The following is a 234334-nucleotide window of genomic DNA, read 5'->3' as shown; positions in this document are numbered from 1 at the left end:
CTGAAACTCGGACTAGAGTTACCCCACGTAACTTCCGCAGCGACAGAGAGCACGGCTCAGAAAGAAAAATGTGTGTGTGTGGGGGGGGGGGGGGAGAGAACAAGTAATCTTTCTCTTTATATATTCTGAAATTCCATATATTCGACAACATTTATGTGTGTAATTTTCGTACAAACGACAATATATGGTGTCATTAAAATAGTTGCATGTTTTTTTTCTGTAGCCTTGTTTTTAGTTTGATCCTTCGTATTGACCTTCCGTTTTCTGACCATGGCCACCGCTTCACATATATTTCTTGGAGTCAAACAGGTCTTTCAATGTAGTCGAAATTCCTGCATCAGGTAACTGTGTATTTCTATCAGTCTGGAAAAATGTCATCGACGAAACTGTTGCTCTCGAACTTCGCAAGATGGTTGTAAGCTTTGTTTGCGAGCATTGGGATAACCATGGCGACGCCCTGTCGTTGTTCGTACGGAAGCACCGTCATACACTCTGCTCGACAATACGCTGCTTACATGAATAGTTCCGGCGTTTATGGTGGCGAGCAGTCGTTTGCCTAAACCCACCCCCATTTCGACAACTGTGTCCTTCAGAAGGTGTTCACCTGTCACTAAATAGCGGCGTATGCTACGCCGCGGGTCTACTAGTCTTTTAATATTTTGCTTGCTTTGGTTTTTATCTTTGCGCTTAAGGCATTAAACTTCGATTGGAAATATCGAGACATTCAATACATTTTGATTTTAAACATGTGTCTAGAATTCCAAGTGTCTTCTAATCATCTCTTACGACAATTGCAAAGAAGAAATATGTAAAAATTAACACCGACTTAAAACATTTTTTTTTCAGAGCGTCAACTTAATGTTCAAGATGCAGGCAAATGGACCTCATTCACCAATCGTAAACAAACAACATTTAGTCACGTGATCTTATTGATAAAACAACGGGAAAAAACTGTCACGTGACAACCATCATGAATTAAACATGAGATCGTAAATTATATAGAAGAGATAGAGCACCACGTGGCTAAATGTTGTTTGTTTACGATTGGTGAATGAGGTCCATTGTAACTTTATCTGAGTGGAATCCAGTCTGTGGATCAAACGGTCAAACTTATACCAATGCTTGCCAACTGAAAGCCGAAAATCTTTGTCTACGGCCTAATGGTCCATCAGTTACTGTAGCTTATCAAGGCGAATGCACTGCGGGTGGTCATAGGTGTGATATCACTTGTGTGGGGAAATGAACACCCAATCTGCGGTTCGGATAACAAAACCTATTCTAGCTGGTGTAAGTTATACAATTGTGAGAGGCCTGACAGCCCTGCCATCACCGTCAAATACGATGGTCAGTGTAGAGAAAATAAATGTGACTACAGGTGCGTTGCATTTTACAACCCGGTGTGTGGTTCGGACAATAACACGTACCTTAACCCCTGCATACTAAGGCTGCACAATTGCAGGTTGCCGGACAGCCTCGCGGTCACTATGAATTACAAGGGCAAATGTCGTCAAAGAAAATGTCGTCAAAGAAAATGCAACTCTCATTGTTCGGCCTCTTACGAACCGGTGTGCGGCTCGGATAATAGCACTTACCTAAATACATGCTCGCTTGAGCTGGTCAATTGCCAGAAGCCAAACAGACCTATCATCAGCGTCAAATACAATTTCAGGTGCCCTGAGAAAGTGTGCACATTAAATTGGAGGTGCATGATCCAGTCTGCGGTTCAAACAACAGAACTTATACCAACTCCTGCAATCTAGATTTAACAAACTGTTTTACAGAAGTAGGGCCTCTGATAACCATAGCTTACAAAGGTGAATGTTTTTCATCTTCTACTGATGTCTAGACAACAGAGCCGGATTTAAATGAGTGGAATCCCTTGGCAGGATTTTTGTGGAAGATACCCTTTTCATGCTTCAATATAAATTGACTTAATAATACTAATAAATAAAAAAATCAGGTAATATTTGTAAAGGAAAAAAAAAGTAGTACTTGTACATTTCATCTGATTTCCCCTTTTTTTTTTTTACCCTATTTCGTTACAAACTATATATTTTTGAAATGTGAAGGCTACCTTTAAGGATAAGGTCCTGTGTGGATGCACAAACTACCGCAGCTGTAAATCCAAACATATCTAGATTATAACCATATTTCCTAAAGCAACATGCTTCAGCATTTGGCAAACTAGCCTCGGAGTTTGGATTACTTTGTCCTATGTAGTGTGCTATAAAAGTAAACAAAAAAATACATAAAATAACATAAATAAACCACATATTAAGACTATTATATTATTTCCTTTATTTGTATGTAAGAAAGCTCTATCTTGAGTATTGTCTTGCGACTGCAATTTCTAAATAATAGGTAAATAGAGAAGTAACACATTACCTGTGCATGGATCCCTTCATTTGTAAGCCTCCATGTACTAAGGCCCCGTGCTGAGATCAATCCCTTACAGCACGGTTCAGGTATCAGGCAGTGTTCTGTAGGGTTCGCTTGTCTCCGAACAAGGAGAGACCCCTCATGCACCAGTTCTGTTTCAAGGCTAGTCGTATCTTCGATAGTGTTTCTGAACACCCTGCAATCATTGAGGATGTGTTCTACTGTATTGTCTTCCTTGTGACAGCGTCGACATCTGGAATCGTGATTCTCTCAGATTCTAGCAACGTAGGGCTCCTATCCAACAGTGCCCCGAACGAAATCGTGGATTTCTCCAAGACAAAAACAGTAGTTCAACAGGCCGATGTAGGGAAGCTTCCATCGTCCTAGAGTTCGAAGAGATTCGAACCCAACTCTTACGACATTTATGAAGATCTTGGTGCATACACACATACACATACGTTTTAGTAAAATTAACGCAACGTAAAGAAAAACAAGCAAATTTGCAAAAATACGTTTAAAAAGTAATGGAAGGGAAAGAAAGGAACAATCACTGCCATATCTCTCAGTGCTGCAAAATGTATCTCCTTTTTTATAATATACAAAAACAACAAAAGTAATTAATTATCACTTATAAATGTTTTTGTTTAATTTATTATTCCAGTACTGTATTAGACAAGGAATAATTGTACAAAGCGTCAATTTGATCCGAGAATGGGAAGTGGGAGAAATAACGTGTTCAAGATTTGAACCTCACCGATAGACATAGTGAATAGAAAAAAGGGAAATTAGATACAGTTTAAAAATTGTATAACTTTAATATTTAAAATGATGACTGCTTGGTCGGCATGGCTGCCTGGTCGTACGGTGCGCACTGGACTGTCGTTCGGACTTATTGAAGGTCCCGGGTTCAAACCCTGCCCGCTCCCATCCCCAGTAGTCATGTGTGAGTTTTGGACTAGGAAGTAAATTATCTTCGACTCAGAAAGGACATGCGAAACATTTTACAAACCAATGGCATTTTAATGTATTCTGTTACAAGAAACAAGCCCGTTGTATTTTAAATGTCTTTATTCACTAGATATGTTTCACAACTGACATATCAATGACATGTCAACATAGTGATAAAAGCAAATATTGTCACACAATTCAGTGAATGTAAATAAACTGCTGATTCACCTGTGAATAAATAAAATGATTGAAATTAAATCTATTACAAGAATAAGTAAAATATTTTTCAAATCCTCCATACTTACAACAATATATATCAATTATGAAGTTATTAGACACTTTCAATTTTAAACAAAATTATTAGTTACCAATAATTAATTGACTAAGTGGTTAACTTTTCAATGGATTCATGATTTATTAGAAACAATAAATAATTATTTAATGTCTCAACCTAATCCGAGAAAGGGTATGGGAGAAATTAAATGTATAATTATGTAAAGGGAACAAAACCCAACAAATTTAGCCATATCTGTAAACAATGAAAAGATTCATTTCCCGTGTCGGTTTCTTTTTCAGCCGGAGGTAGGGGAGGATACACACTTTCTACACGTGTCACGTGTCTTATGAAAAAAAAAAGCAGCCCAATAGAGCCTTTATCTACGGCTTCATTGTACACTATAGGCGAACGTTTTGAGGTGCCAGATTTGAACTCCTAATGGGCGAATGTGTCCCGCTGGGCGAGGATTGGGAATAAAAGCTAAACTCAAGAACGGTTAAAGCGGGCATTTTCTGAAAAGTTCAATTTTATTCATTTTTGTGAATTTAATGAATCGTCCTAGATCTCGCGTTGAAATCAAGTTTCAAAGAACTCCTTGGTCAAACTTGTGTTAAGGTTTCCTAAGATCAGAAGGTATCTTTTGTCGTTCATGCTGAGACCAATCGTCTTGGCAGGCCTGACCACAGAACAGTGACGTAGTGACTAGCTATCGAATTCTTCAGACCACTGGTTGCAACGTCATAGATCGATTTCGTCATTGGGTGACAGCCCAAATTATAGGTGTGTTCATAATTATGATTGCTATTTGTGCAAATTGCAACGCTGCCATTGTTTTGTTTTTTGTTGTTGTTGTTGAACATCACTATTCCTCTTCGTTTTCTTTCTCTCACTCGTTCTCTCTCTCTCTCTCTCTTTCTATCTATAACTTCTTCTCTCTCTCTATTTTTTTCTCTCTATCTCTCTCTTTTCTCTGTCTCTCTCTTTTCTCTGTCTCTCTCTCTTACATTCTTTGTATGCTTGCGTATCTCCGCATATATATTACTGTAGTTAAAAAAACAACAACTTATAATTGAATTACCTTCATTCCTGGAGCTAGCTGTAAGAAACATGTCAATACAAAATCATGTTACATTTAATGACTTAAGCAACTTTTAAGAAAACTTTTCTATCGTTTCACTTTTAAAATAAAAAATTTTGAGCGTGGAAAAAGAGAATATGGTAATTCTGCAGGATTTCAAGGGGCAGCCATCTTTGTTATTGTTTAGACTGTAATCTTGTATCTTGGGTTTTCTCTCCGATTTGGGTTTTTGTTTGTTTGTATTTTTGAAGCTAAATAATATGCTATATCTAGCTATACTGGTATCATCTACTAGTCCTAATTACTAATAATATTAATTAGACTCATAATATAACTGCTAGAACTAGAATAATTACTATTAATATGACAAGGACAATAGATAAGGTTCTTAAAGGCAATAAAGGTCAATTAATTTTTGGTAATAAACTGTGCTGATATTTATTGTAGGCCTAGTTAAATTTAGATTCTCTATATTAGAATAATTCAGAATAAATATAGACAATATTTAGATTTTAACAATTATAAAGAAGACAGAACAATAAGAAATGTATTGTATTGACACCAAGTCAAAATTAAAAGAAAAAATAGCATTGCTTTGAAAACACAGAAGTAATGTTAGTTCTTGGTATTTTTTAAGACACTATCTTGGGATTTCTTTGGAACATAAACAATAACAAAATATTACAAAGATGGCTGCCCCTTGAAATCCTGCAGAATTACCGAAAATATATTTAGTTCTCAAACAGCAAGGCAGTTTTTATTATTTTCAATCTAAAGGAACCGAATCACTTGGTTCTGTAATACAAAGACAGTGGGCATTATTGTTTCTATCTGGCTCCATTGGCCATTGAAGCAAGCTTGTGTATGTATGTACATGTTTATTTCTTTTCTATCGGCTGATCGATTTGATGGTCTTTAAACACATTCGTACTGCGCTCAGAAAAAAATAATGATTTATCTCCCTTTGTCTATTTTTGCTTAAACAAAGAATTGCGCCCCTTCAACGGGCACTCTCTACCTTTCAGTCTCATCCATCGTTTATGGCTGACGTCCGTATGTATGTAAACAATGTTGTTATAGTCGCTGACCACTGTCCGTTGTTCTTGTTTAAGTTTAGCTTCCCCCCCCCCCCATTTTTTGTATTACGATCATTCCCCTTGCACTGATCTTATCTCTTTGACCTGCGTTGTGTGTAAGTGTCAATAGACCTCACGTTTATTTTCTGATTGACCACTATGCACAAGGAGAACATACTGCTCTTTAAAACAATCAATGTACTTAGCTCGGTGTTTTTATTTCAGCCTGATTGCGGCTAGAGACATCTGGTTTCTGCTGCGGGATCCAAATTCTTGTTCCTGTCTGTTCCTGCTTGTTTATGTTTTTTTTCCGGCACCAGAATTCCTATTTTCCTGTTATCCTGTGACTAGACCCTGTTAATCTGTTACTGGATCTGAAATCCCGTTAACCTACTTGTGCACATGTCTCTGTTATTGATCCTTACGCATTCCTGCGAATGAATCCATCCTTGACTCCATGACTGGATGAAGGAGCCTTTGCCATCTCAGCTCAATTCTCAGCCCCCGCAGCCTGCCTATTTATCGTTGATTTTGCCCGCCACCCTTGCGTCCCTCACACTTCGAGGACACACATCAGTGGCCAGGTCATTCAAATCTCAACTGGAGTTTTCAGCTGGAGCACAAGGCTAAAGGACTTGAACAGTCTAGAGCAACAAGGCAGGACTTCAACTGAATGCAAGATTAATAGAGCTAAGTTTATGAATAATAGGGCACACATATTTGTACCATCAGCAGTAGGTATGATAATTTAATCATCTCATTTATTTTTTGACTTATTGATATGTTACTTTAGAATGTATAATTATACTCCGCACCTTTGTAACCACTCCCCCATTTATCTTTTATTGCATTATACATTTTTGTCATCTTAACCAAAAAGATTAATTTCTCTAATGTATGCTTCCTCTGTGTGTTCTTTCTCCCGATCTGTGATGCGCACTGGTCTATGGTGTCGTTAGAAACCTTCCTAGACCTAGCGTAACATAACTAAACTATTTTAATAATTTATTGATTTTAATTACATACATCCCCAGAGGCGCATGACGATAGGGGCTCTTCCCCTTGGCACAGGACAGTGGCTATGACAACTCATTGAGCCCTGATGTAGCAGTTAATAAGCTTGTGCTCAAGGCACGTTACCATCAGGCTTTAAAAGCGTGTCTTCTAGAAGTGGCTGGGCTTGGTGACCTGTTTGATAATGTGATCTTCTTTGGGGGGGGGGGGGGGGGGCTACGGCTCATTTGCAAAGCGTCCACTATCTTGAAAGCCCCAAATGAAAGCATATATAAGAGATTTGCATAAATAAGAGATAAGATTTGCATATAAAGAAGAAGATTCGCATATATAGCGGACAAAAATATAACTATCAAGCTATTTTGGTTCGTCAAGTGTAGGCCTACAGAGTAAAGGATATAACGATACACTTTGTATTCACTTTTAAGCGCGGCTGAGTCACAGCTCCTATGTTTGTAGTACATTTTTTTAGCGGCCTTTGAAAGGGGGATAACTTCTAATGTTTACACGTATCATCTCTGCCACACATTTAACGGAAGCAAATAGTTTTATAAGATGAAATAGAGATACATAAGAAGATAAGTAGAAAGAGAGATACATAAGAAGATAAGAAGAAAGAGAGATACATAAGAAGATAAGAAGAAAGAGAGATACATAAGAAGATAAGTAGAAAGAGAGATACATAAGAAGATAAGAAGAAAGAGAGATACATAAGAAGATAAGAAGAAAGAGAGATACATAAGAAGATAAGTAGAAAGAGAGATACATAAGAAGATAAGAAGAAAGAGAGATACATAAATAGATAAATAGAAAGAGAGATACACAAGAAGATCAGAAGAAAGAGAGATACATAAGAAGATAAGTAGAAAGAGGGATACACAAGAAGATCAGAAGAAAGAGAGATACATAAGAAGATAAGTAGAAAGAGAGATACACAAGAAGATCAGATAAAAGAGAGATACACAAGAAGATAAGTAGAAAGAGAGATACACAAGAAGATCAGAAGAAAGAGATACATAAGAAGATAAGTAGAAAGAAAGATACATAAGAAGATCAGAAGAAAGAGAGATACACAAGAAGATAAGTAGAAAGAGAGATACATAGGAAGATAAGTAGAAAGAGAGATACACAAGAAGATCAGAAGAAAGAGAGATACACAAGAAGATAAGTAGAAAGAGAGATACACAAGAAGATCAGAAGAAAGAGATACATAAGAAGATAAGTAGAAAGAGAGATACATAAGAAGATCAGAAGAAAGAGAGATACATTGGAAGATAAGTAGAAAGAGAGATACACAAGAAGATAAGAAGAAAGAGAGATACACAAGAAGATCAGAAGAAAGAGAGATACATAAGAAGATAAGTAGAAAGAGAGATACACAAGAAGATCAGAAGAAAGATACATGTAAACTGTGTGTGCTCACCGAATGTCGTGGCGTATATGATGAAGTCTGCATAGCTCAGAACTCTGCTCTCATAAAACACAGAGCACGTGTACCTGACGCCGTAGAAGAAGGGCGAGACAGAGAAGATCAGCTTGTTCCTGTACGCATACCTGATGCACCCGTCGTACGTGGCTACAGCGACTGCCGGCAATGAGAGGATGGCATTCTTCTGTGGTCCCGAAGAGTACTTAATAAACGACCAGTCACTGACTATCATCGGTGCGCCCTGAATAGAGTTGTATTTCAGTTACAATATCTTTAAAGATAAAATAAGCAAAAGTAAAAAAAATAAAAATAATAATGAGAGAAATGGATTTACTGAGCCAAGGGAGAGCACCTTTCGATCGTTGCCATATCTTTCAATTATGCAAGGCTATGTCCCCTTTTCAACATAAAACAAAACATTTATTACCACTGATTGATTATATAATCCAGGGCTGGCCCTAGCTGAAGTGAATTGTGTAAAGAAATTCTGACAAATCGTAAAAAATTAACTACTTAATATATATATAGATAGATAGATACATACATACATAGATACATAGATACATATATATATATATATATATATATATATAGATAGATAGATAGATAGATATCACCATATATATCTGTATTGTACAAATTCTAATCAGCAGGATTTTTTAAATTTTATTTATCAAAACATGACTCAATAAGAAAAAAAAACATTATTTAATGAGCTACAGGTAATTAATTAATTTGCTAAGTATCAACAAGGGAAGTTATTCTTTCATTATTAACAGATATGGCTAAACATGTCTGGTTTTGTCCTCTCACTTAATTGCACATCTTATTTCAGACCAAGTTGAAACCTTAAAAAATATTTATTGTACCTAACAAAACAAGAATCAATAAATAGTATGTATATATTTAGCTTGTTTTATAACTTCTACTTGAAGTATTCAATTAAAGTATTTCCTAATGTAGAATTCAGTTCTTCACCTGGACAAGAATCCCCAGGCAAACAACTGAAATTGCTTTTGTATCTTTAGTACAGATCAGAATATGTCACCACACAATACTGTTGTAACAATGTGTAACAGTTGGTTGAATTTGTCGAATGTTTAATGAAGGCAGAATAGAAATAAAGAAACGAAATCGCGAGACTGAGTGAGAGTATTTAACAAGCAGCAGAGATCGAAGTTTTATAAAACTGCGTATTTCAATTTTTAAAACAAGTCAAATGTAAAAAAAAAAACATTAAAAAACACACCTTAAATTGATTAGAATTGCTAATAAATCTAACTCCTTTAGCATGATTATTACGCCATGGTCTAAACATTTTTGTGTACCAGGGGAGTGAGCTGGGTATCGGAGACAAGACTATCGTACTGCCCTTTGAAAAAGCTTTTCGAAATCAAAGCTCCTTGAGAATGGATTCGAACTCTAGATTTCGGGTCTGCATTATGGAAAGTTTTTTAACAAATATTTAAGATTTAAAATCTTTAACACCTTTAGCCAACGACCTAATTCTCCAAACAAGGCTTTTTTCCCATAAACTTTTTTTCAATTTTGAAAAAAAAAAAGAAATTAAAAATTATGACTATAATGATTAAGACGTGCAGTGGCTGAACGGTAAAGCGCTTGGATAGCGAACCGGGGTACTGGGTTCGAATCCTGGTGATGACTGTGATTTTTAATTTCTGACTCTTTTGGCACATCTGAATCCTCTAAGCTCTAATGGGAACCTGACATTAGTTGGGGAAAAGTAAAAAATGGTTAGTCGTTGTGCTGGACACATTACACCCTCGTTAGCCGTAGATCACAGAAATAGATGGCCTCACATTATTTGCCCTATAGATCACAAAGTCTGAAAGGAGAACTTTACTTTTAGACCACAAACAAAACGGTAAAGTTTTGTTGTTGATTCATACGTTTATAATTGTTTATAGTTAATGGTTTCAACTTGATCCAAGAACGGGGAGAAATAGCTAGTTAAAGCTTCCACCAAGACAGACAAGTGGAGTGGGTTTGAATAAAGGTTTGCTTATATAAGAGAAGACTTACTTCGAAAGAGCAGCTCAATTTGACGTTGCGTCCCACTTCGAAAATTGCCGAATTCACATTTGTATTGTTAGAATTGCGTGGTTCAAGAGTAATAATGTGATTGGTTATAGGCTCTGTGAGAATCCAACGATTGAATAAATCAACATTTGGAATAAAACTATTATCTCTTTAGGTTTTATCTTATCATTTTCTTAACTTGTCTGATAGGCCTAGAAGAGTTGTGTATAGTAGATAAAATACATAAAACACTGAACCATTATTTACAAATAGAAAAACAAAACCTAATGAAATACTTAGAAAGACACACAGATATAGGCACATTTCTTATTTCATATGCTAGGACATATCATTACAAGTGCTCCTTCTTCCCTAGTGCCATTAGGGAACGGAATGTGTTGTCTGAACCAACCAAAAAAACCAAAGACTTAGCAGAGTTTAAGTCATGCATAACTAGATTTACGCATGAAATGGATAAGACGTATTTGTCTTCTTTCTTAAAGTGACGTCTGTAATATGTAAGATAAGATAAGGTGTACCGAGGGTGCCAGGCGACCGGAGTGGCAAGGACTTTTAAAGTTTTTACGCAGTGTGATTATATGCAGTGTTTCGATTCCCAACCGTATGTCTAGTTACAAAATATGTATTTATCTATGTAGCTCTTCCTATATATGTATAACTAGAATGTTATTTAACCTTGGTTAGGCCAATAATAGAATATGCATCCTCCGTTTGGGACCCCTCAACTGAAGAAAACATTAAGAAACTGGAACAGACACAAAATAGAGCAGTGAGATTCATAACATACGAATATTCACACTTAACCAGAGCAACACCTTTAGTAAAATCACTAAATTTAGAAAGCCTTCAGGACAGAAGACTCAAAAGTAAAGTAGCAATTATACATAAAACACTGATAAATCTTCAAATACAAAAACAAAATTTGATAAAATACTCTGAAAGACACAAAGATAAAGGCACATTCCTCGTCCAATATGCTAGGACAAATTTGTACAAATACTCCTTCTTCCCTAGGGCTATTAGAGCATGGAATGGGTTGCCTGAGCTAGCCAGGAAAACCAGTGACTTGGCAGAATTTAAGTCATTGGTTAATATGCATGACTAAATGCATGACGCGTAGGACGTAATCATCTTCTTTTTTGAAGTAACGTCTGTATTATACAAGATAAGATAAGAAGCTGTATAAATGTACGTGGGTAAACATGTATGTATGTAGACATATATGTATGTATCTAGGTATATGACATGACATCCTTATTTACCATAAAACAGATGATCTTTACATTATCTGCCCTTATAGATCGCAAGGTCTGAAAAAGGAACTTTACTTTACTTTTATGTAGATACATATGTAAGTGTATATATGCATGTATGTATGTTTGTATGAATGTTTATATGTATATTTGTATGTGTGTATGTATATATCCATGCATGCATGCATGTATTTATGTGTGTATGTATGTATGTATCCATTTATTTATGCATGCATGTATGTATGCATTTATGCGTGTATGTATGTATGTATACATAATACGCCTTACTGTTTGCTATGTATATAAGATTAGTACATACAATTCTATCTAATAAAGTTAATTAGTAGCTATTACGGTTCAATGTCAGAGGGAATTCCTTCGTGTGGTAGAAGTCTAGACTTTCGCTGTGAAGGTAGTAACACCTGTATTCACCGACATCCTCACAGCTGGCATCACGGACGTCTATTGTTACTTTGATGGTGTCAAAGTTGTCTCTATCCCATATCCCGTAAAATTCAACGTTCCATTGACGTCCACTAGGAATATACTTTGTTGAAATGCGATAAAACAGGATTATAATATGGACATTTTTATAGAGAGAAATAAAGGAACTGAAGGGGTCAACAACAACAACAAAAAAATGAAGAAAAAAAAAACTACCCCCCCCCCCCCCTTTGCCGAACTTGCCTATTACAAGTATTGAAATTTTACCTGTTCTTTGTTAGGAAATGTGTAGGTAAAAGGCGATGGGGACGTAAGCTCCAATTGCGTCTCATGCAGAGTTGTGTTTTCTATCTATCTATCTATCTATCTATCTATCTATCTATCTATCTATCTATCTATCTATCTATCTTATCTATCTATCTATCTATCTATCTATCTATTTATCTATCTATCTATTTATCTATCTATCTATCTATCTATTTATCTATCTATCTATCTATCTATCTATCTATCCATCCATCCATCTATCTATCTATCTATCTATCTATCTATCTATCTATCTATCTATCTATCTATCTATCTATCTATCTATTTATCTATCTATCTATCTATCTATCTATCTATCTATCTATCTATTTATCTATTTATCTATCTATCTATTTATCTATCCATCTATCTATCTATCTAACTATCTATCTATCCATCTATCTATCTATCTATCTATCTATCTATCTATAACCCAAACCCTAACCCAAAACCCCTTTTTGGCCAGTACATTCTAGTACTTGATACGTTTAATTGGAACGGCCCGCTTTTTAAACGCCCTCCCAAAAAATTAATGGTACTTGTCAATTGGTAGCCCCCTTTCCATTAAAAACTAAATATTATTTTTACGTGTAAATGGCGCGGCCCGATAAATAACGCTACCGCTCTCTACCATATACTTTTTATCCGTGAATTCGATGGACGTTATCAGTTATTTCCCCCTACCCTCCACACTGTGCCATAGGAAATAGTAAAGTAAAGTTCCCTTTTCAGACCTTGCGATCAGTTGATAAGGTCATCTGTTTCTGTGGTCAACGGTTAACGAGGGTGTCATGTGGCCAGCACAACGACCAACTGCCTTTACTTTTCCCCAACTAATGTCAGGTACCCCTTAGAGTTGGGTGGACTCAGAGGCGCCAAAAGATCCCGAATCTAAAAGTCCCAGAATATAAATAAAAAAATATACCTGCTGTTTCTGCTCGGACACACTGGTTGGAAATAGAATTGATTTGGCCATTAGTTCGTAGTGAAACTGACCAAATAGCTTCCTCTCTATGGCCAGTTCCACAATCGAACGATGTTTTGAGAAGACGTTAAATTTGTCCATGTCACACTCCAGGAAGAAAGTGCCGTTGACGTCGAACCTATCTTTGTTGATTATTGATCTCTGAGCTGTGCCAACAGTAATTAAAATATTAGTAACAAAACTAACTCATCTAAACTTTTCAATAACTACTTTCAAGACCTGATTGAGAAATCTCAAGTATTGACAACTTATCAATAACAGTACTTTGAAGACATGATTAACGATCTCAAATATTTACAACTTAATAAATAATATCATGACTTTTGAGACTTGAGTCAAGAAGCTAAAAATATAAAGTTATCAAACAGTAATTATAAGACCAAATCAACAAATTTAAGCATGTATAATTTATCAATAGCAATACTTTTAAGACTTGGTCAAAAGCCAATGCAACGTCAACTTACGATCTACTTTGCAATACAAAAAAAAAATAAAAATAAAGTGGTATCTGGCTAATAAAACTGATATTTGACAATCAAAATACTTTAAAATACTTTATAAACAGACGAAGCTTATGTAAAGAGAAGAGCTGTATATTTATAGCTATATATTAATATTATAAGATCTATTTCCATTTATCGATATCAAAATAAATCAATTAATTCCCACATATTTTTAATGTACTGTGCTATGTTTTGTTAGGGACAGTAAACAATCGTGCAATGTTTTGTTAGGGACAGTAAACAATCGTGCAATGTTTTGTTAGGGACAGTAAACAATCGTGCAATATTTTGTTAGGGACAGTAAACAATCGTGCAATGTTTTGTTAGGAACAGTAAAACAATCGTGCAATGTTTTGTTAGGAACAGTAAAACAATCGTGCAATGTTTTGTTAGGAACAGTAAAACAATCGTGCAATGTTTTGTTAGGAACAGTAAAACAATCGTGCAATGTTTTGTTAGGAACAGTAAAACAATCGTGCAATGTTTTGTTAGGAACAGTAAAACAATCGTGCAATGTTTTGTTAGGAACAGTAAAACAATCGTGCAATGTTTTGTTAGGAACAGTAAAACAATCGTGCAATGTTTTGTTAGGAACAGTAAAACAATCGTGCAATGTTTTAACTTGAGTTGAGTGCGGAAAGTGGGGGAAAAAATGTTTACTAAATGTTGTTTGTAAAATGTTGTACATGTCTCGGATGTTCCTTCAGAGTTGAAGATAGTTTACTTCCTAGTCCAAACCTCCCGCAGGACGACGGGGGATGGGAGCGGGCAGGGTTTGAACCAGAGACCATCGATAAATCTGAACGACAGTCCAGCGCGCAAACCGCACGAACAGGCAGCCATCCTGTGTACCAGAGTGTGTTGTAAAAACCCTTTTCAATCCTTTGTACTGAATTAGGCATTGGAATTTGCTTTGATTTTAAAATCATTACACACTATTGGTGTTAAAGGAATGAATTGAAATATCGCGCTATACTTAAAGTATAATATCGATAATCAGGACAAAATGCTTGAGTAACTAAACCTTTAAGTAACACACATGACAGAACAGCGGAATTGGACCGGACGGTTATAGTGTACACAACAATCGCAGACCAAATGTCTTCCGATTTAATGGAATATAATGAGTCCATAACTACCCTACAAAAGGATATTTCAACTGAAACGTTCTTGATTCGCTCTTGTCTGTTGACAACTAGAAGAAAGAAAACTTAATAACATAAACTTAAACATAAACTTTCACATAACTTACCCAGGACTTCAGTCAATGCCAAGGCGAAAATGAGTATAGTATCCATTATGTGTTGAACCTGAGAAGAAACATATTTTAAAAGGTTTTTAATAAGTATTATATGACATTTTACAAAGCCTTGACAACATCACTATGTCTGTCTGTCTGTCTATTTATCTGTCTGGTAAAAGGTTTCAACACGTTAATAATTCCACACCCATTCTCAGATTCAGTTGAAATTTGGCACAATTTTTCATTGGCTTAGACAAGACATGAATCAATATGAAAAATCACATATAGCCAATTAATTACTGGTTATTGTATAGGCGAAGTGAGTGGGGGGGGGGGCAAGAGGGCACAATGCCCAGGGAGACAAAAATAAAAATTATTGTAGATATTTTAGATAGGCATTACATTCTAAGGTTATTTGTGTTATATTTTTATTAAATACTTTTTTTTATAAGCCTATATTTCTATGCGATGTTCATGGAAAATGGGGGGGGGGGGCAATAAAGCTTTTTGCCCCGGGCGCACGTTTTGCACACCACGCCCCTGGGTTATTGGTTATTTGTTTGGTACCAACAAGGGAAACTTATCCTTCAGTATTCTCAAATATGGTTATATAAGTTCGGGTTTTGTAACATTAAACAATTGTACACGCTATTTCTCCACATCCATTCTCGGAACAAGTTGAAACTTAAAAAAAAAATTATTGAGCATGAATCAATTAAAAAGTTAACGACCTAGTCAATTAACTACTGGAAATTAATTATTTATTTTCTAAAAAGGGAAATAACTTCTACATTCTTAAGGGATATAAGGGATATAGTTGTCCCCTTATATAAGCTTTGCTTTATTTTATCGCAGTTCCTCCCTTAAGCTTGCAAGCTCTTCATGGTTTCAAAAAGTGAGCCAGGTAGAAACTGGTCATTTTTAAAACGGCACTAGAGATGGTCACAGAAATTATAAAGTTTATGTATATCTTTAAAAAAAACAATGGGTACCTAACTGACCAGAAAGAGAAAACTCTGGTTTAAACGTAAAAACACTTCGAAATATAATCATCTTTAATTCAGCTATCGTCTTTTTATTTTCAAATGGTGATTTTTAGAGTCATTTTCTGCAACGTACACAAATGTCTCTTTGCATTCAGTTAAAAGTAGAATTAATAAATAGGTGTACGTGGACGGATTGAGTACCGTATTGTGTATACATTAGTAGGACTGTTTAATAGAGATTGTGGGTTGTGGGAGACACATGAAGCACACACCGCTGTCTCCACCATAAATATATCAACATCAACATTGGTCATACTCCTTACATTCTACTTTATATATTAGAATTCTTACCATCATTTTGTTAACGTCTTCTGTGTTATCAGAGCAGCTGTCAGGACTGAGTTCTGGTCAGCCTGGGTCTCCTGTTTACTGTAGAGGAGAAGGGGGGGCAATCCAGGTTGTTGGTTTCAAAACTATTATTGTTTTGAACTCAGTCCTGACATTTCTCCCCCCTCTAATTTTTGTCTGTTTCTGGGTTCATTTAAAACAGACAAACTTCCAAAATGTCAAAGACTCATTTTCATGCTAAATGTACATACAACGATAGAATAAGATTCAGAATGCGACATATAAGATCTTTAATTCCATTATTTTCACTATCATACAGCAAAAATAGTTAGAGTCCACCTTTAGACTATATATCCACAAAAAACCAACTGTCCTGCACTAGGAACAAAAACACCCCCTTATCATGAGTTACATTATGTTTTTCAAAACATCTCACTAAATAAAAAAACAACCCAAAACAATAATAGTTTTGAAACCAACAACCTGGATTGCCCCCCCTTCTCCTCTACAGTAAACAGGAGACCCAGGCTGACCAGAACTCAGTCCTGACATTTCCCAAAATGTCAAAGACTCATTTTCATGCTAAATGTACATACAACGATAGAATAAGATTCAGAATGCGACATATAAGATCTTTAATTCCATTATTTTCACTATCATACAGCAAAAATAGTTAGAGTCCACCTTTAGACTATATATCCACAAAAAACCAACTGTCCTGCACTAGGAACAAAAACACCCCCTTATCATGAGTTACATTATGTTTTTCAAAACATCTCACTAAATAAAAAAACAACCCAAAACAATAATAGTTTTGAAACCAACAACCTGGATTGCCCCCCCTTCTCCTCTACAGTAAACAGGAGACCCAGGCTGACCAGAACTCAGTCCTGACATTTCTCCCCCCTCTAATTTTTGTCTGTTTCTGGGTTCATTTAAAACAGACAAACTTCCAATAAAGAGATTTTCCAAACGTACATATATCAACATGTAAACAAAAGTAATCTTGGTACTAAAACATAGCCTACAGTTTGTAAAAAAAAAAAACCCACAAAAAAAAACGATGTATCCACATAAAATGTCAATACTATACACAACCTGCTAGGCAATCATAATTATATGTATATATATATATCAACATGTAAACAAAAAAAAATAGTCAGTGCACAAGCATATTTTCCGAAATGTAAATGTTATATACAACATACTAAGCAATTATAATTATATTTATATATATATATATATATATATATACACATATCAACATGTAAACAAAAAATATTGTGCAAACATATATTCTACCTTTTGTAGAAGGCGGTTAATTACATATCCCCAATCCTAGCAAACAAATAACTTTGAAATGAATAAATATTGAATGTCAGTTATCTGTAATCAATGTCATGTTGGTCTATTCTGTTAGTCTAGATAGAAAGTCAGCAATTACATTTAGTTTGCCCTTTAGATGTTCTACATGAAAGTTAAATGATTGTAATAATAGAGCCCAACGACAAATTCTATTATTCCCATATGTTGCGCTCTTCAAAAAGGCCAGTGGTCTATGGTCACACTGAATTGTGAATTTAGCGCCATATAAATATCTGGACAAGCGTTGCACCCCCCAAACAATGGCAAGGCATTCTCTCTCTATCACCGAATACCGTTGTTCTCTGGGCAACAGTTTTCTGCTCAAGAACTTAACAGGATGGAATATTCCTTTTACTTCCTGCAAAAGGCAACATGATATGGCTATGTCCGACGCGTCTGTTTGCACAATAAATGGTCTATTAACGTCTGGTAATTTCAGTATAGGATCCCGTGTCATGCACATTTGAATTTTTCTTAATGCCCGGTCACATTCTGGAGTCCAATTGACCCTCGTCGGTGTCCCTTTTTTTAACAATCCAGTAATTGGAAATACTATTTCCGCGAACGCTGGAATAAATCTGCTATAAAAATTAGCAATACCTAGCAAACATCGAACCTCTTTTTTCGTTTTTGGTGCTTTTATATTTAATACCTTGTCTCTGTTATTGGGTTCTGGGTATATGTTTCCTTCACCTACAATATTACCCAAGAAAGTTATTTTAGGATACGCGATTTCAAGTTTGCTTGGCTTGATAGTAAACCCATATTCTTTTAGCCTGGACAACACTTTCTCTAGTGCTATTAAGTGTGATGACCAGTCATGCCCGAATACACAAATGTCATCAAAATAAAACACAACATTTTCCAGTCCTTTAAGAATGGTCCTAATAGTCCGATTAAAAAAACTAGGAGAATTAATCAGACCAAACGGTAGATATTTAAATTGAAAGTGACCACTTGGTACCCTGAATGCAGTGTACTTCCTACTATTCTCTTCTATTGGTATTTGCCAGAAGCCTTTTGTTAGATCTATCTTTGTAAAAAATTTGGCACTATTAAGTTGTAGGAAAAGATCTTCTTGGTCTGGAATAGCCTCCGCGTCAAATTTGGTAACCGCGTTTAATTTCCGAAAATCTACGCAAGTACGTACTGTTGAATCTTTTTTCTTAACCAAAACGACAGGAAATGCATAGGGCGATTGAGACTCTTCAATAATGTCCATTTGAATCATGTTCTCTACCTCCTTGTCTAAGACATCTCTCATATGAATAGGAACTGCGTATGGCCTCAGTGTAATAGGCTTTTCTGTTGTGAGCTCAATGTTGAATGATTTAACCTTCGCTTTACCCGGTATATCAGTAATTATATCTTTATACTTCTCAACTAGCGTCTGAATCTGTTCTCTTTGGGATTCGGTTAATTCAGTATTGATACTAATATGTTCCCTGGAATTTGTACTCTCAAGAGTAGGTAACTCAGTAACTTCATCCTCTTGGTTATCATCTTCCTGGTCGGTTACAAGGGACGCTATGCACGCATGTAATAATTCTTCCCCTTGACCCCCATATAAGACATGAGACGCACTTCCCGAGAGTTGTAGATCACTATTTTCTTTACCCTTACATTCCGTGTTGTTTTTTTCATGATATTTTACTAATCTGTTAACATGAAGGATTTTTACTCGATTGCCTTTCTTTATTTTTACATTAAACTTGTTAATTCTTTTTTCTACTTTATAAGGCCCCTCCCAGTGCAAGGCTAACTTATTCTGTCTCTGTGGTTTCAGTAAAAGGACAGAATCACCTGTTTGAATATCTTTTTCTTTGCTATTTCTATCATAATACCTTTTATAATTTTCCTTACGTTTTGAGCTATTATTCTGAGCTATTTGACAAGCCACAGCCAGCCTACTTTTTAGGTCTAATAAATAGTCAAACACATTCTTTATTTCTGGTTCTACCTGTTGATTAGTAAAAAGATCTTTTAGAATTGACATAGGCCCCCTGACTTTCCTTCCATATAATTGACCTTATAATGAGAGACAGACTTTACAGTGTGCTATCTTCTGAGGCCCTGAAAGATATTTTGCTACGAAAGCCTACTTCAGCCCAAGAGGTCTTAGACTGTATTGATCAATTTAGAGATGCCACGAAAGGCTCCACACATATTGTAAAGGGAAGTAACAAAGTAACTAGTAACGATATCCCATATGTAGCTTTTGGTGCCACTGGTCAATCTAACAGTCGTCGCCCGAATAATATAAACACAGAGGGTACACAAGTGATATGCTATAGATGTGGAAAGGGCGGACACATTGCTCGATGGTGTCGGGTAAAGATAAATGAAAATTAGAGGGGGGAGAAATGTCAGGACTGAGTTCTGGTCAGCCTGGGTCTCCTGTTTACTGTAGAGGAGAAGGGGGGGCAATCCAGGTTGTTGGTTTCAAAACTATTATTGTTTTGGGTTGTTTTTTTATTTAGTGAGATGTTTTGAAAAACATAATGTAACTCATGATAAGGGGGTGTTTTTGTTCTCCATCTCTCTTATATGTCTTCTCTCCTCCGCTTCCCTTGTCAGTCTATCTGAGTCAATTTTCTGTTGGGCCTCTATAAATTTCTTTAACGTTTTGCCCTTAAACCCCAACATCTGAGCCTGGGCTACTATCTCCTCAAATGGACGAGGTATAAACTCTGACATTTTCCTAGAGCAGTGTCCTTTATTACAATATTACCTCACAAAATGATATACATACAAAAACAATTAAAGCAAAATTAAAATAATACTAATACCTCTGTTCCTACTTATGTTGTTCAACTGGTACTCCAACAGGTTAAAGACAATTGTCCAAGGTTATCCAATAATGTGATTTCTCTTAGTCTATTTTAGGTAGATAATCCAACAGGTAATCCCAACATGGCTTTATATCTACGCGCGGTATCGGTACTTGGAATGTATCACAAAAGTTAAATTCATATAAGTATTATATCCAGCAGTAGCTTCTTCAGTATAATCCAAAAAGAATGTACCACAAAAGTTAAATTCATATAAGTATGAGATCCAGCAGCAGCTTCTTCAGTATAATCTAAGGAACGAGCGTATTGGTAATCCAATTATAAGGAACGAAATTGGCCCTGCATATACACTTATGTTTAGACGTACGAAGGGGTGCTACTATTACTTGCTAATAGTGAACACATTCGGCATGTTAAATCATTATTATTAGATAGTAACAGCCTAAAATACAGACGACGAGTTTCCGCTCCTTATGGACTTGAACTCTTTCATTAGTACACACTTGGAGATATGCGCTGTCTGGGTGCAGCAGATACTTCAGGTTACTGTACTCAGAGATATGCGTTATCTGGGTGCAGCAGATACTTCAGGTTACTGTATTCAGATATGCGCTGTCTGGGTGCAGCAGATACATCAGGTTACTGTACTCAGAGATATATGCTGTCTGGATACAGCAGATACTTCACTGGAGATTGATGCATCCATCGCATGTAGTTGTTTTGGACAGGCCCCCAAAATGTCAAAGACTCATTTTCATGCTAAATGTACATACAACGATAGAATAAGATTCAGAATGCGACATATAAGATCTTTAATTCCATTATTTTCACTATCATACAGCAAAAATAGTTAGAGTCCACCTTTAGACTATATATCCACAAAAAACCAACTGTCCTGCACTAGGAACAAAAACACCCCCTTATCATGAGTTACATTATGTTTTTCAAAACATCTCACTAAATAAAAAAACAACCCAAAACAATAATAGTTTTGAAACCAACAACCTGGATTGCCCCCCCTTCTCCTCTACAGTAAACAGGAGACCCAGGCTGACCAGAACTCAGTCCTGACAGCAGCCCCGTTACAAGATGTCTTTCTGAACATGAAGATGGTTTTGCGATGATAAATCCTTTACAAAGCACCTTTAAAGTTTTTAAAACATTTTAGTATAGGCTCATTCTAACTCCTAAATTTAAATGTATATGACCAGCAAATTTTCTAGACGGCATAACGCAATGCGGACGCATGTAGGGAACTTCTAATACAAAGAAAAAGCTTGCTTAAAGAGATAACTATCGTTATAGAAGGCCTTAACATCGACCTGTGACGTCGCAACCTGTGGGCAGTTTAGGCCAATAGCTAGTTGCCAATTTACAGGTAAAAAATTTACGACATGTGACCTGACGAGCTATTTGTCTAAACTTGGATCAAGTTAAAACTTTACACACTAATTTTGTGTACGTAACAAAATTAATTAATTTAGTTCGATATTGATTCCAGGAATAAATCTTATTGTATTGTTATTGGTTTCAAAGGTTGTCATGGCCAGGGTTTAGCCTCTGTCAGTCTAAGCCCAGCACCTGGCCTGCTCGTGTGACTTAGAGACTAAGTCGACGAATCTGCTCTTATTGATATATATATATATATATATATATATATATATGTATGTATGTAGTGGGAAGCGTGGTCGAGTGGCCAAGTGCGCTTGGACTTGGCTTGGCTACCTAGAAGAGGGCTCGAGGTTCGACACCGACTCGGGCAGAGTTGAGTTTATTGAGCGCCTAAAGGCAGCACGGAAAACCAACTCCAAGATACCCCCTCTACCCCATTGGTCCACAAATGCACTCTGAGCATGAAAGTAGCGCTATATAAAAGCTATAATAATATATATAAAATAATAATAATAATAACAAGGCGTGTTTTCGAGTCCGAAGATTAGTGAGGAATGCAGTATTTCCCGTGGCTGCTCAGCCCCAGCTGTGACCTACATATTTGCCACATTCAGGGCAACCATAACCATTGTATGCAGGTGGTCGATTTAGATTTTATTTCGCCGTCTGCGTTTGTCATCGGCAGCAGATTTTCTTTAGGTCTCAAATGTGTATACCGCGGCCTTTGTGAGTGTCTTCCAGTTGTCTCGTTCTGACGCCGCATGTAACCAGATGATGCCCAAAATGGTCTTTGAAGCGTTTAAGAGGGGCGCAGGAGGAAGAAGATTGATTTTATTGCATATAAGAACTTTTGAAAATAATAAATAACATCTCTAGAAATTGACTTACTAAATCCATATTTATTTGTATCCTGGACTGAGGATTTACTCTGCAGACTAAGTCTTACCTATTATACCATACATATATGATGCCCCAACTTTGTTTTAATATTATTCTAGATCTAGAATCTCGATACTGAGTCTACAAACTAGAACTAGATTAGGTACTACTAATTACTATTACTAATTCTAAAAGTAGATCTAGAAATGTATGATTGATGTAAAAAATAAATACTAGATCTAGATGTGGACCTATGCAAGCGTGTTATTGCATTGATGTAGATCTAGTAAAAGGGAATAAAATTAACACATCTTTCTAATAATTATTCCGTGAGAGAAATTCTATGGTCTGGATCTTCCTCCAGTTTTAGAGGAGTGCTTTTGTGAGCCTAAGTAAATGTGAATCATTGATGCGAATTGTGTTTAAATAGGAAGTAGTAGATATTAATGTTGATTTAAAGTTGAGATTATCTCTCTTACTCTCCCCCTACCCCTCTTTCTCTCGTCATACCTCACATTCTCTCTCTCTCTACTTCGTAATCTCTCTCCCTACCCTCCAACTCTTTCTCTCTCTATATCTACCACTCTTTCTCTATTCATACCTTTTTGTCTTTCTAATTACCACTTTTTTTCATTACCTACTTCTTTTTTTTTTCTTACCCCACCTCTCTTTCTACTATCCCTACCTCTCTTTCTCTCTCCTAGCCACTCTTTCTCTCTCTCCAAGCCTCTTTTTCTCTTTCCTAGCCTCTCTTTCTCTCTCCTAGCCTCTCTTACTCTCTCCTAGCCTCTCTTTCTCTCTCCTAGCCTCTCTTTCTCTCTCCTAGCCTCTCTTACTCTCTCCTAGCCTCTCTCTCTCTCCTAGCCTCTCTTTCTCTCACCTAGCCTCTCTTCCTCTCCCCTAGCCTCTCTTTTTTTCTCCTAGCCTCTCTCTCTCTCCTAGCCTCTCTTTCTCTCTCCTAGCCTCTCTTTCTCTCTCCTAGCCTCACTTTTTCTCTACTAGCTTCTCTCTCTCCTAGTTTCTCGTTCTCTCTTCTAGCCTCTCTCTCTCCTAGCCTCTTTTTCTCTCCAAAAACCTCTCTTTCCTTCTCCCTACCTCTCTTTCTCATTACATACCTCTCTTTCTTTTACCTTAAGGTGATCTTCTTCTTTGGGTGTTTTGTGGCCAGCACAACGACCAACCGTCTTTTCTTTTCCTCAACTAAAGTCAGGTACCCATTAGAGTTGGCTGGACTCAGGGGCGACCTAAAAATCCCCAAGATTAAAATCTTAGTCGTCACTGAGTTTCGAACCCAGGCCCATGTTCGGAAGTGCTTAACGCATGACGTGTAATCATCTTTTTTTTTTAAGTAACGTCTGTATTATATATGATAAGACTTTGCCGCGGAGTCCGTTTTAAAATAAAAATCAATGTTTATAAAGCTAGTCAGCTATCACAATAAAGAGAGCCTCAACCAACGGAAGCAAAGGCCGAGCTTTTTAGAGACAAATGACACCAGCAATCGTTCAACATAGCACAGGACCTTCTCGTATCCTGTTGAACCAATTTGGACACCAAACTTACTCTGTTGACCATCACACTTCAATGCTCTCTGTAATACCATCACTTTGTCTGCCTCTTCTTTTTTTCCTCCATGTGTCTTTCAGAGTCCTAATGCCCTCGTGATATGACCATACAGCTATATTATGTTGTTGTTTTTTACATCTGTCAGCAGGTCATCGTGTGGCCTAGCCGCCATTGTAGTTCTGTTTCAGATGTCCTCATTTGACACTCGTCTTTGAATGCTCCCCACAAGCAACAAAACAAATATTCTTTTTAAAAAGAACAAAGTCATCTAAGGGAAAGAACTCCACACCTAGAACTATATTTCTCAATATTGTATACATAATTTTCCTTATTCGATATCAAACAAAATAATTAATTACATATACTTAATTGTTTTACTGTTTGATTTTAATTTAATTTAAATTATTTTTTTTTTAAGTTCTCACATTTTGTTCACAACAATAAATAATTGTTTAAAGTTTTAAAATGATCCGAGAATGGGCGTGGAAGAAATAACGTGTACAACTATCTAAGGGCACGAAACCCTACATATTTAGCCGTATCTGTGAATACTGGAGGATACATTTCCATTGATGGTATCAAACAAGTTAATTAATTAGCCGTAATCAATTGACTAATTTTTTTTTTATTGATTCATGTCTTGTCTACGCCCATGAATTATTGTGCAAAGTTTCAACTTGATCCGAGGATGGGTGTAGGAGAAATAACGTGTACACAATTTTTACCAGACAGACAGACAGACAGAGTAAGTTGATAGAAGTTTGGTAAAAAACAAATAAACACCACACACTCAGCCTTCTGTAGACACTGCGATCACCCCTATGAAACTGATAATTATTTTCTTCCCAAACAGACCTCATAACTACATTATAACCACAACCCAACATAACCAATTTTCCTAGGCACAGACTACAAAAGAGTAACTTCACAGCAGTTAAAAAAAAATCTGTCTGAATAACAAAAGAGAACTTTATATGGACGTAAAAAACAAAACAAAAATTCTTAAAATTTAAATGAGACTCCAATAAGACATAATAATTTATATTGTTTATTGTTTACAATGGTTCATTAAATATATAAATATATAATCATTTTTGCTCTCAAGATGTACGCTCATTAACTGCACTATAGACGTAGATCTATCTCAAAAAAGGATATTCAAAAACATTAATAAAAACATAACATTTGTAATGGGTTCAGAGTCAAATTACCCACAATGAGATTATACTGTTTTTGCCCAAGATAATGCCTTTTCTTTTTGCTGATATGCTATAAGGTAATTACGATTCAGTTAGGCACATAAAATAAAGAGAAGACTTCTCCATTCCTATTTGATGACGTAGGGCGTGAGCTGGACTTATAGCATTTCAGTGCCAGTTGTGTATCCGAACAAAGTCGATAGACTGATACGTTACGTGCGTTGTATATTTATCATTTTGGCTGTGCGAGCCTAAGCCTTTAAGCTTTATTGCAAGCAATAGACACCAAGCCTGACTGTACAAACATTATGACTACAAATATCTAATTTGCGGCAATTTTAAAATAAGTATAGACACAATAGTATATTTCACCTAAGTACTATTTCAATTTTGTAAATAATATATTACTACTTTGAAAAACTCAGATATCTCAGCAATATATACAGTATATTAAGTATTATAAACATGCATAATTTGATAACATGTAATATTATTGACATCATTTCCAAAAGCTCCGACTAATTGCTCATTTGCGAAAAATCAGAATGATCTAGGTTACGTACCCTGAGGTTAAAATTTATAAAAATAAAACATCTCTAATAAATATAGTTTTTTTCTTCCTGTAATAAATAAAAGAATTTTTATTCCCTGTATTTATTTTAATATTTTTTGTTAATGTTTTGTATCATCAATATTTTAATAATGTAAAAAAAATTCTTGATGACAAATGACACACTATTAAACGTAATGTTTTTTAAAAAAAATGACATTAATGATAATGGCGTGCCAATTAGAGACAACTCCCACAATTCAGCAGACGTAAAGTCTTGATGGTGACCAATAAGTAGACGAGGATCTCGGACAAAGATAGCTTGTGCTGCGAGATTGCGCCAGTGGACCTTGCTGTGGAAGAACACGCACATTTAATGTTATCACTGTATTCAGAGCGTAGGATAATCACATATTTAATTTGGTATATCTACTAACGGTCAAACAATCCGTGCATGGCCCCAACGGTCCAACAGACTAAGGGATAGGTAAAGGTAAAAAAAAAGAATCTACTAACTGGAGGCACGGTGGCTGAATGGTAAAGCGCTTGGCTTCCGAACCGAGTGGTTCCGAGTTCAAATCTGCTGAAGACTTGGAATATCAATTTCGGGATCTTTAGGGTGCCTCTGAGTTCACCCAGCCCTGATTTGTTTACCTGACATTAGAGCTGGGTGGACTCAGAGGCGCCCAAACATTAAAAATCCCAGTCTTCACCAGGATTGGAACCCGGGACCAACGGTTCGGGAGCCAAGCACTTTATCGCTCAGCCACTGCGTCTCCCATGTCTTCCCAGTAGCCAGTATCAATATTCACTGCTTTCAGGTGCCGTTTGATTACATCCACAAATCGGAGGTGGGGCGACCAGTTTTTTTTTCCTAGTAGGGCATTAGAGATTGGAAACTGGAAAATTCACTTTAAGTTTCGGCTCATAGGAATATTTGTAAAATTTGTGTATGTTTGTTTTGCAAGTTTCGGATGTTCCTTCAGAGTTGAAGATAGTTTACTTCCTAGTCCAACCCTCCCGCAGGACTATAGGGGATGGGAGCGGGTAGGGTTGGAACCCTGGACTATCGAACAACAGTCCAGCGCGCAAACCGCACGACCAGGCAGCATTAGATGACGGCAATGGAAACGATCGAACAATGTTTCAAAGAATATCATCCCGTACACAGTACTGGAGGTGTACACCTTCGAAGACCTTAGATAGCATATTATCACGACTGGCTTAAACCTTCGCAGCCAATTATGAGCAGCCTCAAATTATGACCGACTTCAAAGTTGCTACGGGGGATTAACACAATGATTTCTGCCAAGTCGTGGTGCATGCGCTCTGGACTGTCATCTTGATTGTCCAGGAGTCAAATCCTGCCCGCCGCCAAATCCTTCCATTGGAAGGTCTTGGGTTAGGGTTCAAGGCTCGATTTCATAGAAACATCCGAAGAACATGTAACGTTAAACAAGTAAAGACATCAAAAAAAAAAAACGCTTCAATACTGCGTGTAAAGGAAGACAAGAAAGAAACATTCAAATCAAAACATTAAAAGTTTAAACAAATCAAAACATTAAAAGTTTAAACATATAACTGAATGGGAAACTTGCAAAGACTAACGAAATAAAATATATTAAAAATAATCAACTAATTTTAAAATTCTTCAATACTCTTAAAACACATTCGTTTACAAACTGATATCTACTTACAAAAGTGCAACTTTGCTGTTTGGAAACAAAACGAAAAGAATTATTATTAGTATATGCTTATAGCATGCTCAGAGCGCTATGGTCCAATCTCATTTGTAGACCAGTGGGGAGGGGGTATCTAAGAGAAGGTTTTCCGTGCTGCCTTTAGGCGCTCAGTAAACACAACTTCATAGGTAGAGCTATATAAGCCACGGCAAATACAGCTATTAGTGTTTAATCTTGCAAACTTGCGATTTTTTGTTCAGTCTTTGACCCATTTTTAAAGACGGAACAAACACGTTTTTCAAATCTAGTGTTTAAAAATAATTAAAATCTAAACTGCTAAACTGTCATCCAAAGAGACGTCGATCAGAGCTCAACGCGAGGTGCTAATTGAGGTGGAAAGCTTCATCTATTTAGCAGTATCTTGAAACAAGCCCTCATCCGAAATCCCCAAAAGGAAGAGAAGCCCACACACAAAAAAGATAGGCAGACGTCAATCATAAGGAGCAAGACGTTGGTCTAGTTAGAGAGACTCGTCCAGAACCGAGACGCCTGGATGAATAATTGACTGGGAGAGAGAGAGAGGGAGAGCAGTTTATAGTGTGTGATGTCTTATATTTTGTTGGCCTCCTTCAGTGGTAGAACGACTATGGTTCATCTCACACACTTTCTCATGTGGCTGTGGAGCCCTATTATGGAGAGACACTCCCATCCACAAAAAGAGCAGGTTAAGCTGGCTTTTGCTTCGGTCTTATATACAGACTAAATAATCGTGTGTTATTATGACATATTGCCTTGCGGTGAGGACGACAGGGGTCAGAAAATGAGTAGACATGATGTACCAAAAGTCGTCTCATAATAGCGCTTTAAGTCAGTTCTAAATAAAGAGAAATGATGGTTAGGATCAGATAACTTTTCTGGAACTATTATACAGGATCAGGAACATTGACCGATGATGGGGAAGACGGCGTAGAGAATAGGAGTTAAGAGATAGGTAGATAAAAAAGTTGTAAAAGAGTTATCATTGGAACCCCTTAGTCAGTGTCACAGAAGGAAACAATAGACATTATAGTACAGTGATTTTTCAAACAGCTACGTAAACAAAATTTCAAAAATTCATAACATATAGTCGAAATACTTTTAGTCATGACAATGGCGTGAATAAAACAAGATAAAAAGTAGACATTCAACTTTCGTGTTCATATGAAACGAAACAATTTTGTGACATTTAGTTAAAATAGACAAGGAATTAGATGAAGCAATTTAGTGACATTTAGTTAGAATAGACAAGAAACTAGGTGAACCAATTTTGTGACATTTAGTTAGAATAGACAAGGAACTTGGTGAACCAATTTTGTGACATTTAGTTAGAATAGACAAGGAACTTGGTGAACGAATTTTGTGACATTTAGTTAGAATAGACAAGGAACTAGGTGAACCAATTTTGTGACATTTAGTTAGAATAGACAAGGAACTAGGTGAACCAATTTTGTGACATTTAGTTAGAATAGACAAGGAACTAGGTGAACCAATTTTGTGACATTTAGTTAGAATAGACAAGGAACTAGGTGAACCAATTTTGTGACATTTAGTTAGAATAGACAAGGAACAAGGTGAATAAATTTTGTGACATTTAGTTAGAATAGACAAGGAACTTGGTGAATCAATTTTGTGACCTTTAGTTAGAATAGACAAGGAACTAGGTGAACCAATTTTGTGACATTTAGTTAGAATAGACAAGGAACTAGGTGAACCAATTTTGTGACATTTAGTTAGAATAGACAAGGAACTTATTGAACCAATTTTGTGACATTTAGTTAGAATAGACAATGAACTAGGTGAACCAATTTTGTGACATTTAGTTAGAATAGACAAGGAACTAGGTGAATCAATTTTGTGACATTTAGTTAGAATAGACAAGGAACTTGGTGAATCAATTTTGTGACATTTAGTTAGAATAGACAAGGAACTTGGTGAACCAATTTTGTGACATTTAGTTAGAATAGACAAGGAACTTGGTGAACCAATTTTGTGGCATTTAGTTAGAATAGACAAGGAACTAGGTGAATCAATTTTGTGACATTTAGTTAGAATAGACAAGGAACTAGGTGAATCAATTTTGTGACATTTAGTTAGAATAGAAAATGAACTTGGTGAACCAATTTTGTGACATTTAGTTAGAATAGAAAATGAACTTGGTGAACCAATTTTGTGACATTTAGTTAGAATAGACAAGGAACTTGGTGAACCAATTTTGTGGCATTTAGTTAGAATAGACAAGGAACTAGGTGAATCAATTTTGTGACATTTAGTTAGAATAGACAAGGAACTAGGTGAATCAATTTCGTAACATATAGCTAAAACAGACAACAAAAGAGGTGAATATTTTTTGTGACATTTCGTTAAAACAGACAAGGAATTAGATGAAGCAATTTAGTGACATTTAGTTAGAATAGACAAGAAACTAGGTGAACCAATTTTGTGACATTTAGTTAGAATAGACAAGGAACTTGGTGAACCAATTTTGTGACATTTAGTTAGAATAGACAAGGAACTAGGTGAACCAATTTTGTGACATTTAGTTAGAATAGACAAGGAACTAGGTGTACCAATTTTGTGACATTTAGTTAGAATAGACAAGGAACTAGGTGAACCAATTTTGTGACATTTAGTTAGAATAGACAAGGAACTTGTTGAACCAATTTTGTGACATTTAGTTAGAATAGACAAGGAACTAGGTGAACCAATTTTGTGACATTTAGTTAGAATAGACAAAGAACTAGGTGAATCAATTTTGTGACATTTAGTTAGAATAGACAAGGAACTTGGTGAATCAATTTTGTGACATTTAGTTAGAATAGACAAGGAACTTGGTGAACCAATTTTGTGACATTTAGTTAGAATAGACAAGGAACTTGGTGAACCAATTTTGTGGCATTTAGTTAGAATAGACAAGGAACTAGGTGAATCAATTTTGTGACATTTAGTTAGAATAGACAAGGAACTAGGTGAATCAATTTTGTGACATTTAGTTAGAATAGAAAATGAACTTGGTGAACCAATTTTGTGACATTTAGTTAGAATAGACAAGGAACTTGGTGAACCAATTTTGTGGCATTTAGTTAGAATAGACAAGGAACTAGGTGAATCAATTTTGTGACATTTAGTTAGAATAGACAAGGAACTAGGTGAACCAATTTTGTGACATTTAGTTAAAATAGACAAGGAACTAGGTGAATCAATTTCGTAACATATAGCTAAAACAGACAACAAAAGAGGTGAATATATTTTGTGACATTTCGTTAAAACAGACAGGGAAACAGGCTAAACTATTTTATGACCTTTAATTGAGACAAAGAAAAAGATTAAACATTTTTGTGACATTTAGTTAAAACAGACACGGAAAGTGGTGAAACACATTTTTGACATTTAATTGCGACATGGATGGAAAGAGACGAACAGTTTCTGTACATTTAACTCTTTCTCTCCGTCATTATTTACTACATTCTGGTGGAATCAACGCTGGTATCGTCAGTTAGGAGAGAAAGAGTTATTAAAAACAGGACTCGCAGAGAGGCGAAACAATATTGTGACAATTTAACAGTCACGGACAAAAACGAAACAATGTTGTGAGATTTAATATAGCATAATGAAATAAGTACAATCCTATAACACTTCTAATGTCACTCGCCAGACTTGACCCACGAGAACATCCCTACCTTTGACAACGATGGTGTACTGTGCTGTGCTCACAAGGGTGCGTCCATTGTAGACGTCACAGAAATAGGTCCACCCACTCATACCCGAGCTGAGTTTGAAGCTCATGGTGGACCTGTAGTACGTTGTGTGGCATCCGAGCGCGTCTCGGGTTCTTATACTCTCGTCATCAAAAATGTTGGCACTGATGTTTAAGTTCGAGCAGGTTTCCCAAAAGTTATTCAGTCCCTTCTCGCCCTGTTTAGAAACATGAATTTTTTTATTCTGGCCCATTCTGACAAGTTGGCGGCATTAGCAATATACACAGAGGGTAATGATGTTAAATGATGATGGTGATGGCGATCATAATAATAAGGTTGATTCTGGGGATGACGATGATGATTACAACGATGAAAATAATAAAGATAAAGAAGGACGATGATAATTTAGATAATGTTGAAGGAAAACGGTGATAATTGTGATCAAAAAAAAAAAAGAAGCTTACAATAAAAAAGATAATAATGAAGATGAAGCAATGTGAAGATAAATGGTGATAACGATATTAATGGCATATTATGAAAATCGATTTTAAATAAAAGAACTTATAAATCTTTTTGGGACCCCTTAGCTATTTTCATAGTGTGTAAAGTAAAACCTTTTCAACAATTGTTCCAAGAATCAAAGTGAAACAGTAGTACAAGCATTCTTGTCTATTCGAAAAGTAACTAAAAATAGATTTAATGGCATGCTAAATATTTAGGACAAAGAGACAAGAATGAAAATAAAATCGAAAGTAAAGGGGGGGGGGGGGATGCTATGTAGCGTGTATGTGTGTGTGTGTGTTTATATGATGACGGCGGGAAGAGGTTAGCGATTGGTTGAGAATGATGCAACATAGGTGGCATTGTCATCACTTGGTCTTAGTTAGGAGAGACGACTCTAGAACGTGAGACTGAAAGGTTGTGTTATTGTAGTGAGTTAAATTATGCTAAAGAATATTATTACTAAAGTCTGCTAAAGTTATTTTATCTCATTACAATTTGATTTTGTCTAGGTTATAAATAAAAAGTTCACAAAAGGCAGTTATTGAAGTTCTATTGGTTAAGATACATTACACCTACAACGGTTTAGTTGTCTACTAGCATTTGGTGCTACAAGTCAACGACTGGTAACAACAAGTGGGAGAGGGACGTTGCTGGTAAGGTTTGCTTTACTTTATACTGTTACAAAAGGAGACATCAAGAGTCATACAGATTTTCATATATATTGAAAAACAAAACTATAAATAGCTAGATTTTTTTGTGTGTGTAATCAGTGTATAAAGAATACGTTGATAATCTATGGGTTTTTTTTTAAACGTTTATGATATTTTTATCTGTCTGTCTGGTAAAAAGTTTGTTCATTTCTCCCACACCCATTCTCGGATCAAGTTAAAACTTTGCACAGTTACAAAACATTAACTGAATAGACAATGAATTACTAGTTATTAATAATGTTTTGTTTGATACCAACGTGGAAATAACTTCTGAATTATTTAGAGATGTAGTTGTAAGTGCGGTACTTTTTCCCTTAGATACGTTTTTTTTTTTTTATTTTTTTTTTAAATATTTTGTTTGTTGTTAAATACTCCAAAGGAGCGAAGTGTTCCGTTAAAGGACACGTTTGAGAAACACTGTTGTAAATCTACAAGATAAGAAGTTACCTATCTTTAACCAAAATTAGTTCCCCTTTCAGACCTAGTGATCTCAGATGATGTTAAGATCATCTGTTTCTTTGGCCAACGGTTAACGAGCAGGGTGTCATGTACCCAGCACAACGACCAACCGCCTTCACTTTCCCTAACTAAAGTCAGGTACCCAATAGAGTAGATTGGACTCAGCGGTGCCCTAAGAATCGAAATTCATAATCCCCACTCAACCACCAAACCCCCCTTTAACAGAAATTAAGCTGGAGAATTTCCAATGCTGAAACTCCATACTTCCATTATTATGCCTATCAGCTATAAAACTAACCCTGAATGTTGGTGGGGAGGGGGGGGATTGATTTGAAACACCAATGTCTTTAAATAAGAATGACATGTCTTACTTCGTATGTGCATGTCAGAATTACGTTGTCATCATCCGAGAGCTCCGAAGTAAGGTCTGCAATTTCATAGTAGGGAGACACCTCGATTTCATCGTGGGAAAAGGTTTCTGTCGAAATAAATAGAAAAAAAAAATCTAGGTTTACAATCGAAATTTCAAACAAGGAATCTATATATATTTTACAAAGCTTATATCAACTCACTCTGTCTGTCTGGTAAAAGGTGTGTACACGTTATTTCTCCCAAACCCATTCTCGGATTAAGCTGAAATTTTGCACACCTATTTCTTTTACCTGACAACACAAGGTGACACCTTTTTTAAAAAAAATATATGATTATATTTCGCTTGTTATGAATTCCTACTCTAGTACAAACTTTTTACCATACAGACAGAGTGTGTTGATATAAGCTTTGTTAATATTATACATTTTATTATTAAAATTACGAGCTATATTAATTGAAAAGATTTACACCGAAACTGTGTTAAAATCACAAAGACATGTATGTAATCATACAGGAACAAATGATATTTTACTTCTCAGGGCCTGTCCAAACAATTGAGGGTCCCTATGCGAAATGGATTGCTCAGGGCTCAGTCTGGGTAGGAATAAGTATATTAAGAGCAAATACTAGATCAAATCTGTCTAGATTTAGATCTATGTGAAACTAGATCTTTATTTTCATTCTAATTATAGATTTATTTCTCAAGATCTAAGTATGTAAATTTAAAAAAAAATATCGCTTTGATTTTTTTTTAAAGATCGCAAATAGTTTAGATCTATATTTATACCATTCGGTGATTTTTTTTTATATTTTGCAATTTCAGGAGATTTCCATGAATTCCTGACTCCTGAGGAGGCCGCGGAAAACCCTGTTAAAAGTTATAATGGTTTAATTTAATAATTTATACCTAGAGTTATCGCGGGGACTATCTAAGTGCGGGGCCCACTGCGGCCGCACAGATTTCATTGCCCTATGGCCGGCCCTGCTTCTTCTTCCAGCGCTGCTTTTTTTGTCCTCTGCAATTAGTGTGCCAATTTTCACAGTGCGACGCCATGATTCTCTATCATGTGCTTCTGTCTCCCAGGTGGCAGGCTCAATGCTGAACGCTTTCAGAGAAGCTTTGATGGTGTCCCAGGATCGTTTCCTTAGTATCCAATATGAGTGCTTTTTTTTATTTATATGGCCATAAAGGTAGAGGCGTAGTGAGCGAAACGTGCGCCCGGGGCAATGTATTTTATTGGTGCCCACCTCATTTTCCATGAACATAACATAGAAGCATAGGCTGCGTGTGGCGCCCCTGAGAGTGGCGCCCGGGGCATCGTGATCCCCCCCCCCATTACCCCTTTACTACGCCTCTTCATAAAGGCGTCGTTTAGCGATGTGGGATTCTTCCATTTTACAGATGTGGCCAGCCCATCGCAGCTAAGACTGCTCAAAGATGGTGTGGATGCTACGCATACCCGCTCATTACAAAGGCATAGATAGACAACTGTTAGGCACCTAATTTATAGTATTATTTATTTAGCGACGCACCATAGAAGACGTTTATTGAACGGGACTAGTGACGTTTGGGATATTGTGGGTTAGAGACTGGAACATCAGTTAGCGATAGAATCCTCTAGGGTAACGACGTGTTTAGTGACAGAGACTTTTACTGTGGCCTTTTCTTAGAATAAATATCTTATGAATTGTTCATCAGTGTTGATCACATCTCTTCACTCGCTAAATAGATGGTTTGTTTATTCTGTATTGTTGATCAACTACATTGAATACACCCGAACAATAAAACTCAAACGCTTGCTGAGTAATTGATTGAAATTCAACAGTCATCTATTGTTGACCTCAAGACAGAATGAACAAGGCCATCACACAAAATTTAACACTCGCAAATACATACATACACACAATTATACATTAGCAAATACGTACACAGACACAGTCGTCAACTCATAACAACATTTACAGAAACAATGAAACATACTAATACAAATACACTAGAAATTCAAACGGTGCCAAAAACATTTATATGGAGAGTTCCCTGATTTGGAAACCGCTGCACATATCGTCTCATATATTGGTCTAGTCATCTGAACTCTCCAACATAATACTTAGAACGAGGAAGAAGAAGAAGTCCGCCAACTATGGTGCGTCTCTGTAGTAACTGTCTAACATCATACTTTACACCTTTACCTTTTGTTGTGATATTCAGTGGCTCGGAGTAGTCATATTCACAATCGTTCAAGAGCTTGACCCCACACCTGTATTGTCCCGCATCAATGCATGTTCCATCCTTCAAGTTCACTTTGATGCTATACGTTATATTTCTAGTATTTTTGGTTGAATCAAAACTGATGTTCCAATTACGTCCATGTGGAGTTAGCTGGAGACAAAAAAAAAACATATTAAAGTATTGATGAAGCCTTGCAAGTTTTGTAATTATACTCAGTACTCCAACAATAATGGATTCTATTTCATGACAGGCATGAAGCAATCTTGACAAATATACCAATATATATATATATATATATATATATATATATATATATATATATATATATATATATATATATATATATATATATATATATATATATATATATATATATATATAATTCTCTTCTTCCCTCAACAGTTTAAACGAGTAGTAAGGATAGTCCATGAGAAAACAAGAGCGGGGGGTGGGGGGTGGGGTGGAGAACACGTAGTCACAAAATAGCAGGGCAGGACCGTATCAATATCACTCTTTTTTTATTATTTCTACCTCACGTTAAAAAAAAAAGGGGGGGGGGGGAGTAATCTACTCTGTAGTAACTATCGAGGCGACAGAGCACGCTCAAGAGTTTGGACACAATGGAAAGATCACTCTTTATTTTTGCAACTCGGACAAAGAGTTTTCCTGGGTAATTTAGGAGTGAAAAAAAAGACAATTTTCGTCTGTATATGATTGGTATGAGTTTTCAAAAGATTTTAATAACTTCCGAATATTTCCAGGACTTCTTCGTATATTTTGCAATTTCAGGAGATTTCCAGGACCTCCTGTTTAATCGACAGGAGGCCGCGGGAAATATGTTAAAAGTTATAAAATGGTATTATTTAATAATTTATACACCTAAAACTAGCGTGGGTCCTATTAAAGTGCTGGGCCCACTGCGGTCGCATAGGTTGCAGTGGCCTAAGGTTGGCCCTGCAAAATAGCAGCGTATGCTACGCCGCCGGTCGACTAGTTTATTTTAATTAATAAAGTAATTAAAATAAGCCATAACTTTTACGAACATGCCTATAATGCAGTGTACTACAACGATAGCATTGGGGACCTGTTCAACACCAGAGTTGAAGTGAAACAAGCCTACATCAATGTTTCCCAAACTGTGTTCCACGAACCACTGGAATAACTAGCTAGTGGGCCACCAGGTGAATTAGTATTTCTAAAAAAATAAACAAAGTGTTCCGCTAAATAATCAGAATGTTTGAAGTGCTCCGTTAAGGAAAAAGTTTGAGAAAATTGGCCTACATGTTTTCAGCCATTTCAATATTTCACATGAGGATTCTTTTTCTACTACAGATATTTTATACTCCTGAGCTGTAAACTCATTAGCAGTCTGCATCAAAGGACAAACAAAGTATTTTTAAAATCCTTAAAAAAAAAAACAAAGCTTGTTCAACGAAAAGATCTCCGCACGTACAACTATATATTTCAATAATGTAGAAGTACTTTCCATTATTCCATATCGAACAGAATAATTAATTACCGTTCATGAAATGTTTTTTTTTTTTAATTGATTCGTGTCTTTCTATGCCAATGAATTATTTTGAAGTTTCAACTTTATCCTAGCTTTGTTGTGGGAGAAATAACGTGTACAAACCTTTTACCAGACAGACGAACAGACAGAGTGAGTTGATATAAGCTTTGTGAAAATAGCGTGCTGTTGTTTTTGTCTTATTGTTGTTTTTTTAAGCAGCTACAGTAAGTATTAGCAAATGTAAATATTAGCGGAAGAATAATGCATTTTACAGATGTCAAAGATGGTCTTACGGGACAGTGAAAGAACTAGCTGTAGTATATGTCCAGAAAGCAAACACCATGCGGAATGTGTCTTAAAATCGCTTTCCCAAACGACTTCTTTGTGGGGAGCTCCTGTGCAGAAAGCACTTTCAATGAGGTAGGGCTCAACACAAGAGAAAGACACCCGAGCTTCTTCTTCAAGGAGTTTGAAATAGACATTCACGCTGGGAAACACTAGCTCTAGATCGCACCTCGTGGCGAAAAGCCGTGAATGTCGGAGTCTAAAGATACTTCGGTATCGTACAGCGCCATGAGAATTTAAAAAGTTCTCCTTTCAGACCTTGTGGTCTATAGGACAGATAATGTAAAGGTCATCTGTTTCTGTGGCCTACGGTTAACGAGGGTGTCATGTGGCCAGCACAGTGACCAACCGCCTTTATTTTTCCCCAGGTACCCATTAGAGCTGGGTGGACTCAGAGGTGCCGAAAGATCACCAGGATTCGAACCCTGGACATCCAGTTCGGAAACCAAGCGCCCTACCGCTCGGCCACCGCCATGACACTATAAGGTACTTACATCCTTAACATTTGTTGAGTTCGCTGTATCGTACAGCGCCATGAGCACGTACGATTGGTCAGGTATTGCCTCTCTTTCCATTTTCATTTCAATGCGATTGACAACGGGCACGTTCTCCTCAAAGGTATCAGTATAGCTGCAGGTTATGATGAAGCCTTCAGATTTCTTAACTTCGGTTCTGGTAGATACTGGCATGTTAGCTTTCGGTGGGTTTCTTCCTTGAAACCAGAAAAGAAAAAAGATGACAAGATACCAAAGACAGTTTTTTTCAATATTTACTTTTAGATAAGATAATTTGTATTGGTCCAATCTAATGGAAATTCAGTTTGACTACAATTGACCTCAGCGTAATTGCTGTAACAATAACAATATACATGCAAATACGAACAACATTCACACACAAAACACATACATACTCATAGCCAGCGCTTTATAAATAGACTTCTATGTAATTCTCGATGACGAGAGATGATCTTGTATCATTCTTTCTGTTTTAGTTCTAATGGAAAGGAAACGACCAATTCGTTCATATCTAATGTAACAGTGGTTTAATGGGTGCAGATTGTCTCTAAGAATCTTGTGTTTTTCGGAAAGCCATCTTTCATGAAAAAGCTCTTCCTGAGATGGTAGCTGTGTTCGAGTGATAAACGATGCATTTTTAATTAGTCTATTTAGTCTAATGTCTTTGTGCGAGTGAAGTATTAACATACCAGCAGAAGATGGTAAAGCTAATTAGACTGCTGATGGTTGCTGTAAGAAAAGTTTAATTATTGTTTTTAACGATTTTAAATTTTCTTAGCTTTCTATGCGCGCTATCTACCAATAGAGACAGGTAGGTGGTATAAGGCAGCCCCTACAAAAGTTGCATCACAGTCGGAGGGTAAACGTTGTCTTTCATTCTGAAAAAAGAGAGGAGCTCCACAATTACAACTATATCGCTAAATAATGTAGACTTTATTTCCTTTTTTAAAATCAAGCAACATAATCACCAATAAATACGCTGAGGTTGTCAATTGTAGTAAAAATGAATTGTCATTTGATTGGATCAATAAAATTATCTTATCTTATCTTAAATAATCGACTAATCGACAGGCAGGGTGAATCAATAATGTAAAGTAAAAGTAAAGCTCCTTGTTCAGATCTTGCGATCTAAAGGTTAGACCACGTAAAGGTTATCTTTCCCATGAATAACGAGGGTGTCATGTGGCCAGCACAACGACCAACCGCCTTTACGTTTCCCCAACTAATGGCAGGTACCCATTTGAGCTGGATGTACCCAGAGACACCCTAAAGATCCCAAAATTAAAAATACCAGTCTTCATCAGGATTCGAACCCGGAACTCCTCGGTTCGGAAGCCAAGCACTTTACCGATCAGTAAAAAAAGAGTTTAAGAATAAGAAAGTCATATAAAAGCAAGACCTGATACTTCAATTTTAATGGACATTTTAAGGACATATAGTTTCTAGCCATATTACGTAGGGCCATATTACAAGATCTTCAGAGCTCACAAAGACCTTCCTTCGGGGAACAGTACTAGGAAAAAGAAGAAGAGGCAGACAGAGAAAGCGATGGGAGGACAACATAAAAGAATGGACGGGCCTGCCGTTGAAAGAGGTTCTAATGAAGACAAAAGACAGAGGGGAATGGAGAAAGACGAATCTTGCATGGTGCCCCAACGGTTCAACAGACTAAGGGATAGGTGAAGGTAAAATAGTTTCTAGAAGGTCATAGCGAATAGAAATATTTAGAATAGAAGTTTCTGGCATTCTAGAAAATACAATAAAATAACGTAGAAATTGTAGGAAAGTGAGTAAGTCGTAGTCCTAGAGTTGTTGCTGGCCCATAACACAAAGTAGTCTTTGAGTACTTTGTAATTTTCAAGCAAATATTAGTGACAGTAACTTTTATATTAAGGGCGCAATAATTCTAGTTGTTCAGTTGTATCAGTATATATATAAGTGCCATTACTTTGTGGATTTATTATTTCAATAGTTCTTTTGAGAATTTATGCCAAGTAGTGCTGTATTATGAAGTATTGAATTAATGTTTAGAAATAGTTCATTAAAATAAATTTTTAAAAAAGTCTAGAAGTTTAGGCAGACGATTTTTTTTGTGTGTGCCCTTATATATACACAAGGAAAAAATGGGTATTGTATTGTAAACACAATCAAAAATCTAAATTTGTCACAAATTAGACACACAAAAAATAAATTCACAATAAACACTGTTTTCGCTGATTTATCGGGGGACTACGGAGTTTTAATATCTCTCAATAATGTAGAAGTTGTTTCCCTTCGATAGCCAACAAAATAATTCATAATTGATAATCATTGACTAATTGTTAGGTACAATACATAGTATTTTGACTGTTGATCCGAGAATGGGTGTGGGATAAGTAACATACAAGATCATTTAAGGGGACGAAACCCTACATATTTAGCCGTATCCGTGATAACTGAAGGATTAATTTCCCTTGTATCAAACAAAATTGACTAATTGTTGTTTTATTTTAATTGTTTCATGTCTTGTCTACGCCAATGAATAAATGTGCAAAGTTTCAATTTGACACGAGAATGGGTGTGGGGGAAATAATTTTTAACAAAATCGTTACAAGACAGACTGAGTTGCTATAAGCTTTGTAAAAAAAGAAGACATCTTAACAAAAAAATATATTACCGTTATTTGAATGTGTCGATGGCTCTGTGTATATGCTCCTGTTAAACATACTTTTTACAAGACAGACAGAGCTGCTATAAGTTTTGTAAAAAAAAAAAGAAGACATCTTAACAACAAAAAATTACCTTTATTTGAATGTGTCGATGGCTCTGTGTATACGTTCCTGCAGTCGTTGTTATACCTCGTGGCGCACCTGTACAGAGCTATGTCTGAGCAACCGCCATCTTTAATGTTGATTGTAATCTGACTGAACTGTGAACTGTTGCCTCCGCCACCCAGGAACTCCACATCCCACATGCGGCCCTCAGGAATATACTGCACAGAAATATCAAGACTTAACTTTTAGCATCAGAGATATGTTGTGTGGATTCTTTCTACCGAAAATCTAGTGTTATATAAATATAATAAATACATATACATATATATGCGACCTACATTTTTGCCACATCCAGGGCAAGCATAATCATTGTCCGCCGGTGGTCGATTTTCTTTGCACCGTAAAGTTTCCCTTTTAGACCTAGTGATAACGCACTTTTGGTAAGTTTGACCTGAATCTGTTTTATTTTTATTTATTTTTATTAATCATACGAACAGCCGGGATTGAAAAGACATCCCGTAATATTTTTTGGGCATTCTTCAATGGAAGCCCTCATCCACGACCATGCATCGCCCTTTTTTTTCTCACTCAATTGAAAGGTCAGTAATGGTTAGTTTTAAACACACACACAGCTCTCTCACTTGCGATGGACCATAAAATACACAATTTGACCTGTTTTTGCCGGGTACTTAAAACTACCTAGCCCTTTTTAACGATTTCAACGCTTGCGGTTTAATTTACCCTGAACAATCTCGTCACAATACATTTTCATACAAGGAGCTGATGTGGCTGTGTGGTAAAGAGCTTGGCTTCCAAACCGAGGGGTAACAGGTTCGAATCCTGGCAAAGACTGGGATTTACAATTTCCGGTTCTTTACTCTGAGTCCACCCAGGTCTAATGAGGACCTAAGACTAGTTGGGGAAAAGTAAAGGCGGATAGTCGTTTTGATGGCCAGATGAGACTCGTTAACCGTGGGCCACAGACTTTAACATCATCTGCCCCATAGACCGCAGGTTCTGAAAGGGGCACTTTACTTTTACATGTTCATGAAGCTGAGACATATACATGTTCAGAATTTAAACTTAACTCATTAACAATGTTTCGGTGTCTACTTTTCTTTCGTTCCGGTTTAACAAAGCTTATATCAACTCAATATGTCTGTATGTCAGGTAAAACGTGTGTACACGTTATTTCTCCTACACCCATTCTCGGATCAAGCTGAAACTTCGCACAATTATTAATTGACATAGACAAAACATGAATTAATAGAAATAAAGAAGCCATTGAGACAATTATGGCTAAATTCGTTGGGCTTAGTCCTTTTAAATAATTGTTAACGCTATTTCTCCCTCAAGCATTCTCCTAACAAGTTGATACTTTAAACAATTATTTATTGTGCCTAACAAAATATGAATCAATAAACAAGAATACTTAATTAGTCAATTAATTATTGGTAATTTATTATTTCGTTTGATATCGAATAAGGAAAATAACTTGTAGATTATTGGTAGATATAGTTTTAAGGAGTATTCCCACTTTAGGTAAGCTCTTTTTTTTTTAAAGATTTTTTTTTTGTTTCTTTATACACAACTCCTCTTCCAATTTTTTTTTTCTTTACGGCATAGGCACAATTAATAAAACAAAATTGATATTTTCTATTTTCTCAGAGAATATCTGCATGAAGACACTTTTGTGTAGACAACACAGTATGAAATGTAAAGTCTATAGCATTTGAAGCACTAGTTCATTACTATAGTACTAAAGACCACTACACTTTACATATGTCTCCTACAGTGTCTTAAGCCTGTAGAATTTGAAGGCAGGGGCATAGCTAGTAATTATCCATCATTTGGGGGCCCGGGGGGTTGACGTTCTTTTGGGCCCCTGCATTTTGCATAATATTTAATATTTAACGTAAAAAACACTAATTTGAGGGCCCACCTTAAGTGGTGCCCCAGGGGGATTTTAAAATTCTCCCCCTCCTTCCCCCACCCGAGCTACGCCAGTGTTTGAAGGACTACCTCATTACTATTGTACCAAAGATCACTACACTTTACATATGTCTCCAATAGTAAAAGAGGATGGCTGTTTGGTCGTCTGGTATTCTCACCTGAGCTCTAGTCTCTATTCTAATGTTCTTCAATTCTGAAGGAGATGGCGAAACATGTTAATCACTAAAAAAATCTGGGTGGCTACTTACTGAAAGTTTCTGAAATTCTGTTGTGTTGCCAGGATCGAAGACTGCCAAATCTGTGTACTCGCTGTCTGATTCGGCCTTCCTTTGCAGCGCGAGCCAGATGAGTTGGTTCTCTGCAGTCATGTTGTCCGCTTGTTCGTCCGTGGCTTTGCAGCGAACAAAGAAATCGTTTTGTATTCCGAGGTAGTCTTTGCTTAGAAATGGCGGGTTGACCGTGGGTTGTCTGGTGTCAACACCTTTAAAGAAGCAAGAAAGATATACGCCTTACTAGTCAATGGCTATTTTTTTTTGTAATTACCTCTATTCAAGTCATAACTTCATATACGGTGGTGGGTGGAACCTGGACGCTGATTAAAAAAAACGGCTCTAACGATAGTCGTAGAAATTTAACACTTGATATATATATATACATATATATCGCTTAGAAAAAAACTACTGCGAGTCCAACTGCTGTTAACAACCTGGTCAGATATAGGCCTACGTAAGCTGCACAATGAGGCTGTTCTGATGTCACTTAGAAATCCGTAAAAAAATCTGACCGTTATTGGATGCGCTAATAAATTACGTCAGAATAAACATCAATTACTGAGTTGTTATTGAAAATGAAATGAAAAGAATAATATACTCCTCATCTGTAATTTAAAACACACATTAAATCAACAATAGTCAAAACCATCGGTGTTTCTCTTATTGAGAAAAACTTTACCCATCGGCCCCCGAAGGGGTCCAACCAGGCAGGTAAAAAAGGTAGGTTTCAATATTTTCAAAAAGAACATCAAAATGAAATTCTATCAAAGGCAAATGACAGAGAAAAATGGAGAAAGAAGGCTGACCGATCTTGTGTGGTGCCCTAACGGTCCACCAGACAAGGATAAGTGAACGTTTATGTGAAGTTAGAATTGGACCTGGCCTAACTGATGTTATATAATGAGTATCTAATTCAGGGGTTCTCAACCTGTGGGATTTACTTTGGTGGCGGTGCTACAATGAGACATTACTCAAGTTTCATTATTACCAAACAAATTCTGAAACAAGACTTTACATAGCAAGACTTCACATAGCAAGGCTTTACATAGCAGGACTTTACATAGCAAGACTTTACATAGCAGGACTTTACATAGCAAGACTTTACATAGCAAGACTTTACATAGCAAGACTTTAAATAGCAAGGCTTTACATAGCAGGACTTTACATAGCAAGACTTCACATAGCAGGACTTTACATAGCAAGACTTTACATAGCAAGACTTTACATAGCAAGACTTTACATAGCAAGACTTTACATAGCAGGACTTTACATAGCAAGACTTTACATAGCAGGACTTTACATAGCAAGACTTTACAAGACTTTACATAGCAAGATATCACATAGCAAGACTTTACATAGCAGGACTTTACATAGCAAGACTTTACATAGCAAGACTTTACATAGCAGGACTTTACATAGCAAGACTTTACATAGCAAGACTTTACATAGCAAGACTTTACAAGACTTTACATAGCAAGATATCACATAGCAAGACTTTACATAGCAAGACTTTACATAGCAAGACTTTACATAGCAAGACTTTACATATATTCCCCTGGACGGAAGTAATAACACCTAGTAGGCTTTTACAGAATCGACTAGATCAGTGATGCCCAAAGTACGGCCCGCGGGCCACATCAAGTCCGCGAGGTGATTCAATCCTGCCAGCCAAAAAATGAAAAAAAAAAAATCCTTTCGCTATAAAAAAAAAAAGTTTACAACAAAAAAATCTTTCCCCACGTTAGGGTCAATGGAATGGTACCAACAGTAAAACAACATTTTTGTTTTATGAAGAAAGATTGACTCTTTAATAACATTATATTCAAAAACTTTATGAAAATCGTGAATTAATGTAAGTACTAGATTCATGGGTTTCTAATAAAAATGTTTCATTGTCTATTTCCATTTTTAAGAACATTTTTTAATATGGCCCTCGACACGAGTGTCGGACATTAAAATGGCCCGTCGGCAAAATAAGATTGACCATCACTGGACTAGAGTGCAGGAGGGGAGAAACAAAGTCTTGTTAATTCTGTTCCTCCTTTCTCCATTCTCCCCACGGGTACTTTTTAAAGATCATCAGACAGAGGAATCTGCGAAAAGTCCACCTCTCATTACTGGCCTCTAAGAGAAATCCGGCCCTTAGATCCTTGGTCTCAAAGGTTTCCCGCCGTCTCTCTCTATTTTAAACACTCTTTAACGTTATAACAGGTATTGTAAGCAACAAGTTCTTCCAACAGAACGTTTCTATTACATGTTCTTTTAAAAAAGGAAGAGGCTGGCTATTCGTACCCCACTCATTCACTCGAAGTTCTGTAATAATGTTGAAGCTTTTTTTTTTCTTACCTTTTTCTAAAACTGTGATCGGCTCAGAATAGACATGATATTGTTGATCTGTTAGCCTTACTCCGCATCGGAAAGTGGCCGAATCAGAACATCCGCCATCGTTGAAGTGTAGCTTGAATAGTAGAGTATTATTCCTCTTGTGGCTACCTTTAATAACCTGTAATTTAGCCTCCCAATCGCGCCCTTGTGGAATTGGCTGCAAAGAGGCAAAAACAATTAAAAATATAATTACTTTCTTTTTTATGGTATACGTTAATATTAAGTAGAGAGGTTTCCAATTTTACCTTTACCTATCCCTTAGTCTGTTGGACCGTTTCCAATACGAACATTAAAGAAGAGTTTAAAGAGACCCATTCAGACCTATTTGGACGAAACCAGCTTTTGGGCAAAAATACACCTACATGACACCATCGTCATCTCAACAGCAACAGCAACATATGCATGCGAGACATGGAAGTCAGATCTGCCTAAATTGAGAAAAGACTAAATGTGGCTCAACAAAGATGGTTAAGATGGATTTTACGAGTCAGCTGTAGAGATCGGGTCTCAAACGGGGAAATCCTATGCCAAACAGGGAGTCGACCACTTAGTGAAGTTGACACTTGGCGTCGCGTGAGGATTGCGGGACATGTTCTCTGACAAAATGAACTGCGATGACATGAAGGCAAATACGAGGAAGGCGCAAACAGGGACATGGACAATCTCAGAGCAGTGGACACCAGGTGGGAAGAGGCTTCAGACATTGCTAGTGATAGATCTTTATGGAGACAACTTGCCGCACAATGCGTAGAACGACACAGGAGGATCTAAGTCCGAAGTAAGTAAAGAGACCCATCTGTAACCTACATATTTTGCCACACTGTATGTAGACAAAGACGTTGCGTGCCCAATGAAGTAATTAAAAATTCTGTTGTTTTATTTTGGGTGGGGGCTCTGGTCTTGCATTAGGATTTAATTTACAACCAATAAGAAACACGGAAAGAGTACAAAGCCAAAGAATTAAATCAAATTTCTTTTCAAAATTGTGGTGAATTGTCCCCAAGATGCTGGCGTTGTCAGTGCTTCGTTTTAATGAAGGACAGAATTTAAAAAAAAGAAAAGTTTAGCAATATTGGAGCTGATGTTTTCTTTCGATGCATTAAGACTATTAACATTTGTATTTGACATAACTCGTGGTAGATGATTTATAACTTAATAAAATGTTTATTTCAAAAGAAGATATTTAGAGAAAGATATTACAGTTATTCAAAATGTCTATGCGCACGCGTGCTCCACCGGTAGGCCTACTATTGTGCTTAAGGGTGAATAAAGATGTATTTTATTTTGATAATGTTTCTTTTACAAAGCGTATATCAAGTCACTCTGTCTATCTCTCTGTCTATCTGTCTGTCTGGTAAAAAGTTTGAACATGCTTTTTCTCCCATTTCCGATTCTCGGATGTCGTTAAAACTTTTCACAATTATTCACTGAATCTGACAAGACATAAATCAATTTAGAAAAAAATAAAACAACTGAATAGTTAAATACTTATTGGTGATTCATTATTTTATTTGATATAGAAATAAGGGACTTAATAACGGATGTTGATGTAAATATGGATTTAATCCCCTAATTACGTTTTGACATGTCTTTTTCTTCCACTACCCATTCTAGGATCAAATTGAAATTTTGCGTAATCATTCATAGTCCAAGACAATACAGGAATCAATAATAAAAAAATTATTAGTTAATCATTTTGCATTAATTAATTAATTTTGTTGTATATAACAGAAAGGGGCTAAACCGTGTAATTTTCAGTAAATGGTATTAATTAGCGTTTATTTTCCCTTAGACAGCTGTACATATACGCATGTTTTTCGTATTTTCTATACAGTCGTTTACCCCTGCAGCAGTAAATGTTTGTTTTTTGTTTCAAAGCACAACATTATTTCACACAATTAATTTCGGTTAAGTGATTGATTGACATAAACCATTGTACTATCTACCGAAGGGGATAAGGTTTCAAACCTTTCTTGAGCTGAGTTGTGTTTGCTGGACACCTAAAAGCGACATAGATACCGTCTCCTAAATACTCCCCCCCCCTTCTACAACGACACTAGCTCCAGCTGGAATAACCTGCCCCAGTGTGCAGCCGAACATTCAGGAGGCACAAAACCCCAGTGCAAAGCCAACAGCCCACTGAATGACAATAGTGGTCAATATTTTCCAATCACCGTCTGGCTATACGTCACTATTACTATCTCATATTCAAAAATATATTGTCTGCTAACAGGTGCCTTGTTCCGTGAATGTTAATATTTGTCGTGATATAAAGGTACAAGAGACGTACACAAGAACCCAAAGTAACATCCAGAGAACTTAGTGATAATATTAGTATTACACTATAATGTCTTTTTTTTTTTAAACTGTCATTTTATTGACCCACATCCCCCACATGAGCACGTCTTTTTTTTTAATACCCACATTGTTAATTTGGTCCGGAGGATCCGCGGGGTCATAGACTGCCAAATTCATAAAAGAACTTTCGTCTTTGCGTCTTCGTTGGAGCACCATCTCCAGGATATGCATCCCGACATCAAATTTGCACTCCAGAATCTCGGTTGCGGCGCACATTACGTGGAAAGGGTCCACGGCACCCACAATTTTTTTGCTGGCCTGCGGAAATTCAGCGATTGGTAGGAAGCTGTTTGTGTCTGTCGAATAAAGGAAAAGATGACATTTGGTTTTAAATAGGAACAGTTTTAGAGGTGATAGAAGACCGATCTAATCCCGGGAACATGTTTTAAAACTTAACATGAAAACTGTAAAATGAGATGCAAAGTACGTACATCAACAGTTTGCAGATTAAGAGTATATCGCTAAAAGAAGCAGGATAAAGATTTATTTATTAGTATTTCATAATCTAAGAGCGCAGTGGCCGAGTTGTAAAGAGCTTCCGAACCGGTGGGTCCTTGGTTCGAATCCTGTTAAAGACTGAGTTTTTTATATCATGATTTTTTTAGGGTGCTTCTGAGCACACCCAGCTCTAATGGGTGCTTGATATTAGATGGGGACAAGTAAAAGTGGTTGGTCGTTGTGCTGGCCATATAAGACCCTCGTTAACCGTGGGCCACAGAAACAGATGACCTTTACATCATCTGCACTGTAGCTCACACGTCTAAAAGGGAACTTTATTATTTGTTTTATAATCTAGAACCAAATTTCTATATTTTGATACAAGCTGATGATGACAACTTTGTAAATTTAGATACAATTTTAGTTTAGAGATTAACAGGTCTGGACTTAGCCTTGATATGGCCCTACTTAAGTTATTTGAGATATGGGGCTGTTTTAATTAAAATAAGGCTTTTGTTTTTCTCGTCGTCAAAATGATTGCAACTATCCCTGGTCTGAGGCCTCTTAGCAAAACAGGGCCGTACTATGTAGCTTATGTCGCCTATTGGTGAATCCTGCACTGGAAAATACAGCAGAAGGTAGATTGTACACTAACTTGTGAACCAGATTTCCTTTACGGAAAACAAAATTCTTTGGTAACAAATATATTTTGAGAATGATGTGTATTATTGTTTATCAATTTTGTGGACTTGAACTTGATTGAATACAATTTTTAAAGTTAAACTTCATCAAATACAAAGTATACTTATTAAATAAGTTTTTATGAAAGTATTTTTAGTATATAAGCAAATCCGCATTAGATAAACACAATACATCTGTTGAATCAAAATAAAGTCATTTTTTCTCTGTGCTGACTACATAGTACCCTCGTTGTTTTTAGTCCAAAGAAACCTTCAGTGACGTAGGGAATCGGCGCCGAAGCGTCAATTGCTCGTTAGGTTACAGGAAAGGATTTCTTCCGGTAGTCAGGCATGGAGCGAGAGCTCTCCACTCCCAGTCGGAGAGTTCAATCATATCATCAACCATAAAGCTATCCGTACCGGCCGTGACATTAACATGGCGCACAGTTGACAGGGCCCCGCTCGCTTTTAGCTGCTGAAGGTTGAGTTAGCTACGGGTGAATTATCTCATAGTCTTATACTTTTACTGCCACATATCCGTGAAGGGACCGCCATTCTAGCGGCCAGCTCTGACGACCCCTTTGTGAAACGGCGTGGCGGACTTTTCTCGGACTGGGGTGCCTGAGAGTTTGATCAATCCCCACACCGAGAGAGATTAAAAACAAAAGCTCTCCGAAAGTACACTGCAGGGGCCTCGTTAGCTCTCGTACTCAGCCTATCTAGCTCCACTACCAAAAGTTTCCACCGGAAGCGCCACGGTGAGGTTACGAGAGCTGGAATCCTCAGAGTTTCTAGAAGCTTGGCATCGTCTTGTTCAATAGAATGAGAAGTCTCAAAGAGCACTTACCTGAGCCCTGGATGTCAAGGTCAGTCGAAAATTTGTATTCAGTGTCATTGATGATTTTAGTGCCACACCGGTACAGTGCAATATCTTCACAGCTTGCATTATGCATGTACACGTTAATGGCCAGAGTCCTATTCCTCGGGTCATTCGTTGGGTAAGAAGTGAAATTTACATTCCAAATTGCTCCATTTGGACGAAACTGCAAACAAGAAAAAGTTAAAATAGACATCTTATAGAGCGGTCACCTTGCGCCTCATTAATGAATGTTTCATTATGATATAATAAATTATAGCTTATATATAGGTCTACTTTCATGCTTATAGCATGCTCAGAGCGCTATGGTCCAATCTCATTTGTGGACCAGTGGGAGGGAGGGGGTAACTGGGAGAAGGTTTCCCGTGCTGCCTTTAGGCTCGAGTCGGATGTCGAACCTCGAGTCCCCTTCAAAGGTAGCCAAGACAAGCCAATTTCAAGCGTACTTAGACTCTTGTGTCCAGATTTCTTCCAGAAGTTCTACGAAGGTACAAATAGCATAGAAGTATTTTTTAAAAAGGATATAAATTGTTTGGTGAGTGAAATTGAAATGTCAGATCCTCACTTCCGAACGCGCGTAAGCCGTCTAACAAGTCACGTGGTTTCCTTGTTAATATAATATATAAAGTAGAAAGTAAGGCGTATGTAGGCCTATGTATGTATGTGTGTATATATATATATATATATATGTGTGTGTGTGTATTATGTACAGCTTAGAAATAAAAACCGTTTGAACAATCTTGATAAAACTAGGCTTAAATGTTCATTAGATCATGGCGGAAACCTATTTTATGTTTAATGTCCGATCCACAACCGGAAGGCCCTAAAAATATAAAAAAAATAAAGGCGGACATAACATATCTCTATTAACTCTTTCAGTGAGAATTATTTTGATAAAAAAAATTGAGCTTTCCTAAACGAACAAAAATCTGCATAGCGGTTACTAAAATTAATGTAACTTTATATTTTATTATATAATTTAACATGTTTGATTTTATTTTAAAATAAAATAGGTCTCCGCCGGCGCTAGCGAAGTTACTCATTGGTAATTTCAGGAAAATTGCAGGACTTTTTAAATATATTTTGCAATTATAGAAACATTTCCAGGAGGTCCTGTAAAATCAGAAGGCCGCTGAGACCCTCTTGTTATATATAAATTGAATTAGTGTGGGGCCTAAGAAAGTGCAGGGCCCGCTGCGACCGCATAAGCTGCAGTGGCCAAAGTCCGATTTTGATGAGTTAACCTAAAAGTGGGTCACCTGCAGCTCTCCTGCCTTTTATAAGATTCTCATACACGGTGGCGTAACTAGAGATTTGGGGGACAAGGGCCTTGACCTTTTTAAAGGTCCCTGCATTTTGACATTCAACATCATGATATGAGATAATGGCGTAATATTTAATTGTAAAAACACATTTCGGATACTCATTTTGGAGGGGATTTCAAATTTGGACAAAATGTATAGTCAGAGTCATCCATGCGGCGTTTTTAGAACATGACATAGAAAGCTAAAGCCTCTGCCACTGATAACAAAGCGGATGTCCTGGGACATTTTCAAAAGTCAAAAGTCTTATTTCTCCCCACAGCTACTAGGCTACATATTACTTAGCCAAGATGGTCAGAACTTACTGGACATGCTCAGTACTTAGCGAATATGTTGAGAAGTGAATGGACATATTCAGTACTTAACATATATGGTCAGTACTTAATGGACATGCTCAGTACTTAGCCAACACTGTCAGCACTTACGGATAGAAAGGTGCCATTAGTGCTTTGGTTCGGAAGAAACGCGGCCATGTTGTCGTACGTGTCATTTAGGACAAATTTCCTTTGCATGATCAGGCCAACGATGTGGAACTTCAAAGGCATGTCATCGTCAAGGATCTCGTCAACGCTGCACTGCACAAACAGTTCGTCTTTTAATTCAAGAAAGTGCTTGTTGGCGAAGGGAGGTCTGGGTGTCACAAAACGTCTGGCTCGAGGTTCTGAAAAAAAACAAAATTTTGGCGTCGATACTTTTGAAAGTGCATGTCGTCCCAATAACGCTCTATGTCAGCGGTTCTCAACCTTTAAAGCTCGTCGACCCCTTTTTACAAACCCCACTCTGCCGCGACCCCCCACCCGCACACACATACAGCAATAGAAGAAAAGACACTAACAATCCATAGTTTCGATAATCTTAGGCGACACCTGGCAAATCGTTTATCGACTCCCCAAGGGGGTCGCGATCCACAGGTTGAGAACCCCTGCTCTATGTGATCATTGAACAGGAAGAAGAAATGTACATGTTGAGTTCGCTAGATTAGCTTTCGATAATGACAAGGAGTTAATTGTTCGTATTTCGTGACATGTCATTGTAGACAGTACCACACTACTTGTTTGCATCCATATTATTTCATTCTAGACCACACTACTGCATAGAATAAGAATACATTTGTTTTATAATGTCTTCAAAAGTTTAAGAGTAGATTATGCCCCGTGTCATGGTTTGAAACATTTTTTACAATGCTTTAATCAACTCACTCTGTCCGTCTGTCTGCCTGTCTGTTTGAGTGTGCACACGTTATTTATCCCATTTCCCATTCTCTGATCAAGTTAACACTTTTCACAATTATTTATTGAACTTGACAAGGCATGAATCAATAGCAAAATTAGTTAAATAACTTTTGGTGATTCATTATTTTGTGTTATTTCGAAATAAGAAGAATAAATGCTACTTAATGAGATGCATTTAGAAGCGGCTAGTCTGAAGCTGAGTTCATGAGCTGATAGTCTGAAGATGCGTTCAGAAGCTGCTAGTCTGAAGCTGCGTTCAGGAGCTGCTAGTTTGAAGCTGCGTTCAGCAGCTGCTAGTTTGAAGCTGCGTTCAGGAGCTACTAGTCTGAAGCTGCGTTCAGGAGCTGCTAGTTTGAAGCTGCCTTCAGGAGCTGCTAGTCTGAAGCTGCGTTTAGGAGCTGCTAGTCTGAAGCTGCGTTTAGGAGCTGCTAGTTTGAAGCTGCGTTCAGGAGCTACTAGTCTGAAGTTGCGTTCAGTTGCTGCTACTCTAAAGCTGTGTTTAGGAACTGCCAATCTGTAGCTGCTTTTAGGAACGGCTAGCACGAGGTAGCATTCAGTAACTGCTTTTCTGAGGCTACATTTAAAAGCTGCTAATCTAAATTTGCTTTCAATGCCTGTAACATTGTTGCTAACGTTTACCATATATTATTTCCTAAGATATCACCACTCTGGCTTGCCCCTCACTTGCTATTTTATTATCTTGAGTTTGGATCTTGCCTAGGGTAAATATAAAAGTAATCATCTCAAACCTTACACATTTTTTACGCTTCAGATTTCAAGGAGACCTCAAAAACCATTTTATCACCTCTTTTAAAATTGTCATCCCTTATGTATTTAATTTTCTAGGTTTATTTTATATAGAATTCTAAGTTTACAAAAAGCTAAAACAACAGATTAGCAAAAAATGACAAATACAAAAACACAATAAATAAAAAATTAATAAATCAGATAAACATAAAGTTAAAAAGTTCATTTTTATACCAAAGTATGGGACAAACTCATACCATTACATCTTTTCCCATATATTATGATAGACTGGATGAAATGCTTCTTGGCAAAGTTGGCTCTCTAATTAATATGTACGACTAGAGTAAGTAAAGGTTAATCGCAGAATAATTTTATCTTCTTTTTTTTAAACGAAGCAGCAAAAAAAAAATTAAATCAAATAACTTAAAGACACCATACAAAAAAATTATGTAGTTTCTTCAATACTCACGAGTGACGGTTAGATTAAACTCCTCCGAGAAGATGGTGGAAGACTGTGCGTTCTTGTACCCACACCGGTACACGCCCGCGTCGCTGCTTTGGGCGCCCAGCACATAAACTAGGGTCAGTGCTTTCCCCGTGTTTTCATCGTTGATTTCATAGCCGTTGAAAAGAATGTCCCATTTACGGCGCGCTGGAAGATACTGTAGGAATACGTCTGAAGTCATTAGGTCATGATTACAAAGCTGTTATCAACTCAATCTGTCTGTCTGTCTGTCTGGTACAAAGTGTGCAAACGTTATTTCTCCCACACTCATTCTCGGATGAAGCTGAAACTTCGCACAATTATTATTATTGGTATAGACAAGACATAAATGAGGAATAAAAATGAAAAAAAGTAACCAATTGACAATTAATTATTGCTAATTAGTAATTTTGTTCAATAGCAACAAGGGAAACTAATACTTCAGTTTTTACAAATATGTTCCAATCTGATGGTTTTATGCCACTTGAATAATTTGGAAATTAATTATTGGTAATTCATTAGGTTGTTTAATAGCAACAAGGGAAACTAATACTTCAGTATTCACAGATAGGCCTAAATTTGTTGGGTTTAGTCCCCATAAATAACTGTTGACGCTATTTCTCCCTCCATCATTCTCCGATCAAGTTGATATTTTAAAACCATTATTTATTATGCCTAACAAAGCATGAATCAATTTTTAAAAATACTCAATCTGTCAATAAATTATTGGTAATTAATTATTTTGCTAGATAGTGAAAAAGGGAAAGAACTTGTACATTATTGGTAAATATAGTTTTTAAGGTCGGAACTCTTTCCATTTAGATAATTTTTTTTTCTTTTTTGTAAGAAAAAGGATTTTTAAAAATATTTTGCTTGTTTCGAAATATGAAGTTATTTAAATATTTGCAAATTTAAATGGTCATTATTTTATAGACATAGTACTTAGTAATCATGATGAGTTTTTAATATACATGGTCAGTATTCGGTGGAAATAGTACAATAGCAGTAGAAATTGTCAATAGTCAGTGGACATAGTTAGTACTTCAGTACTTAGTGTATGTGGTCAGTACATAGTGTTCCTTGTCATTACTTATTTTTATTTAAAAGACAAGAATAATACAGTATCTATGTCTTGTGCATTTGTATGAGGTAAAGCCTTTTATTACGTAAAGAACAAGAGTATTTGTATCCATTAGATTTGGATTGAAGTTTGCTGTGTAACTATTTTGTATATCACTGACATTATAATGTGTGCATTTCGAGGGATATCCGTCCACAGGGTTCAAACCCCTGACATCGCACCACACCACCTGGCATACACTCATAGTTCACAGCAATATGCGTTCATAAAATAGTCAGAATTATTACAACTTTTGTTTCCGGGGGGTGGGGGGGGGCATCGGAGTGTGTATAGTGTATATACCTATGATCGATCTCTGGTGGGGGGGGGGGGAGAGATCTAGCCGCCCTATGTGCTGAGCCTTCTAAACCCGATATTCTTACTACTCTACTAGTGAGGTGTAATGAAAATAGAAGTTTGTAAGTTGCATAATGGATGTATTGTATTTAAAACAAAATTCTTTTAAATGTCTTTTTTCTTTATAAATTCTTTTAGAAATGACTACGGTAAAATTCACCCAGATATTCAGTTTTTGAACCCTTCCTGTTTTGTCTCAACTGGTCCAGATAAGTGATAATCAGTGGCTTAGCTACGGTGAGGGAGGAGGGGGAGAATTTGAAAATTTCCCCAGGCACCCACTTGTGAGGCCCCCAAATTAGTGGGGGGGGGGAGGTTAATTAAAAATTAAATATTACGTAAAATGCAGGGGCTCCTAATGAGGTCAAGCCCCCCACCAGGCCCCCAAAAAGATGGAAAATTCATAACTACGCCGCTGGCGATAATGTTTATAGCATATTGAAAACGTTCCAAGCAGAAACAAAAAGCACTAAACAAAAACAAATTTCTTTTGGATTATTAAAGATCTTATTGTTCCTGGATAGCTGGAGTTTTGTGGAGTTTATTTAGTAGTAATTAATCCTTCTAAGTCATCCCTTAATTAAGCCAAGTGAGAACCTGAGCCCAACCAGCTCTACCCGAAATCAGTTGGGGAAAAGGAAAGCGGTTGGTGGTTGTGCTAATCACATGACAACCCTCGTTAACCGAGGGTCACAGAAACAGATGACATTTACATCATCTTGCCCTATAGACCGTACGATCTGAAATGGGAGATTCAAACGATTTAGAAGAAATGTAAGGCTTAAGCTTCTCTTACTGTCACAGCAATGTTTGAGAATCGCTGTGAATCATTGTGACATGAAGGGAATTATGTTCACTAAAGTATAGTTCGTATTTAATCCACATGAATCTGAACGTGTGGTCAGATGGGCAGTTGCTACCTGGTCCCCTATGAGGAAGGACATAGATTCTGTAAGAGTAGTAGACTTGCATTAAATGTATTAGTGAAATGATTTGGACTTGCAATTTGGGATTCATAATTCTTCACTGATTCTCGAAGCATTCATTGAGCCTTATGGCTGGATTCGCCAGTGTACAGGGCCGGTCTTAGGCCACTGCAACCTATGCGGCCACATTGGGCCCCGCACTTTCATAGGCCCCGCACGTAAATTCTTAAAATAAACCATTTTAACTTATTAGTATAGGTTTTCTGGAATTCTCATGAAATTGTAAAATATGCGAAAAAGTCATGAAAATCTCCTGAAATTATTAAAATCTTCTAAAAACTGATGCAAAAACAGACAAAGTTGTCATTTCTGGGTGTCATACAATCTAATTTGACAGTGGTTTTGTACTTAGTAAAGTATGACTAAAATGCAAAGACGAATTTATTTTCTAATAAAAAATCTTAATTTTCACTTATCACAACCCAGAATAGGCCCCGCGCTATCCGTTTCGCAGAGGGCCCCGCAATCTCTGGGACCGGCCCTGCCTGTGTATTATTATTTTATATTCAATAAATGTATCGTGTTCTACCAGTGTGATATTCAGTATATTTAGTGAATTGTATCTGTTGTGTAAGCAGTGAGCTCTGAAAGACATTCGCGTTGGCAAAAGTAATATAACACCCAGTTGGAAAAGGGCGTAACATCATCCCAAGCTAATAACGCCAGCATACACACATAAAAGGCGTTACACTTACGGCCTGGTATTTTTTCCGACTATCCTTCTCAAGAGGTTGAAATATGGCCAGGTATTCAAAATCTCTGTCATCGAATGCCCTTCTTTCTGCAAACATCGCCGTCACGGAGCTAGTTAAAGGCTGGTCCTCTTTGGCGAATTTGTCCAAGCTACACTGGACCGTGAAGTTGGAGCCTAGCTTGAATTCATTCTTGTTCACGATGTTTTCTTGTCCTGTTGAAGGATGACCAAGACAACGCTACAGGTGAGAATATCTTTACTTCTTACAATCAGTGGCGTAGCTTGGGATATGCCTTCATTTTGGGGGGGGGCTTGACCTCTTTGAGGGCCCTTGCATTTTGCGTATTATTTAATATTTAATGTAAAAAAAAAAAAACACACTTATTTGGGGCTCACCTCAAGTGGTGGCCCGGGAGATTTTCAAATTCCCCCCTCCCTCCCCCACCCTAGCTACGTCTCTGCTTACAATGCAATAGAATTATTTTTTTTTACGCTTAAAGTTAATCTCAGTGATCTTTTATTTACTTAGAAGCTTGATTCTTAATATCCCAGTTACGTTCTTTAAAACAAGTAAATATAACAGAGACAAAGAAGACAAAACAATATGAAGAAAAGCCGTAGTGATATGATGAAACCTAAAGAGAAGAATAACAAAAACAAAACCAGCTCTGTGGAGATTTTTAAGTAAAAACACAAAATAAACCATGTCAAAGACGCCAGATTAAAAGAGAACTGCTTGATTGGGAAACCAGAGAGCTGTTTTTCTTTATTTACTGGTTAAGTCGTCTGAACGCTCCAACATAATAATGAGGACGAGGGAGTAGAAGAAAAGGTCACCGTTGCCAACTAAATTCTGAAAATTATTTTGTGCTTCAAACGAAAGAGCTTAAAAATTGTCTAAGTTGTCCACAATAATTATTAAATCTATATTGTTATTTTAAAAAACATTCCACGATGCGCCCAAAAAAAATTTTTTTAGTGTGAATTAGTGTCACAGTCCAGTTTTAGAACCTCTGTGACATGAAGTGACACTCAGTCACCTATTGTAATATTCCGTGCCGAGAACACGAGAATAAGTTAAAGGACTCTAAAATAAGGGTCAATGTTAATGAGTTAGTGAAGAACTCCAGCAGAGAGTGGCTGTAATATAATTTTCTGTGTCTGTAATGTGTACTATAACCAATTTGATCTAGTGTTAACTTGAAAGATTTCTTCGGACTTATATTGTGAACATTTCATTGATGTGATTACTTATTCTACATGGCATGAGCTGCCAGCATTTATTGTATCATATGTGTGATGGCTAAAGTCGCCAATATCTTTTGTGATCTATATTTTATGTATAATAAAATACTTGTCTGCTACAAGAGCGTTTATTAATATTTCGGGACGTTTGTGTTTGGAGAGTTCAGTACGCCAGTGTACTCACGCACCTGCAAATCTAGTGCGTATGAGAAAGCATCTAATCAAAGAATATTACAGCCATACCTACAACACACGGACACATTCACGTCGTCACGCCTACAACCAAAACCAGGCAGCGACAATTAGCCTCCACAAATACAAATCTTCACTATTTGATTACCTCTATGTGGCGCCTTCTGTCTCGGAAGACAATGGATGCGCCCTGATGAGTCACTGGTTTAAGTGTCTTCTTGAGACGGGGAAGAATCTGGGTGTGACTAATCAGACCAATACTGGAGCGACAGAGCTCGACACAGTCCGTGCCGATAGGGAAGCTTTATCCTCTGACATACGCGATATCGCCCACTGACCTTGGATCAAAGCCAGAAATCCGGTTTCTGGCCTCAGAGCAGTTCTCCCAGCGGTCAGGATTAAACGTTTAATGCCCCTCCCCCCCCCCATCCCCACCTTTCTCGGCTATGTCTAAAAGTTCCTCTTTGTTAGACAAAATTAATTGATTACAGATGATTACAATTATCATCTAGTGGGCAATGGGCCTCATTCACCAATCGTAAACAAACAACATTTCGCCACGTGGTTCTCTATCTCTTCTATACAAATTAGGCAATGCATAAAGGCTGTCACGTGATACGTAACTTTCATTGTCTTATCAACATTATCACGTGGCTAAATGTTGTTTGTTTACGATTGGTGAATGAGGTCCATTTGGTTTTTAAAGCAGGAAACGGATTACATAAGCCGATCTCTGCGTATTCACTTACCTTTAGGCCGTAGAATGAACGCGTTGCTGTACTCAGGCCTGAAAACGATGCTGTGGTAAAAACATCGGTACTTCCCTGCATCTCTGTAACTCGCCTTTTGTACGTCAATGACAATCTTCATGGTGTCTGACGGCGCTTTGGTACCTTCATTCCCAATGAACTGTACACGCCAAATTGAGTTCAATGGTTTTGTCTAGTTGGGGGGGGGGGGAAAAAAAACCCAACTATTTTAACATTTCGATCTACCTTCAGCTAAAGTATTCTAGCCTTTAAGCAAAATAAAAGAGGAACTCTTCAATAGGTGAAGGGAACGCTGAGATTGTTCTTTCTAATTGTAAGACGTGACTCACTGTCAAAATTTATCCTTCAAGGAGTGAGCGAGCACAAAGAAAGACTCCAAGAAAGGATAAAAGGCTTGTTCGGCAACGTAAAAGGAATGGACCGGCTTCTCTATTAACATCCTGCTCAAAACAGCTGCTGAAAAGTGGAACTGAGAAAAGTGGAGGGAACTGTTACAGCCAGTGGCGTAGCTATGTTGGGGAGGGGAAGAAGGGGGAGAATTTGAAAATCCCCCTGGGCCCCCAAATGAGTGTTTTTTTTACATTAAATATTACGCAAAATGCAAGGGATCCCCCCTCCAAAGAGGTCAAGCCCCCCCCCCCCCCCCCCCCCAGGCCCCAAAACGATGAAAAATTCCTATCTACGTCCCTGGTTACAGCATCCCTACAACGAAAGTCAAGGGACAGGTGCTGAGAGAGATAATAGCTAAATGAATGACTTGTATTCATATAAATCTACGGTCAGTTCATTGTCTCCAATGTTAGGCAGGATGTAAAAAGTTAACGTTTCCATTTCAGACCATGGGGCATTTGATGTAAAGGTCATCTGTTTCTGTGGCCTACGGTTAACGAGGGTGTCATGTGGCCAGCACAACGACCAACCGACTTCACTTTTCCCCGACCAATTATTTATTGTGCAATTAAATCAATAAAAAATTAACCATTTAGTCAGTTAATTATTGGTAATTATCTATATTGTTTGATATCAAATAAGGGAAATGATTTTATACGTTTTTGAGAGATACAGCTATATGCTTTGTTTTTTTTTAAAGCGTGGTCGAGAGGCTAAGTATGCTTAAACCTGGCTTGGCTACCTACGATGGGGCTCGAGGTTCAACACCTGACTCGAGAATAGTTGTGTTTACTGAAGGCAGCACAGAAAAACCTTCTCCCAGATACCCCCTTCCCCCAATGGTCCACATATGAGACCATAGCGCTCTGAGCATGCTATAAGCATGAAAGTAGCGCTATATAAAAGCCATAATTTATTTTTTATATTTTGCTTGCGACTATTTCTTATCTAAGATGAATTTTTTCGTTATAGAATCTCAGATAATTTTGAATTATCTTCCAAAACGTTGGTCAAGTTTTATATTTAAAAATGTAAAACAACACCCTTTTGAATGAGTTTATCATCACTCGTAAAATTCATTAAACTGTACTACTTTATCTTTAATTCCTTTCAGAGCCAGGCAACATTCTTGTTTCATAAACTTACAATTTTCTTCGTACGAGTGGGATGAGCCGGTAGGAATCTGACCATCGTCTTGTAGTAGTCGGCACCCGATGTCATGCGCTCCACGGACAAGGAGTAGATATACTTATCCGTTGGCCGGTCGTCCTCGTTGAACTTTTTAATGTCACACGTGATAGTGAAATCGCTGGTCTCTCCAACCTCAGGGATGTCGATGATGGCATTCTCGTCGACGGCCTTTTTCTCAACGATGGTGTCCCCAGCCTTAGGAGCGGCAGTTGTTTCATTTACGTCTTGCGTTTCAGCTGTGTTGGAATCAATTCGTTAAATGTTTTTTTTTTAAAGTTCATTTCACACAATTGTGTTTAAAAAAAACAACAATAATAATAAACGCCATGAGAAACAGAGTGAATATAGTAGATCCCTTTTGAGACTCCACTGCATCATTGTTGTGAGTTTTAGTTTTTTGAGTTTTTTAGCACATCGGCAGAATTTAGGCCATGTCGTGCCCGTAATCATTCAAGGACTACTCTCCCTTCATATCACTGTTGTAATGAGTGGTAAACTAGTGATACCCAAACTGAGACCCGCGGGGCGTATCCGGCATTTCCAGCTCCTAACCGCGATACTTCTGACACCAATGTGAAGAAGTCGCGGAGGGTTAGCTTCACGGGGCGACAATCAATTACGCGACACGGTGAGTGACCGAACTAGGACCTGGTTGTTAAGAGGTATAAAGGAAATCTTCGTTAAGTGTTAACTTAAGTATAAAATAGAATATACACTAGCCATATATTACCTGCCACCCGAGGTTCTTAATTTGCGTATCACTGTCGATATAGTGTTTTGGAAACAATTAAATGAAATAATAATGGTATAAGAAAGCGAATGCGTGAATGTAAAAATATTATGAATGGAGCTATCAAAATAGCTAATCGACCTAAATCCATTTTTTAATAAAAACATTTGCTTGTAGGCCTACATATATTTACATCTAGATCTAGAGTATAGATACTATTATAATACATGTAGATCTACTATTATAAGAGTGAATTTAAGGGCTCAAAAAGCTTATTAATTATTGTATGTTAGTATATTTAATATCCCTCATATAGAGCCTAATGTAGCCTGTCCAATTAGATCTACTATTATAAGAGTGAATTTAAGGGCTCAAAAAGCTTATTAATTATTGTATGTTAGTATATTTAATATCCCTCAGATAAAGCCTAATGTAGCCTGTCCAATTATAGTGTGCGTGCGAGTTGTCCCGCATGGTTGGGCGACGTAAAGAATTGTATACAGATTGCATTACGCATTCGGATTCTCATAAACATATAATTATTATTCGTATGTTATGATCAGTGTTGTAGAAGCCCATGGTGTCCCGGCCATTGACTCATTAGTGCATACATGGGGTCATTAAACAACAATCGTTAATTACGTGGTCCAAAGAGAGGTTCTCAAGCTTTTTATTCTTAGCTCCTGTCACCACAGAGCATTACCGAAGTAGTTAAACAATATACACAAAATAATACACTAAATCATTGAACAATTCCCCAGTTTCATTTGTGTGTGAAACGTCTCGCTGTTAACTCATTTCGAGTAATAGTGAAAAAATCAAATACCGAAATGCAAATTTTATGAACCAAAATAAGTACACAATGTAAATTGTAAATTATTCACCTTGCCTCCATTTATTTTACATTGTCACACATGTTAATAAGATATCGTACATACTGTGTTCCATTATGTTAGAACTTTAAAATAACATATAATTATATAATACATGAGTAAGTTTTTAGTAGCCATTAAGTAAATGACATCTGTTAAAACTAAACCGCTTATTACGTTCACAGATAGCATCTCTGCGGTTATTGTAATATGGCATACAACATAGAGTTATAGCTAGTTCAGAGAGAAGAGAAAAAAAAAGGGTCTATAAGAAGATGCATAAATTAAATTACCTTCCTTTATCCAGATTACAACTGTAATAATCAGTAGCACATTGGTTCTAACAAAGCCTGTCTGTGAAGGGAAAAGTAACAAGACAAGCATTTTAAGGAAGGGAGAAACAATATAACGAAAAGATTGGCTAGCTGCACTAGAAGGTAACTGAACAAGAAAACAGCAGCAAAAGAAAACAGCAGCAAAAGAAAACAGCAGCAAAAGAAAACAGCAGCAAAAGAAAACAGCATTACCATGGACTTACCAAGTTCGGAAGCCGAGTGCTTCACCACTCAGCCGTCGCGCCCCATAAGTCCCACCTCTGTGACTCGGGGTATACCCAACATTATAACCATCGAACCACTACGTGTTAACGCACCTGTAAGGTCGCTTTGGGCTAATATAGCGCAATCACGTTCAATATGTTCATTTTATTATAGCCTTAAAAAGAATGATACATATCTATGCTGTTTTTTGTTTTGTTTTGTGCTCAATCGTATGTGTTAAGTCAAGAGCAATAGCTATTTCTGTCAGTTAAATATAATGCTCTATCACTTTGAAAATCTGAAATGAACAAATGTAAGACGAATTTCCTCAAGTATCCTAAATAAATAAAGAGTATTAGGCCACTATTATTTCTATAGTTTCTTTCAACATCTAGCTTCAACCAATACGACTATTCAATGACAGAAGACTTTTCAAAATGAAATTTAAAAAATCTAAAAAATTCGCCTGTAAATGTTCATTTTACAACTTACCATTCTAAATGAACCTGTAAATCGACTTGATACAAACTCTTTTCAATCTTTGATTTACGCTTTTGTTAGCTCGAGAACTATGCATCGCACTTGACTGAGGCCATTGTTATAAACAGTAAAGTAAGTATACCATTAAATTATAGGTCTAGAACTTTTTCATACCTTTTTCATACTACAACTATGTAAATTGTAATCCTACATGCAAATAATATTAACGCCTTGATGATTTAGTGCAAACAAACATCTAAATAAAGCAGAAAAACTCTAACAGATTATCTATATGTTTATCTTATATCTAGATCTAGTCTTAATCCTTAGGACGCCTCAGGAATAGGCCGTAAACCTTTAGACTCTATATGATGTATATTCAACTTTTACTCAATAAATCTAGATCTAGTAATATGGAATTGAATTCTCTATAGCCTAGCAGTAAACTTCTTTGAGAATTCAGACTAATGTCTTCAAATCTAGACCTATAAGCCTAGTTTCCTGTAAGTTTACTAGATCTATATCTAGTGACATATAATTTTCAGGGTAGCTCTTTTATACTTTCTGCTTTATTATAGCAAAAAGTTTAAGATCTAGACTTCAGCAAATTAAATGGTAAAAAAAAGGGATCCGTTTTAAACTCTACTTCCTGTGTTTTGACTTTCTGTGTTCAATAGCGCGAATGAGACCCCGGTGTGTGACAGTGTTGGGAAAGCGGATGTCTATTTATAACAGAATTGGATATTGCTGTCGTGAAAGGTAATCACAGTAATCCGCACTTTATATGCATTTTCGTTACAATACCTCTATTCAAGTCAGAACTTCATAGAAGATGAAGGGTGAAACCTGGAACGTCGACATGGATCTCGAAAACGGCACTAAGAAATTTAATATGATGTCAAGGTCATCTGTTTCGGTAGCCCACAGTCAACGAGGGTGTCTTGTGGCCAGCACAACAAACAATCGCTATTACTTTACCCCAAATAATTTCAGGTATCCTTTAGAGCTGGGTCACTCAGAGTGCGCCCTCAAGTTCCCAAAATAAAAAAATGCCAATCTTCATCTAGATTCATATCCAGTACCCCCCCCCCCCCCCAGTTCGGAACCCAAGAGATTTACCTCTCAGCCAACGTGCCAACAGATAAGCCTCAGAAGACAATCTATAAAGGGGGCTAATTCAGTTTTATACAACGTGTACAAACGTTTGCCTAGACAGACAGAGTGATCTAAGCTTAGTAAAAAATAGACCGCACTCTGTGGAGAGACATGGTGAAAGATATGGACAACGAAACAGCAACGACCTCAGAAAAGCAAGCCACAAGAAAAATGGTTTCTCTACCACCCAAATTAATGAGACCTTTACTTTCTGTGTGGACGGGAAAGTCTCTCCGAAATAGGACAGTCACATGAAAAACTTCTCCAAAATATGAACCATAGTTCATAAACTATACGACACTCGTATTTGTACATCAGCAGTCAATATGATGAATTGATTATTTTGCCTATCCATACTCATAGATGGAGGCGCGGTGGTTGAGCGGTAAAGCGCTTGGCTCCCGAACCGGAGAGCGGGGTTCGAATCCTGAAGAGGACTGGGGTTTTTAATTTCGGAATCTTCGGACACCTCTGAGTCCACCCAGCTCTAATGGGTACCTGACATTAGTTAGGGAAAAGTAAAGGCGGTTGGTCGTTGTGCTGGCCACATGACACCCTCGTTAATCGTGGGCCACAGAAACAGATGACCTTTACATCATCTGCCCTAAAAACCACAAGGTCTAAAAGGGGAAATTTACTTTTTATACTCATAGATAGCTTACTTTAGAATTACACTCCCCACCATTGTGATCCCTCCCCCGTTTATTACATTAATCATTTTTCTCTTGCTAACTAAAGGGATTCTCTATTGTACGCTTCCTGTGTTCTGTTTCCCAAATCTGTAATGCGCGCTGGTCTACAGTGTCCTTAGAAACCCCTGGACCTTTACGTAACCTAACTAAACTATCTTAATAACTAATTGATTTTAATTACATACACAACTAGAGGCGTAAGACAATAAGGTCTTTTCCCAATCGGCGCAGTGGCGTATCTATGGTGTGGGAGGGAGGGTTCAAATATAAATTTCCCCCGGAGCCCCACTTGAGGTCCGAAATTGGTTTTTACATTAAATATTACTCCGATATGTTATGTCATGGTGTCGAATGTCAAATATAGGGGCCTTTAAAGAGGTCAAGCCCCCCTGCCGCCCAATTCCTAGCTACGCCACTGGTTCTACGACTTAAAGGGGCTAACATTGGAGCTCTTCATTCACACACAATTACACCAACACACAATCATTTGCTGTAAACACAAAATGCCGAGCATTATACACGATTTGATGTCAAGTTGTATTTATTCTCTTGTAATGTTTTCATCGTTCGCAACAAAAATGAACTTTGACTTCGTTCTCCCAGAGAAGTGGTACAACAGTGACGACAGCTACATGCAGACGACGTTCAGACGCACTGGGCGATGATCAGGGCAGTAATGCTGCACCAAATGGACGCTCGTTTTTCCTGCACCTCGCGGCCAGAATTGAAGGAGGCTGAGAAACAAAAGCAGTTTATAGGTGGATTTTATAGGTTGATTTTACAGGTTGATTTTATAGGTTGATTTTATGGGTTGATTTTATAGGTTGATTTTACAGGTTGATTTTATAGGTTGATTTTATGGGTTGATTTTATAGGTTGATTTTATAGGTTGATTTTATAAGTTGATTTTATAGGTTGATTTTATAGGTTGATTTTATTGGTTGATTTTATAAGTTGATTTTATAGGTTGATTTTATAGGTTGATTTTATGGGTTGATTTTATAAGTTGATTTTATAGGTTGATTTTATAGGTTGATTTTATAGGTTGATTTTATAAGTTGATTTTATAGGTTGATTTTATAGGTTGATTTTATTGGTTGATTTTATAAGTTGATTTTATAGGTTGATTTTATAGGTTGATTTTATAGGTTGATTTTATAAGTTGATTTTATAGGTTGATTTTATAGGTTGATTTTATTGGTTGATTTTATAAGTTGATTTTATAGGTTGATTTTATAAGTTGATTTTATGGGTTGATTTTATAAGTTGATTTTATAGGTTGATTTTATAGGTTGATTTTATAAGTTGATTTTATAGGTTGATTTTATAAGTTGATTTTATAGGTTGATTTTATTGGTTGATTTTATTGGTTGATTTTATTAGTTGATTTTATAGGTTGATTTTATAGGTTGATTTTATTGGTTGATTTTATAGGTTGATTTTATAGGTTGATTTTATAGGTTGATTTTATAGGTTGATTTTATAAGTTGATTTTATTGGTTGATTTTATTGGTTGATTTTATAAGTTGATTTTATAAGTTGATTTTATAGGTTGATTTTATAGGTTGATTTTATTGGTTGATTTTATAGGTTGATTTTATAGGTTGATTTTATAGGTTGATTTTATAAGTTGATTTTATAGGTTGATTTTATAGGTTGATTTTATTGGTTGATTTTATAAGTTGATTTTATAGGTTGATTTTATAGGTTGATTTTATAAGTTGATTTTATAGGTTGATTTTATAGGTTGATTTTACAAGTTGATTTTATAAGTTGATTTTATAGGTTGATTTTATAGGCTGATTGTATAAGTGGATTTTATAAGTTGATTTTATAGATTGATTTTATAGGTTGATTTTATACGTTGATTTTATATGTTGATTTTATAAGTTGATTTTATAGGTTAATTTTATAGGTTGATTTTATAGGTTGATTTTATAAGTTGATTTTATAAGTTGATTTTATATGTTTGATTTTATAGGTTGCTTTTATAGGTTGATTTTTTTTTTGACGCGGTAAACTGGTTCGTAGGGGTTGAGAAGCCAAGAACTTTGTTTTTAAACGGGGTGGGGGGGGGGATTTCACTCCAAGGTGAAGAATCCCCTGATGAAAAAATAAATTATGGCTTTTATATAGCGCTACTTTTTTGCTTATAGCATGCTCAGAGCGCTTTGGTCCAACCTTAGTTATGGACCAGTTGGGAGGGGGGGGGGTATCTAGGAGAAGGTTTTTCTATGCTTTCTTCGGGCGCTCAGTAAAGACAAGTCTGCCCGGGTCGGGTGTCGAATCTCGAGCCCCCTTCATAGGTAGCCAAGTCAAGTTCAAGCGCACTTCGCCTCTCGACCACAGGGATATTTCATTTGGGGGATCTTTGGGCGCTTCTGATTCCACCCAGCTCTAATGGATACCTGACATTAGTTGGAGAAAAATAAAGGCGGTTGGAGGTGTGCTGGCCACATGATACCCTCGTTATCCTTAGGTCACAGAACAGATGACCTTCACATGATCTGCCATATAGATCGCTCGGTCGGAATGGGGAATTTTACTTAATTAACGTACTGTGAAGACATTGAAACTTGTGATTTTGAAGAGATTTCCTTCTCCTAGGTGGGTAGCCAGCCTAGTCTAACGAGCCCCTTCTGCTTAAAGCTTGCTGGTTTAGGTGCCAGTTACTCGCATTCTCATGTTATTGAAAACAGTTCCGCCGGACTCAATATTTGAGCTAAAACTGAAGTCCAGGAGTTGAAAGGTTGTGAGAGGATATTCAAGACGCATGACATTAGGAAGAATTTTATAGGAAGTGGATTTGTTACATGCGTTATCACTTCCGGCAATGACAACCTTGCAGGTTTAATCTAGTGCAAATGCGTGTATAGAATGGAAATGGTGTCAGAGGTACAAATATGCTATGTGGAATTAACATATAGAAATATTATTAACTTTGAAGTACCATTTTTTTGTAACAAGATTAATAGTTTAATAGTTTACAAAATATTGTATTGTATTGTCCTCCTCCGGTGGTAGAACGACTATGGTTCATCTCAGAGCGAACTTCCTCATGTGGACACTCCCGTCCACAAATAGCTCAGGTTAAGGTGGCTTTTGCTTCGGTTGTAGAGGAGCTGGCCATTTTTCGGATTGTACGTTTGTCTTCCTGAGCAGAGACCCATGTACTTTCACTGTCCATAGCTTTCTTGGTCACATTACAAAATATAAGCTCACACTTACGTGTTTATTTACTACTAGAGAGTCTTAACGTCTTTACAAGGGAACTTTCCTAAAATGTACACTATAAAAACAACATACCGTCCAGCCTGTACTGTTCTGCAATAAAAGAATAGAAATAAGAAAAAAAAACATTTTAAATATATATACCTCCATTATTTAATTTCAAATATAATAAAATAATTTAAGACACATAATTAAAAATGTTGGTTCAATTCGGGTATCGAACCCGTGACACCGTCAACTGCAAGAGCTTAGGGCTTTTTTCTGATTCGGCCAGAGACGAAGGAATACTTGTACGATTACTTGGACATCTAGATCTAAGACTAGACCTAAAGTTCTGATTTAGAACTGTTAAGATCTAGTCTAGATCCACTTCAAGATCTACAATCTAGATGTTATCTATATATCAGATTTACGTAAAAAAAATATAAGAAACGTTTAGAAACTTCAAAACATTCAAAAAGCTTTCAATTTTATCAGTTATCGCATAATTACGGTAATACGGCTGACTATGTCATGTTGGCTCGAGACCTAGATATAGTCTCCAGCCAAATTTACATTTATTTTTTTTTTACTTTGAAAAATTAATATCAGAGTTTTCCCCGTGTGGCCAACGAGCTAGTAATTCTTTTCTCATCGCTATACATTAACTATTTATATTTTAAGAAAACCGTTAGAGGCGTTTTGGAGATCCGCTGATCAGGTTCCTGGATCCATGCTAAATGAAGTTCTGACTTGAATTGTAAAAATAAGTTATTACGTGTAACAAAGAGTCATTAAAAATCTTAGTTTACAAAAAGGGTAGGCCTAATTATTGTTTACAATTTTGAATGGGAAATGTATGATATATACACTTTTGTTACCTTGGCTCCATCATATCCAACAACACTCTACTGGATAAAGACATAAACAACAGGATAGCCAAGGCAATGGCCACCATGTCACGGTTGCAGAAAAGAGTCTGGGACAACATATTGCTGACTAACAATACTAAAGCCCTAGTCTATCGGACCTGTGTGTTGAGCACCTTGCTGTACGGAAGTGAAACATGGTCAACCTACTCATGGCAGGAAAAAAAAGCTGAATGTCTTCCACCTCCGATGCCTAAGGCGGATCTTTAAAATAAGGTGGCAAGATAAGATATATATATCTTGCCACCTTATTTTAAAAGGTTTTATTATATATATATATACCAACTAGTTCAATCCCAGCGAAGCACGATAATCAACATGTATTTAATAAATGTAAAGACCTCAGTTCTCTATACATTAGCTAGTTACACACATATTGTAAAAGTGTCAGTGTTTCGATCCTCTTACCAGTTTTTAACTCCACAATGAAATAAGTGGTGCTCAGAAGGTCTGTAAGGTTGTAAATATCACACCTGTAGGTCCAGCCGGCAGTCTCAGAGGTCACACTGAAACTCAAGACGGTCTTGTAGTAGCTTAGGACGCAGCCGTACTCATCCCGGACAGTGAGAATTGGATACTCCGTGATTTTGAAGTTTTTTTTACGTTGACCACTCACATCTGGCAATACCCAGTTGCCTCTCAGTGCTGGCTTGCCCTAAGGAAGTGACCACAAGTATTCGTCCATGACAAGTAGAGTAATACAAGAAAGAGCTTTCTGTCCTCCTCCATAACTCTTGTACTGCCTCTACGTGAACTGTCTTTTTACAATGCTTTTATCAATTTTCTCTGTCTGTCTGTCTGTCTGTTAAAAAGTGTTATATATATATAGATCCTGGGTATTGTTTGTATTTATGTTCTTAATGTGTGTTGTGAATTGATCTGTTCTTGTGTGTCAAAATGTCTTGGTGTCCAGGTCAGCTTGTGTGTGTGTGTGTATATATATGGTTCGTCCATCGTGGTTCGATGATTACCACTTTTGTCGTCCAGGGGGCTGAGGGCTTTGCACTGGGGTTTTGTGCCTCCTCATGTGGCTGGTGAGACCTAAGTGAGCCCGGAATGTTCGGCTGCACACTGGGCAGGTTATTATTGTTACCTTGGCTCCATCATATCCAACAACACTCTACTGGATAAAGACATAAACAACAGGATAGCCAAGGCAATGGCCACCATGTCACGGTTGCAGAAAAGAGTCTGGGACAACATATTGCTGACTAGCAGTACTAAAGCCCTAGTCTACCGGACCTCTGTGTTGAGCACCTTGCTGTACGGAAGTGAAACATGGTCAACCTACTCATGGCAGGAAAAATAGCTGAATGTCTTCCAACTCCGATGCCTAAGGCAGATCTTTAAAATAAGGTGGCAAGATAGCGTGTGTACACGTTAATTCTCCAACGCCTATTTTCGGATCAAGTTGAAACTTTTAAACAATTATTTACTCCATCTACCAAAACATAAAACAATTAAAAAAAAAAAAAAACAAATTAATCAAATAATTATTTTGATATTGAATAAGGGGAATAACTTCTACAATACTGAGATATAGGTGGCAGTGCAGAGTTATTTTCCTTAGATAAGCTTTTGTTTTCTTCTAAAGTAGGATTTTTTTTATATTTTGGATGTTTACTGGTTGAATTACTCTCCCCACCCCCTCACTTCTCTTATTCTCCGTTGTCTCGCTCCTATTTTCACTATCACCCTCTTTTCCTGTGGTACTCTCTTCATCCATCTATGTGGCATTGTCTTTCTCCCTCTCTCTTACCTTGCCTAATTGCACCACTATTCTTCTTTCCCTTCCTTATAGACTTATTCTCTCTTTCCATAACATACTGTCACCCTCCCACTCTTCTTCGGCTTAGGCTCTCTGTATCTCTTTCTCTCTGTCTGTCTCTGTCTCTGTCTCTCTGTCTGTCTCTGTCTCTCTGTCTCTCACTCTCTATCGCTTCCTTTCTCTCTCGGTCTCTTTGTCTTTCTCTTTCTCTCTCTGTCTCTCTCTGTGTCTGTCTCTCTTCTCTCTGTCTCTCTCTCTTCCTTTCTCTCTGTCTCTTTGTCTTTCTCTCTCTGTCTCTCTGTCTGTCTCTGTGTCTGTCTCTGTCTCTCTCTCTGTCTGTCTCTCACTCTCTCTCTCTGTCTCTCTATCGCTTCCGTTCTCTCTCGGTCTCTTTCTCTCTCTCTTTCTCTCTCTGTCTCTTTGTCTGTCTCTCACTCTCTCTCTGTCTCTCTATCTCTTCCTTTCTGTCTCTTTGCATTTGTCTTTCTCTCTCTGTCTCTCTGTCTGTCTCTGTGTGTGTCTCTCTCTCTCTGGCTGTCTCTCACTCTCTCTCTCTCTGTCTCTCTATCACTTCCTTTCTCTCTCGGTCTCTTTCTCTCTCTCTGTCTGTCTCTCTCTCTGTGTCTGTGTGAGTGTGTGTCTCTGTCTCTCTCTCTCTCTGTCTGTCTCTTTGTTTCTCTCTTTCTTTGTGTCTGTTTTTTTATCTTTTTTCCTCCTTTACCATTCTCTCTCCTCACACATGAAGACAGACTCTATCAATCTCTGACTGAACCCATTCTAAGTGAACCAAATATGTAAACAAAGCCTATCTAAACAAAGCATACTTTTTACAAAGCCTATCTAAACAAAGCATATTTTTACAAAGCCTATCTAAACAAAGCCTATCTAAACAAAGCATATTTTTACAAAGCCTATCTAAACAAAGCCTATCTAAACAAAGCCTATCTAAACAAAGCCTATCTAAACAAAGCCTATCTAAACAAAGCCTATCTAAACAAAGCCTATCTAAACAAAGCCTATCTAAACAAAGCCTAACTGAGAATTGCCCTCGACACAAAAATCACACCAATGCGTTCCCTGGTCATGGCCACATTGTTATATGCTTGCGAGTCTTGGACGCTGACTGCAGAGCTAGAGAGGAGGATCCTAGCAATGAAATTGAGATGCTACAGAAGGATCCTAGCAATGGAATTGGGATGCTACAGAAGGATCCTAGCAATGGAATTGAGATGCTACAGAAGGATCCTAGCAATGGAATTGAGATGCTACAGAAGGATCCTAGCAATGGAATTGGGATGCTACAGAAGGATCCTAGCAATGGAATTGAGATGCTACAGAAGGATCCTAGCAATGAAATTGAGATGCTACAGAAGGATCCTAGCAATGGAATTGGGATGCTACAGAAGGATCCTAGCAATGGAATTGGGATGCTACAGAAGGATCCTAGCAATGAAATTGGGATGCTACAGAAGGATCCTAGCAATGAAATTGAGATGCTACAGAAGGATCCTAGCAATGGAATTGGGATGCTACAGAAGGATCCTAGCAATGGAATTGAGATGCTACAGAAGGATCCTAGCAATGGAATTGAGATGCTACAGAAGGATCCTGGGAATTGTTGTGTATTTGTGTTCTTGCTGTTTGTTGTGCACTGATCTGTTCTTGTGTTTCAAAATGTCTTGGTGTCTAGGTCAGCTTGTGTGTGTGTGTGTGTGTGTGTGTTATCGTGAACTGTTTTTTTGTCATTCTTGTTCAATAAAGCCTTGGATCAAGACATGTCTTCTTATGGTGATTAATTAGGTTACTACAGGTATTACATACAAAGACCTCATCACAAACGAAGAGATTAGAGACAAGATTAGTACAGCGATGACCTGCTAACTACTGTAAAAAAAAATACGCAAACTAAATTTCTTTGGTCATATCACAAGGTCCACAAAGCTAGCAAACACCTTCCTTCAGAGAACAGTACCATTTAAAAGAAAAGGGAAAAAAAAGAAAGCGACGGTAAGATAACAGCCTGCCTATGAGGGAGATTCTGACCAAGGTAAAAAAAAAAAACAGCGAAACGGAGAAGGACGGTCAACTGATCTTGTGTGGTGCCCCAACGGTCCAACAGACTAAGAGATAAGTGAAGCTGACGGTAAACTAACAAATTATACATGAAGAGGCCAGTCTGAAAAAGTCTACCTTTATAAATCCTCTGGAAACATATAATCAAATTCTTTCTGAAAAAAAAAACTGAAGCAAGATTTTATCTGAACAAAGATTCATTAGTCTCCTTCAGTCGTAGTACGACTATGGGTGGTTCATCTCGTACACTCCTCATATGGCTGTGGAGCTCTAATTTTGGAGAGATATTCCAGTCCACATATATTGCAGGTCAAGGTGGCTTTCGCTTTGGTGGTAGAGGAGCCGGCCATTTTTCGTATGACACGCTTTTCTTCAAGAGATGAGGCCCATGTTTTCTCGCTGACCATAGCTTTCTTGGTCACCGTCTCTCTCCAACTAGTGCGGTCTAGGGCTATATCTCACCAATGGTCAGTATCGACGTTCACTGATTATAAATTCCGTTTTATCACATTTATGTAACGGAGGTGGGGGCGACCAGTTTTTCTTGAGCCAGACGCAAGTTGCCCGTAGAGCAAGATTTTTTTTGGGGGGATGCGATAGTCCTCCATCCGGCGAACAAAGATTTTATCTGAACAAAGATTACGTGAACTAATCTGAACAAGGTCGTTGTGAACAAATCCTATCTGAGCCAGGCCCCTATCTCAATACATTTTATCTGAAGAAATGAAGCTCTGAGCTTTGCCTTACCTTAAATGTGCAGGTCAGTGTGACATTTTCATCTTCTGCTACTTCAGAACTACTGTCTTCACTGTAATAGGGCGAATTGATGGCGATATCGTTCTGGATGACACTGACTAGGAAAAAAAAATAGAGATTTGAAAATAATAGTTGTAGTAGAACTGATTGGTTTATTACCTGCGTATATCCAGCGTAACAGAAGGCCATGTCCAGTGTGTGTGTTTATAGTAGCCAATGTCACGTGAGACGTGTTTGTGCTCGCTCTCTCTTTGCTGTAAGTCTTGTTGAATAAAGCCAAGATGGTGGTCATTTTAGTACATTTCTTTCATTACAAAATTTTTTCTATAAAAATATACCAAAAAATGTAACTAGTATCACACACAGGGCCGGTCCTAGCGATTGCGGGGCCCTATTCGAAACTGATTGCGCGGGGCCTAGTTTGTGTGGAAATAAGGATAATAAGTGAAAATTAAGATTTTGTATTCTTTACTTAGTTAAAAATTGCAATCTGTACTATATGAAGCTTGTAACCAATGACATTTAAATGCCAGTGACTATAAAACTAAATAAAGTATTGGAACTTCCGATTAAGATAAAATTTGCCCGATTATTACATTTTATTACATGAAAGGTGACAATGCTTTTTTTTTCTTTTATCGCGCATAGGATTGGCGTTTTCCCCAATGAATGACACCCACAAACGACAATTTTGTCTATTTTTCTGGAGATTTTTAAGAGTTTACAGGAGATTTTAGTAAATTCAGGAGATTTCCATGAGTTTTTCGTATATATTTTTGCGATTTAATAATTAAACCTTGAATTAGCGCGGGGTCTATGAAAGCGCGGGGCCCACTGCGACCGCATAGGTTGCAGTGGTCTAAGACCGGCCCTGATCACACAGCAGCTACGCCTGTTAATATGTTTTTTTTTATTATGACCGGAGTGTCTACTCTATTTTTTTAATTCTAATTAAAGGGGGGGGGGGTCTCATTTTAACGATACGCCTAGCGTACTTTTTAGCCCGTGATTGCTAGTATCTCTTAGACTAAACGGCCGGCTTTCTTTCTGTATCTCCAGTTTTCTCTCCATCCATTTCTCTCTCTCTTCTCTCTCTCCATTTTTTTCCCTCTCTCCCTCTTTGCTCTCTCTCTCTCCATTTCTCTCTCTCTCTCTTTTCTCTCTCCACTTTTTCCCCTCTCTCTTTGCTCTCTCTCTCTCCATTTCTCTCTCTCTCTCTTCTCTCTCTCCATTTTCCCTCTCTCTTTGCTCTCTCTATCCATTTTCTCTCTCTCTCTCTTCTTTGTCTCCATTTTTTCTCTCTCTTTCTCTCTGCTCTCTCCATTTCTCTCTCTCTTCTCTCTCTCCATCTTTTTCCCTCTCTCTCTCTCTTTGCTCTCTCTCTCCATTTCTCTCTCTCGTTTTTCTCTCTCTCCATTTTTTCCCCTCTCTCTCTTTGCTCTCTCTCTCTCCATTTTTCTCACTCGTTTTTCTCTCTCTCCATTTTCCCCCTCTCTCTCTCTTTGCTCTCTCTCTCTCCATTTCTCTCTCTCTCGTTTTTCTCTCTCTCGTTTCTCTCTCTCTCCATTTTTCTCTCTCTCCATTTTTCTCTCTCTCCATTTTTTGCATCATTTAATCATAAGAAAGAGTGACTAGATCTATCTTTCTAATACTACTAGGATTGCTTTTGTTTTTTTTCATTTAGACAAGAGTCTAAAAGTAAGCGGAACTGATGTAAGGTAGCTTATATTAAAAAATAAGTGCACTTAGGGAAAAAATGTTTTTGAAATACTAAATGTATGTGCCATTTCTTGTTATGCTTTATATATTGACTGCGACTTTTGCGGAAACAAATCCAAAGGTTTGATAGAATCGCGGTGATCAGGCTACGAATCTGTCCAAACCTCTTCTTAGCAAGCGCTTAGTACGTAGAAGGAACCTGTGTTTGAAATTATCTTATCTTATCTTATATAATACAGACGTTACTTCAAAAAAGAAGATGATTACGTCCTACGCGTCATGCATTTAGTCATGCATATTAACCAATGACTTAAATTCTGCCAAGTCACTGGTTTTCCTGGCTAGCTCAGGCAACCCATTCCATGCTCTAATAGCACTAGGGAAGAAGGAGTATTTGTACAAATTTGTCCTAGCATATGGGACGAGGAATGTGCCTTTATCTTTGTGTCTTTCAGAGTATTTTATTAAATTAAATGCGAATCCGTACAATAGTTTAAGAGATCTCTTGATCTATCAGTCAGTCATTCAGTGAGTAGTTACTTTAAAATTTAAATAGATTAAGTGTAAAATAATTGTTCTTACAAATAAGTCATTATGTTCAGAAAGGAGAAATAATCTTTAAAAAAAAACACCATAAAATACATATACAGATTACTTGTTTTTTAAACGTTATGGGATATTATCATTATGATTATTGTTATTTTACTACTATTATTCCGATTTACTCAATTTTCTTTGGTATTTACCTGGTGTTTCGATAGTTATAGGCTCCAAGTATGTGATTTCATCTTCGTCCTCTAGTCTATAGCCACATACATAAAGGCCGGCGTCCTCACAGCTGGGGTCGTTTATCCTTAACACTATGAGAATCCTGCTTTCACCGTTGAACTCTCTATAAACTTTGAAGGATATGTCCCAGTCACGTTCAATGGGAATGAACTGCCAACACATGGGAGATTGTTGGATCAATATAGCGAGGCGGAACGGGACAAAGCGGTGAGGCGGCCTAGGTTTTAAAGGTGCAATAGCGATAAGGCCGTCCCAGTTTGTAAAGCAACATAGACAATGAGGCGACAAAAGGAAAAAGGCAGCTCTATCAATGAAGTGACCAAGGTAGTGAAACGGGGGGCCATGATAATGATGCGGGCAATATGCTTAGGCGTCCTAGAGATAGAGAGCATCTAAGGCAATGTGCTAAGCGTCCTAGAGATAGAGAGCATCTAAGGCAATGTGCTAAGCGTCCTAGAGATAGAGAGCATCTAAGGCAATGTGCTTAGGCGTCCAAGAGATAGAGAGCATCTAAGGCAATGTGCTTAGGCGTCCAAAAGATAGAGAGCATCTAAGGCAATGTGCTTAGGCGTCCTAGAGAGAGCATCTAAGGCAATGTGCTTAGGCGTCCAAGAGATAGAGAGCATCTAAGGCAATGTGCTTAAGCGTCTTAGAGATAGAGAGCATCTAAGGCAATGTGCTTAGGCGTCCAAGAGATAGAGAGCATCTAAGGCAATGTGCTTAGGCGTCCAAGAGATAGAGAGCATCTAAGGCAATGTGCTTAGGCGTCCTAGAGATAGAGAGCATCTAAGGCAATGTGCTTAGGCGTCCAAGAGATAGAGAGCATCTAAGGCAATGTGCTTAGGCGTCCTAGAGATAGAGAACATCTAAGGCAATGTGCTTAGGCGTCCAAGAGATAGAGAGCATCTAAGGCAATTTGCTTAGGCGTCCAAGAGATAGAGAGCATCTAAGGCAATGTGCTTAGGCGTCCAAAAGATAGAGAGCATCTAAGGCAATGTGCTTAGGCGTCCTAGAGATAGAGAGCATCTAAGGCAATGTGCTTAACAAGGGGATGAGAAGGCCAAGGCAATGCAGAAGGATAACGTTTCAACGGGCTATGTATTATTCGAAACTAAGATCCAATATGTTTTTTTTTAAATCCACATATCAAAAGTTTAATTCCTTCGTTCTAAAGCTTTATTTAAAATATTTTAAAAATTAAAACGCCAGAAATACCTGGAAATACTTACGGACTTCGTTTCTTTGCCTATCGCGCTTTTAGGGGCGTACACTGCCAACATTTGGAACGTACTGTCCTTGTCTGACTTTCGTTCTAACACAACCAAAATAACATGAAAGAAGTCGTCCAGGTATTCGGAGACATTGCATGTCACATACAAGTAGTCATCCATTATCACCTTGCTGCCTGAAAGCAATGAGAGAAATTCTATGATAATATGTCTCATCTTATCTTATAAAATACAGACGTTACTTCAAAAAAGAATATGATTACGTCGTACGCGTCATGCATTCAGTCATGCATATTAACCAATGACTTAAATTCTGCCAAGTCACTGGTTTTCCTGGCTAGCTCAGGCAACCCATTCCATGCTCTAATAGCACTAGGGAAGAAAGAGTATTTGTACAAATTTGTCCTAGCATATGGGACGAGGATTGTGCCTTTATCTTTGTGTCTTTCAGAGTATTTTATTAAATTTTGTTTTTGTATTTGAAGATTATGGTTCAGGGTTTTATGTATAATTGCTACTTTACTTTTGAGTCTTCTATCCTGAAGGCTTTCTAAATTTAGTGATTTTAGTAAAGGCGTTACTCTAGTCTAATGTGAAAATTCGTTTTTATTAAACTTATAAAATACAGATGTTACTTCAAAAAAGTAGATGATTACGTCCTACGCGTGATCCTAGGTCATGAATAACTTAAGCTCTATCAATTCTTGGCTGATTCAGCCTTCAGGCAACCAATTCAATGCTCTTATAGCACTAGGGAAGAAGGAGCACTTGCACAAGCTTGCCCTACTATAAGGAACAGGATATAAATCTTTATCTTTGTGTCTTTCTGAGTATGTTTTTAGGTTTTGTATTTTGTTTTGTAAAGATTATGGTTCACTGATTTATTGATAATTGCTACTTTACTTTTAAGTAGGGGTGCACTGGATAGTACTATTTTATATCCTACCGAAACCAGACAGGGCCGGATAGTAAAATATGATATCCGGTCGGAGCCGAAGCCGGAAATCTAAATGTCTTGAAAATAAGTCATGTTACTGAACATTTTGCAAAACTGCTAAATATTATACCTGTAGTCCTCTTAATCTTTTTTACTTTTATATACCTTACTGTACTCCGTTACTGATGGATGAATTTATTATGAATTTATTAACCCTTAAAGTGCTGAACGGTTTTACAATGAGTACACACAAAATGGAATTACACTTCTGATGTTTATAGGCTAAAATTCAACACGCGTTTTAAGGGTTAACAGATAGGCCTATCACAAACTAATTAGTGTAACATGTGTGTGTGTGTATGTGGAAGAGGCCACCATATGTAAAAGGGGGGGGGGATGGTCAATGTAAAATATGTAAATCTCTCAAAAGTAAAGTGCAATCTGGCATGTATAGTGGGTAGATTTACGTGTTCATGTATTTTAGACCATCATATAGTTCAGTGATTTACGCTGAAAATTTTGATTAAAGTGAGGAAGATTTACACAACACGTCGATCTCACTCTCTCGCCCTAAAGCCCATCCTTTTCCAGAATCAAGATTTGGTCAAGACGTCCGGGGACGAGTTTGGGTGCAGTGGATGACCAGAGACTTTCTGTGTGTCCTGTCCTGCTCTAGAGTGCGCTTTATAATATTCCAATGATAGGCTTTTACATCTAGACTTGCAAGTCGATGTGCACAATTTTCCGGAACATTTATTTTTAAAACTCTTCAAGGAATGTGGTAATACCAGAAGACGTTAAGTCCGATCGCGATAAATATTTTCTCGTTTTATAGCTAAATTTATATTGTTACGTTCTCTCCTAATCAGGCCTTCTGTAAACACTGCTAAACACAACACAACACATCAAGAGATTGACAACAAGGCTCCAAATAATCTGGTACTTTAATAATGGTCAATTAAAACAGCCAATATGACACAATTGGCAACACAATAAACAACTACTACTGTACATCACCGTACAAAACTCTACTGTCTCTATTTCTTCCTGGACGAGTACATAACACTTGAGGACTCGACCAGGACCGACTTCTTAGCCAGACTAACAGTCCCGGTCTCCTCCGTGTCCTGTCTTGAACTGCCCCCTTTCTTACACACTGTGTCTCTGGTCCACGCAGGCTTCCGATCTGGTCATATTTGCGTGTAATCGTACTACTGTCCCTTGTCCATCGCCTGAGTTCACGTGTGTCAAGTGAACCTACAGTTAACCCTTTCGCGCCGCCAATAGGGTTATAACAATATATATATATTTACTTTCAAAAATTAGAACGGTCAAACTACAGTTTTCCCAGTGTGGACAACTATCTAGTAATTCATATCTCACAGATATACGTCCACTGTTGATAAGAATACAAAGCCTATACTCACGATCCTTTTATTTGTGCATACAAAACTTGCCCATGGCCTACGTACTGCTAGCCTCCCTCTGTAACACATCTTATCAGGGCCACCTTAGGCATAGGCAAACTAGGCAGGCCCCCACCCCAGAATCTACCAGTGGTAGGGTCTACTGCTAAGCCTGCCACTGTCTGTAACACATCTTAATAGGGCCGACCTTAGGCCTAGGCAAACTAGGCAGCCCCCACCCTCACCCTTGGATCCGCCAGTGGTAGGGTCTACTGCTAAGCCTGCCTCTGTAATACATCTCATCAGAGGCGGTCTTAGACAAAGGCAAACTAGGTCGCCCCTTCCCGGATCCGCTAGTGGTTAGATTTAACTGGGGTTAGGGTTTGGGTTTGGAAAAAAATCGCCCCCCCCCCCCCTTTCCAACTCAAAAATTCTGGATCCGCTCGTGGGTATAGTCTATTTACCTGGAGTTAGTCAAGGAACAATATACACACAGGTATAGTGATTTACCTATAGTGAACATCGGAACAAGTAATAGAATGGCGCTCTTCATCATAGATGTATATGTGTATTCTGAAAGAGAAGTCAAATATATAAGGCTCATTATACATTAGGATTGACACGCTATAATAGCTTAAGAAGTTTACCTAAGTTGTGATTATAAGAAGAACTCAAGTACAGGTCGATGCAGTCTGGACAATAACAAGAAAAATATAAAAAAAATACTTTCTTTTAAACGACAATCTTATCTTATCTTATATAATAAAGATATCACTTCAAAAAAGAAGATGATTACCTCCTACGCGTTATGCATCTATTCATGCATGTTAACCAGTGACTTAAGCTCTGCCAAGTCAATGTTTTTCCCTGGCTGACTCAGGCAACCCATTCCATGCTCTAATGCCTAATTATACAACATACAGTATTTTTTGTCTTCTCTAAACACTAGTAAGATTTTTAACTCTTTATGTCCGTAAATATTTGTCCACATTCTGACAGCATTAGTTCTTTGTCACATTTGTACATTGTACCCTGTTAGGATTAAACTTCAGTAACATTTTTGTTGGTAATATAAAAAAGCTTACTTATAGGAGAATGCATTCACTTTTTATATAACACAAATTGAAGTTTATAAAACCAAACATTATAATTTTTCAAAGTGTAAAAAAGAATAAATTTAAATTTGTCTAGAGGACTAGAAAATATTTAGCTTATATGAACTACGAGCCTTCAGGTATTTCCACAAATAGACATTATTATATTCAAGATAGATGTTCAAGAAAATGTAGCAGCTATTTACATTCAATAAACCAAAAGTAGGCTTAATTCCTTTACCGACAATATACAGCGACTATCAAATTTCTAGGGAAATCATGAGATCAGTTTTCAAAAGGTTTAGATAATAGTGAACAAATAGATGCTATCTTACTAGATTTTTCTAAGGCTTTTGACAAAGTCCACCACCATAGTTTGCTTAAAAAATTAAAATATTTCGGCATTAATGGTTCACTGCATCAGTGGATTAAAGATTTTCTGATAGGGAGAGAACAAACTGTAATAATAAATGGCTCTAAATCAACACCGATAACAGTAAATTCAGGTGTACCTCAAGGAACAGTCTTGGGTCCACTACTATTTTTAATTTACATAAATGATTTACCAAATTGCATTAGTTCAGGAACAAAAGTCAGATTATTTGCAGACGATTGCATAATATATAGAACAATAAAAACAACACAGGACACAGATATTTTACAAAGAGAATTAGATGAATTACAGAAATGGGAATCAAATTGGAGCATGTCTTTCCACCCAGAAAAATGTCAGTTGTTAAGAGTAACAAAAAAACTAAAACAAATTAATTCCACTTATCTTATTCATGGCAAACCAGTAACACAGACTAAAAACGCAAAATACCTAGGTGTTATAATAAATGAAAAACTGTCATGGAATCCACATATTGATGAAACTACAAAAAAAATCAAACAAAGCATTAGGATTTATTAAAAGAAATTTCTATAAATCAAATAAGAACATAAAACTAAAATGTTATTTAACCTTGGTTAGGCCAATAATAGAATATGCATCCTCCGTTTGGGACCCCTCAACTCAAGAAAACATTAAAAAACTGGAACAGACACAAAATAGAGCAGTGAGATTCATAACAAACGAATATTCACATTTAACTAGAGTAACACCTTTAGTAAAATCACTAAATTTAGAAAGCCTTCAGGACAGAAGGCTCAAAAGTAAAGTAGCAATCATACATAAAACACTGAACCATAATCTTCAAATACAAAAACAAAATTTAATAAAATACTCTGAAAGACACAAAGATAAAGGCACATTCCTCGTCCCATATGCTAGGACAAATTTGTACAAACACTCCTTCTTCCCTAGTGCTATTAGAGCATGGAATGGGTTGCCTGAGCTAGCCAGGAAAACCAGTGACTTGGCTGAATTTAAGTCATTGGTTAATATGCATGACTAAATGCATGACGCGTAGGACGTAATCATCTTCTTTTTTGAAGTAACGTCTGTATTATATAAGATAAGATAAATCTACTTCCACCTAGGTTTCACCCACCCATCTAGAAGTTTCCACGAAGGTACGACTTAGAGGTTTTGTGAGTCGGTTTCTTTTGAACTGTCGTTTCTGAAAACTCTTTCCCAACCTTTACTATAGCATGGCTAGTAGACTTATATTAGCGACGCACCTTAGGCGTCAGAATTTGAACGTCATTTTATAACAGAAGTTTAGTTAGTTGGCGTTCTGTCTACACAAGGATTCAAGGATACCATCGTGAAGCGACGGATGGCTGCCTGGCCGTGCGGTTTGCGCGCTGGACTATCATTCGGACTTATCGATGGTCCCAGGCTCAAACCCTGAGGAACATCCGAAACATGTAAAAACATTTTACTAACAAAACAGAGACTTGACAGTGACTCATTCTACATTTAATTATTCATTAACTTTTTTTTTTACTTGTGGTCTTTTCGTGTTTCATCTTATGACTTTTCTTGTGTTTAATTAATTAACAAACTCAACGATTTGCAACCCCCGAATATTTAATAATCAGAGAACAAAAACAAACAGAAAAAAATACCCAAATATTGAAAAGCTATGTTCTAAGGATCTAAGCCATATGAAATCTATCTATCTATCAATCTATCTATCTATCAATCTATCTATCTATCTATCTATCTATCTATCTATCTATATCTATCTATATCTATCTGTCTATCTATCTATATCTGTCTATCTATATCAATCAATCTATCTATCTATCTATCTCCATCTATTTATCTATCTCTCTATCTATTATCTATCTATCTATATCTATCTATCCATCCATTCATCTATCTTTCTATCTATATATATATCTATCTTTTCATCTATCTATCTATCTATCTATCTATCAATCTATCTATCTATCTATATCTATCTGTCTATCTATCTATATTCTATATCTGTCTATCTATATCAATCAATCTATCTATCTATCTCCATCTATTTATCTATCTCTCTATCTATTATCTATCTATCTATATCTATCTATCCATCCATTCATCTATCTTTCTATCTATATATCTATCTATCTTTTCATCTATCTATCTATCTATCTATCTATCTATCTATCTATCTATCTATCTATCTATCTATCTCTCTGTATGTCGATTTGTCTATCTCTTTTTTTCTTTCTTTAAATTCTTTCTTTCTTTCTATTCTAATTCTATATTGAAGTGTATTCTTACCCATTGAGGCCAATGACTTGACGTCCATGTTAACTATCAATTCTGTTGGATATTAAAACATTTAGGGAGTAGGCTGTCAATGTTTTAAACATAGTTGCCACGTATATAAAGTGAACCAGCTAACTTGATCTAGTTCACGTCTCAAAAGCAGCAATCATTTAAAGAACAACTTGATGTAGTATATAGTGCATCCATGAGTTCAACTTTCAGTGTTCTATTTCCGGTGGTTCGTCTTTTTGTATGTGTTTACATTTGGCAATTACAGAATATAAAAAAAACTTGAGATTCGAATAAATTAATAATAACAGATACAGATATAGACTAATATAGATATAGATATACTGCAGTATTCTTTTAATTAGGAACTATTTATTTCCCAGATTACTGACAAAAGGTTAAAAAAACAAATCTTTTTATTGTCTATGATAATAGTAAATAAGGCAATGTCTTTGATTCTTAAGATTAAGAATGAGTGCGGTGTTTCGTATGGCTATGCGAAGCCAGTCCTTACATGAACATTTTTCCACATATGATACAGCCAGTGCCGTTTTCTGCTGAGGTCTATTTACACTTTGTTGTCGAATTCTGCGCCTGTTTTCAAAAAACTTTTTCTTTGGGTCTCAAATATGGGTCTTGTGGCTTTTGAGACAGCTCTCCAACTGTCTCTTTCTTTCTTTGTAAAATGTTTTACATATTTCGGATTTTCCTTCAGAGTTGAAGATAATCTACTTCCTAGTCCAAACCTCCCGCAGAACGACATGGGGTGGGGGGGAGCGGGCAGGGTTTGAACCCAGGACCATCGATAAGTCCGAACGACAGTCCAGCGCGCAAACCGCACGGCCAAGCAGCCATTCCCCATTCAGGGGGCCATCTGCTACCAACTACTTTCCTTTATTCTAGTGGAGGACGAAATAGCGCCTGAGTGTATCTTTCTGGCGCTTACCGTTTATCAGAGCTACCATTATTAATGACTATTCTGATGTGTATCATGGATGTGCTCTTTTCACCCACTAGCAACAACCCTTGTAATCCACTCCTGCCTGCCAGATGTTTAGGTATTAAAATAATGTGTGTTAACTCTTTGCCGTACTTACTTCTGATGACTATCTCCGTGCTTCCTCCAAAGTACCCAGAATTATAAGTTCTGAAAATAATGTATAGTCCTTATAATATGTATAGTGGACAAGTCAAATAAGTTCATATCTATCTTCCACCAGGATATCCCAGGCCAATTCAAAGTGACAGTCGAATGTGAAGACATCACAGGGCCTATTCTGCGTGACAGTGGAATGTGAAGACATCCCAGGGCCTATTCTGCGTGACAGTGGAATGCGAAGACATCCCCAGGCCAATTCTGCGTGACATTGGAATGTGAGGACATCCATCCCCAGGCCAATTCTGCGTGACATCGGAATGTGAGGACATCCATCCCCAGGCCAATTCTGCGTGACATTGGAATGTGAGGACATCCATCCCCAGGCCAATTCTGCGTGACATCGGAATGTGAGGACATCCATCCCCAGGCCAATTCTGTGTGACATTGGAATGTGAGGACATCCATCCCCAGGCCAATTCTGCGTGACATCGGAATATGAGGACATCCATCTCCAGGCCAATTCTGCGTGACAAAGGAATATAAAATAAGTTATTGTATCGCTTGTAATCCTCAACGTTACGCCTATGTGGAAACGTTCATTAATAAGGCGTGTCTTCCAAGTCCGAGGAATGCAGTACTTCCTGTGGTTACGCAGCCCCAGCGACGACCTACATACTTTGTCACACACAGCGCAGACATAACCATTTTTTTACGGTGGTCGATTTAGATTCTCTTTACACCGTCTACGCCTGTTCTCGGCAGTGTCAATAATTAAAACGATTTGCTTGGGACCCTTTTAGGTAGAAGGATTGCACATTGGCAAATTCACCTTGAGTTTCAAGAGACCTAGTCTAAGTAATCTCTAACGAAAATCACACATTTTATGTGATGTGCTCATACAAAAGCGTGTCTAAATTTTCACGTCGAATAAATATTTCTGTTTTTTAGAACAAACTTATGTTTATATCCGCACTAATGAACGAAGAAATCAATACGCAAGAAGTTCACAAGAAACGGAGCGTTGGTACCATCAAGATTCTGACAGAGTCTAGATCTAGATCTAGTTTTCTGTCGTTTAGGTTTGAACTAACAGTAATAGAAATATATTTAAACTTATAGTTTTGTTGTAAAAGAAATGCTTCATTTATAGATTGGGGTTTCTAGATCCGGTCCAGTAGCGAGTTTTTAATCACACCAATTATAATTATTAGATCTAGATCTAGTAGATCTACATTGACTACATGTAGACTATATCTAGATTATTCTAGATCTAGATCTAATTGTAGAATTCTTATTGATATTCAAACAGGAGTCTACGTTTTTTTTTTCTGTTAGTAAGTAAAACATGTCATTGCATTGTTTTGTTTTGCATCTAAAAGTCTTTAGACTAGATCTAGAAACTAGATCTATTTACGATTTAGATTATCATTAATTAAGCCTTAGTCAAGTTAGTCTGACTTAGAAATTTTGTATCTATCTCGTGGATCATCATTTATGTTGTTTCTTTTGTTTTTCTCAGTGAGAAGTAAATCAAAGATCTAACTTTTGCGAAGTACAGCTCTCCTATAAAGATGAGTCGCCTGTGCTTAGTGACACTTGCATTGCTTATCACGCTTGGTATGTATAAGCAACCCCCATTTACGGAATCCTTGTTTCGCTTAATAATCTATAATTATAATGGGACATATAAAGGCAGCGCTAGGGACCACAATTAATGATTGAAAAATGGTGAATTAAATAGGATGAAAATAAGAGACCTCCCGGACCGAGGCACGAATTAGTGACCCCGGAAACGTCCACTCCTTCTAGCAGCAACGCAGTACAAAGCAAAATAACCTCTAGACCAGAGGTTCTCAAACATTTTTGACCCGGAGACCCCTTTACATAGTCAAAACAGAAGTGAAAAAGCTACATAAATGCATATTATTTGAGTAAACAATGTAAATACAATTTTGAAAAAGTGTCTATTGAGATAATAACTTTAAAAATATATAAAAATAATGACATGTATATAGTTACTTTAATGCACAACAAAACACAAGACACAGTAAGAACCAACTAAATGTATTGAGTTACTTTAATGCACAACTAAACAGAAAGACACAGTAAGAACCAACTAAATGTATTAAGTTACTTTAATGCACAACTAAACAGAAAGACTCAGTAAGAACCAACTAAACGTAGGCCTACTGAGTTACTTTAATGTGCATAAATTCTTAGATAGATAGATAGATAGATAAAGACACAGTAATGACCAACCAAATGAATTGAGATACTTTCATGCACAACAAAGCACAAGACACAGTAAAAACCAACTTAATGTATTGAGTTATTTTAATACACAACTAAAAAGAAAGACACTGTAAGAACGAACTAAACGTAGGCCTACTGAGTTACTTTAATGCACAACTAAACAGAAAGACACATTAAGAACCAATTAAATGTATTGAGTTACTTTAATGCACAGCTAAACACGAGACACAGTAACAACAAATAACGGTAAGTAATAAGCAATTTCATAGCAACTATTCACAATGTTCACCATCTTGCTCCAACCAAAGATTACATCGTTTCCTGATGCTTGAAAAACTTTTTGCGAACGACTTCTTGATTGATGTTTATTGATTCATAGGAAATCGAGTTCGTTGAGCGTTGCATAATTTGTATGAAGTACATAAACTCGATCTTTGATAAAGCTTCAAAGCCAAAAGTCCAATATCGGTCTGGAGTGTAGCCATGCCTTTGGCCCTCTACGACCTTTGTTGACCAAGCCGTTGTCGTGCTGGCATACTAAAATGAGGCGGGGCACCATCGTGTTGACATCCATCCATCCATTCCAGTGGCATTGCAGCCCTTGAAGGTTCCTGGATTTCTCTAGCACATGAAATGAGCAAAACTTTATTTGACAAAATTTAATTTAAACAGACATAACTTACCTTTAAAAAAATAAAGCTAATTTTCAAAATACTCCTTAACATTGTTTAATAGAGATTATCTAATTTCAACTTTTTTTTTCTGTTTTTTTTTTTGTTTGGTCTTTGATATTACTACTTTAACAATTCCTTGACCTAATTCAGCAGATCTGGCCTTAGCGGAGGACAATAACACTGTGGTGCCAGGGAGCGTAACTGTCGATAGCATTACTGTCGCAGGAGCTAACTCCTCCATTGGTGAGAATGTAAATATCAAGACGACAAAAGTCACGACTCTGCCTCCAACAACTGTGATGGTCACTCACGCTACGCACTCAACGAGTGCAGAGACAACTAGTACCACAGAAGTACTTCGTAAGTACCACAATACGTCCGTTCACTTCATAGACAAACAACTCTATCTCTCTATGGCCTCCTTCGGGCGTGGAGCGTCTGTGGATCATCTCATGGAAATGAGATGAAAGCCTTGGCATTAGCTGCGGTCGAAACGATGTCGCCCACACGTCAGTTCCCTCCTCTCCACGCAGCTGATGAATACAAAGGTACGGCTGTACCGATACTGTTTGGGTTCAGCGGCGTCGCAGGTTCTGCCAGGGTGTAGCACTAGGTGCTGCAAACTGCCTTAGGGTCGCCAGCTCATGATTTTTCCTTAGGGTTGACTCCCGAAGCCTTTCCCATGATTGGGTATAGCTGCAAGGCAACAAAGGTTTGAATTCAGAGTTTTCCTTCTTTTAGGTGGGTAGCCGGCCATGGCTAACGAGACCCTCCTGCCCAAAGCTTACTGGTTTAGGCGCCAGTTACTCGCCTTTGCCCCTACTCCTGTTAGTGAAAACAGTTCCGCCGGACTCAATATCTAAGCTACACGTGAGGGCCAGGACAAACAACTAAATAAACAAAAAAATGCTGTTTGAAAAATCCTTCCATCATTGTTTTTTTGCATCAACAATAATTGTACACAATTACGTACGTTATTCTAATGGTCTTGAGACTTGAAAGCAATGCTGTCTTGCTGTCTTGCATGTCGACATGAGTCCCATTCGCGATTCCGGAGGTAGAGCACCGCTCAAGGTCCGACATATGTCTCATTATTGCTAGGCTTATTACATTTGCCATATCAAACAAAGCTAATTATTTATAACTAATTGATTAATTAATTGTTTAATGTTTTGATGGATTCGTGTCTTGTAATTGACTCAGAATAATTGTGCAAACTTTCAGCTTGAAATGCGAATGGGAAGCGTGAGAAAATAAACGTGTAAATGATTTTGACCAGACAGAGATGAGCTAGTTTAAGCTTGGTAAAAACTGTATCTATTTTATTTAGGAAATTTGAACTGTACGTTTTAGAGGTAGCTACGCCAATGAAGAGTATTACGTCCTAGTTCGAATCTCTTTCAGGAACGTTTGAATAACTGATGGCGTGGTTCGAGCTGGGGTCAAGCGTAAGGGTAGTCCAGCGTTAGGTTAGTCCAGCGTAAGGGTAGTCCAGCGTTAGGGTAGTCCAGAGCGCACAGCTAAGCAGCCACGTCTATTACGTTTTCTTTTCAATTGGCTCTATCCATTCTTCAGTTTTAGACTTAAATAGACAGTCAGACAGACAAACAGACAGACAGATAGATAGATAGATAGATGGATGGACGGACGGACGGACGGACAGACAGACAAACAGATAGATAGATAGATAGATAGATAGATAGATAGATAGATAGATAGATAGATAGATAGATAGATAGATAGATAGATATACCGACTATATTTGTGTTATGTTTCCCACACAGCTATCTACTCCATTGTCAACAAACGGAAAGTAGGTGAAGGCGATAGCTTCAGCATTGAATGCGACATTACGAAGTTCAACAAAAAGGATTTCACAATTTTCCCCGACATTTATTCCATGGCTGTGGAGAGGAAGACCCTGGGCAGCGATAACTACAAGTCAATCGTCAGATATATCCCCTCACACCCAACTCGTAAAAAGAAAATTGTAAGTTTATTTAAAGAGGCATGACATTTCTTTTACTTTGCCGGCCATATTTACCTCCCTTATTTATGCTATGGCACGATTAAGAATTAAGTATTTGTTTCGGAAAAAGGGGAAGATTTGACTTAGAGACAATGACGTGACTAGTAAAAACAAGGCCAGGGTTTTAGGTAGAGCGAAATATCAGCCGATGTAAACAGACTTATTTCCAGAACGTCATAGAGATAGGAAGCTTGTTATGAACGTAGAGAGTTAGCTGACATTCGACTGTTCCCTTCATCATTTTTGAATCTCTTGTTCAGTATCAGCGTCGGTGTTATAGGATTTCGTTGAGTGTTACCTCCGTTAGGTTTATCTGTATTAGACACCGCGGAAGCCCCTAACACTTTTTAAACATAAATGTCTAAGAAAAATCGGAAAAATATTGGAAGACAGCGGCCACCCGCTCTATCAGAACCACGTCAGGTCGTCGCGAAGTGGGCAACTTCTGTCAATCAAGTCAAGAACAGAGCGGTACAAAAACCCGTTTTTACCTCACTCGGTCAGACTATATCAACGCCACTCTTTAATCAGGAAACATGAAAAGTAATAAGATGCCCGTGTGTAGTAGCTGGATGAACTCTTTATGTTGTGTCGGTTGTATTTATGTGTAAGTTTCTGTTGTGTTGTCTTTATATGAAAAAAGAGTCCTTGTAATTACAACACATTTCCATAAGGATCAATATAACAGTCTTAGTCTTAGTCTTAACATTTAATACTAAGCGCTAAGCACACAAACTGTAGAAACCTCCTGTTGCACATGCTACTGGAACAGCTAACTGGTAGGCCTCAAATCAATTAACTTCTCTTAAGCAAAACATAAACAAAAACAAAAAAAAAACATTTAAAAAAATCTTATACAAAGTGTAACTTGTATCATTAATTCTTTTGTTTAGCGCTATTTCGTGCGTTTAGCTCTCTCAATATGATAACTAAACCAGTTGGGATAAAGGTAAGGGGATGGGAGGAGGGAGAAAGAAATGGATATCTAGGCGAGTTTTACCATAAATTTTAAAAGCATTAAAAAAAAAAAAGGAACGACCTGAATTTAATCTCATGACTCAAGCCTCCTCAAGCCGACATTCTAACCACTCTGGTGGTGAGGTGTGTATGAACAGAAGAAGATTGTATAATTATTTATTGCTAGTTTCAAACTTACTTTAAAGCGACGATCTATAAAGAGAACTAGTTTAGCTTTTACCACCACCTAGGTTAACTAAAATTGTTTCCCTTGTTCAAGATAACAAGCAAAAAAAATCATTCATAATTAATTACTGATATTTAATTAACTAATTGGCTATTTTTTTTTATTCCTGTGTTTTCACTAAAACAATAATTTCTAAAATTTCGTGTTTAAACTTTTAACCAAAGTGACAAACAGATCGAGTGAGTTGATATAAGCTTGGTAAAAATAAAATAAGTGTTCTTCTAAATACTCAGTATGTGCGAAGTGTTCCTCTAAATACTCAGTATGTGCGAAGTGTTCCTCCAAATACTCAGTATGTGCGAAGTGTTCCTCCAAATACTCAGTATGTGCGAAGTGTTCCTCCAAATACTCAGTATGTGCGAAATGTTCCTCCAAATACTCAGTATGTGCGAAATGTTCCTCCAAATACTCAGTATGTGCGAAGTGTTCCTCCAAATACTCAGTATGTGCGAAGTGTTCCTCCAAATACTCAGTATGTGCGAAGTGTTACGTTAAGGAAAACGTTTTGGGAAACACTGGATGAAGCCCGTTAAGAATAGGGTGTTATTAGATCTGGGTGGACTCAGAGGCGCCCAAAGATCGCGAAATAAAAAATCACAGTCTTCACCAGAACCCGGGTTCGGAAGGCACAGATAATTTGGACACACAAATACATACAAACACACAAACACACACACACATACATACATACATACATACATACATACATACATACATACATACATACATACATACATACATACGTATATACATACTATATGATATATATATATATATATATATATATATATATATATATATATATATATATATATATATATCATCTTACAAGCCACGAATAACATAACATTTATTATATTTTTACATAGAATAAACCAGGACCATCTCAGTGGGACATCCAGTACTTGGGAGCTGATGAAAAAGGCAGGAAAGCCCCTAGAGACACCACCAAAATTATTATCAACGTTAGAGAGGCCAGCTACAGGGATGCCGGATGGTACCGGTGTTTCTATTACGACATTCTCTATCAGCCTCACTACTCAGACTCAGTGTTTCTCAGGCCACAAAGTAAGATAATCATAGATAGTCTTACATAGATAGATAGATAGATAGATAGATAGATAGATAGATAGATAGATAGATAGATAGATAAATAGATAGATAGATAGATAGATAAATAGATAGATAGATTAGATATATATATATATATATATATATATATATAGATAGATAGATAGATAGATAGATAGATAGATAGATAGATAGATAGATAGATAGATAAGAAGGTAGATTTTAGATAGGTACGTAGGTAGGTGTAGATGGATAGATAGATTCGTAAGTAGTGTAGCTAGATAGATAGAAAGACAGACAAATACATACCGTCACACTGATACACACACACACTACTACTACCCCCCTATCCACACCACCACCAGAGTTAAAGCATTATTTTATTGTATTTTACTTGTGTTATTCAATAGCTACATTTAGAAAAAAAAATAATTGGAATTTTTTTTTTTTTTTTTTTTTTTTGGCCCTGCCTTTAAAAGACATTTTCCCATCCCTGATCTTCGAGAAAGAATTTTTTTTTTTTCTGTGTCATTTCCAACAGCTCTGCCCACGATTGTCAGCACGCCAAGCTTCAATAAGTGGGATCCTTTCTACGTGCAGTGTGACGTCACTAAATTTCCAAGGGGCTTGTCCGTCGGAAACGTCACGGGTCTCATTGTGGAACATCAACCGTTGTCGGAAAAGGAATTCAAAGTTTTGGCCAAATTTCAACCGTTTGAAAAGGACGCTGCACAGAGGAGATCAAACGTGAGAGAAAAAAAAAATAAACTTACGTAAATACGTTTTTTATTGATTCCTGCGTTGTCAGCGACAATGATTAATTTCGCGAAGTTTCAACTTGATCCTAGAATTGGAGAAATCTCATCTACGAGATTCCACCCAGACAGACAAAGACAGAGAGAGATTATATAAGCTTTAAAAAACGTAAAATATGTATACTTCATAATATATTAATAATCAACATTTCTTTACATGTTATTGACACCCTCTTTCCATTTGCGATACGTCTATTATTATAAAACAGTAATAAAACAATGCATATAGACCTATTACATTAATAGAAAACAACCGCAAAAAAAAAATATAGTATATAAGACATGTCTACATCACAATGTACAATATATGACATGAACAAATGGTATATTAAATCTAAAAATCTGTTTGTAATTTTCCTAAGCGTTGACTTGAAAAGAGTCTTGAAGCACTAGGCCAGTGTTTCCCAAAGTGGGCTACGCGTACCCCCCAGTTCATGCGAAGGGGAAAATATAGGCCTATCTTTAAAGTGATGAGAATATATGGTCAGTTTTAATAAAGCACTCGTTGCAAGATTTCAAAAGGTTGCCCTAAATGTCATGCCCACACATTGTTGCTTACACAGAGAATATTAGGCAACATGTAAGATGCCCATCGATCTATAGAAAGTAATGGTTGAAAATACATTAATACGTAAAAAATACTGATTCAATTTCACCTAATCTACGCTTTTTGTAAAGTTTTTTTTACAAATATTTTACTTGTGTAATCTTTTTGATAAATTTTTACAAAGCTTATATCAACACTCTCTGTCGGTCTATCTGTAAAAAGTGTGTACACGTTATTTCACCCATTCTCAGATCAAATTGAAACTTTGCAAAATTTTCCATTGGCGTTGACAATACAATCAATATAAAACATTAACCAATTAGTCAATTGATTACTAAGTAATTACTATTATTTTGAATGGTACCGGCAAGGGAGATTATTCTTCCAGTATTCAGTATGGTTAAATTATTAGGGATTAGTCCCATTAAATTAATGCTATTTCTCCCTCATGCAGTTTGAATTCAAATTGATACTTTAAACAATTATTTATTTTACCTAACAAAACATGAATGAGTATAAAAATTATTGGTAATTAATTATTTGATTTCGAATGAAGGAAATAACTACTACATTATTGATAGAAATAGTTGTAAGAGAGTTCTTTCCCTTAGATAAGCTTTGTTTTTTTTTTTTTTTTTAAGGAATGTTTTATATTTTGCTTGTTTTGTTTCTTCTTCTGTCCATTCTCTCACAGTTCCTTACCCCTGGGCGTAGAACGGAAGTAATCTTCATAGGCGTAGATCTGGAAGAAAATTGGAAGTCGGATATCAAGGACACGATAATGATCGTCATTTATTTCAACGAAGCCAGGGTCAGCGACGCTGGAAATTATCGATGCACTTTTGTGATCAATGGCGATGAGTTGATTCGATCCGAACCGTCTGTGACGGACTGGAATAGTGAGATTTAACCTAGCAGCATTAAGAATAAAATGTTGTATGCAAATATCAAGATATATTTCTTCTTTTTTTCTAATGTTCACGCTGTATGTTCACACCTATTTTACAACACAAATTCTTGACTACTAGCACATTGTATACTTTTAGCAGCAGGACAATATATAGACAACCAGAATTAGTATGAAATGATTCCAAAGCGAACAAATAGCTCGGTCCTTAATCGTCTACAGCAGGGCCTGCCTTAGGCATAGGCAAACTAGGAAGCCACACAGGGCCCCTGCTTGGTGGGGGCCTCGCTCAGGGCCCAAATAATTTTTTTTTGAGAAAAAAATTGCGAAACATGGTTCAAATCTCAAATATGGCAAAGCTCTATGGCTATCTGTCTACTAGCCTAGCTGTAATTTTCTACTATGGTTGAAGGTTTATACATGAATATTTAGATCTACTTGTATGACTTCATAAGTTGGAAATCTATTTTATGTTTCTTTTGGTGAACAGTCGAAAACGTCATTTCTAGTCTGCGGTGCGGTGTGTATGTGCCTAATGGGTACATGAATGTAACGTATTTGTTGATATAGAAATTGATACAGAAGGGCTTTTAATCCATTGCATATTTTTCGGTCTCAATTTTTTTTTTTTTGCTTTTCATTCATATTCCCCTTGATTTGGGCATCCAATCACCTAAGGCCGGCCCTGTCACCAATACTATGTTACTCTTTACTCCTTACACTGATTTTTTTGTCCTTTCTCAGGTTGAGAAACTTCTCCGTTGGCAGTATCGTCCCTTCCTTGATGTTGTCTTTCCGTCTCATCGCTTGTCTGCCCCTTTTCCTTTCCTTCGGTATCTCTTCCTTCATAAAAGTACCAAAGTTCCTGAGAATTATATCTTATCTTGGTAAATACAGACGTTACTTCACAAAAGAAGATGATCAAGTCCTAGTCATGTATGTTAATCAATGACTTAAACTCTGCCAACGCGTTGGTTTTCATGGCTGACTCAGGCTACCCATTTTATTCTCTAATAGCGATAGAGAAAAGGGAATCTTGTGACATGACAGTACGGATTTTGGTCACGTTTTTCTGACAGTGGTCGGGAGTAATTATGGGGGCGAATCGCCTTTGTGATCTTATTGCGGAAGTCTTCGTTTCCGGTCTCTGTACGTGATAAAAGTATTTGTTGCAATAGTTTCCAAGCTCAGTGAAATCTACCATGCATCCTGGACCCATCTGGCTTACGTTCCTTTCTATTACCATGTGTGTTGGCATCTTTCAGTCAAAGAAAAACTATGTCTCATCACGTGGAACACTATTTCACGTGACTTTAGAGCCCTAGTCTAAAGAGCCATTCCCGTCCACATGCAGCTAATGGTGGCATTCGCTTTGGCGGTAGAGACATTTAGTGATCTGCATTTGCATCTTCCCTGAAGTAGTCATAGTTTATATCTGGTAATTCTGTGTACTTATTGAGTAGTTTCTAGGACATGTTGTTTTAACTGAAAATAGAGGAATGTAACTGATAAACAATACAAATAGTATAACTTTTAATTGCAGTTTTACATAAAAGTTATTACAAACATTTAATGTAGCCCTTTGTTGTTGTTTTTTTTTGGTTGTTTATGAACAAGATTTAATTTTTTTTTCTCCCCGGTCTATAATTTGACGTCACCTTAATTATCTGTTTTCAGTGAGAAGCAGATTTTTCAATGAGATTAAGCCATCCGCTAATAGCCTCAAGATTAAGATTGGGTCTCCGTTTTCTGTCCTGTGTCACACGCCTGAGTTCTTTGAGCAGCGTACTCGCGTCGTTGGGCTCAAAATACAGAGAAAGTTTACAGTCGAAAAAGAGTACCAGGATCTGGCGGAGGTATTTCCAGACAATGCCACGCTCTTTAGGACGAAGCAAGTAAGTAGCAGTGAGGCGACTGAGATAAGTCACCACCTCAAATCTACAGATAGTCAATTTTTTAGTAGAATTTCACTTTCAGGCCTTGGGAATGCGATCTAAAAAGACTTTAGAGCGGTCTGAGTCCAACACGTTAATCACAACACATGAATTTCTCTCTCTGCACTGATGTTTATCTTTGCTCAGGTTGAGAAACTCTTCCGTTGGCAGTATCGTCCCTTCCTTGAGGTTGTCTTTCCTACTCATCGCTTGTCTGCCCCTCTTCCTTTTCTTTGGTACTTCTCCGTTCATAAAAATACCAAACAGATGACCTTTGCATCATCTGCCCTATAGTTTGCTAGGGCCCTAAGGGGAAGCTGTTCTTTTTTTTTTTTTACGAGACAAACAAAGCATCAGAAAAAAAAGTCTTTTAAAATATTTATAAACAAAAGCCAATCAATGAATTACAATTATTTATCTGTCATTAAAAATAGTATTTAACAAAGGGACAACTATAACAATTGAACCAGCGATTCTCAAGCTGTGTGGCTTTATCAACAACCTTAAAAATTTAAGTTTCTATTTCAGCCTCTTTTACTTTTTAACCTCTAACTAATACTTTTCATGCTGTTTTCGCCAGAGGCGTCTCAATAAACCCGAAAGGGGAGCTTTCAGTGCTCTCTAAGGCCCCTCTAGCTAGCCAGGGAGGGCGCAAACGTTGGTGTCACTGGCAAAAAAAAATGAGAATCGCTGACGTAAACTATCCTCATGCTCTTTTCTTCTTACTATCTGAAATAAGAAATGCAAGATAAGATTCTGTTCTCTCTCTCCCTAACAGTTTATCCCTAAAGGCCGAGATTGGAACATCTTCTTTAAACCCCCAGAACAATCTGATATCGCCCCTGAACAAACGTCTCGTTACATAAAAGTCCTCATCAACGACGTTGGCTGTGACGACTCTGGCTTCTACAGATGCGGAGTTCTTTTCCACTGCGAGACCGAGTATGAATTTTCCAACATTACACGTATCACTTCTCCGGGTAAACTTTGTTTTTTTCAAAACATCCACATGGATGCAGTGTATGTTGTTACTGTAGTTCTTCTCTTTTCTACCAATCGATCAAACATTAATTTTACACAAATATTCCAGAACATCTTTACCAAGATGATATCACGGTCGAGCCCGACGATCAGCAAGTTGAAGAGATGGCATCTGCGTATGATGAAGGACAGTATGTTGTTCTGACTTGCACGTTCGAAGTAAGATCTTTTTGTATACAAAATGTTCGAAGTAAGATCTTTATGTATACAAGATGTTGAAAGTAAGATCTTTTTGTATACAAAATGTTCGAAGTAAGATCTTTGTGTATACAAGATGTTGGAAGTAAGATCTTTTTGTATACAAAATGTTCGAAGTAAGATCTTTGTGTATACAAGATGTTGGAAGTAAGATCTTTTTGTATACAAGATGTTGGAAGTAAGATATTTTTGTATACAAGATGTTCAAAGTAGGATCTTTTTGTATACAAAATGTTCGAAGTAAGATCTTTTTTTACAAGATGTTGGAAGTAAGATCTTTTTGTATACAAGATGTTACAAGTAAGATTTGTTATTTGTATTGTCACGTAGCATAATGAAGCTAGGTTTATTTTTTAGTTCTCTGTAACCATCTCCATAGCAACAAGCTCTTGCAGCAAGTATGCTTTCTTGGAATAGATGGAAACCAATGACCATAAAAAGAGCGGGATGAAAGACGTGGCCGGTCCTAAAATACAGAGTTTCGCTCCTCGATGTGCGTTCTTATGTCAATTCATAGGACCATGTTGGTGACATGGGCTCCAAGATTTATGTATTGTTGTAGAGTAGCACATAATCTGTCATCAGAATGAGAAGATCTATCTTTTTGACACATCTACAGTACAATGACTAAAGATCTCTCTTGTGGCAGACAAAAATAGTAATAGGTTTATTACATAACAGTCAAAATATTTGCAATATCCTTTAAAAAAACGAAAACAAACAAATCTTACCTAAAATGTAATTCCCCTTGGGGAGGTGGAATTTTATTTCGGAAGGGGGGGGGGGGTGAACCCCACTCACCCGGCTACGCCCACGAGCGGTTTGGGGCTACAGGTCAACGATCACCAGCAACAGTTTTATCCGTGAGAGAAAAAAAAAATAAAAGCAAAAACTGAACTATAATCTTCAAATGCAAAAACAGAATCTAATAAAATACTCAGGAAGACACACAGATAAAAGGCACATTCCTCGTTCCATATGCTAGGACAAATTTGTACAAACGCTCCTTCTTCCCTAGTGCTATTAAGGCATCGAATGAATTGCCTGAGCCAGCAAGAAAAACCAGTGACTTGGCAGAATTTGAGTCATTTGGTTAATATGCATGACTAGATGCATGACACGCAGGACGTAATCATCTTTTTTTTAAAGTAACGTCTGTAATATATAATAAGATAAGATAAGATAAGACAAGACAAGACAAGACTAGATAAGATAAGATAACATAACATAACATAACATAACATAACATAAGATAAATATAATAGGCTCAAGGTCGGAACACGCTTGTCGTTCCTTGTTCTTGTTACAATGAACATATATGTCTACTTCTTATTATTAACACTTGCATTGATGCTGCTCTTTATTACACACCCCCACCCCCACCCCCCTCAACGTTCATAATGACCAGGGCCCAGCTGAACTTCAGGGCAGGTGGACAATGCAAAGCGAGCCCTTGGACGAGAGGTCTTTCAACATCACAGATTCCCCTGCTGTCCGATCCTACGACGAAACGGGATGCGAACTCAGTTTCTACAAGACAACCTTGGCGTTTGCGCTGCATCGTGAACAGCACGGGTGGACATTCAGCTGTGAGGTGCACAGCGCAGAGAACAGGACAGCTGTCCAGAGTGTCGCCAGCTACACGATCTATTTGAAGCGTGGTAAAACGTTTACTTTCACAAATATCACCCCCCCCCCCCAAGAACTCGAATAACCCTCGTTAAAGCGGATGTAGAGGAAGAGCTGTGGCTGAGCGGTAAATCGCTTGGATTTCAAACGGGGTCTCCAGGGTTCGAATCCTGGTGAAGACTGGGATCTTTGGGCGCCGAACTCTAATGGGTACCTGACATTAGTTGGGAAAGTAAAGACCGTTGGCCACATGACACCCTCGTTAACCTTGGGCCACAAATCAGACGAAATTTACATCATTTTTTTAAATTTCTGGATCTTTGGGCGCCCAGCTCTAATGAGTACATAACTTTAGTTGGGGAAAGTAAAGGACACTGGTCATTGTGCTGGCCACATGACACCCTCGTTAGCCGTGGGCCACAAAAAAACAAATGACCTTTACATCATCTATAGATGGCAAGGTCTGATAGGGAAACTTTAACATAGATGTAAGATTTAATCTTGAGGCCTATTACTATTATATAGTTTTTTCATAATCTTATTAAATGTATAATCTTGTATTTCCATTTCTACTCTTATTTCAGATTATGTCGTAGCTGCTGGTATGTTTTATGTTGTGATCTTTTATTACAAAGTTTATATCAACTCACTCTGTCTGTCTGTCTGTCTGGTAAAAAATGTGTACACGTTTTTTCTCAGACATCCAATCTCGGAAATTTGAAGTTAAAATGGTTTACCACTCAACCTCCTCATGGCTATACTTATCACCCAAAAAATTCCTCAGATGATACTCTTAAAGAGGCTACAAAGACTTTAGTTTCTCTATAAACAAATCTAGACCCTGGCAGTGCCAGAATAGAATACTAGTTCCATTAAAACATTCATAATAATAATATCACAGTGACATCGCCGTACCACTATCCCATAATATTAGGCAAACTAAAATGGAAAAAAACAAAGAAAATATGGGAACATAAACTTGGAGACTGTTATGGAAGTTGTCTAAAATAACATTATACCATGTTGCTATATCAACTAGGGGATAATGATGACTGCCCTCAAAGATACCTTTAAGGATCTTAACATCTCTAAGAAGATTCTCGTTGCTGTCAGAGGGCAGACCTGCCTCATCACCAGAAAATTTCTCAGTGGACTACAATGAATTCAATGAATTTTTTTTTCGCTCTAAAGAAGCTCGAACCTGGCAGTACCAGAAAATAAATATTAATTGTTTTTTAGCATAATAATAATAATAACTACAATGCTAATCAAAAACAAGGTTACAAAGACTGTTTGTGTGGAAATACAAACTCAAAAATCGGCCCCCGAAGTGGTCCATCCAGGCAGGTAAAAAGGCATGTTTCAAACTTCATACATCTATTCATTGACATAGCCAAGGCATGAATCAATAAAAAAAAAGAAAGAAAGTAACCTATTACACAATTAATTACTGGTAATTCATTATTTTGTTTAATAGCAACAAGGGAAACTAATACTTCAGTTCTCACAGATAGGGCTAAATGTGTTGGGTTTAGTCCCCCTTAAATAATTTTTAAAGCTATTTCTCCCTCACGCATTCTTCGATCAGGTTGATACTTTAAACAATTATTTATTGCACCTAACAAAATATGAATCGATAAAAAATACGCTATTATTCAAGTAATTATTAGTAATGAATTTATTTTGTTTGATATCGAACAAGGGAAATAACTTGTACATTATTGGTAGATATAGCTTTAAGCACGGAGTTCTTCCCCTTTAAATAAGTTTTTATTTATTAATTTTTTTTTTTAGGATTTTTTATATTTTGCTTGTTGGTAGATATAGCTTTAAGCACGGAGTTCTTCCCCTTTAAATAAGTTTTTATTTATTAATTTTTTTTTTTAGGATTTTTATATTTTGCTTGTTGGTAGATATAGCTTTAAGCACGGAGTTCTTCCCCTTTAAATAAGTTTTTATTTATTAATTTTTTTTTTTAGGATTTTTTATATTTTGCTTGCTTTGTTTTTTCTTCCACAGCCAGGTCAGCCGGCGTGCAGACTACACCTCTCTCCTTGGCTGTGATCATAACTTTGTCCCTGGCAGTCGTTCAGATCGTTTTCTTTAGAAAGCGTGAAAATTATTCGCCGTGGCATAAGGCATTGTGAAAATCGCTAAGCCAAACAATCAATTTATTGATTGAATGCAATGTTTGTCACTTGTCATTGATGTCATTCGCATGGATAGTCGTTTTATGTGTGTGTGTGTGCGTGTGTCACATCACTAATGATCTTATTAGCCATCCTGAATTGTGATCATAATTGTAAGACGATTTGTGGTCACTAATTAGCTAGTTAGGCCACTATTGTTTAGTTTAGTATTACAAATGTAATGAAATGATAGTTTTAGGACATTGTGTATATGGATGAGTCGCGGTGGCTGAGCGGTAAAACGCTTGGCTTCCGAACCAGGGTTCGGGGTACAAATCCTGGAGAAGACTGTGTTTTTTTTTAATTTCGGGATCTTCTAGCGCCTCTTGAGTCCACCCAGCTATAATGGGTACCTGACATGAGTTGAGGAAAAGTAAAGGCGGTTGGTCGTTGTGCTGGTCACATGACACCCTCGTTAACCGTAGGCTACAGAAGCAGATGACCTTTACATCATCTGCCCTATAGTCCACAAGGACTTTACTTTTCTATGCGTATGGATAATGTGAATGAATGAGCAGAAGTTGTTAAGCCAGCAGGTGTCAGGGTTATTTCAAAAGACGCGCCTAATAGCTAGGTCTCAGTATACTTAAAGTCTACGTATAAAAATGCAAAACAATATACAGATATATACATAGTGTTATTGAAGCAAGTAAAAAAATGAACAAATTAAAGTGTTAAATAAACATTGGAACAAAGACAAAAAAAGAATGTACATGTACTTCCATGTCTTGGTGTTTGATGTTTCCTACAAGGCTTGAGCCTTATTTAAATGAATTGAACCCAATCTAATCTATTGTACACAGAAATTATTGCACATATGCATCACATTGTGATAGTAGCGTCATGAAATTGCATGTGGATTCCGATCAGATTTTTTTTTAAAGTGTAATGTTCCTACTTCATATGGATTACGAAAAGGGGATATAAATCTAGAAGGCACATGTGTTATTTTGTTGATTTACTTTAAATTGATTTATAACCATAAGTAGAGAATATGAAATTAATCTTTAAAAAAAAGAAAAGAAATGTGTTTTAATCTATATCACTATTTATCGAAACGAAATAAAATATGGTAAAAGTGATTAGTTGATTTGTATTCGTGTGTGACTAACTCTGAAAAACTAGTTATTTAACAAATAATTGCCCTCACTTTTGGTATAATTAAGTTGAAGTTAAAAACAAGTATATTAAATAGCTATTGGTAGGATTATCTTATCTTATAAATTACAGACGTTTCTTCAAATGAGAAGAGACTTCGTCCTACACGTGCCATGTGTTCATCTAGTCATGCATTTTAATTGGTTTTCCTGGCTGATTCAGGCAACCCTTTTCATTCTCTTGTGGTACTAGGGAAGAAGGAGCACTTGTACAAATCTGGTCCATAAATGTGCTTTTATCTTTATGTATAGAAAGATGTCAACAGAGTGTAATTCACTCCTCCCTGGTTCTTTGTTTTCCTCGAACACACACACATGCATAACACACACACACAGAGACACAAATTTAATCTACAGTCTGTAAATCCAGTAAATTTGACGATCATCAAAATATCCAAGAAATCTAATTACAACGACGACAACAACACTTATGAATTTACTTTTTACTTTGAGACATTAAAAAACAAATTTGACAAACAGGAAAAAGCTCAACTTAGAGAAACAAGCAAAAAAAAAAAGAATAATTAAAAAACAAAAACAAAGCTTATCTAAGGAAAAGAACCGCTAATTAATGTCACCATTTATCTCAAGATGGCAGCCTTGGGTTAAGCTCCCTTTCTGCTATATAAAACAAAATAAATTAATTAGTACTAATCTTTAATTAAGTAGCATTTATTTCCCTTATTTCAATATCAAACAAAATATAATAAAATTACCTATAATGAATTAACTAATTGGTTTATCTTTGGATTCGTGTTTTGTCAGCTACAGTGAATAACTGTGCAAAGTTTCAACTTTATCCGAAATTGGAAGTGGTAGATAAAACATGTTGAAACTTTTTTACAGAAAGACAAGAGTGAGTTGATATAAGCTTTGTAAAAACGTACAAATCTGATCTACTGTATTAAAAAAATAGGAATGCTCATGTTCACGCTGGTTTGGACGGTAGTCCTTTTTTTTTATACATCGAGGGCCGATGTCTCAATATTCCTGTCAGCCATCCACATGAAATTTTTGAGCTGCCTCTTTTCATGATGCTTCCTTCTTACAATTTTAGTAAAGAAATCACACAAATTGTATACGAATTTGTTAATTATGTTAATAAAATATACTAATTATTTATATTTCGACATATTGTTAGATTATATCGCCCCCCCCTCTAGTATGTTGGCTGATTAGGTGGGATGGGGAGGTGGCGATGGCATCAATCCTGCCCCCCCCCCCCATAAACTTTCGAGTGGGGGCGGTCCAATTAATTTGTAGAAATCACAGCTTGTTAACAGAATCAATTAAATATTTATAGGCCTATAATAAAAACTTGTGTTCGATATTTTAACCGATCTTTATATTATGTCGTTCTCCTTTTGGCCGATTAGGTAGGGTGAGGCGGCGAACACATTTACTGCCCTTCCCACCTAAGCCCTTTGAGAAGAAGAGGCGGTCCTACTTTTATTTAGAAATATATAGTTTGTGAACAAAATCACAGCGCTCCCCCAGACCCCACTAATATCAAGGGCGGGGTGTCTACAAACTTTCCACTAACTCCAGGAAGAACTCATTCTAGGGTACAATAAACGTCTTCCGAGAGAATGAAGAGTCAAAATGTAATTAAGATTAATTATACACACACACACACATAATAATAATATAGCACGGGGCGGGGAGAAAAAAAAAATCCCCCCCAAACCCCCCCTCACCGAAAAAAATCCTGGCTACGCCCATGGCTAGAGGTCACTCACAATGGCCGCGGGATACACATTTGAGACCAATAGAAAATCCGCTGCCGAGGACAGACACAGACGATGAAAAGAAAATCTAAATCGACCACCTGCGGACAATGGTTATGCTTGCCCTGAGTATGGCAAAATATGTAGGTCAAAGCTGGGGCTGCGCAGCCACGGGAAATACTGCACTCATCCGTACCTTCGGATTCGAAGACAAGCCTTACTATTAGAACCATATTTATTATGAAAATATTCAATTTTAATAACTATTAATTAATTAAACTATAACCTATTGTTAACAATAATTGCTTTTCCCTTTCGCCACGACGTTTATGACAGAATAAGTAATCTATGTTTCAGCGACGTTGCTTTTTTTGCATTAATTGACATAAATGTAAACTGTTACAAAAATAAATATATGCTGTGACAATTAAAATATTTTAAATTATTCTGTTTTAGTTGTATATCCTTGAATAACAAAAACAACAAAATTGTAACTTCTGATGGAAAAAAACTTTTGTAGGCCTACTATATCATTTTATGTTTTTGTTTGTTTGTAAAATGTTTTACGTGTTTTCGATGTTCCTTCAGAGTTGAAGATTAAACATAATTATACACGTTACAATTGAAAAAAAAACAACAACACGTTTTTGATTGTCTTAGGCCACCCTCGGTAGATCGTTATTGGAACCCCAAGAGGATCGTGTTGCACAGGCTGAGAACCCCTGTTCTAGATGTAAATAATCTAGAAATAGTTTCTGGGTATTTGAGTGAAGGTATATCTAGTTTAGACCTATAGGCGATGACTGAGGCAAGATGACGTCAGCTTACATGTGAATTTCACTGGACTTATTTTGATTACTCAACTGTATCATTATCCCTAAAACAGCTGTATTTTAATTAAATTTAAACTTGGAATCAGCTGGTAACAAGATAATAATAATGTAGGTTTATCTATAATGTCTTTGTGATATGTTTTATATGATATGTCTAGAAGATATAAAATTTAAGGCGCTAATTAGATTGAATATTTATTTTTTTAATATCATGACCTGTTTTCGATTATCAGATTCATGAAGTTGAAGATCTATCATCTATAGTAGATTCTTATATTAGGCACACCGTATTCGGGAACTAGGTCAAATTTTTATTTTATTTTTTTATTTGGTGACGGTTTAACTTACAAAAAAACTGAAAGCAGATTCTTATTCTGCAACTAAAGGACTATAAAAATAGCTGTGTTTCTTTGAATTACCACTCATAGTCAAGATTTTATTTTAAAATAAATCAGGTCACTTCATGCTCCTATAATAAACGCAGTTTTTGTGCTTTCTCCTTCAGCACACATCGAGCACCGTTAAGAAACACCACTATGTTATTGCTAATAATTTATATCTGTGTTAATTAAAAATTATTTAGATTGTATTAAAAGAAGTAGATTCACTTCTGCAATATGTATTTATAGTTATAGTATATTGTCTCTCTATATATGCCTACCTATATAATCTATGTGTAGAAACAGACAAATAAATCTCTATAAATCATAGATCTATAATTTAATTATTATAATTTAATAAACATGATATTTTCAACTAGGCTACATGTATTCTCTGTCTCTTTCTTTTAATTCCCATCCAAGGACCCTCTTCTTTTCATATTTTGGATGTTCGTTTTGTTACACCTTAACATCCCCTCCCTCCCATAGATGCTTATAATTCTTTTCATGACTCTCTCCCCCTTCCCTCCACTGCCTGTATGATAGGTTGTGACACTACACGCTTAGTGTATACCTCTCCTCACCACCAGCGCTCGCCTGGCGTGATCACCTGCAGTGGGCATGGTCTCTGGCTTGAAATTAGCAGCCCGCACTTTTTCTTTCATTCATAAATTATATATTCTAGATTTCTCGATCTAGGTCACATTTATTTATTGAAAAAAATCATAGATTTATTAATCCCAATAATATTTCTTATTACGATTTTGCCTTGTGCACTATAGGAGAATGTGTTTAATTCATTATTATTCATTGAAACACCTCCTTTTTTAATTTTATTTAACAGCTAACAGTATGAATGTGATTGGAATGTCTTTCTAAAGATGTTTGGAAGCTTATTTTGATAGATCCACCAGCCTACGATCAAACAGGCTCATAATATAGCCTTCATCCCTTATATGGGTATGAATTGCCGGGGGAGGTTTAAACAATAGCTTTACATACTTGGTTACCGAGAATCTAAAAAACTGCCATCTGCTTTGGAAAAGCGGAACAAAAATACAGGAACTTACCTAAAATTGGACATGCACTGTCCCGAAACATCGTTTTTAGCTCCAAACATAAAAACAAATTAATTATAAACAAAAAAAGCGACGTGTTTCTTAAAGGAGATTTTGATGAGCTGTGCCTAATATAAGAAGCTACTATAGAATCTTAGTCAATCTAAGACTAGACTTGGACTACTTAGAAGTTAGAAACTAGATCTAGATCTAGCTAGAGTAGTTTATGCTATTTGAACACCTAGATGAGTAGATCTAGATTCTAGATCTAGACCTCAGTCTAGTCTATATTTTTATAGACCAAAATGTCAAAGTTTGAGTTTGACAGCCATCATTTGACAATGACAATGGTTTGAGTCAAACTTTGACATAGATCTAGAAAAGAAATGAAGTTTCAAAATCTTCTTTTTTTTTAGTTATTAAGAAATTAAGGCTAATAACTACCCTGACTACTTTTTACTTATAAATATTGTACTCCTACAAAGTGTAACAAAGTACTAGATCTAGGCCCCTAGCCCTAACTCTAACCTATATTTCATTATTTGTTATATAATATAGATCTAGATCTATTTAAGGTCAAAGACGACAAAGACTTGAAAGAGGCCATGTGTTTTCATTTAATGAGATAGTTCCGAATCTCTGACCTACTTCATAAAAATGTCACGTGACTGGTCTTATACATGGTCATGGCAATATCTTCCTATGATAAGATGTAGACTGTAGATTTGTAGATCTAGAATCTAGATTTAGTGCTAGCCTAGATCTAGTAGACCCACTAAATAATAAAAAAATTAGTGAATTGCTGTAACATAGTTTTTATTACTTAAAGATGTCTAGATCTAGACTATTTTCATATTTAAATTACAATGAAATCAATGAGGTCACTAATGTAAACAACACACCCACGTGACTGAGAAGAGATCCGGAACTACCCCATTCAAACAAATTTGACACACATTATAATCATTATTTGATTCCAGACACCAATTTATTTCAAACTGATTTTGGCATCAATAAACTCAGATTTTAATTTTATTATTTATATTTTTAATATTAACTAAAGTTTAATAGCCCCTCACATGAAATCATTAAGACTTTATGTTTTCGAATTATGCATAAATAATTTATATAAATGATAAATACGAACACAAAAAATAAAAATATGAACTCACTTATTCTACCAAAATTTGGTCAATGGGAAAGTGAGCTCTAACTATGGATCATCACAAGAGTGAGACAAATGCCTGGGCATAAGCTATGGTCATGGTCAGAATGATCATCGATGTTGTTGCTCTCACAGCGATTCCCCCCTCCCTCCTGAACGTAGCTGATGTATCCAGAGTCCAGAGGAATGCTAACTGATGTCGATACATTTTTGATCAGCAGTGTCGCAGGCTTCATCTAGGGTACTGCAAACTACCTAAGGGTCGCCAGCTCCTGATTTTTCCCCATGGTTGACTCTCAAAGCCTTTCCCATGGAGCCAATATTTAAACTAATTTAGTATGCAAAAAGAATTTTAGCAATATGTTATGTCTGTGAATAATCTGCAGTAGAACCATTAAGAAGTAATAACCTACACCTAAATACAGTCCTATTTTTTTAGCTCATGAGAAGTAATATTTTAAATAGTGCTGGTTTTCTGAATGGTAATGTATATAAACTTCAAATGTGTAATTTGTTTTTTATTTTTTATTTACAGCGACCATGACAACAGTTCCCACAAAAATAGTGCTGAAAAGCACAACCAGAATGTCTCTCCATGATAGGTGAGAACAAGGCATGAATCTCTTGGATTAAGGAGTTAGCAGATAAATGTTCAAAATGCCTTGAAGGAAATAAAAATAATTAAGACCATCCGGGAGAGGAAAATAACGTTAAATTGTTGAGGCGATCATGTAGTATTCATGATCATAATTCATTTTTGTGCTGAGAGTGCAAAAATGGAAAAGCTACTTGCCTTCTTCAATGTTATGTAAAAAAAAAAAAAAGAGCTTTTATAGCAATAATAGTAGGGTTGATAGTGATTAAACTTTAAATTGAAATATAAAATATAAAAAAAAAAGTAAAAAAAAAAATTACTGTGTAGGGCAGTATTCATACTTTTTTAAAATCATATTATTAAGAAGAAAAAAAAATGTACAAACACACAAGTACCTACTTAATACACCAAAACGGAATGTTAAAGAAATTTAAGATAATTTAATGCTGGCAAGATATTTACAATGGAGGTCATTTCATGTTACATCTGCATATAAAAAGATAAGAAAGAAATGTCAATTACTCACTATTTGCCAAACATGAAAAATCTGCATATTTTATGGAACTCCATCGCAGAGACTGTTTATGTAATAATGTGACTGAAATAAGTTCTTAAGGGGCTGGTGAAGCTTGAACTCTCATTATTCCTCATTGGATTCAGTGAAGACCTAATTGTGAAAATTATTTCTAACAAATGGAGAAATTATGAAATCATTTCAGTCAGATGTTAAAAAGTTGATTTGAATATAAACTGATTACAACAAGTAGAGCTAATTGTGAGAAAAGTATGAGCTAACAAATAAGAAACTTAAAATCAATTTCAGTCGAATGTCGTAAAGTGGATTTGAATATAAACTGTATATATATATATAATTTAACATTTGTGTGTGAAAATCTTGATGCAGAACATTATTTATAAAAACCATTGCTGTGATTCATTTTCTTTCATGGGACAATGCAATCAGAAGGTAGACATTGATGGAATAATAAAATCTTGTATTGGCATCAGACAACTACAAGCATGAGTGTACAGGAAGTCAAGTCATATATAAGGACAATGTTTCGTCTATAAATCATACTTAATGACAGTGAATGAAATATTTCTACATTCTAGATTGTGATAAACATTCTTTTCTGATCAGAAGGAAATTTGTAAATCTGCCAAAAAAAGGACTTACAAAATGTTTTGGTGTAGTAGGCTATACTTGTGTGTTCGTGTAATTTAAAAAAACGAAAACAAAAATGTTTTGGCCATGAAGTTTAGTAAAATAATGTTGGTTTAGTAAAGCTCTTAGGAGAAAGAAAATAATACGAATGGAAAACCTAGAAACAAAAAGTAACTATGCTAATAGACAAAATGTTTACCCTGCTTATTTGGGCATATTTTTCTCCTCCTTTCTTTTTTATATAATTTTTTTTTAAAATTACGTTTATATAGACTGAGCATTTTAGGAGGCCCAGTGGTGTAGTCGTAAAGTTCTTGGTTTTTTAAATGAGGGGTCTCAGGTTTGAATCCTTGTGAAGACTGAGATTTTTTTAATTAGGGATCTTTAGGGCGCCTCTGAGTCCACCCAGCTCTAATGGGTACCAGACATTAGTTGGGGAAAAGGAAAGTCAGTTGGCCATTGTGTTGGCCGCATGACACCCTCATTACCGTTGGCCACAGAAACAGATGAACATTTAAGACATTAGATCATCTGCAAGGTCTGAAAGGGGAATTTGTTTTTATAGAGCATAAGTCCACTATGGTTTCAATCTGTTTTGAGAACCTGCAGGACGAGGGAGTTTAAAAAAATAGGTTTTCATGCTACCTTCTGGTGCTTAGCAAACACAAGTCGGCTTGTGTCAGGATTGTGAACTAAAAACTCCTTGATAGGTAGCCAGGGAGTTAACACGACATACATTATAATATAAACAAGAAAAATATTTTAAAGACACGATGAACATAAACAAACAAACGTTAAAACAAACAGTAGTTAATTGATAGTGCTCTATAAACCTGCATTTCTTAAAAAGATCTTTTATGTTGGCTCCTTTTTTTCACTGATATATGATCACATTCATGAACATCTTTAAACAGCTCTGTGCCATTTAATCAGATAGGCTTAGAATTTTTAAATAATGTCTCAAATAACATTCACAACATTAAGCCAGCTTTTAGATAAACATCTCTTGAGGGTAACAAAAATGTGAAAATATAAAATTGTTTTTCTTTCATTTAAAATGTTATTCATTAATACAAAACTATTCTGTAATAATATCTATTTGGATTACTTTAGAATTTAATAACTATAATATGCTACTTCCACTTTTTTTTATTTACAATAGTAATTATTAGTGTGTGCATGTTTTTTCCCTGTTGCTCCATTGAGAAACTCTAATGTTGATGCTTTTTTTAAGATTTCATTGTTTTTAAAGGATTTAAACATTTTTGTCTTCACCCTTTAAAACATTTTTTTTTTTTGCAATGAAACATTATTTTTTTACCAGGTCTCGGAGACTGCTCTTTTGCCATATCATTTTCCTAACTAGAGAGAAAACAAATCTGTAATTATGTGATAATAGATGTTTAACATTTGACTCTTTAAAAAAAAATAATGCTTTAGTTTGAATCCACAATTCTTAGAAACTTGATTTTTATTTTCTTGGACTAGATTTATCAGTCAGCCAGCCTAAAAGATAATAAGTTTAAAAGACTGCTTGAAAAACTTCTATGCCATAGTTTCTCACTGATACATTAGGCAGCCAGTTCTTTAAGACAAATTTTGATACTGTTAGTTCTTTTATTTATGCCCAAATAATCAGAGGGTAACATCAATGGGTAATCATAAATATAATCATATAAATACATGTAGCAAGGGTAGCTCATAAACATGAAGTATAAATTACTCATAGCTCTTTATAAAAAATAAATTACCAAAAGTTTATCAAATAAAAAGAATATGGCCTTTGCTTTTAACAAATGGCCAATATAGTTTCAAACAAAAGAAGCTTGTAGCTTGTTTGCTCACTGGTAAGAAGAGCATTCAAAATGATCATCTTTCATCTTATTGGATGAAAGAAAAGGTTTGAAAGAGGAGGTTTTGAAAAGGCAATTTTGTGGTTGATGAAAAGGTTAGAATAAAAAAAATTATGGTTGGAAAAGTTTAAATAAATCTATCCGAATTTGGAATGGGAGATAGGCAACCCAGCTATGCATCCACTGTGGATCAGGGTGTGACCTCTTGGCCTCAGAGCCGTTGAGATCCACCGGGTGTGCCTTATCTCACAAGTGCATTTATCTCCCCCTTCATCAAGGTTTTCGAACATCACCCCCACCATTCAGAATATTCGTTCAAACATGGTGGCGGAGCAACAAGTATCGGCAGCCAACAGGAGATTAGCCCAACAGCTAGCCAACAGACCAGGGGTTCAAGCCGGCCCTGACATGTACTATCAACAACAGAGGGGTGGAAGACAAGGCAACATGAACCAGGGTATGAAAAAGGTAAAAATTCCTCCTAGATCTTAACAAAAATGTAAGAATTTCAATGAATTTCTAACTAAAATTTATTTTTATAGTCTAATTTACTAAGCTTATCATAGAAGTAAAGGGCCATCAGCCATGTTGGTTGTGTCATTTTTAGGCATTAAAAAAATTTTAGATACCAACAAATATACGTAGGATAGTATGGTAGATATCTGCAAATTTATATACTATATGACAGTATGACTTCAAGAATATCATTTGTTACCTCCTGTTTAGCAACTCATTTAGTGAATGTTAGGATATGATATATATATATATAATATAATATGTAAGACTCAAAATATTTTTTTTTAAACTCATCATCCCTTTTATAACAAAAGTCAATTGTCTTGATGGTTCTGGGTTCATACCCTGCTCGCTGCCATCCCTTTTTATCAAGGTATCTTTAGAAATGATTAGAAAAGTATCAACTTCTATCAGCGCTTCAATGGCATACATTTCAGGTTTTTTTTCAGTATTGTTCGCATAGGGGGAGGGGGGGGGCTGCCAAAATATGTGTCATGTAAAAAAAATTGGGGGTATTTTTTTTATAATAATAGTTTAACAATAATAGTTTAAATTTATAAAGTGCTGTTGACAAACCTAATGTAGGCTCGTGAGGCTATGATAACATAGCTAACATAAACATGAGAGTTAAAATGACAAACTGATCTAAAAAAAAAGTTTTTCTTATTTAATTTTGAATATTATATTTTTTTAAATTTTTTTTCCTAACTACCCCCCCCCCCCCCCCTTTTGTAATAAACCGTCATTTATATAATGCATTTTTATTACCCCCTTGCCAAATTTTTTCTTTGAAACTTGCATCACTGCAATGCAAATATATCTCCTTTGTTGATTATGAAATTATAATTATTTTGTAGATTATATTAAAACTTTAAAAAAAATACATTACAATATTTTGAAGCAGTGTGCAAATTTCTTTTCCAACTTAATGCTTTCCAGAGTTTACAACAGAGGCTTGGAAAAGCAAATGTGAAAAATAGATTATCACTACCAGGTGGTCAGCCACAGACCAGAGGTCGCGGCAGGGGACGTGGTAGAGGTGCATCCAACGCTCCCCTGCAGAGCGGAGGAGGTGATAATTTGTATTTCACAAACAAAACCAGAGGAAGAGGAGGTTAGTTTTTTGTGAAATAAAAATATATTGTGCTTTTTAAGGAGCTTTCTTTAAATTCTTAACTCGGGTCTGTTAGACCAAAAGAGTGGATGTGTTTTTTTCTAATTTAACTTTGCTACGGTAGCCCAAAAAAAATTCCTGTATTGTTTTTGCTAAAAAAAAATTTTTTTCATCCAGGAAATTTCAGAGGCAGGGGAAATTTCAGGGGACGTGGTCGAGGCAACTATAACAGGTATTGTTGGCTAAACTATTATTTTTATAATGTATTTACACGTATTTACTCTTTAAATCATTAATAGTTTCTCTAGTAATTTGTTTGATATTGTTTTTTAAAACAGTATAAAGACAATATATATTTATTTATTTATATTGTGTGTGAAATTACATACTAGTTACATTTTTTATTATTATAAGACTTTTATGCAGAATTAGTACTTGCTTCTTCCTATATGCGAACTACACATTGATTCTAATCAAAGATTCAAGATATAAAAAACACACGTATTACTAGCTCATGAGGATCTCCTTCAGTTTGTCTATTGTCTGTAGTCAGTATTTATCAATTAATATACAGCATAAACCTAAACTTACAATATTATATGGAAACTTACCTGAAGTAAAGATTGAAACTTGCATCAACCTTTTAACAGGACTGTATAGTAAAAATAAAATTTTAATATTTTTAATCTCTACCTACATCAGTGAAGCATTGTGATATTTTGTGGATGAAAAATCGTATATATATAAATGATCATCTATCTAATCACCCACAATGGGGTGAATGATAGACCCACTATTGTGATAGATGTGGGTATGTGAACTATTTTAGAGTTGTAATAGTCTTTTAATTGTGATTTGAAATTGAACACAAAACCTACAAATTGAATAAGTTAAATTGATGTATAAATTCATTATAAGCTATCGATCATTAATGTTTTTGTATCCTGTTTTAGAAACCTGTGCAGCAAGCTCTCTTTATGATATGCGCCTAAGCCTGACTCTTGTAGGCCTGGCTACCATTCACACCAAATAGCTGTTTATATCTAGTCAATTTTCTAGCTATATAGGTTGGTTCCTAGAATGCTAGACTCATCTATTGAAATCTTATGCTGTGGAGTGTAGATTTCTTTTCTATTTTTATTCAGATTTCTTGACTTGTTAATTTTAGCTTTCAGTTAGTCATTTATGTGTGTGTCTTTTGTCCCATTCAGAAATAGTGACTCATTAATAACCAGGTTTGATGATAACTCTAGGGGTAGAGATATTCGACGTCGGGGAGGTCGTGCCCGAGGTGGGCCAAACAGGTCAGCAAGCATGGAGTTCATCAAGGCTTGCTGTTACCTTTTTTTTTTTTTGTTTTGTTTTAGCATGCCTTTCCCCTTAGATTTTATGTTTGGTCTGAATGAAATCTTTTATTTTGCATATATTTTTATTTCTGTATAAAAATGTTGAAAGATTATATATAATATATATATATATATATATATATATATATATATATATATATATGTAAAGTGAAATGAAATGATTTTGTTTACACTTACAATAATGACATTTTCATAACAAGGTGTAAATGCAACTAACAAATGTGAAGTCAAGCAATAGCAAGTGGTTTCAATTCTGTGTCTAATTGCTTTGAGTCAGTCTCAGAATTTCCTTTAACAGCATCTCTTGTTGAAGTGCATTCCGCTGTCTTTATTAACAGAATCTTCTCTGCCTGATTTTGAGCTTCAATTTAGTTGTAGCCCAAGAGTTGACATTTTTTTGTTCTGCTTCAAATAAGTTGCAATTTTTTTTTATACCAAATTCTTTAGGAATTTATACTTAATTTTTTTTTTATTATTTTCTTAAAGTTATGACTTAAACTTGGCTTAATCCTTTGACTCCTAATGGAGCATAGGCCTGTAACAGCACTTTGCCAACATTTGGAATTATCATGTAGAGTTGTGCATAGCAATTGGAACCCTAAGGCCAGCAAAAGAGAACAAGAGCTTCCTCTTACTGGCCTGGATGAACGGCGCACACCTCGCATGCACCATTCTGTTTGATGGGGGGTGAGACTTGGAGTTAAACTTAGAGTTTAGTTTTGTGGACACTGACATTCTGCAGACTAGAGATGCATCCGAAGGCGCACCACCGGGGTCCCCGTCATTTTCCTTTAATCTACCAAGCTAACAATTCTGGACATGCCATTTATGTAATGGCCCCTTGAGGGATGGCGCCTGGATGTTAACAGATCGCTGCAGTAGCTCTATTATGCCCCGCACAGTGCAATGAGGATGCTCTCACACCCTCTTAGGCACTCCCGTGGGAGCTTTGTTGTGCTACCCTTTGGCCTAGCTTTCCCCTTTCACGACCATTTCCATCCTGGCGCCATCATGAGGCAGGGTAGCACTTTGCCATCAGACTTTGTTTTGGCCGATTCCCCTGCTGTCTTTACCTCTTCAAATTGTAGTGCCATATAATTATCTGCTTGAACAAGAAAGTTTTAAAAAATGAACAACTGGCTTGGGAGTGGAAAGAAATTCTTAAACTATTGTTCCTGTATTTTATTGAAGCTAGTTTATGTTGCTTGCTTTTTTTTTTTTTTAAGGAATTTTAATATATTTCTAATTTTTAGTCTTCTAATCTAATGCACCATTTTTAAAAATTATAATTAGTTCACCAATGCTCTGGGTGTAGGGAAATAACAAAACTTTTTAGATCAGTTTGTCATTGTAACTGCTGTGTTTATTTTATCAGTAAAATAATAGTAAATAATAAGTCTTTATCTTTTGTAAAATTCAAATTTTCTTGTGTCCAACTGGGGGAGGAGGGGTTTTTGAGTTTTGTTAAGATTTGTTATTAGAGGGGGGAGGGGATTAAAAAAACTTGATTTTTTGGTGTCACGTAATATCCTAACGTTCCCTAAAGAGCTTGGAGAGAAAAGTCTATACATTTGTTTACAGAAAAGCTGATGTCTAAGATATTAAATATAGAGAAACAAAACATACTATACATAAGTAAGCTTGATTGGCTGAAGTAAATTTGAGTGTTTTAGTAATTATTTTTTTTACATATATCTAAAACCAAAAACTTGTTTATTTTTGTCCTCTCAGGTTCACTGGACAAAACTTGCAGAACAAACCAAGGGGAGGATTGCGTGGTCGTGGCCGCGGGATGAGACAGGGAGGAAGGTTCCCAGGCCGTGGTGGACGGGGTGGTCGTGGTCGCGGTGGCAGAGGAGGAAACGTCAACGTCTCTGCCCAGGACCTGGACAGCCAACTGGAGGAGTACATGGCCAAGACCAAGTCACACCTGGACACAGAGCTGGACGCTTACATGGCAGAGACCACCAACTGATTTGTTTGTGAGAGACGGGAGGATCATGTTTTGAAGTTTAGTGATGTTATTGATAGCAAGTGCTTTGGTGGTTGGTTTAAAATGTAAGATTTGGCTACAGTTTTTGGCCTGTGTTTGCATAATCCTTTAATAGCAGTGGGGTTGCTGTCTGCTGGAATGAATAAATTTTGAAGGCACGCCATTGATGTGATGAATCTCAACGGCTTGTTGAAGTATAAAAACTAAAGAAAATGTTATACTGTATTTATAAAAATTGATCTCTTTTAAAAAAACAGCAGACCGTTGATACTGCTACCCTTGTCATTGTAATATTGTATTTGCCAATCTAAAATGGAGGGTACAAACCTGCTTAAACTGGATAACTACTGGCATTTACAACACAAAATCTTACGTAAATCTGTTTTAGTGGAAGTTTTTTTTTTTTTTTTTAAACTTGTTTTCTTTTTAATTTGCAGAGTTGTTTTAATGTAACCACGACTAGGTCAATTTAAAAAGCAAGGCAAAAAATATTTTGAGAACAAAAATCTATATTCGTCTTAATGATCCAATATCATTGATATACTATATCATCTTCTTAATCATTTCATTTTGTATTTAAGTTATCAAAGTTAGCAATAGGGCTTTTCTTTTCCCTACATTTTTTTTTAAATTCATTTTTCCAGACATTGTATTGGACTATGTTCTCTTTCCTTTGAGATGGATGTGTGAATACTAATGTTTTGTTTGGTTCTCATTACTTTCATGTAACTCTCATTTCTAGAATAGTTTGATTTATTCACTGTTTCTTATATTTTTTGTTACCATGTCAATACAGTTTACCCCTTTTCCCTTTAAGTTAAGTTGTGAAAGAAAAAAATGTAAATGTTTGCTTGAGGTGAACCTACAGTGACTGGCTCTTATGTGTCAGATGTCATTGTTATAGCTTTGTTTTAAATGCCCCCCCCCTATTTTTTTTTTTTAAACATTCATCATATTGAGTACTTAGTTATAGTTCAACATTATAGTTCGCTAACATCCACAACTCTATTTTAATTGAATTTTATTTGTATAAGTTTTTTTTTTTTTGCCCCTAACAATTGACTGTGACTAGAGTGATTTGAAGCAAAGTTGATTGATCGCATACATTTTTTTTACTTTTTAATAATTTATGTTTTATTTTATTGTCTGTCAAAGTACATTAATAAAGAAAAAGACCTAGAATACAATGAAACATTTACATTTGATTATTTTGAAATGGATTGTCCTTGATATATTGGCGTCAAAATAGTTTATCTGGCATGTAAAATGTGGCCACAGAGTTCATGAAATGTTCATGATGTTTGCTTCATCATCAATATTTTCTTATTTCAACCAGTATTGAATGTATAATTTGTTTCATTTCTTGAGATCACATATTTTGTTATGTTCATGGTTCTTTTGTTTTATTTGCTTTAATGTTCAGTTTTTTTAAATCACAAAAATACAAGAAGTGTAATAGTATAGGATCTTTATTAGTTATTCAAAAGTCAGTGCTTTTCATTGTTTGTAGTTTATTTGACTCATCCATTACTATATCTGGTCCTTAACCTTCTGAACAAACTTGTTGCTGAAACATGTAGACACAAGCTTGGCCTTCAGTCAGTGATTAAATATGTGTACATAGACTTGTGGACTTGTGTTAATTTACAGCGTTAGGACGAGGGGAGGGTCTTCTTCTTCTTCTAGCCAGCTTTATTGCTGCTGAGCAGTGAGCTTTTTTGCAGACTGTGCCAAGGAAAAAAAGTGTGCTGTTTTCTTCAGTTGTTCAGCACTGCCGTACAGGGTGTTGGTTATGTTGGGCTGTAGTGGAAGTAGGGTCTGCCTAAGGTGGATTTGGGAGAGGCATTCAAAGAGGATATGTTTTACGGTTTCGAGGGGAGGGTCAAAACTAAAGAGGTAGTCCAACTAAATTGCATTGTAATTTTTTAAACATTGAGGGCAGAATATTATTGTAGAGCAGTGGTTCTCAAAATGTCCGCGGACCCCTGAGACAACTGCTGGGGTCCAAAGAAAAATGAAAATTGTATACATCCAAATAATTTCTTCTCAAAATTCCAGTTTATCTGATCGGAGAATTTTTTTATAATAAATCAACTCATCCCTCACTACTGTTTAATAGGTCTTTCTATGACAGCATAAACCAAGCATTTAAAGACATTTTTCACTTGGATAGTCCCGACTGGGTAATGAATCCTTTTGCAGGTAGGCAAACTCAGATCCCTATCACAGATGAATCCAGGAGCAGCTTATTGAGATATCCACAAATTAGGAACTTAAAAGCGATTCTTTGGAAAAACAACTTTGTTTTGTAAACACATTCCAATATCTTGCGATATGGGTCATTGTACAGAATGTTGTTGGCTGCGTTCCTGTCTTCTTATTTGGTAGAACCTGGATACAGTGCCATAACGAACCTTGACAAATAAAAGAAATTCATGCTCATTGAAGTTTGCAATTGATTACAAATGCTTAGCCAGACCTACTCAAGATAATCTCATCAAATCTCAATGCTTATCCAAGTCATAGATTAGTTTTTTTTGTTTTGTTTTTTTTTGGGGGGGGGGGGGGGTTATAAGAAAAGTTATTTTAATAACAACAATATTTTTTTTTACCACATTCGTTGTAAAATAAATTAAATTCTGGCTTTTATATAGCGCTACTTGCATGCTCAGAGCGCTTTGGTCCAATCTCAGTTGGGGGGGGGGGTATCTAGGAAAAGGTTTTTTTCCCTGCTGCCTTCATGCAAACAGCTCTGCCCGAGTCGGGTGTCGAGCCCCCTTCATAGGTAGCCAAACCAAGTTCAAGCGCACTTAGCCTCTCGACCACGCATTCTGGTATATATACCGGTACTATGCATTTATGTAGCTTTTTCACTTAGGGGTCCGTGAGCAAAATTTTAGAATATAAAGGAGTCCCCGGATCAAAAAAGTTTCAGAACCTCATTTGTAGAGCATAGAATATTGACATTGTATTTTTAAATGTAAAATGTCGGATTTCGTTTGGAATCTGACTGGACATTTGATCATCACATTGTGTAAGCCAAGATTAAAGTTTAGCCTGACGACTTAACATTCACATGGTTATTGCCAAGATATATCTTAGAGCAGTAATTCCCAAAGTGGTCTGTATAAACCCCCAGGGGTCTACGAAGACTTCCAAGGGGTCTACAAAAGTGTAAAAAATAATTGGGGGTCTATGAGATGTCCACGATCATAGAAAGTAGTGCTTAACAAAAAGAAATGTAGATTGTACAGTGTTGATTATTTAAAATTGGGATTAATTCAATTCTTGTCAAACAAACGGTTGCTTAAGTGACTTTTTTATTTCGATATGAAACTAGTTACGCTGGAGGATCATTTGAGAAGATGTCACCCTGATAAAATGAGTTTTAAACCGCGAACTCTCGAAATTTCAGAATGGACCCACAAAATCTCTCTTCAACATCTTAAAGAGAAGATGTTGGTTTGTAGGCGTCTTACACGATCTCTTTACTTATAGCCTAACATGGAAAACACTAAAGTTGAAACATGAATTTTACCAGCCGTTGAAGTAGTTTAAAAACTGTTTTACACAAACCTATATCTGATATTATTAAACGAATTTCTTTTCAAAAAATACAGTTCTAGGGCACATTATGTAATTCTTTGCAAACGACATATACAGCTTGGGATCAGCGACGTCGCAGGCTCTGACGGAGTGTAGCGCCTGTGTGCTGCAACTGCCTAAGTGTCGGCGGCTCCTTATTTTTCCTCTGGGTTGACGCACGAAACATTTTCTCATGCTTTGGGTATGGATGTAAGGCTGCAGAGGTTTGAATTCAGTTTTCCTTCTGCTAGGCGGGTTGCTAGCCAAGGCTAACGAATCCTTCCAGCCTAAAGCTTACTGTCTTAGACGCCAGTTATTCCCCTTCGCCCCTTTTCCTGTTAATGAAAAAAGTTCCGCCGAACTCAATAATGTGAAGATGACGCGAAAGATCAAGAAATACACGAGAAACTCCTGGCGAAGATTTTTACAATGACACCTAAGTTGTTTATTCTCAACCCTAACCCATGGGCGTAGCCAGGATTTTTACATTTCTTTTTACGCGTATAGCATTTCGAGTGCGCAATTTGATTTTTTTTTTTAAATTGAAAAATGTAGGCCTAAAACAACAACAAAAACAAAAAATTTGAAACAATATGAATACTCGGTATAATACTTTTCAAATAGATGTATTTTTATAGATACATTTGAATTTGTCAACACTGATGGAGAGTGGAGATAGCGTCTAGCGCACCTATGCGTTAAGTTTCGAATTGACATTGTTACAGTTTCAGCCAAAAAGGTCTAGATCATTTCAAACAAAAGTTGTAACCCCCTCCCCCTTCCCCATCGATCTAGTGTTGCGTCTTTTTAATGCAATAATAATTCTGATTATATAATCCTGTTGTAGGCAACAGGCAAGAGCTCTTTTTCTTAGTAGGATCGCTGTGACTACTTTTGATATAATAAGATTCATATCAGGATCAACCTTAGGTATAGGCAAACTAGCTAGGGCCTCAGATTGATGGGCAACTCGATAAGGGCACATAACAATTTTTTTTAGAGAAGAAATAGCGAAACCTGTCCCCAGTATTTTTGTTGGAATACACTAGGTTTGAAATAAATTGCGTATTTGAGTTTTTCACTGTTGATTAAAAATTTTCTATTTCATTTGGGGCCACCACATTCACTTTGCCTAAGGCCGACCCTGTTTATATTTATGGTAACCGGCACTGATCATCCTCGTGAACATGGGATTCAGAAAGTTCATCAAATCACAAACACCTCAGCGTAAAAGCAAGTAACTAAGTTAAGCAACATTTTAGGAGCTAATTTTAAAAAGCAACAGAAATTGAACCCGGACTTAAAGTTTTTTTGGTTCGACATTGATTTAAGTTAGCTACGGTGTTTCAAAATTATGTTGGCTTTTTTCCTCCAATGCATTTCTGTTTAAATTGGCATTGCAGATAATTGTGTTGTTTTCTAAATTGTCACGTAAACTGCAGCAAGCATCTTCGACCAGCAAATGCAGAGACAACCGCTCAAGTATTTCAGTGAACTTTTTTTTCTTCATAAAAGTACCATGTAAAGAACAATAGTTTTTCAAGCATATAACCTTCGGCAGCACGTGAAAGAGAGCAGCACATTCGTACCTAGACGCACTAGTCTGCTAGAGGCTTTACTGCGAGGAAACAAAGTAGTGCAGAATTATCTGAATAAAAAGCATCACAAAGATAAGACCTAGCTCGATGTGCCGGCTGTTAGGCTCTGGTTCTTTCTCAGGTGCTTCTGCAAAGCTGGGCCTATCTGAAGAACTGTTCCAAGCCAGGTTTCTTATCGGGATAATGTAGGAATTCGAGCTGATGTAGACCCTAGAGGTGGACATTGCAGACACCTTTTTGGGATTCTGACCATGCCAGATGGCCTTGAACTCATCCAGCTTCAGATTAGTCATGCTCTTGACGGACGTGAAAGAAGAGGAGAACCCACCGCTACTTACCCCTTGGTCGCCGCCCGCGAGGTCCTGTCTAGCCTCCTGGCTGCTAGTGCAGTCCGTCATCTTTAAAAGCGACACCGCTGAACTAGTACTTTTCCTTAGCGCATCAAAGCCGTTGTCAAAGGACGCCTCGTTCGAAAAGGTTGATGTGGACTCTGGTCGTTCATCTCTCCTTTGCATCCAAGTGTTGGAGTCCAGACTATGCCCCCTGTTTGAAGACTTGCTTTTCATACATATCTTTGCTCCTGAGGAATGAGAAAAGATTTTGCTGGTCGCATTTTGAGCTGTTTCAGTTGAAGTCGAATGAGGCTTTTGTGCGTTAGACAGTAAGCTGTTTGTACTCGGTTCCTGTGCGTCAAACGTTACAATGTCATTCTCTTCACAGAGAATACGTTTTTCCTCTGATTGGGGCGGTGTTGAGCTGTGTCTTTTGGGCATGCACGGTACCGCACAATGCCCAGCGTCTGCTGGGTAGATTTTAATTCTTGAATGTTTAGCTTCAGGTATATTTTTTGATAATGATCGAACACACACTTTATCATCAGTCTCTTGTTTTTTCTCAAAGTCAGCTGACTTTTTGGCGTTACTAAACGTGGGCGGGGAAACGTTTCTCTTAAAGTCTTGCGTTAAGTTTAGGAACTTTTTTTGGGAGGAAGAACTACGCTCAGATTTTCTGGCCGTGATTCGGTCTTTTTCTTTAGCAGTAAAATCAGTATTGGCTATTTTATCATCGACATCAATTTTAACTTTTTTCGAAGACTGTGAAAGAGATTTTTCTTTGGGCTTTTTCACAGAGCTTGATCTTTTCTTATGGGCCGAACTCTTTTTCTTATCAAGTGCGGCAACCGAATCCTTGTTAAACTCTACTTCTGAAATATGGTCTCTTTTCCCAGGCATCGAGCTGTTGGCCTCTTTAAGAGATTTCACACGTGAAGATGTTAGTTTCGGGAACGTCTTTCTTCCAGGTGAAATGCGTTGGTTTTCTTTTAAATTGTTCACTGGGACGTTGCCATTGCTTTTTTCACTTCTCTTGAGAGCTTGCGAAGCAAGAGTACTGACTAGTTTTTTCTTTTTTTTGCTGGGACTTCTTGTTTCTCTTTTAACTTGGTCTTTCTGGTCTGCCAAAAATACGCTCCTCTTAGGCTTAACAGAGTCCTCAATCAGATTTGTACCATTCCGCAGATTTATTTTACTAGTGACCAGCGTTTTACATGATGTTTGCAAATTTTTTTGAGTTTTTTTTTTACAGTAATCGTACTCGCTTCCTGTTAGCGTATCGAAGACTGGGCTGGCGGTATCGATGTTATCACTATCGAGAGCCGGAGAAATAGCAATGTTAGTACAGGCATTATTTTCGGCTGTTCGGGTATGCGTGCTAATCAAGCACAAGTCAGGGCGATCCTGGAGGTTGGTTTCAGAACGATTGGCACTTGTCCGATCAGTGAACTCTTTAGCCACTTTTGGTTTCTTTTTCTTAACTCGTTTCACCTGTTTTTCGAGTTTGCCTTGTTGCTTTTTGCCATGGTTTGTCGCCGCTTCTTTTACCGGCGCGCTTTCTTGGCGATACGATTTGTACAAGGCTTCCTTTTTAACCCTCTGCTGTGTGAGTCTGTCTTCTGTGTTTGCCGTCTCCAACTTGGTCTTGCTCGTGGTCTGCTTGGCCTTCAGGCAAGACTTAAGCGCCTGCTCTTGGGGTTGCGGTGGGGCATCGTTATTACTGGGTTGACTCTTCGTCTGCGTGTAGCTGTCTACTAAAATGTTGCTGATACAATTGGGCGTTTTCCTAAGCCTGGTCACTTTAAGTGACCGAGCATTTGATAATCCATCTAGTGTCGACATGAGATCGCCGTAGTGGTTTTCTTGCTCACTCTCCGTGTCGCCCTCGATGTGCAACCTCTTGTCCACGTTATGAGGCGCACTGTCGAATGCATTCGGTGAATTACAATCGATTTTAGTGGCGTCAACTTTTTGAGTCTCTGCGTCGTTTTTCACTTCGAAAGCCTGAGCTTTTGACATTTTTACGTTTTTCCAGTTTGTTTGTTTTTTCTCTCTGTTCTTTCCGTCGGACGTGTTTCTTCTCGGCCTCTCTGCCTTTTCCGAGGTCCATTTCCTTTGGGCCGATCTGCTTTCTCCTTCACTGCTGCTGAACGCCAGACTCGATGCCCCTGTGCTGATTTTCGTGGAGTCGCGCAGTCCGAAACCTCTGGTCCCATAGTTGCTGGAGTATCTCTCCGAAGGGATGCTGCTGAGCAGCCAGCTCTGGTGATCAATCACCTGAGGCGAAGTGCTGCAAAGTGCAAAACTCGACACGGACTTCGGTTTCGGTATCGCTGGCGCCAGACTCTTTCTACAGGTAGAGATTTTAGGGCACATGTTTGCACTAAGTGGACTCCTCGGCGTCGCACTTGACAAAGCAGAGTTGACTGTGATGCAGGAATGGTTGCTCTCTGCATTTCTGGAATTCGCCTTCTGCCCAGAGCAAGACTCCATGCTTAGTGCCGCAGAGAAGGGCACACGTGGTGACTCTCGTGGCTTCGGAGATTGATTTCTTGAAAAATTTTTGGGAACAGGCATTGGTATTTTAGATTTATAGAAATGATTAATATTTGTATCAATCTCATGGATGCCCAGGGGCAACAAGGGAGGAGACGTCAGGAAACTGTAATCCCCTTGGTAGTGCGAGTTATTCTCTCCTTTTAAGCTCTTCAAAATTTCATTTTTTAGTTCATAGCTTACATCTGTAATAGAATATTACACAATATATATATATATATATTATTTATCACATTATCAATTAGCAATGCAATTTAGTGCAATTATTTTAAAATAGTAAAGCCTTTCAGAGCTTGCGATCTACAGGGCCTATGACGTTAGGGTCATCTTTGGCCAAAGGCTAACGAGCGGGGTGTCATGTGGCCAGCACAACGACTAGCCGCCTTTACTTTCCCCAACTTAAGTCAGGAACCTATTAGAGTTGGGTGGACTCCCGAAATTTACAATGCCAGTATTCACCGCGATTGGACCCCATGAGTGTTTTATATGAATGTATTTAACTCTTTATCTCCGTAATTATTTTTTTCACGTTTTGACAGAACTGACAAAGACTTCTCCAGACAATTTCAATCCAATAAGAAGTGGTTAAAGTAATTATACTTGATACAAGTTTATGGGATCTTACATTAGGGCTTGGTTTAGGTTTCATCAATATATTTTATTGTACACAGCGTGTTCTCCGGTCTCGTAAGGGAATATATCTTCGCGATGTTAGAGTTAGTAGAAGTGAATAATGATTGGGACGCGAAGCGAGACCAATCAGTATAGAAGACCTGAGCCTGGACTAAACTGCCCACATGTTGTGACGTTGCAGGCTGGTGTTGAGGCCTTCTATAACGAATGGACTCGCGTGAAGAGTAAACAAGTCAAATAAAAAAAAAATACTTTTTAATTTATTAAAAGGGGAAGTAACTTTACATTTACAGCCATATATCCTAATACTTTATTTATTTCCCTTTTCTGTATCGAACACATCAATAATTGAATTGCTTAATTTGTTTTTATTGATACTGATTCATGTGTTATCAGGGATAGGGTTAGGGTTAGATCGGAGAATTGGGAAAGGGAGAAATAACGTGTACAAAATTTGTACCAGAGAGCAAGTGGAGTGAGTTGATAGAAGCTTTGTAAAAAGGGGGGGGGGGGGGGGGGGTTCTCATTGTTAGTGGCAGTGGCGTCGATAGGGGAGGTGCAGACCTCTCATCGCTAAAAAAAAAAAGTTTTACTTGATAAATAGTCCAACAGGTAGATTTATGACATTCAAACTAAATTTCTTAACTAACATAGACGCAGATTCATTTAATGTCTAACAGCGTATTGGTTAGTATTCCACTCTGTTGCAAAGTGTCGTCTAAACTATGCTTTGGGTCTCTCTTATCTACGTCATAACAGGGGTAAAGTGCTGTAGATTACTACACATTATCTAATGACGTAATTACAATGTTTACAAGATCTTGCCTTTATTCTCCAAAGAAGGAAAAGAGAAACAGTCAACGCTTTTTAACAGGAAGTCATCTTGCAGTTGGGGGGAATCACTAATTTCTGTGGGGGAAAAAAAGCATGTAATAAGTAAATTTTAAAAATTAGCATTACAAAAAAACAAAAAACAAAAAACAGAAAAAGATTAAAATTACTTTAAAAAAAATAAATCTTATAGAAAGTGTAATTGTATCAATTAGTTTGGATCAGTCATGTAATTAAATGTGTAATAGATCTAGACTCTAGACTAGCAACAATAAATCGGTGGTATAAACAATGTTTATATTAATTGTTTTGTGTAGTGCAATTTCATGCTATTAGCATTCTCAATACGCTATGATCCTATTTTTTGTCTGGACAAGTTGGGAGAAAAGGGGGCCGGGAAGAATGGGGTATCTGGGATAATGTTACTGTGATAGCTTCATACTTGAGGGCCTCCTTAAGCCAATACAATAATCACTGTGCCACTGAAGTGGTTATGGAAATAGAAGGTTTCATAGCTATATATTGCTAGTTTCAAACTTTTAAACGACGACCTGATTCTCTAAACAAAGTATAAAGGGGACTAATTCATCTTATACGACGACATCTGTCAAGTTCAATTTCTTTCCCTTTTTCTATTCCAAACAAAATAATTATTGACCAATAATTAATGAACTAAAAGGTTATTATTTTTTAAAATTGATTCTTGTGTTGTCATGTACAAGAAATAATTTTGCAAAATTTCAACTTGATCCGAGATTGGGGTGTGGGAGAATTGAAAAAAGTTCCCCTTTCAGACCTTGCGATCTATAGGGCAGATGATGTGATGGTAATCTGTTTCCTTGGCCAACGGTTAACGAACAGGGTGTCAAGTGGCCAGCACAACGACCAACCGACTTTCCTTTCCCCAATTACATCTCCCCAATTAAAGTCAGGTACCCCTTAGAGTTGGGCGGACTCAGGGGCGCCCTAAAAATCCCGAAACCCTAAATCCCATTCTTCACCGAGATTCGTGCCCAGGACCCACAGTTTCAGAAATCACGCCCTTAACCACTCAGCCAACGTGCCCCCTTGTGGGAGAAATAACGTGTACATAAACTGTACCAGACAGTCAGACAGAGTGAGTTGATATAAGCTTTCTAATAATATGAATGACACTTTTAGCAAATAGTTATCAGGAATTCCGATAGTCAATAATCTACTTCTGTATCTTGGACACATTTACTTAGCCGAGATACCGACCATCAAATGAACTTTTAAATTATCGACCTGATCCGCGATAATTACGAATTGGAAAGTGCTTCCACTTGAAGGTTGATTGGTGAAATGTATCAAGACTTGGAATAGTGTATATTGTCAAATATTCTTCTTCTTCTTGAAACTGTCAGGTAGAGTTGAGCCTTCGGCTCTTGGAACTCTAGGCCAGCAAAAGTAAACAAGAGCTCCCTTTCACGGGCCTGAATGAGAAAAGTGTACACTGTTCTGTCTGGCGGGTGGGTCAGACTCGTGGCAAGAGGCCGCGTAAACTAAGACCATTTTCATTTTCTATACCAGGCTAACCGTGCAGGACACGCCATTTATGTAACGGCCCCTTGAGAAACGGAGCCTGGATTGTGACAAGGTCGTGGGAGCTTTTTTACAACTCCGCACAGTGCAATGAGGATCGCATCCCCTGAGGCACCCCCACGGGAGTCTTGTTTCGCTACCCTTTAGCCTAATCGTTTCCTCTTACGATCGTTTCCACCCGGGCGCCACTATGAGGCAGGGTAGCATGCCCGGGTAATATTGTCACACAGAAGAAGAACACGTTAAATGCATTTAAAAAAAAAAGATAATACTTCCTTTATGCAACTTTAGGCCTACTTGTAGAGCGATTATTTTTCTCTTAATAACTAACCACACCCCTGCCTTCCCCCGACAATTAACGCAGGTCAAGCGAATGTATAAATCTACTTGACTAAATAATATTCCAATGATTGGCTTTATAGATCTAGACCTAGAAGAAGATGCACAAAATGTTCCTGAACATATATTTTATTAAACTATTGAATAATGTTATGCCTTTTTGCGGAAATATCCGAAGACGTGGCCTATATTCTGTTCCAGATAAATATTTTCTAGTTCTCTAGCCAAATTTATATTTATTTATTTTGAAAAAGTATGGCCAAGGAGATAATCAAATTTCTAGAAAAATCGTTGAGCCTTTTTCGAGATCCGTGCAGTGGCGTAGCTAGGAAGAAATTGAAAATATCCCGTGGACCCAAATGTGTGTTCGAAATTATTGTTTATTTTACATTAAATATTAAATATTACGCAAAATGCTTGGGCCCCCAAAGAGTCAAGTCCACCTAGGCTCCCAAATGATAGCACATTCCTAGCTACGCCACTGGATCTGTGTCCACCAAGGCTTAGTTTTCCACCCCAAAGGTTTTAGTTTCTACGAAGGTACGAATGGAACTATGGTAAAGATGTATTATAAATAGAGATGAATCCATAAATAGCAAGCGTTTTTTTTTTTTTTGTCTATTCACTTAACAGAATGTGAATGTATTGATTAATTATACATTGCTTGAAACGATAGATCATCTATTTTCATTTTTTTTTTCGAAACATCAAACTAAAATGTAAACAAATAGCAGATAACTGTGAATAATTTTTAGTAGGCTATGAAAATCGCCATTGTTTATCTGTCAATCTCTATGTACTTAAATCATACCATAGCATCTTTACAGAACAGATAAGGGATGTTAGATGGAATGGACTAGAGAATAAGCTAACTAGCCATACACATCACATGCTGCTAGAGTAGCCTTTTTAAAGCAATTTCTCTTTTCTTCGCTTCAAGGAGTGGCAAGGCCTTTTGGCGATACCCACATCCCCCCCAGTGTACTTAATTCATATTAGCACTAGTAAAGAGTCACCAGTAAGCATTGAAAAACTTACAAAAAATGGAAATGAAGTTAAAGAATTTAGCGACAGAAATATACATTTTATTTAGTTACACCCATTTGAGCGCCCCCCCCCCTTTTCGTTCCGGCGCCCGAAGCGTTTGACCCACTTGCCCTCCTCTAAGTATTCCCCTTATTCCCATAAGCTTTATTTATATTTTTATCTCTAAATGTTTATCTCTAAATGTTTATCTCTAAATGTTAATCTCTAAATGTTTATCTCTAAATGTTTATCTCTAAATGTTTATCTCTAAATGTTTATCTCTAAATGTTTATCTCTAAATGTTTAACTCTAAATATTTATCTCTAAATGTTTATCTCTAAATGTTTATCTCTAAATGTTTATCTCTAAATGTTTATCTCTAAATGTTTATCTCTAAATGTTTATCTCTAAATGTTTATTTCTAAATGTTTATTTCTAAATGTTTATCTCTAAATGTTTATCTCTAAATGTTTATCTCTAAATATTTATCTCTAAATGTTTATCTCTAAATGTTTATCTCTAAATGTTTATCTCTAAATGTTTATCTCTAAATGTTTATCTTATTTATACCTGAGAACAAATCATCGCTGGTCCCGTCCAAGGGAGAGTAAATGTTTGAGAGCCTCAACTTGTTATAGGGCAAGACAGACAAGGACGAAGTGGGCTCCCCTTCATCTTCGAATTTCGGGGGCGCCAAGTTGAAGTTGGATCTTGTCAATGGAGCCGGGCTTAAGGTCTGCTGGTCAAACAGTATTCCGCAGGACTGAAGACTTTTGATTGTATTGCTGTTTCTTTCTGTTTACAGTTACAATAGGCAATTTAGAGGTGACGGAGGGGTGAAAAGAGAGAGAGAGAAAGAGGGTAAAGATATGAAGAGAAAGAAAGAGGGGGGGGGTAAAAGATGAAAAATAAGAAAGAAAGAAGGAAGAGATATGAAGAAAGAAAAGAGAGAGAGAGAGAGAGGGATAAGAGTGTTGTAAGACGGTACGACACGTTTTGTCGCAGCCGTTTCGGCGTGGCCGTTTTTGGCGCAGCCGTTTTGGTGCGAGACTGTTTTTGGCGCTGGGGATGTTTAGGCGCGAGATATAACTGACGATAATTTAATAAGCGCGTAGCTTTTATAACAATGTTTATTTCAACCTACTATAATATTGTATGTATAGCATGAATTCTAACATTATCCATCGGAATTTTTTGTTATAAAGATTTTGCTTATTTCATGAATAGATTATGTCAGATACCTGAATGGTAATGGCATGTTTGCCCCTACCCTTTATCTATATGTGAGTTCTGTTAAGCGCACTGGAAGACATTCTTTACTTTCTTTCCAAAAGATATTCAAAAAAAAAAAAAAATTGACATCAGATTAATATCCAAAAAAAAAAAGCTAAGGTACTTTTAAAAGATATATTTTAAGAAATTGGGTAAGGGTGATTTGGGTGACACATCTCTTTTTGATGCAGCTTAAGCCAAACAAATGAAGACAAGACCAGTACCGAATACTGGTCGTTGGCGTCATGCGTCTGGCGATCATCTCCTTCTGACTGGTCACACAGATCCTATCTTGTATCATAAACAGCGCTCTACAGGGAACTTCAGCAGCAGTGCATGCGAAATTGCCTAAATAGACGCTTTGCGTAAAGTAATTCAGTATCTATTACCCGCTGTGATGCGGACGTTACTTGAAGTCTATTCTGGAGAATTTGACACGCAATGAAATGAAATGCTAGGAGCTCCTCCACAGCCTGAACAAAGGTCAACTTTGACTATTTCATTAGTATACCAGAACTAGTTTCACCTGAGCTGAAAGAAAAGCTTTTTTTGTACGACTCTGAGGAAATGACAAGGAAAAGAATTTTACTATTCGGTAGAACATCAAATGGCAGTTGGAGCAGTCAAATGAAAAAGCTTTACGTGGATACGACATTCAGAATTTCCCCTTCTATGTTCTAATACAGTGATGCCCAAAATACGGCCCGCGGGCAGCCCGCGACGTGGTTCCATCCGGCCCGCCGAAATGTCGGCACAAAGTACATAAAATCCGCTACTACCCCCTAAGGAAAAGGTTTAAAAATGTCTCTTTCCTACGTTAGGGCCATCAATTTTACTCCGATTGATTGGTACCATGACCAACATTTGTGCCTTTATGAAACTCTTAATGTAGAATTTAAAAAAAAAAAAAAAAAAAAAGACTAATACAATAACCTTTACTTTTTTAGCAGAACATGATAATTAGCCAATATATTTGAGTTGTAAATAAAGGTTGGCTGGTGTTTTTTTTTTAAAGAAACGCAATTATAAAACAAATTCGACGTCATTTGAATCAAAAGATTGTTAAACTACGTCTAGAGATTGGAAGATTAATGTTAATATTTACCAAAAAGAGACAAGAAAATGAGTCGTTGGTAAAGCTAGCTACACTGTTGCTCATATTTTTTAGTAGAGAAATGAAGCCTTTTTCTGACGCTTGAAAAAAAAAAAAAAGATAATACTATCCCATTAATGAATGTAAGTGTTAGATCCACAGGTTTCTAATCAAATAGTTTCAAGTCAATTTCATTTCGTTTTTGTACCTTTCCTTTATGTGGCCCGCGACACCAGTGTTGAAAATTAAAATGGCCCGCAGGTCGATTTATGTTGGGCATCACTGTTCTAACAGATCGACGTGTAAACGCTAAGTGTGTGTTGACGTAGTATTATAATATTACACATGAGGCTGGTTACTATTAGTGTGTCGCGAATGTCTTAGACGGCTGGGTTCGTGCTTCCTGGAGTCACACGTGACACGTGACAAACATAGATATTACAGGCTGACTTAAATTCACTTTGGCAGACAAAATATAAAAGTTTATTTGATGACAATACTAATACCGCACTTCTTGGCTGTTACATGCTCCAATAAGAAACAAAGTCACATCCGCATAACAGCGGTATCAAATATATCCAACATGTCAAATTCTCCTAAATAGACTTCAAGTAACGTCCTCATCACAGCGGGTAACAAATACTTTAGTAATAATAGTACAGAATACTAACTACTAGAAATACATGTCTCAAGTGACCACTGGCTTCGACTGCCCAAAAGATACTTCGTTAACTCAAAATTACTACTTGACTCTCTAAGTCACTACTGTCCAGACCGGACCAAAAGATACTACTTGACTGCCCTGGACCAAAGGATACTACTTGACTGAACTAAAAGTCAATTTAGTCATCCTTACTTCCTGTTTCTATATCAGGAGTTTCACGTGTCTTTTCACCCTCTTAACCTGAGGTGAACATATAACTGGCAATGTCAACCGAGACTGTGACACTACGTTATTATGACAGAAAGAGGTGGTTTAGTACAGCCTGTCCTATATGCCCTACTGCATTCTACCCACCCCTCGCCACTTATTTGAAAAAAAAAATAACTTTGACTATTTCATGCACGTGAAGTATGGATGGGGCTGTCTGGTCTTGTGTAATGTTACTGATCTAACAGTAATTAAATACAAAACTTAAATAACAAGAATAACTGACAAATATATCTCTTGTTCTGTACATAAAAAATACGTCTTAATACAAACACTCATGCAAAACATAGATATATATAATCCTTTTTAAAGAAATAATACAATGAATGTAAATAATGTGATCAAAAAACATTTCGCGCCAAAATGTCCCGTGCATCAAAAACGTCCCATGCACCAAAACGGCTGCGCCAAAACGTCCTGCTTCGGTTGTAAGATCAATCTCGAGCTCATCAAAACCTCTTGTAGCGGGTGCAACGGCTACTTTTGCTTTTCTAAAAGCAAACCGTTTAATTAATAAAAATAATTATGCAAGCGATTTTTTCATAAAAATACACGAATTCTAAAACAATAACCTAAATTAAGGAAGGCATTGTTAACAAAGAACAACAATAACTATGTATTATCAGTATCACTAAGTCTAATCTATTTATAAAATGTACAAGATATGTTCACAACAAATATAAATATTAGTTAAGGGTGTTTTTTTCTGGTCAACTAGCTGCTAAGATTGAAAGAAAAAAATTCATGTTTGTTTATAAAAGCTAAGAATGCAAGCACATTTCGTAAAATGTATTTTTATGCAGCGACTTTCGTGCAGTAGCGTAACGCCTTAGCATGATATGGTGCTAAACTAAATCCTTAAAAATGTTTAAATAATCAAATTTTATTTATTTCTTGTTTAGTGCCCCCATCAGGATAAAGCCGCTTATTTATGTGCGTTTTGTTTGTTTTTCCTTAAATGAATTCTATTAGAACTCTGTATATTTAAGACTATGAACCCTCGTTAAATCTCTTAATAAAAACATTTTTTTTTGTTACTAGCCCATTGTGACGTAATGGATTTTTTTTCTTTTGACGTCTTATGAATGCATTCTTTAAATGTAATGCTAAAAAAAAAACCTCGGTGCACCAATGTCTATGAACCCTTGATAAGTGCCTCGTATTGATGGAGACATTTTTAGTCTAACTAGGCCGTGTGACGTAGTGGATTTTTTTTCCTTTGACGTCACATGGAATGAATTCTTCAAATAACATGCTAAAACAACTCGGTATAGTAATGTTTATTAAACCATCGTTATTTTAAAAAGGTATGATAGCTAGATTTAGATCTAATCTAGATTTTTAAAACTAGATCTAGATTTTTTTACAGTAAATATAGAACTAGATTTGAATTTATATCCTAATTAAAATCGTTGTAGAGTCTAGATCTAGAGATTCTATGTCTAGTTAGACTGATATAGACTAGATCAATATATAGAATTTTAATTAATTTCTAGACTTAAAGTGTAGATTTTTATTTCCAAACGTCTAGATCAATATTGCAATGCTATAGCCTAATATACTGAAACTAATCTACTATTTTTAAATTTAATGTTGTATTTAGTCTTTTGATAGATAATCTAGGATTTTTTTTTTCATAAATCTAATCTAAATTACATCTAAGTTATTCCAAATTTATATTATAGATCTAGATCTTGATCTAGAAGATATAGATTTTAAGGGTGCTAAATCAGAAGTTTAGTTTATGTAGATCTACATCCTTATGCTCTATTGATAGCCATGCTGAGACATCGAAATACAAGCATGATATATCAATGCTGAAAAATTATCTAAAATCGCTCGTCTGACATATTGTACATATCCGGTAGAGATGACATGCCGTAATGTGTAATACATCTCTTTATCAATAATAGGCTATTAGTTTGTAACCAGTTTGTTATTAAGTTAAGAGCAATGCCGTCGAGTGGTTAGCGTGCTGGACTGATTATCTCGACGGTCCCGGGTTGTTTGTTTGTTTTAATGTTTCGGATGTTCCATCAGAGTTGAAGATAGTTTACTTCCTAGTCCAAACCTCCCCACAGGACGACGGGGGATGGGAGCGGGCAAAGTTTGAACCAGGAACCATCGATAAATCCGAAAGACAGTCCAGCGCGCAAACTGCACGACCAGGCAGGGTTATACGCTGCTCGCCGCCATCCTCCGTCGTCCAGCGAGAAGTTAATTATTTTTAAATCCGAACATCCGAAACATGTAAAACAGAAAAAAAAACAACATTATTTTATTTTACAGAGGCAAATGAATCTTTGAAACATTATTACTTTTGACAATCAAAATTAAATTTCGTCTTGAATATTCCTTGCTATTAGGTGGATCCATCAGGGATCCGACTCTGACGGGGGCCGCCTCTGAGTTTGTGTGATAACACAAACTCTCTTTGTAATCTTGTTGATTATTATTACTGAAATGCAAAATAACACATATGCTGTACCTTGAAAAAATTAATTGAACGCCCTCGTATTTCCCGTTGTCATCACAACGCCCCATCCCCCATTTTGTTTTACCCGGGTCTTATAATATAACTGGGTTATCAAGTGCGGACCAGTTTTTAAACAGGAAGTAGACACTATTATGGATTTAAAAAAAAAAGCTCAAACAAGAGAATGAAAAAATTCCGGTATTTTAAACTGACATTTTCTCCTGACAATATGTTCATTGAGTGGTTGTACCTGCAAACAGGCTGAGTTCCCCTAGGTCTATTAAGACGACACTACCGTGTTTATGTATTTAGGCACTCCACGGAACTGGGAAGATATAGTATCAGGTCAAACACGTTACGACAGGTGGAGTCATTAAGAACTTATAGCGCCTAAAGGCATGGATAGAAATGTAGGTCCCATTTATTTAAACTTGTCATAACAAGGTTTCCCACATGTATATAGGCCTATGTAAGAACTGCCTCTTCCTGGTCTTAATCGTACTTTGCATTGATAGGATCGAACTCTAAATGTGATTCCAAAGCTGTCTTTCATCATTTATCTTTTTTCTTAATCTTTTTTATGACACATTTATTGTATCTTTCTCACTATCTAAATTCTTTGAGCCGGATCTAAAACTATATTTTAACAAGTTTACAATGACAGTTTGTGTGGAAACACAAACCCAAAATTGGCCCCCGAAGTGGTCCACCTAGAGTCTTCACCAGGATTCGAACACGGGACTTCCGGTTCCAATTGCTTTACCCCTCAACCACAGCATCTCCATATATTCATTTAGAGTACACTTATATATTTTAAAAATATTAATTATTAACCTTATCAGTACATTCAAAATTAATAACATGTTACATGTAATACAGAGAAACCAAAAAAAAAATTATTCTTCTAACAAAATTAGATAAATTGGCGACACAAACAAAAAATTGACCTACACTACAACTGTGTACAAATGACTTATAAGTAACTAGCCTTTCCACTCGCAAATAAAAATTAATATCTCCATTGTCATTTGTCACAAAGCGTAAATGAAATGGAAATATGTAAAAATGGAAGGAATATTTTTCAGAGTTTTTTCCAGGGCCGGAATAACGACTGTGTAGCCGAAACACTAAAGATGGCCTAGATATACTTAAAACATATCATTTTTGACACAATTTGCATATTAATTAAGTGAAAGCATGGCACTGAAAGAATGGAAACTTATTTATCACTTATTCTAGTATGTTCGTAGATTAATTAATGTCATTATATTTATAGGGAAGCTATAAAGCCAGAATACGGCTGGGGCCTAAAAAAACAACAAACTAACTAAAAACATTTTTATCCTTTCCTCGTATTAAGGTGCAAAAGAATTAGGCCAAAGGTCCTTGTGACAATTGTCTAAAGAAAAGGATTATGACACATGATTAGGAATCGCCTCTTGTTATGGAGTGTGTGTGTGTGTGTGTGTGTGTGTGTGTGCTTCCATGGTGACGGTGGGAAGAGGTTATTGATTTGTTGTGAATGATGCAACATAGGTGGCGATGTCGTCATTTGGTCTTAGGGAAGACGACTCTAGAACGTGAGAATGAAAGGTTGTGTTACTGTAGTGAGTCTGATTTTATTACTTTAGTCTACAACATTTTTTTTTCATTTTATCCACTTGATTTTTTGTGTCTATATTATAAATAAAAGTTTTATTTAGTTGTTGTTTTTTTTAGAGGAAGTTATTCAATGTTTTTTTTTTTTAAGTTTTATTAGTTAAGATAAAGTAAGCCTTCAACGGCTTAATTGTTTACCAGCTATTTGGTGCTACACACCAACCACTGGAACCAAAATATACAACAACAGCCTCTTACCAACTTCTCTGCCCGTCAACGAGATTTTGTAACTCACTTTTGTTTAGCGGTGTCAACATGAACTTGAATCGCCCCCCCCCCCCCCTTCCCCGCCTCAGGAAGTCGAGGCTCATTCTCCGTAGAGATTTGTTTTCATGTTACTACTGCATACTAACTGTGAATGGACGGCCAGCAATGAGCATGTCCCCTCCCCCACCCCCCACCTCCATTTTTTTTTTTTGTTGACAGTGACTACGGGACCAGTGAAATGTGAGACTTTTTTTCAAGCCCCACCCAGCGCAATGTAATCTCCACCCTGGTAGCCCACGGGAGGTATTGTTTCCGTACATGGTATCTTGTCCAATATTTGTTTTATTTGGATTATCCCCACCAGGGCGTCACGATAAGGGCGGTGGAGATCATCTAGTTACCTATCCTGCTATTGCAACTCACGTATTCCCAGAGCACAAGACGAGTAGGTAGGTGCAGCGAGGAAGTGGAAGTTAAAATTAACAAGCAAAATATTTTTAGAAAAACCTTTTTTTTTTTTTTTTAGAAAAACATAACTTATCTAAGGGAAAGAACTCCGCGCTTACAAATATATGCTATCTATAATGCGGAAGTTATTTATTTCTATGATACGATAATTAACAAAGTGATTAAGTAATTAACTATTTGGTTAAGTTTTTAACAGATTCGTGTTTTATTAGGTACAACAAATTATTTATTTGTTTAAAGTTTCCACTTGATCCGTGAATGGGTGTGGGAAAAATAACGTGTACAATTATCTAAGGGGACGAAACCTTAAATATTTAGCAATATCTGTGACTACTGAAGGATTTGTATCAAACCAGATAATTAATTACCAGTAATTAATTGACTAATTGGTTATTGTTTTTTGTTGATTCTTGTATTGTCCAAGCCACTGATGTATTGGGCAAGGTTTCCTCTTAAACACAGAATGGGTGTGGGAGAAAAAACGTGTACAGACTTTTTACCAGACAGACAGACAGAGTGACTTGATACAAGATGTGTAACAATGTCAATTACGGTTCATTGTTCTCAATAAAACTTTCTTTTGTTTTTTAATAGTCATACCCAGTACACACTGGTCCTATCTCTTTAGTGGAAATATGGGAGGAGGGGAGGGAGGTATCTGGGAGAAGGTTTCCGTGCTGCCTTATGGAGCTCAGCAAACACAACTCAGCTCGAGTTAAAATTCAAATGTATAATTCCTTGCTTGCCTCGGGATTTCCACTCCTGCCCCACTTGATAGGTAGCAGAGTGGTTTATCCAGATCAGTCACACTCCTACTGATGTCTCTAATTTTTAGTAGTGAGACAACTGCGGAGTTGAATTACTTGATCAAAAGTAACTAGCATTAGGTAAGACTACACCAAAACTATATAGAAAAGTAGCTTACCAGGGGTGGTTTCAATCTTAAAGCTAGAGTAACACTTCGACAGGCATCGGGGTGGCTTCAGATTAGATATGCAACACGCGTTTATGTCGCCCTCAGGGTTCGGATCCATTTACTGTGGCCTCTGAATGACAAGTCCGTTCTCTGCTCCTTATTGGTTCCGCTTCTTCCCCAGCACGCGTGGCATATCTAAGAGCTTCTGCAGAGTTGAAACAAAAACAAAAATAAAAATGGACGCATGCCCTACTAAGAGCAACCTTTTTTCTTAGAGATTTCCACAAAGGCATCAACAAAATATTTGGCCCTTTTTTTTGTGTGCGCTCCCTTTAAGGATCGGATGAATGCTGTGTTCATTAACAGAAAACTTTTATCGATGCCTTTAAGTAAAAGCTGATCATGCTGTGACATCGGACTTTTCGTCAGTGCGATTGGAGCAGGAGAACGTGGTGGTGGCTGAGCGGTTAAACGCTCGGCTGGGGACCTGGGTTCGAATCTCGGTGAAGATTGGCATTTTGAATTTCGGGATCTTTAGGCGACCCTGAGTCCACACAACTTTAATGGGTATCTGATTTTAGTTGGATAAAGTAAAGGCGGTTAATCGTTGTGCTGTCCACATGACACCCTGCTCGTTAACCACTGGTCAAAGAAACAGACGGTACGAGACGTTTTGGCGCGACCGATTTGGCGCCGCCGTTTTGTCGCGAACCGTTTTGGCGCAAGGTTCGTTTCTGACTATAATTTAAGAAACACGTAACTTTTATATAAGAGTTTATTTCGCTATACCATATAATTGTATCTATAATATTACTTCTATCACCATCCACCGTATTGTATTTGGACAAAAAAATAATCTTGATTATTTCATGAATAATCTGGTAATGACATGCTACCCTTGCAAGAGAGGGAGCTTTGGCAGCCACTCACCTCGAAGCACCAAGTACGTTTTTACAAGCAACGGCAGAAATCCGAGCACTCATTTATGAGAAGTGGTTAAAGTCCTGGAAGGAATCCGACGGAGCACGTGGTGTCTGGCAGCATATGCGTCACCCATATCGCGACGATCCGTAGTGGCGGTTAAGGAGGTCAGAACAAAGAATCAGTGCACAGTGTAGGGCGGAACATTGTCCTGTTGGGGCATACTTTTGCCCGGTTCCACCATGTAGGGTAGCTACGAGGCATTAGGCCTACGTCTACGTTTCTTATTCGACGTCTATCAGTTGAAACAGTTGCTTTTATCTCCTATGTCTGCTACATATAAGAGTTGCGTGGTCTCAGTAGCGACCTAAAACAGACATCTACTCACGAGGCTCTACTAAAGGAACAAGAACTTTACGTAAATCACACACATCAAAATTGCATTGCTTCAGTAAGAGTCGCGCTGTCCGAGAGGTAAAGCGCTTGACTTCCGAACCGGAGTGCTCAAGGTTCAAATCCAGGTGAAGACTGGCATTTTTAATTTCGGGAGGCCTTTTTTTTTAAAGATTTTTCACGTTAAATTAAAACTTCGAAATCGCCAACTCAACAAAAGTAAAAAACAAAAAAAAATCTATATAAAAAGAATCTTAATTCTACAGTGACCTCAGGTACACAATATTAAATATACAACTTTAAAAAAAAAGCATTTCTTATCATCACTTCCGGTACTTTGTACACCAGACACACCTATTTATAAGATTTCCTCAATGTATAAAAATCTCGTACAGATCCAGACATTCGAAGATGGGCAAAATATTTCTAAACATCTATTTCTTTATTCCAATCTTTAATGAATACATTCGGGAATACCCACTGACTTACATGTGGTCATGGTACAACATGTCTAGACCTACAGACCAATTTTTAGAAGATATTTTTTTTAAATTGTCAAGGTCAAAAAAATAGTTTACACGGTATGGTCAATCAGCTGGTGATTCTTTTCCCAAAGATATAGCTCGTCCATCGTGGTTCGATGATGACCACTTTTGTCATCCAGGGGGCTGAGGGCTTTGCACTAGGGTATTTTTTTTTTGGGGGGGGATGACTAGTGACTTGCGCTGTAATTTTGATTAAAGTGAGGAGGATTCGCGCAACACGTCGACCTCACTCTCTCACCCTGAGGCCCATCCATTTCTAGAAGCAAGATTTTCCCAAAGATATATATATATATAAATTGTCAGAATTCTAGGAAAAACGTTAGAGCCGTTTTCGAGTTGCGTGTCCAGACAGGTCTGAATGCTTTCTTCCTTCTGTCTGTTAATTCCCATGAAGAATTCGGAAGGAAATTGTAAAAAGTAGAATTTGCTTATTATGGTATCAAAGCAAGGAGACTTCATTTTTAACGATGGAAGAACATTTTTGTTTACAAAGTTCCAGAAAGGGTGACTTTATGCAGGGGCGGCCTTGGGTAATTGGAGGCTCAAAGCGAAGAGAATTAGGTGCCCCCAAATGAAATAGAAAATAAAAAGACCGAAAAATAAAATTCCGCAAAGAAATAAAACTTTCCTGCATCTATATCTTTTAAAAAAAATGAAATAGATTTATATTGAGCATTCCCGTGGCGTTCCGAATAAAATCTTACATCGCAGTAGAGACCTAGAGCTAGGCCAGTAAACGAGTCATAGAGTCCTACTATGTTTGAGATCTGATCCAAGTCTCTCATTTTTTTTATCTAAATTTTTTTTTTTAAGTCCTGTCGAGGCCCCCACCAATCGGAGACCCTAGACGGCAGCCTTTTTTCCACCTGTGCGTAAAGCCGGCCCTGCCCTCTACTTTGACTTGACGTTACTTTATCTCCCTTATCGTATTTCGCAATAGGCCCATCGAAATACTGTGACTAGACTTCTAAGTACTTACTGTGGCAATTCTAACAGCTTCATCAGGTGTGCGTCAGACGGCAAGAAATCTTGGACTGGAAACAAGAAAAGAAATCGAAAACTAAACATGCTATCCATCTTTCTAATTTATTTATTTTTTTCCTGAAGAGATTTATTAAGGGTTTGTTCTTTCCTAACCAAAATTATAATGCCAGCAGAATGTAAATGTCTGTACGTTAAAAAAAATAAAAAATGAAACAATGTTATACTTGTGCATGTTATTGAACTAATCTATGGGTATAACTTTAAAAAAATAATACGAACAACAAAGTTTGAAATCGACGCAAACATACACTCGATTGGAAAGATAGATCAATCGATATGTAGATAGATAGACAGACAGACAGAAAGACAGATAGACAGATAGACAGATAGACAAATAGACAGATAGACAGATAGACAGATAGACAGACAGATAGACAGACAGATAGACAGACAGATAGACAGACAGATAGACAGACAGACTTGCGTGTAGCGAAGTCATACAGTATATCATAAGAATTCTGTTTCCTACATAGATCACAGGTATTGAATAATGCCGTTTTTTATCGCGCGTACGATTGGCGCTTTCCATATTGAATCACATCCCAAAATGACAGTTTTTGTCTATATATTTCAGGAGATTTGTATGAGTTTTCAAAAGATTTTAATAATTTCCAGAGATTTCCAGGACTTTTTCGTATATTTTGCAATTTCAGGAGATTTTCAGGAGCTCCTGGTAAATAAGGGGGCCACGGGAAATAAGTTATAAAATGGATTAATTTAATAATTTACAAATAGAATTAGCGCTTGTCTTATGAAAGTGCGGGGCCCACTACGGTCGCATAGGTTGCAGTGGCCTAAGGCCGGCCCTGTTAAATAGCAGCGTATGCTACGCCGCCGGTCGACTAGTAGTCTTTATTTCCTTTCGTACTATCTTCTGCATTTGTCTCTTTGTAAACAAAAGTCAATTATTGCCAGCCTTTGACGACTCATAGCCAAAAATTCATGTTCTGCTTCTGTTTCCATACAGAATGTCACTGACCTAGATCTATTAATACATCATCCGCCCCATAGATCACTATGGCTGAAAGTGGAACTTTACTTTTTACTTTAGATCTTTTAAAAAGCTATTGGAATTATCCAAGCCCAACGACCTTTTCTCTGACCTACATTCTTAACCTTTCTGAATGACGACTTAAGACTTAAAGGCAGTATTATGTGGTTGAAGAAAAAACCTTATTTGTCTTCCAGCCATCGCAAAAGGAAACCTTAATCAGACTCTGTCCACCAAGTAAGCCTACATCTCAGTTGATTTCAGCTCATCAATATTTGAGACGCAATTGCTATCATTGCCTGCCATAGAGCGCGAACCGAATTGGATTTACAGTACAAATATATTGATTTTTGGTGAGTTCCCTCGAGATCCATATAATCGAAACATGTCACACTTTAGCCTAGTGGAACAATATTTTGTAGTAAATCTCATTTGTATTGATGAATGTTCCAGGCAGGAGACGGGAGGCCTTTTTGTAACTTGATTTCTTTACCAGAATCTGTAGAACGTACAATGTTGAGACCTGCCAGTTAAAAAAAACTTAGAGTTTGGTTTAATGTGACTCGTTTTAATGTATGACCAGTGGCGTCACTAAGATGGGTGTCACCCTGTGCGGTAAGATCAGGGTGTCACCCCTTCCCATGTGTTCCACAAGTTTCACTTATTCTTCCCAATAAAAACTAACGTTGTTTTGTTCTTTTTGCGCTATACTACAGTTCGTTGATTGCTGATACCCAACGTTAAAACAAATGTCGATTCTATTTTAAAACATTTTTGTCACTGACATTTTATCGTTAATTATTACATAAATGAACATCTAGGATTTAAAAAATTAGTAACAAATTAAAAAATTAACTGAACAAGCTTTCCTTAGTAAATATTAAACAGCTTTTAACGGAAACCTTTTTTTATTATTATAGCTTTTATATAGCGCTACTTTCATGCTTATAGCATGCTCAGAGCGCTTTTGGTCCAATCTCATTTGTGGACCAGTGGGGGGGGGGGGGGGGAGGGGGTATCTAGGAGTTGGTTTTCCGTGCTGCCTTTAGGCGCTCAGTAAGCACAACTCTGCCCGAGTCAGGTGTCGAACCTCGAGCCCCCTTCTAGGTAGCCAAGCCAAGCCAAGTTCAAGCGCACTCTCGACTACGCTTCCCACCTTTTGACATTATATTGGTAGTTTACTGAGGACGGCAAATGAAAAAAATGCAACTTAATGAACTATGTATTGATCGGTACAAAAACTTCAAAAATTTGTATTTATCTTAACATTTTAAAGTCTATAATAACTTTATAAAATACAAACTTAAAGTTTCCTTTTCAGGATTTCAAATTTTAAAAACTTATAAATAACTTTAAACTCAAAAGTATTTTGGAAATTCGTTTTCAATTGACAGAATTGTTTGATTTGAAATTCATTTTTTTTAAAGTTATTAATAGTTGTTAATATTATGCAATATTGAAAAGCTTCTTTCACATGACGCCATGTAGTCATACCACTTAGACATGCATTTGGAAAGAAACAGTTAAAGGCTTAAATCTAAGGCTGGTTGAGATTCGTTGAATTCGTTCAAAATGAACCTTGCTGTCTGTAGATGTCTTCTAGTTTTTGTATTTCTGTTCAAATATCTTGTGGTCTGGCTCAGTATAAAAGAGAAAGATGCACTCAGCATTTAGCTCTTTCTCTCTATTTGAATAGTGAATCCGGCATCTTGAGATTATCTCCTGATATGTTCATATTGTTAAAACTTATTTGTCTGTTGCAATAACATGCCAGTTTGATTTGACAAAAGTGATCTCAATAACATTTTGAGCTAACTTGTCACACATTTCGTAGAATAAACTTTGAAATGCTCGAGCTTAGCCACCACTTTGTCAATAATTAACCCTTTAATTTGAGGGCACTCTTGTGTTTAGTTGTCTTTTACCTAAGTACATCTGCAAACAAGAAAGTTAAGCAATGTAAGGTCTACATGTATTTAGACAGCTGGCAGTTGTCTTTGCGCTGCTCCTCTAGTGTATTTTCAGAGCGAAGGCAAAAACTTTCGCGTCACACTTTCATCAAATCGTTCTTTCATGAGTCTAACAGCAACACGATGAGCACACCAGCGAGTTGTTCCTATGACACTCTATCATTTATTAAAATATCCCATCGATTGGTAGCAGCGGCAAAGAAAGAAAACATTTTTTTAGAAAACCGAAAAACAAGGTATGTTAGAATCATTTTCTGATTAAGAATTTTGACCAAATAGCTTAAGTAAATGGTGTACACATCCATTCAAGTTTCTTTTCTGTTCTTCATTAATTACTGCCTGCACTTCTTCATAAAATCCTGACATTGTAGCTGCATTACCAAGTCCTTGAGCTCATCATATCAATCTCTTTCCAGGCGTTTTATATTATCAGAACTGCTACCATCAGCTTTTGGTCCACTTCAAGAGGAATATCCTAAAAAACATTTCAGTCATTTGAACATGACCATTGCTACTATTAATATATCTTACAACTTCAGACATCTATGTTAGGTGTTCTGTTATACAAAATACCAGAGTACCTTGCAGCATTTATGTCTCTAATAAGTACAAGCTTGAAAAGTAACTTTTATTTTTGCATTGCTGTCTTGCAATCGTATAAGTTATTATTTCAGTACTGGCTTATATTTGGAAACTTTTCCACAATCCCAAGAAAAAAATTCCGTTATTCAATGAAAAGTCTTCTTCAATTCGCTACCAAAATACTAACTTTTGCTTTGCTAGAAACAATGGGATATAAAGCAATCTAGAAGTGCAAGATGTTCCTCTGTTTTCCCATCTAAATGTCAATCATAGCAATGACATCCGTGTCAATTTTTTTTTGTAGCCTAATTCCGGCTTCCAAAATGTTTCAAACTTGAAAGCCTGATAAATGTTCTTCGGTTTTCTTGCGAGTTTCTTATTGTGGACATGCCAACTATTTATCAAACAAAAAAATCTTGCTATTGATTTTTTCCCCATGAAGAAAAATTTCATTCAACCATTGCTATGCTTTATGATCTTGCTTCTGTCACATTTTTAAATTGGCATTTTTTTTTGTTGAAAAGTGCATTTTTTTCCACTCGGGTGTCACCCCCTATCTTGTGTAATTCCCTATCGGGTGTCACCCCTATCGGGTGTCACCCGGTGCGAACCGCACCCCAGCACCCCCCCTAGTGACGCCACTGTGTATGACTAGAGCTTTCAAGGTATATAGATGTCTTTCATGTTACAGAAAGCGCGAAAAAATTAATTGTTTATACATCGTCAAGGGGCATTCCAATAATATTGGTTTCAAATGTTTCGGATGTGCCTTCTAAAATTGCAGATGATTACATCCTAACCAAATCCGCCCGCAGGATAGCGGGGGATGGCGGCGGGCAGGGTTCGAACCCGGGACCAACAAGACGAAATTCCCTAGCGCATACCACACGACCAGGCGGCCTTTGTTCAAGTTTAGTGTTAAAAAAAAAAAAGTAAAGTTTCCCTTTTCAGACCTTGCGATCTATGGGGCAGATGATGTTAAGGTCATCTGTTTCTTTGGTACATACAACGGTTATCGAGCAGGGTGTTATGTGGCCAGCACAACGACCAACCGCCTTTACTTTCCCCAACTAAAGTCAGGTACCCATTAGAGCTGGGTTAAGTCAGGGGCGCCCTAAAAATCCAGAAATTCAAAATCCCAGTCTTCACCGGGATTCGTACCCAGAACCTCAGGTTCGGAAGCCAAGTGCTTAACCATTCGACCACCGCGCCCCCCCCCCCCCCCCCCCCAAGTTTAGTGTTATTGACATTAAAAAAATTAGCATTTTAAATATCTAAGCAATAACCCTGGCTGACTAGATATGAACGTGTTAATTTTATTCTTTAATCAATCTTAGCATAATATACTTTAAAAAATTAATAAACAGAAGTAAAATTAAATAGTTTTTATAAATAATTCCTATCAGTAGTTATGATTCATGGGACACCCGAGTGTGAACGAGAAACCTGCACGGAGCAGATGGCACACAAAGACGTTTGCACACGTCACGCAATGTCGTGATGGTGGAGTCTATTCAGGAAACTACGGCCGAAAGAACATACAAATGAAAAGATTAAAGCCAATAACTTCAAACAAATTTAACAATGTTTTTGTAATGTAAGCTTTTCATTTGAGAGTATGAGGAATGTCATAGTTTAAAAAAAAAAAAAAGAAGCTATTTTTAGTTTATTGTTCGCGCGATATAAGAACAGACCCAAACGTCGAGCACGATGGTTATTGTTGTTTACTTGTCGACCCGCGGCGTAGCAAACGCCGCTATTTAACAGGGCCGGCTTTAAGCCACTGCAACCTAAGCGACCCCAGTGGGCCTCGTACTTTCATGGGCCCCAAGCTAATTCTACGTAAAAATGATTAAATTAAATCATTTTATCTCATAACAGATTTTCCTCTGCCTCCTGATTTACCAGGAGCTCATAGCAATTTCCTGAAAAAGCAAAATATACGATAAAGTCCTGGAAATCTCCTTAAATTATTAAAGTCTTTTGAAAACTCATAAAAAATCTCCTGAAATACAGACAAAATTGTCGTTATGGGGTGTTATTCAATTGGAAAACCCCATCCAGCGGGGTTTGCAGCTACAAATCACATCTTCAATATAAAAAGCAAATTACACATTCAAAATTCTATGAGCGTAGCCAAAGGGTTTTTGAGTTTAAACCCCCTTCTCCAGAGGGCTTTTTTTTTTAAAGGTTCAAACCACTACTGATGGTTTTGAGTTTAAATACCCCCCATACAGAGAGTTTTGAGGTTGAAAACCTGTCTCTTCAATTTTATCCTAAAGCAAACTACAGTCACCAAATTCTATGAGCGTAGGTAGTGGGGTTTTGAATTAAAAAAAAACAACAAAAAAACTCCACGCGGGAGGATCTGATTCAGTAAGAATAGTACATAAGGTTTTTAAAATAAAACTTTTTAATATAATATTATAATATAATGATATAATCGGATAATTCACTGTAGATACCTCAGAATATGCATTTTGTTGGCTTTTAATACCGGAAATATTGCTTGGAGGCGGGGCTTCGCCTCCAGCTAAGGGAGCTCACAGACCCCATTGCTGGCTATGACGAGGAGTCTACAATTTTTCCATTAACTCCAGAAAGAACCTATTGTAGGGTACAATAAACGTCTTCCAAAAACTTAATAGGTCAGAATGTAATAAAGATTAATTATGTAGACACACACACATGCACACACACAGGCACGTACAAACACATATATTTTTTTGCGGTTGGGGGCTGAAAAAATCCCCCCACCCAAAACCATCTTTCCCGAAAAAAAATCCTGCTACGCCCATGTGATACATTGTATGATTTCGCTACACGCAAGGCTCGTAAAGTAATTCTGTGCGTAGTAAAGAATAAGTAAAATGCAAAGACGAATTTATCTTCTAATACAAACTCTTAATTTTCACTTATTAACCGCATTTTTACCCAAACAGGGCCCTGCGCTATCCGTTTCGCATAGGGCCCTGAAAAGGTTAGGTCGGGTCCTGCTATTTAGTGACGGGTGAATACAGAGAAGATTACTTGTTCTCTCCACCCCTCCTGTTGTTTTTTTTTTTTTTCGACGCAGAAGCTAAGTGGGATAACTCGTCCGACTTGCAGAAGTAAAAGAGTTATCTTTCCATGAGTTTTGGTGGTGTCAGGCATGGTTGGGCAATGAAGAGAATTATTTAGAGTGATTTTTTTTTAAAGACTTAAAGACAGCGTTTCTCAAACTCTGCAAATCTCTTGTGTTAGGATATTCGAAATTCATCCGACTGTTGAAGAATTTTGTGCAACATAAATAAATAAAAAAGATTCTGGACAAGACTTCTACTTTAACACACAGACGGTCACGCACACTACACACGTGCTTGTACTATATCAGTATTAGTAATTCGAATGTCCGTCTTATAATGATGATGGTGAGTAAAAAAAAAAGTAAAGTAACCTTTTCATATCTTCTGCAGATCATTTCTTTGGTCAATGGATAACGTACAGGGTGTCATTTGGGCAACGCAACGCCCTAAATATCCCAAAATTTAAAAAATTACAGTCATTACCGAAGATTCGAAGTCGGGACCCCAGATCAGGAAGCCAAGAGCTTAACCACTCACCAACTGCGACCATATGATAGTCATTGCTGACTCTTTATTTTTCATGCTTCATTAGACATGCGGCTTTTTTTTTTCCTCCCCAGAATGAAGAGTGCGCTCTGGTTGCAAGAAAACACTTTGATATCGGCCCGCCCAACCCCCCCCCCCTTTTTTTTTTTTAAATCTTACATTTTGGATATTTACTCTTACTTTTAGAAAAAAACATTTGTAGCCGCCAGGAGAAATATTTGTTAAATTTAGAACGAAGCTATAGTCGCTCTCACAGCCCCCCTCCCCTTGCTTGATAGAGGGAGAACCCTTGCATGTCCAATATTAGATCCAGTAATAATTGTGCTGCATTTAAATGTCTTTACGATTCTTTTCTTGTATATTAACTTCTCAAAACCCTCCGCCCACCGTACTGTGGTACTAGAGCGCTAAGCTAAGACTGCGGCTTGCCAAGAGGGGATGATTAAATTTGAATTTTGGATTTTTGAAAACATTTTTGTCCATGTCGTTCCCAAGATCAGTCAAGGGTTACTTCCCATATCTAGGTTAAATGCTAAGAGTTACGCAACTGAGGTATTCAAAATAAGTGGAGGGGCGCGAAATAATTTTTTTATCCATTTTTGGGGGCGCCACTGGGGTCCCAGGTTAGAATCTTGGTGAAGACTGGGATTTTCAATTTCAACATCTTTGGGCACCTCATTATTACTTACTTGTCGACCCGCGGCGTAGCAAACGCCTATATTTAACAGAGCCGGCATTAAGCCACTGTAACCTATGCGACCGCAGTGGCCCCCGCACTTTCATGTGTCCCACGCTAATTCTATGTAAGAATTATTAAATTTAACCATTTTATCTTATAACAGATTTTCCGCTGCCTCCTGATTTACCAGAAGCTCCTGGAAATCTCCTGAAAAAGCAAAATATACGAAAATGTCCTGGAAATCTCCTTAATTATTAAAGTCTTTTGAAAACTCATAAAAATCTCCTGAAATATAGACAAAATTGTCGTTATGAGGTATCATTCAATATGGAAAACCCCCTAAAGCAAGGTTTGCAGATAAAAATCACACCTTCAATATAAAAAGCAAATTACACTTTCAAATTTCTATGAGCCTAGCCAAAGTTTTTTTTGAGTTTAACTCCCCTTCAGCGGGGTTTGAATCTAAAAAAATACCTCTTCAATATATAAAAAAGTAAATTACTCACTCAAAATTCTATAAGCGTAGCCAACACAAGGGGGTTTTGAGTTTAAACCCCCTCCCCCAGAGGGCTTTTTTTTTAAAGTTTAAAACCACTACTGATGGTTTTGAGTTTAAATACCCCCCATACAGCGAGTTTTGAAGTTGTAAACCTGTCTCTTCTATTTTATCCTAAAGCAAACTACAGTCACAAAATTCTATGAGCTTAGCTAATGAGGTTTTGAATTTAAAAAAAATTAATCTAATTTTTAAAATAAAATATTTTAATACAATAATATAATATAATGATAAAATCGGATAATTCACTGTAGATACCTCAGAATATGCATTTTGTTGGCTTTTAATACCGGAAATAGTGCCTGGAGGCGGGGCTTCGCCTCACGCTAAGGGAGCTCACAGACCCCATTGCTGGCTATGACGGGGAGTCTACAATTTTTTTCATTAACTCCAGAAAGAACCTATTGTAGGGTACAATAAACGTCTTCCAAAAACTTAATAGGTCAGAATGTAATAAAGATTAATTATGTAGACACACACACATGCACACACACAGGCACGCACAGACACATATATTTTTTTGCGGTTGGGGGCTGAAAAAATCCCCCCACCCAAAACCATCCCCCCCCCCCCCCCGAAAAAAATCCTGCTATGCCCATGTGATATACGGTATGATTTCGCTACACGCAAGGCTCGTAAAGTAATTCTGTGCGTAGTAAAGAATAAATAAAATGCAAAGACGAATTTTTTTTCTAATTCAAACTCTTAATTTTCACTTATTAACCGTATCTTTACCCAAACAGGGCCCTGCGCAATCCATTTCGCATAGGGCCCTGAAATGGTTAGGTCGTCCCTGCTATTTAGTGACAGGTGAATACAGAGAAGATTACTTGTTCTCTCCACCCCTCCTCTTGTTTTTTATTTTTCGACGCAGAGGCTAAGTGGGATAACTCGTCCGACTTGCAGAAATAAAAGAGTTATCTTTCCATGTCTTTTGGTGGTGTCAGGCATGGTTGGGCAATGAAGAGAATTATATAGAGTGATTTTTATTTTAAAGACTTAAAGACAGCGTTTCTCAAACTCTGCAAATCTCTTGTGTTAGGATATTCGAAATTCATCCGACTGTTGACGAATTTTGTGCAAAATAAATAAATAAAAAAGATTCTGGACAAGACTTCTACTTTAACACACAGACGGTCACGCACACTACACACGTGGCATGGGCGTAGCCAGGGGGGGGGGGGTTTGGGGTTCAAACCCCCCCCCCCCCCGAAATAAAATCCCCCCCCCCAAAAAAAAAGGGGGGAGTCGGAATTTAGTGACTGATTATTTGCTTTGATTTTGTTTATTTTAGGTGAGATTTTAAAACTAAACCATCACTTGCCCCAGCACAACCAAAGGGGTTTTGAGTTTAAAACCCCCTACCAGGGGGGTTCGAGTTTTAAACCCCCTACCAGGGGGGTTCGAGTTTAAAACCCCCTACCAGGGGGGTTCGTGTTTAAAAACCCCTACCAGGGGGGTTCGAGTTTAAAACCCCTACCAGAGGGGTTCGAGTTTAAAAAAAAACCTACTAGGGGTTTTGAGTTTAAACCCCCCTACCAGGGGTTTTGAGTTTTAAACCCCCTACCTGGGGTTTTTGCAGTTAACTCCCCTCTTCTATAAAACAAAACAAAAAAAAATGCAAACGAAAATCCCCTAATTCCAAGAGCACAGTTAAGGAAGATTTTGATTTTAAAACCCCATCTAAAATTTACGATAAACCCCCTCTTTAATATGAAAAAAAGCAGCTAATTACTCACTCAAAATGTTATGAGCGTAGCTAAATTGTTTTGACTCAGTTTTGAGTTTAAACCCCACTTCAGCGGGGTTTGAAGGTAAAAAAAACCTCTTTAATAATAAAAACAAAGCAAATTATACACTAAAAATGTTATGAGTGTAGTCAAAGGGGTTTTGAGTTTAAACTCTCCTCCAGTGGGGTTTGAGGATAAATTTAAATACATCTTTAGTGTAAGAAAAAAAGCAAATTACGCACTCAAAATGCTATGAACGCTGCCGAAAGGGGTTTTGAGTTTAAACCCCCATTCAGAGGGGTTTGGTGCTAAAAATACATCTTCAATATAAAAAAAAAGCAAATTACACACTAAAATTATTTGAGCGTAGCCAAGCCAATCGGGGGTTTTGAGTTTAAACCCTTCTTCTACAGATGGCTTTTTTTTAAAGTTTAAAACCCCTCCAGATGGTTTTGAGTTTAAGATCCCCCTACAGAGCATTTTGAGGTGGAAAACCCCCAAAAGAAGATTTTGACGTTAAAACTTTTCTTTTCGATATAAAATCTAAAGCAAACTACAGTCACTTAATTCCAAGAGAGTATTCAAGAGAAGTTACACATTTTTACCAGTGGCAGGGCTCCATTAATAAACTGCAGTGAATAGTCATCTACCGAAATCGAAAAACACTAAATGTCTCTCAACAAAGATGGCTAAGACAGATTTTAGGAGTCAGTTATAGAGATCGGGTCTAAATCAAGGAAATCCTACGCCGAACTGGGAGTCGACCCCTTAGTAAGATTGTGAGAGAACGACCCATGAGGTTTGCGGGACATGTTCTCTGACAAAATGAATTAAGCATAAGAATAGTTACAATGATATTTTAGTACAACTTGAAGCCACTCATTCATGGAGGTCCTCATAGTAGGTGGGAAGAGGCTTCAGACATTACCAGTGACAAATTTTTATGGAAAAAGCTTGACGTCAAATGCTCCGAACGGCGTGGGAGGGTCTAAGTCAGTAAGAATATTACATTAGGTTTTTGAAATAAAACTTTTTAATAGCAGGAAAATGCCGTGTAGATACCAAAGAATATGCATTTTGTTGGCTTTCAATACCAGAAATAGTGCTTGGCGGCGGGGCTTCGCCCCGCGATAGGGAGCTCATAGCGCTCCCCCAGACCCCCTTGCTAGTAATGGCGGGGAGTCTACAATTTTATGAAAACAGCTTGATGGCAAATGCGCCGAACGACGAGGGAGGGTCTTAGTCAGTAAGAAAAACACATTAGGTTTTTGAAATAGAACTTTTTAATAGCAGGAAAATGCACTGTAGATACCTCAGAATATGCATTTTGTTGGTTTTCAATATCAGAAATAGTGCTTGGCGGCGGGGCTTCGCCCCGCGCTGGGGGAGCTCCTAGCGCTCCCCCAGACCCCTTTGCTAGTAATGGCGGAGAATCTACAATTTTTCCACTAACTCATGGAAGAACCTATTCTAGGGCACAATAAACCTCTTCCGAAAGAATGAAGGGTCAGAATGTAATAAAGATTTTGTACGCATACACACACACACATAAATAGATATAATTTTTTTTTCGCCGGGGGGGGGGGGAGAAAAAATTCACTCCCCCAAACCCCCCCCCCGAAAAAAAATCCTGGCTACGCCCATGCGTGCTTGTACTATATCAGTATTAGTAATTCGAATGTCCGTCTCATAATGATGATGGTGAGTAAAAAAAAAAGTAAAGTAACCTTTTCATATCGTCTGCAGATCATTTCTTTGGTCAATGGATAACGTACAGGGTGTCATTTGGGCAACGCAACGCCCTAAATATCCCAAAATTTAAAAAATTACAATCATTACCGAAGATTCGAAATAGGGACTTCAGATCAGGAAGCCAAGCGCTTAACCACTCACCCAGCGCGACCATTTGATGGTCAATGGTGTCTCTTTATTTATCATGCTTCATTAGACATGTGGCTTTTTCTTTCCTCCCCAGAATGAAGAGTGCGCTCTGGTTGCAAGAAAACACTTTGATATCGGCCCGCCCAACCCCCCCACCCCCCCCCACACACACACTTTTTTAAAAAAAATCTTACATTTTAGATATTTGCTTTTAAAAAAAACATTTGAAGCCGCCAGGAGAAATATTTGTTAAATTCAGAACGAAGCAATAGTTGCTCTCACAGCCCCCCCCCCCCCTGCATGATAGAGGGAGAACCCTTGCATGTCCAATATTAGATCCAGTAATAATTGTGCTGCATTTAAATGTCTTTACGATTCTTTTCTTGTTCATTACTTGCTTAAAGCCCTCCGCCCACCGTACTGTGGTACTAGAGCACTAAGCTAAGACTGCAGCTTGCCAAGAGGGGAGGATTAGATTTGAATTTTGTATTTTTGAAAACATCGGCACAATTTTTTGTCCATGTCGTTCCCAAGATCACTCAAGGGTTACTTCCCATATCTAGGTTAAATGCTAAGAGTTACGCAACTGAGGTATTCAAAATAAGTGGAGGGGCGTGAAATAATTTTTTTTATCCATTTTTGGGGGCGCCACCGGGGTCCCAAGTTCGAATCCTGGTGAAGACTGGGATTTTTAATTTCAAGATCTTTCCACACCTCATTATTATTTACTTGTCGACCCGCGGCGTAGCATACGCCGCTATTTAACAGGGATGGCCTTAGGCCACTGCAACCTATGCGACCACAGTGGGCCCCGCACTTTCATGGGCCTCACGCTAATTCTATGTGAAAATTCCCAGGTTCGAATCCTGGTGAAGACTGGGATTTATAATTTCGGGATCTTTGGGCACCTCTGAGTCCACCCAGCTCTAATGGGTACCTCACATTAGTTGGGTAAAAGTAAAGGCGGTTGGTCGTTGTGCTGGACATATGACACCCCCTTTAACCGTTAACCACAGAAAAAGATGACCTTTACATCATCTGCCTTATAGACCATAAGGTCTGAAAGGGGAACTTTACTTTTATTATTAGACCTATGACCTTCTTGACTCTATGTATTAACATAGACATAATTACATAATTACATAAATACGTTATTAGAAACTCTGCCAAGTCATTCGGCTTTCCCGGCTGATTCAGGCAACCCTTTCGATGTTCTAATAGCATTAGGGAAGAAAGAGATACAATTTCGTCAAAGCATACGAAATAGAAAATATGATTTAGTCCTTGTGTCTGTTTCAGTACTTCGATAGACACTGGTTTCGTATTTGGAAATGATTCTCCAGCCTTGTAAGTAGCCCCCCATTCTTAACTATTTCGTTTTTAATTCATTTAACCCTGAGTGTCCCTAAGTTTTGTGGTGCTTAACGGTGTTACTTTAGTCCAGTGTTCCTCCAAGTTGGGGTACGCGTACCCCCAGGGGTGCGGGAAGAGTTTATAGGGGGTACGTGTTGCTTATAGTTAGCTATGATGATTAAAAAACACACAAAAACAAAACAAAACAACAATTAGTTTATAAATAAAGTTCATACATCGTAAGTATTAAATCCTTTTTATCATTTATTTATTTTTACGCTTTTACAAACTTATATACGGTGCAATTGTACATTTTAAGACTAAGTTTTGGGACCCCTCAACTCAAGAAAACATTACAGACACAAAATAGAGCAGTGAGTTTCATAACAAACGAATATTCAATTTGACTAGAGTAACACCTTTTGTAAAATCACTAAATTTAGAAAGCCTTCAGGACAGAAGACTTAAAAGTAAAGCAACTATACATAAAACACTGAACCATAATCTTCAAATACAAAAACAAAATTTAATAAAATACTCTGAAAGACACAAAGATAAAGGCACATTCCTCGTCCCATATGCTAGGACAAATTTGTGCAAATACTCCTTCTTCCCTAGTGCTATTAGAGCATGGTATAGGTTGCCTGAGCTAGCCAGGAAAACCAGTGACTTGGCAGAATTTAAGTCATTGGTTAATATGCATGACTAAATGCATGACGCGTAGGACGTAATCATCTTCTTTTTTGAAGTAACGTCTGTATTATATAAGATAAGATAAGAAGAGATCATGAAATGGATAGGGGTGTTACAACTTCCGTCGACACGCCCACTTTTTCAATGTTAAAACTATGTTTCCATTTTCTAAGAATGTATTTGATGCGAAGCATGCAAACGGAATCATCTCACTAAATGAATTCTTTAATTGTGATAGAGTAATTTTATATATGTAGACATACAAAAGAAATATGAATGTTATTAAAATATATATATATATATAACGGGGGGGGGGGGGGCGAGGGGTATTCAGCGTTATGAAAATTCTAGAAGGGTATGCATAAGTGTTTGGGAAACACTGCTCTAGTCAAACGTAAATATTCATTTTTTTTTATTACTAAGCTTATATCAACTATGTCTGTCTGGTAAAAAAAATTGAACATATTTTTTCTCCCATTTCCCATTCTCGTATTAAGTTGAAACTTTGCACAGTTATTCATTGTTCAAAACAAAACATAAATCAATAAAAAGTAAATATTGACCGATAAGTTAATTAACTCTTTCTCCCCTAACTGACGATACCAGCGTTGATTCCACCAGAATGTGGTAAATAATTACGCAGAGAAAGAGTTAAATAGTGGTATTAAATTAATTTTGTTTGAGATCGTTTGACATCTTACAATATTAAGTGAAATGGCTGTAAATGTCAAGTTATTCTAATTAGATAAGCTCTGTCCCAACAGTCCGAAGCGCAAAGGTCTACTGAAGTACCTCTATCATTAGTAAACATTTCGCAGACATATACACTGGCAACAAAAGCACAGGTTAAAAAAGATTTAGATCTAGACTACTTGATGTAACATAAGAATTAGAAGATATAGAACCTTTTTATTTCGTCAAAGTTCACAAGTCTTATATTACCTGTTAATAGAGACAGTTTTAGAATTTAGTTCCCAATAGTCTCATGACGGAATAGGTATCACATATACAAGCCTGGACTTTTTATTTCCATTCTTCCGGTTTCAAAATTATACAGAAGTATTGAAAAGCACATAAAAAAATACTTTATCCCAAATTTTAGACTTATAATGAACGCAGAAGATTTCGCCTTTAAATTTTGTGTTTTATTTTGCGCATCAATGTCATTTTTTATGGATGCGTTTTTATCAGAAGACATGGGAACATGGAGACGCGGTGGCTGAGTGGTGAAGAGCTTCGCTTCCGAACCTAGGGGGCCCTGGGTTCAGATCCTGGTGTAGCTTGGGATTTTTAATTTTCGTGACTCTGATTCTACCAAGCTCTAATGGATACCTGACATTAGTTGTGGAAAAGTAAAGCTAGTTTGTCGTTGCGGGCCACACAAACAGATGACCTTTACATTATCTGCCGTATAGATGGCAAGGTTTGAAAGGGGAACTTAGCTACTTTTAGATGGGAGATGACTGGTCACGATTGTCCAGGGTTCAAATGCTGCACTTCATGTGTACCTGCTCTCTTGGTAAAGAGAGCAGTTTTGAAGGAAAGGGTCAGCATTCTCTGGTGAAACTCCACAAGGACAGATTTCGCTAGTTCCAATTTTTAGCTTCCGGACCATATGTTGTCTCATTGTGTTGTGTCCAGTTCTGAGGCGAAAGATTGGACGTTGATCTTGCTCGTATAGCTTATAATATGCGTCATCTTTCTTGTAATTCGGATGAGAGCTCTTATTGCTCTTATATTCTGTTCACTATTTGTTTCTTCATTTCTTCTGGATAGAGTGCCATGTTTGATTGTGTGTTTGTTCTCCCACACTTGGCAAGTGTGTCAACCTTCTCATTTCCTTCTAGTTCAATATGTGCTATTATCCATTAAAAAACAGTTTTTCTTTTTTGCTATTGTTGTTCAGCTGTACAAGTGCTGTCCTGAGTCGTCTCATATAGGAGGAATCAAATTTCTAGGCTAACAATAACAATATAAATACACACACAAAAAAAAACCAAAGCACAAACACACACAAACACAAGCACAAACACAATCAGCGCTAGATGACTTTGGTTCTTATTAGCTTGTCGGCAGAACCGGAGTTAGATTGATAAGTCTTAGGCCATATGAGATATAGTGACTCTTGTAATAAAAAAAACACTTTTTTTTTCTTTAAATAATTGAAAATATCCCTGGAACCATTTTTGAGCGCCCCCCCCTTTCCCAAGCATTAAGCAATTGTGGGTCCTAAGTTATAGCCTATTGGTAGATCCAGCATTGATTGTTGGTGACGACAAATGATCTTGAAACTAAATTGAAACACCATGGCTGACAACGGTCTGAATGTTTATAAAGCTTATAACATCTCTTATATCCACTCTGTCTGTCTGTCTGTGTATCTGTCTGTCATTCTTCACTTTTCACTTATTATCCGTATCCCTACCCAAACTGAGCCCCGCGAAATCCGTTTCGCATTGGGCCCCACAATGGTTAAGTCCGACCCTGATATTTAGTGAGGGGTGAATACAGGATAGATTAATTGTTCTCCCCCCCCCTCTTTTTTTTTGCCTCTAAAATTACGTGGGGTAACTCTAGTCCGTCCGAATTGCAGAAATAAAAAAGTGATCTTTCCATTACGTGGTGTCCAAACTCTTGAGCCATGAAGAGAATTATATATATATATAGATAAATATTCAACTAATTTTGTTCACAAACTATGATTTCTCCATAAAAATAGGACCGCCCCCCCCCACTCAGAGGGCTGGAGTGGGGAGGGCAGTAGAAGCAATCGCCCCATCCCCACCTCACCGAATCGGCTAACATACCAGAAATGTAGCGATATAATATAAAAATGATATAATAATTCAACTAATTTTTTTCACAAACTATGATTTCTAAATAAAAGTAGGACCGCCCCCCTCCCCAATTCAAAGGGTTTTGGTGGGAAGGGCAGTAGATGTATTCACCCCCCCCCCCCCAATCGTCTAACAGGGGGAACGACATAATATAAAGAGCGCCCCTACCCCCCCCCCCCTCTCGATCCGCCAGTCCTCTAGACTGACACTAATAAACCTGTGCGATTAGGAATTTTTTTTTTACCTATTATAAGCTTTCTCAGTACGCTATGATCCTATCACTTGTTTGGACCAGTTGGAAAGGGGGGGGGGGGTGAAAGAATGGAGAAAATGTGCAATCGCTTTTTACCAAACAGACAGAGTAAGTTGATATGAAACTTTGTAAAAACATGAACATTAGGTTTTGAATTCTACATACTTTGACTATTGCAGCAGGTAGGCTGTCGTCTGTCAACTGACTAATGGGCTCCTTGTACAGAGCTCACATTTCAACGGATCGCCTGATGACTTCCTGTACAGAGCTTGAATGACGAGGCCAACCTTCTTTCTCCATTTATCTCTGCCATTAGCCTTTGATAGAATTTCATGATATTCTTTCTGAAAATATTGAAACCTGCCTTTTTACCTTCCTGGGTGGACTACTTCGGGGGGCCGATTTTGAGTTTCTGTTTCCACACAAACTTTCTTTGTAACCCTGCTTTATGTTATTTTCTTTTTCTATTTTTTTTTTTTTTTTTTCCTTTCTTATTTTTTTGTTTCCTTTTTTTTTCGTTCTTGTTCTTTCGTGTCACCTAGCTAGAGAACGCTATGCATGAATAGGAAGATAGATAAGTAAGTGTGCGTACATAGAGAGAATACACTGGGACATTACAGAGATTCGCACCAGCAAAGAGCCAGTGGAGCAGAAACATATAGTCTAGCCTCGAGCAATATCTCCGCAAAAAAAAAATTGGGCCACAGAACCGCACCCATACACAGGAAGAATGTGTTGGGGGGGGGGGGGATGATGACAAGTGACTTGCGTTGGAATTTGTATTAAAGTGAGGAGGATTCGCGCAGCACGTCGACCTCACTCTCTCGCCCTAAAGCCCGTCCTTTTCCGGAAGCAAGATTTGGTCAAGACGTCCGGAGACAAGTTTGGGTGCAGTGGATGACCAGAGACTTTCTGTGTGTCTTGTCCTGCTCTTGAGTACTCCACAGCACTGTGCTGGTACTTGCCATTCTGTCCGATTAGTCTAGTTTTGTGACGTTACGCACAGGCCGCCAAGTCCAGACTTCACATGCTAGGTTTGACAGAACCTCAGTGTACTGAGTGCCATGGACACGTCAGATACCCTCTACCTGGTCTAGCCGGCCAGTCAAAGCCGTTTCCGGGGTGTGGCCGCTGCGCATGCTACAGCTTCTGGGAGCCACAGGTGAGAGTTTGGTACCGAGTGGGGACCAAGAGTGAGCCAAGCTACCCTCAAAAAGAGGGTACGACTGTCTGTCCACTAGAGGTGCTACCCCTCCTAGATACCCCATACACCCATACACAGGATGAATGTAATCTTGATGTAAAGTAGAGTACCTCTTTCAGACCTTGTGAACTATGGGGAGACGATGTCAAGGTCATCTGTTTCTGTGGCCTACGGTTAACGAGGGTGTCATGTGGCCAGCACAATGACTAACGGCCTTTACTTTTCCCTAACTAATGTCAGGTACCCATTAGAGCTGGGTGGACTCAGAGGCGCCCTAAAGATTCCGAAAATAAAAATTCTTGGTCTTCACCAGGATTCGAACCAAGACCCCTTGTCCGGAAGCCAAGCGCTTACACATCCATTTGGCTTGTAAAATATAGTTTCTGTTGATTTGATTTTTATTATCTTTTCCATTTCCACTTCTCTCTCTCTCTTCTCTCTTTTCTCTCTATTTCTTTCTTTCTCTCTCTTTTCTCTCTATCTATATATCTCCTTTTTCTCTTTCTCTCTGTATTTTTTTCTCTCTCTCTCTCTCTCTCTATATATATATATATATCTTTCTTCTTCTCTTCTATTTCAGTATATTAATGAATTTACGTTTGTCCATTTAAAAAAAACAAAGACAAGTATGTCTGCGTTTCTGACAAAACAAGCTGTTACTTCATTCTTATATATAAAGACCAGGGACATCAAACTTCTAATTAACACATGTTGTTTTTTAAAGTTGTAATTGAGACAGGCTAGAGTGTTTGAACGCAGAGGTTCTCAGCCTTTGGGTCGCGAACTCTTTAGGGGTCGAATGATTCCGATTTTAGTCCCTCCTAAGACAGCCTGAAATTTAAGTCAATATGTATTTATTATTGTAATTTTATTTTTGGTCTTTTCTAACAAGCATATTTGTAGTATAGTTGGTATACATTTACATTAATGATAATAAAACAAAAGTGACCCCACCTCAAATTGATTTTCTCTTGATAAATTATGAAACGACTGTCAAACGTAAATCTGATCAACAAAAAAGTGAGGGTGACATTTTGAAGAAGACGGATGTTTTTGTTAGAGGGAAAAGGTGACACTTTGAGTTAGTGAAGTGTAACATCAAGTGTAACATCAAGTGTAACATCATTGTTGAAAGGTAGACATGTTGTTGTTTTTTCCCATCGATAGTTACTTCGTTGTAATGAGTTTGATGCGTTCAACGCGTTCTGTTATTTCACAGTGAGGAACTGGGGTGGTCAAGAAGGAAACTGAGGAGGCGCGGTGGCTGAGCTGAACCGGGGTTCGAATCCTGGTGAAGACTGGGATTTTTAATTTCGGGATCTTCGGGCGCCTCTGATTCCACCCAGCTCTAATGGGTACCTGACATTAGTTAGGGAAAAAAGTAAAGGCGGTTGGTCGTTGTGCTGGCCACATGACACCCTCGTTAACCGTAGGCCACAGAAACAGATGACCTTTACATCATCTGCCCTATAGACCATAAGGTCTGAACGGGGAACTTTACAAGAAGCAAACTTCTAAAGAATTGTTTGTTCAAATCTCCGTGAACATTTTTTTTTTCAGAAAGCAAAAATAAAGAAAATAGCAGACCTGGTAGACATCTTTGTAAACTTAAAAAAAAAATTAAATTTTTCAATGGTTGGGGTCGCTACTTGGAGAGGAATCGTATTAGGGGGTCGCGGCACTAAAAAATGTTGAGAACCGCTGGTTTAAAGGGTTTTCATATTTCATTAGGGCAATATGACACCCCCTCGAACAGTCCTTGCACACATGCTCAGGAAGTTCGTGATATGTTCGGACGATTATAATGTGGGTGTCATTGTTTACTGCTGATGTTACATGGAAATGAGCTTAAGGTCTAAAACTGTGTTTCTTAAACTTTTTACTTTTTAACGAAGCACCATGTACATGGCGAATGTAAAGCGGAGCACCATGTACATGGCGAATGTAAAGCGGAGCACCATGTACATGGCGAATGTAAAGCGGAGCACTTTGCTTATTAGTTTTTCTTTTTAGAGATAATCATTCACGTGGTGGCGTACTTGTTAAATATTCTTTAAACTTTTTTAAACTTCAGATTATACTTTCATTTACACTAACACATAAGGCAAACAGGTTAACGCATCCACGTCCAGACCATGATAATACTGTTGAGCAGTCAAGGTTATTGAGAAGTTGTATATAGTTCATGATCAAATACACTGTTTCAAGTAATATACCCGCTGGAGTTCATCAATTATAAAGTCATAGTCGCAGATATAGGAGCATATATGGTTTTAGCCGCTCTGCAGCAGCACCAGAGTTTCCTCTCCGGGGCGCATTCCTGGGCCTTGGATAAAGAGGTCATGGGTGGTCCATGCGTCATGATCCCTCTCTCGACCTTGCTGATGTGATCCAAAGGAACGCATCGCATTACATTTGGCACCAGCTCAGTTGCAGAAGCTGCCTGAGGGAATTTCATAGCTGATACTCCCAACGCCTAAGGGGTTTCACTCCTGACCTCTCCTCGAGGTTGTCTCCTGAAGCCTCAGTACCGCAAGGCAGCGGGGGTTTGAAGTCAGAGTACCCCTCTCCTAGATGAACTGCCTTACTAGGCTGACCAGCTCCATCTGCCCGAAGCTCCCGGTTTTGTGGCGCCAGGTATCCGCCTTCACCCCTTCACCTGTTAGTAAGAGCAGTTTCGCCGGGCTTAATATCTAAGCTACACGAGCAGGCCAGGAGCTGGACTTAGTTGTCAGAGGCTATTTGAGACGCATGCCATTAGGAAAAAAAGAGACTCCTAGGAGCATAAGCGATTGGTCAAAACAAGATCAGTTCTTCTTGTTCGTTGTGAAGAGCGAGGATCCACAAAAAGTAAAGGCGGTTGGTCGTTGTGCTGGCCACATGACACCCTTGTTAACCGTAGGCCACAGAAGCAGATGACCTTTACATCATCTGCCCTATAAGGTCTGATCCACAATTAATGATTTTGTTGGTGCGTTTACCAGATGACAGATCAGCCTGAGGTCCTATATGTCCGATTCTTGAAACTCCTATTTAAACCTAGCGGAAGACCATGTAGCCGCGGAACGCTGTTTGGATAACACTGGTATAGAGGATAAAAATATGTTATTTGTTTTGGTTTCGGTAATATTAATACTTCCCTCTTAACGACTGCGTTTCGATTGCTTCCCCTGACCAAGCGTTAAAGAAAAAAGATAACACACATTGACGCAAAGTTGTTGGACCTGTAGAAGAAACACAACGGGATGTAATAATACCTAACCGGAAGTGTAACACGGTATATTGATTCTCAGTCATGAAATATGATATGTCTCACCAACCCAACTAAAACTTTAACTAAGACCAAAACTTTAAAAAAAAAAATGCAACTCATTCTGTATGTATTTGGGAAAAGATAGTCAAATGTGTTAGTACCTCTTTTGCTAGAAGTAATACTCATTACAAGGAATATTTTACGCACACTGAATTCAACCACGACCATAAGTAGGCAGTAGTCCCTAGATGTTTGATGCTTTCGAGTCTTCTTTCAGTAACAAGGTTACAAAGTTAGTTTGTGTGGAAACAAACTCAAAATCGGCCCACGAAGAGGTCCACCCAGGCAGGTAAAAGGGCAGGTTTCAATATTTTCTGAAAGAATATCAGAATGAAATTCTATCAAAGGCGAATGACAGAAAAGAATGGAGAAAGAAGGTTGACAGATCTTGTGTGGTGCCCCAAAGGTCCAGCAGACCAAGTGAAAGTGAAGGTGAAGTTAGATGTGAACCTGGCCTAATTGACGTCATATAAAGATTATCTCAATGATCTAATTGTTTAGTAAAGGGTCAATCTTCTCTTATTCAAAGCCTCAAGAAAACAAGATTACAAAGAGAGTTTGTGTTACAACACAAGTTGGCCCCGTCGGATCCCTGTCGGATTCACCTATTCGAAAGGAATATTCAATTTTATTTTGATTGTCAAAAGTAATGTTTCAAAGATTCATTTGCCGTTGTAAAAAAAGTTTTTTTTTCTGTTTTATATGTTTCGGATGTTCCTTCAAAGTTAAAGATAATTAACTTCCTTGTCCAAACCTCGAAGCTGGGCGACGGGGGGTGGCAGCGAGCAGGGTATGAACCCGGGGCCGTTGAAATAATCAGTCCAGCACGCTAACCGCTCGTTCAGCCATTGCTGTTAACTTAATCACAAACTGGCTACAAACTAATAGCCTATTGTTGATAAAGAGATATATTACACATTACGGCATGACATCTACCGAATATGTACAATATGTCAGTCGAGCGATTTCAGATAATCTTTCAGCATTGATTTGTAATTCAAAAAAACAAAAACAAAAAAACAAATAAGACACAGATATCGTGCTTGTACTTCGATGTCTCAGTACAGTTACCAACAGAGGTATTGGTGTTTCATTTAAATTGAATTAGAATGAGGATATAGATCTACCTAAACTAAACTTCTGATTTAGCACTCTAAAGATCAAGATCTATATCTACTAGATCTTGTTCTAAAATGTAAATTTGGAATAATTTAGTTGTAATTTAGATTAGATTTATGCCCCCAAAAAAAGCCTAGATAATCTATCAATAGACTGATTGCAATATTACATTTTAAAATAGTAGATTAGTTTTTAGTATATAATAACATTGCAATATTGATCTAGACATTTGGAAATCAAAATCTACACTATATGTCTAGAAAAGGAAATTCTATATCTTGATCTAGTCTATATCATTCTAAAGCAGACCTAAACATTCTAGATCTAGAATTCACAAGATTTTAATTAGAATAGTTTTAAAAATCTAGATATACTGTAAAAAATCTAGATCTAGTTTAAAAAAATCTAGATAAGATCTAAATCTAGCTATTATGTCTTTTTTTAAATACGAGACAGATATATGTATAATTCTTGTTCTACTTCTAGCCAGCTTATGTCTGCTGAGCTGTGAGCTCTTTTGAAGACTGTGCCAAGGAAAAATAGTGTGCAGTTCTTTTCAGCTGTTCAGCACTGCCGTACAGGGTGTTGGTTATGCTGCGCTGTAGTGGAAGTAGGGTCTGCCTAAGGTGGATTAGGAAGGGGCATTCAAAGAGGAAATGGTTTACAGTTTCATGAGGGTGAGCGCAGTTTCTGGAAAGGGGGAGTTGTGTGGAGTTTATGTTGTTCAGGTGGTAATTTAACAGAGGTTTGTGTCCTGTTCCTAGTTGGAAGATTGTAGATTGCTCTTTGCGGGGGAGGAGGTTAATACTGTCCAGTTTGTTTGGCATAGTCATTTCTTTGTACATGGCTCTGCCTGTGTTTCCTGATGCCCATTAGTTGAGCGACTCCGACATATATATATATATACATACAGTGCTTTTTTGTTAAAAAACAATAGGTGCCGGTACTCAGTGATGAATTGCCCATTTTTTAACTACTAATAAATTAATAATAAACGTTAAAATACTAGAAAAGTAATAATTTTTTCCAAGCAATAAAAAAGTTGCCGGTACGCCGTACCGGTGCGTACCGTAACAAAAAAGCACTGTATGTATATATATATATATTAATTTATTTATTTATATTTCACTAAATTTCTGTAAACCAAGCTGTTTACTACTGCCTTCAGAAATTGTATATAACTCATGGGGTAGAGACTTTCTACCAATCTGTTTACTGCTGCCTTCAGAAATTGTATATAACTCATTGGGTAGAGACTTTCTACCAATCTGTTTACTGCTGCCTTCAGAAATTGTATATAACTCATTGGGTAGAGAATTTCTACCAAGCTGTTTACTACTGCCTTCAGAAATTGTATATAACTCATGGGGTAGAGAATTTCTACCAAGCTGTTTACTACTGCTTTCAGAAATTGTATATAACTCATTGGGTAGAGACTTTCTACCAAGCTGTTTACTACTGCCTTTAGAAATTGTATATAACTCATTGCGTAGAGAATTTCTACTGTGTTTCCAAAGCCATTTAAGGTAGGTGTTCTCTGCATTATTTAAGGTTAAGGACTTCCATTAGAAGAAATGAACTAGAAATGGTTGGAAGGTTTTCGCCCACGCACCACTTATCCCCCCCCCCCCCTTTTCTCCCTCCCCCCCCCCCCCCCCCCCGAAGCAAAGTTAGTGATTGTACGTAAAAATAGAATTTCCAGGGGCGGAAACTAGAACTTATTCTCAGGCCAGAAGCATGTGTTTGTGTGTGGGGGGGGGGGAAGTCGACAGAAGCGGACGTTTAATTCAACGTAACAAACTATAGAGCATGGGATGGATGGGTGGAAGGGGGGAGGGGCATATGAAGAGGACTCAGAATTGTTTCAGGTCAGTGATCACCAATGAATGTCTTGAGTATTATTTTATGTTAGCCAACTGAGACGTTTTAGGCCAGTGATCACCAGAAAAGAAGTTTAAAAATGTCCTTTCAATGTTTCCTACTAGATTTGTTACCCCGTCACCGCCCCCGCCCCCAACCCTCCAAATAAGACACCTGGTTAAGCGAATGCATAGATCTACTAAACCTTATCATATTCCAATGGTAGGCCTTTAGATCTAGACTTAAAAGATGATGCGCAAATATTTCCCTAAACATTAACTCTTTCTCTCAGTAATTACTTACAACATTCTGGTGGAATCAACTTTGGTATCGTCAATTAGGAGAGAAAGAGTTAATTTATCAAACTCTTCGAGGAATGCTAAAGTACCCGAAGAGGTATAGTCCTTTCAAGATAAATGTTTTCTCGCTCTCTATCTAAATTTAATTGTATTTCTGTTTCTACTTTTGAAAATTATAACGGTTAAACTAGAGTTTCCCCATTGCGTACATCTAGCTAGTAACTATTTTCCTAACCATATACACTATACACCAACTGTTAAATTTCTAGGAAAATCGTTAGAACCGTTTTCGAGATCCGTGTCCATACATCCAGGTTTTAGGTTTTGGAAATTTCCACGAGGTTACGATGTGAATAGAGGTATTGTAATACATGATGGGTCTGTATCTACCTATAAATATAGATGCTAACTTTCGACTATAATCCAGATATAACAATGAAAAGCGATGTTACGATGTTAAGTATATTATTTTATGATTTCACCGGAAGGCGTTAACAAAATAGAATTATTGCTAAGAACTCATAGCTTCCTCTTTACGATGTATAGATGGGCAATATATATATATATATATATTTTGTGTTACATTTAGATTCCAAAAACTGAAAATTACAACTTTTTTTTTGGGGGGGGGGGGGGAGATTAAGATCAAATTCACAGAATTCTAAAGTACCAGGAGTTTATAACCATCAGTGGCGGATTGGCTATATGACAAACGGGCAAGTGCTCGGTGGGCCGGCACCGATTGGGTGCGACCAAAGAAAAAAAATTCACTGCAGATGGATAGATAGATAGATAGATAGATAGATATGTATGTTTTCTATTGTGTCAGCAACAACTGATTTATTGGTTACGTTTATTTTTAAAAAATGCAATAGTATACATATAATGGTAATCATTTTTAAAACAAGATTTAAAAAAATGAGTTCAATGTATTTTATGTCATGTATACAGTACGTATAACATATAATGTTCACGCAGAAAATATTGGAATCCGCCTGCGTTGCTTTTCATTGGTGGGTTCTTCGGGGGCCGCATTTAATAAAGGAACACAAAGTCTCTTTCTAAACTTGTTTTCTCTGTTTTTCTTTCTTTATCGCTCTTTTCTATCTGCCGGGTTTTTCTTTTTCTCTCTCTTTCTCTATCTCAAATCTTTGTCTCTTCGATTCTGTCTTCCCTCCCTTTCCAGTTTCTCTCTATTTATCTATCATTCTTTCTCCCTCCCTGATTTTTTCTCGCTCTTTGTCTTTCTCTCTCTCTCTCTCTCTCTATCTCGCTCTTTCTATCTCAGTATCTTATTTTCCCCAAGAGTTTCTCTATTTATAATATTATAATCCATTCGCGTTTTATTTTTCTACCTCTAGCTCTTTTTTGTTTTCTTTCCTAAATTATTTCTTGTGAACGTGATTCTGTGTGTATCAGGCGTTCCCTCTCTCCATTGCCTGCTCAATGTTGCCATCTTTAATCTTGTGCTTGGTGTTTCCAATATGAATTGATTGCGTCTAAAAGTAAATTGGATTAACTACTTCTAGTAATTTTTTTTCATAGCGAGATATTCACCCCACTGAAGGGCACTTTTGTTTCTCACTCTTAACATTTCCAAAATTAAAACAAATTAGGTGAACTGCCGTGTGAATAGAACAAACAACCATTTTAAAAAATTAACACTGGAAACGTTCCGTAATGTGATTTTTACATAAACATCCCTTCGGAAATCTAACAAAACGAACGGCGGTATGTTAGGCTAATGGTTCTCAAACTTTTATAAGCAACGTCACCTAGACAAAAAAAGTATTAGTTTATGATCTCCAACGTGGGATAAGGACAAGTCTTTTTACAATAATAATAATAATAATAATAATAATAGGCATATTTTGACCGACAAAACGGTAGATTGTAATCGCCCTGATCTGGTCTTCATTGATAATAAAAAAAAAAAAGAAAAACCGCTACCATTGTTGACATCGCCGTACCACTTTCTCATAATTTAAGAAAAACTGAATTGGAAAAACAACGAAAATATGGGAGCCTAGGCGTTTATGAAAGTTATACAAAATAACAATATACTCCATTATTATTATTAGATACCTTCAGGGCCCTTAACATTCCTAGGAACATTCTCGTTGCCTGTCAGAGGGCGGTACTGCTGCAGACCTGCCACATCACCAGAAAATTCCTCAGTGGAAACTGATAAAGGGACTACAATAAATTTTGTTTTTCTCTTTAACGAAACTCGACCCTGGCAGCGCCAGAGAATGAATACTCGTTCGTTTCTAAGATAATAATAATATAATCTTTATTATCGTTTTGGAAATTTGTCTTACAATTTGTGCACTACACATTACACCAAAGAAAACATCATAATTATAGAAAATTAAAATATACATACACACCAGACTCACTCAAAATTTACATGCTAACAATTTTTTATCAGATAGTTGAGTTGTATTTAAATATATGGCTCCAGAAAATTAAAAGAGGTTTTATATCTGTTTGTCTTTGCTATCTGTGTCTTGTATCTCTTTTGTGATGGTAAAATCACAAAATTCTAATCTAAAGGGTGATTTTTTTATTTATAAATCTTTTTAGCTTACTTATGAATTTTTTTCTCTTAAACAGCATTCTAAGCCACACAGAAATGCATATTCCTGGCGACTACAGAGCTCAATTAATTCTAGTTAAAAACACAAATTGCAGGTCCAATTCACCGAGGAAAAAATCGGCTTCATCGTCGAATGGTCATCTTAGTGTCAAATAAAACGTCATGTAGCGGAACTATTTTCGACACGCTAAAATTGTCAACAGAACGGATACTAATAGAAGTAGAAATACTTTAATGCACTTCTCTAAAACCGTTTTTACATCCAATAGTTTTTTTTCAAGAAATACGGATAGTACTTATTCTCTACACAAGCCGATGGAGGCAATTTTAAAAAGTAGATACACAGCAATACATTAATATAAAAAGTGAAGGTATGCAATTAAAAACAAGTTAAATACCTGGTATTTCAATTAGCTGATTTATGGATTTCTAATATTCAAATAGCTGACATTTGAATACTTGACATTTGAGTACTTGATATTTGGATACATGACATACATTTGGATATCTGACATTGACGATACTGAATATGTGACGTGTGAATACCTGACATCAGGTGGCTGACATTTTAGTACCTGACATTTGGGGTACCTGACTCTGGCGTGTTTGAAATTGGTTAGGTGACTTATAAATACCTGAAATGTGAATTGCTAACACTGGAGTATTAGACATTGTGGTGCTCGAACATTGGTTATGTGACATTTGGATACCTTACTGGGGGTAACTAATATTTGGATATCTGACATTGAGGTAGCTGACATTCGGGTGCCTGACATTAAGGTAGATGAGTACTTGACATTGGGTAGCTGACCTTTTGGTACCTAACTTTATAACGTAGGCGACAATGGGTTACTTGACATTTATGCACAGATTGTGTCACAATGTTTTTACGAATCTTACACGAACGAGTGTGTGTATTCAAGGATGTGTGTGTATTCGAGGGAGAGGCATTAGTACTAAAAGTACCTTGTGTTATTGTAACTAAGACATTGGTGTCAACAAATCTGTCGACAGATTTTTCTTAAATCATCTAAGATTTTAAAAACAAGACCACGCATGACAAGTAACAGGCGTCAAGTGTCAAGTCTTAAGGCCACTAGACGATGTTTCGGTGACACATATCGATAACACTTGATAAATGAAATGCACTGAATTGCAAAAGTCCTCCAGGGCCCAGACTTTGTCAGCGGGAGCCAACAGAAATTGCGGCAATGTAGAATTAAATATTTCGAAAGTATTTTCTGATAAACATTGTATGTATTTAGGGCTTAGTTTTTTGTCCTATATTCAATTAAAAAAAAGGACTATTAAACGATTATCAACGCATTTATCACACACACACACAAAACTATAGATAGTTCCGACTTGGCTATGTTTATTCACCAAATGTTTGGGTAAACCAATCGTAAGATATTTTCACACTTTAAAAAAATGTAATGAAACTCATTATTCTTCATTTCGCAAGAATAAGATGGCGGTACAATTATAAAAGGAAAAAGAAAAAAGAATGTTCTTTAAAAAAAAAAAATTATTTGAATTATAGGCTGGCATTTTTAAAAATTCGCACGCAAACGGCCCTGGTTGCATTATACAGCAATTCCCAGCAGTTTAAAAAAATAGCCATAGAGAATACATATATTATAGGCGCAATAATTAATAAAACTATGTCTGTATTGTTATAGATCTAAGTGCGCCTTTTATGGCAGGTGGTCATTTATCCGTGATTAAATTGGTTTTAATCGATACTACGGTACCTCAGTGTTACCAGTCTTCCTATTTAAAAAAATGTTTGCGCAAAAAACGTCGGCAAAAGATTAAATATTTAGCTTTGTGACTTTAATCCATTTTATTCTACACTTTGCAATCATTTTTACTGTAAACCTTAACGAAATATAGTGGCCATTACTGAAGATATAAAGACCTAGGTCAATATAATACCACAAATATACTTTTACAAGAGAAAGTATTAATCTCAAATTATAGTGTAAGTCACATCCGGGCTTTCACTTGATCATGGTCTTGCTGATTATGAGAAAAAAATTAGATCTAGGTGTTCCTACAATTTTATTTACAAATAGAATCTCGATTCTACTTTCAATTTAGAATGCAAAAAAAAGCAACAAAAAAAAATCGAACTCATTTCCTAATTATAATAAGCGTTAACCAAAACATCTTCATTAAAACGGGTTCCATTTTGTATTTTAAAGGATCGGTGACACTTAGCTTCCTGACTGAGGTGTCCCGGGTTCGAATCCTAGTAAAGACTGGAATTTTTAATTTCAGGATACTAAAAATAAAAAGGGGGAGGGGTAGCACCTAAGTCTACCTAGCTCTAATAAATATTGATATTGGTTGTGGAAAAGAAAATGCGGCTGGTCGTTGTGCTGGCCACATGATATCGTCGTTAACCGTGGGCCACAGAAAAAGATGACGTTTACATCGTCTGCCCCATAGATCGTTAAGGGAACTTTTTTTTTTATCACTTGAAAAAATAATTTTAGATAATAATTAGAGATTTTCATCTTTGGCAGATAACTTTTCAAATTGCTTGGTTTTGGGGGTATCCGGTATACAGAAACTAAAACTTTATGGCCAGATCACAAGGTCTTCATGATGCACAAAGATCTTCCTTCAGGGAACACTACCTGAAAAAAAAAAAGAAGAGGCAGACAGAGAAAGCGATGGGAAGACAACATCCAAGAGTGTACTGGCCTGTCACTGGAAGAGATTCTACTCAAGACAAAAGACAGAGAGGATTGAAGAAAAAAACTGTTGACAGATCATGTGTGGTGCCCCATGCAGTTTAACAGACTAAGGGATAGGTAAGGTTGAAGGGTACAGACAATGGGAAGTGCTGATAATTGGTGTAGTTTAAAAGTGTATACGTAAATATATGCAAACTTTCTAGTACTGGGAGATGACATTTCTAAGGCGTTTAGGTTTGTAATGCAAAGCAATAGTTATCATTTAGTTCAACAGAGATTTTCATTTTAGTATCCTTGTTTTAAGCCATTTGTTTTAAAATCTCTGCCAGACTTTTTGTCATTATTTTCTTGCATTTTTTTTAATAAGTTACCTAGAGTGAATACGGTATATCTTCTTATCTTATCTTATCTTATCTTATATAATACAGACGTTACTTCAAAAAAGAAGATGATTACGTCCTACGCGTCATGCATTTAGTCATGCATATTAACCAATGACTTAAATTCTGCCAAGTCACTGGTTTTCCTGGCTAGCTCAGGCAACCCATTCCATGCTCTAATAGCACTAGGGAAGAAGGAGTATTTGTACAAATTTGTCCTAGCATATGGGACGAGTAATGTGCCTTTATCTTTGTGTCTTTCAGAGCATTTTATTAAATTTTGTTTTTGTATTTGAAGATAATGGTTCAGTGTTTTATGTATAATTGCTACTTTACTTTTGAGTCTTCTGTCCTGAAGACTTTCTAAATTTAGTGATTTTACTAAAGGTGTCACTCTAGTCAAATGTGAATATTCGTTTGTTATGAATCTCACTGCTCCATTTTGTGTCTGTTCCAGTTTCTTAATGTTTCTTGAGTTGAGGGGTCCCAAACGGAGTATGCATATTCTATTATTGGCCTAACCAAGGTTAAATAACATTTTAGTTAAAATTTGATTTATGGAAATTTCTTTTAATAAACCCTAATGCTTTGATTTTTTTTTTTTATAGTTATGTGGATTCCATGACAGTGAAGTGAAACTATTGTATTTGACATATATTAGACTTATTAATTGATTTTAATTATCATTATAAGATCTATTACCTACTTTCTGTATACACAAAAGTTCTAAGAAAAATGGGTAAGTAAAGTCCATGCAGACCATCCGATCTATAGGGCAGATGATGTTAAGGTCATCAGTTTCTTTGGCAAACGGTTAACGATCAGGGTGTCATGTATCCAGCAAAACGACCAACCGCTTTTACTTTCCCCAACTAAGGTCAGGTGCCCGAGTAGAGTTGGGTGGACTCCGGGGCCCCCTGAAAAACCCGAAATTCAAAATCCCAGTCATCAACCGAGATTCGAGCCCAGGACCCCAGGTTTGGAAGCCAAGCGCTTAACTACGCTGCCACCGCGCCCCCGGTTAAGTAATCTAAAGAGTATTCAAAAGGGAAAATGTTTTTGAAGTATAGAGTTTTTGTTTCCTCCGCAAAAAAAAAAAAATTTAAAAAAAAATTTAAATCTAGTCTACAAACAAATAGAGAAGTGTTTCATTAAAGGAGATGTTTTTAAACAAAAATGTCTCATGTTAATACTTTTGAATTCATTTACTGTACATATCATTGGTGATTTTCATAAATGGCGACTTGGTGTAACCGGTGTGCAAGATTTCAAATTGTAGATATTTATATTGTCTTAAGTAGCGTTTGCTATTTAATAGGGCAGATTTTATCCAGGTCATCTGTTTCTATGATAGAAGGCTCATGAGGGTGGTGTGTAGCTAGCGCAAGGACTAATTGCCTTTGTTTTCCTCTACTAAAGTCAGGGTAGAGTTGGATCGACCCCCAAGGGCGCCTTAAAAATCCGAACTTCAAACAATTCCAGCCTTCGTCGAGATTCAGACCTGACACCCCTTTTTGGTTCGTAATTCAAACCTGACACCCCTTTTTGGTTCGTAATTCAGACCTGACACCCCTTTTTGGCTCGTAATTCAAACCTGACACCCTTTTTGGTTCGTAATTCAAACCTGACACCCTTTTTGGCTCGTAATTCAAACCTGACACCCCTTTTTGGCTCGTAATTCAAACCTGACACCCTTTTTGGCTCGTAATTCAAACCTGACACCCTTTTTGGCTCGTAATTCAAACCTGACACCCTTTTTGGCTCGTAATTCAAACCTGACACCCTTTTTGGCTCGTAATTCAAACCTGACACCCTTTTTGGCTCGTAATTCAAACCTGACACCCTTTTTGGCTCGTAATTCAAACCTGACACCCTTTTTGGCTCGTAATTCAGACCTGACACCCTTTTTGGCTCGTAATTCAGACCTGACACCCTTTTTGGCTCGTAATTCAAACCTGACACCCTTTTTGGCTCGTAATTCAGACCTGACACCCTTTTTGGCTCGTAATTCAAACCTGACACCCTTTTTGGCTCGTAATTCAAACCTGACACCCTTTTTGGCTCGTAATTCAAACCTGACACCCTTTTTGGCTCGTAATTCAGACCTGACACCCTTTTTGGCTCGTAATTCAAACCTGACACCCTTTTTGGCTCGTAATTCAAACCTGACACCCTTTTTGGCTCGTAATTCAGACCTGACACCCTTTTTGGCTCGTAATTCAAACCTGACACCCTTTTTGGCTCGTAATTCAATCCTGACACCCTTTTTGGCTCGTAATTCAAACCTAACACCCTTTTTGGCTCGTAATTCAGACCTGACACCCTTTTTGGCTCGTAATTCAGACCTGACACCCTTTTTGGCTCGTAATTCAGACCTGACACCCCTTTTTGGCTCGTAATTCAAACCTGACACCCTTTTTGGCTCGTAATTCAAACCTGACACCCTTTTTGGCTCGTAATTCAAACCTGACACCCTTTTTGGCTCGTAATTCAAACCTGACACCCTTTTTGGCTCGTAATTCAAACCTGACACCCTTTTTGGCTCGTAATTCAAACCTGACACCCTTTTTGGCTCGTAATTCAAACCTGACACCCTTTTTGGCTCGTAATCCAAAGCGTTGATTTGTACTATAGATGACTTATTGATTTTAAGTTATTTAAAGTGATAGAAAACCAACTACGTTCGACCTATACAAATGTTTGAACGCTTGTAGTCTTTAAATAAACACTTCCACTTTGACTCTATACATGTATATTAGTTAGGCCCTGGTAGTCAAATGTGAAAAAAAATGAAGATAAATAGATTTTTTTTCTTTTTTTTTACATTTTCTAACCGTTTTAAAAATTATTTTTTTAAGGCGAAAAAAAAAAAAGCTACCTTTTATTTCTGGATGAGAATTTTTAAACTTTAAAAAAAAAAGTATATTTTTTTTAAACTATCAATTTTAAACTTTTTAAAAATTTAACTTGAATTAATTGTAAAAAATCATTTTTTGTACATTTTCTTAAAATAATTATAGCTACAACCAGTTAGGGCTTCACATAGTAACTGAATTACAGTGATTAGAATATATCCTCTTTTCTTGGTCCATAGTTCCAATATGACTTTACAGTAAACTAGGATGTCATGTGACCAGCACAACGACCAATGGCCTTTGCTTTCACAAATATCACAAGCCCATTAGTATTCAGTGAACTTTATCTATACATAATATAGGAAGTTTTTTGGGCGGATTAATGACATCGCTCACCCATTTCTACATTTTTTTTCTCTTACTGTATTTGATTCACTCCTTCTCTCCTAATCGACGATACCATCGTTGAATGGACCTCATTTTAAAAAATTGTTTAATTTTAAACTTGACTTTGTGTTGTATAAAAAGAGCATGCACTCCCCCTTTAATTATATACCAAATAAAACATTTTTTGATAACAAACAACAAAACAATTGAAGCTAAATCATAACATTGGTAGTGACATAGTAATGAGCGTAAGGAAGAATTCCTTCAAAACGTGGAAAAATAATTACGGAGAGAAAGAGTTAATGTAGCGTAAGGCGGGTCCTAAATTTCCAATGTAGACATATACATTACTGGGATTAACTTTGGTATGACAATCTGAAACGGAATCAATCCTACTGACACATATAGAAATACAAAACTGCCCGAGGTGTTAGTACTTGTCCTACTCTTGGTTCACTAACATTTGTTAGTTTCGCGAAGAAATGATTACAAATACTGTTGTTGTTGTTTTCTCTCATACCCCCCCCCCCCCACCCCAACTGCGCCATTCTATTCGTACAATCTTTAGAAAACTCTAGATCTCTGACAGTGCTATAACCTGCTGTCGGAACTTTTTTTTTATCATTTATATGTTAGTGTATAGTCGAGACCATTGGTTATAGAAGGCCTCGACACTGACCTGCAACGTCAAAACCTGTAGGCAGTTAAGACCAATAGCTCGTTTCCACGTCGTGCAGACCTAGCGATCTGTAGTATGATGTAAAGTTTATGTTTATGTGGCCCACGGTTAACGAGGCTGTCATGTGGCCAGCACAAGGACCAACCGCCTTTACTTTCCCCAAACTAATGTCAGGTACTTATTAGAGCTGGGTGGACCTCAGAGGCACCCTAAAATTCCCGAAATTAAAAATTCCAGTCTTCATAAGGATTCGAACTCGTGACCTCCGCTTCGAAAGCCATGCGTTTTATCACTCAAGATAAATAAATGAAAAGAAGAAGAACAATGAAAAACAAAACTAACGATTTTATTGTAATTATAAATACATTTTAAAATGGACATAATATCGTTACAATATTTTAAAACAAATTGTAAATGTACTTAATATATTTTTCATAAGCAGAGTAGAACAGTGGCTGTAAAATGTCTGGAAAGACCAGTCTTCAACTCAAGTAGAGGAAAAATATTTACTCTAGATATAAATATATATTTAAGGAAAACAGGCAGGAAAATTCCAAGCACCAAAAAAAAAATGCAATAGGCATTTTAATAACAATAAAATATAATAATGAAGTAGAAGCAAAATGTATACAGATAAGAATATAAGATTTATCACTGTTTTATCACTCTCTGGAATTAAAAATATACATTTTCAGCATCTTTTTTTTTCAAAGACTCATTTCTTTTTGCCAGTACATAAAACTTAACACGTCTACTTGTTAATATTTCATTTTATCGGCAAGTTTGATTAACCTCAAGTTTCTCTTACCTTGTTTGTTTGGACTGAGGGTATGAGCATTTTTTTTCTGAAGGGTACGGTAGACGAATACCTTACGTATGCCAATAAATCATTTAAAGATAATAACCACCTATTTAGATTATCACAATAAATAATTATAATAAATTAAATTTAACGTGAGATTACAGCTTACGCTATCAGAGTTATTATTTGAGATTTTAAACATTTTATTGCCTTTTACAGTAAAGCATTCATAATAATTAAGTTTGAATATAAATATAAAAAAATACAACACTTTGCACATAGGTCTCAGTCAAACATATCGAATCTCTACATTACATTGTTTTATTCAACTAACCGTACACTGAAAGGGATTACTTTAAATGGACATTTATTTTTTAATTCATCAATTTTAGACCCTTTTTAATATTTTGGATTTTTTTTTTGTTACAGTTTAAAAGTACAAATATTCTACTTTTTTAAAAACCTTGTGTTCTCATCTCTATTTGATATTACATTTTACGGGCATGTTCTCCGACAAAGTAAATTACGCATACCAAGAGTTGCGATGACATGGAGGCCAATACGAGGAAAGCGCAAACAGGGACGTCCTCATAAAACTTGGCGCGCTCACTTTCATGGAGGACCTCAGAAGAGAAAACATCGGGTGAGAAGATGCTTCAGACATAGCCTGTGACAGATCTTTGTGGAGACAGCTTGCCGCTTAATGCGCCGAACGGCGCGGGAGGATCTAAGACTAAGTCTAAGTTTTGTTTACAAGTCTTTATGTATGGCTAAACCACTTATGAATTTTGTTTAAATAATTTAATTAACTTTTGAAACTACTTTTGCATTATAGAAAATAGAGTACCATACAGTTCAAATTATATAATCTATATAACACAAATAATTATCTTATCAAGTCGTAGTTTTTGTATTTATTATATTCTCTTGACAACGTCAATTACAAATTATACATTTTATAATTGACGTCATGCATCTGATGGGGTTTCAATCTATACAGGCTATGTCTGTAGAGACATCACTTATTACTCTAGCCAACCTTCTGCTTCTGTGCTATAGTTTCCATTAAAAAAAAAAGAAAAGTTCCACTTTCAGACCTGCTTCATCTGTTTCTTTGGCCAACGAATAATGAGCAGGGTATCATGTGGCCAGAAGAGGTGCTTTAAAAATCCCAAAATTCAAAATCCAAGCTTTCACTGAGATTCGAGCCCAGGACCCCCAGATTCAGAAGACAAGCGCTTATCCACCACGCGCCCCATAGGTTCTATAACTCACTCGTAATGTATGATACATCTTCATCTGACACTCTTGTGTTAAGTAACCACTGATCGTCAACAAATCTATCACTTCGAGAACAACACAAAATGTAATAGAAACATATAAACAAACAGTATCACATAAAAAGGGCAGGGGGCAGTTAAAGTTTGTAAAAGTTGAGCATGAATTATTGCATTTCTTTAAAAAAAAAGATAATCCGAAAGTACATCAAATTAATTTAATTTTTTTTTAGTAATATTACATTATCTCTGGCTTAACCATAAACAATGAATCTTGAAGGCATTCAGATAAGGAAGTGAATTCTAATATTAAAAAGACATTTTTATAAAGAACTAAAATGGAAAGATTTTTGTTGGCCTGGTAGCAGTGGCGTAGATAGGGAGGGTGGAAAAGGGGGGGGGTCTAAATATTAAGATCATTCGGGCCTTACTTGTAGAGGGCTCTCAATTTTATGTCCGCAATTTGTTTTTTACATTAAATATTACGCCATTATCTCATGTCATGATGTCGAATTTCCTAGAAATTTGAGAGTTTCTGTATATCGTTAGAAAAAGTTACTAGCTCGTTGGCCACACAGAAAAAAAACTCTAACTTGTCGTAAAAAATAAAACAAGAAAAAAAAAAAGAAATACATTTAAGGTTGGATACAGAATTAGGTCTAGATCTAGATCCGAGATGGGTTTTGAAAAGACTATCGAGTTCTTGAAAGCCTATCGCGTTCGAGAATTTCCGAATGTAAGGCTGTATTGGTTCAAGAGTTTCATAAATTAAAGGAAAGGAAAATGTAGTGAGATGTAAGACGACCCAGGATATGGCATGTGGTGGAGCCACTTACCAAATTATTGAGGGGTTTGGGGGCACGAGTTCAACACCCTACTTGAGCAGAGTTGTCTTTACATAGTGCTCAAGAACAGCACAAAGGCCTCCTAGATACCCCCCTCCCCCTCTTTTTTTTTCGGAAGTATTTCTTAAATGCTAAAAAATTTTGATTTTATGGGTTATTAGAGTTTTTACCAATGTCTCAAACAAATGAAAGACCAGGTGAATGTCTTAATTTAACACTTTTTAATCTCATCTTCGTTGAAGACTTGTTTCTTTGGATTGTACCTTGACGAGGTAAAGAATCAGAAACCCCACTGGTAACGAACCATGCTGAGAATTAACTCCCTTAGAGCATGGAAGAGGAAGCGGGCAGTGAATTGTAAAATCGCCTTGCCCCCGTACAAGGACAGCCCTAATGCCGCACCTGGACCAGTTCTCTCTCTATAAATCCTCGTCCCGATCGTCCCTCATGCAGAACGCGACATTTGTAATGAATGTGGTCTACTGTCTCTACTTCCCTGACGCGGCCCTGTGTGTCTTAGTACTTCCTAATGATGTGCTGCCCCATTGTGTCTAGTTTCATAGGACGACTTTGTTGTCCACATGCCAAGATTCAGAGGCATACATATTTTTAATGAGATTCCAATAGCCCCAGTAATCATTGTCAGGTATAACGCTTGCCACAATGCCACACTTTGGCCCTTTCGCCTTTGTGCAGTTGATGGCAGTCTTCACATCAAGGGTCAAGTTTTTGTTAAGGGCGTAGTTGTAGTAGGTGACGCCACCCACGACGTGGGGCAGCATGCCGAACAGGTACACGTCGTCTATCCAAAACCCGGGCGTATTTTGGGCCGCCAAGTACATTGGTTGCATGAGGTCAGTGGTCATGATGACCACAAAACCGCTGCAGTAGTCGAACGGGAACGTTTTATACTTGGCGAAAACGTTGGACTCCACCTTCCACTTTCCGGAGCGGAGGATCGGCACTGTGCCTTTGTACCACAGATTGCAGAAGATGGACTTCCGCTTCCCGCTCATGTGGTTGTAGAAGGAATACAGCAGCTTGAACATGTTCACAATGACGTCATCGTCTATCTTAAAAACGTATTTGGAATTGGCGCAGTACTGGCTGACCCAGCGGTATCCCATGACGCCTTTGATCGAAAGGTTGTAGTAGCTGTCGAGAAAGTCCCCCATCACCGTGTCGTTGTAGGTCACGTGTTCAAACCACAGCACCCTCTCCAATGTTTTGTTCTGGGTTTTCCCCAACAGAAAAGCCACTCGGATTCGGAAAGGCAGAAAGAACGACTCGTTTCCGAACGTTTCACGGATCCGCTGCCTTCTGTGAAGATTGGCCGGGGCCGTGTGCACGATGAGAATGATGTCCAGGGACTCCACGCCTCGTTTGCAAAGGTTAGGGTCCAGCATGAGGTACCTGCCGACATTTCGCCAAGGGAACATCGTTTCCTGTGTCAGCTGAGAGTCGTTGAGGTCGACCTTGATCTTCTCTAGCTTTGTAGCCAAGGTCGGGTTCATGGTTGCGGATGTGGTGGGAACGGCTGTAAGAGTGGTTGGGGGTGACAGCTTCTCGATCAATATTTGCAGCTGAAAAAAATTCACATTCTCAAGGAAGATAATCATTAAGCAGATGATATTGAGGCTGAATATTGTCATTAGAATGACTTTACCTCGTAGATTTAAGCACTTAAGTTTCATGATTGAGTTCTGTGGTTCAGAATAGCACAATGGCGTTATGTCGCAATTTTTAAATACTTGAATCTGATGGCTTGCCTCTGTGATCTGGATTATTGAGAAAATATAGAGAAACACATTTTAATTAGATTAATAAGTAATAACATGTCAATTTCTACACTCTCTTTTTTTCACCCTCTCTCTCATTTTTTATTCTTTCCCAATCATTTTTTTTTATCTTCATCTCTCTCACTTCCTCAATCCCTTTCTCCATTTCTCTCCTTTCCCATTCTCTTTGCTCTCTCGCTTCTTATCTCTTACCTCTCTGCCTCTACATCTACAAGGAACGCCCGCCTTGCTGTAGAAAATAAGTTGAGGATCAATATATAGAATTTTAATTTCTAGACTTAAAGTGTAGATTTTGATTTCCAAACGTCTAGATCAATATTGCAATGTTATAATATACTAAAACTAATCTACTATTTTTAAATTTAATGCTGCATTCAGTCTATTAAAAGATGATCTAGGATTTTTTTTTTGCATAAATCTAATCTAAATTACATTTACATTATTCCGAATTTATATTATAGATCTAGATCTAGATCTAGAAGATATAGATTTTTAGAGTGCTAAATCAGAAGTTTAGTTTATGTAGATCTACATCCTTATGCTCTGCTGATAGCCGTGCTGAGACATCGAAGTACAAGCATGATATATCAATGCTGAAAGATTATCTAAAATCACTCATCTGAGATGACACGCCGTAATGTGTAATATATCTCTTTATCAATAATAGACTATTAGTTTGTAACCAGTTTTTTATCTTAACAATGCCATCGAGCGGTTAGCGTGCTGAACTGATTATCTCGACGGTCCCGGATGGTTTATTTGTTTGTTTTAATGTTTTGGATGTTCCTTCAGAGTTGAAGATAGTTCGCGTAACCCAGTGTCTCTCAAACCTTTATTATAGGCGCCCCCTTAAATAAATAAAAAATAGTTCGCCCCCCCCCCCATTTTAGCCTGCAGGGGAACGGAAGAAGCGCTGTAGAACTCCACAGTCAAGGATGATTATAAGAATGTCACGAAAAAGAGAATATAAATCAATACAATATCAATCAATACAATATCAATCAATACAATATTAATCAATATAATATAATTTTTGGCTTTTAAAATATTTATAAAAAAAAAATGTGTATACTACAAAAATTCTTATTGGAATACCTACTGGAGATGCAGCAAGCTATTCTCTATCTAGAGTTTGAGTTTGAGTTTTGACTTTTTGACACATCGGCATAATTTAGGCCAAGTCGTGCCCATAATCCTAATAATGTCATAGAAATAAACCTTTTCTTTTCACACAAAAAAAAAAAAAAAAAATCCTTCAAGGGTTACTCTCTTTTCATATCACAAGAGCTAAATTTTATACAGTAAGTTCACTAAAAGCAAGGTCTATTCACAGTTAAAATAGTAAAAAAATTATTAATTTAATTAACATTTCTTGTAAACATTGTATGTTCACATTTTCTTTGCCCTAATCAAACCTTCGCAGACAACCCCCACCTCCCGGACAAAGCTCACTGTCGACATTATCGAACAGTGTTTTTAACCTGTGTGCTCCAAAATATTTCCCTCTAATATCCTTGTGTCCGAGGCAATCAATGAGGATATGTTCCACTGTGAGACAAGTGTATCTAGGGTAGTATTGTAAGTTTCCGCAACGTGGTTCAAGACTTAGCCACCAATGATACGCGTTTTCTGACTTTTAAGCTTCAGAAATACTTCTAGCGTTTAGAAAACCTTTTTCTCATAGTAAAAAGATCGCATGTGAAAAAAAAAAGTTAAGTAACAAGATTACAAAGAGAGTTTGTGTTAACACACATACTCAGAGGCGGCCCCCGTCAGAGTCGGATCCCATTTCGAATCCGCCTATTCGCAAGAAATATTCAAGACGATATTTAATTTTGATTGTCTAAAGTAATAATGTTTCAAAGATTCATTTGCCTCTGTAATTTTTTTTTCTGTTTTACATGTTTCAGATGTTCGGATTTAAAAATAATTAACTTCTCGCTGGACGACGGAGGATGACGACGAGCAGAGTATAACCCTGCCTGGTCGTGCGGTTTGCGCGCTTGACTGTCGTTCGGATCTATCGATGGTCCCTGGTTCAAACCCTGCCCGCTCCCATCCCCCGTCGTCCTGCGGGAGGTTTGGACTACAACTCTGAAGGAACATCCGAAACATGTAAAACAACAAACATTCTTAACTAGACCAAGAAATTCTAGATCTAGATTCTGCAATTATTTTAATTAGAACTTATATCTAAATCTAGTTTTAAAGATCTAGATCTAGTGTAAAAAATCTAGCTCTAGTGTAAAAAAAAATCTAGATCTAGTGTAAAAAATTTAGATTAGATCTAAATTTAGCTATTATGTCTTTTTAAAATGCGAGTCACATTACGAGGTTTAATAAACATTATTATACCGAGTTGTTTTAGCATTTCATTTTAAAGAATTTATTCCATATGACGTCAAAGGAAAAAAATCCACTACGTCACACGGCCTAGTTAGACTAAAAAATATCATCTATACGAGCAGCTTGTTGAGGGTTCATAGACATTGGTGCACCGAGTGATTTCTTTTAGCATTTCATTTAAAGAATGAACTCCATATGACGTCAAAGGAGAAAAAAATCCACTACGTCACACGGCCTAGTTAGACTAAAAAATGTCATCTATACGAGAAGCTTGTCTAGTGTTCATAAATATCGGTGCACCGAGTGAGATCTTTTATATAAAAGGATTAAAGACGCTTTTTTTTTGTTTTGTCTGTCAGTCTGTCTGTCCGTCATGTTAATAACGAAAAAGAAAAGACTAAAAGCTATTGAAAATCGGATTAAAATTTAATTTCCCTTCCGAAACATTGCATTAGTTTTAAGTTTCTAGAATAGATTGTTCCGGATGTTTATATATTTATAGTGAGAGAAAATAAGAATTCCAGATTAATCAAATACCGGTAATTAAATTTGTGGGATGGTCTGTTATGAAAATTAGATGTACCATAGACTTATGGAGAGATTTCCAAACCATACTTTGGTGTTAGGAAGTTGTTTTCCTTAAAAATCTGAACATAATATTAACGATAATTAGATTTTCCAACGTTTTAGCTAGAAAGGTAGATGTAGTGAAAGAGAGAAGTGCAATTTTACATAAATAGAGTTAAAAAATATTTTTCATAAAAAAATCCTGAACAACCAATTTTCGTAAATGAGAAAATTATTTGTTTTATTTATTAGAAGTGGGATTTCAAACATTTATTAGCGTTATTAGATTTTTCATATAAAATTCGGATCACTTTTGACGACGATTTGTAAGAAAATAAAGGCAATGTAGGTCGATTTCTTTTTCGAAAAAAAATCCGGAACATTCTTTACCGATTAAACAACTTTTATTATGTTTGGCAAGAAAATTAACTGTAAAATAAGTCTATAAAGTGATTTTCAATAAACGTTTCTAGTAAATTACTTTCTTATTTTAAAATCCTGAACAACCTATTGCCGATATTTTTGAAAATAATAAGATAAAGTCATTTGACATAAATTTGTTTTAAGTTAAAAATTCCGAACAATTGATATTGATAAATAAACTATAGTGACGTAGTGTCAAAGAATATAAATGTAATATTAGTCAATTATTCGATTTCAAACAATCATTTGACATAATTTATTTTTTATAAAACAATATCCGGAACACCTTTATAGTTAATGCAATATACTCAGTATAGATATTTTATTTAGCATTTATATGCTATTTACATTAAAAAAACGGAACAATGTATTAAAGATCACGTGTTTATTGCAATTTTTAAGCACGGAAATAAAATCTAATATAAGTTCGAAGAGCAAACAAATATTCGCTGGCATTGATTTTGTTTTTCACAAAACATCCGGAACAATCTATTATAGATACTTAAAACTGTTGTAATATTTGTGAATGAAAAATTAAAGGTTAAACCAGATTTACAATAGCCTTTAGTGTTATTTGTTGATCTAATCGTGACGGACAGACCGACCAACAGACAAAACGCACAAAAATAAGCTTCTTTTATTCGGATGGGGACACTAAACAAAAAATAAATAAAATCTGATTTTTTTAAAAAAAAGTTTAAGGAATTGGTTTAGTTCAATATCATGTTGCAACGTTACGCTACTGCACGAAAGTCGCTGCATAAAAAGTCCATTTTAAAACATGTGAGTGATATTTACATACAAAATGCATTATAGGCCTTTATAAACAACCAGAAATGTTTTCTTTTAATTTTAGCAGCTAGTTGACCAGAAAAAACACCTTTAACTATCTTTATATATAATTCTCTTCTTCCTTAATCAGGTCACACGTACGTGGGAAGATCACTCCATTATTACTGCGGATAGTCACCCCAAGAAAAAAAAAACAAGAAAAGGGGGGGGGGGGGATAACACGCTTTCACAGCTCGCTACGGATGGCTGCGTGCTGGACTGTCAAACCCTGCCCGCTCCCATCCCATGCGGGAGGTTTGGACTAGGAAGAAAACTATCGTCGACTCTGAAGGAACATCCGAAACATGTAAAACATTTTACAAATACTAAATAGCAGGGCCGGACTTAAACTTAAGCATTGTGGGGCCCTATTCGAAACGGATTTCGCGGGGCCAAGTTTGGGTAGGGAAGCGGACAATAAGTCAAATTTAAGAGTTTGTGATAGAAAATAAATTCGTCTATGTATTTTATTCATTCTTTACTACGTACAGAATTACTTTACGAGCCTTGCATGTAGCAAAGTCATACAGTATATCATAATAATTCTGTTTCCCACATAGATCCCGCTCTATAGCCAGAATTACCAAATGTTTCAATCTATCTTTGAGAATTGTTGACATCAAGTAATTCTTCATTAGTTTGAGGCGCGAGAAGCTTCTTTCACCTGATTACACAATTACGGCTAATGCATAATGTCGTTTTTATTAATAGCGCGTAGGATTGACGTTTTCCATATTGAATGACACCCCAAAATGACAATTTTTTTCTATGTATCTCCGTATATTTTAAGGACTTTTTCGTATATTTTGCAATTTCGGGAGATTTCCAGGAGCTCCTGGTAAATCGACAGGAGTGCGCGGGAAATCTGTCTTAAGTTATAAAATGGTTTAATTTTAATATAATTTATACACCATGAAAGTGCAGATCCTTCGGTCACATAGGTTGCAGTGGCCTAAGACCGGCCCTGCAAAATAGCGGCGTATGCTATGCCGGCGGTCGACTAGTTATTTTTATTTGTTGTAAACATTTCTTGTAGATTTTATAAATATATTTGACTTTGTGATGCTGAAAATACACAAAAGTCTTCAATCTTTGTTAGCATATTGTAATATTGCCTCCCTTACATTTACGTAATTGTTTAAGAACTGGTGTATTTTTATGAAAAAATCGCTTGCATAATTAATTTTATAAATTAAATAGTTTGCTTTTAGAAAACCAAAAGTAGCCGTTGCACCTAAACTTTTCAAGCCGCATTTAATGGTGAAATAATATTTTTCATATCTCTTCTAGTTTTAGAGATCTGAGTGTGACAGACGGACAGACGGACATTTTGCACAAACCTAATAGAGGCTTTTTCTCCTTACGGGGGCCGCTAATAGCATAACTTTATGGCACTATTTCTACTCGCTCTAAGGCTCTTCAGACAGTTACACTGGGAGGGCACGTATCCCGTATGAGCGACGAACGTATGCCTAAGGCAGTATTTTTTTGTGAGCTAAAAGGTGATCGACGTAACAGAGGTACCCCACGGAAACGCTTTAAAGACCAGGTAAGGCGCCAACTTGTCTTAGCTGACAACACCTTACTGCATGTGGCTTCAGAACGAGACAGCTGGGGGTCTTTTATGAAAGCCGCGGGTTACACATTTGAGACCAAAAGAAAATCCGCTGCCGAGGACAGACGCAGACGGCGTAAAAAAAAACTTAATCGACCACAGGCGGACAATTGTTATGCTTGCATTCGATATGGCAAAATAGGTAGGTCACAGCTGGGGCTGGGTATCCAAAGGAAACACTGTACTCCTCGTTAATCTTTGGACTCGAAGTCAAGCCTTATTATTATTATTGTCTCTTCTATGATTTAAGTTTTATTAGCGAATGCTTAGATCTACTTGTTAGACGTATATGTTTGAAGGCCACTATTTCTTCATTCTGTTGAAATGCCGAAACGTTTCTAGTCTGGTGGGTCATGGTTCGTCTATTCGTGCTGACAAAATGCTGACCTGTTCTCAATATATGTCGACTTAACAAAGGCATTCGACACTGTTAGCAGAGAAGGACTCTGGAAGATCATGTCAAAGTATGGCTGTCCACAAAAATTCATAACCATGGTGAGACTATTTCATGATGGCATGAAGGCTCGTGTCCAAGAAAGTGGAGAACCATCAGAGCCCTTCGAAGTATCAAACGGGGTAAAACAAGGCTGTGTCCTAGCACCTACACTGTTCAGTATCATGTTCTCCGCTATGCTGACAGATGCATTCACAAATAGAGAAAACAACGGGATAAATATACCATACAGATTTGATGGTGGCCTATTCAACCCGAGGCGGCTTAAAGCAAAATCAAAAACAAATGCAGCAGTAATCAGAGACTTGTTATTTGCTGTTGACTGTGCCCTAAATGCCTGCTCTGAAAACGATCTGCAGAGCATCGTCAGTGACTTCTCAAGAGCATGCTCAGACTTTGGCCTTACCATCAATACGAACAAGACTGAAGTCTTATATCTACCTGCTCCTGGGAAAGCCTACTCGGATCCAAGCATTTCTATAAATGGACAGGATATAAACGCAGTGGACAAATTCACATATCTTGGCAGCACACTCTCCAGAAATGGAAAAATCGATAGTGAAATCGACCTGCGTATCGCCAAGGCCAGTGCATCCTATGGCAGACTGTCTACAAATGTCTGGAACAGACGTGGTATCACCACAAACACCAAACTAGGGGTCTACAGAGCCGTCATCCTCCCTACATTGCTCTATGCCTCAGAAACATGGACAGTGTACAGTAAACATGCAAAGAGACTAAACCGCTTCCACATGACATGTCTGAGAAAAATACTAAATGTCAAATGGCAAGACAAAATACCAGATACAGAAGTCCTTCGAAGAGCGTGTCTGCAAAGCATCCACACAATCCTGATGCAGTCCCAGCTGCGATGGGCAGGTCACGTCTACAGAATGGAAGATCACCGCATCCCAAAACGACTCTTGTATGGCCAACTATGCGAAGGAAATTACTCGCAAGGTGGGCAAAGAAAGCGCTTTAGGGACACCCTCAAAGCTTCTCTGAAGGCGTTCAGCATAGACCCTGGCACCTGGGAGACAGAGGCACACGACAGAGCATCATGGCGTCACGCTGTGAAAACTGGCACAGAGGTTGCTGAGGAAAAAAAGAACAACGCATGCAGAAGAAAAACGCCAGAAAAGAAAAGCAAGACAAACGACACTAGCTCTAGCTGGAATAACCTGCCCAGTGTGCAGCCGAACATTCCGGGCTCACATAGGTCTCACCAGCCACATGAGGAGGCATAAAACCCCAGTGCAAAGCCCTCAGCCCCCTGGATGACAAAGTGGTCATCATCGAACAACGATGGACAAACTATATTCGTGCTATCAACGCTATATGAATTTAACTTTTTTTTTGGTGATTTAGATGAACATTTTTTTAATTCATTGCGTATTTTCGGGTATTAAATGTTTGTTTTATCTTTTGTCTTATAGCACTAGTGAAGAAGAAGCGTTTGTACAAATTTGTCCTAGCATATGGAACAAGAAAGTAATTAATTTTAGCATACACTAAATAGCAATGGTGAGATAAATAAATGTGCATATCTGGTCTTTTTAATTGAAAGATAACTACGCACTTTGAGCTACTATAAAAAAAAATTGTTTCAACTTACTGAACTCTATAGTTTGAAAATAATATGGACCTTGAAAAATGATGTAGTCCTTTTTATTATTCTTTCTATATGGGAATACAAGCCTTAATGCTTCTCACTACATAACACGATCGTAGACTTTTAGTTTTCTAACAAGCGCAAGTAAAACGCGCCTACAAAAAAATAAACCACTGTAGCGCAGAGCAATTTGATTGGCTGGTGGAGATATCTTTTATGGCACGCTTGTTAACAGAACTTTGTCCGTTTTGAAAAAATCAGGCAAACGTGACTAGCGTGGGCCACCAGGTAAACTTATGGGGAAATGATCACATCTGCTTAAATGACAAAATTTAAAGTCTAGATCTTTGCATTAAATAATGCATTAAAAAAAAAAAGGGGGGGTGGAAATTAGGCTAATTCTCTTAGCACTAAATTGTGTTTGATTTTTCTGTTCGTATATGTCTAGCAAACTCCGAAAGGGAAAAAGCCGTTATTGGTTTGTGCAGCGGCAGTGTGTCTGTCCGTTTGTCGGATATTGAAACTCTATTATATTGATCTTTTAAACGTCAGTTTATTGGGTTTTCAGGTATTTATATTGAATCTACGTTTGTTGGCCCTTTAATGTCATTACATGGTATTTAACCTCTTTATAGTGATCCCTTAACGTCATTGCATGGTATTTAACCTCTTTATAGTGATCCCTTATCGTCATTACATGGTATTTAACCTCTTTATAGTGATCCTTTAACGTCATTACATGGTATTTAACCTCTTTATAGTGATCCTTTAACATCATTACATGGTATTTAACCTCTTTATTCGCTGATGATGCGGCTCTTCTTGCCCTGCTCTCAGAGAGCACAGACGTAAATGAGTATTTCAAAGAATTAGAACACATTGAGGAATACTGTAGAGATAATTTTTTATTATTAAATGTAAAAAAAACAACAAAGAAATGATAATCGATTTTCGCAGGGACAAGAAGGAAAATGATATTGTTTCTGTAGCTGGAGAGACTATTGCAATTGTGCAAACCTTTAAATACCTTGGTACTATCCTAGACAATAAACTAAATTTTACTGCAAATACTGATTATATCATCAAAAAAGTGCAGCAAAGATTACGACTACTAAGAAAAATGTCCTCGTTTAATGTTAGCGAAAAGGCCTTGGCTATGTTTTATCACGCTCACATCTGCAATATTTTAAGTTTCAATATCACTGCCTGGTATGGCAATCAGCTAGCGAAAGTCTACGAATATGAAAGATTGAATTGTATTTCATGCTTGTATTCACTAAGCCAAAGACATCAGCTTAATATAAAGGGGACTAATTCAGCTTATACTACCACTTAGGTCAAGTACTATATCTTTCTCTTGTTTGAGATACCAAACATATTAATTTTTTACCAATAGTTATTTAACTAATTGGTTAACTTTTTTTTTTTATTGATTTTGTGTTTTCAGGTGAAAGAAATAATTTCGCAAAATTTCAGCTTGATCCGAGCTTGGATGTCGGAGAAATAACGTGTACAAACTTTTTTACCAGACAGACAGATAGAGTGAGTTGAGTTAAGCTTTAGAACAAGAAAAATTCAAAATACAAATACTTTAAGAAAAACAAAGCATTTATTTAGTGTAGCAATTAGTTTGGATCAGTCATGTAATTAAATTTGTAATAGATCAAGATAAACAATAAAAAATATGTTCGATTAGAAATATTTGTTTACCAGTAGTTTCTGTTTAGCGCAATTTCATGCTTTTAGCTTTCTAAATACCCTATGATCCTATGACTTGTCTGGGCCAGTTGGAAAGAGGGAGGGGGAGAAAAAGCTGGGTGATCGCTTTTTAAAATGTATTTTATTTTAAAGGAACGACATGAGCTCGAAAATGTAGGTTAAAGACTTCTCAGGCTTCTCAAACCAACGTGTTAACCACTCTGCTAGCGAAAAGTCTATGAACAAAGAAAATTGTATAGTTATCTATTTTTTCTTTTTCATGTTTTGCTAAGCCTCATACAACGATTTATAGTAGGGACTAAGCTTATACCACCACTTCAGTGCAGTAAAATTTCTTTCCTTTGTTACCAATTAACTAAGCGGTTGATTTTTTTGCGGCCCCCGAAATTGGAAAAGACGCTATTAGTTTTGTGTGGCCTGTCTGTCCATCCGTCCAGTTTATATCTCAGAAACTTGAAGAGAAAATGAAAATCGATCATCATGACATTTTAGATCATTCAAATTTCTGATGCAATGGATACTTTTTTTTTCCGAAAGTGAACAATCTAATTTTTATAATTATATATACAAGCAGACTTTTCAAAAAGTTACCCACTTTTCAATGAAAAATTTCAGGGGAGGTAACTTTTTTTGAAAAGGTCATGGACTTCTTCATTAAAAACTCAAGCTTCATTCATAGATTCGCGCACTGGTACACAAAATTCACATCTAAGGTCAAATTGGTAAAAGTGTCAATGGTTCATGATAAAATATATATTCCATTTATTACCTAACTCATTGAATAGAATACTGATTCTAATGTTGTTGTTTTTTTTTTTAAATGATACGAACTTCGTTTTAGTTAGAAGTTTAAAAAATAACGAACTACTTTTATAGTGCAAAGTTTTGACTTATCCTCATTAGAGGGGCCTACACTTGACAGTCTAAATAAGACTAAATAGAGCCCAGATCTAGATATATTTATAATAAGTGTATTAATAATTTGAGGCAATAACTTATCTTCTGACAGGTTAGGGTGCAGATTTATTTATTATGTTAACAATAGTATCACATTAAGAAATGAATCGAATACGAACTTAATTTGTCTTATCTTATCTTATATAATACAAACGTTACTTCAAAAAATAAGATGATTACGTCCTACACGTCATGCATTTAGTCATGCATGTTAACCAATGACAAGAATTCTGCCAAGTCACTGGTTTTATTGGCTAGCTTAGGCAACCCATTCCATGCTCTGATGGCGCTAGTGAAGAAGGAGCATTTGTACAAATTTATCTTAGTATATGGAACGAGGAATGTGCCTTTATCTTTGTAACTTTCTTAGTATTTTATAAAATTTTATTTTTGTATTTGAAGTTCAGTGTTTTATGTCTAATTACTACTTTACTTTTAAGTCTTCTATCCTGAAGGCTTTGTAAATTGAGTGATTTTACTTACGTTGTTTTTCTAGTCAGAGGCTGCATATTCTATTATTGACCTAACCAAGGTTAAAAAATATTTTAGTTTTATGTTCTCATTTGATTTATAGAAATTTCTTTTAATAAACCCTAATGCTTTGTTTGAATTTTTGACAGTTTCATTAACATGGGGATTTTTAGGTATTTTGCGTTTTTAGTCTGTGCTACTAGTTTACCATGAAAAAGATAATGGAATTAATTAGTTTTAGTTTTTTTGTTACTCTTAATAACCAATGTGTGCACGTTGTGTATCGTCATGCTCCAATTTTATTCCCATTTCTGTAATTCATCTAATTCTCTTTGTAAAATTTCTGCATATTGTGTTGTTTTTTACTATTATATAAATTATGCAATCGTCTGCAAATAATCGGACTTTTGTTTCTGAACTAATGCGATTTGGTAAATCATTTATGTAAAATAAAAATAGTTGCGGACGTAAGATTTTTCCTTGAGGTACGACTGAGTTTAGTATTATTGGATTTGATTTAGAGCCATTTATTATTACAGTTTGTTCTCTCCCTTTTAGAATATCTTTAATCCACTGATGAAATGGACCAAAAAATGCCAAAATATTTAAGCAAACTATGGTGATGAACTTCGTTAAAAGCCTTGCAAAAATATTGTAAGATAGCAACCTTTTGTTCACTATCATCTAAACCTTTTGAAAAATCATCAATTAGTCCTATTAGTTTTGTTTCACATGATCTATACTTCCTAAAGTCATGTTGGTATGGAGTAAGGACATTATGTTTGTCTAAGTGGTTGGTGATGGTGCTACATATTAAGTGTTCTAGGATTTTACAAGTGATGCTGGTAAGTGATACTGGTCTGTAGTTTCCTGGGTCAGATTTTTCTCCTTTTTTAAATAGCTTCTTTCCATTTATATTTAATATATATATATATATATATATATATATATATATATATATATATATATATATATATATATATATATATATATACATATATATATATATATATATATATATATATATATATATATATATATATATATATATATATATATATATATATATATATATATATATATATATATATATATATATATATATATATATATATATATATATATATATATATATATATATATATATATATATTAGGATTAAAGCCGCATTTATGTGTGTTTTGTCTGTCTGTCCGTCATGTAAATATTAAAACAAAACTAAAAGCTATTGAAAATATCTATGAAAGATTGTTCCGGATTTGTGTATGATAGTTATAGCCCTTTGTTCTGTACTTCCAGGCCCATGTTATGAATGTGAATAGTCTTGCACATGTTATGAACTTAATGGTTTAGTCTTCTTTGAATGTGCAAGAGAGTGTGTTAGTTAGTGAGGTCTTGTTCCCGGTCCAGGAAGTTTGGACTGTTACTTCCTGGACTGGTGTCTGTGTATTATTTACTGACAATTAATACAGTTTTGTGCTTTATTAAGTATTAAAGTATTGTTTGTATTTCCACGGTTATCTGGAGTTGAAGTTTATTTAGTAATACGTCATTCTAATTGAATTGATAGCTGGAGTAATATTAATTGTAATAATAAGTAATTGTAATGGAGTAGCCCCTAACGATTCAAGCAATAAAAAGGAACCCGACAGGTACCCATTCGTCGTTGCCCGTTTGCATTGAATCCCTTCGTGCCACGCCACTGTAAAATGACTTGTCTTGAATCTGTGACTGTTTACATTATCTATGTATAATTCTTGTTCTACTTCTAGCTAGCTTTAAGCTAATGAGCGTGTGAGCTCGAGGTGTTGGAGAAAACCTTTGAAACTAGAACTTATTCTCAGGCCAAAGCATGTGTTGTTTTGTGTGGGAGGTTGATAGAAGTGGGCCGTTTAATTCAACGTATCAAACTATAGATCATGGGATGGAAGGATGGAAGGGCTAGGGGGAGGCGCATATCAAGAGGACTCGGAATTGTTTCAGGTCAGTGATCACCATAGAATTCTTTAGTAATATTAGCCGACTGAAACGTTTTAGCCCAGTGATCATGTCGCACCTATTTAATTCGTTGCTTAGCGCCGATTTCATCAATAGGCGATGACGTCATTTTGCGCTACTTTATTTTTTGTGTGAAGAATTAGCGGATGATCTCCCCTTGCTACTACGTCATAATTTCTTATGACGTAGTAGGGCTTTCGTTGTTAATAGTCTGTTTCATTCTCCCAATCTTGTGATGTAGAGCCAAGCTGTATTTTGTTAACACTTTAATTTCTCCTTGGATCTGATAACGGATAGACTAACCGTTGTTCCTTGGTTGATATTCTTAAACGATTATCTTGACCCCTGTTAAGGGTGAGTTTTATTTTCATATTGTATAGTTAATTTTTATTTGGATTCGATCGTATTTGTAATTTTTATAATTAGATTAGAAGATTAGAAGAATATGTTTTTATCTTTTTATAGGGACTCAGTTTCAGTTTCAAGTATCAGTTTTAGGCTACAGGACTGAGATTTTCATCTATGGTTATCTGTCTGATGTTCGATTTACGAATCTGAGGTTCCGGATTCCAGACTACGGGTTGCTGTGTCCAGACCTGGTGATACAGTTTGAAGTTGTGAGCTTTGGTGCTACTTTGAACTCTGATATTAGGTCTCGGTGAGCAGTATATTGACTAGATAATAATTTGGAATAGTGCTGACATTTGAAAATATGGTTTGATGAGTTGTTTCATGGAGTTGTCTTGAAAAAATGTGTGGACAATATTACTGTATCTTATAAGTTAAGGTGATTATATTATATTAAATAAAAATATTATTAAGTATTTGGATTTAACTATATTATACTACATCACATTATATATGTCTAACTAAATGCATGACGCGTAGGACGTAATCATCTTCTTTTTTGAAGTAACGTCTGTATTATATAAGATAAGAAGATAAGATAAGATAAATTTACTGGTATTCATATCATTATCATTATTCATATATCAGTTCTTTGTACCAATATCATTAGATTAAATTCATATTTTAATTTAAATCATCATAAACCTTGTTTATTGTTTTATGTACAACTGGGTGTGTATGATGTGACTGTCAGGCTGAACTCGGGCATAAAATATTACAGGTTATACAATAATTACAACATATGCACATTGTAATTCATATTAACGTTAATACCTAGACACATTCATACTTACTAATATTCAATAATATAAATAATCTAAAGACCTGACAGATCACCAAAGAAGAAGTTAAAATATGTCATTTAAATGTTTCCTACTAGATTTTTTTAACCCCGTTACCGTCGCCTCCCCCTACCCCGCCCTCACTCTCCAACCCCCCCCCCTACCCGCAAGTAAGAATTCTGGTTAATAAGCGAATGCGTAGATCTACCAAACTCTAAACTTTATAATAGTCTTTGGTAGGCCTTTATATCTAAACCTAAAAGATGATGCGGCTTAAGATCAAATTCACAGAATTCTAAAGTAACAGGAGTCTATCACCATCACTGTCGGACTGGCTGTATGGCAAACACCTAATGGTCGTGTGTCAATGTAAAGTTTGTGTTGACGTATTATAATATAACACATGAGGCTGGTTACTATTAATGTGTCGCGAATGTCGTAGAATGCTGGGTTCGTGCTTCCTGGAGTCACACGTGACACATGACAAACATAAATATTACAGACTGACTAAATCCATTTTGGCAGACAAAATATAAAGTTTATTTGATGACAGTAATAATACTGCACTCCTTGGCAGTTATATAACCCAATACGAAACACTATCACAACCGCATAACAGTGGTATCACGTATAGTCAACATGTTAAATTCTCAGAATAGACTACAAGTAACGTCCACATCACCGCGGATAGAAAATACTTTAATAAAACAGAAAATTAACTACTAGGCATATTAATACCATATACTTATACCGTTATGTGGGCTGACCCCTTGATGTAAATAGTACCGGCGACAGGAGGGTAGAAAGTAGGCTACCGGTAGTACTAATTATCCAATACTCGGTACTATTTAGCCCCAGAGTTTATCTCGACCTAATATCTAGGTATAGATCGAATAACCTTCTTAATATATGTTATTAAAGCTATAATCTAGATCTAGTAATTGCTAAAGATCTATCTAGATTTATAATATAATTTAGATCTAGATCTAGAATCATATTCTATGAAACTATAACTTTCTTTATAACTATAGACTATAGAGTCTAGACTACAAAGATGATTAAGCGCTAAATGTAGTAGATTTAGATTTAAGGAAATTAAGGCTATATCTTAATTTTAGACTAAGCATAATCTAGCTCTTAACTATCAGTAGATCTACATTTTTTAAAATGAAATACTATATAGACTATTGCAATCAATTTAATAATCATTTACATTCATTTTTTTTCCCTCAGGGGCAGAGCTGCAACTTGGTCCCAGGAGGATCGTCGGAAAGCCTAAGAGGCATTGATGAATAAATATGGTCTCAATGAAGTGTCTAGACTTTAAGGTATTTCTAATCCCACTCTGAAAAGACACTTAGATGGAAAAAAGAAGTTTGCGAATGGGAACGTAGTACAAAGAGGTATAATGACAGTTCTCCCAGCGGAGCTTGAGAATGAACTTTTCAGTCACATCAATCAACTGGAAGGAATGCTGTTCGACCTGGCCAGAAATGATATAAAATGTCTTGCATACCAAATAGCAGAAATAAATGGCTTGTCTCATAGATTTAATAAAACAGAAGAAATGGCAGGAAAAGACTGGTTTAGAGATTTTAAGAAACGTCACAATCTGAGCTTTCGACAACCTGAAACAACATCTCTTGCACGTAGTACCGGTTTTAACAAGGTAGCAGTTAAACAAATTTTTTTGACAAACTGGAAAGCATCATTACAGAAAATAAATTAGATGCTCTTAGGATCTTCAACACCGATGAAAATGCGTTCTCAACTGTCCAGAAAAAAACAGCAAAAAGTGGTGAGCTTGACAGGAAGGCATCAGGAGGGGAAGATGACCAGTGCAAAAAGATGTCTTACCACCACAGCAATATTTTGTGCCAATGCTGCAGGAAATGCTATTCCACCTTGCCTGTCTACAAGCGAAAACGGATGAAGGGCGAACTTTTAGATGGTGCTCCTCCAGGAACAATCGCTGTATGCAATGAAAGTGGCTAGATGATGGCAGATAGCTTTTCAAAATGGATGGATCATTTTATAAATAGTGTAAAACCATCAAAAGAAAAGCCTGTTCTTTTTATCTTGGATGGACATACCTCTCACAGCAAAAATTTGCAATCCATCACTGTTGCAAGTAACTCTTGTGTTATTATGCTCAGCTTGCTCCCTCATACTACACATAAGCTTCAGCCTTTGGATGTCTCGTTTTTTAAGCCCCTGCAAAGCTGTTATGTACAAGAGTCAGATAAGTGGCTTTTTAATCATCCAGGTAGAGGAATTACTGTATTTCAGGTGGCTACCATCTTAGGGAGAGCATACCGAAGAACAGCTTCTGTCGCAAATTTCGCTAATGGTTTTTTGAAATGTGGCATACGGCCATGCAATCGACATATATTCACTGAAAGTGATTTTGAAACCTTTATTTGCTCAGTTATAAATATTCCTGTAGAACCCATCTCTTCAACCTCAAATTCCCAACATGATCAGTTGTTAGTGCAGTCATCATCAGACTCCTCAACAATAGTTGCAACATCCCCACTCACTTCATCAAATGAACCACGATTTGGTGCAACTGCTCAAAGTTCCATAAATTCCAATTATTCTCACCTAGAACTTTCTATCTCTGAGTAGTACAATGCAGTCCCCTCGTTGCCCGTTTGCATTGAATCGCCACGCCCCTGTAAAATGACTTGTCTTGAATCTGTGACTGTTTACACTATGTATAATTCTTGTTCTACTTCTAGCTAGCTTTAAGCTAATGAGCGTGTGAGCTCGAGGTGTTGGAGAAAACCTTTGAAACTAGAACTTATTCTCAGGCCAAAGCATGTGTTTTTTTGTGTGGGAGGTTGATAGAAGTGGGCCGTGTAATTCAACGTATCAAACTATAGATCACGGGATGGAAGGGGTAGGGGGAGGTGCATATCAAGAGGACTCGGAATTGTTTCAGGTCAGTGATCACCATAGAATTGTTTAGTAATATTAGCCGACTGAAATGTTTCAGGCCAGTGATCACCATAGAAAGATTTAGTAATATTAGCTAACTGAAACTTAAAATATGACATTTCAATGTGTCCTACTAAATTTTTTACCCCGTTACCGTCACCGCAACACCCCCCCCCCACCCAAATAAGAATCCTGGTGAGGCGAATGCATAGATCTACTAAACTTTGTCATATTCCAATGGTAGGCCTTTATATCTAGACCTAAAAGATGATGCGGCTTAAGATCAAATTCACATAATTCTAAAGTACCAAGAGTTTATCACAGAAACAGAAAATTAACTACTATATATATATATATACCGTCTCAAGTGACCACTGGCTTCGACTGCCCAAAAAGATACTACCTAACTCAAAGTTACCTTTGGACTCTCTAAGTCCTTCCAGACCGGACCAAAAGATACAACTTACTGTCCTGGACCAAAGGATACTTCTGGACTAAACCTAAAGTCAATTTAGTCATCCTTACTTCCTGTTTCTATATTAATAGTTTCAGGTGTCTCTTCACCCTCCTAACCCAAGGTGAATTTTTAACAGGCAATGTCAACCGAGACTGTGACAGCGCGACCAAAGAAAAACAATTTCAATGCAGACTTTAAAAAAAATGTGGCAACACCAGCAAGACACAAATGCCCGAACACGTTTTTTTTTTGTTTCAAATTCAACAAGAATATGAAAATATTTACTTATTATCATTTGCAAAATGGTAGACCATACTTTTTACTATGTACGAGCGGCATTGGCTTCAACACTGCTTTGATATCTTCGAGGTTGTGTTTGGCCTAATCATATAGCTGGTCGGTATGGACGTTTGACGTCACTCCCATTTGTTTTCGCTCCTTCCCTCCCCCGTCTTTTGATGTTTCCATTGACATTGTTACCGAAAAAGAGGGATGAGAGAGGTTAAGTTGATAAAACGCAGCAAAAAATAGCTCTTTAACAATAGTTATTAGAAATTAACATTAAAACACTAAGCTACGAAATCGCAAACCTCTCAACTTTTTCACAGCGCAGTATGGCTATAAAGTTCTTCTTTCTGCGATTAATAAAGTAAAGTAAGCTATCTTTTTGTTTATTTTTTTAATAACATGGATCCTAAAATACTACTTTACTACTACTTTAGACTAACAAAAAAAAGTATTCTATGTTTTAAAAAAAAACAAATCTAGATCTGTGTCCATACCTTTTTTAGCGGCCCCCCAAAGAAGAAAAGACGCTATTAGTTTTGTGCGAAATGTCTGTCCGTCTGTCCGTCCGTCCCGTTTAGATCTCGTAAACTACAAAAGATATTGAAAATCCGACATAACAATTTTTTAGACCATTCAAAGTTCTGATGCAACGGCTACTTTCTTTTTTTCTGAAATCGAAAAATCTAATTTTTAAAATCAGTTATGCAAGCAGTTTTTTAAAGAGGAAAAGCTAATTAGTATGCATTATAAGTTGGACCTAAATTAAAACGAATAGTAATCTTGTAAACTTCATTTTCGGTTTTTTTTTTTAATATGGAGAAGAAATGCTACATTTATATTGTGAGTATTCGAATAAGAGATTGAGCCTTTTCAAAACAATTACATCAATTATAAGACTTCAGTTAGGCCAGGAGAGGCGCGGTAGCTGAGCGGTAAAGCGCTTGGCTTCCCAACTGGGGCCCCGGGTTCGAATCCTGTTGACTAGGATTTTCAACTTCGGAATCCTTAGGCGCCTCTGAGTCCACCCAGCTCCAATGGGTACCTGATATTAGTTGGGGAAAAGTAAAGGCGGTTGGTCGTTGTGCTGGCTACATGACACCCTCGTTAACCGTAGGCCACAAAAACAGATGAACTTTAATCATCTGCCCTATAGACCACAAGGTCTGAAGGGGGAACTAGTTAGGCCAGGTTCACATCTAACTTTGCATTGCATTGCATTCCTTGCATTGCACCTATCCCTTGATCTGCTGTACCGTTGGGGCACTACACAAGATCTGTCAACCTTCCTTCTCCATTCTTATCTCTCATTTACTTTCATATTATTATTATTTGGATGTTCTTTCTGAAAATATTGAAGCCTGCCTGGGTGGAACACTTCGGGGGCCGATTTTGAGTTTGTGTTTCCACACAAACTGTCTTTGTAATCTTGTTTTTATTTTGTTTTTGCTATTACAAATACTATAAACATATACACATTATGTATTGACGGAAATCCTTATAATAATGATCTGGTTTTATATAATCTTGTCACATCTGATATTTAATGAAAGTAGACATATAATTATATCTTAAATAATCAGTGCCGGATTTAAGGGAGTGCAGGCGTAGCCCGGGGACTCCATTAGAAAGGGGCCGCCACAAAAGAGAAATATATATATCAATTTTGACGTGTCAGAAACTTTTAAGTATTTTTTTTTAAATATTTTTAACGCTAACACTTTATCTCTTATGTCGGCTGGTAACACTGTCGTGATAAAGAAGTGTCCGCTTGAGGCATGCTCGTAATATATGAATGGAGCTCCTGAATCACGGCTTTGAGTCTTCCAAACTCAAAATTATACACTTTTTAAAATTAAAATATGCATATAATTATTATTTTTTTTTAAGAAGGTGAGATTAAATTTACCATGCTTTTAGATATAAGTATTTTTATTCATAAGTGGATTTTTTATTAAAGCTTTGGAAAAAGTGTAGGGGACCTCCACAAAATTCCCGCCGCTGGGTTGTCTGAGTCAGCCAGGAAAACCAGCGATTTAGCAGAGTTTAAGTCACGGATCAACTTGCTTGACTAGATTGGCACATAAAAAGCGTAGGACGTAATTATTATTTTATTAATATTTTTTTTAATTAACGTCTATATTCTATAAGTTATACCAAAAAGTTTCCAAAACATTAAAAAATATATTCATTTAAAGCTGCTATAGTACCGTTAATAGTTTTCAGACTATATACATGTATACATAAAGTACATTACGTATGCCTACGAGAGCATACTTTCGGTTTCCGATGCACTATCAAACTTTATATATTTTGATTAGAATTAGGCTTACACATTTAACAATTTGTCAGCCGGATTATTTGGCAATGCCCGGGCCGAATTGGATACCCAGTCAGCCTCTGATCCCCATTTATTCTGATAGCGTATTTCAATGAACATGTCAAAATTTCTATTTAGGCCAATCGATATTTTTTGTAGATATATATCTAGGTTTTAGCCATTAAATAGAAAGTGAGTGCGTTATCAGAAAAAATACTTACAATAACAAAATAATAATGGGTGTTTATTGTCAAACGATCTCATAGGTGTCCTCTGTGGGTCAGTCATCTGGTATGATTATACTAACATCTACGCGGGTAGATGTTTGAGCATCAACACAAATTGACGCTTAAATATTGGTCTCAAATATGTTATTATTTTTTTATAATAAACGCATGATAGCATACAAAATTTTAAAAAATAAGAGTAAACAATATTGGAGGATTATAATTTTTTTCATGACATTTATTTGACAATTATCTAAGAAATTAGACATATATCGAATATATATATATGTATGTATTTATTTATAGTCTTTTCTATTTTATCAGCAACAAATGATTAATTGGTTACGTTTATTTAAAAAAAAATGCAATAGTATACATATAATGGTAACCTTTTTTAAAACAAGATTTAAAAAAAAGGGTTAAATGTTCTTTTGTTACACTCATGCGGAAATATCCGGAAACCATATGCACTACTTACCGAGAAGATAAATCCATAGGTGGATTCTTCGGGGGCCGCATTTAATAAAGGAACACAGTCTCTTTCTAAACTTGTTTTCTCTTTTTCTTTCTTTATCGCTCTTTTCTATCTGTCGGTTTGTCTCTTTCTCTCTCTTTCTCTCTCTCTCTCTTTCTCTATCTCAAATCTTTGTTTCTTTGATTCTCTCTCTCTCCCTCTCCAGTTTCTCTCTATTTATCTATCATTCTTTCTCTCTTTGTCTTTCTCTCTCTTTGTCTCTCTCTCTTTTATCTCAGTGTCTTATTTTCCGTATACGTTTCTCTATTTATAATATTATATTCCATTTACGTTTTATTTTTCTACCTCTTTCCTAAATTATTTCTTGTCATTGCCTTTTTGTGTATATCAAGCCTTCCCTCTCTCCTTTACCTGCTCAATGTTGCCAACTTCAATCTCGTGCTTGGTGTTTCAAACATGAATTGATTGCGTCTAAAAGTAAATTAGATTAGTTACTTCTAATATTTTTTTAAAGTGATTAACACTGCCCACTGTAAAGCTCTTTTATTTCTCACTCTTAACATTTCCAAAATTAAAACAAATTAGGTGAACTGCTGTGTGAATAGAACAAACAACCATTTAAAAACATTAACGCTGAAAACGTTCCGTAATGTGATTTTTACATAAACATCCCTTCGGAAATCTAACAAAACGAACGGCGGCATTTAGGCTAATGGTTCTCAAACTTTTATAAGCAACGTCACCTAGACAAAAAAAAAAGGAGTTTATGATCTCCAACACGGAATAAGGACAAGCGTTTTTATAATAATACTAATAATAATAATAATAGGCCTATTTTGACAGACAAAACGGTAGATTATAATCGCCCTGATCTGCTCTTCAATGATTAAAAAAACAGAAAAGCCGCTACCATTGTTGACATCGCCGTACCACTCTCTCATAATTTAAGAATCCCACTCGCTATAAGTGGCCGAGAACGGTGCTGACTGCGGGGAGTTTGTCTCATATTCCTAAACTGTAACCACCACAATTCCGTGCGGAGACCGCCACTCCAGCTAATCCGGTTACTGATGACGGCCCCCTTTGTGGAACGGCGTGGAAGAATTTTTGGACTGTTTTGCGGGCTATTTGTTCCATCCCTACCCCGAGTAAGAAAAAAAAAATCAAAAGCTCATCCAGAGAATCCCGCAAGGGCCTGGTTCGTTACTCGTTCTTGGCCTATCTAGTGACTATTAGACGTTTTTACCGGAGGCGCCACGCTGAGGCGTCGGGTAGCGGGAATCTGAGACTTGTGGGTTTTTGTTGTTGTTGTTGTGGTCGTTTGGTAGAAACAGGATGTTATCAGGGTTTGTGTGTTGGGAAGAACCGTAGCTCTTTTTTCACAACGTGGCCCGTTCTCCCTTTGTACCAACGTTGCGAGGCGATTAGTAGCACATTTTCGATTCCAGCCCTAACGCCCTTAACCTGGCTAGCGGAGCCTGTTAGGGTCTGCTCAGACCTGCTTTTCTTCGTATTTATTCTCGACATATAGGTATGGGTTCCTCCAGGGAGGAGGAGATTTGGGTTGCACCTTAGAGCGAGAAGTGAAAACAGTCCAGACATGAACATTGGACTATAAAAACGATCGAAAGACCAATTCAACCACTCACTCGTATGGGCAGGGTTTAATCCACGAAAGTGAAGTGAGGCAGCAGACCAGTTTAAAGCCCGCAAATTTTAATGACTTGATTCTTCACTAGTCTCCAGGGCGGCGGCTAATCAGTTAAGCATAAGCTATAGCCCCGACAGACACAATCCCTATACCAGGCGAGCGTGCAGGGGTTATGTTAATCAGAGCTTAGCATTTTCCCAGACCTCACCAGCAGAGCTCTGCAGCGTGAAAGCCTGCTAGGAAAGTTGGGGCTCCCTCAATGTTAGCCCTTTTCGGAACACCCCGAGAGCAAGGGGGTGAACTTACTCCGGTTACCAGAGGACACCACGAGGATGTCGGTGGGCAATGTCCCCCACATTTGAGTATTAGACATTGTGGTGCTTGAACAGTAGTTATGTGACATTAGGATACCTTACTGGGGGGTAACTAATATTTGACATTGAGGTAGCTGACATTCGGGTGCCTGACATTAACGTAAATGAGTACTTGACATTGGGTAGCTGACCTTTCGGTACCTAACATTATAACGTAGGCGACATTTATGCACAGGTTGTGTCACAATGTTTTTACAAATCTCTTCCGTTTCTATGTGTGTATTCGAAGGAGAGGCATTAGTACTAAAAGTACCCTGTGTTATTGTAACTAAGACATTGGTGTCAACAAAATCTGTCGACAGATTTTTCTTAAATCATCTAAGATTTTAAAAACAAGACCCACGCATGACAAGTAACAGGCGTCAAGTGTCAAGTCTTAAGGCCACTAGACGATGTTTCGGTGACACATATCGATAACACTTGATAAATGAAATGCACAGAATTGCAAAAGTCCTCCAGGACCCAGACTTTGTCAGCGGGAGCCAACAGAAATTGCGGCAATGTAGAATTAAATATTTCGAAAGTATTTTCTGATAAACATTGTATGTATTTAGGGCTTAGTTTTTTTGTCCTATATTCAATTAAAAAAAGGACTATTAAACGATTATCAACGCATTTATCACACACACAAAAAAAAAAAACTATTGATAGTTCCGACTTGACTATGTTTATTCACCAAATGTTTGGGTAAACCAATCGTAAGATATTTTCACACTTCAAAAAAAATGTAATGAAACTCATTATTCTTCATTTCGCAAGAATAAGATGGCGGTACAATTATAAAAGGAACAAGATTACAAAGAGAGTTTGTGTTACACAAACTCAGAGGCGGCCCCCGTCGAAGTCGGATCCCTGTCGGATCTGCATATTCGCAAATAATATTCAAGAGGTGATTTAATTTTGATGTAAAATGTTTTACACGTTTCGGATGTTCCTTCAGAGTTGAAGATAATTACTTCCTAGTCCAAACCTCCCGCAGGACGACGGGGGATGGGAGCGGGCAGGGTTTGAACCCTGGGCCATCCATAAATCTGAACGACAGTCCAGCGCGCAAACGACACGACCAGGCAGCCATCCGATGGTCAAAAGTAATAATGTTTCAAAGATTCATTTGCCGTAAATTTAAATTTAAATTTAATAAAAAAATAGTAGATTAGTTTTAGTATATTAAAACATTACAATATTGATCAAAACGTTTGGAAATGAAAATCTACACTTTTTTTACACTTTAAGTTTAGAAATTGAAATTCTACATCTTAATCTAGTCTATTTTAGTCTAAACTAGATCTAGAAATTCTAGATCTAGACTCTAAAATAATTTTAATTAGAATATAAATCCAGATCTAGATATACTGTAATAAAAATCTAGATCTAGTTTAAAAAATCTAGATTAGATCTAAATCAAGATATCATTCCTTTTTTAAACGCGAGTCACATAACGAGGCTTAATAAACATTACTATACCGAGTTCTTTTTTCATTTCATTTGAAGAATTAATTCCATATAACGTCAGAGGGGAAAAAAAAACTTTACGTCACACGGCCTAGCTAGACTAAAAATCGCCTTCATCTATAAGAGCCATTTATCGAGTGTTCATAGACTTTGGTGCACCGAGTGCGTTCTTTAAGCATTTCATTTAAAGAATTCATTCCATATGACGTCAAAGGAAAAAAAAAACACTACGTCACACGGCCTAGCTAGAATAAAAATCGCCTTCATCATTACGAGCCTTTTATCGAGTGTTCATAGACATTGGTGCACCGAGTGCGTTCTTTTAGCATTTCATTTAAAGAATTCATTCCATATGACGTCAAAGGAAAAAAAAACACTACGTCACAAGGCCTAGCTAGACTAAAAATCACCTTTATCAACACGAGCCATTTCTCGAGTGTTCATAGACATTGGTGCACCGAGTGCGTTCTTTTAGCATTTCATTTAAAGAATTCATTCCATGTGACGTCAAAGGAAAAAAAAAACACTACGTCACACGGCTTAGTTAGACTAAAATATGTTTTCATTAATACAAGCAATTTTTTCGAGGGTTAATAGACATTGGTGCACCGAGTGCGTTCTTTTAACATTACATTTAAAGAGTCCATTCATATGACGTCAAAGAAAAAAAATTCCATTACCTCACAATAGGCTAGTACCGGTACCATAAAAAAAAAATGTCTTTATTTACACGAGATATTTAACGAGGGTTCATAGACATTGGTGCACTGAGTTCTAATAGATATTATTTAAAAAGGATCAAAGCCACATTGTTTTTGCGTTTTGTCTGTCAGTCGGTCTGTCCGTTATCTTGATATAAAAAAAAAACAACTAAAAGTTATTAAAAATTGATTAACCTTTATTTTACGTTTCAAAACATCGCAATAATTTTTAGGTATGAACACAATTGAAAAGTTTATATAATAGATTGTTCCGGATGTTTGTATAAATAGTAAAAGAAAAAGAGAATTTCAGATAAATGTAATACCGTTAATTAAATATTTTGGATGGTCTCGTATAAAAATTAGATGTACTACAGCCACGTGGAGAGATTTTCATACCTTACTTTGGTGTTTGGATTCTGTTTTCCTTAAAAATCGGAACATAATATTAACGATAATTAGATTTTTTAATGTTTTAGGTAGAAAGTTAAATGTACTGTAAGAGAGTAGTGAGTTAAAATATTTTTCATAAAAATCCGTAAAAACATTATTTCGTAAATGAGAAGATTATTTGTTTTATTAATTAGAAGAGGGAGTTCAAACAATTATTTGGCGTTAGTAGATTTTTAAATAAATTCGGAAATTTCTGGCGACGATTTGTAAGAAACAAAATCCGGAACTTTCTTTATCGATTACAAAACTTCTATGTTATGTTTTACAAGAAAATTAAATGTCTAAAAAGTAATTTTCAGTAATCAATTCTAGTAAATTACTTTTTTTAAAAGCCTTATGCGATTTCAAACAATCATTAGGCATAATTCATGTTTTATAAAACAATATCCGGAACATTTTTACAATTAATGAAATATAAGTCAGTATAGAGATTATGATTTAGCATTAATATGCTATTTACATAAAAAACGGAACAACATATTATTGATAATGTGTTTTTGCAACGTTTAAGCATGGAAATTGAATGTAATATAAGTTAGAAGAGCAAACAAACATTTGTTGGCGTTGATTAGTTTTGCACAAAAAAATCCGGAACAATCAATTTTAGATACTTAAAACTATTGAGATGTTATGGGAGGAACATTAAAGGGTAAATCAGATTTCAATAGCTTTTAGAGTTCTAGTTTTTTAAATCTAATCGTGACGGACAGACCGACCAACAGACAAAACGCACAAAAATAAGCTTCTTTTATTCGGATGGGGGCACTAAACAAAAAATAAATAAAATCTGATTTTTAAAAAAAGTTTAAGGAATTGGTTTAGCACCTGATCATGTTGCGACGTTACGCTACTGCACGAAAATCGCTGCATAAAAAGTCCATTTAAAAAAATGTGCGTGATATTTACATACAAAGTGCTTTATTAGCCTTTATAAACAAACAGAAATGTTTTCTTTTAATTTTAGCAGCTAGTTGACCAGAAAAAACGTCTTTAACTATTATTTGTATTTGTTGTAAACATTTCCTGTACATTTTAAAAATATATTTGACTTAGTGATACTAAAAATACACAAAAATTGTCCATCTTTATTAGCATATTGTAACATTGCCTCCCTTACATTTACGTAATTGTTTTAGAATTGGTGTATTTTTATGAAAAAATCGCTTGCATAATTAATTTTATAAATTAAACGGTTTGCTTTTAGAAAACCAAAAGTAGCCGTTGCACCTAAACTTTTCAAGCCGGATTTAATGATGAAATAATATTTTTCATATCTCTTCTAGTTTTCGAGATCTGAGTGTGACAGACGGACAGACGGACAGACCGACAGACGGACAGACGGACAGACGGACAGACGGACATTTTGCACAAACCTAATAGCGGCTTTTTCCCCTTACGGGGGCCGCTAAAAAGAAAAAAGAATGTTCTTTAAAAAAAAAATTTATTTGAATTATAGGGTGGCATTTTTAAAAATTTGCACGCAAACGGCCCTGGTTGCATTATACAGCAATTACCAGCAGTTTAAAAAAATAGCCATAGAGAATACATATATTATAGGCGCAATAATTAATAAAACTATGTCTGTATTGTTATAGATCTAAGTGCGCCTTTTATGGCAGGTGGCCATTGTGGTCATTTATCCGTGATTAAATTGGTTTTAATCGATACTACGGTACCTCAGTGTTACCAGTCTTCCTATTTAAAAAAATGTTTGCGCAAAAAACGTCGGCAAAAGATTAAATATTTAGCTTTGTGACTTTAATCCATTTTATTCTACACTTTGCAATCATTTTTACTGTAAATCTTAACGAAATATAGTGGCCATTACGGAAGATATAAAGACCTGGGTCAATTTAATACCACAAATATACTTTTACAAGAGAAAGTATTAATCTCAAATTATAGTGTAAGTCACATCCGGGCTTTCAATTGATCATGGTCTTGCTGATTATGAGAAAAAAAATTAGATCTAGGTGTTCCTACAATTTTATTTACAAATAGAATCTCGATTCTACTTTCAATTTAGAATGCCAAAAAAAAAAGCAACAAAAAAAATCGAACTCATTCCCTAATTATAATAAGCGTTAACCAAAACATCTGCATTAATACGGGTTCCATTTTGTATTTTAAAGGATCGGTGACACTTAGCTTCCTGACTGAGGTGTCCCGGGTTCGAATCCTAGTAAAGACTGGAATTTTTAATTTCAGGATACTAAAAAAAAAAAGGGGGAGGGGTAGCACCTAAGTCTACCTAGCTCTAATAAATATTGATATTGGTTGTGGAAAAGTAAAGGCGGCTGGTCGTTGTGCTGGCCACATGATATCGTCGTTAACCGTGGGCCACAGAAAAAGATGACGTTTACATCGTCTGCCCCATAGATCGTTAAGGGAACTTTTTTTTTTATCACTTGAAAAAATAATTTTAGATAATAATTAGAGATTTTCATCTTTGGCAGATAACTTTTCAAATTGCTTGGTTTTGGGGGTATCCGGTATACAGAAACTAATACTTTATGGCCAGATCACAAGGTCTTCAAGGTGCACAAAAATCTTCCTTCAGGGAACACTACCTGAAAAAAAAGAAGAGGCAGACAGAGAAAGCGATGGGAAGACAACATCCAAGAGTGTACTGGCCTGTCACTGGAAGAGATTCTACTCAAGACAAAAGACAGAGAGGATTGAAGAAAAAAAACTGTTGACAGATCATGTGTGGTGCCCCATGCAGTTTAACAGACTAAGGGATAGGTAAGGTTGAAGAGTAGAGACAATGGGAAGTGCTGATAATTGCTGTAGTTTAAAAGTGTATACGTAAATATATATGCAAACTTTCTAGTACTGGGAGATGACATTTCGAAGGCTTTTTGGTTTGTAATGCAAAGCAATAGTTATCATTTAGTTCAACAGAGATTTTCATTTTAGTATCCTTGTTTTAGCCATTTCTTTAAAAATCTCTGCCAGACTTTTATTTTGTCATTATTTTCTTGCATTTTTTTAATAAGTTACCTAGAGTGAATACGGTATATCTTCTTATCTTATCTTATCTTATCTTATACAGACGTTACTTCAAAAAAGAAGATGATTACGTCCTACGCGTCATGCATTTAGTCATGCATATTAACCAATGACTTAAATTCTGCCAAGTCACTGGTTTTCCTGGATAGCTCAGGCAACCCATTCCATGCTCTAATAGCGCTAGGGAAGAAGGAGTATTTGTACAAATTTGTCCTAGCATATGGGACGAGGAATGTGCCTTTATCTTTGTGTCTTTCAGAGTATTTTATTAAATTTTGTTTTTGTATTTGAAGATTATGGTTCAGTGTTTTATGTATAATTGCTACTTTACTTTTGAGTCTTCTGTCCTGAAGGCTTTCTAAATTTAGTGATTTTACTAAAGGTGTTACTCTAGTCAAATGTGAATATTTGTTTGTTATGAATCTCACTGCTCTATTTTGTGTCTGTTCCAGTTTCTTAATGTTTCTTGAGTTGAGGGGTCCCAAACGGAGTATGCATATTCTATTATTGGCCTAACCAAGGTTAAATAACATTTTAGTTAAAATTTGATTTATGGAAATTTCTTTTGATAAACCCTAATGCTTTGATTGATTTTTTTTATAGTTTCATCAATATGTGGATTCCATGACAGTAAAGTGAAACTATTGTATATACATATATTAGACTTATTAATTGATTTTAATTATTATTATAAATCTATTACCTTCTTTCTGTATACACAAAAGTTCATAGAAAAATGGGTAAGCAAAGTCCATACAGACCATCCGGTCTATAGGGCAGATGATGTTAAGGTCATCAGTTTCTTTGGCAAACGGTTAACGATCAGGGTGTCATGTATCCAGCACAACGACCAACCGCTTTTACTTTCCCCAACTAATGTCAGGTGCCCGAATAGAGTTTTGTGGACTCAGGGGCCCCCCTGAAAATACCGAAATTCAAAATCCCAGTCATCAACCGAGATTCGAACCCAGGACCCTAGGTTTGGAAGCCAAGCGCTTAACTACGCTGCCACAACGCCCCCGGTTAAGTAATCTAAAGAGTATAAAAAAAAGGAAAATGTTTTTGAAGTATGGAGTTTTTGTTTCTTGTTTCCTCCGCAAAAAAAAAAAAAAAAAAAATTAAAAAAAAATTTAAATCTAGTCTACAAAGAAATAGAGAAGTGTGTCATTAAAGGAGATGTTTTTAAACAAAAATGTCTCATGTTAATACTTTTTGAATTAATTTACTGTACATATCATTTGCTATTGAATAGGGCAGATTTTATCCAGGTCATCTGTTTCTATGATAGAAGGTTCATGAGGGTGGTGTGTAGCTAGCGCATCGACTAATTGCCTTTGCTTTCCTCCACTAAAGTCAGGGTAGAGTTGGATCGACCCCCCAAGGGCGCCTTAAAAATCCGAACTTCAAACAATTCCAGCCTTCGTCGAGATTCAAACCTGACACCTGGCTCGTAATTCAAACCTGACACCCCTTTTTGGCTCGTAATTCAAACCTGACACCCCTTTTTGGCTCGTAATTCAAACCTGACACCCCTTTTTGGCTCGTAATTCAAACCTGACACCCCTTTTTGGCTCGTAATTCAAACCTGACACCCCTTTTTGGCTCGTAATTCAAACCTGACACCCCTTTTTGGCTCGTAATTCAAACCTGACACCCCTTTTTGGCTCGTAATTCAAACCTGACACCCCTTTTTGGTTCGTAATTCAAACCTGACACCCCTTTTTGGCTCGTAATTCAAACCTGACACCACTTTTTGGCTCGTAATTCAAACCTGACACCCCTTTTTGGCTCGTAATCCAAAGCGTTGATTTGTACTATAGATAACTTATTGATTTTAAATTGTTTAAAGTGATAGAAAACCAACTACGTTCGACCTATACAAATGTTTGAACGCTTGTAGTCTTTAAATGAACACTTCCACTTTGACTCTATACATGTATAGTAGTTAGGCCCTGGTAGTCAAATGTGAAAAAAAATGAAGATAAATAGATTTTTTTTCTTTTTTTTAACATTTTCTAACCGTTTTAAAAATTATTTTTTTAAGGCGAAAAAAAAAAAGCTACCTTTTATTTCTGGATGAGAATTTTTAAACTTTAAAAAAAAAAGTATATTTTTTTTAAACTATCAATTTTAAACTTTTAAAAAATTTAACTTGAATTAATTGTAAAAAATCATTTTTTTGTAATTACATTTTCTTAAAATAATCATAGCTACAACCAGTTAGGGCTTCACATAGTAACTGAATTACAGTGATTAGAATATATCCTCTTTTCTTGGTCCATAGTTTGAACACATAATAACAGTAAACTAGGATGTCATGTGACCAGCACAACGACAAATGGCCTTTGCTTTCACAGATATCACTAATCCATTAGTATTTAGTGAACTTTATCTATACATAATATAGGAAGTTTTTTGGGGGGATTCATGACATCGCTCACCCATTTCTATATTTTTTTTTCTCTTACTGTATTTGATTCACTCCTTCTCTCCTAATCGACGATACCATCGTTGAATTGACCTCATATAAAAAAATTGTTTAATTTTAAACTTGACTTTGTGTTGTATAAAAAGAGCATGCGTTCCCCTTTAATTATGTACCAAATACAACATTTTCTGATAACAAACAACAAAACAATTGAAGCTTAATCATAACTGGGAAGGGAAATAGTAATGAGCAAAATGAAGAATTCCTTCAAAACGTGGAAAAATAATTACGGAGAGAAAGAGTTAATGTAGCGTAAGGCGGGTCCTAAATTTCCAATGTAGACATATACATTACTGGGATTAACTTTGGTCTGACAATCTGAAACGGAATCAATCCTACTGACACATATAGAAATACAAAACTGCCCGAGGTGTTAGTACTTGTCCTACTCTTGGTTCACTAACATTTGTTAGTTTCACGAAGAAATGATTACAAATACTGTTGTTGTTGTTTTTTCCTCTCATACCCCTCCCCCTCAACCCCAACTGCGCCATTCTATTCATATAATCTTTAGAAAACTCTAGAGATCTATGAGAGTGCTAGAACCTGCTGTCGGAACTTTTTATCATTTATATGTTAGTGTATAGTCGAGACCATTGGTTATAGAAGGCCTCGACACTGACCTGCAACGTCAAAACCTGTAGGCAGTTTAGACCAATATATTGTGTTGCCAAGTCGTACAGACCTAGCGATCTGTAGTATGATGTAAAGTTTATGTTTATGTGGCCCACGGTTAACGAGGCTGTCATGTGACCAGCACAAGGACCAACCGCCTTTGCTTTTCCCCCAACTAATGTCAGGTACGTATTAGAGCTGGATGGACCACAGAGGCACCCTAAAAATCCCGAAATTAAAATTCCCAGTCTTCATAAGGATTTGAACCCGTGGCCTCCGCTTCGAAAGCCAAGCGCTTTACCACTCAAGATAAATAAAGATAAAAAGAAGAAGAAGAATGAAAAACAAATTAACGATTTTATTGTTAATTAGAATCACATTTTAAAATTTACATAATATCGTTATAATATTTTAAAACAAATTGCAATTGTACTTAATATATTTTTTATAAGCAGAGTATAACGAATGGCTGTAAAATGTCTGGAAAGACCAGTCTTCAACTCAAGTAGAGGAAAAATATTTACTCTAGTTATAAATATATATGTAAGGAAAACAGGCAGGAAAATGTGAAGCTCCAATAAAATAAAATAGCAATAGTCATATATTAATAACAATAAAATATAATAATGAAGTAGAAGCAATATATATACTGATAAGAATATAAGATTTATCATTGTTCTATCACTCTCTGGAATTAAAAATATACATTTTTAGCATCTTCATTTTTGTTTTCAAAGACTCATTTCTTTTAGCCAGTACATACAACTTTACACAGTCTACTTGTTAATGTTACATTGTATCAGCAAGTTAGATTAACCTCAAGTTTCTCTTGCCATGTTTGGTTGGACGGAGGGTATGAGTATTGTTTTTTTTTCGGAAGAGTACGGTAGACGAATACCGTACCTATGCCAATAAATCATTTAACGATAATAACCACCTATTTAAATTATCACAATAAGTAATTATAATAAATTCAATTTAACATGAGATTACAGCTTACACTATAAGAGTTATTATTTGAGATTTTAAACATTTTAATTGCATTTTACAGTAGAGCATTCATAATAATAAAGTTCGAATATAAATATAAAAAAACAACAACAACACTTTGCACATAGATCTCAGTCAAACATATCGAATCTCTACATTACATTGTTTTATTCAACTAACCGTACACTGAAAGGGATAACTTTAAATGGACATTTATTTTTTAATTCAACTATTTTAAATTCTTTTTAATATTCTTTTGTTTATTTACAGTTTAAAAATAAAAATATTCTACTTTTTTTTAAAAAACCTAGTGTTCTCATCTCTTTTTGATTTTACATTTTACGGGACATGTTCTCCGACAAAATATTATGAACTACGCATACCAAGAGTTGCGATGACCTGGAGGCCAATACGAGGAAAGCGAAAACAGGGACGTCCTCCTATAACTTGGCGCCACACCTTCACGGAGGACCTCAGAACAGTGGACACCATGTGAGAGGAGCCTTTAGACATTGCCTGTGACAGATCTTTGTGGAGACTGCTTGCCGCCCAATGCACCGAACGGCGCAGTAGGATCTAAGACTAAGTCTAAGTTTTGTTTACAAGTCTTTATGTATGGCTAAACCACTTATGAATTTTGTTTTAAATATTTTAATTAACTTTTGAAACTACTTTTGCATTATAGAAAAAAGAGTACCATACAGTTTAAATTATATAATCGATATAGCACAAATAATTATCTTATCAAGACGTAGTTTTTGTATTTATTATATTTTCTTGACAACGTCAATTACAAATTATAAATTTTATAATTGACGTCAATTACAAATTATACATTTTATAATTGATGCCATGCATCTGATGGGGTTTCAATCTATATAGGCTATGTCTGTAGAGACACCACTTATTACTCTAGCCAACCTTCTGCTTCTGAGCTATTGTTTCAATTAAAAAAAAAAGTTCCACTTTCAAATCTGCCGATCTATAGGGCAGATGATGACATGGTCATCTGTTTCTTTGGCCAAGGAATAATGAGCAGGGTATCATGTGGCCAGAAGAGGCGCTCTAAAAATCCCGAAATTCAAAATCCAAGTTTTCACCGAGATTCAAATCCAGGACCCCAGATTCGGAAGACAAGCGCTTATCCACGCGCCCCATAGGTTCTATAACTCACGCTTAATGTATGATACATCTTCATGTGACACTCTTGTGTTAAGTAGCTACTGATCGTCAACAAATCTATCACTTCGAGAACAACACAAAATATAATAAACGAAATCACATAAAAAGGGCAGGGGGCAGTTAAAGTTTGTAAAAGTTGAGCATATCCGCAATCATATTACACAAAATATTGCATGAAAATTATTGCATTTCTTTTTTAAAAAAAACAAAACAATAAAATAAAATTTAAAAAAAAAAAATTAAAAAAAAAAGGACAATCCGAAAGTACATCAAATTAAAATTTTTAGTAATATTACATTATCTGTGGTTTATCCATAAATAATGAATCTTGAAGTCATCCAGATAAGGAGGTGAAGTGAATTCTAATATTAAAAAGACATTTTTATAAAGAACTTAAATGGAAAGATTTTTGTTGGCCTGGAAGTAGTGGCCTAGCTAGGGAGGGGGAAAAGGTTAGGGGGGGGTCCAAATATTAAGATCCCTTCGGGCCTAACTTGTAGAAGGCTCTCAATTTTGTGTCCGCAATTTGTTTTTTTACATTAAATATTACACCGTTATCTCATGTCATGATGTCGAACTTCCTAGAAATTTGAGAGTTTCTGTATGTCGTTAGAAAAAAGTTACTAGCTCGTTGGCCACAAAGATAAAACTCTTAACTTTTCGTAAAAATAAAACAAGAAAAAAAAAAAGAAATACATTTAAGGTTGGATACAGAATTAGGTCTAGATCTAGATCCGACATGGGTTTTGAAAAGACTATCGAGTTCTTGAAAGCCAATCCCGTTCGGGAATTTCCGAATGTAAGGCTTTATTGATTCAAGACTTTCATAAATTAAAGGTAAGGAAAATGTAGCCAGATGTAAGACGACCCAGGATATGGAATGTGGTGGTGAGAGGCTTGGAAAATGATTGAGGGGTTGGGGGGGGGGCACGAGTTCAACACCCTACTCGAGCAGAGTTGTCTTTACTTAGTGCTCAAGAGCAGCACGAAGGCCTCCTAGATACCCCCACACACACCTTTTTTATTTTTCGGAAGTATTTCGTAAATGCTAAAAATTTTTGATTTTATGGGTTATTAGAGTTTTTACCAATGTCGCAAACAAATGAAAGACCAGGTGAATGTCTTAATTTAACACTTTTTAATCTCATCTTCGTTGAAGGCTTGTTTCTTTGGATTGTACCTTGATGAGGTAAACAATCAGAAACCCCACTGGTAACGAATCATGCTGAGAATTACTCCCTTAGAGCACGGAAGAGGAAGCAGGCAGTGAATTGTAAGGTCGCCTTGCCCCCGTACAAGGACAGCCCTTATGCCGCACATGGACCAGTATTCTCTCTCTATAAATCCTCGTCCCGATCGCCCTTCATGCAGAACGCGACATTCTTAAAGAATGTGGTCTACTGTCTCTACTTCCCCGACGCGGCCCTGTGTGTCGTAGTACTCCCTGATGAAGTACTGCCCCATTGTATCTAGTTTCAAATGACGACTTTGTTCTCCACATTCCAAGATTCAGAGGCGTACATATTTTTAATGAGTTGCCAATAGCCCCAGAAATCATTGTCAGGTGTAACGCTTGCAACAATGCCACACTTTGGCCCTTCCGCCTTTGTGCAGTTGATGGCAGTCTTCACATCAAGGGTCAAGTTTTTGTTAAGGGCGTAGTTGTAGTAGGTGACGCCACCCACGACGTGGGGCAGCATGCCAAACAGGTACACGTCGTCTATCCAAAACCCGGGAGTATTTTGCGCCGCCAAGTACATTGGCCGCATGAGGTCAGTGGTCATGATGACCACAAAACCGCTGCAGTAGTCGAACGGGAACGTTTTATACTTGGCGAAAACGTTGGACTCCACCTTCCACTTTCCGGAGCGGAGGATCGGCATGGTGCCTTTGTACCACAGATTGCAGAAGATGGACTTCCGCTTCCCGCTCATGTGGTTGTAGAAGGAGTACAGCAGTTTGAACATGTTCACAATGACGTCATCGTCTATCTTAAAGACGTACTTGGAATTAGAGCAGTACTGGCTGACCCAGCGGTATCCCATGACGCCTTTGATCGAAAGGTTGTAGTAGCTGTCGAGAAAGTCCCCCATCACCGTGTCGTTGTAGGTCACGTGTTCAAACCACAGCACCCTCTCCAATGTTTTGTTCTGGGTTTTCCCCAACAGAAAAGCCACTCGGATTCGGAAAGGCAGAAAGAACGACTCGTTTCCGAACGTTTCACGGATCCGCTGCCTTCTGTGAAGATTGGCCGGGGCCGTGTGCACGATGAGAATGATGTCCAGGGACTCAACGCCTCGCTTGCAGAGGTAAGGGTCCAGCATGAGGTACCTGCCGATATTTCGCCAAGGGAACATCGTTTCCTGTGTCAGCTGAGAGTCGTTAAGGTCGACCTTGATCTTCTCTAGCTTCCTAGCCAAAGTCGGGTTAATGGTTGTGGTAGTGGTGGGAACGGCTGTAAGAGCGGTTGTGGTTGGCAGCTTCGTTTCTGTCAGTATTGCCAGCTGAAAGAATTTCACATTCTCTAGGAAGATAATCATGAAGCAGATTAGATTGAGGCCGAAGATTGGCAATAGAACGTTGCGTCGTAATTTTAAGCACTTGAGTTTCATGACTGAGTTCTGTGGTTCAGATCGTCGGTAGAATGGCGTTATGTCGCAAATTTTAAATGCTTGAATCTCATGACTCGCCTCTGTGATCTGAATTATTGAGAAAATATAGAGAAACACACTTTATTAACATTAATAAGTAATAACATATTAATTTATACACTCTCTTTCTTTCTCTCTCTCTCTCTCATTTTTCATTCTTTCCAAATACTTCATCTCTCTGACTTCCTCAATCCCTTTCTCCCTTTCTCTCCTTTTCCATTCTCTTTGCTCTCTCGCTTCTTCTCTTCTCCCTCTCTGCCTCCACATCTACAACAAACGCCCGACATGCTATAGTAAATATGTTAAGGATTGCACTTTGAGTTGGTCCAAATTTTTGGTAAGTATATATTGAGAACTACTACACTGATAAAGAAAGGTTGACATTATGGTAATAGACATAAGCACTTTACTACCTATAAAATGCTTCATAATGCCGCATCTCAAATAGCCTCTGACAACCAGTCCAACTCCTGGCCTTCACGTGTGGCTCAGATATTGAGTCCGGCTAAACTGTTTTCACAAACAGGAGAAGCCTTTTCCAAGTTTGGGTATGGCTGTAAGGCTGCAGAGATTTGAAGTCAGAGATTTCCTTCTCCTAGGTGGGCCATGACTTACGAGCCCCCTCCTTACTGGTTTAGGCACCAGTTAATCGCCTTTGTCCCACCTAGGAAAAATGCAACTGATGTGATGGCTTGTGAGCAAAGAAACTTAGTTGCCTACCTTAACTCAAATAGGTCCAAACATTTTCAGAACTATTTCCTATCTATCCTAGTACAAGAGTTCTGCTCGTATTAAAAACTTATTTTTTTACACAGCGTATATCAACTCACTCTGTCTGTCTGGTAAAAAGTTTGTATAAGTTATTTCTCCGAAACCCATTCTCGGATCAGACTGTAATTTTGCACAATTATTTCTTTCAACTTACAACACGAGAATCAATGAAAAAACAACAACAATTAGTTAATTAACTATTGGTAATTAGTTATTTTGTTTGGTATCTCGAACAAGGGAAAGAAATTGTACTTGACTTAAGCGGTACTATAATGCTGAATTTGTCCTAGTTTCGGTCTCCGCTTAAAATTGAAACAAACAATATATAACTATACAATCTTCTTTAGTCATAAGTTTCTCACTAGCAGAGTGGATAGCACGTCGACACTAGGAGATGTGAGCCACAAGTTCGAATTCAGGTCGGCCCCCTTTTTTTTTGTTTCGTAAATGTTTAAAAAACAATTACGATAAAATCCAATAGGCATCCCTTTCTTGCCCCTCCTGTTGCCAATTTTCCCAACTGATTCAGAGTGATAGGATCATAGCGTATTTAGACATCTAAAAGCGTGAAATAGCGCTAAACAAAAACAATTGGTAAAAATAGTTCTAATCGCAAAGATTTATTGTTGTCGGTCAAGATCTAGTACACACTTAATTAGCCTACTTGACTGATCCAGACTATTATATACAATTACACTTGGTATAAGCTTTGTTTTGTTTTTTAAAGTATGTTTAGTTTTTCTTGTTTTCTTGTTTGTTTCCCATTGTGAATGAACTTTGTAATTTAATTATTATTACAAAACATGTGGCGGGCCGAATACTTGTTCCGTGGGCAGTAGTTTGCCCCTTACTGAGTTACAGAGTGTAGTTAGACCTATACTTGCCCACATGATATGGGGGGCTATCCTCACATTTCCCTACGTCACGCAAATTAATTTCAACCGTTTCTGGTGTTGTTGCTTCCGGGTTCTTGTTCCATTGTCTTACAAGATTTAGAGAAACCCAATAAACATCATATATTCAATCAATGATAAGGCTTTGATCCAACCAGGGACAGGCTGGCTATATGGGCATTCGGGCCAGTACCCTGTGGGCCGGTACCCTGTGGGCCGGTACCCTGTGGGCCAGTAGGGCCACCGAAAGGGAAGCGTGAATTCCAGTAAATTGTTTTAAGGTTTTATAATATTCTCTGTAAAAGCAAACACTTTGAGAGTCGTGATCTAAAAAACATCTTGTACACTTGAAAATCGAATACAAGTCTAAAGCATTGTCTTAAATACCATACATCCATATATAGTGCTTCTCATAGACGTCAATTCTCTATACACACTAAACGATAAACAAGAAACTTAACTCTTTCTCTCCGTAATTATTTTTCCCCACGTTTTGAAGGAAAATCTTTATTTTGCTCATTACTATTTCACTAGGATAAGGCTTCAATAGCTTTGTTGTTTGTTATCTGAAAATGTTGTATTTGGTATAGAATTAAAGGGAAATGCATGCTATTTTTATATAACACAAAGTCAAGTTTAAAATATTAAACATTATTTTAATGTAATGAGGTCAAATCAACGATGGTATCGTCGATTAGGAGAGAAAAAGTTAAGATCTTTATTTCTTATAGAGATTGACGTTAATGTGAAATATTCGCATGAATCTAGAAAGGGACAAACAACAACGTTCCAGTCCTAGAGATGACCTGTCCAGTGACATAAATATTCTTATTGCTTTGGTGGAGTTGTCGCTTGACCTCGAGTTTCCCCCTACGTCAGGTCGTCGCGAAGTGGGCGACTGCTGTCAATCAAAACAAGAACGGAGCGGTACAAAAACTCGTTCGTACCTCACTCGGTCAGACTCTATCACCGCCACTCATTGATCAGGGAACATGAAAAGCACCAAGATACCTGTGTGTAGTCGCTGAATGAACTCTTTATGTTGTCTGTTGTATTTATGTGTATTTTTCTGTTGTGTTGTCTTTATGTGAGAAAAGAGTCCTTGTAATCACAACAAATTTCCGTAAGGATCAATAAAGCAGTCTTAGTCTTAGTCTTCAAAAGTCACAATTATCTTGAAAAGTGTAGCGATGTGTTGATTGGAATCAGAATGCAAAAGAATCGAAAAAAGAAGGAGCAGATAACATAAAAAAAACAAGTATTGCTGTAATCCTGTGGAAATAAAAACTGTAGTAAAATTGTTTATGTTTTCTCACAAGCACACGAGATTCAACAACGTTATAATGACAGCATTTATAATTGAAAAAAACTCACCGCCATAAGACGAAAAAGACATAGACTTAAGTCTTTGAGGCGCTGTTAAAATAAGAAACAATCTTGACACAAATAGTTTTAATGAACGTAAGGATATTTAATTGCCTTCAAACAAGTGGACTTAATGTTGTATTGTGTGTGTAGCCAGCTCTAAGATGCAGAAAGTCAAACTAGGTTTCCAAGTTATTGAGAAAGGAGTATATGACCTTGTGAGTAATGTTCCCTTTCGGATCTTGCGTTCTACAGGGCAGATGATGTTAAGGTCATCTGTTTTTTTTTTTTTGGCCCGCAGTTAACGAGCAGGGTGTCATGTGACCAGCACAAATACCAACCACCTTTTTTTCCCCAACTAAAGTCAGATACCCGTCAGAGTCGGGTGAACTCAGAGTACCCTTAAATTACCGAAATTCATAATGCCAGTCTTCGTCAAGATTCGAACCCAAGACCACAGGTTCGGAAGCCAAGCGCTAAACAACTCAGCCACTGCGCCCCATGATGAGCAGTTAAATAATGGAGGATGAAGAGTTGTATTTGTAAATTGAAGTCAATATGCCTGAGAAAATGGCGAGGAGTGACACTGAGTCATAAACACTATGTTCTTTGATGGAGGATCTTCAGATGCCTTGAATGTCAAGTACATGTAGATGTTAATGTATGTGGTAGCAGGAATTTTTCTATATTATGAAATTCACCATTCCAAGTGTTATTTTTTATTCATTTAGTAATTATACTTATCTGATAGTTTCAAAATCATCTAATAAATTATTTTTATAGCTAACTACTCTCAATACATTTATATACTTTACACAATGCTCTTGAGGACAGGTGTAATCGGATGCCCATCATGTGGCTTATAATTCATGGGCCAGATAGGAAAGAAATGCCCAGGCCAATTTTGACACCCAGTCCGCCCCTGGATCTAATCCAAGTGTTTACGTTATTATATGCATGCACATAGAGCGTCACTCTCTACAAGAAGAATACTAGAGACAGAAATAATTGGAACAACTATAGCGGAACTTTCCTCATAAGTATTGTAGGCAAATCTTTGCCCGAGTGACACTGCCCAAGCTACAAAAACTCGCCGATCGGATCTACCCAGAATCCCAATGTAGATTTCGCTCAGGGAGATCCACAATTGACATGATATTTTCTCTCTGACAGCTGTAGGAAAAGTGCAGAGAGCAAAGGATGCCTTTGTACATTGCGTTCGTTGACCTGACTTAGGCCTTCGATCTAGTCAGCAGAGATAGCCTCTTTAAAATTTTACAGAAAATAGGCTGTCTACCCAAGCTGCTAAATGTAACTGTTTCTTTTCACCGACATTTGATGGGTACTGTGCAGTTCAATGGCACTTGTTCCGACAGTTTTAGCCTAAACATAGGAGTTAAAACAAGCAATCGTCCTGTCCCCAACCCTCTTCATAATACACTTTTCAATGTTAATCCACCATTCCTTTGACAAATTCACCGAAGGCATCAATCTTCATAAAAAACCAAGAAAATAATATACAAAACTATAATAAGACCAGCAGCAATGTATGGAAGTGAGACCTGGACACTGACAAAGACATCTGAAAATTTACTTAACATTTGGGAAAGAAAAATCCTTAGGAAAATCTATGGTGCCATACAGGATGAAACAGGGTGGAGGACACGCACTAACCATGAGTTATATCAATTATATGAAGACCCACCAATAGTGAACGAAATAAAAAAGAACAGACTACGTTGGGCAGGTCACCTTGAAAGAATGTCAGACAACAGAGGGGCGAAAATCGTATACAGGCAAAAACCAAAAGGCAGGCGACCCAAAGGCAGACCCCGAATGCGATGGATAGATGACTTGGAAGCAGATCTGAAGCAGCTTGGGGTTAGGGCGTGGAGACGAAAGGCCCAGGAGAGATCTGAATGGAAGGATGTGTTAAAGCAGGCCAGAGCCCTCCATGGGCTGTAGCGCCACTGGGATGGATAGATGGATCAATCTTCATTCCAGATTCGATGGCAAACTTTTGAATATCGCCAGACAGATACTCCTTCTTCCCTAGTGCTATTAGAGCATGTAATGGGTAGCCTGAGCTAGCAGAATTTAACTCATTGGTTAATATGCATGACTAAATGCATGACGCGTAGGACGTAATCACCTTCTTTTTTTATATAAGATAAGATACTGAGGGCGAAAACCAAAATCAGAACCACCCTTGTAAGAGTTATGCTATTCGTGGACGATGCAGCAGAAGTGGCAAACACACAAGAGGAGATTCAGTCACTAATGTCCCGCTTCTCTCAGGCCTGTAAATGGTATGGGCTAACCATTAGCACGAAGAAAACAAACGTTATGGGACCCCCTGCTACAGCACCACCCTCTATCCTCATTTTTGACAACAAGCTAGATGCCTACATTGATTATGTTACCTGGATCACAATTCAAGATGACCTCTCTAGAAGAGGAAATTAAAAAAAAAAACGAATAAGGAAGGCTGCGACGACCTTCACTAGACTCAGACCAACAGTTTGTGAAAAGAGACCAAAATGGAGGTCTACAAGGCATTCGTTTTGAGCATGCTACTATACGGCAGTGAGTCGTGGACTACCTACGCTAAGTAAGAGAGAAATCTAAACTCATTCCACTTGCACTGCCTCTGAAGCATCTTAAAAATCACAAAGCAAGAGAGCGTGTATAACACTGAAATACTCGCTCGAACGGGTCTTCCCAGCATCTTTACAATCCTCAGACAACGCCGACTGCGCTGGCTTGGTAATGTCGCTGTATGTCGGACAATGGTATCCTGAAAAACATCCTTTATGGTCGATTCGAGACTGGCTTAAGAAACACTGGCCAACCCCAGACGATGTGTGGATGCAATCAAGTGAGACCCGAAAGCAGTGGACATTGACACGAACAACTGGGAAGACATACCCCTAGAACGTACTATGTGGCGAGAGATGGTGACCACTGGGAAGACATAGCCCTTGACCACACTATGTGGCGAGAGATGGTTACCACTGGGAAGACAGCCCTTGACCACACTATGTGGCGAGAGATGGTGACCACTGGGAAGACATAGCCCTTGACCGCACTATGTGGCGAGAGATGGTGACCACTGGGAAGACATAGCCCTTGACCACACTATGTGGCGAGAGATGGTGACCACTGGGAAGACATAGCCCTTGACCACACTATGTGGAGAGAGATGGTGACCACTGGGAAGACATAGCTCTAGACCACACTATGTGGCGAGAGATGGTGACCACTGGGAAGACATAGCTCTAGACCACACTATGTGGCGAGAGATGGTGACCACTGGGAAGACATAGCCCTTGACCACACTATGTGGCGAGAGATGGTGACCACTGGGAAGACATAGCCCTTGACCACACTATGTGGCGAGAGATGGTGACCACTGGGAAGACATAGCCCTTGACCACACTATGTGGACAGAGATAGTGATATAGAAAGTTAAGTGAAGTGAAAAAGCATTGCGTCTGCTCTGGAAGAAAAGCGCGACCAACGAAAAATGTTTTAATTTGTTTTAATTATTAAATAAATTATTTGATTATATTATATTATTAAATTATTAAATTCAATTGCTTAATTTAATTATTTAAAAAAATATATTTGATCTTTTTTTAACTTAATTATTTGACCACTTTTGTTCTTTTCCATTTTCTTTCTTTTACACAAAGAGACAGACGGAGAGATAGATAGATAGATAGATAGATAGATAGATAGATAGATAGATAGATAGATAGATAGACAGATAGATAGATAGAAAGGAAGATAGATAGATAATAGACAGACAGACAGACATACAGATAGATAGATAGATAGATAGATAGATAGATAGATAGATAGATAGATAGATAGATAGATAGATAGATAGATAGATAGATGAATTTCACTTTCTATGTATCTCTGTTGCATCAAAGAATAGCCGACCCGCATATCAAAGTACACTCAAAAGAAATGGCCTACTATTTTCAATGCAAGATTTAGGTCTACACACAAAACAATACAAATTCTTATTAATTACTGAGGAAAACTAAGACTAAGACTGCTTTATTCATCCTTATGGAAATTCGTTGTGATTACAAGGACTCTTTTCTCATATAAAAACAACCCAACAGAAACATACACATAAATACAACAGACACAACATAAAACGTTCATTCAGCGACTACACACAAGGCATCTTGGTCCTTTTTTATGTTTCCTGATCAACGAGATTCCAGCAAGTACTTGGCGTGTATAGCAAGGCTTACTATCAGGTTACACGGAGGACACATTAAAGGTACACATTGAAAGGTACTGGTGCCTGGTACTTTGACACGGGTTTATATGTCTCTACAATAACATTTAATAGCATTCTTCGCTAACCCCTGCTAACTTCTCCGTTTTTTAATGACACTATTAACTCTCCCATTTACTCTATCTTAAAAGTTACACACACATGCAAACAGTTTTTCAATGGCTTGCTATGCTATGATGAAATGTAAACAAACCAAGCTTCTATTCTTTAGCAACTGGCAAGTTCACATTTGCATGACAATAGGCTGATTGAGAAATAGTGGATAGGGTGAGGAAAAAGGGGGGGGGGGGGGAAGAGTGATTATTCACATTTAATATACACGTCTATTCACACTCGGTCGAAACAATTTGTTTATTAAAAGCTATTATATACAATGTTCGCAGAGATACGTTTTCTAAAGTGATTTTGTTTTTTCGTCTGACTGCTTAAATTCCAGGCGTCCTTTTAGAAATGAAGATAGCTACCTCCTTGCTTAAAACCTCATGGTATGACAAAGTAGAAAAACACCAAAACTGTGGGAGAGTGGTGGACAGAGAAATATTGAGGTGCAGATCTCAGAGAGAGAGTGGGGGATGGATTAGTCACACCCTTAGAAAAAAAAGATACCAACAACAGAGCTAGACAAGCCTTACAATAAGACTCAAAAGTCTTGGAACAAGACATTTAGAAACCTCTCCGCTAACGTTTTTGTTTGCAAATTTCTTGTGCCAGAAAAAAAAAGGTCGAAATTAACCCGACGACTTTTGTGCAACCAAATCAAAAAAAACGAGATAAGACGTCTCACTTAACAAGAAAATGATCTTATGATCACGCCTCTTATAAACGTGCGTGCATTAAATCTTATCATATCAATTACAGACGTTACTTCAAAAGAGATGATTCCGCCCAGCACGTGTCTTTGTTTCAATCTAATCATGTTAATCAGTGATTTAAGATCTGACAAGTCGTTGGTTTTCCTGGCTGATTACTTCGAAAAGTCTCTTGCATAGTAATATTGGCAGTATTGAATTCATATTTATTAGCTATAATTAAACATGCGACTTTTTTTTACAAGATAAATAGTGCGCTCTAATTGCTAAAAACCTTCAATGTTGGCCCGCCCCACCCTTTTTTTTTACTAAACTTTTTTTTTTCACATGCGATCTTTTTACTATGAGAAAAAGGTTTTCTAAACGCCAGAAGTATTTCTGAAGCTTAAAAGGCAGTAAAACGCTTATCACCGGGGCTAAGTCCCGAACCACGTTGCGGGAGCTAACACTACTACCCTAGATACTCTTCTCTCACCGTGGAACATATCCTCATTGATTGCCCCAGATACCAGGATATTAGGGGAAAATAATTTGGAGAGCACAGCTTAAAAACACTGTTCGATAATGTCGACACTGGGCTTTGTCCGGGAGCCGGGTCCGTCTGCGAAGGTTTGATTAGGGCAAAGAAATTGTGAACATACAATATTTACAACAGAATTTTCTTAAATTAATACATTTTTACTATTTTAACTGTGAATAGACCTTGTTTTTAGTGAATTTATTGCTTAAAATTTAGCTCTTGTGATATGAAAGGAGAGTAACCCTTGAAGGATTACGGGCACGACATGGCCTAAATTGTGCCGATGTGCCAAAAACTAAAACTTCAAACTCAAACTCTAGATAGAGAATAGCTTGCTTCATCTCCAGTAAATATTCCAATATTTCAATAAGAATTTTTCTACTATACAAAAAAAAAAATTATAAAATATTTTTAAAGCCAAAAATTGTATTATAATCATTGATTTATATTCTCCTCTTCGTGACATTCTTAAATTCATCCTTGACCGTGGAATTCTGCAGCGCTCCTTCCGTTCCCCCGCACGCTAAAAGGTGGGTGGGGGGGGGGAAATATTTTTTATTTTATTTTTAAGGGGGCGCCTATGATAAAGGTTAGAGAAACACTGGGTTACGCGAACTGTCACACCAACCCTACAAGTCATTCCAATAGTCATTACAATAGACATTTCAATAGTGATTATATTGTACTGCCCAGGAACGGAAAAAAAATCCCCCCGATATATATATATATATCAAAATGATTTTTATTCTAAGCAAATTATTGATACATTGAACATTTTTTAATCTCACCTCGCAAGGGAAGAGTTAGTAATGAGTCATAGCTTTAGATTTCGCGCAAAACACATAGGCATAATAGCCCTAAATGTATATATTATGCGGAAATGAGAAATGAGCTCATCATCGACCACGAAGGAGGAGCTCTATCTATCTATCTATCTATCTATCTATCTATCTATCTATCTATCTATCTATCTATCTGTTGTTCTGTCTGTCTAATCTGTCTTTCGGATTTCTATCTAGGCTATCTGTCTGTTAGTCTGTCAATCTATCTATCTATCTATCTATCTATCTATCTATCTATCTATCTATCTATCTATCTATCTATCTATCTATCTATCTATCTATCTATCTATCTAAGATATATATTTCCAACTCTTACATTCACTAGACTTACCCGCCCTAATTTAAGTGTGTTTGTTATAGTTCAGGCTCTGTCTAAGTATGTCGTCTCATCAATCAATTTCGTGCCCATGAAATCAATCCGATTGATCACACAAAGTTCGATCTACGTTTTAAATATTTCTTAACCCAATTGATAGTAGGTTGTAGTATAAGTATACCACCTACTTAGAGTACCCACTACCTCTAGCCACTACCCACTACCTCTAGCCACTACCCACTACCTCTAGCCACTACCCACTACCTCTATAATGTAAAAGTATTTGATAACACAAAAGAGGTGCCCAGCCTACTTTGGAACCACTCATTTCACAAGTGGCTCTTTTTTGTTTTTTTAAAGAAAGCAGATTTTATTGGATCCCTTATTTCACCAGCCTCACTTTCATGAGTAAATTTGATTATACCCCAGAACATTAAGAAACTCGTCCAGCTAAGTGAAATCAATAAGGTTTACGCTTTTCCCACCAAACCTGTTCCACTCCTCGAAACATACGCTGTTCTAAACAAAAGAGTGAACCATTCACCGGCAGGCACACACACACACACACACACACACACACACACACAGTTACTACTTCCATCTATTGTCTGCTTTAGGTTTCTAACAGCCATGGGCGGGGGGGGGGGGGGGGGAGTGTGGGAGACCCTACGTCCCAGTATTCCGCTTCCCTTAAAAAAAATAAAACTAAAAGAATAATTTAAAAAAAAAACTTAAAATAAATGTAAAATTTCGCGACGGTAGTGTGTTAACTTGAACAGGTCTTAACGAAAAGTCACACCTAGATCACTCATAACAAAATTTATACATAAACAACATTTTACAAAGCTTTTATCAACTCTGTCTAGCTGTCTGTCTGGTAATAGTTTTGTACACATTATTTTTCCCACACCCGATCTCGGAACAAGCTGAAAATTTGCACAATGATATCTTTTATCTGATAATGTGTTGATTTGTACTTAACTACTGTCGATAAGTATCATAAATCTACTAGATTCTAGTCTCACACATACGATGTCGCAATATCTCTAAATCTTCGGGCTTAACGACAATGTCTAATCAACTATTGTTGATAAAACAAGAATCAATAAACAAAAATTAACCAATTAGCTAATTAACTATTGCTTAATAATTATTTTGCTTGGTATCTCTGGCAAAGGAAAAAAAATTGTTCTTGACTGAGGTGGAGGTGTAAGTTGAATTATATACTTTGTAGGTCGCTGCTTTAAAGTTTAAAACTAACAATTGATAGCTATAAACATTCTAACGATTTTTTTCTATTTATTTTACAGTTGTATATCGCTGAGAAAAGAATTATTAGGTCGTTTGTTACAGTTTGACGGTTATAATTTTTAAAATTAAAAAGAAATAAGTTTAAATTTGACTAGTGAACTAGGCCTAGCGCTAGATCCAGCATAGGTTTGAAAGGACTATCGCGTTCTTTTTTTTTTAAAAAGGCCTATCGCGTTTAGGAATTTCTGATTGAAGAGGTTAATAAATTAATGTTCAGGAAAATTTGGCGCATCTTCTAAGTCTAAACCAATAGGCATATCATTGCAATATTTAAAAGTGTAGTTTATCCAGGCCTGTACATTTGCCCAAGATTCTTTCTCGGAGGAAAAGGTGGAATAGGAAGGATTGAAAAATGTTTCATTTTTTTTTTTTAAATCTTACATTCATTGGTTATTAAAGGACAAAAAACAAAACAAAACAAAAACCGCTCTTTAAGTTGTATAAAGTAGGTATTGTCTTTATTAACCCCTTCTCTCCTAACACGATACTATCGTTGGCTTGACTCCATTAAATTAAATTAATTTTTGGTTTTATAAACTTTAATTTATTTGTGTTATTTAAAAAGAGCATGTATTCTCATATAATTATATACCAAAAATCATGGTTTCTGGTATAGAAACAAAAATGTTATTGAAGTTAAATGATAACAAAGTAGAATGTACAAATGTGGGAAATGAACAATTCTTTCAGAACGTGGAAAGTTATTGCGGAGAGAAAGAGTTAAAAATTTGTTTAAATGTTTTTCTTGTTTATGTTTTTTTTTTCTTAACAAACTAAATATTCACACTGTAAACATTTACTAGAAACAATTCTCGCAAGATTTTAAAGACTATTCATGTTTATCCACTGATCCAAAGATGTCCGATTATCCCTCCACGTAACCATCAAAGAGTTTTTAATATATAAATATTATAACTAGACTGGACATAGCGATCTCTAATACTACAAAGAGAAAAGGGGAAAAAAGCTGAACTATATAACATAGAATTTAATGTTTAGATGTAGATCTAGTAGTTCAAAAGTGAGCATCGAAAATAAGAACACACTCTCGTTTCATAATTATTATTTTTGCAATTTTTATATATAATCTGGATCTAGAAAGAACAATGTAATCAATATATTTAAATGTACAATGTAAATTATAATATGATTAAAATGTAAATTATAATATGATTAAAATGTAAATTATAATTTGATTAAAAACCAATCGATCTAGCATTTTCGAAACATTATCTCCAAGAAAATATCAGAAAAAGGCTTTATATCATATTCGATGAGCTTAGCTAAGGGAGTTTTGAATTTCTCCAGAGATCTTTGGTTTAACCCTCCCCCTCCCCAACAGATGATTTGACGATAAAACTTCCCTTTTCTATAAAAAATCTAAAGCAAACTACAGTCACCTAATTCCAAGAGCTAAGCCGAGAGAGGTTACACATTTCTACCAGTGGCTGGGCTCCATTATTAAAGTGCAGTGAATAACATCTGAAAAAGACTAAATGCGGCTCAACAAAGATTTTAGGAGTCAATTATAGAGATCGGGTTTCAATCAAGGAAATCCTATGCCGAACTGGGAGTCGATCTCTTAGTAAGATTGTGGCAGAGCGTCGCATGAAGTTTGCGGGACATGTTCTCCGACAAAATGAATTACGCATAATAAGAGTTGCGATGACATTGAGGCCATTACGAGGAAAACGCAAACAGGGACATCCTAATACAACCTTGCGCCACACTTTACTGGAGGTACTCAGAGCAGATGGGACATTGTCAGTGACAGATTTTTGTGGAAGCAGCTTGCCGCCCAATGCGCCGAACGGCGCGGGAGGATCTAAGCAAGTAAGAGTAGCACATTAGGTTTTTGAAATAAAACTTTTTAATAGCAGGAAAATGCACTGTAGATAGCACGAATATGCATTTTGTTGTTTTTCAAGACCGGAAATAGTGCTTCGTGACAAGGGCGGGGAGTCTACAATTTTTCTACCAACTCCGGGAAAACCCTATTCTAGGATACAATAAACGTCTTCCAAAAGAATGAAGGAACTGAATGTAATAAAGATTAATTATGTACACACACATACATATTTTTTTTATGACGCAGGGGCGGGGGGGGGGTGAGAAAAAAATCCCCCCCCCCGAAAAAAATCATGGCTACGCCCATTATATATATATTAGGGGTGCACCGGATAATACTTTTTGAGATTCGGCCGGAGCCGAATATGACCGGATAGTAATATATATAAATAGTTACTAATGTAAATCTTTCAAAGGTAAAGTGCAATCTGGCTTATATAGTGGGTGGGTGTATGTGTTCATGAATTTCAGACCAACAACTAGTCATCAGACTTTTAATTAAAAGTCCAAGAACTGGTTCTGGTTCTTGCTTCAAGGGCTTAATACTGATAGTAGCTGTTGGTTAATAGTTGGAATATGAAGCGTTGTAGGTCAATATTTATTGTTTTAGAAAATTAGATTTATTCATTGTGGTAAACGGTATTTTATTAACACCAATTATACCTTTCTATAGCTTGAACCTTAGATGATGCCGGAGCATAGATTAAATTGTAGTCAGGTCTATTATTGAGATCTAAGTTTAAATCTTCAGCTATATGGTTATAAGAGCATTAGGAAAATCACATATAGAAGAAAAAACTCACCCACACCCTCCCTGCCTAAAAACAAAAATATACTTTGTGTTCGACAGATTTTAAGAACCTGGTCAGATAGAGGTAGTGGGCCTACACATGTAGTCCTAGTGTAGTGTGTATGAGTGGTCAGGCTAAAAAAATAACACATAGGTATGGTCAGTCAAGCATGTAGATAATTAGACCCGTACACTAGTTACAGAGGTCAAGGGTTTCCTAACTCTCCAACGCATTTTTTTCTTTTGTTTACTCGATCTAATTGCGGCGCTTTCGATCTACATCTTTTATGCCATTTAAAACTTTTCTGTAAGGTTTTCCGTTAGATAATAAGTCTATAGAATTAAACAATGAAATTACCTTTCTTTCTAAAGGTTTTAATACAAGGCGAAAATACGAACACACACACATGCAAATCTTTTCCAAAAGTGTGTAAAAAAACATCTTCCTTAATTATTAGGACTATTGATTTTATCGAGTGGTTTCTGTAATTGCAAAAAAGAAATAGCACGCAGTAAGCCTATGGGTGTCTGGTGTGTAAAACGTCGTCTCGGTCTGATACACACTGGCAAAGTAAGCATCGTAAGTAAAAAAAAAAAAACCACCCAGTAATAACGAGGAGTTACTTGACAATCTCAAATTATTCAGAATATCGTTATCAAATCAAGACACTTAAAGCAGGAGTAATATTCAATTTAACACGCTAGGAAAAGAACATCAAACGTAATATTTAATTACAGTGTAGTATTCTTTCTTAGCACGTTGTGTTTTTTTCATTCTACAAAGTAATTATGGATGGCTGCCTGGTCGTGCGGTTTGCGCGCTGGACTGTCGTTCAGATTTATCGATGGTCCAGGGGTCAAACCCTGCCCGCTCCCATCCCCCGTCGTCCTGCGGGAAGTTTGGACTAGGGAGTAATTATCTTCAACTCTGAAGGAACATCCGGAACATGTAAAACATTTTTTTTTTAAACAATTAGTTACTGGCTTACTGGGCTATGAAATCGGTTTGTTTTCTGTATAGCAAAAGGTCCCTTGTTTAGCTGTGTGATCTTTAGTCCAGCTTACTCATTGAGATTTATATCCAAGTAAACAAACTAAGCATCCATGAAGAGGTGTGGCCTGTAGTCCAGCCACGTGATTGAGATTTTTCTCTCAATAAGCAAACTCATTGTCCAGTTACCACTGTAGAGGTGTGGCTTGAAGTCTAGCCCTTAATTAAGATTAGCTACTAAGTAAATAAACTCAGTTCACTCGCGTGACCTCTAGAGAGTACCTACGTCCATAGTATTTGACTTGTGGTCATCTGTCTATCAATGAACTCAATGTGATGGACTAAACAAATAAAACGGGGTGGGAGTTGTTCATCTCTACCTCTGGAGATATACCCGCACATCTAGACAGATGTCTGGTCAGCGTGACATAGTTAAGGAATATTACATGTTAACTAGCCCACTCAAAGGTCAAGACAAAATTTTAAAATGTGCCAGCCATCGCTGCTATGTATGTAATTCGAATTTATAATGTAAAGTTTTATTTCTATATAGATTAACACGCTTTGTCTTTGTACTAAAAGATGTTTGGTGCAAAGTCATAGTTTTAAAAGTATATTCTTTTATTTGAAATATAAACGTTTATGTATTTCAGAACTGACATTATTGACTCATGTCCACTTTATGAATATTGGCATGTTTTTATTGACGTAGAGATTTAGTTTGACTACATTCGATTGTTCCCTTCATAAAGTATTCAACTTCTTGTTCCGCATCGTTTATCAGAGTCGACTACTCATATATCGTTGGCCATTCGCCTGCGTTGTTTCGATATTTAAGTGTTACCTCCGTTTCGCTTCACTGGAAAAGATTTAGCGCGGAGGCACCTAAAAATATTATTAGAAATATAGGTACTACGGTGTATTTGCATATTTGTGGTTACACCCGATGGAGTTGTCTTATTTCCTGTTTACGTTTATTTTTAAGTACACAAAACATGTGAACTTTTTCTCGGCAGTCTTTTCTATAACTTGTCAACTTTGAAATAAGATAGCATAAAAATAGTAATCAGTTGACATGTCTGGTGGTATATTAAAATATTTCTTTTAATCCACAACTTTTAGGTGTTCCCTCAGAACTGAAGATTATTTTTTTTTTTACTTTTTTTTTTTCTCAGCCTAAACATCCTGCAAAGGACGCAGGGAAGGGCAGCGGCCATGATACGAACCCGAGACCGTGACCTTGAAGGGGGTCGCCGGAACCATCATCAGAGTCGGCCTTAGGCTTAGGTAAACTAGGGATCCGCTTAGAGCCTACGATTGGTTAGGGTTAGGGTTAGGGTTAAGTAAACTAGGGATCCGCTTAGAGCCTACGATTGGTTAGGGCTTCGCATTGAACTCAAAGAAAATTTGTTTAGGGAAAAATTTGCGGAACATGGATGAAATCTAAAAAAAAAAAAAAATTGCAAAACTTTATGGCTCTATTTCTACTCGCTCTAAGTCTCTTCCGACAGTTACGCTAGGCAGGGCACGTATCCAGTATGGCTCTATTTCTACTCGCTCTAAGTCTCTTCCGACAGTTACGCTAGGCAGGGCACGTATCCAGTATGGGCGATGAACGAATGCCAAAGGCTGTATTTTTTTGGTGAGCTCAAAGGTGGTCGACGTAACAGAGGTGCCCCACGGCAACGCTTTAAAGACCAGCTTAGGCGTCAACTTGCCTTAGCTGACAACTTATTGCATGCGGCTTCAGAACGAGACAGCTGGAGGTCTCTTACGAAAGCCGCTCGTTACACATTTGAGACCAAAAAAAAATCCGCTGCCGAGGACAGACGCAGACGGCGTAAAAAAAAATCTTAATCGATCTAAGGCGGACAATGGTTAAGCTTGCACTCGATATGGCAAAATATGTAGGTCACAGCTGGGGATGCGTAGCTAAGGGAAACACTGTACTCCTCGTTAATCTTCGGACTCGAAGACGAGCCGTATTATTATTATTAAGTCTCGTCTATGATTTAACTTTGATTAGCGAATGTTTAGATCTACTTGTTAGACTAATTATGTTTGAAGGCACTATTTCTTTATTCTGTTGAAATGTCGAAACTTTTCTAGTCTGGTGATCCTGATTCGTCTATGAACAGCCGTGCTATCAGAGCTACATAAATTTAACTTTTTTTTTTTTTTGGTGATTTAGATGAAAAAAAAGTTTTTAATTTATCGCCTATTTTCGGGTATTAATTTTTGTGTCTTTTATCTTTTGACTTATAGCACTAGTGAAGAAGAAGCGTTTGTACAAATTTGTCCCTAGCATATGGAACAAGAAAGTAATTAACTTTATCATACACTAAATAGCAATGGTGAAATAAGTAAATTAGCATATCTGGTCTTTTTTATTGAAAGATAACTACTCACTTGGAGCAACTATAAAAAAAAAAATTGTGTTAACTTACTGAACTCCATAGTTTGAAAATAATATGGACCTTTAAAAGTGATGTAGTCCTTTGTATAATTCCTTCTATTTGGGAATACAAGTTAGCCTCTCACTACAGAACACGACCGTGGTCTTTTAGTTTTCTAACTAGCGCAAGAAGAACGCGCCTACAAAGAAAAAAAAAACTAACGCAGAGCTATGTGATTGGGTGTTGGTGATATCTTTTACGGAATGCTTGTTAGCGGAACTGGGTCCCGTTTTGCAGCAGACGAACGTGACGAGCTGGGTCCGCCAGGTAAACTTATGGGGAAATAATCACAACTGCTAAAATGACGAAATCCAAGAAGTCTAGATCTATGCATTAAATAAAGCATTAAGGGGGGAAAGTAGACTAATTCTCTTAGCTTTAAATTGTGTTTGATTTTCTGTACGTCTATGTCGAGCAAACTCCGTAAGGGAAAAAGCCGTTATTGGTTTGTGCAGTGTGTCTGTCCGTCTGTCCGATATTGAAACTCTATTATATTGATCTCTTAACTGTCATTTTATTGGTATTTAACGTCAATTTATTTGGGTATTCAGGCATTTATATTGGATCTACGTTTATTGGACCTTTCACGTCATTACATAGTATTTAACCTCTTTATAGTGATCCTATAAAGTCATTACATAATATTTAAACTTCAGTTTATTTGTCTTTAACATTAAATTGCCCATTAAATGTAAAAGTCGTGTGTTCGTGATGTTTCGTTCACGCGCTCATTTAAAAACAAGATAACCAAAAAAAAAATACTTAAAAAAAAACATAAACAAAGCTTATATGAAGCGTAAATACATTGATGAGTGTGGATCAGTCATGCAATTAAATTTGTAATAGATCTAGACTAACAATAAAAAATCAT

At 36.8% G+C, this 234334-nt stretch overlaps 8 protein-coding genes across 20 annotated transcripts; 2 read left to right on the top strand and 6 right to left on the bottom strand.

The window, feature by feature from the left end:
- Positions 1 to 3244: 3244 nt before the first annotated feature.
- LOC106077049 (uncharacterized) lies at positions 3245 to 23132 on the bottom strand. 3 transcript variants are annotated; one of them, XM_056017644.1, is made up of 10 exons: positions 22768 to 23131; positions 21566 to 21630; positions 16334 to 16371; positions 15006 to 15063; positions 13191 to 13396; positions 11870 to 12062; positions 10245 to 10357; positions 8196 to 8442; positions 4683 to 4700; positions 3245 to 3555 (listed from the first exon to the last, which is right to left on the bottom strand). In XM_056017644.1, exons 3-10 carry the CDS (start codon positions 16337 to 16339, stop codon positions 3479 to 3481), a joined length of 918 nt encoding a protein of 305 aa, XP_055873619.1. In that variant the 5' UTR covers positions 16340 to 16371; positions 21566 to 21630; positions 22768 to 23131; the 3' UTR covers positions 3245 to 3478. The 3 variants fall into 3 exon arrangements, with proteins under 3 accessions (XP_055873619.1, XP_055873620.1, XP_055873618.1); XM_056017645.1 differs by having other exon boundaries at positions 22826 to 23131; XM_056017643.1 differs by lacking the exons at positions 16334 to 16371; positions 21566 to 21630 and having other exon boundaries at positions 22768 to 23132.
- A 2227-nt stretch (positions 23133 to 25359) lies between these two features.
- On the bottom strand, positions 25360 to 63862 carry LOC106060352 (uncharacterized). The gene is made up of 18 exons (XM_056017456.1): positions 63214 to 63862; positions 62476 to 62536; positions 60536 to 60816; positions 58979 to 59171; positions 56794 to 57005; positions 53621 to 53813; positions 51598 to 51833; positions 49821 to 50016; positions 47922 to 48151; positions 45459 to 45654; positions 43089 to 43321; positions 40916 to 41105; positions 38114 to 38331; positions 35725 to 35914; positions 33534 to 33640; positions 31472 to 31706; positions 27771 to 27785; positions 25360 to 26426 (listed from the first exon to the last, which is right to left on the bottom strand). Exons 1-18 carry the CDS (start codon positions 63214 to 63216, stop codon positions 26314 to 26316), a joined length of 3102 nt encoding a protein of 1033 aa, XP_055873431.1. The 5' UTR covers positions 63217 to 63862; the 3' UTR covers positions 25360 to 26313.
- A 1706-nt stretch (positions 63863 to 65568) lies between these two features.
- Positions 65569 to 83823, bottom strand: LOC106076630 (uncharacterized). 2 transcript variants are annotated; one of them, XM_056016670.1, is made up of 8 exons: positions 83621 to 83823; positions 80375 to 80437; positions 77522 to 77697; positions 76250 to 76442; positions 73776 to 73882; positions 69596 to 69842; positions 68355 to 68372; positions 65569 to 65782 (listed from the first exon to the last, which is right to left on the bottom strand). In XM_056016670.1, the coding sequence occupies exons 1-8, from the start codon at positions 83646 to 83648 to the stop codon at positions 65694 to 65696; spliced, it is 921 nt and encodes a 306-aa protein (XP_055872645.1). In that variant the 5' UTR covers positions 83649 to 83823; the 3' UTR covers positions 65569 to 65693. The 2 variants fall into 2 exon arrangements, with proteins under 2 accessions (XP_055872645.1, XP_055872646.1); XM_056016671.1 differs by lacking the exon at positions 83621 to 83823 and having other exon boundaries at positions 80329 to 80433.
- A 1861-nt stretch (positions 83824 to 85684) lies between these two features.
- Positions 85685 to 102289, top strand: LOC106076631 (uncharacterized). Of its 6 annotated transcripts, none has more exons than XM_056017447.1 (13): positions 85685 to 85795; positions 86236 to 86333; positions 87797 to 88003; positions 89428 to 89633; positions 91746 to 91944; positions 92489 to 92694; positions 94004 to 94208; positions 95894 to 96111; positions 96929 to 97130; positions 97241 to 97350; positions 98798 to 99050; positions 99603 to 99620; positions 101038 to 102289. In XM_056017447.1, the coding sequence occupies exons 2-13, from the start codon at positions 86288 to 86290 to the stop codon at positions 101163 to 101165; spliced, it is 1998 nt and encodes a 665-aa protein (XP_055873422.1). In that variant the 5' UTR covers positions 85685 to 85795; positions 86236 to 86287; the 3' UTR covers positions 101166 to 102289. The 6 variants fall into 6 exon arrangements, with proteins under 6 accessions (XP_055873422.1, XP_055873419.1, XP_055873421.1 ...); XM_056017444.1 differs by having other exon boundaries at positions 87794 to 88003; XM_056017446.1 differs by having other exon boundaries at positions 85713 to 85808.
- A 2587-nt stretch (positions 102290 to 104876) lies between these two features.
- Positions 104877 to 117596, top strand: LOC106070558 (chromatin target of PRMT1 protein-like). Of its 3 annotated transcripts, none has more exons than XM_013230488.2 (7): positions 104877 to 105013; positions 108063 to 108129; positions 111419 to 111608; positions 112596 to 112770; positions 112948 to 113002; positions 113982 to 114074; positions 115869 to 117596. In XM_013230488.2, the coding sequence occupies exons 2-7, from the start codon at positions 108068 to 108070 to the stop codon at positions 116110 to 116112; spliced, it is 819 nt and encodes a 272-aa protein (XP_013085942.1). In that variant the 5' UTR covers positions 104877 to 105013; positions 108063 to 108067; the 3' UTR covers positions 116113 to 117596. The 3 variants fall into 3 exon arrangements, with proteins under 3 accessions (XP_013085942.1, XP_055873133.1, XP_055873132.1); XM_056017157.1 differs by having other exon boundaries at positions 104888 to 105032; positions 108059 to 108129; XM_056017158.1 differs by lacking the exon at positions 113982 to 114074 and having other exon boundaries at positions 104879 to 105013.
- A 2729-nt stretch (positions 117597 to 120325) lies between these two features.
- Positions 120326 to 155646, bottom strand: LOC106070559 (uncharacterized). 2 transcript variants are annotated; one of them, XM_056017438.1, is made up of 6 exons: positions 155507 to 155609; positions 140454 to 140508; positions 137625 to 137820; positions 129164 to 129388; positions 125660 to 125743; positions 120326 to 124386 (listed from the first exon to the last, which is right to left on the bottom strand). In XM_056017438.1, the coding sequence occupies exons 3-6, from the start codon at positions 137731 to 137733 to the stop codon at positions 121331 to 121333; spliced, it is 3474 nt and encodes a 1157-aa protein (XP_055873413.1). In that variant the 5' UTR covers positions 137734 to 137820; positions 140454 to 140508; positions 155507 to 155609; the 3' UTR covers positions 120326 to 121330. The 2 variants fall into 2 exon arrangements, with proteins under 2 accessions (XP_055873413.1, XP_055873412.1); XM_056017437.1 differs by lacking the exon at positions 140454 to 140508 and having other exon boundaries at positions 155507 to 155646.
- A 21848-nt stretch (positions 155647 to 177494) lies between these two features.
- LOC129923882 (beta-1,3-galactosyltransferase 1-like) lies at positions 177495 to 179689 on the bottom strand. The gene has a single exon (XM_056016684.1). The coding sequence runs from the start codon at positions 179670 to 179672 to the stop codon at positions 178536 to 178538; it is 1137 nt and encodes a 378-aa protein (XP_055872659.1). The 5' UTR covers positions 179673 to 179689; the 3' UTR covers positions 177495 to 178535.
- Positions 179690 to 214031: 34342 nt separating this feature from the next.
- On the bottom strand, positions 214032 to 233723 carry LOC106064014 (beta-1,3-galactosyltransferase 1-like). Of its 2 annotated transcripts, none has more exons than XM_056017434.1 (2): positions 233455 to 233723; positions 214032 to 216281 (listed from the first exon to the last, which is right to left on the bottom strand). In XM_056017434.1, exon 2 carries the CDS (start codon positions 216192 to 216194, stop codon positions 215058 to 215060), a length of 1137 nt encoding a protein of 378 aa, XP_055873409.1. In that variant the 5' UTR covers positions 216195 to 216281; positions 233455 to 233723; the 3' UTR covers positions 214032 to 215057. The 2 variants fall into 2 exon arrangements, with proteins under 2 accessions (XP_055873409.1, XP_013077959.2); XM_013222505.2 differs by lacking the exon at positions 233455 to 233723 and adding an exon at positions 218909 to 219176.
- Between the last annotated feature and the right edge of the window lie 611 nt (positions 233724 to 234334).

The sequence above is a fragment of the Biomphalaria glabrata genome, chromosome 18, assembly GCF_947242115.1.
Source record: "Biomphalaria glabrata chromosome 18, xgBioGlab47.1, whole genome shotgun sequence".
Taxonomy (NCBI): Eukaryota; Metazoa; Mollusca; class Gastropoda; family Planorbidae; genus Biomphalaria; species Biomphalaria glabrata.
Note: the sequence above shows the minus strand (reverse complement) of the source record. Positions and strands in the feature narration are given on the sequence as shown.

Excerpts from the sequence above, each read along its gene's own strand:
- LOC106070559 (XM_056017437.1), bottom strand. The coding sequence starts at position 137,733 with ATGGATCCGAACCCTGAGGGCGACATAAACGCGTGTTGCATATCTAAT. Across the intron at positions 125,744-129,163 it reads CAGCGATGATTTGTTCTCAG|AAATTAGTGATTCCCCCCAA; the intron begins GTATAAATAAGA and ends TTTCCCCCACAG. Across the intron at positions 124,387-125,659 it reads TCCTTCTTTGGAGAATAAAG|ATGTAAGCTATGAACTAAAA; the intron begins GCAAGATCTTGT and ends ATTCTATTACAG.
- LOC106060352 (XM_056017456.1), bottom strand. Across the intron at positions 48,152-49,820 it reads CCTTGACATCCAGGGCTCAG|ACACAAACAGCTTCCTACCA; the intron begins GTAAGTGCTCTT and ends TTTATTCGACAG. Across the intron at positions 45,655-47,921 it reads CTCCGGACCAAATTAACAAT|CCAATTCCACAAGGGCGCGA; the intron begins GTGGGTATTAAA and ends GCCTCTTTGCAG.
- LOC106077049 (XM_056017643.1), bottom strand. Across the intron at positions 13,397-15,005 it reads GGCATTGACTGAAGTCCTGG|CTCAGAGATCAATAATCAAC; the intron begins GTAAGTTATGTG and ends CTGTTGGCACAG. Across the intron at positions 10,358-11,869 it reads ATTCCCTCTGACATTGAACC|AGCCTATAACCAATCACATT; the intron begins GTAATAGCTACT and ends GGATTCTCACAG.
- LOC129923882 (XM_056016684.1), bottom strand. The coding sequence starts at position 179,672 with ATGAAACTTAAGTGCTTAAATCTACGAGGTAAAGTCATTCTAATGACA.
- LOC106076631 (XM_056017444.1), top strand. The coding sequence starts at position 86,288 with ATGAGTCGCCTGTGCTTAGTGACACTTGCATTGCTTATCACGCTTG. Across the intron at positions 86,334-87,793 it reads TGCATTGCTTATCACGCTTG|CAGATCTGGCCTTAGCGGAG; the intron begins GTATGTATAAGC and ends GACCTAATTCAG. Across the intron at positions 91,945-92,488 it reads AGTGTTTCTCAGGCCACAAA|CTCTGCCCACGATTGTCAGC; the intron begins GTAAGATAATCA and ends CATTTCCAACAG.
- LOC106064014 (XM_056017434.1), bottom strand. The coding sequence starts at position 216,194 with ATGAAACTCAAGTGCTTAAAATTACGACGCAACGTTCTATTGCCAATC.
- LOC106070558 (XM_013230488.2), top strand. The coding sequence starts at position 108,068 with ATGACAACAGTTCCCACAAAAATAGTGCTGAAAAGCACAACCAGAATG. Across the intron at positions 108,130-111,418 it reads AGAATGTCTCTCCATGATAG|GTTTTCGAACATCACCCCCA; the intron begins GTGAGAACAAGG and ends CCCTTCATCAAG. Across the intron at positions 111,609-112,595 it reads TGAACCAGGGTATGAAAAAG|AGTTTACAACAGAGGCTTGG; the intron begins GTAAAAATTCCT and ends AATGCTTTCCAG.
- LOC106076630 (XM_056016670.1), bottom strand. The coding sequence starts at position 83,648 with ATGGACGTCAAGTCATTGGCCTCAATGG. Across the intron at positions 76,443-77,521 it reads TAGGCAAAGAAACGAAGTCC|TTCATTCCCATTGAACGTGA; the intron begins GTAAGTATTTCC and ends ATGTGTTGGCAG. Across the intron at positions 69,843-73,775 it reads CACTGACCTGCACATTTAAG|GGCAAGCCAGCACTGAGAGG; the intron begins GTAAGGCAAAGC and ends TCACTTCCTTAG.